At 40.5% G+C, this 288,358-nt stretch overlaps 6 protein-coding genes across 15 annotated transcripts; all 6 read left to right on the forward strand.

The window, feature by feature from the left end:
- The first annotated feature begins 48,051 nt into the window (after positions 1–48,051).
- On the forward strand, positions 48,052–63,769 carry lrrn1 (leucine rich repeat neuronal 1). Its single transcript, XM_074650748.1, has 2 exons — positions 48,052–48,372; positions 60,602–63,769. The coding sequence occupies exon 2, from the start codon at positions 60,763–60,765 to the stop codon at positions 62,914–62,916; it is 2,154 nt and encodes a 717-aa protein (XP_074506849.1). The 5' UTR covers positions 48,052–48,372; positions 60,602–60,762; the 3' UTR covers positions 62,917–63,769.
- Positions 63,770–70,109: 6,340 nt separating this feature from the next.
- On the forward strand, positions 70,110–86,308 carry setmar (SET domain and mariner transposase fusion gene). 3 transcript variants are annotated; one of them, XM_074651031.1, is made up of 3 exons: positions 70,110–70,268; positions 82,344–83,479; positions 85,950–86,308. In XM_074651031.1, exons 1-2 carry the CDS (start codon positions 70,206–70,208, stop codon positions 83,148–83,150), a joined length of 870 nt encoding a protein of 289 aa, XP_074507132.1. In that variant the 5' UTR covers positions 70,110–70,205; the 3' UTR covers positions 83,151–83,479; positions 85,950–86,308. The 3 variants fall into 3 exon arrangements, with proteins under 3 accessions (XP_074507132.1, XP_074506975.1, XP_074507052.1); XM_074650874.1 differs by lacking the exon at positions 70,110–70,268 and adding an exon at positions 78,462–78,677; XM_074650951.1 differs by lacking the exon at positions 70,110–70,268 and adding an exon at positions 78,462–78,677 and having other exon boundaries at positions 82,344–83,453.
- Positions 86,309–96,361: 10,053 nt separating this feature from the next.
- itpr1b (inositol 1,4,5-trisphosphate receptor, type 1b) lies at positions 96,362–219,845 on the forward strand. Of its 8 annotated transcripts, XM_074651148.1 has the most exons (64): positions 96,362–96,585; positions 99,506–99,619; positions 103,328–103,398; positions 115,655–115,770; positions 115,966–116,052; positions 117,754–117,912; positions 120,032–120,130; positions 120,273–120,356; positions 121,003–121,149; positions 121,935–122,039; positions 122,896–122,940; positions 123,053–123,082; positions 123,594–123,748; positions 128,530–128,629; positions 128,721–128,881; positions 129,260–129,401; positions 129,492–129,650; positions 129,740–129,912; positions 130,307–130,426; positions 130,513–130,704; positions 131,798–132,049; positions 132,145–132,286; positions 132,379–132,532; positions 133,883–134,076; positions 134,164–134,302; positions 135,779–135,833; positions 135,928–136,093; positions 136,191–136,358; positions 136,494–136,565; positions 136,657–136,794; positions 138,077–138,202; positions 138,356–138,556; positions 138,778–139,029; positions 140,637–140,762; positions 142,515–142,643; positions 142,841–142,858; positions 143,368–143,394; positions 143,755–143,875; positions 143,988–144,172; positions 146,681–146,829; positions 148,015–148,126; positions 150,780–150,815; positions 158,647–158,682; positions 160,147–160,194; positions 161,426–161,555; positions 165,155–165,339; positions 177,031–177,214; positions 178,534–178,796; positions 180,891–181,091; positions 182,984–183,094; positions 185,413–185,508; positions 185,580–185,714; positions 186,178–186,285; positions 187,928–188,159; positions 191,948–192,070; positions 200,690–200,865; positions 201,391–201,555; positions 203,224–203,413; positions 203,645–203,737; positions 205,879–206,027; positions 208,287–208,452; positions 209,461–209,621; positions 217,078–217,239; positions 218,583–219,845. In XM_074651148.1, exons 2-64 carry the CDS (start codon positions 99,528–99,530, stop codon positions 218,667–218,669), a joined length of 8,400 nt encoding a protein of 2,799 aa, XP_074507249.1. In that variant the 5' UTR covers positions 96,362–96,585; positions 99,506–99,527; the 3' UTR covers positions 218,670–219,845. The 8 variants fall into 8 exon arrangements, with proteins under 8 accessions (XP_074507249.1, XP_074507332.1, XP_074507407.1 ...); XM_074651231.1 differs by lacking the exon at positions 158,647–158,682; XM_074651306.1 differs by lacking the exons at positions 142,841–142,858; positions 143,368–143,394.
- Positions 219,846–223,207: 3,362 nt separating this feature from the next.
- bhlhe40 (basic helix-loop-helix family, member e40) lies at positions 223,208–226,986 on the forward strand. The gene is made up of 5 exons (XM_074651844.1): positions 223,208–223,662; positions 223,943–224,009; positions 224,157–224,264; positions 224,636–224,759; positions 224,898–226,986. The coding sequence occupies exons 1-5, from the start codon at positions 223,586–223,588 to the stop codon at positions 225,743–225,745; spliced, it is 1,224 nt and encodes a 407-aa protein (XP_074507945.1). The 5' UTR covers positions 223,208–223,585; the 3' UTR covers positions 225,746–226,986.
- A 10,002-nt stretch (positions 226,987–236,988) lies between these two features.
- On the forward strand, positions 236,989–244,213 carry LOC141777562 (N-acylethanolamine-hydrolyzing acid amidase-like). The gene is made up of 11 exons (XM_074651975.1): positions 236,989–237,201; positions 238,964–239,128; positions 240,432–240,555; positions 240,663–240,753; positions 240,858–240,943; positions 241,035–241,207; positions 241,301–241,363; positions 241,447–241,513; positions 242,773–242,801; positions 243,795–243,864; positions 243,956–244,213. The coding sequence occupies exons 1-11, from the start codon at positions 237,029–237,031 to the stop codon at positions 243,968–243,970; spliced, it is 1,056 nt and encodes a 351-aa protein (XP_074508076.1). The 5' UTR covers positions 236,989–237,028; the 3' UTR covers positions 243,971–244,213.
- A 5,288-nt stretch (positions 244,214–249,501) lies between these two features.
- On the forward strand, positions 249,502–258,362 carry LOC141777626 (ADP-ribosylation factor-like protein 8B). The gene is made up of 7 exons (XM_074652104.1): positions 249,502–249,752; positions 252,349–252,429; positions 252,641–252,714; positions 253,939–254,032; positions 254,447–254,514; positions 255,554–255,624; positions 255,705–258,362. The coding sequence occupies exons 1-7, from the start codon at positions 249,630–249,632 to the stop codon at positions 255,752–255,754; spliced, it is 561 nt and encodes a 186-aa protein (XP_074508205.1). The 5' UTR covers positions 249,502–249,629; the 3' UTR covers positions 255,755–258,362.
- Positions 258,363–288,358: the final 29,996 nt, after the last annotated feature.

Below are 288,358 nucleotides of genomic sequence, written 5' to 3' on the forward strand. Positions count from 1 at the left end.
GATGGAGCACAACATGTTGTGTTTGTCTTCTCAAGACCACAGCTAATCCGATTACCGTCGCCGTGCACCGTGGGATGTCATTTGGGCTGGGTGCAATAACAGAGCCCCAGAAGTACGTGACTCAGGCTTAAGGCTCTGTTTTGATGTGATTTGCCTGGAGGTGGGGGGAGGGGTTGGCGAACAATTTGTTTTGCTGCAAGGTATGAGAGAAACCCACAGCGTTATTTCATTTTTGAAGGAAAATTGTCAAAATGGATGCTAACAGATTAACAGGCCGTAAACAAGGCAGATTAGATGACGTTTTCATTACACAGAGAATAGAAAATACACTTTATTGAGCTTGTAAAATTGAGTCCAACATGATTGTAATTCTTTGGATACTGGGCTGACCTATGACATATAAGCACTTTAACCAATGACAGATTTCCTCTTTTCGGATTGTTTCATTTGAATAGATAGTTGAGGCCTGACCCTCACAAAAAAGAAGTTTATTCAACTATGGTATTAGTATACGTCTTTTAAAAGTTAAAATGAGAGAGTAGGCTTTAAGATTACTTTTTATGTACTTATCAGAAATGAACTTAACAAAATTCTAAATAATAATAAGATTGCATTTCGTGACTATTTCACAAACTGCTGTGAGACTGTTGGTAAATAAGCAACTGTTTGCAAACATGTTCACCATATAAACTTTATAGTGATAAGGTGATAATAATGCAGGTGCTTAGTAGCACATACCTGCACTTAAAGATGAAAAAAAATACTGCATATTTGTTCAATTAATCCTTTCAGTGTAGACGTGACGTGATGTTTCGATAACACATGAGATAAAGGTGAGAGTGTGAACACACCACTAACTGTCTATATAAAGGTGTGCTCACACTCTCACCTTTACGTGAGGAAGACCATCTGTGGTTGAAACTTTGGCACCGAGAAAAACAAGTTAGTTTCAGGTGCTGTCCAAGTATAGTGTGTGTAGTACAACCACATGGCTTGCTTTGTATCTTCACAGCTTATTATCCAGTTTATTGTTCAGCTCATTTGTTGAGATGTCAGATTCACAACAGAAAAGAAAGCTATAGACAATGATTTCCCTGCATCTGCACAAACAGCAAAGCTTGAGAAAAGTGGCAAAACAGACAAACTAAAACAACGCTATGTTGGATTCATTTTTGGGCCGCTGACGTTTTTATTTGTGTGCTCCACTTTCTTTGACTGGCTGTCGGGAAATCGTACCTTTATTTGGCAACAACTAACATTGTGTTGAAAGTAAAATGTTTCTTTTTGATCACTGAGTTGTGCAGAGATGTATCAGACGTCCTGGCGCGGTTAATCAAACATTTCTGACAACAATCGGAAGAAATATGAAAAGCCTTCGTGGATTGATCGGGATTGATGTTAAAGAGCTTTTAATGGTTTCTTATGTTTGCAGTTTAACTGCATGAGTCACAGAAGGTAAGAACAGAGTATAACACCACGTATATATCACTTCTAATTATAGAAAGGTTGGTGATTCATTCTCACACTTGTTTCACATCATTGAGGAGAAAAACGCAGGTCTCAAAGACTTTATATGTCAAAGATCTGTTCCATCTGACTACAGAGTGTTTGTTGCTCCATGTCAAATCCACATGACTAAAGATTAGGTTTTAAAACTACACAGTCGAATCTCATTACATTTTCTCACACTTTTAACGGCTCAGCACCCCGCGAAGATGAAAATTTCCAACATGGATCACATCTGCTGAATTTATAAATCATTTTCATCTGGTTATTAATGTTCCCACTATCCGTCCACTGAGATGAATATGATTAAGGAAATCAGACACGGAACATTAACCGTCTTGGTGAAGAACATCTGCTCGAAACCTCATAATAAAACCTCACATTCAAAATGTAGCCTACATCCTTCAAGTTTTCCATTAGGTCTTCATTACCTCAGTGGACACAGAAACATGCAAAGGTGGAGGTCAGAGAGTGTTTTTCTGTCTTGGAGAAGTGTTTTCTAATCTGACACCACTAAAGGTTTGGTTTAGGTAAAGAACAATTTGTTTAGGTTTTGGGAAAGATCGTGGTCACGGCTAAGAGACCCAACATTGACTGTGTTTCCATTCAGTTGTCAATTCAATTTAAAGCGAAATTTTGTAATATCGCAAAAAAAGAAATGCAAATTAGGTGCATTTCCATCAACTGGTTTGGAGCGAATAAACTCGCTACAGCGTAGTTTGGTCAGAAGTTGGCGCTACAGGCTACACATGGCTGTAATCTGCCAGTAAACGGAGTAGAAGAAGAAGTAGAGGAACAAAACAAAATAAGTCAGCTAGTATTAGCCATCGTCTGGAGACAAAGACAAGCATTCACATGTTATGGGAATATCAGAGAAGACATAAACAGCATAAACAGCCGATCAGTCATGTGAGTTAAATGTTCGCTACGTCATTATTTATTCCGCAAAAGCATTTCCATAACACATTTAGTGCATCACCTCTTTTTCGACAAAAGCAAAAACCAACTCAAGCGAGTGAAAAAACAAAAACAAACACCGGACTTTTACCCAGGAGACTGCTATTCGTGTCCCGTGTTACTTAAAAGTCAATGTTTTTTTTTACTAAACCTAATCAAGTAGTTTGTTGCATTTGGTTTTGTTTAAATTTCGTAGTCATTTTAAGCCAAACCATGATGTTTTTTTTACTAAATCTAACCCAGTAGTTGTGTTGCCTAAATCTAATTAAGTAGTTTTGTTTTTTGTTTTGTTTTGTTTCAATCTACAACGTTAATCACGTGTTTAAAACTGTTTAAAAGTGCGACCGTAATCCGTGAGAAAATACATATCCCTCAAAATGTAATTGAGAACGTAATTTTGTAGGAGAGAGGGGGTTATATCGTAGCCTTGATCCGTATAAAAAACAAAGTTTCACAACAAAAAATACAGACAAGTGTATCTTTTGGTCATTCGATTATTCCTTTCACAAAAGGATATTAAAATACAAAAAATGTGTGGTTATTTGATTTTCATTTTAAAATACAAAAATTAAAATTGAAATACAAGGCGTTTTTCTTTATCGGGGTCAAAAAGGATGAACTAAACTTAAAGAACAGGTTGATTTTCATTGTGAAAGGAAAACCAAATGACCAAAAGATACACTGACCTCTTTTACACCATTTTTTAAAAATGAAGATTTGGATGCGTTGCGTTTGTAACAAATAATATGGCCCACCTCTGCCACTTTACAAAAAAGTTGACAAACAAAATGCATGGAGCAGCACTGCAAATAACGATCAACAAAAATTCTGTAATGCTTGTGCACAAAACGGAAAAACAATGACTTATAACAGCAGAGTGATGAGTGGTTGACAATGTGTAGGCCACTAACTATATAACTCTGCTCAAATGCACATACAGTACAGTACACACACAAAAGCAGCTCTCATACACACATGAAACACACACACACCCACACACACACACACACACACACACACACACACACACACACACACCAACAGGTAGAGTAAGAGCCAGCTCTTTTCGTGGAGCCCCAGCTGACAGCTTATCCAATTACTGCTGCAGAAACACTGGTTTCAAGGGAGTCAACTCTGAAATTGCCTGGTGTGATTCAATGTGGCCCATGCGACATGTGTAAAATTGACAGTGTGATTTCTGACTAGGCTCCCAGCAGAGATTACCTCCCACAGGACGCCGCTGTCTCAGAGCGCCGGGCTGTGTGCCAGACGAGCACGGTGGATGTTGTTCAGTGTTGTTGGCTGTTGAAATCTCCAGTGAAAGCCTCTTCAAAGCAGAGTGAGTGATAGTATACTACATAATGGATGTGATAGTGAGTTTTTTGTAACCTGTGACTCCACAAATGAATGTAGTTAGTTAATGATATAGTCCTCATGGTCTTGGAAGTAATGCTCGGTTGCTACTGTGGGTTGCAGGACATGTTAATGATTGCAGCTTACACTACAGCAGATAAACACTCAACATTTTTACACTCTGTTTTTAGTTTTGGAAAGGCTAACAAAGACAAAACCCTCAACAAAGCGTTTGTATACCAACTATTACTCTTACCACAGATGCATGTGCACTGTTTCCGTGTGGAGAAATCCAAAGCTTGATAAACTCGTTCATCGTTACGGTTGCTAAACTATGATTGGAGGAGGGGTTTAGCAGACTCCTCTCCTCATCTAACTAATGCCGGGTTCAGACTACATGCTATTTGTGTCTGTTACGATGGTCACTGCGTCAGATTAGGCGATTATAGAGTCATTAAATCTTGCCATGACTTGGCCGAGAGCAACCAAGTCGCACTAAATGCAAATCATTTTGCATGCAATAAGAACACCGTTCTTGCTTTTGGCGAGTCATTTGTACACCATGTAGTCTGTATTGATTGGAAAAATGCATTTGCGTAAATATGCTACGCTCAGAACTAGTGACCTAGCATTAAAAGTGAGAAAGTTGGTTTATGGTGGGTGGGAGGGGAGGTGGATGGGTCCAATAAACACACTTTCATCTCAGAGACTGGTATTTGAGACCAGTGTTCGTTTAGTTATTTTGAAGTTCCGTTAGTGATGATTGTGACGTGTTTTTTTTAGTGACGTTTGTGATGTGTATTCAGTACTTCTGTTACATTGTTTCCATAAATATTTTACTTTTATTGTGTACTTATTTCAAACCCAACCATGACTTTTTTTATCTAAACCTAACTAGGTGGTTTTGTTGCTGCGACTGTTACCCTAGTCTTGTCGCCTGGCGAAAGAATGACACGCAAAAAGGCTTAAATGCGTTCTCATGACACGCGGAATGTCCTTGTATTCTTGTGCTATTTTTCACTTTCTGTAAATGGGACCATAATTTACTAAATGAACATCATGCTGAATTGAAAAAGACTTGAAACTAACTTTCTCCTAGTTAGGCATATCAGACGTACGGGCTCGGAGAAAAACGCTGCGTTACTTTCGTCCCACGTTACTTTCGTATTATTTACACACTTACACGGGGTAAAGCGATCGATTTAGCTGTCACCTATTGACGTTCCTGAGCCGAGCGAACATCCTACGACAGTCGGGCTATAATCAGTCTGATATCATGTTGTCAGGCATTATACAAACATTGTAAGTGTTTCTTTTTTTTATCTTTGTCTTTGATGCACTAAGCTGCTCTAACAGTATATATGTATTTTTTATTTATTTATCTAGTCTGTATCTATTGCAATTATAATGAAGGTGGGAGAAAGTTAAAAGAACAGCCGGTTATGAAATGACATGATTAAACATATAATAACTCAGCAGCATGACTTCCGCAAGCTTCTCTAAAATGTATGAGTTGCCGTTCCAGCGGGCCTAAACTCACGTCTTCTTTGGTAATAAATAGAGAATGTGCTTTGCTGTGAAGTTGACGTGCAGCGGGCGCAACTTACTTGAAAAGGCACTTTTTTTTTTTGCCTTTGTCAAAGTCGCAGTTGCCGTGCAGAATATTCATCAGTTTGCCTCAAATCTGACGCCCCTTTTGATGTGCCTGAAGCTTACACTGATTTGCTGTGAAGACGCTGCTCTCATTAGAAATTCCTTAAACTCACAGCCTCAAATCGCATTAGCCGAGCATGGCAGGATCCCTGGTGATGCAACCCCACACAGTTACTGTATGAGTTCACCTACTGCGCGCAAGGGAAGAGCTATTTATCACCGCACACCCTTAGGAAACAAAGGAGGAAGTGCTGCTCAGGAAGTTTGTTTTCCTCTCGTCTCGTCTGTTTACCCTCTCAAGGTCAGGAGTGTCAGACATGCATATTGATGATGGAGATGATAGGCCGTCCCGTACGCTGGATCTGCCCCAGAGCAAGTGGTAATCAATGCGGGGAGGAAAACAAATTAGCTTGACAAAATGTTTGCAATTGAAGGCGATCAAAGCTGGAACACTCATTCACACACAAACACTCCATCAAACACCTGAGCCGACGTGAGGGTCAGTCAAAGAAATACAAGCTCAAGAGCTGCAGGTTTTTTTTTGTTTTCGTCGGACAGACACAGAAAACAAAGTCCCAATAAATGTTCCAGCTTGCACAAGTCAATAATGCATGAGCTGGGTTAATAATTGATCACATGCTTCATATACTTTCAGTTCTTTCTCTGTGTTGAATAATTAAGGGGGGAGAATTGTTATCTTCTGGGGAACCTCAGGGTTCCTGCTTCCCTGCAGCAGCTGGAGGTGTTTTACATTTCCTAGTACCAAAAACAAGGAGGCAAGTGTTTGAGATTACAGGCCACCTACCAGCCGGGTGGAGTTACATCACTGCTGCAGCCACAACAGACATGATCGATGAATGAGAGCGGGTCAAATAAGGTAACGTGACATGGGATGTTGAAATCATATGGGACATCATTTACCAACCATCTCCTAAAAAAATTACGTTTCCATACAACTAAAATGCATTCTCAATTACTTTTTCAGGGAAACATATTTTCTCCCGGATTACGTGGTTAATGTGCAAATTGAAATAAAGCAACAAAAAAAAAAAAATGCCACAAAACTATTTGGTTAGGTTTACAAAACAAAAAAGTATTTGTGATACCTCAAAGACAAATGTAATTCAAGACAATTTCCCTCAAAACGTAATTGAGAATGCCGTTTAGTTGTATGGGAACTGAAATTACCCACTGATAATAGTATTTATAACACCATAAATATATATTTTTTATCAATATATGCTTCACATATTGACGGTATTGTTCCATTGCTCAATTGTATAGTTATATTGTGACATGGTGTTACAACCCGGAGTGGGGTAGGGGTAAAGGAAGTAACATTTGAGCCGATGTTATCAGGCAATCACTTGTTTATTAATTAGTGATTGAAATTAAAGCAATAGAACACATACAATGGATGGAATTAGTACAACTGAAAACGAGGGTTTAGGGGTGGCCGAAACGGAGGAAACAAAAAGGCACACACCCTAGCCCTGAACGAGCCTAACCAGCAGACAACTCAAACAACTGTTCTACTCACAGCAAAATATACTAAACACGAGTACCTCAAACTAGTTAACAGCTAATATTACAATCTAAAGTCCACTGACTCCAGTGGACTTATACACAGGTTCTAGTTAACAGTTTCCACACACACACAGTCGAGAGGCACGGGGAACAGATCAAATGAAATCACTGCCCGCCTTGGTCTGGTCACAGCTGGCCTTTAATTATTTCCCCCTCGGCCCAGCCGGCTGGTGATTGGCTAATCACGTGTGTCGTGGCAGAGGCAGGACCACAAACGGCGGGAAACAAAGGGCATCCCCCTGAGAGCGTTCCGGAGGCGTGGCCCCGAAGGGAATCTCCAAGACGTGACGTCGTCTTGGAGCGACGGGACAGCTGGACGCACCAAGAGAAAAAGAACACAGGGAACAGCGCCGCACAGCAACATACCACAATACAATACTAACAATACCGAACGGTCACCTCGGCGACCGTAACACCCCCCCACATAAATACAAACCCACCGGAGTTGTCACAACCTCACATCCAACCAATACTCCTTACCCTCTGGACAAGGCGTCGGCCACAATATTTTCTGAACCCTTTTTATGTTTAATCACAAGGTTGCGTTCCTGTACCAGCAGGGCCCAGCGCATGAGCCGCTGGTTGTGGTTATACATCCGCGACAACGGATATGAGTCGGGTACGGTGACGGCGTTTACTTTACGAAAATCAGTAATGAACCTGGGTGAACCATCTGATTTAGCCTCCAGCAAACAGGGGGAGCTCCACGAACTAGTGCTGGGCTTGGCCAGGCCATTTTCCAACAGATATCTTACCTCTTTTTTCATCAGCTCTCTTTTAATCTGGTTAACACGATAAGAGTGCTGCTTAATTGATCGGGCATCTTTTACATCTATGTCATGTTCTAGTACCGTGGTACGAGTGGGAACATCACCAAAAAGACACGGATACTCAGCTACTAAGTTAACAATGTCCTGCTGCTGTTCTGCGTTCAGATGATTAAGCAGATGTGGTAACTCTTTCAGCATCTCTGAATTTGGTAACCGCGCACTGTGCTGTGAGGAGGGGCGTACAGCCAAGCCATCCTCGTCACCAGGACTTTTTTTGGCTACAATGAGCGCGGAGCAACCACTTACCGGAGAGGGGTCCTGTCTTGGGGAGCGAGTTTTCACGTCACGAGAGTGATACATTTTTAACATGTTCACATGGCAAACACGAGTTTTGCGCTTTCGGTCAGGAGTATTTATCACGTAGTCTGTCTCACCAAGTTGCTTTTGGATACTATACGGTCCGGAAAAACGCGCAGAGAGGGAAGAGCCCGGAATGGGTAACAGAGCCAACACTTGGTCACCCACTTCAAAGTGTCTGGCAACAGCGGATCGGTCGAACTGTTTTTTCATCTCCACCTGGGAGCTGGCGAGTGCGTCTCTCGCCAAACTACGAGCGTGATGCAAACGGTCACGGAATCTACTTACGTAGTCAAGCACATTACTCTCCTCGGACAACTCAGCCACGAGGAATCTATCTTTCAGCACCTTTAAAGGGCCGCGAACGGCGTGCCCAAAAACAAGCTCCCCTGGGCTGAATCCTAGAGATTCCTGTACGGATTCACGGGCGGCAAACAACGCAAACGGAATACCCTCATCCCAGCTTTTGTCTGACTCCAGACAGTATTTACGCAGCATGGATTTCAAGGTCTGATGCCAACGCTCCAGCGCGCCCTGTGACTCTGGGTGGTAGGCACTGGAGATCACATGTTTTACCCCTAAGGACTGAAGAATCTGTCCGAAGAGCTTGGATTTAAAATTGGTGCCTTGATCAGTCTGTACTACTTTTGGTAGACCAAAGGTAGTGAAAAACTTGGTCAGCGCTTTAACTATGGAACTGGATGTTATTTGGCGCAGCGGCACTGCTTCAGGGAACCGAGTGGAGGCGCACATAATGGTAAGTAGATACTGATTACCTGACTTCGACTTCGGTAGTGGCCCAACACAGTCTACTATGACTCTCTCAAATGGTTCACCGATAGCAGGTATCGGGCGCAGCGGTGCCGGCGGGATGGTCTGGTTTGGCTTACCTGCTAATTGACTAACATGACAAGTGCGACAATGGTTAACGACCTCAGATTTTAACCCTGGCCAGAAGAAGTGTTTCAGAATGAGGTTGTACGTCTTGTTAACTCCCAAATGCCCAGCCCACGGGCTTTCGTGTGCTAGAGTTAAAACATGCCCACGATAACTAACAGGAACAACAATTTGGTGGATGACATTCCACCCCACTCCAGCAGTTATCGTGGGAGACCATTTACGCATGAGAATGTCATCTTCCACATAATACTGGGCATCAGGGTTACTGGATGCATTACTTACCGTGGCAGACAAACATTTCCTCAGGCTTTTGTCTGCCCTTTGAGCAGCGATGAGCCGCTCCCGAGTTACAGGCAGCCGGAGCTCAGGAGATGCGGTGCTAATATTTACCTGTTCTTTTACCTCCTTAGGAGGAGAATGGGACGTCACAATGGCGTCTAGTTCGGTCTCACCTGCAAGGACTTTCAACAGCACACTGTCGGTTAGATCAACATCATTACTTCTGTCACTCTCTGCAGCACGCTTCTGTTTTTGAGCGCGCGTAATTACGCACGACGGGAACAAAGCCAGCAGCTCCGACTCATCACTGTTAGCGGCGAGTCTTGGGCTGACAGAGAGTATCGGTGCCCTGTCTAACACCTCAAGCGTAGGCGTCACCTTACCCCCGGCAATGTCATTCCCCATTAACATTACGATGCCACGGATTGGCAACGCCGGGCAGACCGCTACCGGGAAGAAACCGCTTATTAATTTGGACTGCACATGCACCCGGTGCACTGGCCGCGGAACACAACCCATTTCGATTCCACTGAGCATCGTACTGTAGCCACACGCCGATTGCTCTGAAAATGGTAACGATTTTGCAATTATAACAGACTGGGAACCCCCGGTGTCGCGCAAAATCTGTATGGGACGCTGATCACCTGGCGCGCCGGTTAGCGACACTAAGCCCTCCATAATAAACGGCCTGAAGCAGGGATCAGGACTATCATCACACGGGTCTGTGGGATTTCCAATACGCCCTGATTTAATTAAGCCGATGCCTTTAGGCTGGCGCACAGCCGGAGACGGCTGCTGCTCCTCCTTACGTTTCAATAACAAACAATTTGCAATGACGTGTCCGGCCTTGTGGCAGTAGTAACACTCCCTCTCCTCTCTGCGCACGAGAGGAGCTCTGCTAGGACCTCTATCAACAGAGGCAGCGGGAACGAAACGAGGCCTGTCAGAAAAAGAGGACGAAGTGAACGTAACCTTGTGTGTAAGCATATACTCATCCGCCATAACAGCTGCAGCAGACAGAGTGTTTACTTTCTGCTCATTCAAGTGCACAACCATGCGCTCAGGCAAACAATTTTTAAACTCTTCCAACAACATTAACTCACGAAGGGCAGAAAAATCATTACATTCCTTAGCGGAACACCATTTGTCAAAGAGACTTCCCTTATCCCTCGCAAACTCCACATAAGTTTGGGTGGCGGACTTTTTCTGGGCTCTAAATTTTTGCCTATAAGCCTCTGGCACCAATTCATAGGCGCGCAGAATGGCGGCTTTCACAGTGTCATAATCTTTACTAGCCTCAAGAGGGAGCGCTGCTACTACCTCTTGGGCTTTACCAGATAACCTACATTGTAGTAGTAGGGACCACATCTCAACAGGCCATTTAAGAGCCAGCGCAATGCGCTCAAAGGCGCTAAAGTAACAGTCCACTTCGGTTTCTCGGAACTGTGGGACTAAAGCGATGTTTTTACTAATGTCAAAAGCTCTTGGTGAATAACTAGCGAGCATTGAGGGTGAGCCAGCTGACGCAGAAGCTGCCTCTGCCGTAAGAGTTTCCCTCCGTAAATCAATCTCCATCTGACGTAACCTTACGTCTTTATCTGCCTCTATCTCCAGTTTTTTAACTTGCAGGCGGAAGTCAAGCTCTGCCTGACGTTCCTGCGCATGAGTCTGAGCCTCGAGGTGGAGACGAGCAAGGCGTACTTTTAAACGTGCCTCGTCTCGAGATCCTGCAGAACCAGGCGATAGGGGATCGTATCGAGGGAGAGTAACCGGCGTCTTAACCCGGCCCTCCGCCTCGAAGGCAATACCCGGGGCTGGTTTCGGCTCTCGCTCAGCCACAGTACTGGGAGTTCCACCCTCAGCCAGAGCGACTTCCTCCTGCATACTGGACTCTGCAGGCGCCAACATCTCAATCACCCTCAGCTCAACAAGTTTATTCACCACTAACTGCTTTAGCTCTTTCTTAATTAGCTGCCTCGATGCCGAGAAACTGAAGTGGCTGGCAATTTCTAACAGGTCGTCCTTTCTACACAGCGCAAGTTGATCACGGGTGGGGGTTTGAAGAAAACGCTCTAAATTGAACGCCATAGCACCCCCGGTGCAAACAATCAATCAATTAATTTAAACAAGTAATTCTCGGGAATAATTAATATCCCGGGACGAGCCCCCATTTATGTTACAACCCGGAGTGGGGTAGGGGTAAAGGAAGTAACATTTGAGCCGATGTTATCAGGCAATCACTTGTTTATTAATTAGTGATTGAAATTAAAGCAATAGAACACATACAATGGATGGAATTAGTACAACTGAAAACGAGGGTTTAGGGGTGGCCGAAACGGAGGAAACAAAAAGGCACACACCCTAGCCCTGAACGAGCCTAACCAGCAGACAACTCAAACAACTGTTCTACTCACAGCAAAATATACTAAACACGAGTACCTCAAACTAGTTAACAGCTAATATTACAATCTAAAGTCCACTGACTCCAGTGGACTTATACACAGGTTCTAGTTAACAGTTTCCACACACACACAGTCGAGAGGCACGGGGAACAGATCAAATGAAATCACTGCCCGCCTTGGTCTGGTCACAGCTGGCCTTTAATTATTTCCCCCTCGGCCCAGCCGGCTGGTGATTGGCTAATCACGTGTGTCGTGGCAGAGGCAGGACCACAAACGGCGGGAAACAAAGGGCATCCCCCTGAGAGCGTTCCGGAGGCGTGGCCCCGAAGGGAATCTCCAAGACGTGACGTCGTCTTGGAGCGACGGGACAGCTGGACGCACCAAGAGAAAAAGAACACAGGGAACAGCGCCGCACAGCAACATACAACCATACAATACTAACAATACCGAACGGTCACCTCGGCGACCGTAACACATGGGATGCAATGTAAATGTACCCATTAAATCACATTAAATCTTTGAATAAAAGAGGATCATTCACAAAAGACTAAAAAGCACAAAAATAAAAGTCCTCGAAAAACCGACAGATTATTAATCTCAGTACAAACCCCGGCTACGACGTGTTTATCAGACATTTCTCTTCACAACAACATTTCTGTTGTGTATTTCGCTCAGATTTACATGAGACTGGAAAGGTGCATCTTCTTCATGTAGCTCCCAGCTGTGAGGTACGTAATTATACAGATATCATGGTGATACCTGTCCGTCCTCCTTCCCTTTGGTTTTTGCATTTCACGGAAATTTCCGGGCCTTGCCTTTCGCCACCTGTCACCCACATTTTCTTAACGAGTTTCCCCACTCCTCCTCCTCTTCCTCCTCCTCCTCCTCCTCCTTTAGGAAACTGGGTAGTGACTTCAGTCTTTTTCAATTCCTTTCATATGCACCTACTGAATTGCAGACAGTTTTGGAGGAATATGTTGTTCTTTAGTGTGAGAGAGAATTTCCATATTGTAAAATGCTGTGTGTGTTGAATCCACTGATCAAAAAGCACTTCATCAGTTGTTGATTTGTCGACCAAATTCCAAATCAGCAGACCTGCAATGCTGCCCTGTTTTCTGTGTGTGTGCTGAATACAGATGATGTGTGTCTTTGTAAGGCCCTCTGTGTTGATAGACAGCAGCATGGACCGGACACGACAAATCAGTGCAGAAGAGTGGCCACGGGGTTAAAGTTGAGGAGGCTTTACGGTGCGCCGGCACAGCTGCTTGTCACAGTTGGTTGTTTGTTTTTGTGCAAGTGCTGTACGAGCATTCCTGAATGAATGAATAAAGTATCACCTGTGTCTACTGAGTGTGTGTCACTGTGTCAGTGGGAGGGTTTCCCAGTGGGAAGGTGTCAGTCAGTGCAGCCTGGTCTCCTAAAAAATTACGTTCCCAGACAACAAAACTGCATTGTCAATTCAAGGGAAACGTATTTTCTCCCAGATTACGTTTGTTTTTGACGTATCACAAATTTGATTTTAATCATAGTCCGTGTAGGAAGGAGGTGGATGGATGTGTCAAACAAACACAAGACTTTCACCCATAAGACCTGTGGTTTATGTGTTTATTGTTGCTGTTTATGTGCCGTATGAAACCAAAAGTCAACGTTGGCTTATTAGTAGGCTTGTTGCCTAAATATAATATAAGTAATTTTGTTGCTTTTTTGTTTTGTTTCAATTAACAACGTTAACCACATGTTTAAAACCGGGATAAAATCCCTCCAAACATAATTGAGAATGCAGTTTAGTTGTAATGTCATTTTGTAGGAGACGGGGCTGTACGAGTGAGGGCTGGTCACATACACAGTTCGTAGCTATACCTATGAAAATGAATGCACTGTAATTCATATATATATTCCACAAAATAAACATAATCGTGAACCAGGAAGTTTAAAACGTGATAAACACCATGTAGGGAGGAGGTCGGGCGGATGGGTGGGTCAAAATATACCGGACTTTCTCCCGGGAGACTGGTGTTCGTGACCCGTGTGAAAGCTGAAGTCAGCATTGATTATTTGTCACGTAACTTATGTACTTAAATAACACCGCTTCTGGAGTTATTTTAAGCCAAACCACGACCTTTTCCTAAACCTATGTGGGGTTTTTTCGCCTAAACTTAACTAAGTAGTTTTGTTGCCTAATCCTAACCAAGTTGATCTTTTTGTAAACCTAAGACGGTTTATTATTATTTGACTTTGAAAAGACTGTATGCATGTAACGAGCGGAAATTGACACGCGTTGCTGGACATTCGTAGGAAAACGAACGAAAAAGGAGGAATACGTTTGTTGTAAAATATCATTCTAACCGTTGTCTGAGAATAGGTTGGCAGTGTGTTGCAGCGTTGCATTTGTAGATTACAAAGGAACTTGAGTGGAAAACTCAAGGTTCAAGGTGAGGACAGTTTCTCACATGTTCACAATCCGTCCCTACACTTTCTGAAGTCTTAATTAAATGATGCTTCCCGTGAAGTGTACAGAGGTGTTATAACTGCAGTGCCATCAGCCTTTACAAGTCTGCCTGTTTTCTCTATCAGTCACTAAAACAGCTGTGGCACTGCAGTAAAGTGCTTTATAGAGCCATATTTGTCTATTAAGTGATGCATTTAAATCTGCCTGGCTCTAATCCAAATGTGTGACACTAGGAGCTCTTTATTCTGAGTCACATTCCCATTTAAAGAGACTGTGTGTGTGTGCGTGTGCGTGTGCGTGTGCGTGTGCATGTGTGTGTGTGTGTGTGTGTGTGTGTGTGCGTGTGCATGTGTGTGCGTGTGCGTGTGCGTGTGTGTCTGTGTGTGTGTGTGTGTGTGTCTTTGATGAAATATCATCCTGATGATTCAGCAAGTGACACTGTATGTATAATTTGTTGGCTCACCAATCACATAGTAACACCTTAAGATTCTCAAATGCAACCTCTATTTAATGACACTGGATGTTTGCCAAACATGGAGAGTAATTTGACCTGTTGTTCGATGGTTTATGATAACAATAAAGTACTTCTAAAGGGGTGGAATCTATTTTCATGGCTGCCCTTATCAGATGGTTTATGATCACCTGCTGCAGGCCAGTCAGTCCGTGGAGTAGATACAGTACAGCTGAATGCATTTTTCACAAACAAAAACATGTGGGTTTCTAAAGAATATTGTTGATTGAATGGGCGTTATCAGCCTCATATATATATATAGTTAGAAGGAGCCTGCTACACCTACTAGTCGGCTCAGAAGGCCATTATCTTCTATTCAGATGGTTGATCGACGATACGAATAACAAGAAGACGACTCTGACACTCTGATAGTGGCTAGCTAGTAATTATGTCTTGAGCAACAGCCCTGTCTCCTAAAAATGACTTTCCCATACAACGAAACTGCACTGTCAATTACGTTTCGAGGGAAGCGGATTTTGTCGCGGATAACTTTTGTTTATGACTCATCACAAATACTTTTGTAATGATAGTCCGGGTATCCGTGTAGGGAGGAGGTCGGAGTGGTGGTGTATGGGTTTAACAAACACAGACTTTCACCCAGCAGATTGCAGTTTGTGTTCCATGTGAAACTAAAAGTCAACGTTCACTTACCAGTATTTTAATTTACATCCAGAACTTAATAACGTAGCAAACATATTCATTTTTAATCGAATCATGACATTTTTTTTACTAAACCTAACAAAATGGTGTTGTTGCGTTTTTGTTTTGTTTCAATTTCATAGTCATATTAAGCCATAAACCTATCCAAGCAGTTTTGTTGCCTAAACCTAACAGAGAGGATTGTTTTGCATTTTTTTGTTTTGTTTCACTTTACAACATAAACTACAGGGTTCGGAGTAAAGGAGGAGGTCAGGTGATGTAGCATGAAGAGTGATAAAGTCTGCATAGGGTCGTGGTCGGGGGCAATGGATGGGTCAAACAAACACAGGACTTTCACCCGAGAGGCTCTGTTCGTGTCCCGTGTGAAACCCAACAGTCAACACTGGGTCATTTTACCATACTTTTGTTATGTAACGTACGTACTTCACTAACACCAAGTTACAAAGGTTACGTAACAATCGCACTTATTTGAACCCAAACCACCATCTTTTCCTAAACCTAATCAAGTACAGTTTTGTTGCCTAAAGCTGAAGTTGTTTATGTCAATTCACACCGTTAAGTTTCACTTTCACAATGTGGTAGGTGCAGTTTGGCCCATTTGAAGCAATCAACTGGAAGTCATAACAACTGATAACGGCCATTCAATCGGCTGATAACATTCGAAATGGGTGCTGTCTTTAGCTTGTAAGTTACAGTTCCCAGCGCAAATCTGTTTACTATGTCTTTATGTTGTTGTGATGTTGTGTTGTGTCCTGCCCACTGGCTGTGGATGCCAAAGTACTCGCTAACACCACCAGTGAACCTGCTGGAAACACACTGATGTTTTGTTGTTTTATGAGACCCATCTCCCATTTCTCTCAGTGCTGTTGCTGTTCTGTGGTCAGCAGTGACAGAGAGTAAACTGGACAGTTGCCAGCTGTAATTGTGTGTATAAATATCCTCCTAATCCGGTCGCATCTGTGTTTTTCTTAGATTCCAGGAAAAAAATGGCTTTCGTTTGTCTTTGTCAGATTTCATTTGTTTCTGTTGTAAGTTGATTATTTATTAAAATGACTATGCAGCAGAGTGGTAGACTTGAAAAGGACATAAATTCAACTTTATATTAGAACACGCATGTTAATACATCATATCTTTACAGAATGTCACGCTTTTCTTTTTAAATTGTGCTAAGATGTGAAACACCCGTCTTTTACTGCATCACGGCTGTTTGTGCTTGTGAAACTGCAAATGCGATCCCTGTTTCAGCTGTGTTCTTCTCTACAATGAAACCCGCTGGAGGAGCAGATTATCGTATAAACTGTATCAATGAGCGAGTATCCGTGCAGAGCTGAAATCAAACACGCCAAACAAATGGCAATCTTTGTGTACTGTGAGATGTGTGTGGAGGAGGCTGTCAATAATTACCCGTGGCTCTTGAAAAGCGCATATGGATTGCGGAGTGTTTAAAGCCACTGGATTGTTTGGTGGAATCTGTTAGCGCCGAGGATATCATTCAGTTCCCTTTTTCACAGATCGGAGGCTTTATCCTCGCTTTCTCTCGCAGCTCGACTGCTATGAAAAAGGCCTCTTCGGTGTGTGTTGATTGCTCAGTGGGGCTGTATTCTGCAGGAGTCATATGAATAGTGCTTGGTCTAATTGTTAGTCATTTAGGATCCATAAAGCCACAGAGCTTTCTTTCTTTTTGATGTTAATGGCTTCTAAAATTGCCCGAGTGTATTCTAAAAGGGATATTTAAGCTTTTCCAGGAATACGGCGGCGTGGTCCGCTTGACAAACTATGCGCTATTACCTGCCACCACGAGGGAGCTTTTAAGACACATGCTGCCTCCGTCCCTCCGCGCTCATCAACATCTTCCACTTACAGCAACGAGCCGCCGTCATCCCGCTGCAGAGCTGAGGCAAAAAACTAAGAGACGGAATCTTTCTTCATTTGCGAATGAAAGTCAAAGCAAAGAGCAGAAGACAGAGTGCACGTGACAGTGACAGTGACCGTGTCTGTCTGTTATCCATTTACAGTAGATGTCTCCATGTGCAGATGATCGTCTGGATGGTACATTGGTAGCAGAAGAAGTCCCGTTACATGTTACAGCTCTGCTCACTCCTGATGATGAAGTGACACCATTAGCAGTTCACTGACTCCACTTGTTTTGCATAATATCTTTATGTTCAAGCTCACTGACTGCGTTTTATTGCCTCTGCTAAATACCACAACAACACGGACATGCCATGTGTCATGAGTACGCATTTTAGCCTTTTCGTGTGTCATTTGTTCACCACGCAAACGTCTGCAGTTAGGTTTAGGCAAGAAAACGTCATGGTTGGGCTTAAAATAAGTAAGTAAAACACGTACGGAAACAACGTAACACAACTACAGAAAACACGTCACAAACGTCAATAAAAAACATGTGACAAATAAATGTAACTTACAAAACAAAACACTGTTCAACAATAGTTTCTAACACGGGTCTCCTGAAGGCTGTACTACGAAGCAGGATTTGCGGTTAGTGAGGTAACTTCAGGGTTTTCCGGCCTACGAAGGTGGTTCACTTCTTACTGGGGTAGATCGCCATGGTAACTTATGATGAACAGCTAACCTGCTCCGGAGCAGGTTATGTTCCCGATAGGAGATCAACTCGTATAAAAGCACCGCCTACTGACCAATCACAGCTCGGTGCTTGGACTGTATGGTAATATTACACAAATACAAAGAAGTTTAAGTCATAATCCAGGTTAAAAACAACACAGTTTAAACTGACAAATGCAAGAAGGACAGCTGGCTTTGTGCTGTGGGTGCTTACCGCTTTGAAATATGTTTTTATATATTTATTTTTTTCTTGCTCTCAAGTCCGTTTCACACCGCCGGAGACGGGGACGCAGCTGAAAGAAGGTTGAAATAGTCATACACGCCACAAACTTTTCAAAAGGCTCAAAACACTGTGGTCTATTCATCCACTAGTCTTTTGAAAAGCTATGCATGTATTAGCAGCTGTCTACAAAGACTTTATGATATTGAACAACTTTATCAGGACTTAATGAAAGACAACCAGTTTTTAACCAAACTAAAAATAAATTCTTTATTTACACTTCTGTGAACTAATCAATCAAACTATATACAGTAATTACTGCTGGGCAGTTCCACTGGTGGACAGGAATAGCAACGAAGCTGCATGTTTTGGTTTGGAAAGCATTCTGTATCGTACATCATGTGTCTCACTTTAAAATGAAATCAAATCCATTAGGACTTTATGATGTCAGAGGAGGGTGTTCAGCTTTGCAGTTTCATTTTCAAAATCTATCGGAGCAGCTTTCAAAATTTTGAGGAAAAAACTGTAATGTGAATAGAAACCATTTAAGAGACCCTCGAGTCACATTTAATATGAATTATCCAGCGCACACTAAAGCACATAAAGCTTCATTAAATGTGAAGCCACGATGTCATTTGAGCACGGAAGTAAATTTTTGACCTTTTCATAGACACCTGTGTTCGTGTGAAGACTGATGGGAGAATAAAGACCACAGTGTGCAGAAAACCTGCGACACAGGCCGATATCTCAACAGCCAACGCTTACGACACATAAAACATCAGCGGTGAGGAGCCTCCTACACAGAGCTGGACATCTTGTTAATGAGGAGGAGGAGGAGGATAGGGAGAGGGAGGTGAAGCATGTCCGATGGATGATGAGAATCGTACTCCAACTTAAGACCAGGACTGACACTACTGGCTCAACAGGGACCACCAGACTCATCACAGTGAGACAAAATCAAAGTCACTGACCGAGAGACAGTGGACGGCCTGTCAAATCTGATGACAAGGACCATCTTGAACAGAGGCAGGGGTTATACTGGCATTTGTCTTGTAGAAAGATTTTGTTACTTCCACCAACGCCCACTCAGTGAACCGCACTCTCTTATTTGTGCAGACATTTGCCTGGTCTGTAGTAAGTGGCCGTTGTTTTTGATTGACATTTTGGGCGGAAGTAACAACAATTGTGTGCTGTAAACGATAAATGGCAATTTAGTGTCGTGATTGATGAATGTAAGACGGTGAAAATGATGAAACATGTCTCTGTTTTCATCATATCACGACTGTTTTACTCAAATCGGCTTTAAATTAATCAAATCACTTTAATAATTTATCACTCCATTTTTCATTTCGCAGCGATTTTTACATCTCCAATTTTCAAGTCACATGCATTTCATCACCTCCATTTTTATCAATTAGTTTTTGTTAATTTCCACAACTCATAAAAGACTAAAAAAAAAAAAAAAAATTGTGTAACTCTGGAAGTACCGTGACTTAAACACGCATGTGACATGACAAATAAATCAACACAGACACCGGTCTTCTGGGTGAAAGTCTGATGTCTTTTGACCCACCGACCCTCCCCGTCCTCCTCCATATAGGCGGTGTTTTGTCGCTCTTTATACTTCCTTGTTCACGATTACGTGGATTACACATTAATTGATTTTGTGGGATACGTATGAATCACATTGCATTACTTTTTGTAGGTTTAGCTAGGAATGGTGTACGAGAACAGCCTGGTTAGCATGCTGACATTAACGTCGTTCAGCTCATAGTAAAGCCTCACGGAGCCGCTAGCATGGCTGAGGACTCTTCTGGTGCACAAGTAGTTCAATGAGGTCACAATTACATATACAGTGTTTCCAGCCAGTATGTGTCAAGGACATTGTCTAAATAAAATACAAAAGAAAACTTATATTTGTATTATTTAAGGGGCCTTATGGAATGATATGGAAAAAGCTACGGGGTGAAATATTCATTTTTCAGCCATTATTGTTAACAAATGTGAAATAGGCAGGTGGCGGTACAAAAATAGCCATGTTCCTATACATTTCAAAACCGCAGACACGCTTTAGTCAAGTAGCTTTTTGATTATCTATTTGCGTCTTTTGGGTTTGGCGCTGTCATCTATTTTTGGGACGGAGTTGATTTTGCCTCTCTGTTCTCCTTCAGCTCGTGTCGGTCCCATCTCTGTTGCTCTCCTTTCATGAGAACTTTCAAAGCCGTCAGTGGGACACAAAGTGGAAGACATCATTTGAATTTCAAAGGGGCTGACAGAACACATCGCCTCTATCAGCCCAGTAAAGGTCCTCTTGACAAGAAAGTGCCTTCAGAATTAATCATCCACGCTGAGAGTCCTCCTGGATGCCGCTTCTTCCTCTGCTGGCGAGGCGAACAGCCGAGGAGGAGGTGGTTTGAGGGAGCAGGAAGCCGTAGCCAGACTTGATAAAAGAGCTGAAACCATCACCACCCTGCTCGCTGCCTTTACGACGACTACCAAACATGTGTTTTTATGGGACAAACAGCATGAGGTCATCTTGTTCTCATTTGTGCTCTTCACTCACATCAGTGTATTTCTTAAACTGTCATTTTCAGTGCACCCCGGGGAAATGTAAAATGACCCATGAAAACACAAAGCTGGAGCTTCTCCGGAGCCTCCCGAGGACCCGTTCGGGAGACATACGGCCCCAGAAAGCAGCAGACAGCTTCCAGCCGTCATTGCTATGAGCTAATTAGCCATCACTAATGTGAATCAGCTTCCATTTTTACCCACTTTGATTTACAGGCTGCCGTCCCCATTACATCTCCATGGAGACAATGCGGTCTTTACGGACTGGGCTCCGGCGCACCAAATGATCCCATAAAATAGCGTTTATGGCTGCTAAGTATCACCAGTGGAGGAGAGTCCTGTGTGTGGACTGTTAGGATCAGATGTCCTCATCACCCGCCAGAACGTCATCTGCGAGTTCGGGCTTTGGTCCAGATGATGAGCTCATGGGTAAACGTTTTGTTTCGCAGCCACAAACTTTCTGATCATGCCACTAAGCTCTTTCTAGAAGTGTGTTTTCTTTCCAGTGTGTTGTCCTATAGTCGCCTCTCTGTTTCCCTTTACCCTGTATGTGTTGAATTAAATATGATATTGGATAGTGCAACGTATCCTCATGCAACGGTTCGTATATCTTACGAAAAATGATTCCTAATTTTTCATGCATTTTCCTACAAATTTCCAGCAACACGTGTCGCTATTCCACCCGTTAAATGCATACAGTCTTGTCAAAATAAACTTCCGTCTTCACAGGAAACAACTTAGTTAGGTTTAGGACAAGATCGTAGTTGGGTTAAAATAACTATGGAAGTGGTGTAACTTAAGTACGGAAGTTACGTGACAAATAAATTGGTTGTGTTCTGGTTTCACACGGGGTACAAACAGCAATCTCCTGGGCAAAAGTCTGCTATTTTTTGACCCACCCATCCACCCCGACCTCCTTGTTACACCTCGTTTGTCACTCTTTATACTTCCTGGTTCACGTTTATGTGGATTACATAGTAACTGATTTTGTGGGATATATATAAATTACAGTGCATTACTTTTCAAAGGTATAGCTACGAACGGTGTATGAGAACAGCTTAGTTAGTGAAGCAAAAAAAAGACAAATCCAAGGTAATGTGAAGGTAAATAAATACTTGTGGCAATTGGAAATACTTCTGACTGCAATAAAGGCTTTTACATTTGACGTGTCATCTGACCATGTCTAAAGGCAAATGTGTTTATACCCTTTTTGAAAGTCCACAGGACGAATAGCCTACCTAACACGTTCTCATCCCAACTCGTCACATACTGACGCTTTGTCAGAGCCCTCGGCGTCACTTTTCGCTCGTAGTAAACACGTGCTTAATGTTGTGAAATAAACAAAAGCACCTGCTCAGGTTTAGACAACAAAACCACTTAGTTAGGTTTAGGAAAAAACAACATGGTTTGTACAGTGAAAATATGACTTGACGTTGTGAACACGGGACACAAACGAACAGCTGATTGTAACTTGGAAGTGAAACGTAACGCAGGGGACACAAACAGCGGTCTCCTGGACGAAAGCCCTGCGTTTGTTGGACCCATCCGCCTCCCCTCCAGCTCGCCCTGTGTATCTCTTTCGCTCTCCAAACTATGTCACCACACTCTTGGCACACTGGTTTTGCTGTTGTCGAGGATGCGTTGACATTGTTAATGGAAAGACCGGTGCGTCGCATACCTGCGCTAAAGGTTGCCTTGTGTGCCTGTATCGAACGCGTCGGTATTTGACGCCCTGGGAATGAGAAGGGGCTGGCCTGACGTCCTAGCCTCCTCCTGCCTGTATCTCATTGCCTACCTGATCTCTCTCTTTTGTGTGTCGTAGTCATCTCTACACAATGAATCATACAAATGCGGATAAGGGTGCACACTTTCAGAATTCAGTCTTTTGAAAGCCTTCATGGTGTTGCAGTTAATTGATGGAATTAGTTGTGTGAAGAATAAGTGCTGTCACATGTCCAATAATGATCTTATTTGTAAAATGTACATCAATTTCGACTTATTCATAATATGTTAATGTATTACAGCAAACTGAACCTGTATCTGCCATAAATGATCCAATCACGTGTCTCCTATGATCTCGAGTGAGAGCCAACCTCGTATAAACTCTTTGTTACTGTGTTACACAGCTATCATTTGGTTGAAGTATCAAACGATACAAAGATGCTGTAGCTTTGACGTGTTTACTTACACGCTAGGATGAACAGTGTGTCCCATAGCCTGCAGTACAAGAGTAGTCCGCTGATTTAGCTCTGCACAACTGTGACAGTCAGATTCAGCATGGACAGTTTTGGTAAAAACAAGGATACAAATCGATGCAACAGAACCAGAAATTGTCTTTTTTGTTCCACATATTCCTCTTCGTTTCAGTTACAAAAACTGTCTGAGAAAACCCAGCTACACTTTCTACACATTATTCCCTTGTATAATTATCCACTCCTTTATAATTAGCTGTTTCTCAGAGTTTAGTTTTGGTGAAATTGTGAATTTGTGACTGCACTTCCATTGCTGCTGTGATGTTCATCACGTTTTAATAACAAGAACATCCAGTGGAACTAAAAGAAGAGCCTAATGAGCAGCACACAGACGGAGCTATTTAGAGTTCAGTTCTCTGCTGCGTACTCTTATAATCAGTGTGTGTGTGTAACAGCCTCAAAATTAATTTACAACACTGTGTCGTGAAGCACGCTCACTCCAACCCTCAACCATCATTACCTTTCAAGTATGTTGCACAGAATTTGGCCCTGCGTGCGTCGGCGTTTTTCTAAATATCAAATGTAGAGCTTCAGAGACTCTTTAGGTACTCACAGCAACAAGTAGAAACCATGCAGCGGTCTGTTAATATTTCATATTCTGACTATTAGTCGGTTCACCTTGTGGACGCCTCTCCAGATTTTAAAGTCTGAACTGACTTTTGTTCTGTCAGTTGAAACCAAAGTTGCTTGAGACACTTACTCTGCATCCCTCTCATCATTCTGTCTTTCTACGTCGGGGGGGGGCTCCTGTCCTGTCGGGGGAATCAATCTGCAGGACCAGAGGAGGGGAGGAATGACACAGCAGCCATCGCTCACCCACACTCGGCTCCTGACGGTAAGCCATGCGATGATGAGAGGAGCGCGTGACAAGACGGCGAAGAGGAGTGATGGGGTCTCTCCATCACAGCCAAGGCCCTGTCAGTATGTCTCCAACACTTGTTTTTTTTCTTCCAACTCCAACTTTGTAACTCCCCCCCCCCCTTCTTTCTCTCTTTCCCCACCTGCAGACGTCTATGCCTCGATGTTAATGAGGAAACAGTTATTGGGGTGATCAGTCAGCACTGATAAAACCAGACTGCCTGCTGGGATCTCTTGGTGGGGGGGGTGAGGGAGGAACGAACAGATGCTGATAATTCAGACAACCTGGTATTAAATAGTGCAGGCTGTTCTCATACACCGTTCGTAACTATACCTACGACAAAGTAATGCACTGTAATTCGTATATATCCGATAAATTCAATTAGTATGTAATCCACATAATCGTGAACCAGGAAACATAAAGAGCGACAAACGCCACAGAGAGGAGATCAAAAAACAGCAGGAGACCGGTGTTTGTATCCCGTGTGAAACCAGATGTCAACGTTGATATATTTGTCACGAAACTTTCTTCCTTAAGTAACGCTACATCCAGGGAATGAAATTAGCACCTGCCACCTGCCAAATAACAGGGTAAATGTTGGCTGAGGCAGGTAAACATTTCAGGTCACCTGCCACCATGGCAGATGGTGAGAGAAAAATATTATTTTTAAGAAGCAATTCCTGAATCAAATGTAGTCATGGATTAAGGTTACATCATATATTCCATAAATCTAAGGTCTGGCACCACTGACTCAGTGTTTACTATTCTAAAGCGTTCTACCTAGATTTCAGAAGTGGCAGACAAAAAAATTGAAAAGCCGGTAGAAATGTTCAGTGACCTGCCACAGTGGCAGGTGAGGAAAAAGCTGAATTTCAGACCCTGGCTACATCCGCAGTTATTTTAACCTAAACAACCATCTTTCACTAAACCTAACTTAGTTTTTGTCATATAACTTACGCACTTGTGTGTTTTAAAAGGTGCTATTGATAACATTAGAACATTACAACAAATTCGATGGATTAGATAACAAACTAACAAACAAAAAAACATCTTCATGGTAAATTGCAGAATTAAAATAACAAATAATAAAAGTAACCAGCGTCCAGCTTCACTGAGGTACGACCCGCCAACATTTTTAAAATGATTAATTCACAATCGGAATACTTTTTTTGAGGAAAAGCCATACTTTTATTCGACAACTGTGGGTGTATTTGTCTACATTAAAATGTTATCAATAAGACCTTTAACCCAAACAGCGATCTTTTCCTAAACCTAAGTAGTTTTATTTTGAAAAGATTGGAGCAGAAATTGACACATGCGTCACGTTGCTGGACATTTGTAGGAAAACGCACGAAAAATGAAGAATAACTTTGTATAAGAAATCCTACGAACTGTTGTATGAGGATACGCTGAGCAGTGAGTTCCTCCTCACTGCAGCTGCTCATCCTAAATCTAATTTACTATTTCGTGCCAATGAACTTTTCATTTTCTCAAAGCTGTAACTCACCTAACTCTCCTGCACACACCTGGGGGAGAGCAGATAATCATTTTAGAAGCGCCACCATTTCATCTCTTAACATCTCCACCCTGGGACGTGAGGGGACTCCCCATCTCACACATAAACCTTGATGTTGGCTGTTAAGACACTCCCCACCTGTCAGTACGGGAAGGGACCTTCAACAGTTTCATAATTGTGGATTTAAAAAAATATGATGAATCTTCTATTTAATGTGAAACAACCTGCTGTTGGTTGGTGTGCTGCGAGTAATCAGACAGCAGTCTTTGCTTCAGAGTGCTTCTCTGTTTATGGGCAGCGGTCCACGAGCCCCAGCTGAATACTAAACGCTAATCAGAGACGGTGGCAGGCTAGAGGCCAGAAAGCAGCACAAGTAGCAGCTGTGTTGTGCTCTAACAGGCCACAAAGATCCACAGAGACGCTAACTTCGATCCTAAATCCAGCTCTATCAGTATAGAGTGTCGCTGTGTGTCTCCTTGTACCGCCATTTCTCTTCGTTATATCCGCCTGCAGACAGCAGGGAGTGGAACCAGCGGCCAAGTACAGTCCGCTGCTGATTGGCCACCATCATTTATTGGCCCGGACAAAGAGGCACCTCTACAGGAATCACCGGAGCCAACCGAAGCATGCCAAACCTAAAAATAGAGTTGACACACTAATTAAACAGAACTGAGTATGGATACCCAAACTCACATAAAATATCCAGATGACAAACTATGCTGGAAAATATTTTTATATATTCAACATTTTGATGATACGACAAAAAACTTAATGAAAAACATTTGAAAACAAAATTTAAATTATAACGAAATGTAACAATTCTCATCAAAGAATAAAAACGACCTGCATATATCTGAATCACCGGTGGTGGAATAACTACTCAGATCTTTTACTTTAGTAAAAGTAAAACTACAACAGAGTGACAATACGCTGTTACACGTAAAAGGAGCATGGAGTAGCCAATGAATTGACTGTACAACAAAATTAAATGAAAAGCTTAAATGATATAGTAATGATTGCAAATATCCTCATTTTTAAACTCTCATAAATTTAATAAATAAATGTTTTCCGTAAAATGTTTGCTGAATTCTTCAATGTAATGTTGTTCAGGATGACCCTGACTGTAATCATGTAAAATCTGTTTTTTATTAACTGTACAGTTTTGGAGAAAATTAAAGGGAAAGTTAGCTCAATTTAACACATTGACAGTTTCCTCATGTTTGAACTAGTTATATTTTATTTTCCCCCAGAGGTTTGCTGAAAGGCCCTGACCATGACCCTGACCATGTAAAAATCTGAAGCCATTTTACGATCCAAACTAAATTGAAAGGTCATGTCAGTTTGCAGCCATGCAACCCAGTATCACGCCAAAGCGGGTAGTAGAAGGTGCAGTACCAGCAGGGGGCAACAAAACCACTCACTTATGTTTAGGCAACAAACACATCATGGTTGGCCTTAAAATAAGTACGTAAACTAAGTAAAATACGTACAGAAACAAAGTAATATCAGTACGGAAAACACGTGACAAACGTCACTAACTTACAAAACAAAACACTGGTCTCAAACACCTTCCTCCTGGTTCAAAGTTCTGTGTTTATTGGACCCATCCACCTCCCGACAAATGACACGCCTAAAGTAAGGACGCCGTTCTTATTACACGCCTTGCACATTATCGTGTCATTCACATTCCTTTTGAATGAGACCAAAATTTCACTGACAAAATATCTGTAGTTTAATCTTTCATAACCATAATCAAAACTAAAATGTGACAAAAACAAATAGATTTTAGTTAAAAGACTCAAATAAATTAAAAGTAGTGTCTAAATGAATTTAATCTATTTGTGTCTTCATGCTGTAAATACAGTCACAATGCAGGATGTGGTTAATATGGAGGGAGGAGGGCTTCATTCTTCTTTGATTTCCTATCAGTAGTAGAAACACCATCACTTCATATGCAAATGAGCATCTCTTTGATATTAGTAGTCTTACATGTTGTATGCAGATTTATTAATTTATGCTATTTGGGTTGTGAATAGATAAATAGCGGCGTCCTTTTTAAAGCAGATAACGTAACATCAGCATTTCATTAGTTGCTAGGAGGAAAGAAGCAAATCTCTGGTAGTGAGGTGGATTTAGGTCTCCTGGGAAATATAAGGCCTCAGGTCACAGGCTGATGAAACGAGGCTTTAACAGTGATAGTGTGCCGGTACAGTATGTGTTCGCTATTTCAGGACCAATAAAAGGGGATGTTAGAGCCATCACTGACTTTATTTTCTTTCTAAAAAAAGCTAAATAGTAGAATATGATGTCCTAAATTGAGTCAGATGCAGCTTATATGCTGTCTTCAGCAGAATAAAGACAGACCCGTATGTTCAGCTCTCACTGTTCGTGGTGTATTTTCCATCCAAATAGAGTCATACTAAAGAAAGTATGGCAGGTGAAGGGCGCCAAGTTGTATCGGTAGTCAGTATTCATTTGGATCGTTCGTTCGTTTATGTGTGGGTCTGGTGGGTGGTTTCACTCGTTCGACTTCCTTGAAAGAGAAACTCTGAAGGACATCACGCTCACGCCTGCACCGGGCTAATTAGAGGGTATTTTCGCTCTCATCATTTGTTTCCTTTGGACACGCTGTATCTCTCCGAGGCCACCTGTACTGATGGATGCCATTTGCATTTCTTACGCCCATTATTTGTGCGATTGTGGCAGCATGTGAGCTGGAGACATTTAACACCTGTGACTGCTCAAACAGTGTGCAGGAAAAGGGAAGGGGGAGAACTGTTTGTCAGTCAGTAGCCTGCTCCTCGCTGAGCATGAAAAATGAAGTGAATTAATAAATAACCTGAAGGAGGAAGGGAGTTAGTACCGTTGTCACAAAACCACGTTAATAATCAACTGTTCTAAATCACACTTCAGTTCAGTTTGCTCATCCAGCCTTTACAACAACAACAGTTCCTCCTCCTCCTCTGACTGAGGGAATTATAAGTGACTTTGGATGTGGAAAGTAGGACAGTCAACAGATGAGCTGCAGTTACAGTACGTCCTTCCCTCAGGTGAGGAGGAGCTGACAGTGATAGTATTGATTATCATTCAGCTTCTCTCTGTGATGGAGTGATTGCTATCCTTGGTGCTTAAGCAACTCTCCAGTCTGTACGGTGTCCTTGGACACGGCTACTCTTTATATACTATATATATATAATATATACACTATATGATGTGTGTGTGCAATCATGACCCAGATAACATTAAAGCAAACAATTACTGCTCATATAACTGAATGTAAAACAGGGGGCCGTCTTTATGAACTGTAAGTCCACAGCATAGACTTTATGGTCCATGTCTATTGGAATTTAAAGGGTCATTCCCACAAATCTTTTAAAAACCAACAACATAAAAACAAAAATATTTTCTTGCTTAACAATACTGGTGCCTAACCATGCACATAGTTTTAGTTTTGAGAAACCTCCACCACAATACATTGGAGTTGAATGATTTGTGGTGCTCGTGACATTTAAACATTACTTAAAAGCAAAACGTTCTATCACAGTGTAAAAGTGAATAAAATGTTATGTTTTGAACACAAATAAAAACAGCTTCTTTAGATTTAGGCAACCAAAACACTTGGTTAATGAAAGTGTGTTGTGTTTTGGCTTAAAATAAATACATTTAAAAAGTGAAACTAAAGGTTGTGAACACAAAGAAAACTACATGTTTGTTTCACACGGGATGCGAAACCCAGACTGACCCACATCTATGCGGCTTAAAACCACTGATAACATGTATTTAATAACCTGATAACAGTCTAACCGGCTGGGATAACCCACAGACCTCAATGTTTGCAAAAAAAAATCGAATTTGCTAATTTTCTTATTTCTCTTTGCATTGCTGAAGGGGATACATATTTTAAAAGATGTTTTTTTGAATCTGGAATTCATTATTTTGGTTTACCATCATGGACAGAATCTCCCTTTATTCAGCTAATTTCCTGCCAAATCTACCATTTATATTTACTTGACTATGATACAAAATGTAAATGTACTGCAGAGTGCAGACACACTAGTAGAAACTGACATTTCCTAGGCTTTAGTCGTGTTATCTTAATACTTAATGTTAGCAGCCGTGTTCTCAAGATTACTGTCATGATTGTTTAATTTGATTAGTCTTTCAATTAAATTTTTGACAAGCAGCACCTCTAAATGATTCAAATGAAAAATATCAATACGCCCCTTTTGATTTTCTTATTTACACTATAATATTTCCATGATGGAGAGTCACCTGAGACAGCGCTGAGAGATGAGCTACACAAGCCAGACTACTGAGGGGGTGTGGTGACGACAGGAGCATGACGAGACTGAGGCGCCCCCGACTGAGCTGAGGGAGTCGAACACACACTCACCGATATCCAGACCTCCCGCTGCACACAGACATTGAAAATCCTATTTGTCACAGAATTGTGTGGGGGCTTTAATTAATAAGGCTTGTGCTGGTAGGAAATTGAATTAGATGATTACAGTAAACAATGTGGTGGTAATTCCTGAAATGAAATGCTATTTGAGATCCCAGTACACATTAATGGCCTGTCGCCTATCGTTAGGATATTCGACAAGACAACCTGTCCAGACTCCATATTGTGAGTTGAGTGAGCTAATATAGAAGAAGCACTCTACAAGACTGATCCTATCGGGTGTTTAAATGACAGTATAGCTCCTATCCTTTCTTTGCTCTCATGCTCAGTGTCATCTCCCAGCTTGTGCTCGCTACCTCTTTGTTCTGCTTGCCTCAGCAGCGTGAGTTTTCAAGGAGACACGCTCCAGCTCTCTCTCCACAGAGAACTTCTCCCCCCACTCTGGCTGTGAGGCAAACTTCTTGTTTTTTTTGCAGCGCATCACAATGGCACCGTGCCCTCGTTTCTACAGCCAGCTCTTCCTACGCCGAAGGATGCACGTACGCCCACGGTCTGAGCAGAAATACTCCCCTCCGTCCACATGGGAATCCCTTCCGGTGACTAATGTGCTGTTTGGTGTCTGCGCTGGGAATAGTGACAAATATAGTGCAGTCAAAAAAGTGATATACTGCAGCAGTTAAATAAAGTTAACTGTAGGAATCAGAAGGGGAGCTTATATCCCATATGATCCTCTCTGAGGTAAGCTATAGGTCTTCATTAATCACGACACGTCTCTGGAGGTGCTATGTAAAGAATATGTACTATAATGCTCTTGGACGTGAGTCTTATGTGTGTTTATCTCACTTTAGCCTAAAGCTGCAGCTCTGGATAGGTCTGAGCTACTTAGAGATTTCACCGGCTCTTCTTAAATTAAAGCTTTACTTACTCCATACATAGGCCCACATAAGTAGAGATTTACCCATCACAAAATTAAAATGGGTTGCACCACTCAAGCTATAGTTCTTACATAGAGATTAGCAGCCTGTTCTCATTTCCAGGGTGTCAAATACCGACGCTTTGAGGCCCTCGGTGTCTGATACCGACGCACAAGGCACCCTTTAGCGTCTGTATGAGACGCACCATGCTTTCAAGTAACTACAATGTAAACTCATCAATATTAAACGCTTAGAGAAAGTGGTCGGGGTGGTGACGTAGTTTAAAGAGAAAAAAACACACAAAGGGCAGGTGGGAGTTGTGGTGGATGGGTCAACAAACATAGGGCTTTCATCCAGGAAACCGCTGTTCACGTGTGAAACCAACAACGTGTTGTTTGTCTTTGTGTTCACAACGTTAAGTAAAACTTTCAGGTTACAAACGTAGTAGTTTTAACCCAAACCGCAGTCTTTTTTCCTTTTGTTGCCTAAACCTAAGCAAGTTTTTGTGTTTGAATTCACAGCGTTTTCCACGTGTTTGCTGCGACTGTATAGAGGAGCGTCATAGTTTGACTGGGCTACCCAGTGCATTAGAAAGCGTCAGTATGTGACGAGTTAGGAGGAGAGCGTGTTGAGATTGGACGCTACTAAATATTTACACCCAGTAAGTGCCAGGTGTAAATTCTGTAGCAAACTATGCTACAGCATTTGTGTAACTTATGTGACCCATTTAGAGTGAATGTTAAAAGAGATAATAAGAAATATGGTTGATGGGCAACATTATATCTGACTCGACACTTGATAAAATACTGTTTAATAATGTAAACTGGGAAGATTTTGAATTCACATAAATAACAAAATATACCTCAAATTACAAAAATGTTCTCCATATATGCATAAAAATAAAACAAAGTAATGTCTACATTTACAAAGGTTTGGCAGTTAACTTTTTTTATATAATTTTCCCTCGTGAAATTGTCAAATTTGGAAGGTTTTCTACAGCTTGTGATGCTATAGTGACTTCCTTTTTGGTTGATTGCGCCTCAGATGTTTCCTAGAAACAACCTAGCTAAGATATCCCTTAGTTGTTAGAGAGCTAAGAGAACTAAGTTTTTAATGGTGCAGGCTGATTTAGTAAATCACAAGTTCTATTTCATCCTTACTGACCGCCAGAGGCAGCGCCTCAACACTGAATATCTTATAGCTCAAGCTAATTTAGTGAATCACAAGTTTGAAACCAACTTATAAGAACTTTGGAAGGACTCTATAAACACAAACATAATAATGGACTGATGAATAGCTGGTGAAACCCATTCCTGCACAGGAAGCTGTAGCATTTAGTGTTAATTTTGATTTAGTTTGAGTCTTTTAAAGAAATAGTTTTAGTAAATAATCGTTTTTTGTTTGTTTTCAGTCAACAAATACTATAGACATTTAGTCTAGTCTTCCTCATGAAAAAAAGGTTACACTGGTTTCTTTGGATGAAAGTTGTCAACATCTATCGTCTGTTTTGATATCATTCATTCCCCCGTCGTGTCGTTACAAAATGGCCTGTCACCGCCCCTCCATCTTTTTTTATGCAAAGGTCACCTCCATTGGCATTCAGAGGCAGGAGGGCCTTTGAAGAGTGCAAATTAAATTCAAATCACTGCGAGAGAGAAATCTGTTTTCCACTGAAGGGACCAAACAAGGCCGAGACAGCCCCGTGAAAAGTTCATTTAAATTATGGATTGCAGTCATTTCTGTTGCATTTTTCACCCTGATTGTTTTCAGTTTCCCTGGAACAGTGTAAAGGTTAATTGAGTAATTAAGTGGCCGTTACTGCCTTTGCTTTTGTCGGTATGTCCGAAGGGAACCTAAATTATGTGAAAGTATTGCACCGATATTTCATTTCAGATGACGTAGAAAAATACTAACACATTTTGTAAATAGTTTCTGTTGTTACTCTACGGATGAACTTATGTTTATCAATTATTATTTCTTCTCAACACATCTTTTTTGAGAACAGATCATTCTAGTTATTTCTTCCCTCCCTGGAAGCTTCCCGAGGCATCTGCCTCAGATACAGAAGTGTCTTTGTGACATTTTTCTCACGACTCCTCCCCTCCATCCATCATTTACTAACATGAATTGCATGTGACCAGGCAGGTGTTGGAGAGCAGAGCGGCATTCCTCCACAGTCTCAATCACAGCCCCGAATACTGGAGTCACGAGGCTCGGCCACTTTTCCCAGCCGCGGGATAAAGCCTTAACAGCACAGCTCAGACTGGTTCCTTTCTCCTCCATTGAGCCCAAGGTCACAGTCCCATAGCAAGGGGTCAAGGTGATAGGCTGGCAGCCGCCTGCCTCATGCATATGGATGACAGACGCTCCATCTGTTCTGCTGCAGAATGCAAATACACAAGCCCTCTTTCTCTGCTCTCTCTTTTTCTCTGCCTCAAAGGGCAACCCTGCCAGACCTTACATGGCATCAGTTCCACTTGTTGGTCGCAGAGTGGCGATTTATGCAAAACCAGTATAGAAATGCAAGTCATTGCTGCACAAAATCCCCAACCCAACCCCCAACACCCAGCTCCTCCACAGCTGACTCTCCTTCTTCCCTGAAAGCAACGCTACTTCATTGGTATGCTGTTGTATGTTATTACTGCATTTCTTCTGGATAAAGACTACAGTTTAGTAATGGATTGTTTTCTCATATTGGTGTGCAGTCAAAGTATGACTCAGTTATGGCAGAAAAACTTGTGTTTTTCTATACCTTGACATATTTTATAGTCGAGTAACTTTTAGTAAAGTGCTTGACCTTTATCGTGCCAGACTTGTTTTATTATTTAAAGTCTCGATTAAATAAAAAATGCCTTTTTAACCCTTTTAGATCACATCCCAGTCATATTGTGCACCTATTTAACAATATATGCATTCATTGTTTTACAAAAAAAAACGATTTCTTCGTATTTTTATGTCAAAATCCAATTATCTTCTCTTCCTGTGAAACAAAATATGACACATGCTTACATAAGCTAGTACCATCAATTTCAATAATATCATGACATCCATCCATCCCCCCTTTTTAGCGGTCCAATCAAATGCGAAGGACTTGATTTAAATACCTCCTGTAGCTGTACGCCGTTAAGATATTCAGTTTCACTGGGGAATACGTCACAATACAGAAGCTAAAGACACTCTAACTTACATTTCACTGGGACATTATGTAGGCTAGAGTCAAATGCTACAAATGCTCTTTTCTAGGAACACACTGCTCCACACATTCACTCTTGGCAGCTGCCCAGTACAACCTCTAACTTATATGTTTGCCTCTGAGCAGCTACACTGCAGTAGTTGGACGTGAAGTGCCTTGCTCGATGGGACCACTCTGTATGTAGCGGGTGAAAACGATCTCCGCTCTAAAGCACCATCAAGGCAGTTCTTGCTAAAGAAGAGAACATTCCCAGGAGAAATAAATGCAGCCCTTCTGTTCTAATTCGGTGTAAAACATTGTGATCTAATGAGGTGAACCAGTAACAGCATCATGTTTGATGAAACAATTCCATAACTGTACTTATGAGCTCTGCAGACATTTCTTTGTGTGTATAATGTTTTTTTTACCTATACGGTAATCTGTCAGTCAGCCGGGCAGTCTGTTCCTGACGGAAATATCTCAACAACTATTGGATGGATCGCCATGAAATGTCATGTTAATGCCCCCCGGAGGATGAATCCAAAGTACATTGGTGATCCACTGACTTGTTCTCTATAGCGCCACCAGCAGGTTGACTGGTTTTGAGTGAGATGTGTCAACTATTGGATGGATTACCAATTACATTTTGGTACAAACATTCATGTCCCCCTTAGGATGAATTGTAGTAACTATGGTGATCATCTGACTCTGCAGCATGCTAACACACTTAACTAAGATGCTGAACATGGCAAACGTATCTGTCAAATATCAGCATGTTAGCATTTTCACTGTGAGAATGCTGACTGTCTTTGGGTCTGAGAAGTGAAGCTAATGCTGAAGTGCCTTAAACCTGCATTCTTTCTAACAGCCAGCAGGGGGCGACTCCTCTGGTTGCAAAAAGAAGTCTGATAGTATAGAAGTCTATGAGAAAATGAGCCTACTTCTCACTTGATTTATTACCTCAGTAAACATTGTAAACATGAGTTTATGGTCTCAATCGCTAGTTTCAAGAGGACTTTAACTCTTTCACAGTGTGTTTTCAGTTCATGTAAGTTAATTATAACTTTTTGGTTGCCTGTAAACGTCTTATTCCGCATTTGGTTGTACTTAGCTCCACCCTCTCGTGTCACTTCTGGTTGTTAAAAAAACAAGATGGTGACGGCCAAAATGCCGAACTCGAGGCTTCAAAACGGCAGTCCAAGAACCAATGAGTGACGTCACGGTGACTACGTCCACTTCTTATACACAGTCTATGATACAGCCTCACAGAGCATGGCTTTTGACAACTACAAGTTCAGTGAAACATTTATAGTGTTTTCTTTGTTTGTTTCTTTTTTAAATCGATTGTTTGACACATTATAAAGAGCCGAGACTCAACATCAAGAGGAGCCATTATAGATTAGGAGAAATAGGGAAAACATGGACAAATTAAGTACAGTTGTATTTTACCTTTTAGCTCTACCATGGAAGTCATTACTAATTTCCCAATTGTTAATTGATGGTTCCTTGGTTATCCAATTACAGAGTTAGAGTGTTAAGATGCCCCTTTAAGGATTTAATTACATCCCATCAACTCTGAGTTTATCATTTAAGCTATATTCTGTGTTATGCACGTGTACCAAAAATACCGATGTTAGCAGATCAACATTAATAAGCTGTACAATAAACATATGGGCAACATGCATAGACAAAAAAAAAAGAGCAGGCAAGAGAGCTGGTGTCATTTTGAGAGCAGTGTGACTTTATTGTTAATGAAGAGCAGTTTAATGGCCTGTTGGGTGCAGGGAGCCAATCTCCGCACCCATGGTGAGATCTCCTGCTGTTAGCCAGGCTGCTACTGGGTCCGTTGACTCTATGTTTGATCCCCATGAGGTCGGCCCTTTAAGCTCCTTCTGTCTGTGCCAGTCATGGGAGGGGGCTGAACATATAAACACAATCCTCTTTTGCAAATGTGTTTAAAAGAGCTGCATTGTGCCCGGCCCACCGAGGACCAGCAGGTGTAATCACCACTTTAGTGTGGCCTTTACAGGCTGCTTAATGGCAGCAGGTCTGCTCTTTATCGAATACAATACGCAACCTTAGACGTCTTTGAACAGCTCCCCCGGTACCACCGAGCATGCTTACGTGTTTTCATACTAGATCCGATGGATAGATGACATTTGTTTTTTTCTTTGTTTTGGTAGGTTGTGGCAGGGAGGAGTAAAGACACTCAGTCATAAGGTATGGATTCTGTGGTGGTATTTCAGCCTCAACGATTCTGTCTCGACTTTACCAGAAAACTTTTCATCAGAGCAGCGATTCTGTCTAAATACTAAATGTTCAGCGGCGGAGAAAACGACGATAGAGACGACGTGTTGACTCTCCAGCAGTCGTCTGCAGTCAGGTGATGATAGTAGGCTCAGGACAGTGAGATCAAGGCCCAGAGAAGGACAAAAAAACAAAACCCCCGGAGTGACTGCATAACTTGTACAGACTCACTGAAAGTGCAACTCTGCGTGGCTTTGAGAAAATCTGAATGTCACTTTGACTCTTTGACCTGCTGAGTCAGAGTTGGAGAGTTATTGCATCATATGCAGAGTGTAACACTTTATCTTAGCTACTTCTATTTAGCATTTTTCAACTGTGTATAAATGCTTATAGTAATAAATTATTGATTATAGCGGCTTTAATGACTTTCAAATAACTCCCTACCGGAGCAGCTGATATAATGCTGATATGAGAAATTAAGAGGTCTATTAATGGCATAAAGTCCACAATATGAAACATTAAAATCTGATTTTTACAGTATGTAATTTTATTGACTTGAGTAGATTCTGTATGACCACCCGGTCGCATGAAAAGGCGTTTGAATAATTCGCAAGGCATTCAGCGTGCAATAAGAATGCCGTTCTTGTGTTTGCCGTTTCATTTGTGCGCCATGTAGTCTGTACTGACTGTAATTATGCTACGCTCAAAGCTAGTGGCAGACGGGAGGGAAGGTGGATGGTTCCAACAAAGACTTTCAACCAGGAGACCGGTGTTTGAGACCGGTAATTTGTTTTGTAAATTACATTTGTGATGTGTTTTATGTGACGATGTTTCCGTACGTATTTTGTTTACACACTTATTTTAAGCCCAACCGTTTTTCCTAGTCCTAATTTAGTACTAACTGCAGACGTTACCATAGTTTTGTTGCCTGGCATACAGATGACACGAGAAAAGGCTAAAATCCGTCTTCATGACACAAACAGAATGTCCATGTCGTGCTATTTCTACGCCTTCTGACAAGATCGGGTTGCGATTGCAAATTCTGTCGCTGCAGATCATTGAGTGTTAATTGAAGTAGATCTGGCTTGAAATCAGCATCCAAAATAGATTTTTCTTTCCTTTGTTGAATCCTGTTTTCAGGTTCAACAACAAAGAGACAATAATGTCAAACAAAGCGATGTTTACAGCTGGACTCTGAGCAGACATCACAGGATCAGATTATTTGGATTAAGCACATACTGTATTTACACGGCATTTGGCTGCCAAAGAGGATTTCTACTTAAATACCCATAACTGCATTTCTTTTTTCTTTTTTTTTTTTACAAACACATTAATATTAACACACATAAACATACAAGTACAGCTGTGGCTTTGCTTTCTGCAGAAAAAAGTTTTGGTGGAGTAGCTCCAGAATGTGCTAGTGAAAAAAATTCAACAAGAAGTTTGCGATTCAAAGAAAGATCCATGTTATATCTAGCAGAAAGTATACATAAGAATAATAAAAAGATATTTTGAGTGGGAACACTTGCTGGGAAGAGTTCCTTGTGGGAAATTCCCATCTTTTTAAAGCAGCAGCTCTGGCCGACGTGCTGAAATCACCTCCCTGCTCTCGGGCTCCTGGAACGTGATCATGAATGTTTGAAGTGTTTCCCAGGATATGCATCATCCATTCACACATCGGCTTCACTCCCAACTTCACCCTGCAGGTCCTCAGTGATCACTGGAGGATATCCAACACTACGATTATAGTATCAGTTAGATCTTGATCTGTCTTTGGGTCTTTATGTGGGAATACATGAATTTCATTGGCGGTGGTTTTCCTACATTCTCCACCTCTTGATTCCTCCTCCATAAAGCCATCCATCTGAGTGAACAGCTGACCTCTCTCTCGTGTCTTTCGCCGCTCTGTGGGAAAGCGTCCCACGGAGAGCTCCTGTTTGGTTACTAGGCAGATGTTATTAATATTTAAAGACGGTGTCCTTGTGCATGTTGTGGCGTAAATTCACTCCTTCAGTGGTGCAAAGGCTGTGCGCTCTCTTGGGATGAGGATGGGAGACTCCGGATTCAGGATTTGTTCCTCTGCCGTCGTCACACACAGTTGACAGAGTACAGAGAAACCCTCTTACTGTGTGTTTGCTTATTCATATTCCAAAGCAGATACAGTAAGATGCTCAGCTTTTGGGGGCATGTTAGGCAGTGTTTTTCTTTTACCGTATGCTATTTAGAGGTCTGAATTAGTATTTCCAGGTAGGTTTGGATGGGTGCATATGCATGCCTTATTGCTGGGATGTGTGACTGAAGCCAATGAGGGAAGTGACAGAGTAATGAAACACCTCTCAAATCTGTTACACGGAGAGAGAGAGAGAGAGAGAGAGAGAGAGAGAGAGAGCTGCTACACGGGAGGGGGGAAAAAACAGGATATAAAAAGAACAAGTGAGAAAGTGATCAGGCTGTCGAACCAACGTGAAGCTGCCAAATCTGCCCGGCAACCGCAGTTAGTTTAGCAACCATCAGCTGACTAACTGTGAGCTTATACTGTAGTTCCTCCCTTTGACCTTCTCACCCTTAACCTGTAATGCCACCGTCAGTGTCGCTGCTAAAAGTGGAGTTGATGTATTCGCTCCGGGAGCTAAGAGACTGTACAGACTGTACGGAGTGTATTACTTGTGTATATTATACAAGGGGGGAGGAAGAGGAGGATAGGGAGGCTGCTCATTTGCAGAACATGCTCATGCCTGCACATCCTGAGTGTTGATTATTGACTGCAACATAAGCAAATAAATAGAGCACTAAATGACCTCCAGTATGTCAGGGAGCCGTCACACACACACGCATACACACGCACACACACACGCACACCTGATTTAACAGGCTTTTATTAAGAAAAGGATGGATGTGGATTGTTGGCGTCATAGTAACGGGATATTCAAAATCGTACTACTTCTAATTCTTCTGCTACTATATCTGAAGGTCATTTCAACTATTTAGTAGAGCACATTTTAAGGTGCGATATCTGGGCCCAAAATAATTCCCAGAATGCACTGCAGTTGTCAGAACCAGGGCTGCGTCCGAAATCGCATAATATGCACTACACACTCAATATGTGTACTATCGTTCAACATACTTTTGTGTGAATTTGTGTAGCATGTATCTTTTGTCCTCATGTGACCATCCGATGATTTGCGAGCTGAATTTAAAAAAAGATATTGCGTTTAGTAAAGTGACATCTTATACTTAAACTGAAGCGTTATCGACGTTACAGAGCCGTCCGTAAACATCTGTTACAAACTTTGTCGTCACTACTTCATACTAAGGTTTCGGACATACTTAAAAATCTCACATACTGTTTTAGCGTACTAGATAGCATGTTAGTGTGGAATTTCGGACGTAACCTGTTGTTGTTCAGGTGGCTTCCTCACAGGAAGTTAGAGCTCTCTGCATGACATGGACTGCCTATGGTTGAATTTTAAAAAAAATATTTCTATTTAGGGGAGTTTCGTAGGATTTATACAGCATGATTATGTAAATGAAACCTTGTAAAAAAATAATAATAATAATTTAAAAGCCGAGGACTTTCTAAATATATTTTTTTGTATTCAACCAATTGGCTTAGTCCATTAATGGTAAATTTATTGCTAATTTTTTTTCTCTTTTTTTTTTTTTTTCAACTAAAACTGGATATTGCCACAGGCTACTAATTATAAACTGGTGTCAGTATGATAAATCTAATGTTATTCCATTGTATATGTGCTGGGATTATTATATCAACATGAATTGTTAATTTTTTTTAAATTATTATTTAGGCTCATCCAGGTTGATACGGCTAATACACGTAATAATGAGTCTCCAAAGGCGGATTTAAGTGCAGTAAGAGTTGTGGAGTTGTGGACCACTTCATTGTGGTCACTGAACATTGTTCATTCATCATTCATTTTTAATTCATAACTTTTCAGGTTACATGCAATTGTTTTATTTTTCTTGATTTTTATGCGTAGCTCTTGCCCATAAAAAGAGACGTGTGATTAAAAATGTGTTTTATTTCACTTTTTCACGTCCATAGTCCGCCCACACGGGTGTTTTCACTTATAGTTAAACCTCTTATCAAGACTGTATGAATGTGTACCAACTTCACTTGATTGACATCTTGTCTGTTGTTAATTCCCATCATGGCTCCACCCAGTTTACACCTGATAGAGGCCTTAATCAGACAGAGTGATTGAAAACACATGTGTGGATGTGCAGAGCCTTTCATGGAGAAACATATATACAGTTTGTGTACTTTTACTTTAAATGGAGGCTCACAAATAAGAAAAATAAAAAACTGAGGTCAGTTGAAAATGTAATACTTGTTTGTTGCTGTTTGTGCTCAAAGGAGCTAATAAACCAAAATAGTTTCCTTTCCTTTTTAATGGATGGGACCATTGAATTGTTCTTCCACCTCTATTACAGCTCGTGACGGATTATTAACAGGAGATGAAAGTAAAACCTGACACTAGCCTGTCTGTGGTTTGTACCATCGCAGCCTCAGGTAACAGACAAAGGACAAATTGGTCCTTTAGCGGCTCTGCGTCTGTCTCACTCCCTCGTCTGTCCTCTGGAAATCAAATCAGAAAAAAAACAAAGCTTCAGCAGTCAGTGAGGTGCATTTTAACCTCTGCGTTGGTGCATTATGAAGGAGAAATCCATGCTAAGCAGAAAAGCAGACACTTGGATAAGCCCTGGGAGGATCGCTCGGCTTGCCGGAGGAAACAGCAACGTGAGCTCTGAGACTAACTGGAGATAAACAGAACAGAGAGTGGGAGAGAGGGGAGGAGAGGGATGGGCAGCAGATGAACACATCATCATCTTGAGGTAAATGTTTTATAAAAGAATTCAGCCTCAGGAACGAAAAGGTTTGGTTCTCCCATACAGAGCAAAATGCAAGCACTGAACTCTGGGTTAAAAAATAAATAAATATAAAAGCTATTTCACACCATTTTCACTTTCTCAACTGGGTGCAAATTTGGCCGGCGTGTGCCTTTTCTTCCTCCAGTCCTGTCCCACAATGAGTCACACTAAATGAGAGTTGGGAGGGTGCTTCACCGAGGTTCCGGCCAGCCGACCAGCCGGCGAGCATCTCCATCTGCTGCTGCTGCTGCCTCCTCCCAGCAGCATCACCTGGCTCCTGCTCAGCTGACTGTCAGCTCCTCTGACAGCCTGACCTCCCGGAGGCTCGCCAGCCAAATGCCACATTGGTTTCGCCCGGGTCTGGCTCTCAATCATTTTCACACCCACATCTAACACCACCCACACCCTTTTACACTACCTGAAAAAGAGAACCATTTGTTTGTTTCTCTCTATCTATAGCCCTCTCTGCTTCTGCTTGGTGCTGTAGTGTTGGACAAAATGCTAATATTAAACAATAACATACTGCCATTATTTTTACACACCGCCTCCGCTGGGAGATTATCCATATTTGTTATCTGCCTTGAAACAAGAACTTGCACAGCGTGGATAAGCATTCCTATCACGCCGAGCTAATTTCATTGATGTTCCTCCTCACTAAGTTGCCATAAAACAAAGCTATCACTTGATTGCACCTGGCAGTCATGAGAGCAAAAACTTTTTGTTCAATCCGGCTCCTGAGAGATTAAAGTTTGCTGGAAACCGAGACACAAACACAAGAGAGCACAAAATGTGTCTGTTGCCGGCACTCCGAGGCTCTTTTGAAGCTGGTTATGTTATCTAAAGCTTAGCATGCACAGTGTCTCATCTTTGTGAGGAGATGACAAGACATGATGAACCTCAGTGTTTACTGCACAAGTTAACAGAGGCAATCAATGGCAGCACTCAATACTCTGAATACAGAAGAGAATAACACCTCCTGGGGGTGATGGGGAGAAGGAGACGTCATAATGTGTCATAATAAACTAACAAGAAAAACAAACAAAGGCTTTTCAAACTAAAAATTAATTTAATCATATCCTATAATCCTGTCTGGCTCGAGATCAGACCACCTGAACATGATGGATGGGTGAGGACACAGACATTGTTAGTCCACACATGCCCCCCTCACACCTGCAGGCCTGATGATGACCAGTGATAGATGATGAGAGATAGTGGGGTGATATACTGTTAACCAACAAACCACACCAGTTACACTCTTTTAACAAATCCAGCCCTAAATGGTCCAAACACAACATATAGTTGTAGGATATTCATGCACAGCTGAATCAAAGTTGTTGATTTACTCTCCCAAAAAATATTTTCTTTTCATTGTTGTTGTCGTCTGACTTCAAAAAGGGACTGAGAAGATGTTACATAAAAAAGAGACACAGCAAACTGCCAGGCTGAGAAGACTAATGGAGAGATTTTACATCATGAATAAATCCAGAGAACGATTGAGCAAATACAAAGCATGAGTTACAACGTTTATGAGCGATTGAAAGAAGCCTAATGTTACATTAACTGTCTGACAGAATGCTGTTTTTAGCTATACATTTGGAGCCCGTAGTAAATTCACTATTTGTAGCTCAATGTGGGCGAACACGTGGTGATGCCAGCACGGCGTCTGACCGTGTGTCAGGGCCTTGTAGAAAGTCCCTCCTGCTCAGAGACTAATGCAAAAGTATTCTCTGGCCCTCTTGAGATGTTATGCAGGCTCTTTCCCGGGCATACAACTCTCAAGAGTAGAAGATCAAACAACTGGAAGAGTCCTGAGCGAGAAGAGAAGAGTAGTACTAGTTAGATCTCCAGTATGCAGGTTATGGAGGCTTTGTTCTATATTCTGTCTGTCGTTGAGCTATCGGCCAAATTCAATTCAATTCAAGGATGTGGTGGAGGAATTTCCGAAGCATTTCCAAATGTAAACATTGTGTTCTACGTATACAAAACAAGAGACATTGTCTTAACAGATTTGCAATGAGGAAACAGGAGAAGGAAACTATGATGCATTTGCAGTGAGTTCAGTTTTCCCTCTCGTTCTCTGCAGCACTACAACAGGTGAGCTGCTGTCCATGGTGCTGAACTAGCTGCTGAAATGGTCTGAGACAAACACTTTACTCAAACGCAAACATGAGGAGGTCCAGAAATCACAAAACCTAGAGCCGGATCTGTCACTAAAACTAAAGATGATGCTTGAAACGTTCCCTATTTACCAATATGTCACTCTTAAAGGTGCAGTGTGCAGGATTTGGCAACATCTGAGGTTGCCGATTGCCGCCAACTGAAACTTCTCCCGTGTGTCAAGCGTGTAGGAGATGCAAATGGCCCTCTCTAGAGCCAGTGTTTGGTTTGTCTGTTCTGGGCTACAGTAGAAACATGTTGGCCGGCTCAGTGATTGGTTGTGTCTAGAAGTTAACCCATAAATTCAATTCAGCATGTTTCCTTAATCTCTGATGACATATCATGGTCATTTTATGATTTATTACAGTCAATATATTACATATTGGTCCTTTAAGATGAGGATAGGTCATCAGGCAGCAAATCTCATGAGATCTAGACACAACCCCGTGAAGGGAACCCGCTCCATATGTAGAAATAAACGTATCATTCTAAGGTAACGAAAACACAACGATTCTTATTTTCAGGTGATTATACACTAAAGAAAACATACTAATTAATATTATATTCCATTTCTGCTAATAGATCCCCCTAAATGCTACACACTGTTCCTTCAATTATTGGGTTTTCGAGCTTGCTGTAAAAGCACTAGTGGTGATTGGGAGCTGCATCACTTCCTCAATATGCTCGAGGCTCTGCGTCTGTCGGGTCTGAGGTTTCTGTATCCACAGCTTCGTGGCTCTGACGGGACCAGAGCGAGCCATCTGTCTTCATCTCTCTGAACCAGAGATGAGGTTTAGCTACAGATAAGAGTTTTACTCCCCACCTGCCTCGCACACCTTCCTCCTCACCTCACCAAGGGTGGCTTTGAAGCCTGCAGTATACACGTCCTGGTAGACAGCTCTGACTGGGTGGAAATCAACCCAACAAAGTACTCCCTACGCTACACTGTTAGAGGTTTTCTATACCTGCATGGCATGGCAATAAGCATTTGGCTAATGTGTCATATAAGTTAATAAGAGTGACAGACGCCATGAGCATATAGGGTCATAAATAGAAAAAATGTTTCTCTAATGTCTCAAATCTACAATATGTGTGAAATTAGTGGCTGAAATAAGTGTTTGCAGTTGAGTTTACCTCGCGTCCTGTTCTCAAGATTTCAGTGAAGGGAGGCATTAAGACGGTGGTGCTTCAAAGTGAAGGACACTCATGAAACAAATTGATTCTAGAGGACAGTGCATGCAGCTTTCCAAAGGGGCTGCACCAAGAAAAAGCAGGCGTTCACTATAAAAAAAAAAAGAGAAATGTTTAAAAGAAATTTCACCACTTCTGTTCAGGCTACATGCTTTCTTTAAATGGGGTTCAATGGGAGGTGGATTTGAAGTGAGGATTAGCTTTGGATGCTGTGGACTGAGGCGCAATTATTCATTCAGGGCCTCTACTTCAACCCCTTCACATCTCATTTCTGCTTTGCTGCAGTTGCCATGCACTTTGGGACGTGGCAACAGGAGCAGCACATTCAGCTGCTGCACGACGTTCACTGTACGGCAACACCGGGTTCATAATCTCCTTGTCTCGCCGCAGCCGTGAGCAAATGGATTCTTCAAATCGCAGCTAATGCTCTACAGATGTCATCATACATGGTCGCACAAACGCTAATGGAGCCAGGATGCTTTTCAGCCTGAGCTCCAGTTTAATGTGATCCTGATATTCAGCTGAATTCATGTTTAAAGGTCACTGCATGATATTACTTACTCTAATGGCCTGTGCATAATCTTTCATGCGTGTGATTATGCTGTCGTGTCATTATTTCAAGTGTAAAAATGAATGCCTGGTTTGAATATGGCTTTAGTTACCTGTAGCTTTTAACAAGGACATGATATCTGCTGATATTTTCCCATTGATTTTGAACACCAACTGGAAAAAGACAATGGTGCATTAACTAATACAATACCGAATTATTGATGAGCAATTACTCTTTGATATGCATGACTTCATTCCATCAAATGGAAATATTCCATCATTTTATACTCATTTCCCTGTCATTCAGACCGACATGTTTATAACCTTTGGGATTTTCACTAGAATGTATTCATTATCACTGTATTATCCTGAAAAAAATATAATTTCCTCAATTTTGAGAACGTCTTATTTTACTCGGATGGATTAGCCCGGTCGTATGAAAAAGCGTATGAATGACACGTAATTCACAAGGCATTTAGCGTGCAATAAGAACGCCGTTCTTGGTTTTGGTGTGTCATTTGTACGCCACGTAGTCTGTACTAACGGCAATGTAAACGCATCCATGTAAATATGCTACGCTCAGAGCTTGTAGAACGTAGAAGAAAAAGTGAAAAAGTGATATTAGTGACGTGTTTTCTCTACTTATGTTACGTTGTTTCCGTCCGTATTTTACTCAGTTTGCATACTTATTTTAAGCACAATTATGATGTTTTTCCTAAACCTTACTAAGTGGTTTTGTTGACTAAACCTAACTGCGGACATTACTGTAGTTTTGTTGCGTGGCGTACAAATGACACACGTGAAAAGCCTAAAAGGCATCATCATGACATGCGGAATGTCCTTGTAATGTCATGTCATTCATAAGCCTTCCCATGAGATGTATGACTGATGTTTAAAATAATTCATAATCTCGCACCCTCTCCTCTTATAGGATGCCTGGCTTATCCTGGTAGTGGCAGTGCCAGTAGCACTAGAGTGTCTACTAGGGGTCTACTGGGTACCATAGTTCAGAAAAAGACGGCCGTTGGTCAATCTGCTTTCTCGGTAGCTTAAAGTGGAATTCCACACCCACAAACATCAGAGACTCAGGAAGCTTCGCAGTGTTTTAAACCAGCCTCAGGCTTTGGCTAAAGTCAGCACAGAAGTGTCACCACCAATGATTGTCTTGTATTTATTGTACTGATTCTATTTATTATCTCACAATGATGGACTTTTATGTATTGTGCAGTTTTATATTTATTGTCATGTGTTTTTTTTGTCTACCTGCCCAGGGACAACACATGCAAATTAGCTTCTCGCAAACTCTGATGCAATTCGTTTTAATTGTGTGCAGTCCCTGAAAAATTATCATCAAACCCTGTAGCAGGACAGAGTGAAGATATTGTTATAATATGAAACTAGAAAACCTAAGGAATCTATTGGTATCAACCATGTCATGTTAGCTTGTCGGGAAGGAGGCTAAATAATGCTCAAAGTTAGGCAACATTTTGATAACGAAAAACTGGCATGGTAATTTTCAAAGGGGTCCCTTGACCTCTGACCTCAAGACAAAAAGACATTTCTACCATAAATTAATGCAGAAAAAGGCAGAAATTGGTGCACAAAATTGCAGGAAATTAAGGGTTTGATGCTCAACATTTCCTGGGGGGACAATCCCCAGACTCCTCGATTAATATGTGTCCTCCCCGATGTTGAAAGGAAACCTTCGCCCTTGACTGTACACATCACATTCTCATTAGGGAGCTGAGCCCCCCTAAAGGTTTAGATCCTAGAATCGCTCCTGAATGTTGGGGTTTTGGGCACACATGTATTACGTCTCAAATGAGAAAAAAATGACAGTTTGGAAACTGTGAGGCAGAGTTTTCTAAAACTATGTTTGAAAGGACTGTTTGTAACTTTTTACACGTATAAATCTACCGGGTCGGTTTCCCATGCATGCTCGCGTGTGACTACGCTGTTCAGACCGCTCCTCTGCTCCGCTGCCTGCCTGCCTACACTCACACAACGCGCGCATTCTCGCTTCACCTCACGTGCATGCGCGCACACTACACACTGCAGAGGACTTCCTAGCTCTGAGAATATCTAGTGAATGTACAGTGGACGTTTGTGCAGAAATAAATGCTGCAGCTCCTCCAGACCAGCAGAGGTTTTCCGTGTCTTGTGAAGTGACGGGGCTCCACAGCGAGAAAAGTTATTGTCTCCGACCGGGTGCCGGTGTCTCCCTGTTCACTCCGGCTGCGGTCGGGAGATGATATCGTTACTCGCTGCTTCAGTCCCGCTGCTTCAGCCCCGGAGGCTGAGGCAGCGTGGCTGAAGCAGGAAAAGCCAACACTAGGATCAGCATTGATTCATGGAGAGGCCTTCGTCTTGTCAGCTAACATTACTGCCAAGCAGGTGAAATATAGAGTGATATTGTGGTTTTAGCTGACGTGTGTCGCCTCACTGTTTTGAGCGATGCTTGTTCATGTCTATTTAGAGCGAGTAAGCGCTTGCCCAAAGGTGACTTTCGTTGATTTAACGGCCACAGGTGTCGCTGTTAACAAGCATTTCTGAAAGTTACAAATAGTGATCCTAGATCCTAGAATCACCCCTGAATGTTGGGGTTTTGAGCAAGCATGTATTAAGCCTCAAATGAGAGAAAACGTAAGTCTGAAAACTGTGAGGCAGAGTTTACTAAAACTATGTTTAAAGATGAACAGCAAAAGTGAACTCTATAGATTGTGAGCTCAATTTTACCACCAAAATTAAAGAGAAAAATAATGGAAGTGGAGATCCCAGAGGTCTTTGTTTGTGATCTTTTAGTGACACAAAGTATATGATCCTCAAGGTTTCTGGAGCTTATAGAGGAGGAGGCTTTTTTTCAGCAGTAATGCCATGTACCCCCCCCCCCCCCCTCCATCTCCCCATCTCCCCTCCTCCCACCCACACATCCCCCCCTTCCCTTCGCCCCATACCCCTGTCCTGCCTTTGTTCTCATCACAACAAGCCTGGAGCAGATGGTGCTCTGCTTTGCTTGGCCGACAGTGACAGACAGGCGCTCTCAGCCAATCGCCTGCTGGGGAATCAGCTGACTGGTCTGGACAGAGCCAGGTGTTTTTCATCATTTCCCCTTCTCCATCCGTAGGAGGAGCAGGCAGGAGCAGTCAGCGGAGGACTATCATCTACCGGGGCGACAGACAGACAGACCTGCTCGGTGCTGGTGGTGGTTTGCTTGCAGCAGGTTGTGGAGACTTCACCATGCATCTCTCAGAGGCGCCTTGTGACTGATCGGATACACGAGCGACCCAAAATCTGCTGTAAACAACAACAAGCATCCTCTAGGATACAGGAATATGTGTTCTTATACGCTGTTTGGTAACACCGTTGCACTTGGCACAATAACATTGATCTAATTGTTGTGAATCACCGCGTTTATCTGGATAAAGGAACCTGCATGCGCGCACAGGAACACCAGACTGGAATGCCAACAAGGTGAGAGCTCCTTTAGGAAACCAAAAGCAGGATTTCCACTGCTGTTTCTTTATAAGATGCATTGTTTTGCATGGAAAAAAATATGTGTTTAGTGATGTGGTTTGCAGCCACATCATGCAATGAATCAATTGATAGTAGATTATTGTTGTTTTCATGCGTAAAACAAGAGGGAATGTCTTCACTGCAAGGACGATGAGTTTTGGATATATTTAGGATGCAGACACACTCAAGGGCATGATCAGTTTTTTTTAAATAAATGCAGTCTGGTTTGAGCCTATCACTTCAGGCTTGAAATCTGTTTTGAATCCACATTCAACCGTATACAGCATTTTTGATGAAATGTACCAAACCCTGTTACAATGCGTCAAATGCGTCTAACACAGAAAACAAACTTTGATCTCGTTGCGGTTCTTTGCAGCGCCAGCATGAGGAGAAGCGTGCAGCAGTAAATGTGATTTGCATATTAATGTCAAAGTATGTCGGCAGATGTCTCGATTCCTCCAAAAAAAAAAAAGTCTTGAGACAGACAAGGCCCTCTGTAAAAGATGCTGTGGTGAGAATGGGGTTGCATTGGCAGGGGGTCCATTGTGGTCCACCAACGCTGCAGCTGTTGCGCTTTTGTGATGGAGACTGCTGACTTGCATCACTCAACTTTAGGCAGAAGGGACATATATATACTGTAGAAAGGTTATAGGGTGATGATAAAGGGATTTCTTTGTTTTTAATGTGCTTGTCCTGCTCAGTTTCAGCCCTCAGGACTTTCTATTTATGACCTCTTTTAAACAACAAAGTGCTGAGAGTCCTCTTTTCTCTGTGGGCCTCTCATGGGTCAAATAAAAGACTTTACAGTAATAAACAGGGCAGGAAAACAACACAGTCCCTTTGTGTGCAGCTGCTCCGTATACATGTGTGTATATAAAGGCTTTCTTGTGGACATGTCACATTGGAACAAAAGCTGTTTAATTCTTGCAGACTTTGTCCTGGTTGGTGCTGCACTGCTGTTGTCTCACAGAGCTTATTTCTAAGCGAGCAGAAGACTAAGTCATTCTTTAAAACTGGAGAGGGCTGTCCTCGACGAAAGACATTCTTAGTCGACTAACACTCATACGATTTGATCGACTAATCGACAGATCTGAAAAGCTGAGTTTCTCCACAAAGAATCACACTAATGCACCACTTTAAATCTTGTGTTTACCAGAGATGTTTCTGAGAAATATGTCATTCAGCATGAAAAAAAAGCATTATAAAGGGCTAATGGACTAAAGAAATCTTAGCCGACAAAGACTAAAAGGACGGATTAGTCAACTATTCGACTAAGAGTGGGCAGCCTGACCTGATTGACTTCTTTTTCTCTTCCCACATGGTCAAAATTCGGGCTGTGTATTGGCAAGAATCTGGTGATACGATACGTATCATGATACAGGGGTTATGATTCAATTTATTGCGATATATTGTGTTTTTTAGTAGTTTTAGTAAAACTGTTATAGTATATAAATAACACACCACCATTTGCATAAAATCAGAGTTAAAAAAAGTTTACTTTCTTGTGCAATCAGAACAGAGGGATCTGCATTTGCATTTATCACAGTACCATCCAACATCATAGAACTACTAGAGGGCACAAACACTGAGATGGCTCATGTCTTTGCAAATGAAATAAAGTATTAACTGAGTTAATCTTTGCATGTAAACTATTAATTAAAAATCGATACATAGTTTTTGAGAATCGATACAGTATCGTAAAATATAATATTGCGATATTCTCGATATTTTCATACACCCCCTAGACAAAATAGGCCTCCACACACACACACACACACACACACACACACTCAAGATGTCTATTTTCTTTCTAACTTGATCGTGGTGTGACAATAGGGCGTGTGTGTTGCCGGCAGGTGTCTTTGTCGGGGTTGTTCTAGGAGACAGCAGGGCTCATGAGAGGGAGGGGGTTAAGGGCTTCACCCCCCACCACCACCAACACCAACATTAAGGTCCCGAGGGTATAAGGCAGGGTGGGGGGCTGGGTTATTGAGCTCCACCATTATTCCTATAAGAAGGGCTGAGGCATTAACCCTTTGTGCTCCATGGACTAACAGGTCTCACAGACAGAGATGCGGTTCAGCTCTCTGTGATCTCCTGAGACAATCAATGTGTGTTCTGCAGCCAGTGCAGCAGTTATGACATTTGTCATCAGACATACACACTGTGCTGCTGCCTGGCTCTGGGGAACAGGGGAGCGTGTGGTTGGATAACAGGAACCCCTCGTAGTCCTTTACATTCAGTCGGGTGCCGGGCAAGAAAGAGTGGATCAGGCACCAGCTGCGTTCATTATTACAACCCTGAAGGACATTCGCCTCACATACACAACATTAATATGCAATATAAACATTCATGACCGTCACATTTATGATACCGGAAGAGCAGCGGGTGAGTTTACGAGCTGATGCTACAGGTATATGGCTAGTTTGAACCTGAAAGGCTAACAAGGCAAACCTAGTGAAAACATCGATACACATCATCGTATTTACGATATACCTTTTTTTAATTCCCATGGTACGTCTGTGTCACCATTTCTATCCAAGCGCAACCCCTTCCTACAGAGCCTGGTGATAAAATTGTCAAATCATGTTTTAGTTGGTCTTTATGAGTTGATATAAGTGTAACTGATTGTGTTAAATGGATATATGATATCGTCTCATATTGATCACATCACAGGCCCCTGAATTTAATTGATTCTAAATCGTATCATGACAGACTTGTGATTTACATCCTTAGCTGGTTGTAGATAGTTGTTAGTGGTTCAATCCCCAACTCCTCCTGCCCACAAGTTGAAATGTCCTTGAGCAAGACACTGAACCCCAAAGTGCTCCCCAAATGCATATTGTTTTAATGTAAATGCACAAAGCTTTATTTATGAATAGCTCACCTACCCTTTTCCTTTTAACCTGGTTCAGTTCAACCTTTTTATGGCTCTCTCCATTCAAACTTCATGGCCTAATCATGAACGTTATGATGAAGAACTTAAATTTTGTTGTTGTGTTATTTGGCGCTTTAAAAGACCTCTGTCTTTTAAGATCTTTTTGGAGTGATAGCTGGTTCCTCTCCTGTGGTTCAAATACATTTATGCTGCAGTTTGTTCCTTCTTACCATAATACCTTACTAGTAGTTGTTCCACCAAGAGGTTGTTTTATATAATTCAGACCTTCAAATCAGTCAGCTTGTAGAGAGGCTGAGTGTTTCCACACAAGTGACACTTGCGCTTCCTGGTTGAAGGTGAACTAGTTTGAGAGGAGCAGCAATCAAGCAGCTGTAAAATCAATACGTACTACAAGTGTTCGCTGATGGCGAAGTGGCCCGGTTGTCTCCAACCAGGGGAGACCTAACATGAATCACCTAATGCGAAACCAGCCAGCATATACATTGTCACGCTCACACTAAAGCCCCTTTCCCAATGGACAAAAAAAACACTAACATCTGGCTTTTGTCTGGTGAGAATGGTTACAATCAGCGATCATTCCCGGGACAAACGACTCTGCAGTAGTTACGGGTATTTATCAGGTGGCAAATGTGGACTCGCTAATTTATATAATATATATAATATATAAACAATCAACAGGGATTTGGACAATTATTATAATTTATTAATGTGCAAAACAAACAATTAATCTGCTCTCCTCAAAGCCACCAGACTCCATCAGAAAACAGTGATTTTACCTCGCTGGTCATCGTAAAACCTACTTCATTCAAACTCGACAGAAACAAAATAAAACTCGTTAAAACCGTCTTTGTTAGTCTTTCCACTGCTCCAACAACCACCAATCGTGGTTTGAGCGTTTGAAAGAGAGACTGAATACGTAAAGAGCCTTTCACGCAGAACGCGGTTTGAGCTGTGCTCGCCATAGGTATCAGCACACATCTCATTGCGCTTGAACTTTGGGCACAGCGTTTTGCTCGGCGCAGCGAAAATCCGTTGTTGCGGTCTGAGTGAAAGGCCCATAACAAAAAAGAAGTAACCACGGTGACATTTTCACTGTTTACCAACCTTGCTTCCGGTGCCGGCCGGCGCGTCCGTGACATCAAACGTGACACACCAGAAAAAAAAAAAAATAGAACGACATACTCGTCTTCTGACAATGGGAAAGGAGTCTATATCGCCTATTTAGCGGGTTTTCCCGTGTTTAAAAAAACCTGTATATACACACTAATTTTGGTGGAAAAAAGGATATTACTCACATTTACACAAGAAATACAACAGCACAACTCTCTTCAAATCTATTTGTCATAATGTGAGTTACTTAACATATCTGTGTTGTGTATGTCAGGGGAAGCTATCCATACAGTCATACTGTACACACAACTGTGGCATTGTTTCCTCTCTGCTGTGCTCTGGATGGGTGAACACAGCTCTACAAGTATTGTTTAGAAAATATTGGCTCATATTTCAACTTCTGCTTATTTGAGCGTCCTGCGAGGAGGCGGAGTGCGTTATATTAAACCCTGAGAGGGAGGTGATGGAGAGAGCACTAGAGGCGGGTGTGAGCACGAGCGAGAGGATCACGACAACCCGGTCCGGATTCCCTCACCATCCTAGGAAAATGATATAATGCTTTACATGACTGTAGTCTCTGAGGGAGGTGTAGCTGTTTATGTATCTGCTTCTATACATGTTTCCCAAGAGGCTGTAAGATGGGTTTTCTCTATTAATTATGTTGTTAAGATGAAGACGGATAAGGAAAGAGAGACAGTTGAGTGCTCACTTCATATATTAGATGTGTTTTCTCTTCATTTAGCCGTCTTGTCATATTACCCCTTGTTGAGTCTCCTTGTCACTCAGGTTCTGTCATCTAATTCAGGAGTGTTTTTATCACCTCTATTTTGTTCACTTTGTGACGAGGTGTGTTTATAGGCTCCCTGGGGTTGTTTATCTCACTTGCTCCACCTGTAATTTATTTCCCCTCGTTTCTGTTTTTTTTTTTTAATGTGAGTGCAGATGAGTAAACTAAAGCTTGAAGGCTTATATGGGGGGGTTATATGTGAATCTCCCAAGAGATTCCTAATGCAAGACTCTTGTTATCATGTTGAAATCACATTTTCATTTTCTCATGTCACTCTCAATTCTTATCGCATTGAAGGATAGATTTCCTCGGCGATGAGCCTGAGTGTCCTCAGACTGACTCGGACTGGAATGTGAAAACTGAGCCTTGGACTCAGTCAGTCAGAGGGAGACTTTATCTAGTAAAAGGCTTTCACATCTTCCGTCACTCACATATTTAAACCTTGATACAAGAAAAATGATTACTTTCCTCTCATTACAGACATGTTTTGTGCAGTTCAGAGGAAAACTGTATATTCAAACCCTCTCTTTCTGGTAAAAATTCATGTTAACTAAGTAAAATATGTACAGAAACAATTTAACATAACTACGGAAAACACGTCACAAACATAACTAATGTAACTTACAAAACAAAACATCGGTCTCCTGGTTGAAAGTCACGTGTTTGTTGGACACCTCCACCTCCGGTCCCGCCCACTGTAAGCAGTCTTTCTCACTTTGTCTTCTACGTCACTGGCTCTGAGTTTGGCATATTGATATTGATATTGATATTCATTGCAACTTTATAGGTAAAATGGGACAGGTAGTGCTGGCAAGTAATGAGAAAAGATGAAGAAGAGAAGGCCTAAAACAATGCTGTTTCTGTTACTTGTTACTGGAAAAAAAGCTACTATCTCAAATCCAAATTTCTGCAGTATAATCAACTTTAATTCAGGGAAAGCCTGGTCTCCTGACAGCATTGTGTATGTAGTACCTGCAGCCATTATACACTCTGTTTTCTACAGAAGCACCTACTGTCCATACTGTAGCTATTGTATAAAGGCAGTCTTGATGTCTGAAGATTATCTAGAGTGATCAAATGTAATTATTGGATACTTTGGGCTTGTGTGAGAATAGTATCCATCAACAGCACACTCAGAAACCGTCCGTATTTAGCTCACATGCTGTTTGTTTTTTGAGTATAGGCTACTTCAGTTTTTCACTTTTCCAGTGTGAGCATATTATACACTAAATCCTGCTTTGAATTAGTATGTATTTGGGACATAATGATGTTGTGAAAGTTGTTTTATATTTCACAAACTGTGGTATAGAGTCATGTTCAGTATACGTGCCCTGTAGTTGGTTGTCACTGTGACAGCTAGACTGGGTTTGACTTTTGTATATTTGTGTCACCAGCGACATCATCCAGTGTGATGCTGGTAAACTGACCTGAAGATCATATTAGCAACCGGTTTTAGTATAAATATGGACGTTATGGACAACACTGTGGTTGGCATTGTATAAAGACCGAGATGCAGCAGGTGCAGGAGCACCGTACAAAAGATAAATCAATGAATGCCTAAATTTAAACTTAACAATATAAAATAATAGTGGAAGTACAATGGAAATCACAGCATTGCATACAGTAAATAAATAGTGTAAATAGCTTTCGGTTCGTAGGTTTTCATGACATGCAGCTGGTCTGTTACAACCTTGAAAAGTAAAATGCTCATTCACTTATTGTAATTTCCTTTGACAACATGTACTACTTTGAGATGAACTTAATGCATTTCATCCAACCACAGGCCAACCAAATCGAACATTAATGGGTTACTGCCAAGATCAGACCAGAAGCAGTAATAAATTAATCTCTCATTTCAACACATTCTCATCCCGACTCGTCACATACCGACACCTCGTCAGGACCCCTTGTTGTCATTTTCTAATGCACTGGGTAGCCCAGCGTGTCAAACTATGACGCTCCACTACGGTCGCAGTAAATACATGGTTATCAATTCAACCAAAAACACTTCCTTAGGTTTAGGAAGCAAAAGAACTTGGAAAAAACATGGTTTTAAATTACTACGTTTGTAAAGTAAAAGTGAAACACGTTGTTTTCACATGGGACACGAACAGCGGCCTCCCGGATGACAACCTTGTGTTTGTCTGCAATCACCATCAGAACCCAGCATGGAAAATAATGCATTTGAATGATTTGAAACGTTTAAAAGTATACGTGTATGAATATATTAAGTTATGGGTAGATAGAGGATGTAGGTAGGTTTGATGATACATTTACATATTCAGATTACGGATCCATTTCTGTGGGTTTAGTGTTAAAACACCTGTCCCACTTGTCTTTGATTAATAAAAGCTGCAATACATTAATATCCACGTAACAAAGCAATACGAAGCGATCTTTCATCCTGCAGCGGGTTGTTGAATGGCGCTTTAGACGACAGAGTTTATGTCTGAAGCTGTTGCCGTTTGTTTCAAGTATCCTATTCACAGGTTCAAAGGTGGCCGTTGTTACAACCTCTGGGTTTTTTCCGTTTCCTGCCTTCCTGCCTTTGGTGTCGTGTTGAGTGTTCTTCCACCTGCTGTGTGTTTTGAGCTTTCCTGTGGCTCTGGGACTCTGATCACAATGGACCTGTGAAGCCTGTGTCAGGATGTCCCAGACAGCGTTTAGTCAAGTGTCAACAGGATATTTTCCAGTCTTTTAAGTGCTCATAGTTGCATCAGAACAACATTTTATTGTTTTCAGCTAACCTACTTTTCACTTCGACAAATGTGTCATATTTTTTGTGTGTTCAGTATTAAATGGGATCAGAACCTTCTTAATCTTACATTGCATAAAGGAGAGCACAGACAAAGCTTTTAGCACTTACCGAATTGAGAGAATCTAAGATTAACCTCATTTGTGGTAAATAGATGAGAATTATGTATTTATATATCTGGCTTACAATCTTGACGCATTTTATATTTTTAAAGCCATTTTGTGACAATATGTAGGATAGGTATAGGCTATTGTAAAAAAAAAAAAAAAAAAGCCATATAAAGACCATCCGGAGTCCAGTTTTTGATATTTTTCTTTTTGCCCCCCCAAAACTAATATTACGTTAAAGAGATGCAAGATAGTGAACAACGTAAAGATAAGTCAAAGGTGCAAAATTGTATTTATTCGCAGTATATTGATTAAATTGTCAATCTTTAGTCAGCTTAAAAAAAGGACATTTTAAATTAAATAAATGCACAATTGCATTTATTCACAGTTTTAATCCTTTCAATTAAAACAATCTATCTGTCATTTTATAATGATTAAATTCTTTCAATTATTTACTTACTGAATCTGCGTTTTTGTTTTAATTTAATCAGCTAAAAAACAGTAAATTGTCATCATTGAAAATGCAGCAACTTTTTCAGTCCAACCCAAGAAAAGACAACAGAAACAGCGTTCTTTTAAATATAAATTATGCATGGTGTTTTCATATTTGTTCTATTTTTTGTTCTGTTTATTTTTTATTTTATTTTTGAGAGTAAAATGCCAGTATGAGGGTTATTTTAATGAAATGACAATTATGGTGCATGGACAGAAAAAGCTACAAAAATGTTGAAATATATCAGCTTCTGTACTGCACACAACATTTTTGCCAATACTGTAACAAAGTTTATCATTTTATATGATATTATATTGTAATGGGACAGAATATTTAGTCATTGACACAATTACAAACAAGCACTTAGTTAGTAACTAACACTTAGTACGGAATTATTTTCATAAAGAGATTACCAATGAATTAACGCTCCTTCTCTTTGCTGTATGTGGCTCAGATTGCACTGATATGTTGCTTTTAATTAAAGTGCTAAGTGACCTGTTTGTCTCCTCTGGGTTTGAATCCAGTACACTGCCTCAAACTAATCTCCACTTCAGTATCTCCATCCACTAATCCTGACTGGCGCAGCAATCGCCACAATATACAGTGCTTTAGCTTAAAGACAAGATACTGTACTATCCCTGTTTCACCCACGCTCCGCCCCGTCCCATCGGGACTCCCCCGGCATAGGAGGAGCGCAGACGTGTTCCTGTCTCCCTGGTGCTGTTGCCAGGCAGTTTGCATCCAGATGAATTAGTCAGCTCTCTTGTTTGAAAGCCTCTTAAGTGCTAGCTCCTTAAACTGGTGGTGTTGACCATAAAGCTGCGTGGTGGAGAGGGCTGTGGTACTTGTGGTGCTGCCGTATGGCTCTGCACTGGGCGGGGTGACTCCTTCAGTAAACAGACCTAATTGAGTATTATGATCTCTGTTGCTGTAGGATGCCGCAAGTCAACAGGCTTGTTAAAGACGTGCTGGAAACCTAATCCTGTTAATAAACCATGGCATGGCGAGGGATAAAACTGTTACTGTATGTCTACAGTATGAACTGTATTTGTATGTGACCAGAATTATTAAGTGAATGAGACGCATATCTCATGAGATAAAAGAAATATGAAAGCCCTGGTTTACTCCAAATCATCACTAACAAGAGTTTGGGCACAAATTCAGTGGCAATAATCCATCAAGTGGTTGTTGAGACATTTCACTCAAAACCACAAATGTAGCGCTAGTGGAAAAGTCAGGAGGCTTCATCGTATGGGGACCATGAATGTCTGTGAAATATCGATGTAAATAGTAAAAGTTGAAACCACAAATGTATTTAAATGTTTCAATCCCAGTCAGCTCTTCATCGAATCCTAATTTTTAAAAATGGTCACCACATGCACTATGATGGCAGCAGGTGGCAACCTCTGGGTCTGAAAAGTGAAGCCAATGCGGAAGTTTCTTAAACTTGCATTCTTTGTAACAGCCAGCAGGGGGCGACTCCTCTGGTTGCAAAAAGAAGTCTGATTGTATAGAAGTCTATGATTAAATGAGCCTACTTCTCACTTGAGTTATTACCTCAGTAAACATTGTAAACATGAGTTTATGGTCTCAATCGTTAGTTTCAAGTCTTCTTCAATACAGCATGATGTTCATTTATAAATGATGGTCCCATTTAGAGTCAAATAGACCATCAAGCAGGGGATGCTTTAGGGCGTGGCTACCTTGTGAATGACGGGTCGCTACCACGCCGTTGTCCGGTCTGGGAGTTGTCTGTGTTTTTCGTCTTACAACTTTAACCCTTTCACAGTTTGTTTTCAGTTCATGAAAGTTAATTATAACCTTTTTGGTTGCCTAAAAATTTCTTATTCAGTGTTTGGTGGTACTTAGCTCCACTCTGTCGTGTCCATTCTGGTTGCAAAATAACAAGATGGCGACAGCCAAAAACGCAGAACTCGAGGCTTCAAAACCATAGTCCACAAACCAATGGGTGTCGTCACGGTGACTACGTCCATTTCTTATGTACAGCCTGTGGATGGCAGGTGTGGTTAACTATCTAACCCACCCAATTAACAATTCAATTACTCAATAAAAACCTTCCCAAAACATATCTTGAATATATCAAAGAAATATCATGGCAATCCATCCAATAGTTCAGATATTTCAGTCTGGACCAAAGTGGTGGACTGACAGACCTACGTTGCCATAGATAGATAAAAAAAATGATATGAACATAATGCCCATGTATCCATGGACAGTGAGAGGTTTAAAATGTAGCACTGGTATTGAGTACAAGCTGTCTATTGTTTGCCAGGATGAATGCTTTATCTTCCCAGTAACTGGAGTAAGTGTTACTGCCATATGGGCAAACAGATGCCCATTGCACCTCTCAGGAGCTTGCATTTGCTGAACCAAGCGACTGAGCTAGATCACAGTCTCTAGTCCTCTCACAGCCCTCTCCTGAAATCCCTTTTTGTGAGCATTAGAGTTAAAGAATGCTCCCCAAAGTTCTGACAATTTTCCGTCTGTACCCAATCATCCCAGAAAAAAATCCTAGGCCTGCTGAAAACTTTATTTTTTCATGTTTGCCCTAAATTCAGAATGCTGAAGACGTTGCATTAAAAATGAAGACGTGCATCTTTTTTTTTGCTTTCTTTGAGGCATGGCACATACAAATATCTCATAGTGTTTAATGATGTTCGGAGAAGCTAATGATCGAGTCCTCGTGGGCCTGTTGGAGAGATAAAAGCCCTCCATGGAATTTGATCCATGTCCAAGTAGTTCAGAGCAGTGTTTTGTGCAGGCATTGTAATGAGCTGAACTTGCATTTTCCCAAAACTGTTGATGATGCACATAACTCACAGTCTCTAAGGGATAGTGGAGAAGAAATTGTTGTTCTTAGTCAGTCTGTTGTCTTAAGTAATTGCTTCATTTAAAATAAACATGAAAGATTATGTGATAATCCAGTAATTGTTGCATTCAAAAAGACTAAGAGTCTACAGTCATGCTAGCTGCTTTATTAGGCTGTACTTAGACACAGTAGTGCTTTGAGCTAAATTCTAATATAAACATGCGAACATGCTCACAATGACTATGTTTACATACACAAAATATTCTGTTTTTTTGCCCTTACTCCAAAAAAGACAATATTCCTACTAAGCTGTTTACATGGGTGATCAAAATTAATATTCCACTAATATTCCCCTTTACATGCAGCCATTAATACTCCAATTAAAGTAACCGGAGGTGGACTTGTTCAATTGTGTGAACACAGCCTCCCTCCTTCATTCCTTCAACCACCTTCTTGAAAAGGTCGGTGTTGCGATATTTGTGAATATCCAAAAAAACTATTGAAAATGTAGTGTTTAAAAGAAGGTGTTTCTCCTTCGGACCAGAAATGTGGGCTTTTCTTTTGGGCATGCATCTCTACAAACTGTCGGCTAGTTGGTTTGTGTACAACACACAGAGCTGGCCATAAACAGGCAAGAGGCCTTGTGTCGCAAACTGCCGTAAAAACCCCAATTGAGACAAATATTCCGAATGCACTGTATATATGTCCACAAGTAGCTAGTGTACAAGAATGCTCTAAAACCCAAATAATATTGGCATGTCCCAGGTCTATCCCACGTCTTTATCGGAAAAAATGCTTTTTTTATTTGTTCATAAACCAAAGTATTAGACAAATTAACATTTTGACATGATGGTGGGGCCTAATTTCATGGCAATACATTCAATGGTTGCTGAGATATCTCACTCAAAACCACAAAATGTCAACCTCAAGCTGACAAAAGAGAGTAGTGTACGGGGATCACCAAAGTCTGAGTATTTATTCTCTCAGAATCACAAATGTCTGCACAGAATTTCATGCTAATATAACCAATAGTTGTTTAGATATTTCAGTCTGGACCAAAGTGGTGGACCAACCGACCGACATTGCCCTTGAGCCATGCTGCCAGCATAAAAAAATAATTATGCATTATATACCCTCTTCATTATAAACATGGGATAGACACTATTTTCTGTATAATGACATATATGTTTTGTCTTTCTTTTCCAGATCACTCTGGGGCTCCAAGATCTTGATGTAAAATTCTACCTTCTGGCTCAACTCGTTACCATTTCACTGGACTGAAAGACCTAATCAGCACAAAGTCTGGTTGATGACTGTAAAGCACTCTCTCCTAAAATCATCTGCCCCTCCTCCTGTCCTACCCCAGCATGGCTAGACGGAGGTTAGACTGCTTACTTCTAGGCCAGGCGTTTGCTGGCCTGATTGTGGTATCCATAGGACTATCCTTCGTCCAGAGCAATGAGTGCCCCCAGCTGTGTGTATGCGAGATCCGGCCCTGGTTTACCCCCCAGTCCACCTACAGAGAAGCCATCACTGTGGACTGCAATGACCTTCGCTTAACACGCATCCCTGGAAACCTCTCCAGTGACTGTCAGGTTCTCCTCCTACAGAGCAACTACATTGCCAGGACCAATGATGAGCTGGAGCAGCTCTTCAACTTGACTGAGCTGGACTTGTCCCAGAACAACTTCAGTAGCATTCGAGATGTTGGTCTTAACAATATGTCCATGCTCACCACGCTTCATCTGGAGGAGAACCAGGTCACGGAAATGCCAGATTACTGTCTGCAGGACCTCAGCAACCTGCAGGAGCTCTACATCAACCACAATCAGATCAACACCATCTCTGCCAATGCCTTCTCTGGGCTCCACAACCTGCTCAGGCTTCACCTCAACTCCAATAAGCTCAAGACCATCAACAGCCAGTGGTTTGAATCTACGCCCAACCTAGAGATCCTCATGATTGGGGAGAACCCTGTTGCTGGAATAATAGACTTTAATTTCAAGCCACTGGGCAACCTGAGAAGCCTGGTTTTGGCTGGGATGGATTTGACAGACGTCCCTGGAAATGCCTTTGTGGGACTTGACAATCTTGAGAGCCTCTCTTTCTATGACAATAAGCTGGTCCGAGTTCCTCAGAGAGCCCTTCAGAAACTACCAAACCTCAAATTCTTGGATTTGAACAAAAACCCAGTGCACAAGATTCAGGAAGGAGATTTCAAGAACATGCTGAAACTGAAGGAGCTGGGTATAAACAACATGGGAGAGCTGGTTTCTATCGACCGGTACGCTCTGGACAATCTTCCTGAGCTCACAAAGCTGGAGGCTACAAACAACCCCAAGTTCTCCTACATCAACCGTCAGACCTTTCGCGATGTCCCGGCCTTGGAGAGTCTAATGCTAAACAACAATGCCCTAAATGCCCTCTATCAGTCCACGGTGGACTCTCTCCCCAATTTGCGTGAGATCAGCATCCACAGCAATCCTCTGCGCTGTGACTGCGTCATACAGTGGATGAGCTCCAACAAAACTACCGTCCGTTTCATGGAACCAGTGGCCATGTTTTGTGCCATGCCAACAGAAGTGAGGGGTATGCATGTGCGGGAGGTGCTTCAGAATACTTTAGCAAACCAGTGCCTGCCCCTGATTTCCCATGATACTTTCCCAAGCCACCTCAACCTTGACATTGGCATGACCTTGGATTTGGACTGCAGAGCCATGTCCCAGCCTGAGCCTGAGATCTACTGGGTGACACCAATGGGGAACAAAGTAATGAAGGACACCCTCTCTGACAAGTACAGCCTCAACAGTGAAGGGACATTGAGAATTTCTCATATCCAAGTAGAAGACTCTGGCAGATACACCTGTGTGGCTCAAAATTCAGAGGGCGCTGACACAAGAGTGACAGCTATTCGGGTGAACGGCACTCTGTTAGACAGCACTCAGCTTATGAAGATCTACATCAAACAAACAGAATCTCACTCTATCCTGGTCTCCTGGAAAGTAAACTCCAACGTAATGACCTCTAACCTCAAATGGTCATCTGCCACCATGAAAATAGACAACCCGCACATTACTTACACTGCCAGGGTACCCGTTGATGTCCACGAGTACAATCTTACGCATTTGCAACCAGCAACTGAGTACGAGGTGTGCCTCAGCGTCTCCAACATCCACCAGCAGTCACAGAAGTCGTGCGTAAATGTGACGACGAAGCCAGCGGCCTTCGCTGTGGAAATATCCGACCAAGGGACCAACACCGCTCTTGCGGCAGTCATGGGAACGATGTTTGCGATCATCAGCCTGGCCACACTGGGAGTGTACATTGCCAAGAGGTGGAAGAGGAAAAACTATCACCACTCTCTGAAAAAGTACATGCAGAAAACCTCGTCAATACCGCTCAACGAGTTGTACCCTCCTCTTATCAACTTGTGGGAGGCAGACAGTGAGAAGGAGAAAGAGGGCTCGTCCGAGACCAAATCCAGTCAGGTGGACACCACACGCAGCTATTACATGTGGTGAGAGCGACTATCCAGTGGGAGATATAGAGACATGTTTCTTTCAGGAGCACAAATATACATACTTGCTTCTTTGTGTAATTGAACTCAAGTCATTTTTTTCTCTCATGTTTCCTATTTCGTTTTCTTCGGTTCTCTCAGACTTGCTCTTTAAAGCGAATGACGAACCGAGTTTTTGAAATCTTTAGTTTAGCATATTGCCTTTTTACCTCTCGCCCATTTTGACTCACAATATGGCAGCTTTGTTTAGCTTCCTGGACTTAGTAGTCACTGTGCTTTATTATTAGTTCTTGTTTTAATGAACACAGCATGAGCATTGTCACGGATTTAGTAAGCAAAGGAGAGGCTGAAATCCAACCTTGTTTTTGACATGTTTCTATGGCAGAACTGTTAGAGACTGCCACCTTTCTTTCTCTTGTAAAACAGTTTCACTGTTGACTGTTGTGCACTGAAATATATATATACTAATTTGTCTATCAACTCAAATATAAGCTGACAAAGTATGTTTAGACTTGATATACTGTCTATTGAATAATGTTAGCAATTCCACTGTAATGTTGTATCAGCTATGACTTGATTTACTTTTTGTACATTAAATCATTATAATAACATAATAAGTATGTTTGATTTAGACTTTAAGTTTGCAGAGCAGCTACTGTAAACCAGCAATAGAAATATGAATGTTATGAACTAGGTCAATAGATGTAAGGCTTTCTAAATTTCTTAAATATTTCTTTTCTTATTTTGCTAGAATAATGTCTACAATCACTGGTTTTGTTGTGGTTTACACACACAAACATGTTGTTTATTGAGGAGCAAATTAAATAAAATCTTTCCTCATATTTTTTAAACCATGATTTCAACACCAAGTGTCATTTTTATAAAAATGTGTACTATATATTTAATAAATGTGCTTTGGAGAACATTTAGAGGTTGAAAGTAAAGGTTTAAAAGCTTAACATGTTGTTCCAGGGGGAAAAAATCACCATCTCATATTAATGTGTTACAATAGGATTTTATTAATTTCAGTGTGATGAGCATAGCTGTAGGTGTTTGGTTACAACCTCAGTGTTGATAGAGAGAGAATGGGAGATGCAGACTGCAGTGTGTTTGCCTCTCTGCAAAAGCAATTATCAGAGAATAATTTAAATTCTAGTCCCGGTACAATATGATTACTGCACAAAAATGCCTCGGAGTACATACAGTAACTTCAAAAACAAAGAAATTTGTCACTCAAAACCAACACAGTGGATTTGGTGCCTGCATGTTTTGTTCATTGTCTGTTTTATTCTACCAGACATACCTCTGTAGCTGCAAAGCTTTAGAGAGGAAGCAACAACATAGGGAGTATAATTCAGCTGAGACCAGATTGAAGGAGATGGTGATTATGGATAATGGACAGTTACAGCAAGTACACACTGCAGTGTTATTTTGCACCATGCAACCACGGTACAATCAGCCACATGTTTCATCATTTTGTATTGTTTGTGGAATTTAATTTACAGGTCTCAGACTTCAAATTATTCATCATTGTGTCATGTTGGATTTTTTATTTGATACAACATTATAGTTAGCTTTTCTTTCAGTAAAATGATATGAAACAACCATCTGCTTTCTCTGCAAAAATCTAGTGAGACAGTAATATGTCGAGTCCACCGCAATGCAAATCCCAAACTGAGTGGCTCGCTGTCTAGAAAAGTGGATCTCTAGTGATGTTGACTGACAGGTCTGGGCTTTGTGGTGCAATCAAACGATCTCCGGTTAGTCTCGCCTGACAACATGCTCGTACTCGTGCACGCTCTCTCCTGTGAAGTATCCATAACCAACACTTTCTCATCCCAACTTGTCACATACTGGCGCTTTTGTCAGACCCCTCAACGTCACTTTTTGTTCACAGTAAAGACGTGCTTAATATTGTGAATTAAACAAAAACACTTGCTTAAGTTCATGCAACAAAACCACTTAGTTAGGTTTAGGAAATTACTAATTAATTAGAATTACTACGTTTGTATGGTGAAAATGAGACTTGACGTTGTGAACACGGGACACGAACAAACAGCTGATTGTAACGTGAAAGTAAAACGTAACACCTGGGGCACAAACAGCGGTCTCCTGGATGAAAGCCTTGTGTTTGTTGAACCCTTCCACCTCCCGCTCGCACTGAGTGTCTCTTGTTCTTTAAACTACGTCACCACAGCACTTTCTCTGAGCTGTTACTGTTGCTGCGAATGGGTTTAAATTATAGTTAATGGAAACCCTGGTGCATCATACCAACGCAAAAAGGTGCCTTGGGTGGTGGTATCGAACGCCAACGGCCGTGACAAAGCATCGGTGACGCCCTGGGAATGAGAATGGGTATAAATAGTTAATGAATCATTAGCAATATAATATCACAAATATGACACACTTGTAATAACATCTTTATTTTTGTATTTATTCAATTAAATACTTCTTTACTCATGATAACTGAACAAACTCCAACTGCTGATGAAGGCCATGAGATGCAGCTGATAGCTCCAGAAGAAATGTTTTGTCACATTTACAAACAACTTTAAATCCAAATTTATAATTTGTTGACAAATTATAAACATTTTGTCTTAATATCTACTTAAAGCTACATGATAGTGTGTTTTAAACAATGTATTAATTGTTCTTATAAATTACTTATAAATGCTAATTAGGCAGATAAAATAAAGTATTACTACACTTTATTTATCCCAGATAAAGTCCCTTGACTCTGAATGTCACACTGTTGTCAGTTACTGATTTGGCTTTGTGTGCATCAAGAAATGCTGCTGATGAAATGGGTTAAACACTGTCTGCTGCTTTTTCTCCGAGTATAGAGATGTCAGTAGATGCTGCAAGAATAATGTCAGTGAATGTCATGGGCCCTTTAGGGAGAACTGTGTCCTGCTCTGAGAATGATGGACAGAGGAGGGCGAAGCCGCAGTAGTCTGGCATTTGTTAAACCTGCGCATTGAATCTGCTACTTTGAAAAATGCGCTGCTGTCCTTTTATCTGCACAGAGCGGACGAGCCTTTATAAGGTCTCAGTGGGTAGCCTAGTAACAGACCGGAAATCAGCTCATTGGGACGGCTATCAATGAAAGCTTTTCAAAGCGTGTGCTGGAGCCTGCACCGTGTCCCATCCCAGTGGCCTGTTTCCATGACAACCCCTTGCTCCATCCACCTGCGGGTGCTGGCAGCCAAGTCAGAGAAGTCCCCAGAGCCTGAAATACCACTGACAAGGTCAACACCCCGCAGGTGGGAAACCACTAAAACATCATGTACGCTTTCAAAGGTGTGGAGCGAGAAAAAGCTGCATCTTTGCACTGAAGGTGAAGTAGAAGCGCTCCTCAGCTGGGCTTCATGCCTCTTTTTCTCCCGTCATGCTTGAAGTGAACTGTGTGAAACTGCAGCTGAAGACATAGGATGAATACTGTGTGAGAAACTAAATGTCATTGTGCAAATATTTGCACAGTTGTCGCAGCCTACTGAGGGACCTTTTCTCTCAATTTTCAGCTGATTCCCAACAGCAGTCGCTGAGAGAAATCAATCAAAATGTAATCTCTGTCCAGTGGGAAGGTAGGAGGCAAGTGTGAGCCAGAACCTGAAGCTCTCCGTCCACTTAAAGCCTAGAGGATTGAGCGCCTGCTTTAAGAGCAGAGGATAAACCAAAGAGAGGGGGAAGGAGGAGTTCAACTTTGAGCACAGGAGAATGGATTCAAATAAAATCCATCACAGTTAACCTGCATACACTTCACTTCTTCAGCTCCTGATGTTGTTGCAGTGGGAAGTTTCTAATCTGCTTCACATGGTGCCTTCAAATGAAACTCGTGAGCTTGTGTTTACAACATGGGAAGTCGTGTACAGGATATGCTTGGCGTTCAAATGGTCAAGTCGTGAGAACACCGCTGCTAAGCAACGCCAATATTCATGGTGCCTTCAAATGGGGTCGTGTTTACCATGTTTACGAGAAGAGTCCATATGTTAATTTTTTGGTGAATAATAAGTGAATATATTGTAATTTTAGTGGTATACTGTTTTTCTTTGTAATTTTATAATACGTCTGAGGAAAATGTTGATATTCCCAACGGCCTAATCTTTTTCCACTGTCATTACGCCTTTGCATTTTCTGCATTATGTTACCCACTTGCTAGCTTGCTAAATCGTTAGCCTCTGTGGCTTTTAGACGCCGACAGTGACATTCATATTGCCGTTGCTTAGCAGCAGTGTTCTCACGACTTGAATGCACCTGAACGCCAAGCATATCATGTACACGACTTCCCATGTTGTAAACACGAGCTCACGAGTTTCATTTGAAGGTGCCAAAACGTTACTGCAGCACTTATGCACTTTACAATGATAATTGGGGCAGATTTACCACTCTTTGTTATTTTTAAGGTAGATAAAAGCAGTTTCTTATTTCTAGCTCGTTGATTTTGTTGGCTTAAATGACAACTGTTTCACCAATCCTTATATTTTTACTTAAAATAAAGCTTGACAGGCCCTCTGTGCCTGGTTACGGTCAGTTAGAAAGTCAACAGCCTGCTAAAGAGAATGTTGACCGTCAATGAAATACAACATAATGACATGTTAAATACTGTTGTTTATGACCAATTAGTGTGTTTCTTGAGCGAGCGTTTACCAGACAGCAGCCAATCCATAAACAAGACAGACTCTTGTCCGATAGCAGTTTTACCGTTCTAGCCAGCAGATAAACCATGTGGTAACTGCTGCCTGATGGGACTTCAAATTGTCTGGCAGGCAAGAAAAAAACCTATACGGTACTAATTCCAAAATATGTGATCAATGAATATTATTAGATTCCCATTTACTTTATTTATTTATATATTTTATACATTCTTTCTTTGCTGTACATTTAAGTCTCATGCTTTGCTTGAAACTGTGCTTTCAGCATTTATCCTCAATCACATGACAAAAGACAAAAAGAGCACACAGTATTCAGGATCAGTGCTGCATCCATTTCTCTTGGATGCAAGAATGCTTCACTTATTGGTGACTTATGGAAGATACTGTACTGTACGTAGTTCATATCACCACATACATGTCCTTAAAAGCAGTGGGAGTAAACCATTGGAGAAATGTATTACAGGTTACAGGAGATATGAACAACTGTGATCTATAAAAAGCTGCATGTGTTTGACCGTTGACGACAGTTTCAGCACAAATCGTGCAAACTAAATCCTGACATTTTCCAACAAAACAAATTGAAGCAATACCAGTTTCACCCACACAAGGTCACTTTTGACAGCAAAGCTGGTGACATGTTCCTCTTCCTAATTGACAGGTGCTTTTTTTCTCTCAGGTGAGGTTACCCTCTGGTGGGGGCGTGGATGTTGGAGGATGAAGTGATGAAGTGACACCACTCTTTCTTTTCTTGGCTTTGGGGAGATTTCAAGGCGTTATGAAATTTAAAGGGGACCTATTGTGCTCATTTTCAGGTGCATACTTCTATTTTGTGTTTTCTACTAGAACATGTTTACATGCTTTAATGTTCAAAAGACACTTTATTTTTCTCATACCGGCTGTGCTGCAGCACCTATTTTCACCCTCTGTCTGAAACGCTCTGTTTGACCTCCTTCCCCGACCTCTCGAAAAGCCCAGGCTGCTCTGATTGGTCAGCTGGTCCACTGTTGTGATTGATCAACCGAACCAAACTCTTCGGACTCCGCTCCAGCTCCGCTCCAACTAGTTTTGTTTGAGGGCGAGCCAAACTAGCCGTTGTGCAATTGTGTTACTTGGTGACATCACCAAGTTACAGAAGAAAAGGCAGGCAGTTTCTGTGGGGGAGAGTAACTCCCTTTGGTGTGTACTTTGGGCTTTGGGACTTTGACCTTTTACATGCACAAAACGACTACATAACACTCTAAAGGAAAGGGGGAAAAAAACAAAAGCACATAGGTCCCCTTTAACCAATTCTTCCTGCTGAGGTTCACAGTTACAAGGAATTTCACAGAGCAGAAATCATTGTTGTATATGTATTTCTTCAGCACAGTGCACCCTTGCATGAATAGTTCCACTGTAACATTTGAAATTGTAATCTTATAGAAAAAAGAAATACGAGAGCCTCCTCCAAAAGCTGAGTGCAGTCACAGGCAGCTAAGTACATGAAGCTGAAGTGAGAAAAGCAGAGAGCATTTCACTGCCTTTGGTAATCCACACAGCACTCAGCTGTTGATGGCTCAGAGTGCCGCGGCACCTCGCTACCTGTACTTAGACAGTGTGATGAGCTCACATACTGTAGATTGTCAATCCAAGACAATGAGGAAGAATGCATAACCAAGGTTATCGCGGCTCCTGGTTGGGTGCAGCCATCCCGCTGGCTCTGCCTCGGTTATTTTCATTGTTGTGGGGGAGAGTGTGGGTGTGACTTCACACCTCCTCCTGAGAACAACCGGCTGCCCTGCAGAGACGGCACCTGTGAGCCTGTTCTCTTATTATTCCCAAACTGTCACATGTACAAAGATAAATTTAACCACTCGCCAAGTGCTTGTTACCCAGCAAGCATCTGATGGTTGACGCTGCAGAGGGTGGTGAAGTCGAAGCTCTTCTTAGCAACTTTTTATGGTAAAAAAAAAAAAGATAGTTTTATGGGGAATTTTTTTGTTTGTTATTTATCAAACTGAGCATTTTTTCTGACTTTGCTGCTTTCAATTTTAGCCGCATTAAGGGTGGCCCTAAAGGGACGGCAATGACGGTCTGTTTGTCACTTTGGTCCAGACAGAAATATCTCAACAGCTACTGGATGTATTATCATGAAATTATATCAGACATTCACTGAGTCCCCAGATGATGTATCCTGAAGATATGGGGATTCCCTGACTTTTTGTTTGGAGTCCACCAGCAGGTCAAAGTTTTCATATATCCAGTAAAATATCTCAAGATAGGATGACACAAAATGATGTCCAGATATTCACAGTCCCCAGAAGATATACCTTAAAGACTTTTGTGATCCCTATGAAGATCTTCTTGTCATAATATGCCCTGTCCTTAGATTATGTTTTGTTGTGTCATATCTCTCATTTATGTTTAGTGTTTCCTGTTTTACTTTGTTACTCACCTCTCCTCTCATTTCAGATCTCTTCACTTCCTGCCTTGTGTTTTCCTGCCAGTTCTGAATTGTCTGCCCCGCCCTGATTAGTTTCACCTGCCCCTAGTCAGCCCTGCAGTCACCTGACCTCCTGCTCACCTGTTCCCACTTACCCCATCAGTCTCACTGTTTATTCTAGACCAGTTCCTTTGTTCTTTGTTGGTTTGTCTTTGGTTATATATGGAGTTTTGTTTGCCCATTATCTGTGAGCTGTTACCTGCATGCATTTTGGACTCTCAGTTTGTAAGTCTTTTGTTTATTATATAATTTTACAGTCTGTTTTTTATCTGCGTTTGGGTCCTCCCTGCCTGTTTGGCTCTCTAAACCGTGACACCTGTAGTGCCATCATGAAGTTGTCATTTGTGATTTTGAGTGATATGTCTCTCTAAATTATTAGCTGGATTGCCAAGAAATGTTGTTAAATTATGTTAATTAGTTATTAATAAATTATGTTTACATGGTTTTTCAGCATTGGTGCAGACCATTGTGTCAACACCTGCTGGACATATCTGGGAGGTGTACCTTCCTGGCACAGTCTTGGCTAGGTAAACACCAATCTATAGAAAGATATGTGCAGAGTGTGCCTCCGTCATCTTATATTAGCTTTTCTATCAGAATGCAAATGGCCTATTCCAGGAATGGCCACTGAACAGTGGAAATGATTATGAAAATGGTGGTATAACAAATGCAGTCGCTGCAGTGTAGGGGCAATGAGGCAATGAGTTCCATCAGTGTAAACAAAACATGAACATGAACGTTCATTGTTGTACATCTCTTCACAGCCTGGAGAATCTGATCCAGAGTCAGAACTGTTAGGACATGTATTATGATTGTTTATTTTAGCCTTTACTTACAATAAAAAAATCAGTTTGGGTGGAATAAAATAGATCTAGAGGTTAGTTTCACTTGTTGTTATATGTCTCTTTTACTTTACATTGTGATAAGGTTATTGCTTCTATACTATGTGAATAATGGAGGCGTACTGTGGGAAAAATCGCAACACAAGTGCGGAAACATAATGTATTTCGGTAAAGTTAATCATCTGTTAAATGCATAATGAATTGTCGGACGGATTGTTCTGGTGTATTCTCCCAGGGCCCAATTAAACAGCCTCGCTTTCCGCTTGCAGCGTACTGTACAGTATGTGTGAATGTGTGTTTAGTCTCACTGCTGACACGGAGGCTTGACGCTCATTTCCATCTTCTGAGACGAAGCTCTATACTGTCACGGTTGTGTCTTTATTCAAACAGGCATCCAGTATGCAGTGCTCTGGAGTAATGAAAGTCACAATCCATGAGAAAAATAGTCTGAATGCAGAAACAGAATACACAAGTGTACAGATTAAACAGAAGAGCACACACATTCTTGTTTCAATGAGGAAACAATTTTACAGACAACGCTCCATTTTGACTGTCATGAAGGTGAAACAATTGTGGGACAATACAATCAGAGGTGGCCGCACTCCATTACTCTATTGATTGCCTGGTCATCAAAACAGTACAAAATGTTCTGCTCGTGTGTGTGTGTGTGTGTGTGTGCAAACAGGAAGTGGCCACACACATTGCATTTGTGTATTAGTGTTATTATAACGAATGAAAGCCAGCAGATTTGAGCCTTGCATAGCAATATTTTCAACATCTTTTGGCCTGACCTTATGCTGCTTCTGACTTTTCCTCCGGCACAATGGTGACATTAGAAAGGAGGTTAGAAAAGGTCAACCATCTGTTGACTTGCAAAGTCCAAAGTCCCTTATTTACATTAGAACATGAGAGACAGCGAGTGACTGCTTTATTTTATTAGGAAGAGAGTGTGCAATGTTTATGATATGACAAAGTATCTCTGAAGTGTAAAAGTTCTGAGACAAAAGGCCTTGATTTTACTCATCAGGCATTTCTGAGATTAGAGTTATGAATGGATTGGACATTTTTATTAGCCATTGTAGCGGCTAGGCCCTATGGCAATGTCGATCTGTCATTTGGTCGGTCCATCACTTTGGTCTGAACTGTATCTCAACAACTATGGGATGGATTGAACTTACTTTTGGTACAGCCATTCGTGGTGCCCAGGTGATGAATCCTCATGACTTCGGTGGCCACCAGCTGGTCAAAGTCTTCACTTGCCTGGTAACACGTTTTCATTCCACCCCGTCACATATCGCTGCTTTGTCACGCCCCTTGGCATCACTTTATTTTCGGCAACAAAACCACTATAAGTACCCGTGGTCTCACTTTAGGATTAGGCAACAAAACCATTATTATAAGGTTTTGGAAAATAAATACATGGTTGGGCTTAAAACTACTATGTTTGTACAGTGAAAATGGCACTGGACGTTGTGAACATGGGACACAAATGATTGTAATGTGAAAGTTAAACTTAAAGCACAAACACAATGAAAGCCTTTGTTGGACCCATCCACCTCCCTTTCCACCCTGTGTGTCTTTTCACACTTTATACTACGTCACCACACTCCCAACACTCTTTCGCAGAGCGTTTACTGTTGCCGCAGATGTCAAGGAGCTCCAAATTCGATGTACAATAGACCACAGATCATGGATGTATGCGAGGGACAAAAACAAGTTGCCTTCCATTTCATAATAAAAAACATTGTTTTCCATTTTCCATGATGATGACACATCATTAAAAGGCGCTGATCGCTTTGTGTTGTAATCATTCTCCACGGTGATTGGCGCATATTGACTTCTTAGAGACAGCCCATTTCGTGCCCGTGTGCGTGCTGAAGGTCGTGACAGCTCGGAGAAATATGGAGCCAGTTTATTTGTATGATGAAGTGCTGAAAATGAGCAGTGAACAGCGAGTACACACACCGTTTCCTGTTACCACCGCTGACAGTTACAGATGATGTGAAACCTGTGCCGTACCTCAGTGATCCAGCTGTATCTTGTGCTGTTCATTACCCGTGACTGACCGGTTGTCCTTCTGCAACACTGGACCTGAACTGACCAGCAAGGTTTTAAATAAAAACACTGATTTAATGTAGGTTCCAGCTGAGTTTGACAAGACACAGTGAACATGTCTATGTGTGCAAACAGATTGTCTGAGGTGAGAGAGTCTTTTGTTTCTCCGCAGCACAACGGGGTCCTGCTGAGAACGTGTGATTATTACACCTCATTTCAAACACAGACACTGACCCATAGCCGGCTAAGTGGAAACAGACAAAGGGTATTGATTGGATTGGAAGAACAGAACCTCTTGAGAGATTCAACATCTTTACAGGGAACACGCCTGGCTGACTTAATTTGTGAAAGCTGGGCATTGATTGCTGGAGATTATGCACCGCTGTTATTCCCTTTTACCCTGTAACATTGTAAGACTGCTGTTTCTGTGTGTTATACTGGCGAGAGCAGAAGGAAATTGAATCATGAAATGTGGATGTAACACATGTAAACTGGACCTGAACATTTATAATCTTGTAGGATTCACTTGATTTGATCATGCAGTATATTCTAAATCTTAGCGGTTTCAAAGTTAACGCGCAAATTTGTTTTAACACCACTCATTTCTTTAATGTATTGTGGGCAAATATGCTTTCTTTATGCTATATATATATATATATATATATATATATATATTATTATTGGAAATCAATTAACAACACAAAACAATGACAAATATTGTCCAGAAACCCTCACAGGTACTGCATTTAGCATAAAGAATATGCTCAAATCATAACATGGCAAACTGCAGCCCAACAGGCAACAACAGCTGTCAGTCTGTCAGTGTGCTGACTTGACTATGACTTGCCCCAAACTGCATGTGATTATCATAAAGTGGGCATGTCTGTAAAGGGGAGACTCATGGGTACCCATAGAACCCATTTTCATTCACATATCTGGAGGTCAGAGGTCAAGGGACCCCTTTGAAAATGGCCATGCCAGTTTTTCTTCACCAAACTTTAGTGTAAGTTTGGAACACTATGTTACCTCCTTCACAACAAGCTAGTATGACATGGTTGGTACCAATGGATTGTTTTCCTAGCTTCATGTGATACCAGTATCTTCACCCTAACTTTAAAACTGATCCCGCTACAACCTCCAAAATATTGATTGCGTTTATGCGTTAAAGAAATAAGTGGCGTTAAAACTAATTTGTGTTAACGCATCATTATCACGTTAACTTCGACAGCCATAGTTTTCATGATGCATTGAATGAAATGTGTTGAATCAAGTGAGGTTTGATTAAGTTAAAACTATTGATGATTTTATGGAGGAGTTTATTGTTAATGATTTTATATAGAGAAGTAAAAGAATAAATTATTATAATGTTGACTAAGAACATCTAATAAACAACATCTAATCATTCTGTGACCTGATGAAAAGTGTGTGTGTGTGATGTTTGAATAGAGAAGTGAGAGGACTGGTGGAAAGTATCGAGACTGCTGAGCAGACACAAATCTGCAAAGTATCAGCAAAACATCGGTTCATGACCGAGGTTGGCCTGGGGACATGACCTGAAGCATTTGAACCAAAGAGCGTATATTGTGAAAGTAAATATGTCGTTCCATTGCAACATCATCACATCCCCTTCCACTGTTGTTACTACCTGTTTTATATCTATGGTTAGCACATTCAAATAGTTACTATTCATTTTAAAGAGGAACTACACGCAAATTAAAATCTTTCCACGGTACACATAATCACATTCTTGTTAATACAGGTTTGCCACTACAGAGGAAATGATAGAAGCTCATTTTGAGGACAAAAAGATAAACACACAATGTGTTTTGTTGGAAATAGCACCAGTAAATCATATGCCAACAAGAATCCATGTGATTATAACTGCCCTGTTGTTGGTGTTGAAGCTACAGTTTTTTACGGGTATGTTTTGTCACCTAGGACAGTTTTGGTAGAAAAGCAAAAAGTTTTAATAAAGGAGAAACACCGATCTTGTTTATCCGTGTACAGTCTTGACTAACTTGTCTCTTTGTAAATTTCCATCAAACTTCATTCGTTCTTCAAGCTCGAAGAGAGGAGCTATATATGTTGCTCGCCTCGGGAGGCTTGAGTCCTCGCTTAATTGCTTTGCAAAACCTTGTCATGTGAGTGAATCACACTGTCACTGCAGTTGCCTGGCAGCAGAGGAAGGCACCCAGGAGTCTCATGGGAGGACGGCTGCATGGGGTGCGAATGCGGGCTGAAGTCATCTCCCTGTGAATCGTGTTTTCACTCAAAAGTTTGAATTTGTTTGTTAGAGCGCTTGAATCTTTCTTGCGTTTTTCACCTTGATTTTTAAAATGCAATCTCTGAGTTTTCCTCTCTGCGACTAATATCTGCATGTCTGCCTCCCCTGTTTGTTTCGCTGCCTTTGATGAACTCGGTGGAGTAGTCGGGGGAAAAAAAGCCCCTTTGAAACCTCCGGGGTCATCTCATTATAATCATGCCTACTCAAGCTGACAAAGGCAGATGAGGGAAACCTTTTGAAATTCCCTTTGTTCTCCACTGTCAGACCAGACAAGAGTGCATCCACCAGGCCGCGGCGCAGCTCTCCTCACAAGCTGGGAGAAGCATCGCAGCCAATTTGAGGCCAAGTCAATCAGCACAGTAGCAGAGGGAGCGCTGGACTGTTGTTGATAATCTCCCCAGAGAACGCGCTCTATCATGCCTTTGGTTCATTAACTCCCCAACCAATTGTAGTCCAGCCTCAAAGTTGAGCTCTTTGTGTGTGTGTTGGTGTGTGTGTTCTCATTAAAGCCAAAGGATCCTTGACAACGGGGCCCATTAAAGACCCCCAACAACCTGCCTCGTCTGGAGCGAGGGAAGCTGTTTCACCCCATTGTCAGACGACACAATGCGAACCACGATGTCAAGTCATATTATGGCCCTTTTAAAGACCACAAGAAAAGAAGTGAACATATGTTAAATTATTCAATTAAGGGACACACCCAAAATGAACCTGACATCTTCAAAATGTCTTAAAACTCATAAATGTTTAGATTGAGCAATGGAAAATACGGTATATTACTGCTTTAAGATATGCTGCAGGTGAGGCAGATTATGCAACTCTTTCACCAAATCCTATAAAATGCAGTCATTCAGTATTAATATTCAGGCCTTAATTAAGGCCCGAATAAATTAATGAACTCAAAAATATGCAGGAGGAATGGTTTCATGCCCCAAGCCTAATGTCAAATAAGTTGTTTTTATATTAAAGGAACAGTGTGTATCATTTTGGGGGGGGGATCTGTTAGCAGAAATGGGATATAATATTCATAACTATGTTTTCATTAGTGTATAATCTGAAATCTTACTAACTTAACGTTTTCGTTAGCTTATAATGAGCCCTTCATATCTACATAGGGAGCAGACAAAGAATACAGAAGCAGAGTTGCTGCTAAACTAAACCAAGGTGGTACAAATGTCTGTCAAGTATTATAAAAGCTATTTCATATTGGAAAATCTGATTGTCAGTTGAGTCATGAAGCCCACATTCTCTTCAGCACCAACCTCTGTTGTTGTCAAATCAAACTGTCAATTAGTCTATTGTCAAATATACTTCTAACATTTCAGCTTGTGATTGAGTATGCAATCTGAGAAACAAACAACTGACAGCACTAATTTGGCTCAAGGACAAAGATGAAGGCTGATCCTCAAAGGAAAGTCCTTGGTCACTTGTGTGCAGTGTGGAAATGCCAGCTGACAGTGTGACCTCCCCCCCCCATCTGCCTCAGATAGCCACCAGAGAATAAACCCCTGCATCTGAATTACATATACATGGTAACACTGTAACACCATAGAAAGGTTAGGCACGGACGGAAAGAAACTCTATAACCTCCATTGTCTACTGAAATAAAGTGACATTCAAACAAAATGACTATTCATCCTTCACTCTGGAAACCATTCAGTCATGGAGACAAAAATAATTGTACACCAGTGTGGAATCATCCGACAGAAGACACCAGAGTTCAACCAACACAGCCGGATTGTGTAACTGAACTTCAGCGAGAAAAAAGGCCTTGAATCATGACTCTTCTTCTCTCAGGCCTTAAACACCACTGTAGTCTGTTTGTCTGGGCTGCAATGAACCCATCGGCTTACTCACATGGCCATGTTCTCAATTTAGTTTGCTCATATGGGCAGTCAGAATATGTTCTTTGGCATTTAATGTGCTTTCTCTTGAGAAAGAGAGTGAAATCTGTAGAGTGTAAATCATTAAAGAAGAATTAGGTATAGCCTTTTAGGAGAATAACATATTTTAACCACTTTAAATGCAATTTAATTTGTTTGGCATTAATTGATTCCATCTATTATTCAATCATCTTCATTTCACATGCTCACTGCAGAAGTTCAGTTGTGGATTCACAAGAGGAATACCAACACTTATTGCCTAGCTAATCCTGCCATCTGCAGGCCATATCATGTTACTGCAGAGCATTTGTCTGAATATACTGGATATTATAAAACTTCTTGTGCCTATAAATAAAACAGAATTAATAGGTGTGACACTGTGAGACCACTTTTATCGTTCGTATTGCTCACAATTTTCAAATACCAAGTTTCTTTATTCGTCATGTGCAAAACAATTACAGCAAGCAGTCGTTGGCAATGAAAATATTGGGTCTGAGATTGATGGATAGATAGATAGATAGATAGATAGATAGATAGATAGATAGATATATAGATAGATAGATGTACTCTATTGATCCCAAATTGGGAAATTATTGTGTTACAGCAGCAGGTAATGCACAGGAACAGTAAATAGAGTAAATATACATATCAACACGAGATAATATCTATAGTATACACAATATAAAGAGTATATTAGAATACACTATACACTTTTTTCTATTAACTTATTTGTTTATTTAATTTATTATTATTATTATTACTTTCTTTTCTTTGTATTAATATAATTAATCTTTTTTTACATTTTTTCATTATTATTTTATTTATTATTTTATTTCTTCCTTTTTATTTTTAATATTATTATTATTTTATTTTTTTTATTTTATTAATTTTATTTCAATTTTGAATGCTGAAGTTGTTTTCTCTAGTGTACTTATTGTGTTCGTCTCTAAGTTCAACTACTAAAAAAATGGTTTATAAATTATTGTAATTACGAACTGTAAATTGAATGTATGAAAACAACCTCAAAAAAAGGGGGGAAATAAAGCATGAAAAAAAAAGAAAAAAATAGTGCAAGTTAAAATATAGGGCTTAAATATTAACATCCATAATTATAAAATTAGTAATGTAAGTATATTTTTTTGTGGATGAGCTGAATGTAAACAGGATGTAGTATGTATATGCATGATGAGTCTCCAGTTCCATCCTCACAGTAGTTTAGACGAAACAATTATGTCACACTGAGCTGTATTTGTCCTTAATGAGCTGCTTTGTCCTCAGAGACCAGATGGTCAAAACACACAGTTTATAACTACACTGATGTAATAATACAGATGAGCCACTAGAGAGAGCTAGTCTGTAATTACACCACCGGAAGTTACAGCCTCTAGTTTCAGTTTCTGCTGCACATCCAGCTGATCTGATCTGATCTGATCTGATCTGATGCTGTTTCACTGAATAACTTCAGATTATGAGTTCTAACAGACCTGATGTGGATTTGAGCAACAGCCTCGAGAATGTTCCTGTTTTAATTGAGAGGAGTTCAGCTGTTATGACGTTTCCTGAGTTTCAGGTAAAGTTACTCATCATCTCTCTCTGTAGGTAAACAGGTAAACAGTTAAACAGGTACACAGTTAAACACAACACATGGATGAGTGGAACAAACCATATGTTAGTAGCTTTTCTGTTATTGTGCTAGAGGAGTATTGTAAGAGCAGCTTAGTGACGTTGTCTAAATACAATGTAATGTTATTTAGCTATAGAGACCTTTACAAACTTGACAACCTCTTTCTAAATGAGCCCCTTTGTATTTCCGGTGTTAGGGTTTATCAGGCGACCCTGTTAACTGGCGACTTTCAGCCGAATGAGTCTGTGGTTGTCGTAGTTACTGCAGCTGTTGAAAGCAGGAAGAGAATACGTAGCTGTCCTCGTGAATGCCTCTTTGTTTAGTATTTCATTACAATGTTTAAACATACCGGATTGGTCTTTGGAGCTTTGGAGTCTTGTTTGTGGAAACGTGTCCGCTATATTCTGCTCGCGTTTGAAACGTTGCTTGTTATGATGATTATGTTGAAATCAGTAAGAGCAGCGTCGCTCTTCCTGTGAGCTAATACAAGTTTCTAAATACACATATTCGTCTTTGGAGCTTGTTGTAGTAAACATGTGTCACGTAGAAGAACTCTTCATCCCTTTAAGAAAAGAAAAAAATTAATAAAAATGTCAGGTTTCACGGGATTTGAACTCATACCAAAATCACAGCTTGTGAGACAGACGGAGGTTTCCTCCAATGCGCCACCAGCACTGAGGTGCTCACAGGTGAATGTCATATTCATCTCAAATATCATCCGCTAAGTAGTCACTCTGAGACGCAGAAGGCAGCCAGATTAACTTGTGACCACACTGTCCGTGTACTTCACACCATCTGATTTACAACACAAATAAGTGTCTGTTGTTGTTGTTGTTGTTGTTGTTGTATTCACGTGGAAATATTGAAGTTAGAAAATCTCGCATCAGCTGCACCATAAAGAAAATGTTTTCAAACCAAAAAGGCACTGGATTGAGAATTGACCCAGACAACAACACAGAAGTCAAACACTCAAGTTATTTTTATTTAGGAGAGGCCAACAAATTTCACTTGTAGCCAATCAATCTGCACAACATATGACCCTCTCAAGGGGAAAACATACTATTTATACAAAGGGAGAAGAGGCAGAGAATATTGCAGGGAGTACATGATGTTATGTTCACAATATATGCATCCATTTTTGACATATGGATTGTCCATGTTATATTTTCATTATATTGTTACTCTGTACACACGGACAGTGTGGTCACAAGTTAATCTGGCTGCCTTCTGCGTCTCAGAGTGACTACTTAGCGGATGATATTTGAGATGAATATGACATTCACCTGTGAGCACCTCAGTGCTGGTGGCGCATTGGAGGAAACCTCCGTCTGTCACACAAGCTGTGATTTTGGTATGAGTTCAAATCCCGTAAAACCTGACATTTTTATTAATTTTTTTCTTTTCTTAAAGGGATGAAGAGTTCTTCTACGTGACACATGTTTACTACATCAAGCTCCAAAGACGAATATGTGTATTTAGAAACTTGTATTAGCTCACAGGAAGAGCGACGCTGCTCTTACTGATTTCAACATATTCATCATAACAAGCAACGTTTCAAACGCGAGCAGAATATAGCGGACACGTTTCCACAAACAAGACTCCAAAGCTCCAAAGACCAATCCGGTATGTTTAAACATTGTAATGAAATACTAAACAAAGAGGCATTCACGAGGACAGCTACGTATTCTCTTCCTGCTTTCAACAGCTGCAGTAACTACGACAACCACAGACTCATTCGGCTGAAAGTCGCCAGTTAACAGGGTCGCCTGATAAACCCTAACACCGGTTGCAATGTTTGTTAAAGGTCCCATATCATGCTCATTTTCAGGTTCATATTTTTTTTGTGTTTCTACTTGAACATGTTTACATACTTAAATGTTAAAAAAAAAAACTTTATTTTCCTCATACTGTCTGCCTGAATATACCTGTATTTACCATCTGTTCGAAACGCTCCGTTTTAGTGCATTTCAACGGAATTGCAACAGAATTGCGTTGCTAGGCAACCGTTTGGGTTCACATTTACCTCCTGTCAGCTGATATAATTTACATACACTGCACCCGGAAATAAACTGGGACACATTTAGAATATTTATGTTTAAAACTGAGTAATGGTCTAAACACTGTAGATTTGTGACATCACAAATGGACAGCTTGTTTCAAAGGCAGCGTTTCTGAATATGGGCTGTGGGTATTTCTTCATGGATTGAGCCTTTTGATACTTTAACAGAATTTATATAGCATTTAAACTTGCTTTATAATATAAAAGACATGAAAATCTCACTTCTTACAATATGGGACCTTTAATACAGTATCTGACAGGAAGTAGCCTAAAAAGCTGTTGCCGTAGCAACAAAATGGCAATTTAAAGGTCTATAGTGGAACCAATACCTCGATTAAATACATAAGAAACTGTGTTTATGTGTTGGAAGTTTCAAATTACAATTACAATTCAATAGCTTTAGGGATGCCAGAAATACAATGAAATAAAAGACTCAGAAAACATGAGATAATAGAAATAAACACCATCATAATTTGAATGCATTTGACTTATGGTGCCTATGTTGACAGAATGATCTAAAAGTCCTACTGAAGCTTTGTCCAGAAAACATCTGGCTGTGGCAAAAACTAATCAAAACCTGGCAATATTATGCAGGAACATGCTACTACTGAAACCTGGAGGTGATTAACTCTATCAAATGAAGTATATTGTTTCACCAGCAGATGGCAGCAAATCTCTACAGGTTACAGACATAAACATCCTCTGACTACAATACAGGGAAACAAAAAAAACTGCCTCTATAGAACCAAATGAGTTGTCCCATTTAACACTCCTCGCTCACGATGCTCTAGATCTAGTAGACCGTTCTGAATGATTATAATGTTACTAGTTTTTAAAAAACGACATGTAAGTCATCATTGCTGAATGTTGTGAAACAATTCATTGCAAAACATTCAGACCTGTGCTCTAAAACAAACAACTATTATTTTTATTAATGATTTCTGCAGAATATTTTCTTGACTAATCTTTCAGTCTATAAAATTTCCATAAAGCTCAAGTAGGTGTCTTCAAATGTCTTGTCCAAACAACAGTCCAAAACCCAAATTCTATTCAGTTTTCTATCACATAAGACAAAGACAAACCGCAAAACTGAAATGATTCATCAATTATCAAAATAGTTGGCGACTAATTTTCTGCCGATCGACAGAAAATCTTTGAATTGTTTCAGCTGTAAATTGTTTTGTGTTTTTGTTATTTACAGTAGAGCTGCAACGATTAATCGATTAATTGTCAACTATTCAATTTATCGCCAACTATTTTGATAATTGATTAATCGCTTTGAGTAATTTTTTAAGAAAAAAACAGTAAAATTTCTCTGATTTCAGCTTCTTAAATGTGAATATCTTCTGGTTTCTTTACTCCTCTATGACAGTAAACTGAATATCTTTGAGTTGTTGACAAAACAAGACAACATTTTTCACCATTTTTTGACATTTTATAGACGAAACGACTAATCGATTAATCGAAAAAATAATCGACAATGAAAATATTCATTATTTGTAGCTCTAATTTACAGTTTTAAACTTTAACTGCTCTTTTTTGTCATTTCTCAGTATTCCCCAGATAATATTCAAGGACCAGGATGCTCTGTTGACCCCAGTGAAGTCACCCTTCCTGGATGCTCCTGCCGTTCCCACTCCTGCTTCCCTGAGAACTGCTCCTGCCTGCAGACACACGGCCAGGCGTACGACAGCACCGGCACACTGCTCACCCTCAGCAGAACAGACTCTGGGTACTGCTCGCCTGTGTTCGAGTGTAATGCCCTTTGCACCTGCAGCGACGCCTGCTCTAACCGGGTGGTGCAGAGAGGGTTGAGACTCAGGTTGGTGGTTTACGGCACAGAGAACAGGGGCTGGGGAGTACGGACACTAGAGGCAATCCCCTGTGGGACGTTCGTGTGCGAGTATGCAGGAGAGGTGATCAGTTTTGAGGAGGCCAGACGCAGACAGCTCGCCCAAAGATCCGAAGAAAATAACTACATCATTGCAGTAAGGGAGCATGCAGGCACGGGCTCCATCACTGAGACGTTTGTGGACCCCGCCGCGGTGGGAAACGTAGGCCGCTTCCTCAACCACTCCTGCCAGCCCAACCTGTTCATGCAGCCGGTCCGTGTGCACTCTGTGGTTCCCAGGCTGGCGCTGTTTGCCGGACGGGACATTGATGCTCAAGAGGAGCTGACGTTTGACTACTCAGGAGGATACAGTAACCAGCCTCCTGTAGAGCTGCTGTCCACACAGAGTGACGCTGCCATAGAGGCCAGTAGGACACATGGACTCCAGAGGAAAGAGTGCCACTGTGGTGCCAACAACTGTGTCCAGTTCCTTCCACTGGATTTATCTATTATTAACGGAAATGATTGACATTAAATTTCATATCACGTTTGTTTTTATCTGAATGTCAAGTTGTTTTTCTGAATGATGGAGAAAAGATTTTCGCCCTTTCTCACAATTTCCTGTTAAAAAATTATCTATTTAGTGACGTCTTGGTCTGTTTTCAGTTTCCCTAACATCTCGGCTAATTCAACCGCTCATTAGAACGAGACAATGCAACTCGTTGATGGCTCTGCAAACACAATCAGCTGGATGAGTCGCGTCTGAGCCCGTCATTGTTTCCTGTTTGGTCCCCGGCGGTGTCTCCTGATCTGCCACCGTCTCCCACTCAATGTAAGACGATGCAATGAAAACTAAAAGCAAGAAAAACGAGCTTTATTTTTCTGAGAAAGTAAACTTGTTTGCATTCCTTTCACTTGTTTCATTTCATCTATCAGGGGAGGTTTGTTCTGGATAGGACATTTCCCAATAGATTTACAGACTTGCAGCTGTCATGTTGTCCTGGCACACTTAGGTCCCATTTCTCACACGACGCATGAATCTGGAAGGAACAGAAGCATCATTTGCACTGACAGAGATGGGAGGCATGATGTTTAATAAGTTTCTTTTAATAGCCACACAGGCTGCAAAATTGAGTTGTTTTGCAATAAGAAGATCGTCAAAAACAAAACACCAAAACACCAGTTAAAGTAATAGCTGTCATACGCTCCCATCAACTTGACATTTCTTTTCTGTCTTCATGCAATGCAGCGTCCCCTTGTAGATATTCTCAGCTTCTCATTGCACTCAAGCCTCAGGAGAGTTGGGACCAATTAAAAAGGGCCGGGGGGTATTTTTAATATAGAAACCGACTTTATTCCCCTGTCAAAGGAGGGGCGAAGGTGTCCCACTTCGGTGTGACCATTCTGAAATCAGGACCTTCTCCTGCTCCATCTGCCCCGGTTCTAGTCTAGACCTGCTTTCATCTTATTAATATCCACATCTGGGTTAATTAGGATGGAGACCGTGTTTCATCCAGAAATGGGACCAGTGCTGGAGCCACGCTGGGCCTGAGAGAGACTAAACGGTGGGGGGGGGGGGGAGATGGGAGCCCTCTGCTGATCGGAGACCTCTGTCAAGCTGATTGGTTTTTGTGTCACCCAGTAGGGAGGGGAATGGCGCAGGATGATGTTGTTTTGACCTATATTTTCTCCTCTGTAAGGGTTACCTGAGATTTTTTTTTTCCAAAATGGGCTGTTCTTTGCATTGTACCTGATCGGATCTACACTCAGGAGTTAAAAACTCAGCTTAAAGGAATAGTTGGACAATGTGGGAAATACGTTTATTCACTGTCTTACCAAGAGTTAGATGAGAAGACTGATGCCACTCTCGTGTTTGTACAATTTCAGGGGATCTATTAGCAGAAATGGAATATAATATTTTCATTAGTGTATAATCACCTGAAACTAAGAATAATTGTGTTTTCATTAGCTTAAAATGAGCCCTTCATATCTACATAGGGAGCGGATCCTCTTCACGGAGTCAGCCATGTTGCTCCCCCATGTTTCTACAGTAGCTCAGAACCAAACTCCAGACGTCAGACATCCGCGTTTTTACGTTATCTGAAGGCCACCGTAGTTCCTTCGACTTGTTAAACCATGGTACCGCCAGCCGCCATCTGACTTCCGTTGCTCCTAGAGTAGTGTTATTATGGGAAGGATGGACTCTGAGGCGAACGGCGTTACCACGATTTTGCACTCGGTGGCTCACGTTACCGCAGTCTTAGAAAGGGAGAAATGAGCGGAGGGGTATTCAGTTGGCTGCAATCTGCAACCACACCGCTAGATGCCACCAAATCCTACACACTGTACCTTTAAGCTACAACCAGCTGCAGGTTAGCTTAGCTTAGCGCTGTAAACAAGCAAACGGCTGGCCTAGCTCTATCCTAAAAAAAACAAATCCACCTACCAGCACCTACTAAAGCTCACGAATTAACACGTTATATATTGTTTGTGTAATCCGTATAAAACCGAAGTGAAAAAACGAGGCACTACGACTTCTTAGAGTCTCGTCGTCACTGTGACATTGACAAATATTTCGGCATATAAACCCTCATAAAACCACAACGTTGTTTTACACCCAGGTTTTGTATGTGTTAAACAAACAAGACCCAACATCAGTGAGCTTTAGAGGTGCTGGTATGGATGTTGTTACCGGTAGACAGGCTACATGTTTCCCCCCATTTCCAGTCTTTATGCTAAGCTAACGAGCTGCTATCTGTAGCTTCATACTGAACATACAGACATCGAAGTGGTATCGACCTTCTCATCTAACTCTGGGAAATACAGCAGTTAAGCATATTTGCCAAAATGTTGAACTACCCCTTTAAACTCATCAAATTGCTGTGGAGTGTGATCAGATACATACAGTAATATAATACAACAAAAAATAATAGATTTGAATAGATTATATTATAAGAAATACTGTACTGCCATGTGGAGGAACGTGGCTGGATGCAGACTGTGTCTTTGGCCTTGGAGAAAACTGGGACAGAGATTATGCATAGAAAAAAAGACCCAGGCATTTCTCAAACCAAGGTATAGAAAGTTCTAGGTCAGGGTTTCTCTCTCCATCATCAGCTAAATCATGTGTGCAGTGGTTTGGTATTTAATCTCTGCTACCAATAGATTCAGCATTACATTTGAAAACAAGAAGCAGCCATTAATCCTTTCAATGTATGGCCCTATTTGTTGTGCCTTTGTCATAAATCAGATTCCACTGTCCTTTTCAACAAATCACAATCACAAACAATCTCTTCAGATGCATGACTCATGTCTTTCTTTTTTTTAGTCAGATGTCCCTGGAATCCCCATGGCAACCAGCGATGTGTACAGGAGGTGATTTGGACAGCAGCGGTTGGTTCGGAGGTTCACGGCGAAGGCTGCTCTCAAATCCTGACTGTTGAAGAGCTGCAGTGTAAAATGAATGGCTCCTTTCCAGGACGGTCACCTAGCAACCAACAGTTAATCACATGAGGTGAACTTCCCCACCGAACCCGCTCCACTCCCCCTCCATACAAACACAAACATGTCAAGGACGCCTTACAATGCGGGAGCACTGTATTTTGAGAGTGACAATAGACTGTTAGTGTGTCTTGCATCTCAGAAAATAATACATGTTTTTAGAAGACTACAGTCTGAATGGTACTGGAGGTATAATTGGTGGCTGTGCTTTGTGGTGGCTTCAACTTGAACACTCAATATTGCATCATGATGTTTCATACCAAAGTGACCAGAGAGGCATAAGAACAAATGTTATGATTCTGTCCTTAAAATGGAGCTTGTTGAGTTTTGGTCATTTCAAAGAGATCTATGACCTAAATATGTATTTCACTTTTAAATTAAAAAAATAAAAAATCACTTGAAGTGAGACTGTAACTTCATGAACAACCTGGTCTCACAGGAAGGCGCATAAATAGCACGACATTACACAGAGTGCGTGTCATGAGGACGCTTTGTAGCCTTTGACGCGTCATTTGTAAGCTGCTTTTTGCGTGTTATTTGTACGCCACACAACCAAACTCTGGTTACGTCCTCAGGTTAGGTTGAAGCTACAGAACCACTTAGTTATGTTTAGGAAAAAACGTCATGGTTGGGCTTAAAGTAAGTACGTAATACATACAGAAAACACATTACAAACATCACTAAAAAACATGACAAAACCATAAGCGGTCTTTCTCGCTTTAAATCTACGTCCCTACCTCTGAGCGTGGCCTATTTATGCGGATGCGTTTAAATTGGACTCAGTACAGATTACATGGCGTACAAATGCCACACCAAAAACAAGAAAGGTGTTTGTATTTGTATGCACAATATCGTGGCATTCATACACATGGCTGTCTTGAAAGACAAAATATTCCAATCTTCCTCTAAAATAGTTGAACAAGCTAGCTAATTGAAGCAGGCTAGCTTATGGTGGCTAACCTTAGCTAATGTTAGCAAACTTTGGATAGAGTTATTGCTATGTCACTCAAATTCAATTCTGAGACTTTATGACGGTTCTCTCATGTTATACTGTCACTACAAGTCACAGTTAAAAAATGCATTGGTTTTATTGCAAAAGCAAAACAAGAAGTGAACCCAGCAGCTCGCTAGGAGTCACGTTTGTAGTTTACTGCTTGTGGTCTCACTCCACTTGCTCTCAGTTAGGTTACCTAATGATGATGTGTTTAACGCAATAGTTATTGACATTTTGAGAAGTATGCACATTCTTGTGGAGAGTCAGATGAGAAGATTGATACCACTCTTGTCCGTCAAATTTAAGGCTACAGCCGTCATTTGTTTAGCTTATCTTAACCTATTAAAGACAGGAAACAGCTAGCCAGACTCTGTCCAAAGGTGACAAAATATGCATATCAGCACCTTTAAAGCTCACACAAATTGACTCCTTATATATTGTTTGTTTAATCCTTACAAAAAAACACTTTGCAGCCCCACTTTGATTTAGACTTCTACCTAAATGTCTAGCCAAGATACACCTTAGGCCTGCTTATGAGAGCAATGCATCACATCGATAAAGGAGCGAGACGCTATTTCAGGATGAGTGACCAGTGGAGAAATTACAACTGGCAGTCCATTTGTTCAAAAATAGAGCACCTCTCTGATGAGGCAGATGTCCTTGCCTTGAATCCTGCAGCCAAGTCAAGAAAAAAACGGAATTAAAAAACAGGCAGCTGGCAAAGGCATTTCAAAGTCCAAGTTGAAATGTTTCTTTCGACTCTTGACTTTGTCGCTTGAATGTTAGAAATCAGGTGGTTCTTTGAACCACATGGTGCTGCACATTTTCAATTATCTGATCCTGTTGCTGTTGTAGTCGCTAGATATTAACAGATTAAAGGAAAGAGTGTGTAACATTTCAGGGGATGTTTCTGCAGAAATGGAATATAATATTCATAACTATGTTTTCTTTAGTGTATAATCACTTGAATCTAGCTTAGAGCCCTTAATATCTACATAGGGAGTGGGTCGTCTTCACAGAGTCAGCCATGTTGCTCCGACATGTTTCCACAGTAGACCAGATCGGACAAACCAAACACTGGCTCTAGAGAGAGCCTTTCAAGTTTTTACGTTACCTGAAGGCCACCGTAGTTCTCCAACACGCTTGTGAAACTGCGGTAACGTGAGCCATAGAGTGCAAAACCATGGTACTGCCAGCCGCCATCTGACTTCTGTTGCTCCTAAAGTAGTGTTATTATGGTAAGGATGGCCTCTGAGCGAGGCGAACGCCTTTACCAGGGTTTTACACTCTGTGGCTCAGGCTACCGCAGTCTTGGAAAAGGAGGAGTGAGCGGAGGGGTACTCAGTTGGTTGCAATCTGCAACCACACCACTAAATGTCACCAAATCCTACACACTGTACCTTTAAACGGTGTGTATTGAATTAGTCTTTAAACCTATAGGTCATTAAGTTGCTGTGTAGCCAGAAAATATTAAAACTGCTTCACCATCAATAAACAAAACAAGTGCTCAATATAGCCTTTTTGAAATGTGTGTGACGCTTCACTCCTAACTCACTAATGGTTGTAATTTGCAGCTGCACTTCAGGGTTAGAGGAAGGGGATGTCAATGGGGGTTTTTCAAACTGGTCCCTCCCATCACAGATGTTTAGTTATATTTGGCTCAGGACACCTGCAGCAGGCTCAGCAGGAAGTTCTAGAGGAGCACCCGCCTCCACAGCTGCTCTCACCGCTGATCAGACCTACACATTCTGTACATGCATTTAACTACACCTACACTATGTTTACGGCACACTAAGCAGTTTGGGAGTGCACATCTGCAGTCTTCAGTATGCTTGACGGTGGCTGAGTGGAAGTTAGATCATGTAAATAAAAGGGAAACACAGGAAAGAATGAATATAAGGTATTCTTTTCTTAAGAACCTGGTAATGATGGGTTCCATCATAACATAACCTATCTGTCATTATAGCCCCACTGAAGTCACAATCTCACCTCAGACGATCCCTCTGAGTCTACATGCTTGGTGGAGCATGTTAATGTGCTTGACAATGGTGTTGCAGTTGTGGAAGACACTTACTGTGCGTGTCAGGCCGAGACTAATCATGTGGCTCACACTTCATTTTTAAACCTTGTGCAAGAGCTCGCTGACAAATAGTCCATCACGGAGTGTTTCTGTGCAAACTAAGCTGTGACAATCCCATTACCAGTCCTGTCTCACCTTAGCACAGACTTTGTGTCCATTCTGGAAATATGCGCATATGCATGTTATTGTTTAATTGTATCATTTACCGATTAAGTTAGTGTTATGTGTTTGTTTTTGTTTTTTATTTATTTTTATTATTTTTTTGTATGATTATTATTAATATATATATATATATATATATATATATATATATATATATATATATTATTTTATTTTATTTTATTAAATTTCTTATGCTGATGTTTTCTCTTGTGTACTTATTTTGTTTGTTTCTAAGCTCATTACTTAAAAATTGGTTTATAAACTTTTGTAATTATGAACTGTAATTTGCATATATGAAAACAACCTCGAAAAAATAAAGTATTAAAAAAAAAAGTTAATATGTGAAGCAGCGACATTTCATTATATTTGATTTAATTATTAAAGGTGCAAAAAAAAATCAAGGAAGAACAATTATTGTGCATTTATGGATTTTTTTTCCATATATTCCATGAACAATTAAATATATATCTTTTTTAGATTTATTTAGATGACCAGTGAAGTATAGTGAAGTGTAGTGAAAGTGAGGCCAGGAGTCCTCCAACCCTACTGACCCTACTGGATTACCTGCAGTCAAAGCAGCTTACACAACATGTTCTGCAGGTTAAATAGGTGACTTCAGACCACCGCCTGCTTGGATATTGCTCTCCTTCGGCGGGATTAGCTCAAACAGGAGAGTGTTTGAGTAAAAACTCGACTTGTATCCCTCTCCACAAATCAAACATCTGGCAGATAATTTCCCCAGCCATTTGTGTATGGTCTGGCATATTGATTATTCCGTAACCAAGGGGATGTGGTGAAGTGATCCTGCTCTCTGTGCACAGTGTTCATGAAGAGGGAGCTAGCTGAATGTATTTGATCAGTACAGCTGTTGTAAGAGCCTGACAGAAAATTAATATCTGAAAACATGCAGACAAAATGTTATTAACACTATCATCACCAATACACTTCTTCATGCAGATTGGCATACAATGTCCAACTGAATCCTAGATAAATGTGAAACTTATTTTTCCTAAATTGGTAACAAGTTATACCACAAAATCACAAGGCCTACTTAGAATATCTCTGCAGCTGGTCTAATCAGACTATTTCCACTGGGAATATGCAGGCCATTACACCAGCATAATTGTCTTTTATTTTTAGTGAGGTAGATCTCTACCTTATACTAGGGTGCCGTACCAATACCTGTTGTCTTGCAGGGAAGTCAGGAGATGGGACTTCTCTTTCATGAGTGAAAATCAGAACGAATATCAACTCAAAGGCTGCAAGTTTACAAAAGAAATGGTTGCCTGTGGTCTGCAAAAGAAGTGCAAAAGGTTTCACACAGGGTTTCTTAAGTAAACTGAGGTACGGTAAACCTTTGTGAACTTACTCGTCTCTCCAGGGACGTATTGTCATTAACAGTCTATATACGTCACATGAAGGCTCAAAAAGGCTGGCAGACAGACAGAGAGCAAGAGGATAATAGACTGTTGCTTGTAAGCCTTGACTCATTGATCCAGTTGTCAGAGCTCCTATAAAAAAGTTTAAATTGTCAAATGGAACAACCTGTACAGAATGATACAACTGTGGATGTCAGACAGCTGAAGTTGAAAGAAGTTCTATCAGTATTCTACATTTAGCTTGAAATCACTAATAAGCCATTATCTATGGTTCTCGCCCCCAGCGGCATCGTGTCTTCAGTGGTTCACTGTCCCAGATCCAGAACAGCAGTTAGAGGCCGCCATATTGTTTATAGAGTTAAAGATCCCTCTTTCTCTCCTTGGAGTTGATATAGGGATAGTTTGGGTGTTTTGAAGTGAGGTTTTATGAGGTACTTATCCATTACCTACAGTAGATGACGGTCAGCACGCCCCCAGTTTGGAGAAACAGACAGGAGTTACCGCACGGAAGCAAAGCAATGTACTGCTGTGGACGGAGTCGGCAGCAAAATGTATTTTACTCAACTACATGAAAGGCCCACCTAAAAAATGAATATCAGTTTAGGTGTACGCTATATTTAGAATATTTTCACCACTTTATCTTGCAGCCCTGCCCGACGGGGAACTGAAGCCGTTGTATCCATTTTTGCTCTCGCCACCAGACTCCAATGAAAAATCTTGTAATTTTACCTCGCAGAACACGGGGGTTGCTGATCTACCGCTGCCTCGATCGGTTAGTTTGTTTGTTATTGTGTGATTTTGGTGAATACAAACTAACCAAACTCACACAATAACAAACAAACAAACTAACCGATCAAGGCAGCGGTAGACCAGCAACCCCCGTGTTCTACGAGGTAAAATTACTGTTTTTTTCAATGGAGTCTGGTTGCTTTGGCGAGAGCATAGAAACGGCTTCAGTTCCCCGTTGGAAACATAGACTGTATAACTGTTCACGGTGAAAATATTCTAAATATAGCGTACACTTAAACTGATATAGATTTTTTAGTAAGCCTTTCTTTTAGGTGGCTAAAATAGGTTTTGCTGCTGACCTCATCCAAAGCAGTACATTACTTTGCTCCTGTGCAGTAACTCCTGTCTGCTTCTCCAAACTGGGGGCGTGCCGATCGCCTTCTACTGTAGGTAATACACTGATTATGTGTAAGTACCTCATACAATCCCACATCAAAAATACCCGAACTATCCCTTTAATCTCTGATATGAAATCAAGATTGAATATTCCTTCCAAGAGGAATAAAGAAAACACAAGAGACTCTTTGTTCCTAATATATTTAGCTCCACTCTGACATTTCTGATGAATGCCAGGATTAGATGGCCCACACAGAGGACTATCGGAGCCTCAGACTAGAAAACTACCAACCATTGTGTGCCCACACATTGCTGCTTAGGGAAGGCCTGAATCTGCACACGAGTATACTCAGTCTAACACATGCACGACGATGAATCTCACAATCTGTGCACCCACACAAATGGTCGCTGCATTTGTCTTCCCTCTGCCTCTGGTGCATTCCAAGCATGCAGATGCTTTATTCATTAATTTGTTAGTCATGCGTTAATTCTGTCAGAAAGGCCAGCCTGTCTCTAAAAATTCAGCTTCCAGTCTGACCATCAATCAGGATGAATCACTGCTCCCTCCCACCAAACATGTGCTCTTTTTCATGACCCTCACAGTATTTTTAAAAACAATCTGTTGCAGTCATGCATTGTGTGGGGAAGCCTTCTGGCAGCAGACGAGCTCTTCAGGTTCACTAAAGGGTATAATAATGACCAAAATACTCAGAGAATAACGAAAGCACTGTGTTTATCAAGCTACAAATCCAACCAACAGAAGTGCTGCAATTCACAAACACAGCAGCAGTTGTGTCCAGTTTTATATATAAATATATATATACATATACAAACCATTTTTTTGCTCTGTGGTAGAATGGTAGCCAGTCGTCTGTACACTGTATCCATGACAACTGAGTATGCAGTGATCTGTATTCAACTTCACTTAATGTCAAATTTAACCAAAGCCTAGAAATACTTTCAGCGGAATAAATGTTAATCTCTTGGATGCAGTTCAATTTATTTTTATATATAGCGTCAAATCATAACAGAAGTTATCTGAGACGCTTTTCATATAGAGCAGGACTAGACTGTACTATATAATTTAGAGACCCAAGAGATCCCCCCATGAGAATGCATTCTTATGCGACAGTGGCAAGAAAAAAAACTCCCCTTTAACGGGTAGAAACCAGAAACCTTGGGCAGAACCAGGTTATGGGGGGACGGCCATCTGCCTCGACCTGTTGATATTGTTCTTTGCTTCCTTTTACACTGATTATGATTCAACCAAGATAACGAGTAATAACACTTCGGTTTTGAGAGTATCTGTACTTTACTTGAGTTTTTATGCTTCTGTCAACTTTTCACTCAACTACATTTTCTAAATAAAATGTATACTTCTACTCAGATACATTTCCTCAGATCATTTTCCTTACTCGTTACTATTGCAAGCAAGCAGGTTTGGCGAATCAGTGGTCCTAACTTGCAAGCTGCATCATTCACGTGATGGGCAAGTGCAAATAAAGTGCTCTCAAAACCGTAGTTAAGTTTGGATTTCCACTCAAGTCCAGGCAGGCGACATGTCAGATCATGCTACTTGTAACTACGAGGGAAGGAAAACTGCATTTTCCTCTTTAAATCCTTCAAGTTGTGGAGACCTAATTTTTCTTCAAGTGTAGTGTAGCCTCCATTTTTAAGGTGGTGTACATGTTAAGAAGAATAAACTTCATAAATCTCAAGCTTGCTTTTTTATTAAAAGCATTTACTTGTACTTTTATTTTCAGTACTTATGTACATTTAATATCAGAAAATAACTTTTGAAACTTAAGTACAGTAAATACCAGACACTTTATGACTTTTACTCAAGTAATATTCTAATAGGTGGCTTTAACTTCTAGTAAGTAAGTCCTTTTCTAGTTAGATATCTGTACTTTTACCCAAGGGTGGCTTTCAGGTACTTCATCCACTGCTGGATTCAACAAAGAGAGTAGCATAGTCTGTTTTTACATAAGTGGTTTTGAATGTACTTTTGATAGAATTTGGGATATAATTTGCTAAAGATGACTGATTGCATAACCAGTAAGAGTTAAGAGTGTCTGGCAGTACAGAAAGTGGAGGAGTCACATGCATAATAAGTGTTTTTTTCCCCCCCTACTGCATCATATCGGAGCTGGGTTTTATGTCAACGCCAGGAATGCAGCACATTAAAACATAAATCACAGTGTAGAAGAATATTTTTTTTTCGGCCTCGGAGCACAAAATAGCAATCTATATGCATTAACATCTCAAAGACCTCACTGAACCCGGTGAAAAACAGATGTGGAATGTAGAAAAGGAAGAGACGCACTTTTATGGTAATGGTCACTTGTGTAAGCCCACTTACTCCACTCTTATCGTCCTTCTACATTCTGTAGCTACCAAATTAACAGCTCATCAGTGGGTTTGGTTAATGCCACTGAGCCCATTTTAGGGATGAAAGTGCTCCTTTCATCCCTAAAAAAGTGCTCTTCCTGTGCCTCTCTTTCTTTCATTCATGATGCAATTAGGAATAATTAGGAATAATCAAGCTTTTACCATCTACTTCACGCAGGCTTTCATGGAGAAATTGGAGGTGAGCTTCTTCACTATTTTGGAACTAGGTACACCGTGAGGACGGTCCGCCTACTCTTAATTCATATGGCAAGTTATTTGTGAGTTCAGTGTCGTCAATGCTTCAAAATATTTCAGTACAAGAGTCTGTTCCAGTTCCAGTTGCTGAAAATGTCACAGTGAGATTTTAATGGGTCAACTGCAAATAAACCAGATCACTCAAAGTTGTCAGACTGAGGTTTCCAAAGCTTACATTACAAACTTGGAAACCGGGTGGTCCATTAACAGAACCACATTTCTGTACGAGTATGTTGCATAGACTCTGCAATATTCAACAATATTTGTAAAAGAAAAGACACAAACAACATGGACTCAACTAAAGAGACAGACGTGTCCACATGATGACAAACCTGGAAATCTTTCTGCCGGTGGTCGAATCAGTGTTTCTGACAGGAGACTGCACACACAACTGATGTCTTTATCTCACGTCCTTTCACACTTCAACACGCACAGCGTGAGCTCCTCTTTGTGAGGCCGTATGTGTGCTTCTGGTTTTGACATTATATACATGAAATAATGTAGACATTGACAAAAAAAACTCCAGTCACGTGTATGTGATCATTCAGAGACATTTTCACTACAGTCCACAACTTGTGCACACCTGAAGGAGTCAGTAGTAGACATGATGCTCATGCTCTTTCTTCTATTGCAATAATTTGATCACATCAGCTACTGATTCAAACAAGACCAAGTTCACAAGTGTGGGGAGAACTACGGTGGCCTTCAGGTAACGTAAAAGCGCGAAAGGCTCTCTCTAGAGACAGTGTTTGGTTTGTCTGTTGGCAGTGCAAGATGGTGAACGATTCTTAGTTTCAGGGGATTTTAATGAAAACATAGTTATGAATATTATATTCCATTTCTGCTATAGATCCCCTGAAATGTTACACACTGTATCTTTAATAATTTTATTTCTTTTTACTATTTATGATTATACTAGTTAGCAACTTGCAAAAAAAACAACAAACAAACAAACATAATTTATATTGTATAATTTTGTCCTATGTGTTTCATTGAGATGTGTGCTCTGCTGGAGGTGAATAAAGTAATTTAATTAAACTGAATAAGGCCACCACTTCCCCATCCTCCAAGATAAAAACCTTATATCTAAAAAAAAAAAAATCCAAATAATAAAAAATAAAATAAAATAAAATAAAATAAAATAAAATAAAATAAAATAAAATAAAATAAAATAAAATAAAATAAAATAAAATAAAACGCACATACACATCGCTTCCCACTCCCACACAGAGACAGGTCCTGACTTCTTCACACCCCTAGAGGTAAAGTTACAGAAAAAAAATAACATAAAAATATTTTTTTAAATAATTTAATTAGTTAATTAGAATTAAAAGTAATAAGTACTACAGTAATATAATTCATGGTAGTAAGAAAAAAACTCAAATAAATAAATAAATAAAATAAATGTAGAGAAAAAAAGAGAAAAAAAGATAAATTAATATTTAATAATTAAATTAAATATATCTAAAAATGTTTTCTAAATAATAACTAAAATAAAATAAAACAAAATAAAACAAAATAAAATAAAATAAAATAAAATAAAATAAAATAAAATAAAATAAAATAAAATAAAATAAAAAAGATATCATAAGATAAATTGAATAAAATAAAATAAAATAAAATAAAATAAAATAAAATAAAATAAAATAAAATAAAATAAAATAAAATAAAATAAAATAAAATTAAATCTAATTAAATTAAATAACACGCTTGTTTCTATCAATTCAACAATACCTTTTTAAAAATTGGAGTATCAGATACTTTCTACGAGCACAAACCCCTAAAGAACCACATTACCCAGAAAGCTGTAGCTGCAGTATAAATAGTACCGAAAGGGGCGTTTCCTCGGTGACATGTGGAGGAGGTAAGAAGCGGATTGTTGCCGAGGACACATTCAGCTGTCAGAGATAACGCAGCTCAGCTCAGCCTGCTGCTCTTACCTGGAGGAGTTTCACTACCATGGACTTAACCGAGGACAGATCTGTGGAAATTATCCTGTGCTGACCCACTTCTTCTTCTTCTTCTCACGGTTCTCCCCATCCTCTCTATCTCTGACTTGTCCTCCCGTTCCTACCAGGTAAAGTATCTCATCTAACTGTAGTTTTATTGTTCATTCTGTCTCATTGAGCTGAAAGCAGCAGCATCCCTCTCTGTAGAGGAAGTAACGATGAGCCCACGCGTTCATGTTCATGTGTTGCTGTTCTGCTGCAGCTCACAGATGAGAGATGAGGCTTTGTTTGTTCAGCTAGCAGAGAAATGTTTAATATCCCGTTTTATTATCTAACAAAACAGTTTAAAACGACCACAAGACGCTCACATATCGAGGCAGTGAGCTCTACTGAGAGAAAATAGTAACTTTGTGTCGCAGTTAAGGAGTAAATATGTGACCTTCAACTTCACACCGACCTAATAGAAATAGAAATAAACGTGTATTTAATGAGAAATGTCATAGTTTGTGCTTTTCCTCCCTTTAAAACAGTTATGGTTTGTTTGTTACAGTGTTGCAAACTGTGAGTTTATGCCACATTTCAAGCTAAAATGATGCTAAAATTGAGTGTTTATCGAGAACAACATCCTTGTCAACAGATAAATAATAGATCATGTTGATCACTTAATGGTGTTGGGTGAAGAGTCAGTTTAAATATGTAGACTACTTACACAGAAATAGAAATAACAGCAGGGACAAGGACAAATAAAAGTACATTTAAAAAAAAAAAAAAATATTCTAAAAACTTTTTACTGTTTTAACTTTTTTGGGATTATGAAAAACAAAAAACATAATTTATATTGTATAATTTTGTCCTGTGTGTTTCATTGAGATGTGTGCTCTGCTGGGGAATGACTAAAGTAATTGAATTATACTGAATTAAAAAATAAGGCCACCACATTCTCCTCCTCCAAGATTAAAACCTTATATGTAAAAAATATATATTTTCTGAATTATAAAAACAGAATAAGATAAAATGACATAACAGTTATAATGACTGTTATGTACCCAAGTTGTGAAAAAGTGTATGCATAAATGTTATATAAATAGCCTATATATAAAAAGCACCAATGACCAACAGTAAAATAAGAAATAGGTTAAAATAAAAAAAATACAAGTCAAGTTTTCTGGAAGTTGTAAACAATACAAATAGAGCAAATAAATAAACACCGAATGGATATACATGGACTGGTATGTACAGCAGGGGTTCTCAAACATTTTGGAGCCAGGGACACCCTAATAATCGTAACACTGATTAATCATCTTGCTTACTACCATTTGCACTCTTAGTTGCTATTGGAACTATTTGTATTCTACAACTTTTCAACCTAAATACTTCAGACCTGTTTCATAGTGATAAACAGCACCACATTTCGATTTGAATCATGTTAATACCACTTACATACCTTTTAAACAGAGGGTGATTTTATTCAAATTGCATTTGACAGCATTTATAGGCTACATTTCAAGTAATTAATCTTAAAGATTTCAGAAAATGAACAGCAGCAAGACTGACATAGTCCCTAATAAATCCAGATATTTAAATTTACCTGGTTAAAGCTGACGTTCAGTGAGTGCTTCAACTTCAAAATAATGAACTTATTGCTGTGTGTCACAATCACATCAGAGTTTCTATTGGCCTAAAGCTAACGTGGGTGTAATGGACACAATATGCTTGTTTTATTTGTGCAAACGGTCCCCATCTGTAGATATACACTTTTTAATAATGCAGCATAGTTTTATTATTTATAGGAAATTATTTCGCGCCACGAATCATCGATGTACAGTATGTACCTGTATACATGTCTATATACTGTATGCACAGTGAGTAGGATTTATATTGACAGTGACAGATGATATGTACATATTTAATAATGTTTGTGCATTAAAGACTGTAAGAATTTTGATCTATAACGGCAGTGACAGTGTATTGAGTGTATGACTTCTTTCACACAGGTTTATATTCTCTCAACCTGGACACAGGCTAAAGAATGGTGACCTACATTTAAGATGTACATGTAGGTTATTGGTTTCACACAGCTAACAATAGCACAGTGCACAGAGAGAGTTTTTTTCTTGGCAGGTATTTTTCATTGTTTCATTTCTAATAATTCTTTGCACAAATGTGTCCAACTTGAATAAGCTGTGAACTCTTTCATGATATTTGTCTATTTGTAAATGTATGCTTTAAATTGAAAAGGACAGAACCCATTACAGCTGCAACGATTAATCGATTAGTTGCAAACTCACCAGCTATTTTGATAATCGATTAATCGAATTGAGTAATTATTTTAAGAAAAAAAGGTCATAATTCTCTGATTCCAGCTTCTTAAATGTGAATATTTTCTGGTTTCTTTACTCCGCTATGACAGTAAACTGAATATCTTTGCATTGTGGACAAAAGGACAGACATTTGAGGACGTCATCTTGGGATTTTGGAAACACTGATCAACCTTTTTCACAATTTCCTGACATTTTATAGACCAAACAACTAATCGATTAATCGAGAAAATAATCAGCCGATTAATCGACAGTGAAAATAATCGTTAGTTGCAGCCCTCCAAGATACACAGGTCAAAATTCATAGAAGGGCAAAGATTAACTTAACGAGTCTAATTTTGTAATTATATGATTTTAGGTTATTGTCACTCATGATCTTACAGTAGGTGGTGCTCTGAGGATAGGCTAACACCTTTAGATGGTCTAGACCCAAACAACCACAAACTACAGAAGAAGTCAATGTCATAAAAGTAATGTTTATGATCATCATAACCATTGCTGTTTACAAATTCTTTTCAACTTAATCAGCTGTTGTTAACCTACAGTATGTGTGCAGGAACATGGAGCTGCAACATAACGTGCAAATGTTTAGTATTTTTGGAATAATGGAATATTAAAATTGTCGTTTATTTTCTGTTGATCACATTGACTAGCTGAGTGAAATAGTTCAAAGCGTGTGATTTGATGTAGTGACTGCTCTCTAAAGACCTTTGGTGTCAATCTTTTGCAGGTGTAGACAACGCTGAGGAACCATGTCGGACAAGATGTCCAGTTTCCTCCATATAGGGGACGTTTGTTCCCTGTATGCAGAGGGCTCCACCAGTGGATTTATCAGCACTTTAGGGTAAGTGTTCTTGTTGTTTTAGACAATATTGTCCCGCTGTGCAGAATACACAACTATAAAACAGTACAGGCTACAGAATAAACACAGTAACTCATGTGAGGATCTACATGGTTGCTGTTTTTTAGTTGACAGGGAGTATAATGGATGATTGATGTAATTGATGGATTTAATGCCCCTGTTTGGTTGGAGGCAGTTACTGTCAACATAAGTATTTGTTCCTCCACATTTTATGGTGAATAACAAGTGATCTGATTTCAGTGAAAGAAATCAGTTGTGAGAATTTAGTGAAGTTATGCAAAGACGGATATGGACTTGAATTAATAGTTAAACTAGAGAATGAGGACTGCAGAATGCCTTTCTATCTTTAAACACACTCGAGCTCAAGTATTTATTTTGTCCACAGTAATAAGCCGAGCCCATTTGCTCTGCTGTAATTTTATTTGCATAAATTTAACCACAACGTTCTTAGCCCTATGTTGTGTATTTTATAAGAAAGAAACTCATATTTAACACAGTTGGTAGTTCCATATACTGTACATATGTTTTGTAAAATAGGGGTGTCTTGTAATCCCATGTGGGATGGAACTAGGGCTGGGCAATATGACGATATATATCGTGAAATGGATATAAAAATGTTGATCTTGATTTTTTGCAACCAGAAGTGACACGAGAGGGTGGAGCTAAACACAACCGAACGTTCAATAAGACCTTTTTAGGTGACCAAAAAGGTTACAATTAACTGTCATGAACTGAAAACACTGTGAAAGGGTTAAAGTTGTAAGACGAAAACGATATTAATCGAAAACGACCATAATTTACTAAATGAACATCATGCTGTATTGAAGAAGACTTGAAACTAGCAATTGAGACCATAAACTCATGTTTACAATGTTTACTGAGGTAATAAATCAAGTGAGAAGTCGGCTCATTTTCTCATAGACTTCTATACAATCAGACTTCTCTTTGCAACCAGAGGAGTCGCCCCCTGCTGGCTGTTAGAGAGAATGCAAGTTTAAGTTGTTTCTGCATTGGCTTCACTTTTCAGACCTGGATGTTTCCCACTGGATGGGCCAGATGTTTAACACAGAAATAGACAATAAACTAACTAAACTGCTAGAAGAAGAAACTGAATCTTTTACAGCAGAACCAAATGAATCTTGTTTATTCAACTTTAAAGTTAACGACTCCCACATGTACTGTATCTTGCAGTTGTGGTCTGCTACTCAATGGAAAAATTGACTGTAGTCAATTATCTGTTTTCCCTTAATCTGATGGTTTTTGTCTTATCTGTGAACACAGAGCAGAATACTCAGCCGCTAACGATAACATCGTCTGGCAAATGTAATCGTGTTAAGATGTCATTTGAGAGGTGGTTGATCCCCACTATAGTCATTGCTCTCCTGTTCTTTTCATTGATATTCTCTGCTTAGTTGGTACTCTCGCCTCAAATTACCCCGTCTCTTCCTGCTACATGCTGAGCACCGTTTATTTAAGGACTTGACGTCTTTCCTCCTCCCTAATTGCAGGCAACGAGTTAAACATCTCATTACGGTCAAATTGAGCAAATCTTGACGTGCAATTGACAGTCACCGAATTAGCAGAAGGCTAAAAGAAGAAGATTGAAGATGGAGAGAGAGCTTGATCATTGATGTGAATGTCCCTGTCCAGCATATCTGACATGTCAGGCTCTATTTTCCAGACTTCATTTTCTTGCATCAAGACCGTCTCTTTCCTCTTTTTCCTTACTATTTCCTGCTCCAGGGTGTTTTTCTTCTCACAGTGTGAAAATGAGAACAGTATTTGTGTTGTCCTCTTCTTTTTAAGTGTTACAATCATCCTCCTCTTGCCATGTCACTATTCGCCACTCACCACAGGCCGCGTAGAGCTCTCCTCCTCGCCAGCTCTCACAGACCATGCTCTTTCACAGTTTAGTGTTGTGCGTCACCCACCATGGCAACAAATGTGCGCACAGCTTTGAAGACGGCCACCGTGACAGAGCTCGTTTGTCAAATTTCCCGTCTTAGCGGTGATATGCCTAGTAATCATTTTCCCTCCACCGCTGCTGTGAGCTCTCGCTGTTAAAGAGAAGAGCTTAGAGGGCGCATCTATAAATAGCATCGATGTATTAGGTGTTTCTTTTGCTGTCAGCATACTGAATGTGACCCCTGAGAGACGGCCGCGGCCACCTGGAGCACAGCTGGCTCAGAGAGGATGGATGAGGAAGATGAGATACGGCCACATGATGCTGTATCCCAGAATGCAAGAGGAGGTTTCTTCTTCACCTTGAATATAGATGACCATTAAATCTCCTGTTCCTTTTGGACCTTGGCCCATCAGTGTGATCAAGGCGATGGCTCCTCGTTTCCTCAGAGGAGACTCTCGCACCATGTGCTTTCTTCCTTCATCATCACAGTGCTCCTGCAGTGCAGAGTAGCCTCTACCGCATGAGCTATAAAAAGATGTAACTGACTGGTCCGACTAGAGCATCCTACTGAATTGTATTATTTATGCTGCTCTACTATCTGATAGTATACCCAGGGGGTTCCCCTATAATTCCTGGGTATAATGAAGCTATTAAAGCTGGGGTTGGTAGTGCTGTTCAAATACGTTTTTTGTTATATTAATTAATTCTCATTACATCCCGACAGCAATCAATAAATCAAATGCTCTGACAAATAAAATAAAAAGTCTGGTATATGTGACTGTCACAGGACTGTAATTATCCCGTTTGGTTGGATAATTTTTAAAATCTAATGTACTCCTGCTAGTTTCTCAAGATTGCGGACTCTGCCTTTTAATTGGAAAGACGAGGTGGAATTATGGTGCTAAAGTGGATTATGATGAGGTAGCGCTGTTGTTGCATTCTTTAAGAAAGAAGCCCTGGTTCCTCTCTTGGGTACAGGAGGTACAATAAAAATATGTTAAATATAAATAAATGAAAATATAAAATAAATAAAAAAATATATATAAAGACTTTACAGTTCATAAATCTTTATCTTCATCCTCCCAATCCTTGGTTGACCGCTTCTCCCATTATGCATATTTCCTTTCATAATGCTCAATACATTAATTCCTGGGCAGAAATGCAGAGGAAACCTGTTGCTCCGTTTCCTTTGAAGCTTCAGAAAGCCTTTTTTTTTTTACTTGTGGCGGCTTGCACTCTTTCAGTGGGTTGCAGAGATTTAGACAGTATAGTTTAACAATTTGAACTCTCAACCTCTTAAATATTGAACATGAAAGCTTCCCCGAGTCTCCAACCTGATGTTTATTGTCGAAGCAATGAATTATGTCTTAATCCTGCTATTCGTGTGTTATGAACGAGCTGACATTCGTTATTAAAATCAAGCAGTTTCTATGTCCAGTTGGACTTTTTCCACAGCGGACATTCTTACTTAACCTGACAGGAAAAGCATATGTGTTAATAGTACTGTAATACTGACCCTGGAACTGACCCATTTAAATGAAATGCAGCCATTAATGTTATTAAATACACATGTCAAAATGCTGTGAAAAACGCTCAGCAACCACGGTGTATTTAATTTATCTGTAATCTGATATGTTGTTGTGAACAAATTACTTGAGAAAAACGTGATAGAAACTTGATACCTTAACGAGAATTTCTTACTTAAAAAAAGTATATGATGTTGAAGTCTAAGTTGCATGTGTCTTTGAGTGATTGACTCATCATAATGATGACTGTGTCCCCAGGCTTGTGGATGACCGCTGTGTGGTTCAACCAGACACAGGCGACCTCAACAACCCACCCAAGAAATTCAGAGGTAAGGCCTCAAAATCTTGCTTCTTACTTAATGATATCTTGATGTCTACGGTATAAGTCCAGTTTTTCAGCAATTTGAGTGTATAAACATCATTTTCCTATTGTTGCTGTAATTTTATTTTTCATCAGTTTTGGTAAAAGCTATTGTTTTGTTGTCTTTATCTCATTATATATTTTCCGACGTGGTCTTTGGTGTTCTCTCAGACAGGTCAGCTGTAGTTTACACATTAGAGAAGCAGGTCTGGAGCATTTGATCCCCTAAAATGAAAGGGAAAATCGAGTGAGGAGAGTAAATCAAGTGTAAAAGTGATGCCAAGAAAAATGCTTCACATTAATAATTCTTCTACAAACGTATCCAACGGTTTCATGGTTCTTTTTGGAAGAGGTCTTCATCAAGTGTCAGCTCTAGGAATTCCCATTAGTTGTGGCCATTGCTGCGTACTGCAACAAAAGACGCTTTTTAAAAACATATTTTTAATCTCATTGATGTTCTTCTTGTTAGATAAAGATAAGACAGATATAGTCAAGTGAATGTTAATGTATAGAAAGGATAGGATAGGCACTGGCTTGTGTCTGTCTTTTCAGTATGCAGTTTTATGTCTTGTGCTTTGTTTTGTTTACTTTTTAATTTGGCTGCACATGTTGCAGATGATTGCATTAGTTAGGGGTTGTTTTAGATGATTCTCTGTGAAGGCGTTTGGGCATTTTCTATGTTGCAGGAGTAGGCCTATATAATATGTAAATTAATTCATAATTCTCTCCTAATACCGGTGTTTCTCATGCTGTTAGATCTTTACTAAAGAGTAATAGTAGAATAAGCTGAGTCTAAGATCCCTTTTTCCTTCACAACTGCTCAAATTCTTGGAGGCATTTTTTGTTCACAGGGTGTTTTTAAAATTCTCTGTAGTGTGCCGTGACCCTCCCCTTCCAGCAAACGCTGCTTCACTGCATTAGGAAGTAAAGCATGTTGAGATGATAATGGTTATATTTGCATATTATCTGTATGTATTTGAAAAAGGGGGGTTGACGGTAGCCATCATTTACTTGGTTAGCAACAATGCCAATGAGCGCTGTTGCTTTCAGATATGCTCACTTGGAAAGAAAGGACCTAAGAAAAACATTTGGTACACATAAGGCAGGATAGATACGTGTGACTTGTCATCATTCACTGCAGAAATGGATGATCATCTGACCAGGTGACGACAGGTGTAGCTATTGCAGTAGCCGCTAAGTGTATCAAATTGGCTGCCACTTCCTAGCAAATACATTTCTAGTTTTGGCAGGTTTCCGCAGGAGGTCTTTAGTAAATTAAGAGTGAAATGACACAACTGTCAGTGCCAGTGCCCTTTCCAAATTAATTCAGTTGATTTATTTTTATACATAGGAAGCTTTGCAGGACCTTATTTAAAATGTAACTGTCATTGTCATGATAGGTGCTTTTTTGTGAGTGTCTCTTGAGATCCTTTTACCACAACATAGATCCATAGATAAATGGGAACATAGTTTGATATCATGTAACTTTTCTTTACAGGTTATTTGGGCCTGTATAGCTGTTTTTTTAAACACGAGTGGACACGAGTCAGTGGTGTCATTTTGGTCACAACCTGAAGTAAATCTCTGAATCAGAATTCAATTGTATGAAGCCATTCATGACTGAAAATGCAGATAATTAAGTTTGACCTTCTTTAATCCGTCATTTTGGTCTCGGTCGACTAAGATTTCTCAGTCAATTAGTCGTTTTTTTATGCTTTTTTCATGCTGAATGACTTATTTCTAAGACACTTATGAGCACATCTCTGGTAAACACAAGATTTAAAGTGGTGCTTTTGTGTTATCCTTTATGGAGAAACTCAGTTTCACAGATCTGTCGATTAAATCAACTAATCAATTAGTCTAGACACTAATGAGTGTTAGTCGACTAAGGATTTCTTTGGTTGAGGACGGCCCGACACATAATACTAAAAGCTAGTGGCTATTTGGCTTAAGAAGGACAAAAATGAGAATGATTTAGAAGAAGTCCTCTTTGACAGCATGCTCTCTAACATAGTTGATTTATATCAGTGGGATGTATTTCAGAGCTCCACTCAGACCCCCCTTGAGAAATAGCTGTAACATTTGCATGTATAAATTAAATATAAAATGGGTCCGTCAGAATAAGTCTGCAATAACAAATGAACAGAATTAAATATTATCATTACTACGCTGTTATGCAATGCAATTGTTAAACATTGCCTATAAATGTACTGTGTTGTTTTAGCTGCTTTCGATAAAGATGGACATTTATTATATGCCCTATGGTGAACAGTTTCCAGACCAAAGGGCAGACGTTTTTAGATTGAATTTGTCTCGTCTAGCAAGACTCCAGTCCAGGCGTAGGTAATAGCCCTGTAGCCACACGTAGTGTTTTTGTTTGTAGTTTCAGGCAGAATGCAGAGTTAAGTATGGGGCCCATGACAGCAACCTGCCATTACATCTTAACATCTTATCGCAGGCTCTAACCTGACAGCGTGAACATTTGCACAGATTAGCAAGCAGCTATGTGGCTAAAAATACATCTTTTTTTTTTTTTTGTGTGAAGACCAGGGTCAGTTTTATTGTTGATTTGTTTCAGCTCCCCTTACCCTTTTGAGCGTGTACTCCATGATATGCGTTTATTGCATTTCAATGACTTCTTGGTCTATTTGACTGTAAATGGGACCATAATTAACGAAATGAACATCATGCTGTATTGAAGAAGACTTGAAACTAGCGATTGAGACCATAAACTCATGTTTACAATGTTTACTGAGGTAATAAATCAAGTGAGAAGTAGGCTCATTTTCTCATAGACATCTATAGAATTGGACCTCATTTTGCAACCAGAGGAGTCGCCCCCTAGTGGCTATTAGAAATAATGCAAGTTTAAGGCACTTCCGCATTGGCTTCACTTTTCAGACCCGGTGGCCTCTTCTTTTATACAATCTATGGATGTCAGCAGCTTTATTTTTCCCCCTAAGGCACTGGTTCTAGACACGACCCACTCACGACTAGGGCTGTCCTCGACCAAAGAAATTCTTAGTCGACTAACACTTCGGTTGACTAATCCATTAGTTGATTTTATCGACAGATCTGCAAAACTGCTTTTCTCCAGAAAGAAGCACCACTTTAAATCTTGTGTTTACCAGAGATGTGCTTATAAGTTTCTTAGAAATAAGTTATTCAGCATGAAAAAAGCATAAAAAACAACTCATCGACTAAAGAAATCTTAGTCCACTAAGACCAAAACGACCGATGAGTCGACTAAAAGAGCTAAGAGGAGGCAGCCCCGCGCACGACTCCTTGTTACAAGTTGCATATGTCTTTGAGCTGGGGCCAGTTATCCAAAGAGTTTCAGAGTCCCAAAGAGGTAAAACTCTTGTATATCTCAAGAAAGAAAAAAAAGATTTGAGAAAAAATAAACCATTTCTTCAGTGGAAATGTTTTATCTTGTTCTGTCCCATGTTGCGACACCTTGGGGCGTCCTGCCCCCCAGGTTGGGAACTACTGCCTTCAGTATAGAGTAATATACAACCTTTGTGATAACTGTTGTTGAGACTGGAATGATGTTTGACAGTGTGGTCTAGTTCTGCCTTTTAGGGGAAGTCCAGGGTGCCCAACATTTTTGATAATAACAAGCTAGATTGTGCTCAATAGACTAATGCCATTAGTTCCAAAAGGGCAAAACCGTTGGCCCTACTTTAGTAGGGGTCAAGCAGTGAGCAGGGGTATGTGAGCCATGCTCACTTTTGTCTTGTTGTTGAGGCCGTACTTTGCATTTTGTTATGTATTATGTATGTATTATTATGTAGTGTTTTATTGGATAGCAGGCAACACATTTTAAGGTGTTTATATAAAACACTTTTCAATATTTTGTGGTCCAGTCCAGCACCACCTCAACACATAACCACAGAACTGACTGTACGGCATCACATTACACCTCACAGCTGTTTCTGTCTTTCTACTTAATGTTAATCTGGAATTGTTGATTTTGTCTGAGGCAGCTGTTGTGTTGATTGGTCTGTTGTGACAGTATGTCAGTGTTCATATGATTCCGTGGTTCCAGTGAGTACGAACTGCTCGGCGGTTCGCAGCAGGTGCAGAGTATGGCTGTTTATCGGAAGTGGGATTATTACACATGGATTTTTCCTAGAACTGAGACAACACTAACATGGCTGTCAGACCAAAAGACAACCTTTGGTGTTTGATCAGCAGTGTGCCGCTGCTGGAGCCTGATCAATGCATGACCAGTAGAGGTGTAAACAACATTATTTTCAACAACCTCAGAGTGACTCCAGTTCTGTGAAGTGAGGAGCATTTCTTTGTTCAAATTGATGATCTACCTCACAGAAGTGGATTTCTGTATAACACGTTCATCATAAAGTAGCCTTTTTTATTTTTACTCCGTCAACAAATTAAATCAAGAGCAAAATGAAGTGCGGGGTAGATGAAATGAACAAAAACAAAATCTCTCTGTAGCTTTTTGAAGTAACTGAGCCACCGCTGCACACTCGACTGCAAAGACGGGTCATATAAGGTTTCATTCAAGAGTGTCATTTTCATATCCACTCAGTGGAAGATATCCACTTGGAGCTGATCTAGTCTCGACGAGTGGATTGTCCTTAATGGGGTACTTTTTGTGTGTTTAATATAAACACACAATAAACATGACAGCCTGGTCTGAACCTTTGAGAAAGACACATGTCAGCTGTAATTCAAATCATTCTTTTTCTCTCTGATTGATTTAAGTGATGGAGATGAACAAGTGTGCAGATTTGATTTTCTCAGATAAATATTTATTTATGCTGAAATTGAGATGTGGATTCAATACTACGACAAATGAATGACTTAAAGGCAGAGTTGGTGAAGATTTTAGAAACGTTTTTTTGTTATATTAGCTGAAATTGTCATTACATCCCGACAGCTACCTGTCTGTCTGCGTGCACTCTGACCGTGCACTCATTGCGCATCACCGGAGTCTTCCACAAGCTGCTAGCTTGACTTGTTTACGTTAATTATGATATATTAATGTTCATAATGATAATTGTGATGGAGTGTTTTTGGAGGGAGGCCTGAAGCGACCGACTGTCGATGACTTTCTCTCTAGATTAAGGGACTTTTGGAGCTAGTCAACAGCTAATGCTGCTGGCTATTTTGATTGGGAACGAGTTGACAACACTGGGCTTGTCTAATAATTGAGAAAAGTTCATTTAATATATTTTCAGACTTTGACTTTGGTAGTTCACACCTGCCACTGTTCTTTGTTGATGTAATTTGAGTGTCTTTGCACTCGTTGTCATGATTTTCAAGACTACTTCCCTATAGACATTTAAGATAATTCAGTATTGACCGATGCACCTGTGTGCCAGTTTTCAAGCACAGATGATTTGACGTCATGAACCTCCGGTAGTTTCCTCATAATGCTTTGAAAACAGCTGACTGACCTTTACCAGTTCATTGTAGGAACACACAGAATAGCACGGATCAGCAAGATAAGGTACCCAACAATAAAATCCCCCTTTCTGTTAATGACATTTTTCACATCTGAGTTCCAGATGTGTTGTTAATAAATGTCCAGGATGTCCATATCATGCATTCTCTACCACAATTGATGCACTACAGGTACAAATGCAAGCTATTGCTCTCTGTTATCTGCTGCTAGCTGTACTGGCTATACAGTACATGTGCATTCAGAAGCCTAGTTACTGTATGGGCCCGTTTTCTGTACCAGGAGGAGCTCTATAGATTGGATGAAGAGCTGATAGGTAATACTGTTGTATGGATTTAAACAAGACACTGCCTTTCCGTTTGGGAATACAAAGAAACAACTTCACTTGTCTGTTTCTAACTGAGCTATATTCAAATCATATTCAAAGCTGTGGTTTCACACCATAAAACAGCAGTAACAGCAGACTAACCCAAATAACAGCATGTGCTATTGGCACCTTTAAGTCAACCCATGACCGTGCAAAAGCAAAAGCAAAAGTAGAACTTGTCAGATATGCATCACCAAATATATATATTTATATATATATATATATATATATATATATATATAAAAAATGCATGGTGCCATATGTTGCACTGTTTCTATAATTATTGTTTGATTATTATTATTATTGAAAAACTATTTCATTGAAGACCACAGTTTCCACATTACATATTATGGCTCATTTAGAAATATGCACTTAAATTACAGATCATTTGAGTATTCATATAGGTGATGTGAGGACATGTCTAACCCCACAACAGGTTGCAGTCTTACCTCTCTTATTAAGGCCGGTGTTAAACAGAAGCAAAGTGTACCAGGACTAAATCCTAACATCCTTGTTGACTATTAATAGCACACTAGAAAGTCTGTTTCGCTGGGAGCTGTAGCACAGCAGATTACACCTAACTTCTTTCTCTCTGATCTGAGTGGTTGATACATGGACTGAAGAGTGTGTGTGTGTGTGTGTGTGTACTCAAATATGTAGAAGTTGATTACATGCTGATTGCTTTTGTTTCCCTTTTTTTTGTCTGTACACAAAGCTTTGAGAGATCAAGTGAGACAAGCAGGAGACCTTTGCACATCTCCGTGTGCTCAAAAGCATCACATTGTGTGCAGTAAAATAACTTTGGCTTTATGTTGTCCCGAATGTTCCATTCGTACAGAAATTGCTAAATATTATCGAGGTATCATGTTAGCTTGGGATATACATTTTCAGTTGTAATGTGTGATGCATCTTGTCTGTGTTTCAGACTGTGTATTTTGGGACTTTTGCAGGAGTGTAGTCTCCGAGTGTGATGCCAGATTTGTGCGTTAAGACAATTACAATTACCTACCTCTAGTATGCAGGAGACATAGAGGTGACATCATTAAAAGCTTGTTCACAGAATATATGACATCACAGCCGAGCCACCTGTCATCCACTTTTGTACTAATAGGTATGATTTAAGATTGAACTCCTTCAAATTAATCCCACTGAAGTGTTTCTTTGAAAATAGAGATGTCCCACTTTGTGCTGTAAAAGCATGGAACGAGCTTCCAGAGGATGTAGTTCAGGCACCTGCAGTTAACTCTTTTAAAGATGCTGATCAACAGAGGATATTTTGTATAATCATAAAGCTTATTTATGAAATTATTATTTAGTATATTGTGGTATTATTTTTGATGTATGTGTGTTTGTTGTAGTTTGAGAGTCTGGTGTGGAGGATTCATATCCTGCACCAGAAAAACATTCAATACATTTCAATAAAAATACTCATTAAAAGCTCATAAAATATAAAATAGGGACTATTTCTTTTGGTAAAAGTAGTTCCAATGAAAACAGCTGAGGCATGTTTTGCAGACTTTCCAGAGTAACCATATTGTAAAACACATTGTTGGCAAGTTTTTCAATGCTGTATGTTGTACTGGGATGGCAGCAGAAATCTCACAGACAGACATCTCAAAACCTGGACATATAAAACCAAAACCATGGTCATGGTCATTTTGTGTGACATAAATCACTTAATATGCAGGGTTCCTAAACAAAGCGCATCTCATTCTTATATGAACAGAAAGGGATGTGTACCTATCAAGTAGCAAACCAAGATGAGCTGCCCTGTTGTCCAGACAACAGACTAAATATTTTGTTTCTGAAGAGGAGTCATTTATGAGTTTGTTCTCAGTATGTTCTGGTTGATAACATTTTGGCAGATCAGTTTTGCTAGAGATAACATTCCATGCAAGGAATGCTTAAATTAGCCAACAAGGGTAGATCTATTGTTACATCGGTATGTGAAGAATGAAATTATTGGATGATTCCAGCTTTCTTTAGCTCTATTTACAGGGACAGTTCATCCACACTACAAAAACACACACAAGAAAAATTCTCATTTACCCAAAGTGGTATCTAGTCATAGGAGATAAACGAAACCCAGACAGACCAATGAATCTGTTTTGTACACATCGCTGCTAATAAAAGGCTGCAGTCATTCGCTTCACATAAACAAAACAGATCAGGGCTGATTAGAAGTTTACCGTTGCAGATATAAGGAAGATAAAGTAGATCACGTGGGAAAAACTAGCTACCACGAGGTTAGTGTTTTGTTTTATTAGAGGAAGTGAGATGAATAGTCATTAAACTACAACAGTCAAACACTAGACTGAGACAGGATAGAGTGGTTGTGATCTGTGGTAGAGCAGGAGGTTGGTGGTCGTACATGTGACTTCTCGCAATCTTGAAAGGGTCATGCATGAGGATTAACATGGAAGCAGTGTATTTGGTCATATTGTTTTTGAACATGTGAATGTTTTGGAATCTACAGAGCAGATAGTTATACAGTGGGGAAAATGGATTATGGAGCAGGAATGTTTTGAGAAATATCTAAGGATGTGAAAGCTCTTTTGAAATCCTTTGTAACTGCTGTGAATCTGAGACGACCGCTGTCTCCGTTCACTGTGAAGGAGCAAACTACAAACTGTCTTTCAGCTGTCAGTAGTCACTGTCAAACCTTAAAGTTCACACTCTACAATCAAGTTTCTCTGAGATGGAGGGAATGTTTGTTATTTGTGTGACATGTACCGCTGTTCTGAATGAATATCATATAATAATTGCGGATAATTAGACTTGTCAAACACTGGTATAATTAATACCATTAATGATGACTGCCAGCCCTGACATTGTGGGTGTGACGTTGGAATGGGGCCATCATTAATGTTATCAGATCCACCTGTGCTTTTCCTGTTATGACATAAGTCATAATGACACTGGATACAGTTCAGGTGTCTTCAAAAGTGTTAGATTTGAGCGTTAGATTTAGAAACTGGGTCAGAAATCACTCCTTTGTGTTCACTCATTCACTATTCCTGATATAATAAATCATCACTGACAGGTGTAGAGTCACATAACTGTCATTTTCGCTTCCATAGAATGTATATTGTGGGTCACATGAGACACTTAAAGCTGCAGTGGGTAGAAATCATGGATTTATTATCCCGTTCATTCCTATGAAAATTGCTCAGTGGCGCATGAAGCCTAAATGGTTCGACTTCCCTCTGGAAAAGTACCCGGCTCTCCCGGCGATCCTCCGCATCCATTGGGCCCATCGGACATGCGCAGCAGCGTCTGCTCGGTCACATGATTCCCAGCATCACGCCGTCCTCACGGCTTGCGCTGTCGTCACAGTCTGGGTCTCATTCACATGAACGGAGGAAGGGAAATAACTCTGGATTTGGCTATTAGTGCGTTTTACTTTTAGGACCTAATTAGGGATGTCCATAATTAACCGTTTAACCGTTAACCGACATTAAGCATTTTAACCGATTAACGCTATCGGTTAAAACGGTGAAAAGAATTGTTAATGATGAATTGAAAAGCTGAGCAGCCCAGAGGAGCGGCTCGTCTCTTTAAGGAGAAAAGCTGGTCCACCTTAACAGCTCACCTTAAGAGGCGGAGCCGGAGTTGCAGGATACAGGAAGCTGACTCCGGTCTCTCCATGGATGTATTAAAAGAACAGCTCCAGCTCGCTGTAGCGGAGCGGAGGAGTTGTAGTTTCGTAGCATTTATTCACCATCAAATAAACTGTACATACAATGCTACACCAACGTCCACATCTATGACGCCACCAACAACCTCACACTCAGCGCCAACACACACACACACACACACACACACACACACACACACACGGTCTGTTGGAAACTCTCTAAAGTTAACCAGACTAGGTGTGTGGCGGCGATCACGAAGCCTCCAGCAATGCTAGAGCTGCTAACGTAGTACAAATACACACACTGTTTGTTGGACACTCGCTAAAGTAATGCCGGGCAGACAAAGCATCGTTATGCCGGGCAGACAAAGCATCGTTATGCCGGGCAGACACACAGCTGACAACCTGCTAAACTAAACTAAATGTAATGTGGAGACTTTTACTGGGAAAGTGGCTGCATGTCCGTGACTTTACACGCAGCTCCGTGGCTGCTAAGTTAACGCTCCTGGACGGTGAACTGGGGACTCTCGTCAACCAATATCTGTTGTGCTCCTGCAGCTGGTACACCGCTGCATGTGAGGCACAAATCTTGTCAGTTAACGATTAAGAACATTTTTCAAAATGAGCATCCCTAGACCTAATGATTTAAATAAGGGCTATTAGAGAGTTTGTTCATTATTCTCTTATCATCTTTGTGCTGTAAACGTACCCTAGGCTAAATACCTCCCCGCCCATGAAATTCACATACGTCCCAGTTTCTTTTCTTTTTTTTTCACCATAACCCCAATTGCTCATTCCCGTCAGACAGATGTTCTCCCAGTGCCCCATTTTCTCCGTTGGTCCTTGGCCTCCTTTCTGCCTGTCCTCCACCCCATGGCCCAGGATGGCTAACCCCAGGAGACTCCTTTGTTGGCTGCATTTCAGATGGAGGCAGCCAGGGTGGCTATTTTTACCTCCGGTTATAGATCATCAGGTCCCCTGTACAAAATGATGAACCATTTTGACATATTTATATCCTGTGTAGTGATTTCTAGTCGCTACTGATCCCTACAAGGTTTCCTTTCAGTTTAAAGAGAGGATGCAGAGCTACACCACAAGGACAAATTAGCATATTTAAATACGGCAGATGCTGTTTGTTTAAAACAGTATATTATTGCTGGGAAGCTGAGCAGGTAAACCAGGAAGACTAAATGTCCTGACTGTGTCTCCATTGTTAAAATGTGCATGTGTGAGATGAGGTGTGGCGTTTTGGCACCGACTACTGTGGTCGGGTGTACTGTGGGTACAGCAGTGCAAATTAGGTGACCCAGTAGCTGTCCCTCTTGAAGTTTTAGTTGGTGTTGTTGAGATGTCGAACTCCATCAAAGATGTTGACATCTTTAATATTCTATTATCTCTTTGGCCTCGTAGCCAGAAGCTGCTAGGTGGTCCAAATATTTGCCCTTGGGCAATCCAGCTCTTTGGCCCCCCCAAAGAGCAGACGCCTGCTCTGCCTGTCTCTCTATCCTTGATGCCCTTTGATGGCAACACCACCAGATTGGCACCATTTCATGGCCTATTTCACATCATAGGGATGATGAGTAGAATGATGCTGTTTTGGCCAGAAGGAAGCACAAGAGGAGAGATCATAGAAGGTTTAAAATGAGTAGGGTTTATCCTGTGAGGAGCATGAATGTACTCTTTGGGTATTTCTCGTGTACAAGTGGACATTTTTACCCAGTAGTGAACCGAAAAGAAAATATGGAAACATGGATTTACTCTTTGCATATCCACAGCAAATGTCATGGCAACGTGGCCGGTAGTTGTCAAGACTGGCTCAGTCTAAAGGGACACAATTGTTATAATACCTACCTCTAATATTGATATGGTATTGTAAAGAATAAAACCAATCTTGTAGAACCTCAGGAGAATATGGCCTAGTACCATTTGTGCAGAGTCAAGCGTCAAATATATTTACTATTCTAAAGCAAATCCAGGAGTACATGTGTTGGGACTGATTAAGACGTATCTAGTCTTGTTGTTTTCAGAATTTGTGAAGGATTTACTGCTTTCTACTAGGGATGGGACGATATAGGTTTTTATTGCGGATCACGATAAAAAAAAAACACTGACAATAAGTTGATCGTAGTGAATTTCCATTATCGGGATAATCGTGACTATCCTCACAAGTGACTTGAAAAAGCTGTCTGGCTTGCTATCATGGTAGAGAAGCGAAAAATAGAGCCTGATTTGAAAAGTACAGGAATGATCATGTAAGAAAAAACAGGCTCACACAATGTTCCTTTTATTTATTTATTTATTTATTTATTTATTTATGCATGGGGGGACCTTATGAATCATGTTTACCTTATTTAAGATTGTTTGTTTTTCACAAAAAAAAGATCTGTCCTATCTGTGATGCAATAAAAAAAATGTTTCCTTAACAAAATGTGAGGTAAAGTGATTCCAGTATGAAAACTGAATCACATAAACTATAAATGTACTCTCAATTTAGCCATGTTGTCACACAAGTTCTCACTTTGTTACAGTGGCCTGCTATTACAGATAAAATAGTGAATGCCAGAGTGTTAATGTGGAGTGCTAAAGTACGGTAAAGATACATTTGATGATTTTGATGTCTATTTTCCCATTACTAATATTACTAGCGGACCAATTTTCCAAAATGTTGCTGTTGTCTTTTGAGTTGCATCTCTTTAAGATGAAGTCAGTTAGTCTGGTATTTGTAGAGGAAAAACTAACACGACGTGATGATGACTCTTTACCTTTCTCTTCTTGTCTTCTTTCCCCAGACTGCCTTTTCAAACTGTGTCCTATGAACAGATACTCAGCACAGAAACAGTTCTGGAAAGCGGCAAAACCCGGAGGCAACAGCACCACTGACACAGTCCTCCTCACCAAACTCCATGTGAGTTTCCTCTTCACCTTAGTTTGTCTGCTCTTTGACTTTTGTCATAGTGAAAATAATGGATTGGTGTGTTAATGACACAAAGCTACAGCCTTGCATTTATCTGAAATGTGTATGTAGCATCGTTCTTTCCAGAAATAGTATTGGATGCCCTCTGTTTCCTTGAGCATCTGTGTTCCCTGCTCTGTGTTTTAGCATGCTGCCGACCTGGAGAAGAAGCAGAATGAGTCTGAAAACCGCAAGCTGCTGGGATCAGTCATCCAGTATGGAAATGTCATTCAGGTGTGTTCAGGAACCTCCGAGATAAGGCGCTTTGGTTAATAGTTCTGCAGCAACATTTAGCACCATATATGACACTGTGTCCTTGACGATATTGACTATAATTCAGTTTTAATCAGAGAGAAGAGTTTTAAATAACTGCTACAGCACAAAGACGTGCTGTAAAGCTGTCGGTTGCAATGTCTTATCTTGCTTTGCTCGTTGCCCAGGAATGGTTTGCACACAGGTATGAGATCACCTGAAACCAAGAATGGTCATGCATTCCTGCTCGGTGGCATACTCGAGGGAGACCGTACATATTGTACAGTGTAGGATGCCCTAGTTGCAATGAATGAACTTTCATTCTAGCAATAGTGACCACCAATTGGTTCCTGGTTTGCCGCAGGAAATTATTAACTGTCTAACACAGAGAGGAAAGGCTGCACAATTAATGTTCATCGCGATCACGATTTAGTCTTCCCACAATTAAATGAACATAATCGACTATGATAATTATGTTTAAAATGCATGCTCCGCTTAGCAAAAACTACGCTGCATATCAAATGAAGTGCTTCCTAAACTAACAGCCAGCCACCAGGGGGCGATCGACATGTTTTGGGGAGCTGTCATGCCGCTGCGCGTGCACCCTGCAGCAGCAGCCTGTAGAAAACGTTCCCGAATGTTGCGTCTGCAGTCCAGAGTAGAAGAGTAATATACTGTATTACTCGTTTTAAAGGGACTATTTGTAACTTTCAGAAATGCTTGTTAACAGCGAAACCTGTGGCCGTGAAATCAACGAAAGTCAGCCTCGGGCTCGTGCTTGCTCGCTCTAAATATACCTGAACGAGCATCGGTCAGTAACAAGACGATAAAGTAACTCTCTGCAGAGCCCCGTCACTTCACAAGACACGGGAAACCTCTGTTGGTCTGGAGGAGCTGCAGCATTTATTTCTGCACCAACGTCCCCTGTACATTCACTAGATATTCTCAGAGCTAAACTAACTCTTCTGCAGTGTGGAGTGAGCGCGCGTTCACGACTAGAGGTGGAGCGAGTACGCAAGAACGGGCGCGCTGTCTGAGTGAAGGGGAAAGCAGGCAGAGGAGGAGAGTACAGCGGCCACACGCGAGCGCGCATACGCGAGCGTGCATATGCGAGCGCGCATGTGTCCCGACCCGGTACATTTATACGCTTACAAAGTTACAAACAGTCCCTTTAACAGAGAGCAGACGTGCAAAACAAAAACTCAGATCTCAATATTGATATATCATCATTTTGGCCATAATCGTGCAGCGCTACAGAGAGGTGAACTTGGCATTTTGCATCAAAGCCTCATCGGTTCTACTCCGCTGGTTCTAACCCCATAAATCACGTTGTAGGATTAAGTTGGGCATTCAGTTAAGTCGTCTGTGGGCCCCAAAAATATGCGGAGCTTATATGATTCCAGTCTAGCTGGCAATAGATTATTTTTGACAGGGTGGGAACTGTTTAAATGGGTGAACCAACAGAGGTCATGAGAAATATTTAAGGATAAGAGATTTCAAGAACTATACCGCACCATTCTGGAGATGCATATTTTCCGTGAAGTGTTCCCTTGGCTCCAGTTATATCAGATTGACATATTTCCATCTCTGCTCCAACTTCTAATTGTTTCCACCGTCTGCATAATGTCATTGATGGTTATGTGTCTTGTAACCATGTAACACTGTTTCTTGTTTTGCCAACAGTTGCTGCACTTGAAAAGCAATAAATACCTGACGGTGAACAAGCGCCTACCTGCACTGTTGGAGAAGAACGCCATGAGAGTGACTCTGGACTCGGCGGGAAACGAGGGATCCTGGTTCTACATCCAGCCCTTCTACAAGCTGCGATCCCTGGGAGACAGTGTGGGTAGAGCGGGGTGTGGGTGGGATGCAAGTTAATTATGATCAGTGGGAGAAATTAAGGATGTATTTTTAGACTTTTCACAGGGTGTTCTGAAAACAGAAGTCACATGAGCTCACATGTAGCTAGAAGATGGAATACAGTTAGCCTAATCTATCTGAGCACCAGGTCAGGCTGCAATGTCCTTTTGTTTACGTGGAATAAATAGAAGATTTGAAATTTAAAGAAACAATAATAGGGCTGTCAATCGATTAAAATATTTAATCGCAATTAATCGCATGATTGTCCATAGTTAATTACGATTAATCGGAAATTAATCATTAATCACATTTGTATATGTCCAAAATGTACCTTAAAGGGAGATTTGTCAAGTATTTAATACTCGTATCAACATGGGAATGCACAAATCTGCTTGCTTTATGTAAATGTATGTATATATTTATTACAGGAAATCAATTAACAACACACAACAATGACAAATATTGTCCATAAACCCTCACAGGTACTGCATTTAGCATAAAAAATATGATCAAATCATAACATGGCAAACTGCAGCCCAACAGGCAACAACAGCTGTCAGTGTGTCAGTGTGCTGACTTGACTATGACTTGCCCCAAACTGCATGTGATTATCATAAAGTGGGCATGTCTGTGAAAGGGAGACTCGTGGGTACCCATAGAACCCATTTACATTCACATATCTGGAGGTCAGAGGTCAAGGGACCGCTTTGAAGATGGCCATGCCAGTTTTTCTTCGCCAAAATGTAGCGTAGGTTTGGAGCGTTATGTAGCCTCCTTTGCGACAAGCTAGTATGACATGGTTGATACCAATGGATTTCTTAGGTTTTTCTAGTTTCATATGATAGCAGTATCTTCACTCTAGCTTAAAAACTGAGCCCGCTACAACCTCTGAAAGATTGAATAGCGGCCAGGCCCGACGACGACCTGTCGGATTTTTAAAAGGTTAATTAAAAATTGCAAGTGGCGTTAAAACGAGTTTGTGTATTACCGAGTTAACTTTGACAGCCCTTAAAATAATATACGAGCCTGACAATGCTATAAAAGTGTGATGCTGAATTGGTGGAGTAGTCTTTTAAAGATATAAGATGTGGAACTATAGACATAGCACACACCATTAACATTACCATTTGCTGATAATGCTTTAGTTTCTGCTCGTGGCTGATGGAAGTTGATGGAGTTACGATGGCTAATTTGCTAATTAATCACACTTTATTAATCCAATTGGGGAAATGCGTCATCTGCATTTCACACATCCAGCTTGATCAACTCCAGTTTTGACACAAGTGTCTTGTTCAAGGTCAATGGAGAGAGAGGCTACGTGATACAGTATGTAATGGTTTTGTGGAAACTTAAAAGTTTACACTTGAGGACTGAATGTGCAGTTTTTCCTTGGATAGAATAATTGCGTAGAATAGCCATTACTTATAACTGATCAGTTCACTGGACTGAAACTAGTGTTTAGTTTAAAACCCTTTCTCACATAGTAGTCATATTGTTTTTTCAGTTGTTTGCCAGCCAACAGTGGAGCTGTTTATAGAGTTTAACGTGTGTGCACTCAGTAGTGTGAGCAAACACAAATAAGTTACTGATGATTACATTCAGAACAAAACTTTTTTCTTCTTTTTTTGTGTTGATGCTTGCTGCTGACATTCCTTTGTGGTTATTGAGTGATGCTCCATCTCAAGGCTACACCTTAATGATTATCTGTCTGATCCTGTCCTTTCACACACACAGCATGGTGCAGGACTCCCCCTAGTGCTTAGAACCAGTGTAACCAGGTCTCCCATAGCTGCACGTTATGTTCACCTTGTGAGGAAAGGCAGTGGAAGAATGATGGCTAGTATCTTGGGATGTGACATACTTTTGGTTTGGGATTTAAATGGAGTGCTCAATCCCACACAGAGCAGCAGTATTTCATCTTGTTTCAAGATTTTCTATTGCTTCCATTCACTTCCATTCTAGTCCATATTGCACTATAGTATCATGTCTTGTTTCTGAGTTACAGTAACATATTCCGTTTTGATTTTATTGAATGCATCTAAAACTAAAAACTCCTTTGAATTCAGTGTGTTCTGTGTTTTTATTTATTTTGCCCCTGCAGGTGGTGATTGGAGATAAAGTGGTCCTTAATCCTGTGAACGCTGGTCAGCCTCTACATGCCAGCAGCCACCAGCTAGTTGACAACCCAGGATGCAATGAGGTAAATAAGACCCAAGATATATTCCACATTTGCTTTATTAAAGTGGAATATTAAAATTAGGTTTAAAAGCCTTTATTTTATGTATAATAAGACATCCATTTCTCTAGTTTGTTCACACACTCCTCTCTCTTCTGCCTCTCAGGTTAATTCTGTAAATTGCAACACGAGTTGGAAAGTTACTCTGTTCATGAAATGGAGTGACAACAAGGAAACGATACTCAAAGGGGTAAGTACTCTCACGTTTTTGTATGACATCAACTTCAGAGCAGATGTATTAGGTCACATTTAACACAGTAAAAAACAAAAATATTTAATCCAAATTCTGTTTACAACAGCGGTGAAATGTATTACACTCAATTGGTTAAAGTCCACGACACCCCACCTATAAATTATGGATACAAAAACTATGGGACATATACTGTATGAAATGGAACAAATAACTCACTGAGGCTTCAAAGACCCAAATTCATTAGGAGATGGAGTCCAGCCATGACATTACGAACACAGTGAAATGAGGTTTTCTCTTTATAACTCCACCTAGAGCAGGGTCTTATCTTGTTTTGTTTTTTTCTCTCAATGTTTTATAATTATTATTATCCCCCCCTTTTTCATTTTCTTGTCATCTCTTGTATTATATTGTATTGCATGTACTGTACCAAAAATTTAAATAAAAAAAAGTGAAAAAACATGGTAAAAAAACTAAAACATGGAAATTCAGTATTTGTGATTCATTTAAAAAAACAATCACCAGCAAAATAAAAAAAAAAAAAATACAATAAAATATTGACATACATGTAAAAAATGTTACTTGTTAATCCGTTACACGCTGTGCATGTATGTGTTTGTGTCTTTTTGTGTGTATGTAATTGCAGGGTGACGTAGTCCGGTTGTTCCATGCAGAGCAGGAGAAGTTCCTCACTTGTGACGACCACAGGAAGAAACAGTATGTTTTCCTTCGAACAACCGGCCGGCAGTCTGCCACGTCTGCCACCAGCAGCAAAGCACTGTGGGAAGTAGAGGTCAGCACAACATGTTCTCTATTTTATTTGTCATTCATTTCTTTGTGACATTCAGGATATTAGGAGCAAAAATGTTTCTCATGTAGAAAGAAAAAATGGTCTTTTTGTCTCATGAAGAAAAACTACGGTGTAGAATTTTATGATAAGTATATTTTGGACAAAAGACAAAGATCCCTATGTGCACAGTTACGCTCAGGAACATTACCATTAACCCAAGAGACCGGCAGGTTTAATGCCAATCGTGTGAGCTCGGTGAGAATGAGGTTTTATTTTTTGTTTGACAGTCCTGTCTATAGGACATACTGTAAGGGATGTACTTTTCAGTAAAATGACCTCCATTTATGTTGATTTCTTTTGGCTGGATGACAATGAAAAACTGCGTCAGGAAGGGAACCTTTTTTGTAGTGGATTTTATTTGCCAAGCTTGGTAGGGAGGGCAGAATATTTTGAGACTGAGCTGTAAAATAACTTGTAATTTTGTAATTGTATGAAATGTTATTAAATGTTTGACCACTGCAACTGTCTCATAAACCCATGAGTGTTGGGCACTTTACATGCATGACACGAAAAGAAAGAATCAATCACCAGCATGTACTCCTGATAAAAAGCTAATTCACTCGTTGGTGTTTGACTGTAATTGTCCTTTTATTAACTAGATAACAGTTTATATTTCTTCAGTGCAAACATAAGAAAACAGAAAATATCACACAAATAATGCAGCCTTGCAGCATTTTGACATTAGGCTTATTTACACCTTGTTTTCCTTTTCTTTTTGCCGTCGCCAGGTGGTCCACCATGACCCATGTAGGGGAGGCGCTGGCTACTGGAACAGCCTGTTCAGGTTCAAACACTTGGCCACAGGCTGTTATTTGGCTGCTGAGATGGGTGAGGTGTGTGTCAACTTCTTTATCATTTTATCTCTGTACCCATGCATACTGTTAATTGCCTTTCATACAGTGTGTATCTGACATAGTAGCATAAAGTCCAGTTTTAATCTGCAAAGTACTCTGACATGGTTGGTCTTGACTCTAGACCAGTTTATCTCTGGGCTTCAAAACGCCATCTGGTGGGCCGCAGAGGTACTGCCAGATTGTAAGATTTTAGTAATATAAAAAGCTAGTTATTTTGTTTATCTAAATGTGCTCAAGAATTCACATTAATAAAAAACGTCAAATTAAAATACATAATTTCAATGACCAGTTACATTTGAATATCACCACGCCAATCACGACACATCATGTGATGTGATGTCCATATAGACATTTTTTTTTGGCAGAGAGAGCGTATGTGACTGCGAGCAGCAGCCTAGAGAAAAAGCGCTGCACCCAAAGTCTTCGACTTTCTTCGCTGGCCGCTCCGAGCGCTTCTAGTTGAGAATCTCTGAACTTTTTAGAAAGGAGCTGGTGTCGTCACTGTGGATGAAGAGCTCCCAGGCGTCCTGCTAGCGCTTTTCTGCCAGAAAAAAACACTCAGCCTTATTTTGGTCATTACAGCTGACAGCTGCATAACATATATTTAAAGCACAGTTTATTTTTTCTCCTTTGTTGTCATGTTATGTTTTTTTTTTCAAATTTATTTTGGAAGATTGTCCTTGGAAATTTCAGACGTTGGCCTTTAAATTACAAAAGGCTGAGAACGCCTGGCCTAGACTAGAGCCATGTGGTAAATCGGATGGCCAGGTGCAGTGACCACGCTTTAAAATGACTTATGCTGAGGAGGATATTTGACATGTGAGTGTGTTTCCAGGTCAATCCAGACTTTGAGGAGGAGAGTGCTGAGCAGCGGTCCTCGGTAAGACTTGATCTCTTCTCCTCTTGAGTGCTTAGCAACGTCACGCTGGTTGCCCCACTTCTATTGATCTAATCCGTTCAATTCTCTGCTGGATCTTTGCTCTCTGCTCTAGGTGGTGGACTTTACACCCTTTAATTTCCAGGTACTGTCACATCATCTTTTTTTCTTGGCTGCAGCAATCTAGCACAAAAATCATTGTCTTGTCTGCAAATGCATATCTCTGTCTCTCTGTCTTTGCTGCTTTGCTGTCAAATTGCTCTTTTCATCTAGGTTGTTTGTGCCTTAGTTTTAGTAGCAGTAGCTCACCACAGGGTGTCACCGTGGCAACATCTCAGCTAATGTATGTTTCACTGAAAATCACCTCTGGGTGGCAGTGTTGCACCAAGCACACTGACCCTAAGAGGGATGTTGTGTGTACCTGTAGTTCTCAATTACGTACCAACAAGGCCCAACAGTCTGTAGTAATGACTGAAGAATATCTCACTGGTTTGCACGACTTCAGCCAAGAGTGAGAGCTAATGTGTTTAAATCAGCTTCAGTGGTGACTAGTAGGTTAAAGTGAAAACATGCATAGTCTGCCTCATCGTTATTGAGGGTTGACAGTGTGGCTGCAGTTTGCTCTCTCTTTCTCACTGCATGTTGTTTCGCTGTAGCTGGATGCAGATAATGAAGCTTTACGAGGTCGTCTGCGAGCTCCGCAGGAGAAGATCATGTACACTTTGGTGCCGGTTCCCGACGGCATGGACATCTCCTCCATCTTTGAGCTGGACCCAACCACCCTGAGAGGCGGGGACTCCATGGTTCCCAGGTATAATATACAGTATATACCTTCTTCTGGGGGGGCATAGATTCATTTAAAATGTACATAACATTCAGATATCACAGAGGCTGCTCAGGGGTTGTCAAAATTATACTGCTACTGCAGGTTTAATTGGATTTTGTTTTTGTTTTTCTCGATAAGCCTTTCTTTTAGGTGACTAAAATATGTTTTGCTGCTGCCGTCCACAGCACTGTATTGTTTTGATCCCATACCGATAACTCCTGTCTGTTTCTCCAAACTGGGGTGTCCACTGTCATCCACTGTACATAAAACACAGACTATAAATAAGTACCTCATACAACTTCACTTCAGATCACCTGAACTAACCTTTTAAGGGCATCTAAGGATACAAACATGATAATCATTCACTCCTCTGCCTACATCTACAGAATGTAAAATTGCTCAAGGCGGTTAAATATAGACACCGGTGTACAAACATGCCCGAGACTATGAAGTGATACTAATTATCAGAGATGGTGTCAGAGAACCTTTTAAGGCGAACCATGTTTTTGCCCTTTTTTAGTGGAAAAAATAACATCAGCGATGTTGGAAAATATGGGGGGGAATGACAAATATCTCAACACCACGAGACCACAGTGATGTCAAGACTACACCCAATCAAAGTGTCAGTAGTAGAGACTTGACTCATGTGTAGAGTTGAAGGGGAATTTGGAACATTACTTGGAAAGGCAGTTTCTGAGGTGATGAGAGTTTGTTTGGTTTTGCAACTACGGACAAGGACACTTTTTGTTATGTACAGTACGGTCTGTTATGTCTGGCTTACCGCCAGCTGTTTGTTCTGGTCACTTATTGACTTGACATTCAAATAAGAGATTGTTGCTCAGTCTCTTCTTTGTTTTTGTTGAATCATAGTTAAAGGGAGAAGACACTGTTAGGCCGTGTGTGGTCATACAGTATATCAGGCTGGTCTCATACACCGCTTGTAGCTATACCTACGAAAAGTAATGCATTGTAATTCGTATATATATATCCCACAAAATCAATATGTATGTAATCGACTTAATCATGAACCGGGAAGTATAAAGAGCGACAAACGCCGTGTAGGGAAGAGGTCGAGGTGGGTCAAAACACACCGGACTTGTGTGAAACCAGAAGCCAACCTTGATTTATTTGTCACATAACTTCCGTACTTAAGTAACGCCACTTCTGTAGTTATTCTAACCCAAACCACGATCATTTCCCTAAACTTAACCAAGTAGTTTTGTTGCCTAAACCTAACCAAGTTGTTTCCTTTGAAGACAGGAGTTTATTTTGAAAAGACTGAATGCATGTTGCAAGCGGAAATTGACGTGTTGCTGGATATTCGTAGGAAAATGCAGGTATACCTTTTCGTAAAATAAGACGAACTTGAGTTGTGTGAGGATACGTTGCATCTATGGGATATTTTATTTATGATTTATTTTAATTTTTTATGTTTTCATTGGGTAGATTTGTGGCTTCTATGCAGACTCTGTGCAGTGTATGGTCCATTCAGTATTGTTTGCATGCCACCAAAGTGGAAAGTCTATATTGTCTTATCACTCACTTATTCATAAAATGCGTGTGTGTGTGTATGTGTCCGTGGGTGTGTGAATGTCAATGTACTGGTCACCTTTGGATGGTATGATAGTCGCCAGTGAGGGCAAGGAAAGTCCCCAGCATGTCATGAAACAGGAAACCAGTGTAATCAGACTGAGAGTAGGCACCGCTTAGTGGGCACAAGAGGAAAAAAAACGAAATTTCAAAATACCATGTAAGAATATTACTACGTGTCTGAGCTAAAAAAAACAACCCACAAAACCACACGTGGTGCAAACATTGCGTATGTCACACATAAACACATCATCTGGTAGATACATGTTTAGTCAGAAATCTGCTCTTTACTCCCATGTTAGTTTAAAATGAGTCATACTGAATTAGATATATATATTTGATGTAGTAATATTAATAAAACTCAGTTTTAGTATGAAAATGATGTGATATTTCACATCCTTGTGGATACAAGCAGGTTCTTTGTCCTGATGTGTTGACTGACCTGTGTACCTACATATTTAGGGCGACTGTACATTTTAATGAGCCTCTGTTTTGCTCCTTTATTCTTGTTGACAGTTTGACAATGGTATATTTGTCACCTCACTTGAGATAAAAGCAGAGGCTCTCCCCCCTCGTGTCAAAGCCTCCATTGTGTCGCATAGTCAGGTGCGTGCCAGCATGCTGCAGGCTACTACTGCTTGCTCCACCCATCCCTACCTGAAATAACCCTGTCCATCAAACTTTAGCCAGGGGACTAATTAATTCCTCCGGGAGCCGTCACACAAAGGTAAGCCTGTTAGCTCCAGTAGGCGTTAACGTAATGCTTGCCAAGAATATGGCTACCGTCTGTCCTGAAGGCCTGTCAGGCTACACACACACAGACACACACACACACACACACACACAGACACACACACACCTACTCCTACCCACGTGCAGCGGGTATGAAAGATGCAGTTGGCTCAGACTTTACTATGTGTAAAGGTTTAGTGCATAATGGAGGAGAGCTGACACTGTACAGGTCACTTCAGGCTAATCTGTAAAGCCACATACTTGTCTGAGGAAGCCATTGTAAGCAGTCTCTTCCCAACAATGGTAATCTGTTTACATCCGGGCTGTCAGTCGATTACAATAGTTGATATGCGACCGGTTTCCTTATGTAAGAGTGCATCTTTAAATCCTCTTACATTCGGCACGTATACTAAACTTTTTTCAGTACCTTACTTTGAGAAATGAAAACATGGTTTTCTATAAAAACTAGGGCTAATATTTAATCGCGATTAATCGCATGATTGTCCATAGTTAATCGCAAATTAATCGCGCATTTTTGATATGTTCAAATTGTACCGTAAAGGGAGATTTGTCAGGTATTTAATACTGTTATCAACATAGGAGTGTACAAATATGCTTGCTTTATACAAATGTATGTATTATATTAATTATTGGAAATCAATTAGCAACACAAGACAATGACAAATATTGTCCATAAACCCTCACAGGTGCTGCATTTAACATAAAAGAATATGCTCAAATCATAACATGGCAAACTGCAGTCCAACAAGCAACAACAGCTGTCAGTGTGCTGACTTGACTATGACTTGCCCCAAACTGCATGTGATTATCATAAAGTGGGCATGTCTGTAAAGGGGAGACTTGTGGGTACCCATAGAACCCATTTTCATTCACATATCTTGAGGTCAGAGGTCAAGGGACCCCTTTTGAAAATGGCCATGCCAGTTTTTCCTCGCCAAAATGTAACGTAAATTTAGAGTGTTAATTAGCCTCCTTTGCGACAATCAAGTATGACATGGTTGGTACCAATGGATTCATTAGGTTTTCTAGTTTTCTAGCCTATATCTAGTTTTAACACTGAGCCCGCTACAACCTAAAAATCGCAGGTTGTGTTAACTTTCACAGCCCTAGTTTACATATATTGCTCCTGTGTTACTTCTGAGTAGCAAGAATAGAAACTGATATAACACAAACACTGTATCACCTTACCACTTTATTATGTGCACCTATCTTAAGCAATGTCTAATAAATCCTGTCTTAGTGATCATAATCTCCTGTTTTTATTGGCACCGTTTTCAGACACCGTTTCAGAGAGGTGTTGGATTTACGATCATACTGTCCTCATTTATGATGAGACCTTAGGAAATAGTGGTGGAGTGTTGTACTAAAATATTCTGTCTCCGTGGTGATTGTAAATGAGATATCCATCATGTTCTAGTTACTGTACTTGGATAGAAAATACAGTACAGAAAATCAAGTCCGTTACTAGCAACTCTGTGTAAACCACTAGGTGGAGACAAATAAGCATCGTCAACCACCAACAGCTGGTTTAATCGACCGGCTCTCTAAACAATACTATCGTCTCAATGGAGATTTTAACAAAGCAGCACTGTTGACGTGTTGATTTGAGGAGGTTTTTTTGTTGTTGTTTTGGCTTTATTATGCAGATCACAGTAGACATACGGACACAAAATGGTGAGGGAGAGAAAGAGGGGTTTCAGTCCTCATCAGTCTCATCAAAACACATACTACAATACTACTATCATCTACTACTACTACTATTGATTCTAGTAGAAGTTGTCTTCCTCTCTTACGTCTAGTTCAAGTTTATGCATGTTAATTTATTCGGGGTATGGTGCAAGAGCAAAGCCCATTGAATCAAAACAAAAATCAAAAGGTTTCATTCCCTTGAGAACATGAATGGGCTAATCACATTTCTTGGTGTTCATTTCTTGGCAACTGGCCTGTTAGCTTGTCAGATATCTTGTGGGCTCGGTTTATGTTTTGGCATGAGGGCGGCTCTACAGGAAAGCTCACGTGTGTGAGCTAAAATGAAAAGGGTTCATCTGGAACATGAATGTGCTCTGTACAGTAAATGTATCTTGTGCTCTGTACAGTAAATGTATCTTGTGCTCTGTACAGTAAATGTATCTTATGCACAGTGCCATCAAGAAAATCCAGTATCGACCCCACAATGGAGGTAGTACCCTTCTTAATGAGCCTGTCTGCGCACAAACACCGGTGCAAATGGTGCTAAAACAATGCTCTGAGAAGAGATTCTTGGCCATCCTGGTCAAGGCGTGTCTCGTAGTCAAAAGTTGAAACAAGGGATCAAACTTGTAACTTCTGGTCAGATATTAGAAGCACTATGACACCTTGTCCTGTGCCCTGCAGCTTCACTCATTCTTTTTAACATCTCAAACAATATCTTCTGTCACTTTTAGGAGCTCCTATGTGAGGCTAAGACACTTGTGCACCAACACGTGGGTTCACAGCACCAACAACCCCATCGACAAAGAGGAGGAGAAGCCTGTTATGTTACGGGTGAGTAGCTGATGCCTGGGTCATGATGTACAAGATGCACGGCTGAGGTTTCCTGAACAGATATTTACTAAAAACAATTGATTTTTTCCAGATTGGAACATCGGGAGTAAAAGAGGACAAGGAAGCTTTTGCCATTGTACCGGTGCCACCAGCAGAAGTGCGTGATTTAGACTTTGCCAACGATGCGAGTAAAGTGTTGGCGTCCATCGCTGGCAAGCTTGAAAAGGGCACTATTACACAAAATGAAAGAAGGTCAGTGGTACATTCTAGACACGACACCTTTTGGTGACGCATGAGCTCAGAAGTTTTCAGAATTGTGTGCATAGTTTCATTTTTGCAGACACCCACTTCAGAATACTGCAAATATCTAAATATTGCAATACTTTCATCTGTGGTTCATAGGTTCAATCGCCATTGTGTCACCTCATTCGGCAATAGATAGTGACTTAACAGAACAGAAAATCTTCAAGATTGCCATTTGAATTACTACAATATGATGTGTTACGTATACATATACATATATACATACAGTATATGTAGATATCAAATGGAAGGACACAGATATCACTGAAGTAGCTGCAGAATCTCTCAAAGAAATAACGTTTTAAAGTGGTTTGTAATGTTTTACAGGTTTGTGACCAAGCTCCTGGAGGACCTAGTTTTCTTTGTGGTGGACATCCCCAACAGTGGGCAGGATGTTCTGGAGATCATGGTTAACAAACCCAACAGAGAGAGACAGAAACTGATGAGAGAGCAGAATATCCTGAAGCAGGTTGGTCGTAAACCTCTTAAACTGCACTGATTTTAAAGTTTATGATTAGCTAAATTTTTGGTTATTAAAATCATCCATTTCCAATTTCAGATTTTCAAACTTCTCCAAGCCCCTTTCACAGACAGCGGCGATGGTCCCATGCTGCGACTGGAGGAGCTCGGAGACCAGCGCCACGCTCCGTTTAGACACATTTGCAGGCTTTGCTACCGAGTGTTGCGCCATTCCCAGCAGGATTACAGGAAGAACCAGGTAGCTGGATACAACAACTCCACTCTGACGCCTCATGCTTTGGCCTTTTCTTTGCAGTAATCATCCCCTCTCTCCCCTCGTCTTTACAGGAATACATAGCCAAACAATTCCGCTTCATGCAGAAGCAGATAGGATATGACGTTCTGGCGGAAGACACAATAACAGCTCTGCTCCACAACAACCGCAAGCTGCTGGAGAAACACATCACTGCTGCTGAGATAGACACATTTGTGACTCTAGTGAGGAAGAACCGGGAGCCGAGGTGAGGCTCACAGGAAAGGACGGGCCCTGGCTGCTATCACAAACTGGCATAGAAGAAGTGGCCGAGGCCAGTTTGGGTCAGATTTGTTTGTATAACAGCTCCTGAGGAATGTAAATCTATGTAAATGTGTGCAGGGGAGCATGAGTGGAACTGCTTGTGCATGACCTCGGCACTGCAAGTAATTTGCTGACAGTTAGTGTGTGCTTGTGTTGTGTTAAAGTCCTGTCAAGTGCTGTTAATGAGATGGGAATCAGGCTGATCCAGACAGTTTGGACAAAGGACTGCCTACCAGTTTGAACTGTTATAGTACTGAAATAGTATTATTATTTCCCGTACTTCCTGACATACGCCTATAATATGAAAAATGTCATTCATCGTATTTATCTGTTCCCAGGTTCCTGGACTACCTCTCAGATCTCTGCGTGTCCATGCAGAAGTCCATCCCTGTGACACAGGAGCTCATCTGCAACGCCGTACTGGACCCTTCCAACGCTGACATCCTCATCGAAACAAAGTTAGATTCTCATTTTTCTTCATCGTTAGAATTTTTTGCGAAACTGAAATGAGCATTTAGAAATAACCTTTTGTGCCGTTCACCAGATTGGTCCTGTCGAGGTTTGAGATTGAGACAACGACAAATGGAGAGAGTCCGTTGGAGCCGGAGGATGAAGAAGAGGTCTGGCTGTTCTGGAAAGACAATGCTAAGGAGGTCCGGAGTAAGAGTGTCCGAGAGTTGGCTCAGGATGCAAAGGAGGGCCAGAAGGAGGATCACGAGGTGGTCAGCTACTACAGGTGAGTTTCATTGATTATACACATAATAATAATAAAAAGCAACACAAATTATATATGAAAGCATGCACACTGACAATGTTTACATGCACAAAATATTCTGGCTTTTGCTCTTTTTCCCAAAAAAGACAATATTCCTACTAAGCTGTTTATGTGGCTAATGAAAGTGTATATTCAACTGATATCATCATAACCTTTATTTAACTAGGAGGTCACATAGAGATTAAAATCTCTTTTACAAGTGAGGCCTAGCCAAGACAAGGCAAGGGTCAAATAGCAACATCAACACATAACAAAACAACAACATTGAATCACGGCAACAACAATAGGTACGACAAAATACATTACATCATACAGTGCATAAACAAAGGGAGAGCATGTTGGTCATGTGTTTGTTAGTTAATTGAAGCAACAGCAGCTTGCAGTGACCGCTGGCAGCTTCTGTACTGATTAAACTGAAGCCATTTTTGTGACCTAAGATTATAACAGTTGTGCAGGAATACAAACTTCCGGTTTAAGTAAGTAGGAAATTTGCCAGAGATGATCTTATAGACTACAATGTACCACTGTTGTAACCTACGTAAAGTGAGGGACGACCATCCTACCATGCTGTATAAGATACAATGATGGGTCCTGAAGCCAGAATTGGTGATATACCTCAGGGCTGAGTGATACAGGAGGTCAAGCTTGGACAAGGTGGACAGTGAGGCAAACCTGTAAATAGTAGCACCAAAAATCAATAAGTCAGAAAAAGGCCAGCAACTAAGTGTTTTCTTGATGCCATGGAAAAACACCTAGTGTGAATTTCTTTTCAAGATGGTCGATATGCTGTTTACAATTTTGACCTTTGTCCATCATAATTCCCAAGTATATGTAATGGTCAACGGACTGAATAGAGACACCATCAAGAGTATTAATAGAAAGGCTCAAATAGGCAGCCATTAACCTGGAATTTCAAGTGTAATATTTAGATATTGTTCATGAAACATTTGACAACAACACCACCACAAAGGCACAAAGTCATATTCAAGGACATTGAATATGCCAAAACGACACAACGTTAATAATCCCAAACTCTCATAACATTTCCTCACAGGTGCCAGCTGAACCTCTTTGCCCGGATGTGTCTGGACCGCCAGTACCTGGCCATCAACAAGATCTCCGGTCAGCTGGATGTGGATCTGATCCTGCGCTGTATGTCCGATGAGGACCTGCCTTTTGACTTACGGGCGTCTTTCTGCCGCCTGATGCTGCACATGCACGTGGACCGTGACCCCCAGGAGCAGGTCACACCCGTCAAATATGCCCGCCTCTGGTCTGAGATTCCCTCTAAGATTGCTATTGATGAGTGAGTTCATCTCATGAATACTTTTAATTGACTCGTGCTACCGTTCCAAAGACGTCCCAGCATCTCTCAGGTGTGTTTCTGCTCTAATTATCCAGCTATGACAACGATGGAACCACCAGAGACGAGATCAAAGAGCGCTTCTGCCTCACGATGGATTTTGTGGAGAACTACCTGAGAGAGGTGGTGTCGCAGAACATTCCCTTCACTGACAGGGAGAAAAACAAGCTTACCTTTGAGGTACTGCCTCTTCGTGGCTGGTGTGAGCCGATTAGAAGTCACGTTGGTTTCATGAAATTATAAATCACGCTTCTGAATTTTCTTGTCCGTAGGTAGTGAACCTGGCGAGGAACCTCATCTACTTTGGTTTCTACAACTTTAGCGACCTCCTTCGTCTGACGAAGATCTTACTGAACATTTTAGACTGCGTCCATGTCAGCACCATTTACCCCATCAACAAGATGGAGAAGGAAGAGGAAAACAAAGGTAAACATCCAGCTCCTTTAGGCTTAACTCGCTGTACTGAACATCAATGTTTCATGTTGTAGTAGTCATTTTAGCCGTCAGTTTCTTTCCCTTAAGCCGAGTTTCCACCAAGAATTTCCTGGTAATTTGAGTCCTGGGACCTACTTTTCAAGGAACTAAAAGGTTCCTTCAGCCCACTGTTTTCTGCGTTTCCACCGTGGTCTAAAGACCTGTGAAGATTAGGCAAATTAGTCCGCTGACGTATGAAAAATTAACACGACAAGGGACGGGGGCTGCTGGTGGTCACAGGTGTAAACACACTCTGCAGTCTGCAGTTCAGTGTGGCTGTCTGTTTCATCTGAAAAACCACATTGAAAAAACATTTTTTTTTTATTTTGTCTCACTGTAACGACATTTACTGCTGCATATATTTACCTAAGCACATTGGATGTAATGAATGAAATGCAGCGTAGGTAAATGAATCTGAGTGTTTCGAGGTTATTCATTTGTGATTCATAACGTAACCGCCGTGAAACAATCAAAGAATAACTTTTTTTCTCTTATTCACAACACCGCCTCGCTGTCTGTCTCTTCTACCGCTCGCCCTCTCAGTTCGTTTGTGTGATCTCTCTCTCTGTCTGTTTTTCAAAATAAGTTGGGAAGCTGATAGAAAAGCTTAACTTTACTTTTTTTAAATGTAATGTCTTGTATAAAATGTTTTTACTTTTAATGTTAATCAAACAAAAATAAATGCTCTCCCCTCGTCTTCGAATGGTCCTAAATCCAAACTAGAGTACTTCCTTGTTTTATGAATGAAGCGGTAGAGTTGAAGCAGCGGCGCTGTGTGCGTTTCAGTGACAGTCATCCCTGCACCCCTTCCCGAATGTTCCTGAACTTTCAGAAAGTACTACACCCCGATCAGGGCCTTTTTGGCCTTAATTTCAACCCTGGCCCGGCTGTTGAATGTCGCAATGAGTTCCTCAAAAGGTTCATTGTTCCGGGGGAAAGTTCCTGCAGTCAAAAAGATGCTTTAGTCTCAAACATTTCCAAGGACCAATTTATTCAATTAGATACTGGTCAACGTCTCATTTGTACAGATACAGTACCTGCAAGTAATTTAAAGATAAGTCATAAGTGTTAACTACAGGTTAAAGTAAAGTTTTGTAAGTCAGTAATATGTTTTTTTAATACATTTTAAAAGTGACTTTTTAACCATCCTGCAAAGTATTAATCTGTTCAAAAACATTTTCATTTTTTGTTGTTAATTCACAGTGTGTCTCATATCCAAACTAAAAACAAGTAAGATCGATCCATACTAATGTCTGTGGATTTGAATGTTATTATCGCTCTCTGTTTCTGCACGTGCTGTAGCTGGCAGTAATGTGATGAAGTCCATCCATGGAGTCGGGGAGTTGATGACCCAGGTAGTGCTGCGAGGAGGCGGCTTGCTGCCCACCACACCAACTCATCAGCCAGAGGGAGACGTGGTAAAAACACAGATCGAACCAGAGAGAGAAGACATCATGGTCATGGACACGAAGCTCAAGGTCATTGAGATTCTACAGGTGAGACATCAGGAACACTGGTTCTTCCTTGACGGCAAAACGCTTTGTTTTTTATTTGTATTGTAACTTTATTATCTTTTCCTTCAGTTCATTTTGAATGTACGGCTAGACTACAGGATCTCCTGCCTGCTTTGTATTTTCAAACGTGAGTTTGATGAGAACAACGCGCAAGCAGACAACATTGCCAGTCAGAACGGAACCAATAATGTCACAGGTCAGATGCCAGGTGAGATGCCATTTGATTTAGTAGACCTTTTTTTTTACAGCATTACAGCAGACATTGTGGTTTGTTATAGCGGGAACAGCACAGGTGTCTCACTCCCGGCTCCTTCACCGTCAAGATGTCGGCAAAGATAACAAAGACGGATATTTATTCATTTTGTATCGTGCCTAACTTTAGTGGATCATAACATATCGGGTATGAAATTAATCTGCAGATCCTGCGGTTCAAAATGAGACCAAACTTTTCTATGGATGTCAGTTTTTGAGCCACGACAAAGGCTACAAATGTGGCCTGCAACGGACTAAATAAGGCTTGTTTTTAGCCTAGCCGATTGACGGAAATGTCTTTTGCTACTGAAGCAGCTATTGATCATCACTTGTGGTCCGCACCGGACGGTTAAGAGGAATGAGGAGTCAGCTGTCAATGACGGTATATGAAACGGTCAATAAAATAGTTTTTTCAAAAACTGTGAATCACCGCAACCACGAGATGTCCTCGAGCATACAGTCTTAAATGAGCACGAAAATATCAGGCTGATGGGTCCAGTAGTATGCGAGATTAGCCGTGTGGACAGACAGATGCACGCACACGACCGAACGCATGATCTCCCCACAGGCTTAAGATAAATTAAGATATTCCTTTATTAGTCCCACAGTGGGGACATTTGCAGTGTACAAAGGGGATAGTGCAAAAAACAAGATGCATCAGCTAACACAGTAAAAAAAAAAAAAAATTATGAACAATTTAAATAGAAGGAAATATAAAAACTGGAGCAGTATATACAGTATTGACAATAAATAGACTATTAACAAAATTGCACAAGTGGAAAAATGATATTGCACAGTGATTGGAATGAAATTCCACCTGAAAATATTGCACAGTATGAATTACACCTGAGTAGTATTGATATTGCACAGTCGGTGTACAGTATAGTGCAGTTATTGTCAGTTTTGGGTGTGTAAGTGGTCTACTGGGAGCAGTGCTGGTTTGTGGAGTCTGACAGCTGCAGGAAGGAAGGACCTGCGATAGCGCTCCTTCACACACTTTGGGTGGAGCAGCCTGTCGTTGAAGGACCAACCACAAGCTGCCCACACATGATCAACGGTAAAATCCCTCTGCGGTAGTTGTACCATTGTTTTCCTAAAGTGAGAGCAGTGCCGCCCGACTAGGCGGAAGCGCTACCCTTGGCGCAGCACACATTCTCCAAATTGCTGCCCTCAAAGTTAAAATGATTTCAACTTTGACCTTGGTTGCCGCTGATCTTTCAAAGCCTAGAAACAGTGAATTCCTTGTGCACTTTTCGATGACATGACATTGTGGCCTTACTGGGAAGCTTAATGGCACAGAGCCATCGTTAATGAAATTTGTTTCACCTTTGCTTTTCCAGCTGTGATAAATCAATTTTACCGTTATTTAACATTTTCTCTCATATAAATGTTATAATGGATCTCTTTGATTGTTTTATTTTAATAACTCCAGGAAATCTTGACTTTGAGAACATTGAAGAACAGGCAGAGGGGATTTTTGGAGGAAGGTAATCCACAGCTTACTCATCTTTCCTGAGCTATTTTTGAGATAAGATAAAACATGATGAAGTTAATGTAATTTCTGTTCTTACAACTTTTTAGTGAGGAGAACACTCCACTAGACCTGGATGACCACGGTGGTCGTACGTTCCTGAGGGTCCTGCTGCACCTCACCATGCATGATTATCCTCCTCTGGTGTCTGGAGCGCTTCACCTGCTCTTCAGACACTTCAGCCAGAGACAGGAAGTCCTCATGGCCTTTAAACAAGTAGGCCTTACCACTCTTTTAATACTTTATTTTAATATCTCTATACTCGTGAGTTCACAACTACAAAACTGGATTTGCACTTTTCACCTGGATTTAGGTCCAGCTGCTGGTGACCAGTCAGGATGTGGATAACTACAAGCAGATCAAGTCCGATCTGGACCAGCTGCGCTCTATTGTAGAGAAGTCTGAGCTGTGGGTTTATAAGAGGCAAGGAGAAGATGGGGGGGATGGAGAAGGACCTTCAGAGTCTGAGAGCAAAAGCAAGGTACGGTGTAGGAGAACATGAAAATATAAAACATTTGTGGAAGGAGAGTTCATTAAAGGACTAATATGCCTCAATGTAGTTTATATTATGCTATAAAACGTAATGGACTTCTTCTCCTTACTGCTTGTTTAACAGGGAGACTCGCCTGGTTCAGACAAGAAGAAGTCAGAAAGCACCAGCAGTTACAACTACAGGGTCGTAAAAGAGGTATACTCATTAGTGTATTTATCTTGTCTTTTCATGTTTGTGATTTGTTGCCTGTAATTAACGTCCTCCCGCTGTTTGTGTGTGTGTTCAGGTCCTGCTGCGTCTCAGTCGGCTGTGTGTCCAAGAGGGGAGCTCGGGGAAGAAGAGTAGGAAACAGCAGCAGAGGCTGCTGAGGAACATGGGAGCTCACAGCGTGGTGCTGGAGCTCCTACAGATCCCCTATGAGAAGGTGCAACCCTGCAGCTGAATATTGAAATCACATGCAGAATAATTAAAGCTCTTTATAGCTTTTACACATTGCACTGCAGTTCCCCATTAAAGGGATGGTTTGGATTATTTTAAGTGGGGTTGTATGAGGTACTTATCCATAGTCAGTGTATCACCTACAGTAGATGGCGTTTAGCACGGCCCCAGTTTGGAGAAACGGACAGGAGTACCAGCACGAAAGCAAAGCCATGTACTGCTGTGGATGGGGCCGGCAGCAACACATATTTTAGCCACTTCAAAAAAATCAATAACACTTTAAGTTTACGCTATATTTAGAAAATCTTCCCCGCTTTACCTCGCCGTCAGACAGCCCTTTCTGACGGGGAACTGAAGCCATTATATCCATCTATGCTCTCTTCAAAGCCACCACACACTCTATTGACAAAAACAATAATTTCATTATCATTTAGTTGTGTTATTGTGTGACTTTGGAGAATCCAAACTAACCCTTTTAGGGCGCTTTCACAAGCCAAGTTGAACGCAGTATTCGTACTCTGGTGTGGATCAAAACAACCTGTCTGAGACCGCCTGTGTGAGGTGGTCTTGGACCGTTTCCAAACAAACCAAAACACAGGCTGCCTGTGTGGGCATTTGTTGAGATGGACACAGGTAAACAACAGATTCACATGAGTGGGAGACGATTGACTTGGACTTCTGCAGAAGTTTGTCGTTTGCTTGACATCTGTGCCGAAGAGAGCATAGAGAATATAATAAATAAAGCCCACAAAAATAGCGACATTTATAAAGTCATTCCAGATATACTGGAGGAGAAGGGATTTGTGTGCACAGTAGATCAGTGCTGAGTCAAATCTAAAAAACTCCAGAACCAGTAACTCACTGTGTTCTGTGAGGTAAAATTACTGTTTTTGTCAATGGAGTCTGGTGGCTTTAAAGAGAGCATAGATAACAGCTTCATTGCCCCGTCATTAAGGGCTGTCTGACGGCGAGGTAAGGCGATGAAAATATTCTAAATATAGCGTACACTTTTTATAAGTGAGACATTTTTTAAGGTGACTAAAAAAAGGTTTTGCTGCTGCCCTGTCCACAGCAGTACATTGCTTTGCCCCGTGCCCATTCTCCTGTCAGCTTCTCCAAACAAGGGGTGTGCTGACTGTCATCTACTTCAGGTAATACACTGACTATGGATAAGTACATACAACCCCACTTCAAAAAACCCGAACTATCCCTTTAATTTAATGTAATGAGAATAATAAAGAAGTCTTACTGTATGTTCTCTGCATTAGGGTGAGGATGTCCGAATGCAGGAGATCATGAAACTGGCTCACGAGTTCCTGCAGAATTTCTGTGCAGGGAATCAGCAGAATCAGGTTCTTCTCCACAAGCACATCAACTTGTTTCTCAACCCAGGGGTGAGTAGTGCAGGCATCTCAGATTTACTCACAGGGAGTGATTTCTACAGTTGATGCAGTTCAGTTTCCAAAATATTATCTTTTGGAAATGTCACATTACTAATTTTCACAGACTGTCCTCTTTGTCCCCTCTTTTTTTCCCAACTCTCTCAGATTCTAGAGGCTGTCACCATGCAGCACATCTTCATGAATAACTTCCAGCTGTGCAGTGAGATCAACGAACGGGTGGTTCAGCACTTTGTCCACTGTACCGAGAGTCACGGTCGACATGTCCAATATCTCAAGTTCCTGCAGACCATCGTGAAGGCCGAGAACAAGTTCATCAAGAAGTGTCAGGACATCGTCATGGCCGAGGTCGGTTCTACGATCTTTATACCAGACAAAAGAAAATTTGTAACGCCAGTAATACTACAGAGGAGATAGTGATTCAACATATAGCAGAAAGACAGGGGTGTTGGTAATATCAATGAAAGGAGTGGTGGTATTAATAGTAATATGAGGTTGGTAACTGGTAACTGACAGATGTAGTATAATCTTTTTGTTATACTCTGTACTGTGACTCACCCCACACTCAGCTGGTGAACTCGGGCGAGGATGTCCTGGTCTTCTACAACGACCGCGCCTCCTTCCAGACCCTAGTCCAGATGATGCGTTCAGAGCGGGACCGCATGGATGAAAACAGCCCTCTGATGTACCACATCCACCTGGTAGAGCTGCTGGCTGTCTGCACTGAGGGCAAAAACGTCTACACTGAGATCAAGTGCAACTCCCTGCTTCCCCTGGATGACATCGTACGGGTCGTCACCCATGAAGACTGTATCCCCGAGGTATGGATTATGAGTTTTTACTAGCTGCGACAGCGTTTGGCTGGTGTTGTTTTCACCTTGTGAGTCTGTGTGTGTGTGTGTGTGTCATCATGGCAAATGTCTGTCTGTGGACAGATTTTGTCAACGTGATAGCGTCACAACCATGGAAGATGCGGTCACGAAACGTTATAGGTTAGGTAGTTAAGATCAAAATGAAGGATGAGTCTGAAGATGGGTGTGGTCTGAGCAAGGGCGCCGGAAGAAGGGGGATAGGAAGTGGGGATGGCTTCTATGGGGACTAACATCATTACACATGAATACAGTTGGACTCATTGGATCCACAAAAGTCTCATCTTTACAGTCATGCCCAATTTATGTAATTCTAAGACTGTTTAGGGACCCCAGTATGCAGAAATATGAAAATACACCATTTCAGAATGGGCTGAAAACAACACATTTATACTGCATTAAAAAAAACTGCATGGTTTTTGCCCCCAAACTGCATGTGATTATCATATATATCATTTATTATTATTATAAGTGGGCATGTCTGTAAAGGGGCGACTCGTGGGTACCCATTGAACTCATTTTCAGTCACATATCTTGAGGTCAGAGGTCAAGGGTTCCTTTTGAAAATAGCCATGCTAGTTTTCCCTCGCCAATATTTTGTGTAATTTTAAAGCGTTATTTAGCCTCCTTCGTGATATTCAAGTATGACAAGGTTGGTACCAATGGATTCTTTAGGTTTTCTTGTTTCAGGTCAGTACGTTCACTCTGGCTTTACAACTGAACCCAGAGATCATTTCAAATGAAGTGACCCCGTGAGCCACGTGTTTAAGAAGTAGAAAACTAAAAACACAATACATAGTGAAAGAAAACACAATAAATACATAAAATGCAAGCCAGGAGCATACAGGTTACCGAAACTAAAAATCCAAACCGCTGACTTTTAAAAGAATCCAAAGAGTCAGCGGGCCGTAAGGGTGTGTGTAGAGCATTCCACAATGTAGGTGCTACGGCCTCGAAAGCTCGATCACCGCAGGTCTTAAGGCGAGTGCGTGGGACAGACCCAAAGAGCGAGCTGATGAGTAAGGGCGAAGTAGTTCAGCCAAATACTGTATGTAGGAGTCTGACCTTGCAATGCTCTGTAAGCAAGAGTGAGAATTTTAATGTGGCTCCTAATACGCTACAGGCAGCCAGCGAAAAGAGCTCTGTGTACGGGGTTAATGCGAGGCCGTTTATTTTACCTAGTGAGTAGTCGAGCTGTTCTGGATCGCCTGCAGACGATCAAAAGCAGACATACTGAGTGGAGAAAATCGCTTGTCTTCTGGACCACATTTTGCCATGATGACTCACAAGGTGAAAACAATACCAGACACCTGCTGTTGCAGCTGTTCGGTGTTCCACATAGCAATAAATGAAGATATAAATTCTATATACGATGACACGGCATGTGTATTCTTGCAGTTTTGTAGGTCCTGACCCTATTATTAAATTTCTTTCACACATGCTGTATGCCAGACATGCATGCTTACAGGAGGTGTTCGAGGGCTAGTTGCAGTCCATGCATCACCGGTCCATCCATCATAAATGGGTTTTATTCAGTTTGTTTGTTTGGATCCCAATAGGTGAAGATTGCCTACATCAACTTCCTGAACCACTGCTACGTCGACACAGAGGTGGAGATGAAGGAGATTTATACCTCCAACCACATGTGGAAGCTGTTTGAGAACTTCCTGGTGGACATCTGTAGGGTAAGCCACAATGTATTTGACAACTCAAAGTGAGACCGACTGTTATCAAAGAACGTTTATTGATAAGAAGTGAAAGTCAATTGTTCGTTCCATTGCAACGTCATCGCCCAGCAGCAGAGCTACGCGTCCGCCATTTTGGACTGAAAGCGACTACCGGACGCCAGTAAAACGTCCGCCTATAAAGTGCCGTACAAAAGTAAAACATAATTATTTCTATTCTGTTGTCATGTATTTAATTTCTTTATCAAAACGGCCTGTGTTGAACAATAAACATATTATAAATATGCATACTATTATAACTATTTACTATTTATTAAACTTTGCCCGGCCGCTTCCCAGAGGAGCATAAAGTGAGCAATGGACGTACCTACAACTCCATTAAATTCTGTTGATGTCACGCTACTAGCACTACTAGCTACTGGGCGATAGCCGGTTGTTTGGGAACAGAGACGTCAATACATCCACCACTGTACAGGCTTACAGCATACAGCCCATGGGTGTATTATAAGATAATAAAATTGATGCATTACAGCCAATATATCCATTATTACAGCTGCATACAGCTAGCAGGAAGTTTGCAGAACCGGATGTGTCATATGAGTGTGCAGGGCGGTGCAGTCCCGTGGGTCTGATGCACTTTCATTGTGCAGAGGAAAATAGCTCTGGATTTGGCTATTAGTGAATTTTAAGACTTTTAAAGGGACTGTTTGTAAGAATAAAAAATTGCTTGTTAACAGCGACACCTGTGGCCGTTAAGTCAACGAAAGTCAGCATCCTGTTGCTCGCGCTCGTGCTTGTGCTCGCTCTATGTAGACATGAACGAGCATCGCTCAAAACAGTGAGGCGACACACCATCAGCTAAAACCACAATATCACTCTATATTTCAGCTGCTTGGCAGTAATGTTAGCTGACCAGACGAAGGTCTCTCCATGAATCAATGCTGATCCTAGTGTTGGCTTTTCCTGTCTCAGCCTCCCGACCGCGGCTGGAGCGAACATGGGAGACACAGGATTTTTGGTCGTAGACGATAACGTTTCTCTCTGCGGAGCCCCGTCACTTCACAGGACACGGGAAACCTCTGTTAGTCTGGAGGAGCTGCAGCATTTATTTCTGCACAAACGTCCACTGTGCATTCACTAGATATTCTCAGAGCTAAACTAACTCTTCTGCAGTGTGGAGTGAGCGTGCATGCACGTGAGAGTGGAGCAAAAGAGCGAGAACGAGCGCGGTCAACACTGTTTTGCAAGACTGACTTCACTAGATATAACGTTGCGGTTTTGGTGCTTCCGTGTAGTTTGTGTTGGAGTCTGAACAGCGTAGCCACACGCGAGCGCGCGCGGGACACCGACCCGCAATGATTTATACGTGTAAGAAGTTACAAACAGTCCCTTTAAGACATAAATATTTAAATGAGGGCTATCTAAGTGTTCATACTGGGAAGTTGATTTACTTAAAAAATGTAGCCTCTGATTTACAGACGTCTCATTATACATCTCATTGGCATTTTCAGTCCAAAATGGCGGCAGGGCTATTGTCCAAAAAGCATCGGAGTTTCACCTCTTTGCTCCTAAACTCTTTGCTGTTATCACACAATGTGATCAATTGAGGGAGAGCGCTGCACTGCTTTACATTATGTCATGGGTTTGGGTGATTGTGTCAACACAGCATGCAGTGAACATATGTCGCCCACATGCAGGACGTGTGTTCCAATGGCTGTGCGTCATGCTAATATCTTCTCTGTCCTTGTCTAGGTGTGCAACAACACCAGTGACAGGAAGCATGCGGACACCATGCTGGAGCGTTATGTAACCGAGACAGTCATGAGCATTGTCACATGTTTCTTTAGCTCTCCCTTCTCCGACCAGAGCACGAGCCTGCAGGTAATCTGGATTGTGGACTACAGCATTTGTGATACATATTACAAGTTGTCTTGCGATTGCAATTTAAAGTCTATAAATCACGTGTATGCTTGAGTTTAGTAGTTTGACAGAGAGAAACCCTGCTCACATACCTCCTATATATATATATAAATATATATATATATATACTATAAAATATGATTCTTCCCTCTGCATAGATGGCTCGCCGTATATATGTAAGTAATGGTAGCTCTCCCCCACATCTTGTCTCCCAACCCTTGGGTGTTTATCATTGATTTTAAGAAGAATCTTCACTGTGTGGGTTTTCACGTTCTCATAGCTTAGTCAGCAGCACACAGACTTCGTTGTTCCCAGATCTGTGGGTGTGTTGCACAACATTTTTGCCGGGACATGGTGCTGATGATGCACTCACACAACAACGTGGTCACTCCGTTTCTTAGACCTTGATGTTTTGGTGTCCCGTCACCCACATCTTTCCCAGTAAACCATGACCCGTTATACTCCATAGGTTGCCAAATCCCTCGTACGTTAACGTTGTGGTGTAGTATTACGTGCAGTTTGCCAACTTGACACCCTGTTTTCTTATTATGTGGAATTGTTTTGTTCCAACTTGGCCCCCGTTGGAAATGGATGATTTACTTTTATGTAACACATTCTGAGAATTCTGCTTGCTGAGGTTTTACCAATTCATGATAACGTCACAACCCTCTTTTTCTCGCAACAGGACGTCATTCTTGGAAAAATAAATGAGGTATTTATTGTACTCTAGGGCTGTGGCCAGCTGATAGATTACACTCTTTCATTATGGTGGTAGAAATCAGTTCTGCTAAACACTGGTCTGGTGTGTTGGGAGTGCAAATGATCATAATCAGCTGGCCAACTGGACCCTAAGCTGTAGACCCTCCCACCATAGGTGCTATAGTATCCTCACAGTAACTAGCTCAAACTGGGTTATGAGTTCAACCTAGTCAGGGGACACAATAGTCACTTTGTTGGTTGTTAAATTCACAGTCGTTCTCCTCCTTATATCCCATGCAGTACGTGCTTTGCTTTTATTCTTTACTCTCTCATTGTGTTTTTTCTTTTAATTTGCTCTCTTGTTGTCTTACAGACTCGTCAGCCGGTATTTGTGCAACTTCTCCAGGGAGTGTTCAGGGTGTACCACTGTAACTGGCTTAACCCAGTTCAGAAGGCCTCAGTGGAGGCTTGCATTAAAGTACTCTCAGACGTGGGTAAGATACTGAGCTAACACCAATCACCAATCTTTTATTATTCCCGAAATGGGCATTTTGACACATGATAAATGCAATAAATATAAATATCTACATTCTTACCTCTACCCAGCTAAAAGCAGAGCCATAGCCATCCCGGTGGACTTGGACAGTCAGGTGAACAACTTGTTTGTCAAGTCCAATAATGTCGTGCAGAAGAGCATCCTCAGCTGGAGGCTATCTGCGAAGAACACTTCCAGACGAGACTCCGGCCTGACTTCCTCCAAGGACTACAGAAACATCATTGAGAGGCTACAGGTCGGTAGCATAACACACTGTATTGTTTTCTTACAATTTCAGTATATTTATTTAATAACTTTTTTTTCCCCATTCATTTTAATGTATTTAATATTTTACCCAGGCGGCAACCTCCCGTTCTGAGAAGTGAATCCAAAGCAGAAGTGCCTTAAACCTGCATTCTTTCTAACAGCCAGCAGGGGGCGACTCCTCTGGTTGCTAAAAGAAGTCTGATTGTATAGAAGTCTATGAGAAAATGAGCCTACTTCTCACTTGATTTATTACCTCAGTAAACATTGTAAACATGAGTTTACTCAATCGCTAGTTTCAAGTCTTCTTCAATACAGCATGATGTTCATAAATATAAAATAGATGATAAAGCAGGGGATGCTTTAGGGCGTGGCTACCTTGTGATTGACAGGTCGCTACCACGGCGTTGTCCGGTCTGGGAGGTGTCAGCGTTTTCGTCTTACAACTTTAACCCTTTCACAGTGTGTTTTCAGTTCATGAAAGTTAATATTAACATTTTGGTCACCTAAAAATGTCTTATTCAGCATTCAGTTGTGCTTAGCTCCAACATCTGGTGTCACTTCTGGTTGCAATAAAAGATGGCAACAGTCAAAACCCAAGATGGCGACGGCGAAAATGCCAAGCTCAAGGCTTCAAAACCATAGTCACAGTGACTACGTCCACTTCTTTTTGACAGTGTATGAATTTAATGCAAAATGAAACAAAAATAATAGAGTAACGGAAACAAGTAAAAACTCTGGTTAAATAAAACACTGGTAAAATAATATAACTGGTTGATAAGCAACTGATTTCTGGATGTTCTTTGATACCTCCCTGTCAGCTCAGCTGTGTGTATAAAGCAGGCCAGTTTATGGAGGAGAACAGGAAGCAGTAATGGCTTTCATGAAGTGCATTAGCAACACATCTGATGGCAGAGTGGTACGGGACATCATGTTCTCTCAGTCGTGGCAAGATGGTCATTTGTGCCTCAGTCAGTCTGGCAGAGAGGTGCTTGAATTGGAATAAAGAAGGTGCAAGTACTTTAAACCGCCAGCTGCACAGCATGCACATGCAGCTTTTGTTGGTTTTGATTAGATAAATGACATGAAAATATAATTATAATATAGCACACTGTATATAGACATGTGTACATGCATATACTGTACATTTCATATTTATTCCAGCCCTATTTGCACTGTTGCATTCTTGTTTGCAATTTACAGAAACACATTGACTTGTGCTGTTTATAGACATTGTATTTTTGTTGTTGTTCATTCTTGCTTTTTATATATAATTATATACTTTTCCTTCACTGACTTGTACACACATGATAGTTAAAGTCTGATTCTGTCAGCAAGGATTAGAGTAAGCTCAGGCTTCCGCTACATCTTGACTGTAATTTGTATAGGGATCAAACAGCGGTGTGCGTACGTGTGGCATGTGATGTGTTGGTAATATGCCAAGAGTGCAAACAAAATACTGTAGAAGTGATTCTTAATTGCGTCCTGTTTTTAGTCATAAGACGCGCTGTTACACCCTATTTTCTTGTAATGCATGCATGACTCAGTATTCACTGGAAGTCTCTGACCTGTCTGGTTGAGTTCAGCTGCTATCTCTACTAACACAGGATGTGTCGTAAGGGTGCGGCTGAATCGTTAGAAAACATTATTTTCTATTAAATAAACAATTCCAATAGTGAGACCAACCCAGGCATAATGTTGTCACAGAGTTTACCAAGTAGTTTGGGGTTTTTTACTAACCCATTCCCAGGCAGACAGTAATGTAGTTCCCCAAAATAGTTTCCTTCCCATTTCTTTCTTGTTTTTATTTAGGGAACAGCATTTCTTAGAAAGTATCCTTAAACATTGTTCAATGTCTGTTATGTCTGTTCTTTCACCTCCTAATATCCCTTTTTTTTATGTCCCTCACTAGACAGCCCACACAGTACTATTAATAATCACCACCAGACCAGCCGTCTTCACGATGCACCTTCACTTATTTGCATATTTTCACACTAATTATCAGCAGATGTGACAGGATGTGCATAGAGAAGTGGGACTTTGGTGGTTAGCTTTGTTTAAGTACAGTATGAAGTGTACTGGATGTGTCATCCTCTTTCTCACAGTTAATTTGAGGTTCGTGGCAGCTGGATTTCTTGGATGAAATATCTGATGTGGATCCACGTATAGAAGATGTTGAGAGATATGAGTCAGAGGCTGAAATGTTGTAATCTTTTGACTGCACAACAGACTACTTAATCTGAATCTCTTAATGATTTATTACACTTTAATATATGTGATAGCATATGTCCTATACTTTACATAAGAAAAATGGGCTTTTGATTTTCTTCATCACTTCCCTTGGATTCAGTCATGACTCCCCTTGTTATACATACTGTAGATATTATGTCATAAAAGTTGCATTATTAAGGCTGTTATGTCAACAGTAAGTGAGGATCATGTGTGGTGGTAAAACTGCAGTTTCTGGTCATGTCTGAGCTCTGTTTCTTTGTCTCTGTAGGACATAGTGTCAGCGCTAGAGGACCGACTGAGGCCGCTGGTCCAAGCTGAGCTCTCCGTGCTGGTGGATGTGCTGCATCGTCCAGAGCTGCTTTTCCCCGAGAACACAGAGGCTCGCAAGAAATGTGAAAGTGGAGGATTCATATCAAAGTAAGTCTAAAGGTTAAATGGTCAATGGACCTGCACTTTTCTAGTATTCCGACCACTCAAAGCGCTTTACAATACATGTCAGAATTCACCCATTCACACACACATTCATACACTGATGGCAGAGGCTGCCAAGGTGCCAATTTGCCTATCAGGATGTAATCTAAATACTCATTCACACACTGATGGCTAAGCCTTTGGGAGCAATTTTGGGTTAAGTGTCTTGCTCAAGGACACATCGACATGTGACCGGAGCAGCCGGGTATCGAATCACCGACCTTCTGATTGGTGGACGACCCGCTCTACCCTCGGTTAGGATTTGGCCCGCTGGTGGAGTTTCTCCGCCATGAGTGCACCAGAAAGCCTGCTGACTTTTCAAACCAATAGTAAAGTCATTTTGATTGAAAATTCAAGCAACATATTCACTCTAATGGAAACATTAGATTTCCCATCAACCATAAATTTGTTTTTTGTACAAAATTAAAGGAACAGTGTGTAGCATTTAGGTTGATCTATTTGCAGAAACTGAATACAATATTAATAAGTGTGTTTTCATTAGTGTATAATCACCTGAAACTAAGAATCATTGTGTTTTCGTGACCTTAGAATGAGTCGTTTATATCTACATACGGAGCGGGTCTTTATTCACGGAGCCCGCTGCCATGTTGTTTCTACAGTAGCCCAGTATGGACAAACCAAACACTGGCTCAAAGATATTCAGTTTACTGTCATAGAGGATTAAAGAAACCAGAGACAATCCACTTTTCAGAAGAAGTTTTTTTTCTTAAAAAATGACTCGAACCAATTAATCGATTATCAAAATAGCTGGCGATTAATTTAATAGTTAACAACTAATCAATGAATTATTGTAGCTCTAACCATCACTAGCTATAGGTCTCTGAGAGCTCAAGAACATCTGGCCGGGTGTTGAAAAGTTTTCTAAATGCCCTCTGAATGACCCATTAGTGGTGGTTTTCTTTCTTTCATTTTCACTCCTTTAAGTGTGCTAGCAGGCCCTTATCCTCCACATCTGTTGTTCTGGGTTAAAAAAAGATCACTGTACGATGGGAATCAGCCAAAATAATTGGTGTTGAGGTGTTTTCAGTGGTGGAGTTAGGTGGTTGGAGATCTGCTGCTTTCATCGATCCATTTTTTTGTACTCACTTTTCCTTATCTTTTCCTGACCAGACTGATCAAACACACCAAGCAGTTGCTGGAGGAGAACGAGGAGCGTCTGTGCATCAAAGTACTGCAGACTCTGAGGGAAATGATGACTAAAGACCGGGGCTACGGGGAGAAGGTAGGACAATACCCTCTGTGTTCCTGTTTTTTATCATCTGCTTGTAGTCATGAACCAAGATCCACCCACACATGAGATAAAACACTTTACTGACATCTCAGGATACAGTGTCCCTACGTCCCACTGCACCAAACGCACTGGAAAACATAAGATCAAAAAAACGGTGAAATAAAAGAAGAGGCTGAGCTCTCCTTGGTTGCTTCTGGAGCCTTTTATAGCACGCTGAGCAGAAAAGATCCATACCTAATGTCATTAAGTCACTGCAACCCAGGCAGTTTATGAATACTGGTACATATTTAGTAAAACATAGATTCCCTCATGCTTTCTTCTCAAAGTACCTTATCAAACAATAAGTCCAAATGATTTAAGTAACGAATATCAACATTATTAACACTATTAACATCACACATGCTTCAACTCTCCCACCTTTTACACAACATTTCTCGGTTACTAATGACCTCATTGGCTACTAATAATGAAACTCATCTTTAGTGGATTGCTGCAACTCTGTTAGATTACTTCAACAACAGTAGCAGTATGTTCTGGTTCGCTGGTTGAAACTCAGTCAACCACAGTCACAGTTAACCCCAACTAGAATTTAGACTTTGATCCATTTAAATTGAAGACATTTCTTTCATATTTTGATGCAATAGCTGGACAGCAGTGTGTTTTAAAGGTACTCTGGAGTTTCTCACCACTAGTAGCACTACGGAGGAGGTTTTTATGAGCCCCTATAAGTCCCTGTTCTGTTTGTATGTCATGCGTGTGCAATAGGTTGCACATGTAAGAGGATGCGGGCACTGCAAATAGTTGGTGATGGTGAAAGATAAGAGAGAGGAAAGAAGAAGACCGCTATAGTAAACATGGATGTTATTAGTCATATGATTTAAAAAAAAACGTTCGCACCTTTTGCTTTGCAAATTTTAATGAGGAGGGAAATACATTCAAACGTTTGTTAAGGCTTAAAATACACACAATGTGTTTCAGTGAGAAACGCAGAAGGAAATATATTTCACCCTATTTTCCCATGTGTTTGTGTCTAACTGACTAATGGGGACAACAGTTTTTGAAATTGGTCCAGTATTGAGGGGTAAACGCTGTAACCGGCAGCCGTGAAACGACCTGCGAGGCCAGCGTCAGTGTATCGTTACGTCCACTAAAAGTGCTTGTTTTTGCCGTTGACAGGCTCAGATTGTGATTTTAAGTGTCTGACAACATTATGGAAACGACCCTACAGAGAAATGAAAAGTTGTTCTTACCTTTTGTTTGATCCGGTCTGTTTCTTATTGTCCAAGTGCCATCGGGCAGCAACAGGTCCCACTGCAGCTGGTTCACCATCCTCTTCCTGTTGCCCCTCTCTTTCTCTCTCCTCGTCCGTTCTTCAATTTCTAGGAGATCTCCATCCGTGTACTCCGGCTCAGATAAATCAAAATATATCGCCATCGAATTCAAAGACCTCATCCACATTGTCAAAATCATCTAAATATTCAGCCGTGGCAAATATTTTAGACACTGAGCTACTAGCTGTACTCCAAAACAACAAACTCTGCCCAGCTGGCACTCCCGGCAACACGTCACCATGCAAGATTTCAGAACGAGACTTCTCCTTCAGCGAGACTCTTTCCATAATGTCAGACACTTATAATAACAATCAGAGCCTGTCGTGGCAAAAACAAACACTTTTAGTGGACGCTAATGACGGTGCCAGCTTGCCCCGATATGATTACATGGCAGCCCATCGGGTAGCTGCTGTCTACAGCGCTCTCTCAATACTGGACCAATTTCAGAAAATTGTTGTCCCTGCTAGTCACAAAAACTTGGGAAAATAGGGCCCTGGTTGAAAGATACCAACATTTCCCTTTAAACCATTAAGTCAAATTTAGTCCAAAAAAAGGTTTGCTGTGGGGTTATTGAGGTTGGAAACAGTTTTGCATTTTCAACTTTATGTAAAGTGCCTATAAAAAGTATTCCCCCCATGAATTAATTCATGTTTTGTTCAACAACATTGAACCACAATGGACGCATTTACGATTAGGATTGTTGGAAAATTACTCTCATTTGTCAAAGTGAATAAAGATCTGTACAGATCGTGCAGCCAGTTGATCTTAGAAGTCAAATAACATGTAGATCATCTACGGAACTTCCAAATACAGATGTGTCTAACCTCAATGAGTTGGCACATCCTGATTGCATCAGAGAGAGGCACAAGAAAAAGGCCACAAAGAAAGGATTTACAGGGCTCATCGCTGAGAAATGGAAATGGAGAAAGACACAGATGATCTCGGCTATTGTTGAAGGAATATGTGCTTAGTTTTAACAGACATACCGCCTTATATGCCTCTACTTAATATCGACTTAAAGGTGGTAAATACTTGCCACTATTTCAACATTTAAGTCTTTTTTGTTTCTCTGTAAAATGTCAAACAGGCTCAATATCATCTGTGAATTCAATATTTAAAACTATAAAACATGAATATAGGAGATTTTTAAATTATTAACATGCTATCCTTTCATTGATTTCACTAACTGGACATGCTGCGTGTGTGCACGTGTTTGTGACGAGCTTCACATTTTGCACACTTGTGACGGAGCTATAACTCACTAATCGAGCTCTACTAACTCTCTGCCCCCTATACTTTTTTTTCTCTTGCAGCTGATTGCCTTTGATGATGAAATGGATGTGGCTGAGGTTGATCATTTTACTTACTATTGTGTTGTTTCATTTGATTTGTCTCCCACTAACACCGTAGACGTGCTTGTGCTGCAAGTAGACGTCCAAGTAGCATCACGTCCTCATCTGTGTGACGCCTGTCGGTAGCTCAGTCCATCCCTCTTCCCTGTTTTGTGCCTGTAAGAGTTGCTCCTGATCTCCATGTTAACATGAAGCATACTGCTGGCATGTGTAGCTCACATTATACATGTGTTTGTCTGTTGTGCTTGTATATGGTTGTATACTAACTGACTGTATTGGAGTGCACTCTAGAAGGAAAAAGTTAGTTTTTAGAAGAATACTATTTTACTGAATGCATTCTGGAGAATGCAGCATTACTGCCTTTTTGCCAACCAATTGTACTACTTTTATTGATCCATTTCTCAGCTTTATGAAGTCTGTTTATAACAGAACAGTTCTACATCTTGCCTATTACAGCACCTATATGCAGCTAAGATTGCTCATCACAAATTGTGTGGGACTTTTGGGCACAGGAATTTCCGTGTAAAGACAGAGGGTGATTTTTTTTTAAACTTTTTTTTTCATCAAAACATTGTCACATACTCACACTGCAACAACCAGTTGGAATTTTTTTTCTCTTCATACTCGTGTCCCATTAAGGAGATGTGTACCTTCTCAGTCACACCATCTAATTTGTCATAATTGACTTGCTCTTAAAGGGACAGTTCACCCCAAAAATCTAAATCTTATGCTGCGTTCACATGGAATCAGGCAGACGGTAAACGGCAAACCAGATATCATGTTAGTGAACGAGGGCAGGACGGTAACGTTTCTCGTCCTTTACAACCGGATGTTACATAGCTCCCTCACACTGGAGAAAGTTGTTTATGTTTGCAATAGAATATTAAGAGAAAGTTGCATTTAATAGCTACATGCATTACTAGAATAATTACATACAATAGTAGACACAAAATAATTTTATTTAATATATTTTATTCCATCACAATAGCAACATATCGCCATGCATGTTTTGTTTTGCTGTGCTGCCATTCCGACGGGCTGTTTGTTTGTTTTTCCTGTTCTGTCCAGAAGGGGTTGTCCGTCTGCTGTCTACCGTTTGCCCGATTCCATGTGAATGCAGCATTACTTGTAGTGCTGTTTATCAATCTAGATTGTTTTGCTGTGTGTTGCAGAGTGTTGGAGACATCGGCCGTAGAGATGTTTGCCTTCTCTCCAATATAATGAAACTAGATGGTAAATACTATTTGAACTACATGCTCAACAGCAATGTCTCTTTTCAGAAATCATGACCCGGTTACTCCAGATAATCCACAGATCTTTCGTTTTCATGTAGGAACTATTTTCTTTCAACCAATCTACGTAGTAGGCCCCTACTCACCAACATCTATGCTGCTTATAGCGACCGATAACGCCTATTTAATGGCCTGATAACAGTTGAATCAGGTGGCTAGCAGTATCGAGTACAGATGCACGCTTCCTTCTGCGCGGTGATACGGTTGGCGGCGGTAGTTTGGTAGAAAGAAATTAGTTCCTACTGTACATGAAACTGCACACAACAAGGTCTGTGGATTATCTTGAGTAACCGGGTTATGATTTCTGGAAAGAGCCATTGCTGTTGAATTTTGGCGCTTTGAGCACCACAAGCTGAGCGCCATCTAGTTCCATTATATTAGAGAGAAGGCAGACATATCTGTGGCCGATATCTCCAACAGTCGGCAACTCACATTAAAGCAATCTAGATCGATAGGTAGCACAACAAGTAAGAGGAAAAATGTGTATTTCTGATTACGGGGTGAACTGTCTCTTTAATCTTGAGTTGATAATCTTCATTATTGTTGTTTTTATTATTATTAATCAACATCTATGAGATGTTTCTATTTTTCTGGTCACTCTATCTACATGCCTCTCACTTCACTTATGATGGATGGTGGTGTGAGAGCATATTCTAAGCCCTTTGCCACCATTACAAGAGCAGGTGTGAGTGTATATATAGCTGGGGATACTCCATCTACAGTAACCGTTCATAACACCCCCCGGTGTTGCTGGACTGCGAGCGGAGCGGTGTGCATGTCATGCCGTGTGCATTGCCAAAATATGTGTGTGGTCGTGACCTGTGGCCTTAAGGAAGTGGATGAAACAGGTTTCTCCTTTCTGTTTGTGATAGTGAGCAGATGTCACGGGGATTACGGGTGTGACTACTGAGGAACCGTAGCTCACATGTCACCGGTGACAAGCTATTAGTTTTGTTTTTAGTTTATTCTGTAGGAGTGATATGGGATATCAGGAAAAAAATATTCTCACAACTACCAGTAGATTTTGTATGAGTTTTAGGGAACTGTAATAACCAAAGGACCAAATTGTTTTTAACACCCACAGATCTTGAAAAAAGTGATCTATGCTTCAGTTTCCTCTCATCTGGACTGCTCCAGGTCTCTTTATTGACCAGAAGACAATCGCTTACTCAAGCCACTGATCTTTTTTGCATTTCTAGAACACAAGAGCACATGATCCCTCTCCTTGTCTCTCTTCACAGAGTCTTTTGGTTGTTTCAACTACTTGTTTGATTACCAGGAGTGGCCAAGCCTTTTTTTAGCCTGGGCCCGTCAGCTCTGCCTGAGCAACTCAGTTTTACCAAATCACTGTCCATTTTCACATTTACCTGGAGCCTTTTTCATAGTTTGATCAGGTCCTTTTGCCATTTTACTCTTTTTTTAAACTTTGCTTTTATTGCTTTTATGTTGTCATGATTTTCCTATTTTGAGTATTTTATTTTTATTTAATCTTTATTTAACCACAAAGTCCTTGAGATTAAAATCTCTTTTTCATGGGAGATCTGACCACGATAGCACACCATTAAAAGGTTACAAAAATGATAAAATAAAGAGCATAAAAATAGAGCATGTTACAAACATACAAGGAACAACTGATATATAACACAAAGTCCAGTTTAAGAATAGCAATCGCACTCTCCAGTTATGTTGAATTCACACCAGGCAGTGGCAAAGTGAGGCTTGCCGCAATAATGAAATGTTTCTGTGGGAGGCATGTTCATGTGTTTCAAATGTGAAGGGGGCGGCTGTAGCTCAGTGGGTGGAGTGGTCGTGGCCTTTAACTACAAGGTTGGTGGTTTGATCCCCGGTTCTTACGGTCTACATGTCAAAGTATCCTTGAGCGAGACACTGAACTGAAGTTGCTCCCCGGGCGCTTTACAGCAGCCCACTGCTCCTAAAATACTTAGGATGGATAGGATAAATGCAGAGGTCAAATTTCATGTATGTACCTGTATGTATCTTTTAAGAAACTCTTTGTAACGTAGGTCAACATGTCACAGGATTTGTTTACTCATTGTCTGTGGTTATTCTCTGGCCTCACTTCGCTGCTAAAAGTTAAACTTATCCCAACTTTTACTTTGCCGCTCTTCGCCACAGAATCAAACGGCCACGGCTCGCTGAGCTCTGGAGCGGCCGCCGCAGCTTTCCATAGACATTGCATGACAGCTCGCCGCAGGCCGCTGCTCTGGTTTGAATTTGGTGTTCCACATTTTTTTTTATCAGAGCTTTGAACTCTCCCAGAGAGACAAAATCATCAAGCTGTAGTGTTTTCTGAAAGATATAGTTTTATATTGGGTTTTCCATTGCTCTTTAAACGGTTGTTTTTATTGTAAAGCGCTTACTTAGTTACTTTATTTAGAAATTTGCTATAGAATTTGACGAAACAGGCCTATTTCGCTAATCTGTTGTTTGCTGGAGCTTTCAACCGTATTACAAGATCTTCATCAGCAGATGGAGCTTTTCAGATGAGAAGTCCCAAAGATGCTATTCGAGAGCTCGCATGTCAACAGATTAATCTCCATGATAACTTGGTAGAACTGATGATGATGATGACTGTGTAATGTGGTTGAAAGCTCCGGTGAAAAGCTACACTAGTAAGTGAACCTTGTTTTGGGTTTGTTTGGCACAACACATATTAAGTCACACATCCTTCTTCTCTCGAAATCAGTAAATTTATCAAAACTGAAAGCACACATTGTCATTGTGAGAATCTGTGCCAGCAGGAAAACAACACTGAATACAGTCGACCGGCCACTTAATCAAGAGTGCGGTGAGTGCAAGGGAAGTGAACATGTTAGCTGGGGAAATGGAGAAATTGTCGGAAAGGGTCTTTCCAGAGTTGCCAGGAAGCGATATGCTCTCAGTTTCTCTGTTATGTCTCATGTTCCCTCCTTCCCTCCCTCCTTGTACACGCTGCTTGCTGCTGCAGCAGCGATGGAAATCCCCGGCTTCCACAAAAACAGGGCTGTTCTCGCTGAGACCGGCGCTTTATCTCATCATCTCTTCCCATATGCATCTGAAGAATGTACACATACTCCCCCACCCACCCAGCACATGCTGTATGTCACTCATTCATGCACACACACACTTAAATTAACAGCAGCGTACAATGCCCCGACTGACGGCTGGCAGCATGTGTGTGGATATCATTCAGATGGAAGACAGGGAGGCCAAAACCTCAACTTCCTCCTAGCAGGAGAAAGATAAACTGCCGTGATAGCTGTTATGTAAACCCAGCGTTTAGCCTGCTGCTGATCTCTGACCTACCCAAACACACCCAACTCCCACCCAAAGGTCTTTAGGAATGAGCGCAGCTGTCAGTTTCACTACTGTTTGACAGACCCCGTCATATTTCTAGTTGTGGCATGGCTGGATTATGTATGTGTGTGCGTGTGTGCGTGTGTGCGTGTGTGCGTGTGTGCGTGTGTGTGTGTGTGTGTATGCAGGGGGAGTGATGATGGAGCCGGATAAAGCAGAGTGACGGTTCACCCATTAGCGGGAGGTTATCTCACTCTTCCAGAAATAGAAACGTGATAAAATGCGAGCCCGGGGAAAAAACAAGACATGACCGGCCTGCCACCCTCATTGTCGGGCCCGATCGTATCGTTCGCTGCATGTTTGTGTTTCCTTCATGTGCACGTGAGCTTCTTTTGTTTGTGAGATTGTGGGAGGTCGACGGGGTCAGACGAAGACGATGTCTTATTCTGGTGATGTAATACGGTTTGCTGAGGATGGTGCAGAGCACGTAACCCATATGTGTAGTTATATAAGGGCCTATTTCTATTCTTGTGTGGTGGTCTGTGTGAATCTCTCCATCTATCTGTGTTTGTATCCTCATTCTTGATCAATTCTTGTTTATCTCCAGAGATTTCTAGGTTATTGTTTCCTCTTATTACCTCATGCATTTTTTTTCTGACCACATCCCTGCCGCTCCTTTGACAAATATTATCCTTTTGTGCATTTCACTTTCACTTATTCAGCGGTGCTTTATTCCTTCTCTCCTGTCTGCCAGTGTTTGCAACCTCTCCAGCTGCCACTCCCATCAATAACTCTGCCAAACTGCCCTCAGATAGACTCCTGCTTTTCCTGGTTTGTCCTCGTGCCTGCTACTGTAGGTGAAGTCAGGAGACTGCGGGCTTGCTGTTTTTTAACTCGGTCAACAGGGGGAGCTGCAGACGTGCCTCAGCGGCACGCGGCTGCTGTCCCAGTTTCCTTAACTTAATGCTGCACGATTCCTGGGCTCCAGCCAGCTCTCAGGAAGCAGTTACATAAGAGCCAACAAATTTTCTTTCCCTCTTTTTTTTCTCCTCCGTTTTCCTGGAATTTTAAACTCTCCACTGATGTGTGACCTTCAGTGGTAATTGGCAATAAAAGTGCTGCAGAGATGTCTTTCAAGAGACAGTAGTGGTGCACCTCGACCTAGGCAGGGTAGGGGAGGGGGTGGCATGGGAAGGTTGGGGATTTTCTTTGGGTGGTGACGGTGCACTTCAGCCAACATCACACCTGTTAATTGTTTGAGGTCATACTGGCCTTTTCACTGGAGACGTGTTGTCTTTGATTATGAACATTTATGACTTCCCAGGTGAGGTGAGATGAGGTAAAGCATTAGTCACTGTTTTTATGATATGGCAAAGGCTCTCTGTTATGTTGTAAACAGAGGGATGGTGTCATTAGTGGCAGCCTCTCGAGGAAAGTGCAACATCCCCGGAGGAATGTACAGATTTTTCTGGCCAGCAACATCAAATGACTTGTAGCTGCCTAAGTTTTTTTTGCAAAATGCCCTGAATGTCATTGTGTTTATGTGTCTGTGGACGTTTTATCACACGTTGTGGGAAGCATAACAAGGGGAACTAACAATTACGGGGTCAAGCCGTCCAGCTGATGCATATTTTTATCCGCCATAAAAAAACAAACAGGCGAGCTGTTGACAGAATAGCAAAGGAGGTCAGATTACACATGTGGCGGTTCTCATGTTCCGCCGGCAGTTAAAAATTTCGAGCAGAATTAGAAGAAGTTAGCAATGGTGTCAAATATAGCTTCGGTTGCATGCGTGATGCATCACCATTTTTCTGTGGAAATCAATGTGTTGACGTAAATAGGGGGCTTGGTATAGGGAAATTCCTGTCCAGTTGCACAATGAATCAGCATAAAGCACATCATGCATGCCCATGTTAGGTTGCATGTTTGTTGTTTAGTTTGTTACATCCGCTGCAGTGAAAATGTGTGTATGTGTGTGTGTGTGTGTGTGTGTGTATTAAGTTATATAAACTTTGTCAGTTAAATAAGTCGTTAAGTTTCTTGAACAACTGGAATTTGAATGCCTTAAGGCTGTCATCAAATATGATTTATTCTTTTTTTATTTCATTTTAAATTACAGTGTATGAACTTGTGCCAAGTGACTGTTCAGTCCTTTTATTTATGATTCATTATTTTGTTGACAATTAGCATTTTATTAATATTATTTAATCATCCTAATTGTATTTTTCTCAGACTATATAGCTGACATCAGTGAACTGTCATTACTGTAGCTACGGCAACTCACAAATATTGAATGTCAATACTTTTACTACTGAATGGTTGAACCTGTTTTGTTGGTTCTGGTTTGGCAAATGCACTGGAAATTAATCGTTTTAATAACGCATATCCGTGAACATTTCCTGTGAAAGGATTAGTTGTACTTTTAGATTTTAGGGAAATGGGGACATTTGGTGATGACGTCATTTTATTTTTAATTTTTACCACTGTCGCATCGCTTTGTTTTTTGTTAAGACAATAAGTCATAGTCAAATATGTCAGTATTTAATCTGATCTGTATTCCATCAGGTCAAAATATCTGCTGGATCACAACTAATTCTTATGTGGCTTTTTATAGCAACCACGATGCATGCTAGGGTTTGAATCTACATAATAGCAAACTGATGAGTGTGCATATTCTTTTGCTTCTATCAGCCCCTACCTTTCCTGTCATGTAGATAGACAGACGGTATCATTCTGCAACAGGAGGTTAACAGTGAACCACAGAATACTAAACACACCACAGTGCAGCGTTGTAAAGGTCTACTGTGGTGAAGGTCACAACACAGTTTCTGCTTTCTTGCTGCAGTAAGGTTCACGCTGCTTATCATCCACGCCGTCCCATTACACCAGCTCCATGACAAAAACACATAACACGAGACACGCTGAAATCAAATAATTTCCTACATTACTGTAAGCAATCCATTATCACCAAGGTCTCAGAGAGCAACATGTTTTTGTCCCTTTCTTTTTTTCTCTCTGCCCCTGGCTCTCTAAGTCACGCACATTTATGATGTGTGGTTGTGCATGTGACTGGCAATCTTAGTGAGCAGTGGAAGGCCAGATTCAGATAAATACATGAATATATATATATAGCAGCATTTAGGGAGTTTTTTAAGGGAGGGTGCTACTCCTTGGAGGCAGAAGCAACTAATTCAACATCTTCAAACTCTGACTAACATCATCCTTTTATTTCCAATCAGCTGGCACCTCCGCCCGAGCCGGAAGTCCCTGCCGAGGTGTGTTTAAGACCCATATTGGTCCACTGCCTGCTAATATGGGTCCCTGCTGATCAAATATCTGTCATATTGATATTCTAACTTCATCCCATTACAGTTGTGTAGTGAAGTCTTAAACATCTATTTGTCTAAATAGATAAGAGTCACATCCCATCCTTATGTTTTATCGCCCCCTTGGTGCATATCGCTCCCTCTGTGTAACTTCAATTATGCTACATTTTATATCAGCCATTTGTATGTATGTACCGCCTCCCACTTGTCCATCCATCCATCCATCCTTCCCTCTGTCCCTCCTGCATTTTCGTTCCATCTTTCCTTCCACCTCTTGGTTTTTGAGCAAAGTCCAGTTTCCTGATCTCCTCTCCTCTCCGTGGGGTGGGTTGGGTTTAAAGTCATGGGTGAGGTGTTTTTCCATGGCAGATTGGTGCTTACAGTGTGTGTCAGTAGCTCACGGCTCCATTATGTAACCTGGACAGAGCTTCTTTTTTTTTGTTTTTTTTCTCCCTTCATTTTCATGGCTTGTGTTTCTCCCCCTCCGGCAGCTTGTCATTCTCTTATGTAAATCATTTTTGCCTCGGTGGCTGTTAAGTAATGAGGGAGGCACTGCAGGCCGACCAAAGACTACCATGTTTGAAATTTCCCACACTGGACCGTCAAGAGTGCAGTGGTGGAAAGTAACTAAGTACATTTACTCAAGTATGGTATTTAAGTACAATTTTGTGGTACTTTACTGGAGTATTTCCATTTTCTGCTACGTTCTACATTTCGGAGGGAACTATTGCACATTTTACTTAAGTTACTAGTTAGTTTTCAGAATAATAGTTGAAATAAAACACATACGATAAGCTTAAAAAATATGTCATTTGGTTTAATAATAAACCAGTGTAAATAAAATAGTTGTTTAAGTTAAATGCTGCTTACACATTAATGAATCAGTATTAACAATCTATATTGTATAATAATATGCCAGTAAATGCCCTTTTTTCTGCAGAACGAGAACTTTTACTTTTGATACTTTAAGTACAATTCACTATTGATACTTAGATATAGAATAGAGTATTTACAATTACATTGTTGTTTTGGTACTTTTACTTAAGTGCAGGATCTCAATACTTCCTCCGCCACTGCAAGAGCTAGCAAAAATAAGCTATGAAATTCACTTTTTTTTCTGAATAATGAACTCTATTTATCCGATGTTTTAGAATGAGTATCCGTCCTCGCTTGCACGAAGCCTTGCATGACTTTGACTCAACCTCACGTCTTCCCTGACACAACCACTTCCCTCTTAACTGCATGATCTAATTTGCACACAATTTCCTGCATGCTAGTAAAGTAACTAATGTGCACTGTATTAACACCCTATTTTGTTTTCTAATTTCTTTCCCAAATTTCCTTTTCAACCCTTTTTCTTTATTTTTTATTCTTATTTGATTGCTTTCTGCTAACTCACCTCACCTTTTTAAGGAGCTTGATCCCAACCAGCCACAGAAGCAACTGGAGGATCAGAGGAGGGTAGGTACTGAGTTTGGTTTGGTCCAAGCCTCCATCTTATTGATGGTTGACAACCCACTGGCCGTTGTGATGCCCTCCCAGTCCCACAGCTTCCACAGCATGGCACTCCCTCACTCCCCTGTCAGTTGTACGATATGTAACACGTGTGGCACATCAACGGATGGATTTTACTTTGGGTGTTCATCTCTTCTTTGACGGCGTGTGACATGTTTGGCCCGGAGGGGCCGTGTAGGTGACGCTGCACTGATTTACAGTACATCAAACTAATATGGGGAAACACTGAATGTCGGCATATGGTGAAATGGGAGAGGGCACGGTGTCGCCTTTGAACATCACTAAGGGTCAGAGGGCAAAGGTCATATATGAAGATGCTGTGTCTTGACTTCTTCCAAGGGGGATGTCTTATTTGAATTAGCCTTCAATGCTCTGGCACTGTTACGCCTCGTTTCCACATAGCTCTGTGAAAGTATGCAAATTACCCAGAAGTTCATTCATTCCTATGGGAACCTCCAGGATCTCCGATGTGTTTGTGAAACTCCTCCTACCGTTTTTTTCGGTCCGTAATGTGCATCGACAGATTACGGCAGATTACGGACAGAGTGTATGCACAGTGTGCCTATGGAATTAGAGAGTTAATAAACTGATTTTATGAATGTAATACAGCTCTACTTATATATTTTTTTTTTCTTAATGAAAAGTTTGAAGGCATATTTAGCAGTTTTGTGAACTATTTTGTTAAAAGACATATGAACCACTATGCATGCACTCTGTTACACAGCTAGCATGCCGTAAAGAGATGCATTTCCTCGCGTTGAACACTAGGGGCGCAATCCGTATACTATACGGATTTACAGACACTAAACAACCCTGTGGAAACGAGGCGTTACTCTTACTTTTTGTGTATTTTTTTTTTACTTGTTTTAATTTATTTCTATTTATACAAGTTTTCTTATTTAATTGCGTTGAGTATCTCTAAAAGGAATTCAAAAATCCTTTTTATAACAGGTTCTTCCAAAGACGTGTCCTTGTAACTTTTCACAGCCTTATAATGCAGGCTTTTTCATGTGGGACTTCAAAATATTAGTGCGATTAATTGTATTCTTGCGTTAAAATGCTCTGGTGTTGGGTTGCTACAGTAGCACAGTAACACTGACTCTGGCTTCCAGCTCCATTTCTGTGACGTGGTCACTTTAATTGGGCTTCACCTCCTAACATCCATTCTCACTGACAGGGCGAAGCTCTGCGGCAGATCTTGGTCAATCGATACTACGGGAACGCCAAACCTGGCCAGAGGAGAGAGAGCCTCACGACCTTCAGCAGCGGTCCACTCTCTGCTGGAGCGCCGGGGAAATCACCTACAGGTGTGTATAACAGTCCAGTATCTGTCGGTCTGTATGGTTACGCTCATAAAGATAAGAGGAGATGATTCACTTTGGGGTAACCCGGTCAGTGCTGCAACAAGCTCAACACACAGCACAAACAAATCGAATAAAACAATTTAAATAGTTTAGTTTATAGCTACCAGCTGCAATATGTCAGGAACAGATTAGTTTAGTTATAAATAAAGAAAAAAAACATGAGACCTTTCAGCTTTAGGCACATCATTCAAACTCTAACTAAACTAAAAGAGAACAGCCAGACTAAATTGGAAACAATCTTCCCCTCAGTAGGTGTTTTATATGAAGCTTTCTTATCTTTCAGTCACTTAATGTCAGAGATGGAATCTGTTCAAAGAAAGAAGGCATCAGAACATTAGATATAAGGAATGATGATGATCTTCATGATCATCTAGTCAAATTGAAGATTTTACCCATCAGCATAGATGTGGAGTTTTAAAGGTGCTAAATTCGAAATTCAGAGCACATCTATGATTGAGGGATTGCCTCTACAAGGCTCTCAACATGGCGACGGCTGAGCAGCTAATGGTGCTAACAGCACGAACAGTGTTAACCTGGGGGGAACCGGAGGGTGGGCGCTACGCTTCCGCAACAACGCCGTGGGTCAGAACCAGTGGGCTACCTCCAGTTCTGAAACGTGAAGCCAATGCTGAAGTGCCTTAAACTTGCATTCTTTCTAACAGCCAGCAGGGGGCGACTCCTCTGGTTGCAAAAAGAAGTCTGATTGTCTAGAAGTCTATGAGAAAATTACCCTACCTCTCACTTGATTTATTACCTCATGTACAATACTTGTAAACATGAGTTTATAGTCTCAATCGCTAGTTTTTCTTCAATACAGCATGATGTTCATTTAGTAAATTATGGTTCCATTTAGAGTCAAATAGACCATAAAGCAGGGGATGCTTTAGGGCGTGGCTACCTTGTGATTGACAGGTCGCTACCATGGCGTTATCCGGTCTTGGTGTTGTCCGTGTATTCGTCTTATAAATTTTACCCTTTTTAGAGTGCGTTTTCAATTCTTGAAAGTTAATTCACTTTGTATATACAGAGGGAGAGTGACTTCATTCTCTGCTCAGGTAGACATCACTCCTCTATATCTTTACATACCAAATAGTTGTTTGCTGTTATATTAATGCTCTGAATTTCTAATTTAGCACCTTTAACACTACAATACACCGTGCACACATTCTTACCCATATAAGGCATTCTCTGCTTTTTTACTTTTTGTTACTTATTATTTAGTTTTTATGAAATATAAACTATTTTACAATCAGATGATTACACACACAAGTACAATCTCTGTAATCCAAAATATATATGTATTTCTAGGTGAAAAGGAAAGAAACCTATTTAAAATGGCACTGAGTAATCATTCGGTCAAAAGTTAAACTTTCAGAATCACTTCATATCATTGTATGACTTTCACAGGAAAGTGTTTTCAGGTTATGTGGGAGTTCGGAAATGTTTGTCTGTTAGTTACACAGATTACAAAGAATAGTCCTAGTGACGGGCATCAATTTCCGTTGGGTAAACACAAGATAGCTTTCACGTGGGCGCCCACCTGACCACACCATGTTGATCTACAGCAGTATACATTTTGGGCATATGTGCATTGTGTTCACAACAAGTTTACAGAAGGCTATATATATTCACAGAAGACAGCGGTGTCTCCATCCATACGTCTCTCAATCTTTGCTCAATCAAGACTGACATTCACAAATGTAATAGATTGTTCGTAACTGACATTTATTCATTATGGCGCTTGGCGTCTCTCATCACAGCTATGACTCATCGTTCATCTCTAATGCTTTAGAGCGGAGAGAGAAAAAAAAAAGAAAGCGATCTTATTCACAGCCATGGCCTTGTACTCCTTTAAGCCCTTGGACCTCGGCTCTGCTACCGAGCATACTGGCTCTCTCCTCGGCATAACGTGGGCCGTGTTGTTGCCAGGCAACCAGAGAGCCAAGCTCCGTCTAGAATGGGATGTGTTGTTGATTCAGTGGCTCGCCCAGCCAGAGATGGCTCTGATGGGTGCTGTTATCTCACCACTGCTTCCCCTGGCTGGCTGTGGTAGCCAGCAGCAGCAGCAGTAGGAGTTAAAGGGACTCCGTGAAGAACACACACATCTGATGTTATTTGTTCGCTTTGGCTGAACGGATCAGAAAGACACCTGTGGTTTGTTCCATGCAGCAAAACCTTTTTTGTATTAAATAGCATCCTATATAAACCTGATTCACACATCCAGTTACATCAGATAGTGTCCGTGGAGTCTGTTGAGACTGTCCACTACAGTTGTTTGTGTTTTTGTGACTTTAACCTTTTCACTTGAAAATACTTGATACCTTCCCCCAAACCCAAAAGTATGTTATTTAAAAAGTGTTTCTCAAATCAATTAATTTCCCTTCATTTCCTGAATCAACTTACATTAACGCTATTCATTCCCAGCTAGTCAACACTAAATTCCCCAGGTCCACTTTGTTTGAACCAATCCGACAGCATCCAATCAAGCTGCAGGAGAGAACCATGAGGAACGAATGTTACGTTACTGAGAGGCAGTTGGAAAAATAGATTGCATTAAAAAAAATGCAGTGGTCAACAAAAAATGAATGGCAGTACGCAAAACGTGTGTCAGAAATTACAGAGACGCAAATGGCATTACATTATGGGCAGAGCGCATTATGACTTTTTTAGGACTCTAAACTGAAAGTTTAGGACTTTGGACTTGTCAGTCTTGACCTGACTAGACTTCTGCACCTCCTCATGGCTCTGTTTTCAGGCTTTAGAAAATCTAGCCTGTGACGGGAGACTTTGACCAATCACAGGTCATTTCATTGAGAGAGCGTTCCTATTGGTTGTGCTCCGGTCATGTGACCAGAACTTGGCGTTCCTTCGCCAGATTGGCGGCGGCGTCACAAACTTTCTCTTTTTACAGCTAAACCGTGCACTACAAGATTATTCTGAAAACATTTGAGGCGAGAAATAGGCATTAACGTAACATTTAACGTTTCATATTTGATCTGCACGGCCTAGTTTGATCGCTTGGTCGGAGTTCGCGAGTGATTGACAGCCGGCTTTCATAGACATCAGCTGGACATCAGACCTCAGATCAGCTCTTACTGCTTGTTTTCCTCCGGTATGTGAAATCTTGCAGATGCCGTTAGGAGCACCGGAGGACACAGAGGCACATGATTTTTTTCAGGTTACCTGTTTCATGTGCTACTGTCACGATAAAGCGACCATATTTGCTCCAATCTCGCCTACTTCAGCTTTAATTGTGACTTGTAAAACAAGGACTTGGTCCCACCTCTGGCTATAACTAACAATAACACAGCCTTTATTGTTCATATTTTGGCAACACAAGTTAAATATGAATGCAGTGACTGAGTCTGCATAAAGCCTGCAGTATGATGGAAACGGTCAAACTCTTACATCGCAATCAGCAGCATTCAGTACTCAAATATGATAATAGAGTGCGACCCATGTTCTATTATGTAACCTGTCTGAAAACCTGAATAGATCAGCATTAATGTAGATGATAATCATTTTCACTTCTGTGCCCATAGTTGTCAGCTCCGGGGTCGGAGGTCGAGGGGACCTGAGTTTGGCGGAGGTCCAGTGCCACCTGGACAAAGAAGGGGCGTCTGATCTGGTCATCGATCTCATAATGAACGCTACCAGCGATCGGATCTTCCAGGAGAGCATACTGCTGGCCATCGCTCTGCTGGAGGGGGGAAACACGGTCATCCAGGTGAGTCCGGGTTACTGGGTTCAAGAGTACAAAGCACAGACGGGGCAGAGGAGGATGGAAGTGAAGTGTTAATGAGGTCCAACACTCACACGTGTGGCCTGCAATTAAATGGGACTACTAAAAGCATTCTCTCCAGAGAGGCATGAGCAGAATCTCAACGAGGAGATGCTATGTCGAGGGGTTCAAAACCTATGGTGTGAAGAATTTAAGTTATTAGCCCAGAGGTCCATTGCTGTCAATAGAAAACAAACAAGAAAAGAGAAAAGGAAAGACCCCCCGTTGTCAGTGTACACATTCCTGGACACATTTTAAAAAGCTAGACTTCACAGTCGTGTGCAGAAAGCATCCAAACATGTTTGAACTTATTGACATTTTGAAAAAGAAAAAAAAAAGGGAAAGTGAGTTTGAGCCATGTAGAGGAGAAAGGGAAGTCAGAGAGGAAGAGGAACAGTAGTCTGCTGCGAGAGGTCAAAGCTGTGCAGCCAAACACGTCATCAGCCTCCCCACAGCGAGCCTGGGGTTGCTAAGGCAACGCTAACTCTTTGCGAGCAGGTTGAGAGGGGAGAGAGAGCTGCTGTGTTTGCAACTGCATTATTTCAGCTTGTATGCTGTGCATGATGTGTGTGTGCGTGCGTGTGCATACGTGACGTAGAATACGTGTATGTTTGTATTTGTGGCCAAGTGTGTGAGTGCTTGTCAGCCGTCTATCAGTGTATTCTGGTTTTGTGGTTGGTGTATGTGTGCTCCTTTGTGTCCTCTTGCATAAACAGGCCTGTTGCATAATAGGCTACTGTTTGCGTTGTGCTGTCACAGGAGGTGGGAGTCTTTGGGAATCCTATACGATCGATTCTAGGGCTGCAACTAACGATTATTTTCATTGTCGATTAATCTGTCGATTATTTTCTGGATTAATCGATTAGTTGTTTGGTTTATAAAATGTCAGAAAAATGTCTATCAGTCTTTCTCAAAGCCCAAGATGACGTTCTCAAATGTCTTATTTTGTCCACAACTCAAAGATATTCAGTTTACCTTCACAGAGGAGTACAGAAACCAGAAAATAATCACATTTAAGAAGCTGGAATCAGAGAATTATTACCTTTTTTGATTATCAAAATAGTTGCCGATTAATTTAATAGTTGACAATTAATCGATTAATCGTTTCACCATTGTCACAATTGAATAAATAGAAAGGGCAGCACTATTTTCAGGCTCTTACTCCACTGAAATGTAATATGAAACATAACTGGCAGTTTAGCTTTATGGTCATGATGAAGGTCCCTTTGTGATTGAACAGGAAAATGTAAACGTGTGCAGCTTTTACCTGCACACGTGAACCGCTTTAATTTGGAAGGAGGTTACAGTCTGTTCTGTTTGTACTGTATGGGAATAATAAAGTGAAAGTGTAACTTACAGAACAACGTCACTGTTTAAATACACACAATGTAAACAAAGGCGCTCGCATGACTCCTGTTACATAAGCTGCTTCCTGCCTCTGCCTGGGTGAATGACGGCCAGAACCCGGGGCCTCCTAACATTCCTACCGGACCCTTAACTGGGTCATGCTTTGCTGGTGGAAAGATGGCAATAAAAGGCATAAACCCTCAGAGGCCTCCTGAGAGATCCAATAGATTTCACTAACTCTCTGGTCAAGTCGAGTCAAACTTTATTTGTACAGCACATTTAAAAACATCGCAGTTGTCCAAAGTGCTGAACAGTAGGGGTGGAGGGAAAAATCAATACAGCATAGTATCGCAATATTTTGCATGGTAATATTGTATCAATACACAGACCTCAAGTATCGATCTTTTATTATATAAACTATTAACCTCTTTACAATCCGACGGCTCGCCGGCGGGCCCAGCCGCTCGTCTGTATTTCATAGGAGTCAGTCTTATAGCTAAAGCTAAAGGTACTTGTATCCTATGAACCTAGAAAAAACCTAAGGAATTCATTGATACCATCCATGTCATGTTAGCTTGTTGAGAAGAACACTAAGTAATGCTCCAAAGTTATGCAAAATGTAGGTGAGGAAAAACTGGCATGGCCTTTTTCAAAGGGAACTCTTGACCTCTGACCTCAAGATATGTGGATGAAAACTGAGATGAACAGAGTGAAAACTGCATCTTATTAGATAAAACGGACAAACTGCATAATTTGCAGTTGAAAAAAAAGGTAATAAATCGCAACATATCACAATATATCTTATAGCAATACTCAGCATATCGCAAAATGTTTATCGTAGGGCCTCTGGTGATTCCCTCCCCTACTGAACAGCCACAAAATACAAATGAATACAAAGCAAACAACAATAAGAACAAAGGAAAACAATAAACATGATGTGCAAAATAACTGTGGTAAAAGAAATGCAGCACAAAAGAAGATAAAGTCAAGATGTCAAGCTCAACTGCTGCAACTTAAATGTTTCTGTAGTCTGAGCAGTTTTAATATGAATCGGTAAGCTGTTCAAGAGATTAAAGGCGGGAAGTGTCCCTCAGCATTGGATATCGCCGCATTGAGGTACCTTTTAGCAACTGTATGCAACGCAGCAGGCTTTCAACTAACTCCAATGTAAACCCACCCACGGTGTTATTCGGCGGTCGAAGCAAGTGATGTAGTATTCAGAGCGTGAGAGTCTGCTGAGGGGCGTTGGGAGGCGTGGTGGATGGGTCAAACAAACACAAGACTTTCAACCAGGAGACCGCTGTTCGTGGCCCGTGTGAAACTAAAACTAACGTTGACTTATTTTGTCGCGGTAGTCACAGTATCGTCAGTCCCGTGGGGCACGTGAGCCGCTAGTCATGTGAAGTTAACGTCAAACACGACCGTTTCCTAAACCAAACTAAGTGGATGTGTTGCCTAAACCTAACATCCTGTGAAAACGGAGTTTATTTTGAAAGGACACTATGCATGTTACAAGCGTATATTGACACGCCGTCCCTGACACGTCAAAAAGTAACGTAAGAGGGGTAACCCGTGCGTTGGTCTCTGATGCTGAGGGGCACTGACCAAGCGGCGGTATTTGACGAGTGTTTTGTGTCTAGTTCTGTGGACATCCAGGAGCATCTGATTGGTCGACCTCAGTGCTCTAACTGCAGTATGAAGATGCAATAGTTCCTCCAGATAAGGCGGCGCCAGCCCTTTTACCTGAGCCACTCCCTACAGCCTCCCTTAGGGCAGATCAACTCAACTGACTTATCGACTTGGCCGCAAAGCTCAGTGTCCACTGCTGAAAGTAGCCTGTAGCATGCATTCTGAGCTGGGCGTGTAACCTTTCTGTTTGTTTTGTGCACCCCAGGCCATTGCAAATGTTTGCACACTTCTTTGTCTCGTTTTAGTGAATGTGTTGCACAGTTATTGCACTATCTAGGGGAAATGGCACCAAGTTATTTGCATAAATTAAAGAGAATCAACAGTGAATGCTTTAATGCTGGTAGATTATAACCTGAAAGTGAACCTGATAAGCGGAGCAGTTTATTGCCTTAAACAAGGAGGAGACGCAATTATAAAGAAGCTTCTTGTTTTCAGATTTTAAGTTAGGCGTCAGGACAAGAGAGCTTTGTTGAAAAATCATGTATGGTCCAGAGTGGATTTACAACATATCAGCAGATGCACCACATTTCCCTGTGTTACATAACGACGGGTTGCCTGCCCCCTTTTTTTTAGGACAGAAGGGTTCTTGTTGTCTAAATGAAAAGCAGGACAAAAACATGCCCACAGATTTCTCCAAGAAGTCTGTTTGTTTGTTTTTCGAGGTAACCCAGGGACGTAGCCTAGCCAACAAAATTACTGGGAAAAAAGCGAGCATAAGAGAGAAAGATGGAGGGCTGTTGGTGAGCTTGAGAATGAATTCATCCAGGGCCCCCAGAGCTCCTGCGATAGCTGCTGGACTTGATATGGCAGCCTCGAGGGGACAGGGTAAGTGTGTTAGTGACTACAAGGAGAAATGGGTCAGGACAGGACACTGAGTTTGTCCTATCAGTCCTTCTCCTGGCTTTCCCCCCCTGCATGATGTGTAAGAGTAACACACTGAACAGGCCACCGCTGCTTCCTTCCCCAGAGATGTTTATCTGCTGGCCAAAATAATTAGACGGAGGAACATCGGGAGGAGAATATTAAAGGCTCACAAACTGGGCTGCAGGATTCAGCCCGTTCTTGTTTATCCTTATCCATTAAATCCTGGTAATTGAATTCGTTGGGGTGTCTGGTGACATCCTTTACAGACACAAACATGTTGCTCAAAGACTTTCATCGGGCTGTGATAGCAGCTTAGGTTTCGCTCACACATTTACTTGTTGTGCTAAAACTACCACAAATTGCACAAGTTTGTCCATTTACATGTAAAAGGCCCTTCACTAAGTATTTAAAACAGTTACATCAGCTGTATTCAGCCCAGGTATTACTGTGACTGTGAGTACAAGCTAAACTTTCAACCAGCATGCTGATTATTGAGTCATGAGAGCCTGTGTAGCGCTGCAGGTATATAACTTTCTACAATAAAATTCTGACTCACTGATGCACCACATCAATACACACTGACTCGTGGTTGAACAAGACACGATTTTGATGCAGTCTCTATACTTGCTTTAAACTTTTTTGTAACTCCTTATCTTAGCATCTGCCCATAGGCTGAAAACAATTATTTTTTTGTTATTTGCTTAACATGTCATAACTCAAATGCAGGCCAGTTTGAAAGGGTACAGCTATCATTCATGAAAACCAACCACTCATACACGCGATTTGCTCATTACTTATATTCAGCAGTCACCCTGTAGTAGAGATGAAAAAATGTTATATCACGATTTATAGTGACCAAAATGATCATGGTATTATAAGTATTAAGTTTTGTATTGAAAACAACAAATACATTTAGCAGCACTATGCTCTATAGCCAATACCTTATGCAAACATATGAATAAGACCACACTTCAGACACTAATACTATGATCTCTGTACACACAGGCGTTTTTAGCACGTTTTAGAAATAATCTCCGTCAATACTAACACACCTGAAAACTCATGTCACATGACCTTTCTTGTACACTGGGCATGCATTGTCGGCTGCGGTTGGTTGCTTAGTTACAGAAAACACAATTGAGTATTATTGTACTTCCTATAATAAAAGGTTTTGTTTGATATTTCACATCTTCCTCTAACTTTCCCACACACGCACTCAAACAGAGACAGATTTAGAGGGGGGGAAAAAACAAGTTTTATTATTCAAACGCAGTTACAAGGCTGCTACTAGGTTAGCCCATGTGGGTTAGCCTACCTCAGGTCTTGCTCGTCAACACATGTTTCACTCGTCTCCCCTCGGTTTCGTTGTTGTCTGTTCTCACACTCGTAGATCTGCCGATGGCTGGAAGTCCCTGTTGCATTTATGCTTTGTTTGTTTACAGTTTCTTTGTGAACTTCACAATAGTTGTGCAGAACACAAGGAAAGTAGTAGATAATGGTCCCTATTAGAGACAAATAGAGATGCTTTAGGGGATGCTTTAGGGCGTGGCTACCTTGTGATTGACCGGTCGCTACCGCGGCGTTGTCCGGTCTGGGAGTTGTCCGATGGAGTTGTCGTCTTACGACTTTAACCCTTTCACAGTGTGTTTTAAGTTCATGAAAGTTAATTGTAACATTTTGGTCGCCTAAAAATGTCTTATTCAGCGTTCGGTTGCTCCACCCGCTCATGTCACTTCTGGTTGCAAAAAAACAAGATGGCGACAGCGACAATGCCGACCTCGAGGCTTCAAAGCCATAGCCCACAAACCAATGGGTGACATCAGGGTGACTACATCCACTTCTTATATACTTAAAATACATAAAGTAACAACAAAAACGTAACTGGTGACAGTGTTTTAATGGACGATAATGTAGGCCTACTGACTTATTGGCACATTTTGTCTTTAAAGACATCTTGCAGTACATGAATTATTGAACTACATAACTTTCCATACATATCCTAAGCCTGAATAGATAATTATGGACACGATAACATATCGTGTGACACGTATGCACACGCCCTCCAGGTAGCTGTTCAGTTATAGACAGCAAATACTGCGACACTAATAGTGAAACTCAAGCAGACATGAAGCACTCAGACTGTATCTTAGCTTAAACTACACTCTTGCATACTCATCTGTGCACCCCATTAGCACATGCACACACATACACGCACTGCTGGATATACTTAGAGGCTACAAAAGCTTATTCCAAAAACAGCCCTCAGAGAAAGTGTGTGTGTTTGTGTGTGTTATGTAAGACAAGCAGCGCTGCTCCTCCCAGCCCTCCATCCATCTACTCAACACTGTCTTCGTGACCTCAGATCCTTAACTGTCACAGGACCAAACAGGTGCCACCGCATCGCTCTTACTCAATAGGCTTGTTGTGGCACGCCGATACCCTCAGCCCCTTCCAAGCGTGATTTACTTCCCCCCCCCCACCCCCGCCACACACACCCCACCTCCGCACGGTTCATGTTCACTTTACAGCTACCTCTTGGAAAGCTTTAAAAAGCTTCTGCAAAGTGAGTTTCCAGGCATCAGAGTCATCAACATACCAGCTCTCTTCTGGGCAGGGGATTCTCCTCTTAAAACTCAGTTTATAGTTTATAGCAGTTTAATTATTTCAACCCTGCTCGGTGCAGCTTTTCAGTCAGATCAGATGCTTTTACATTTTTGTTGTTGTTGGATGCATTTTCTACTTTGCTTGGCTTGTTGCCTGCACAGAGAACACGCACCCGTGCATGCATCTCACTTTCATTTCAACCTCCTGTCTGGCGCTCTCGTCGTATAGCTTCAAAGAGCAGATCTCCGTGGTTACCATCTGGGCGGTGGCACAGTATACGCCACCGGAGCCCCTCCAATGAGCACAGAGATGGCTTTGTCACTCACCAAGGTGTCAGGCTGGAAAGGCGGGAGACGGATAAAAAGAAAGAGAGAGCTGGTGGTATAAACAGACCTTACATAACCGGCCCGTGTTGATGCCAGGAGCCGGGGTGGCAGCTGACGGGGAAAAGGAGAGAGAAAAGCAGGAGCGCAGAATAATCAGAAAGGGAGGCCCCGCTGTGCCACCATGTTGAATCTGGAGAGTGAATTTATGAGTCGACCTGAACCTGCTGAGCTGAACATGACTGACAGCCGCAGGATCAGCAGAGCTCCCAGGAAGCTGAATGGCTCTGTAGTGGGACACGTAGAGGGCTAAGCCGCCTCAGGGGGAAAAGCTGAGGCTGATTGGCTGACTCATTTTCTTTTAAGAATGACTCAGCAGTCAACGAGGGAAGTGGGGGCTAAATTTGGCAGAGATTGTTTAAAATGATCAAAGTTGTTCTCTGAATCAGTTTCCTTATGAAAGAGTTCATCTTTAAATCCTGTCATATTCTATATATACTAAACTTTTTTCAGTACCTTACTTTGAGAAATTAAAACATGTTTTTTCTATAAAAACTATCAATCAATTAAAATATTTAATCATGATTAATCACTTGATTGTCCATAGTTAATCATGATTAATCGCATGATTGTCCATAGTTAATCCCCAATGAATCACACATTTTATTATCTGTTCAAAATGTAACTTAAAGGGAGATTTGTCAAGTATTTAATACTCTTATCAACATGGGAGTGTGCAAATATGCTTACTTTATGCAAATATATGTTTTATTATAAATCAATTAACAACACAAAACAATAACAAATATGGTCCAGAAACCCTCACAGGTACTGCATTTAGTATAAAAAAATATGCTCAAATCATAACTGCAGCCCAACAGGCAACAACAGCAGTCAGTGTGTCAGTGTGCTGACTTGACTATGACTTGCTCCAAACTGCATGTGATTATCATAAAGTGGGCATGTCTGTAAAGGGGAGACTCGTGGGTACCCATAGAACCCATTTTCATTCACATATCTTGAGGTTAGAGGTCAATGGACCCCTTTGAAAATGACTGCCAGTTTTTCCTCGCCAAAATTAGCGCAAGTTTGGAGTGTTATTCAGCCTCTTTCACGATAAGCTAGTATGACATGGTTGGTACCAATGGATTCTTCCCTCTGACTTTAAAACGGTGCCCTCTACGACCTAAAAGTCGTAAGTTGCATTAATGCGTTAAACAAATGAATGGCGTTAAAATAAATTTGCGTTAACTTTGACAGCCTTAATAAAGAAACTTTTTTAACTTAAAGGTCCCATATCAGCTCATCTTCAGGTTTATACTTGTATGTTGGCTTTCTACTAGAACATGTTTACATGCTTTAATGTTCAAACAACACATTATTTTCCTCATACTGTCTGCCTGAATATACCTGTATTCACCCTCTATCAGAAACGCTCCGTTTTAGTGCATTTCAATGGAATTGCGTTGCTAGGAAACAGCTTGGGTCCATGTTTACTTCCTGTCAGCTGATGTTATTTACATACACTGCAACAGGAAATAAACTGGGGACACATTTAGTTTGTTTACGTTTAAAACCGTGTAATGGTCTAAATATTGTAGATTTGTGACATCACAAATGGACAGAAATCCTGACGGCTTGTTTCAGACGCACAATATCTAAATACAGGCTGTGTGTATTTATCTGTGGATTGAGCGTTTTGATACTTTCACAGTATTTATAAAGCACTTTAACTTGCTTTATAATATAAAAGTCATGAAACTCTCACTTTTTACAATATGGGACCTTTAAACAAAAGTAGTCAAACTTCTAAAATGTTGCATGTTTTCTCACCTCAAGCAGCCTTGCAATAACTCTGAATGAAATACAGTCTGTTTGACTGTGATTTAAACCTGAAACTATGTACGAGGAACACCGAACTGAGCAAGAATTTGATGCCTTTGAACTTTTAGTATTCAACAGTGTTTGTTACCAAAAAGTTTGATACCCAGCCCTAGTTCATCTGACTCTGCTGGCAGAGCACGGGGCAACAGTTGCCGCATGCTGCTGCTGCTTTTGCCAACAGCATTTATGTCAGACGAGTGTCGACAAAAAATTACTGCCTTCACATCGGGGGAGAAAATGAGTTTTCACGGCCACAGTCATGAGTTCTATTTAATACGGTAATCTTGTAAAGCTGCTATCCCGGAGCTGTTGCCTCTGTCTGGAGGAGTGGACCTGCTTGCGTAAGTCTTCTGCTGACTCTTAATCAGATCACTATCAACGAATGACCCTATGTTGTCAACAACACGATGTGAAAAACAAGCAAGAATAAACTGTTGCATAAAAGAGTAAACGAAAACAGCTCTGGTTTGCTTAATGCGTTAAGTGTTCTGTCTCCCGTAGGACTCGGGTCAGGTGATTCTGCAGAGATTTGCACTAAATAGGTTTCTATGCAGGTAAAGTCACTTGTATGTGGTTTCACCAGATGTCTTTCTCCTCTTTCAGAAATCTGAGTTGAGCTAAACCTGGAAACACTCTTATGTAACATGCTTTCAAAACTGCCCCAGAGTCTATGTATGTGATAACTCCTGCTTGCATCAACCCCCCCCACCCCACCCACCACTACCTCTCCTCCCATTTTCTGACTCTCCCTCCTCGCTTTCACACCGCACGCTCACTTCGTGCCGTTCTGGCACTGAAAATAGGGTAGGGTTTTCCTCTCTCCTTTCCCCTCTCTCCCCGTCTCTCCGCTGCTCACCCTCTGTGGGCTGATGTAACAGCGTTAGAGCTGAGGCGCTGTGTGCCCTCACTGTAACCACTCAGCTGATTACAGGTCTTATGTAAGGAGGGATTGTGGGGAGGAAAATGGGACAGAACATATGAGCCTGTTGCAGAAAAACAATAGCTACATGCATACGAGGCTTTCAGACATGATTGCCCTTTGGGTGGTTCAGCCGAACCTCACCTTGACTTCACAAACCTCTTACTCACGCTGAATCAAACGTTTTACTGGTTCCTGCATAGTTGAAAAGCTCATAAAATCTGACATTTGTGGTTTTGTGCAATCACATAAATGTAGTTTTTATTGATACACTAGTGAGCCAAATTCTATAAACATGTTTCTACAGAGTGTGTGTTTTACCTGCATGTGTTGCGCTGGCACGCCTTTGTTTGTGTGTTTGCACGTGCACACTGTACAGTAGTGTGTCTTTGTGTGTGCATTGAGTTTGGCTGCATGTAAATATCCCCAAAAAATCGTGTCTTTTATTTTTGCTGTTGCTCGCCTGTTTTGTAAGCGTTACCTCCCAGCGTATAGTCCTCAGGGTGCCAGACCCGTGTTATGCATCCGGGGGCAGAGAGCAGATGGCGTGAAATCAGGTGAGCACAGAGAGGCCTTGCAGCATGTCTTGCAGTGTGAGAGGAGGCTTATGTAACGGCTTCTAACAGAACCTCTGGCTGTCAGCACTGCATAGAAAGTGTAAGAGAGACAACGATAAGAAGTGGCGGTTACTAAATAAAAAATGTCCTCAGACCTTGACGACCTTGTTCTCCGATCAAAGGAGGATTTTTTTAAAAGAAACATTACATGTTGGTGTTGAAAGTCAACCACCTTGAACGAGCATTTTGGCACAACATTAGGTAAAAAGTGGTGTGTAAACTCCTCCATCTGGAGCAGCCGACCAGTAAACATTTTTTTTAAAACAGTGGTTCCCAACCTGGGGTCCCACTTAGGGGGGCACCAAAAGATCACAGTGGGTGCATCAGGATTTGTCTGCCCTGAGGTTGTCAAAATTAGCCTGTTGGGCTTGAGTTATGATTTAAGCATATTTTTAATGATAAATGCAGTACCTGTGAGGGTTTTTGGACAATATTTGTCATTGCTTTGTGTTGTTAATTGATTTCCAATAATAAATATATACATACATTTGCATAAAGCAGCATATTTGCCCACTCCTATGTTGATAAGATTGTTAAATACTTTAATTTGCGACTGTTCATAGTTAATCGAGATTAATCATGCAAATCGTGATTAAATATTTTAATCAATTAACAGCCCTAATTTTATTTCTACTTAGTAGTAGAAATATTCTGCTTCAATTCATATTTGTTGACGTTTAGCCTTTCAATAACAATATTTTCCCTGCGGTCAAAAACCTATTTGCTCTCCCGCTTGACGCACACAAAGAGAGGCTCGCACCTGTATTAACGGGGCGGTCTAGCAGCAATCTGACACCATAAATTACATTCATTTAACTACAATAACAAAAATGCTCCAACGCTAAATAAATTAAGATCATATTACGTATCTGCATTTGCTTGGCGATCACTTTGTTTACTGTATTTTGACGAAACTGATGAGTTCTGTTCATTAAAGAAAAGTTGATTTTAAAACTAAATAACTCATTTAGTACACTGAATCACTTTATTCAAATTGAGGATTTTGCTCGAGGATTTGCAATTTTTTTCGCGTGGGCTCAGCTTTTTTAGATACAAGTAGGCGGGGCTTTTCCAGGGAACTAAAAGTTTCCTTCAGCCCATTGTTGTCTGTGTTTCCATAGCGATCTAAAGGCAAATAAGTAAAGGCAAATTAGTCCGCTGACCTATGAAAAAGCAACGTGACATGGGACGAGGGCTGCTGGTGGTCAAAGCTGTAAACACACTCTGAATTTTTAGGGGGGCTCAGTTTTTCTTAGATACAAGTAGGGTGAGGGGGGGCTTCAAGGAAAATGGGTTGGGAACCACTGCTTTAAACCACAGAAGTGTAAGACAGAAAAAGTGGAGAACAAATAACATGCATTGCCCTCTTCTTTCTTTTTTTTCCCTCCAGCGGTCGTTCTACTGTCGTTTAACGGGGGACAACAAGTCCGAAAAATTCTTCAAGGTGTTTTATGAGCGCATGAAGCTGGCCCAGCAGGAGATCAAAGCCACTGTGACGGTGAATACCAGCGATCTGGGCAGCAAGAAGAAGGACGAGGAGCCACCGGATAAAGACACGCCAGCACGCAAGAAAGGTGAAGTTTAGGTCACCAACTGGAAATGTTAGATCATATTCTTAAGGGTCACATGAGATCTTCAAACTGGCAAAATAAACCTCTGTCGTCTTCCGTGTACATGACATTTAGTCGGTTTGAATACCCAGTCTCTAAAGGTCATATGTACTAAAACAGAAACTGCCACATCATTTATTTAGTTTATATATTCTACTATTCATTCTTCTTTTTATTCTCCTACATTGTCTGTAAGCATTTATTTTAGGAATTTCATACAGTATCAAGGGGACCTATTATGATTTTTTCTCTTTCCTTTAGTGTGTTAAGCTTTGTTTATACTCACGCGAGACACTGTGGCGCGGACCTCCGTAGATGGCACGCGCACTACCAAGATGTACAGATACGTTTATGCTGAGCGCGTTTTTCGTTGCAATATGCTTCGAAACGCCAGGGGGAGTACAAACAAAGTGTTCTGTAGATAAGCATGAAGTCAACAAGTGGTACCGGAAATGAAAGTAGGCCCCCTGGCAACACTAAACTCCGACGTATGTACCGCCAAACATTGCATGTGTGTCTGTAATTATTAGTTATTTACCTCCAAGTCTAAATGACTTTCTGTCTCTCGGTGCTTCCCCTCGGGTCGCCACTCTTTCCATGAGACCTTTTTTTTAGCTTTTACAAAAAACAATCTTTCATATTCTTTCACAGCTTGCGGCAAAAAGCTTCTTCTTTTTCCAGCGTGTTGCCTATTCCTTTCCAAGAGTTTAATGACATGTGACTGTCCTTGTGGTCTCTCTATGAACAGTTTCAGAGATGTCTGCCAGTCTTCCCTCGAAGGCATCCATGTTGAAATGGAAGGTGGTTACAAAAATTCTGAGTTGCACAACAGAGCACCACGCGAAAGCCGTGATGGCTTAATTTTGTGGCACGCGCACCTCGCACCGGCTTGACTGAAAGGCCTTGTTCGAAGTTCTGCCTTTTCTTCTGTAACGTGGTGATGTCACCAAGTAACACATTTGCATGATAGCCGCCCAGTAGAGCAGGCTGGGCTGTTTGGGAGGGCGGGGCAGGAGCTCAAACAGAGCAGAGGGTGAAAAGAGGTGCTGCAGCACAGCCGGTATGAGAAGAATAAAGTGTTTATTGAACATTAAAGCATGTAAACATGTTCTAGTAGAAACCAAAATAAAAGTATCTACCTAAAAATAAGCAAAATAGGTCTTCTTTAAATTAAGACATGATAATAAAACATGATATTTCGCTGAAAAAAGTGTCCGTGTATTTAAATGGTTATACAAACCAGTGCATGAATATGTGTTTTACTCTCCTGTTCATGTGATTAGTCAAAGACGTGCCGGTGGTGGCGGTGGTGACCGAGGAGGTGAAGGAGCAGCTAGTGGAGGCCTCCGTCGTCACCAAGAAGGCCTTCACCACCTACCGCCGCGAGGCCGAAGCCGAAGAGCACCAAGCGGCCGCCGACGGCGCCCCCGTCCCGACCGCCGATAAGAGCCAGGAGGAAGGCGAGATGAGCGTCATCATCACCATCATGCAGCCCATCTTGCGCCTCATGCAGCTGCTCTGTGAGAACCACAACAGAGATCTGCAGGTCAGCCTTTACACCAGTTTGTTGTTTGTTTTGCCTAAACTCACCCCCCCACCTGCCGCCCCCATCCCTTGACTTGCTAACATTTCCTGACCTGTGTTCTGAACTTTCTACCACCACACTCGATTATACAGAAATGAAACCGTGTAAAAAATAGGCACCATTTGCAGAACTTCCTGATGCAGCTGTTTCCGTATCTGGTGTGTCTTTGGTCTGGTTTCACTATGAGGAGTGTGTTGGTGTTTAGTAATGGCTAGCTCCAGCAGCCCAGACAGTAGACTTCCTTCTTGCACTGATTCCGTTTTGCACACCAAACCGGGGGCAGGCCTTCATTAAAAGATACGTAGCTGTCTGAGTGCTGAATCGCTCTGTCTCGTCCATCCTGACGCAGCGTGGGTGCAAGATATCGATTTACTGCTAGCCGTGCAGCACAGATGATCGATTCATTGACAAGACATGTCTGGCTGCTGCAGTGGTGGAAAGTAACATACACTAAATTTACAAATACATTTACTAAATTTTGAGGTACTTCACATGAGTATTTCCATTTTCTGCTACTTTATACTTTTACTCCACTACATCTCAGAGGGAAATATTCTACTTTTTACTCCCCTATATTTATTTTAAAGCTTTAGCTACTTTGGAAATTTACATCATTGATACAAAATATAATTAAACTGATCATTATAATATATTACTGTAGATTAAACTACCCAGCGGCAGTATATAAAGGCATTTAAATGAGCTCCCCCTTTACCATCATTAAAGTGATGTACACATTAATGCATCAGTAATCATAATACAATAATATAATATGTATTATTTTGCATAATGCATAATAACTTTTAGTACTTTAAGTATATTTTGATGATAATACTTTTGTACTTTTCTACTTAAATAAGGTTTTAAATGCAGGACTTGAAACAGAGTATTTCTCAACTGTGGTATTAGTACTTTTACTCAAGTAAAAGAACTGAGTACTTCTTCCACCACTGGGCTGCTGAATAGGCTTACATGCTTAAAAAGAAGACAACGATAGAATGAGCCTCATGACTCTTAAATTCATGTATTTATTTCTCACTTAGGAGAAAGACAGAAAATGTTGGAGAAAACATGTTTTAGATTCCCTGAGTAAAAGTTTAAAGGAGTGTTCTTAGTACCACCTGTCTCTTCAGACCATAGCCGGGTTTCCACCCAGAAGTTCCTGGTAATTGTAGTCCTGGAAAGTCTGAAGTCTGGAACTACTCCTCAGGGAACTAAAAGGTTCCTTCAAGGTCACTGTGACCTCACGCTCATCCCATTCTCGTGATATCTCAGAAACGCCTGGAAGGAGTTTCTTTGAATATGGCACAAACATCCACTTGGAATCAAGGATGAACTGATTACATTTTGGTGGTCAAAGGTCAAAGTTTAAGGTCACTGTGACCTTACGTTCGTCCCATTCTCATGGTCGTCAAAATCGAGGTTACTGGGACCTCACAAAACATGTTTTTGGTCATAACTCAAGACTTTCATATGCTCGTTATGACAATTTCACACCAATGTCTAACGGGATAAAATGATGAAGTGATGACATTTTGGACAGACGTGGATGTAAGCTGCAACTTGACTGGTTGGCGGAGGCAAACAACTTCGAGGCGGTAATTCTAGTTTAAAATGAGTCGGGAAGCCGACAGCTAAGCCTAACTTTATTTTTAATGCAATCAAGCAAAGATAAATGTTCTCTCTCTCTCCTGAAATGATCCTAAATCGATACTAGAGTACTTCCTTGTTTTATGAATGATGTGTGTGTGTTTCACCAATCAGCTACGGTCATCCATGCAAACCACTCCCCAAAAGTTCCTGTACTTTTTGGGGGGTAAAATGTCCCGGAAAATGTCCCTGGAACTTAATTTAGACCCTGGTACCTGCGTCGAAACGGGGGCTCATGATGTTCAACATCAAGTCCACAGTTTTGTCTTTCTTATTTGTAGTTTAAAGTGTGACATTGTCTTGATGACAAAGATGCTGTATATCACAAATCAATGGTGATAACATGGGTCCTGAGAGAGAAGGATGTGCCTAGTTAGTGTATTCTTTGTCTCCTTCCATCTCCAGAACTTTCTGCGCAATCAGCATAACAAGAACAACTATAATCTGGTGTGTGAGACTCTTCAGTTCCTGGACTGTATCTGTGGCAGCACCACGGGCGGACTGGGGCTGCTGGGACTCTACATCAACGAGAAGAACGTAGGGCTCATCAACCAGACTGTGGAGAGCCTGACTGAGTACTGCCAAGGTCCCTGTCATGAGAACCAGGTGAAACATGTACACACAGAACATGGGTAGCATGAAAACGCACACTTAAGATGTACTTTTAACTATTTTTAGTCTGCAGTTTGTAACTATCAGAGCCTTTTTTTCATTTAGATGTTCAAATTGTGACCTTTTTGTTTTAGTAATCATACTGGTGGTTTTGTTTGCGTAGGACTGTTATTAGTCTTCAGCGTTTCTCTTTTTATGCCCAGCACTAAGCTGCCACACTAAAGTCACTCGTCTTTCTTCAGCAGTGTAACAGCAGCCGACTCTGGGCAGCGTGCCCGTGTTTGTTCTTTGGTATGGATTAGCATTGCTTGGTCTCTCCTCACATGATGGTGGCATCCTCAGTTCAAGCCGCCGTGGGGTCATTTTATGGCAAGTGTGAAACTGGCATGACTAAACAAGCAACTGGCCAAATGCAGTCGCCCCTTGAACTGATTTCAGTTCCCTCTAACAGTGCTAGAAGGGACGTCTGCCAGACTAAACAAAGCTCTTTGTTCACATCTACTGAGAGAGAAAAGAGAGAGAGACAAGTGCTGGAACTATTTTTGTTTTGTGTGTTGTTTGCGTGGGATTAAAGGGATAGTTCAGATGTTTTGAAGTGGGGTTGTATGAGGTTCTTGGTTGTCAGCACGCCCCCCGGTTTGGAGAAACAGACATGAGTACAGATACGGGAGCAAAGCAATGTACTGCTTTGGACGGGGGCAAAAAGTATTTTAGCCACCTAAAAGACAGGCCCACATAAAAAAATATATCAGTTAAGTGTACGCTATATTTAGAATATTTTAACCACCTTACCTTACCGTCAGACAGCCTTTACTGACGGGGAACTGAAGCTTTCGTATCCATCTATGCTCTCTTCAAAGCCGCCAAACTCCATTGACAAGGTGTTGCTGGTCTACCGCTGCCTCGATTTAATCTAACCCTTTAAAACACTAAAGTCACACAATAACACAAACAAACTCACCGATCGAGGCAGCGGTAGACCAGCACCTCCTGTGATCTGTGAGGTTAAATTACTGTTGTTGTCAAAGTAATCTAGTGGCTTTGAAGAGAGCATAGATAACACTGAGAACGGCTTCAGTTAACCGTTGGAAAGGGCTGTCTGTCTGCAAGGTAAAGCAGTGAAAATGTTCTTAATATAGCATACACTTAAACTGATATTGTTTTTTTTAGGTGAGCCTTTCTTTTAGGTGGTTAAAATACATTTTGCCGCCGTCCACAGCGTTACATTGCTTTGCTTCCATGTCGGTACTCTTGTCTCTTGTCATCTACTGTAGGTAATACACTGACTATAGATGAAGTACCTCATACAACCCCACTTCACCTGGAACTGTCCCTGTAAGTTTCTTTCTTAGATGGCATCAACATATTTTGCTCCAAACCATTTGGCTTCCACAAACCATTGTTTAGTTTCCGGGTGTGGCACATGTTTGGCAAAATGAACTGCAGGTTTTGAGCACAAAGCAAATACTGATGAAATGTGCCCCACAGTAATGACATGTGACCCATCTCATCAGCACATGACTGTGCCAGGAAAGCTTGAGGGAATAGAAGGGAAAGAAAGGCTGTTTATTAAATATTTAATTGTAATTAAAATCTGGAATGCTGTAAAATTGAAGATCTCTTGATTAATAGATTACAGATACTGTTTGTTATCTGATCAAAATACTCGTCTGCTGTACTGCTGTGTTTACCGAGGATGTCAACAAAACTCCAGCAGCATCAGAAAACATTAATGTTATATTTAATTGTTGTTGAGTGGCTGTTTGCATAAAAGTCCTGTCAGTCAGAATCTAACTTTTTGATAATAATGTTGCTACTGCTTGAAACCGGTAGCTCTCCTATTCCGGTATACACATTCATCTATGTCCGTGTCATTTGTTCCTCAGAACTGCATTGCCACTCATGAATGCAACGGCATCGACATCATCATCGCTCTCATCCTCAATGACATCAACCCACTCGGCAAGAAGAGGATGGATCTGGTGCTGGAACTCAAAGTGAGTGATTATTGATAAAAGGAAGTGTAAAATAAACACTTCAAAACACCATTAGTGTTACATATACAGGCATGCTAGTCTTTGGTTTGCTGCTTGATGGTATAGCTTTCTTATTTTCGGGACATGTGTGTCAATGTGTCTGTGTCTGCGGGACACAGACACATTGAGATGTTTTTCTGTGAAAAAAAAGATTGCTTAAAATGAGTGAAAGTTGCAAAACATAAACGTCAGACGTGACATTCAAAGGAAGAGATGAATCATTTAATTGCAGAGAAGCAGTTACATCACTGACAGAGAAATTATAATGCAATGCAGCCACAAGTGTAATGATTGTGATCACAGTTACAGTCCGGTGTTATGAACTTGTTACTCAGCTAGAAAAAGTTAAGACGTATCATTCTCTAGAGCTTATCAAGTCATTACAGGAAATCACTGACTGAAGAACGGTGTTGACTTAAATAAGGTATGCCAAAATATGGAATCAACCCATCATAATAAAGTACTTCATCATGCATTACATTAAAAGGACACATGTCAAAGCACGTTTGTCCATATAGTGTTTTTTTTCTGTCAGATAAGCGCTGGTAGGGAGATGGGGAGCACGTCATCAAAAGAGTGCTCCCAGTGTTTTTATGCCTCCGTGCCGGTGACAACCGTGGTTGGAGGCAGTATGTTTTCGGGTTTTCCGTCTGTTCGTCCGGTCCATTCTTGTGAGCGCGATATCTCAGGAACACCTGGAGGGAATTTCTTCAAATCTGACTCAAATGTCCACTTGGACTCAAGGATGAACTGATTTTGGAACGGATTTTGGTGCTCAAAGGTCAAGGTCACTATGACCTTACATCCGTCCCATTCTCGTGATGTCTCGGGAACGCCTTGAGCAAATTTCTTTGCACAAACATCCACTTGGACTCTAGGATAAAAAATATGTTGACAACATATCCCCACTATAACTGCTGTTGTGTGGTAGACTAGCATCGCCCCCTTTGCTTTGTATTTATCTATTTGGGCTACTATCTATGTGTTTGACATTGTTTTTTGCATCATGAGCACCAACCGGAGGATGCGTGCCCTTGCTTGCTTGTCACCGCTCAATCTGACAGCCGTAGAGCAAGGAGAGCGATCCGTCAGAGACTACACATATAAAAGCACTCATATATAAACACTCACCAGCAACAATAGGTGTCCGCCCGGCCGATCTGCTCCCACAAATTGGCTTTTTGGTCTTTTGTTATGATAGTGTCCGTCTGAAATTGCATACTTTACACGACAAACCCAATATGTTTACTATCGTTCAACATAGTTTTGTGTGAATAAACGGTAGTATGTATCTTTGAAGAGAGGAGGTTAAGGAAGGAACAGGAAGGCCCGTCCAGCGGCAATCTTGTAACAGGAGAGACTTCACAGAGCAGGTCCTAAACACACTGGAGCACACGGATTTAAGGCAGTAAACTTTATTTAAAGACTAACCTTTCGACGCCAACATCATCAGAGTAAAAAACACGCAGTTGGCATATCTGTTATGTATGTACTGTATCTGTTTGGATGCACTCAGCAGTAATTTACGTCGTCACTTCCTGAGAGCTTCCTTGCTGGTTGGAGACGTGTAACCATGGTAACCCGCGCCAACCTCATGTGATGAAAACGACAGTTTGTGAGAATTAAAAATCTGAATCAATTAAACTATGTATTACGCCTAGCTAAGTGAAATCTTATCCTTACAGTTAAATGGAGGCGTTAGTGACGTTACAGAGCTGTCCGTCAACGTGTGTTATGAACGTTGTCGTCAGTACCGCATTGTATTGTGGGATATTTATGCCGCCGTAGTATCCAGCGTTGCATACTGTAATATTTCACCGGAAATAGTATGCAATTTGCGTGGTTTCATACTAAGGTTTCGGACATACTAAATAATCTCACATACTGTTTTAGCGTACTAAATAGCATGTTAGTACGGAATTTCAGATGCAACCACGGCCAAAACACGCTTCTCCATTTCCTACAGTAACGTCACCAGCGCTTTTCTGAAAAGTTCAGAGATTTTCAACTAGAAGCACTCGAAACGGCCGCACAAAAGTGGCTGAGCACTCAGGAAAAAGACTGAAGGCCGCGTGTGGCCGCTAACGCTCTCTACTCATCGGGAACAATTGAAAAAAGACGCTGAATGGACACTGAGTATTTACTGTTGGTTTCCCTCTTTAATGGTGGGCTTGATTTACTCCCTGTGTGAAGTTTGAAATGCTGAACATAAGTGACTGTTTTCACACAACCTGAGTTGATTCTGTGCTGTAATCTGTACTCTTTCCATCTTTCCGTAGAATAATGCCTCCAAGCTTCTTCTTGCAATTATGGAGAGTCGCCATGACAGCGAGAACGCTGAGAGGATACTATACAACATGAGGCCTAAAGAGCTGGTGCGTGCGACATCATGCAAATCATCTGACAGTATTAAAGGGATGTTATGTGACAGTGTGTATTCTCGCAGGTGGAAGTGATCAAAAAGGCCTACATGCAGGGCGAGATAGAGGTGGAGGAGCCGCAGGAGGGTGAAGACGAAGAGGAGGAGCACTCCGCGTCTCCACGCAACGTCGGCCACAACATCTACATATTGGCTCATCAAGTAAGCCACCGACTGTCCGTAAAATCAGCTGTGCAGGCAGACACACCCATGAGCACGTGCACGGCCGCATGACGTAGCCAGTAGATTCTCAGCGGCCTCACTGTTACTGTACGCCTCTGTCATCGCCTGCGGCCGCTAAAGACATGTGATACCTGCCGTCCTTCACACATGTCCTCTTTTTCAGCCCTCAGGCTCCGCGCCGCTCAATAGCAGAGTGTTCAAAACATGATTTTGTAACGACTACAATTATGGTTGTGCAACACCCACTGTTCAATCCACACCCTGCAGCCTTGTGGTTGAATGGACGGAACATTGTGCATTCAAGAAGAATAAATAGCATGTACTGTACCCAGCTGTTAAGTACCAGCAATGTGAAGCACGTGTACACATCAGAGCCGAATGTTTCTTTGTGTCTTTGTCCTGAGTCACTAATCTGTTTGTCACTGTTTGATTGTCATTGCAGTTAGCCCGTCACAACAAGGAACTGCAGGCTATGTTGAAGCCAGGGGGGACGTATGGAGAGGGCGATGAGGCCCTGGAGTTCTACGCCAAACACACAGCTCAGATTGAGGTCAGTGGTTAGGCCCGTGTCCGAGCTAAACCGTGCCATTTTGGATCTACCGTCACTGTTGTCTGCCCACTATCTCACATCTATTACAGTGGTTCTCAACCTTTTAGAGTCTCGACCCCCAGAATAATCCCTCTTTACCCTCTTTATTTCCTTTTCTTTTTTTTTAAGCCCCATTTATATATTATTTTTAGCCACAGTTATTTTTTTCATATTTTTTTTTATTTAATTTAATTTTCTATTTATTTACTTTTTTTAAATTATTTAATTTTATTAGTATTATTTAATTTTTATTTTTTTTAAGAACAACATGGGGTGGGGGGAAAGGATGTCACGGACACCTTTGCCTTGTCTGCAAAAAAACAATAAAAAGATTTGGAAGAGAATAATCAGGTTAGTTTTCACGACCTTCCCCAGTTTTGTTTAGTTTGAAGAGCCCTTAGGCGTTGTCCAATGTGCTCCAGACACTGTGGATTTTTGGGGATTTTTCGTGACTTTTCCTCTCCCTCTGACCCGCCAGAAATCCCCCGTCAGAAACTCATCTGTAGGAACACTTAAAAGATTATTTTTTGGGCTTTTCAATACCTTTATTGATAGATAGAGAGAGAGAGATAGTAATGAAAGGGGGAGAGAGAGAGAGGTTGACATGCAGCAAAGGGCCACAGGTCAGATTCAAACCCTCTCACAAAACATTCTCCATTCGAAAACATGTTATATTATTTTTTATTTTTTAATATCTTCTTTTATTGTGACCCCCCCCCCCCTCCCTCCCGCCACCCCCTCCTGAAATCATCTCGTGACCTCCCAGGTTGAGAACCACTGATCTATAATAAGACGTCCGTGTTAGCTGCAGAGAATTGCGACACATCTTGGCATCTCAATTGACTCGAGGCATGTGACTGTTTTCTTGGCCGGCCCTTGAGTTACACTGTGTACCTTGACAAGGTGGCTGAACACCTGTGGCATGTTTACACATTATCCTCGTGAAGAAGGAATGCTGATTGTTGACAGTGTCCTGAGCTCACCTTGTTTGTTCAGTTTATCAGACACGTTCTAAAGGAAGCAAGTTTGTCTTGCAAAGTACAGGTTGTGACAATAACCAGTCAGATGATTTGAATGAATGAATGAATGTTCTATAAACACCTGGATTTAAAGAGGACAGGGTCAAGACTAGGGCTGACCAAAATGCTTAAAAGCTTTGACCGTTGCCATGGTAATCAACCTCCAAATCAGTATTTAAATGCTTCATTATTGTTTTTTTTAAATATATAACTATGTAATAATAATGCATAAATCCCCAAATAGACCATGAAATAAGGAATAATCCAACAACATTATTCATATTCAACACTAATTATTAGTTATTCTCAGACGGACATTGCTGTTTGTTGTGTGTAGAGGTGCGTATGTGTCTAGTAGTGCAGCAGCAGCACTGAAATAGGGGAGATGGAGACAGAAGAACATGTCAGCCTGCTGAGCTGTGCCACAAAGCTTCAAATACCTTTTATTATTTCTCACCAAAGCCTCGAATCCACAAAAATGTTATAAGGGACAGCCCTGGTCAAGACATATTTTTCCGCCACAGTTACAATCAGAGAGTGTGAGTATGTGATCGGTGAATGCTTCTGTGGTTGTGTGTGTCCAGATCGTGCGGCTGGATCGCACCATGGAGCAGATAGTCTTCCCCGTGCCCAACATCTGCGAGTTCCTCACCAAAGAGTCCAAGCTGCGTGTCTACTACACCACGGAGCGGGACGAGCAGGGCAGTAAGATCAATGACTTCTTCCTGCACTCTGAGGACCTCTTCAATGAGATGAATTGGCAGAAGAAGCTGCGAGGTACTCAAGAGGCCACTGGTGACGCAAACACGGTTCCCTGTACGTCCTTTTTTTCCTCAACTCTTTATCTCCTACTGTAGTTTACATGCTGTCCTTTTGCATCCCTCCAGGTCCCTTAAGCCCCCCCTCCCATCCCGAATGAGACGCAGATATTAAAGCCTCTTTCCACTCCGTAAATGTTATTCGACATGTTGGCATCATGTGTGAGCAGGAACTGGAGACAAGTAATTAGCAAGTAACCTATTAGCTTTTTGTTTTCCACTTCCAATGAAGGGCAGCGCACAGCCGCTCCTCGAGCCTAAGGGCCCTATTTTAACCATTATATGCTATTTTAGCTTTTAATTATTAAATAATGTTGGGGTAATTCCAAAGAAATTTCAAAAAGGTAACTTGCTAATTATCACTTAATTACCATGGAATTTTCAGACCTGTATAAGGAAGTGCAACCCAACTTTCCGCTGTACGTCAACTTCTTTGGCAATTTGTCAGCTGACGATACAGTGAAGACTTCCTGATCTCTTCCTCCACACCTCTCGTTTGATCGAAAGCCAAAAAGGCATCAGCCACAGTTGTGTAACAGAAAATGTTCCCATATACTCAGAACATTCCTCTGGGTGCGCTCAGTGTTATCTAGAACATCTTTCCTGATTCATTGTCTATGGAGCAGCTCCACACTTTATACTTGATGACAACACTTACTTCTCTGGTTTCTAGGCGGCACACAATTCCAACGCCGCCTTTTACGAGAAAGCGAACGTAGTCTGAGGAAGCCCTGGTTTACAGAGCCGGCTGATAATTACCCTCGCGGTACCTGTTATCTCTGACTCAGACTTTAGGTTATGTCGATCCAGCTACGGCAAAGAATTCCTGGCTTTGTCGAACTTATTTTGTGGTACACCCCTGTGGTACTCCAAGTATGACAATAAAACTAAATCATACACGCTTGTTAGATAACGCAGGTCTAACCTGTAATTTTAAGTTTCAGTTGTACCAACCACAAAACTCAGCCTCAGGGTTTAGCTGCAAAATCAACAGCAGGTGAGCAGAACATCATTTATAGAGTCCAGTCTAGACCTGCTCTATATGAAATGCATCTCGAGATAACTTCTGTTATGATTTTACACAATATAAAAAATAAATTGAATTGAATTGAAAGAGCCAAAACATGACTTTGTTGTCGTAAATTCTATGAAACCATTAACTGTTTGGACATCACCGAATAAAACAGGCTTAAAATCACTTTTGAAATCCATCATTCAGCCCAGCTTTGTCTTCTTATTTCCCAAATAGCTACCGTTCACGGCATTGCTGCCATCCTTGGCAAGTTTAGATGTTTAATACCTAACACCTAATCTATCTTTTATGGTCATGCATATCTGCAAACAGACTCAACATATATTCTTTTTCTAGACAACTAACTCACTCTGATAATTGAACCCAGCAATGTTGCAGGTTCCGTGAGTGAAAGGGGCGTTAACTCTGAAACCTGGAGGAATGGAAGTGGAGAGAGCATGTAAACCTTATTTAAAGCTTATTTAAAGTGCAATAGAGTAACAATATCAGTCTAAGATGTGATAACAAAATATGTAAATCTGTAAGTTGATGTTTTCCAGCCAGGAGAGAGTGATGTAATGGATGATATACATGATAGTTGTGGTCTGTACGCATGTCCTTTCACAAAAATGTCTTAACTTTGGAAGTTGCACATAATTCCTGTATTCTGTTACAGGGAGATTAGTGTCAGGTTTTTGTCTTCCTGGAAACAAAGAGGCAAAAGAACAAATGTTCTGGCAGGATTTAGTAGTATTAACTTTTACACCATCCCTCCTTGATAGTCTCGTGCCACTGCGGATAGGGAATTTAGAGCTGAAACTGTGAATGATGGATCAACTGGTGTTTAAGGGTGCTTTCTCAAACCATAGTCCGTTTGGCTCGTCCGAATCACAGTGAAATTGATACTTTTGGTTCGTTTTCTATTTAGTCTGGTTTGGTTTCACAGTGCACAAATTAAAGCAGACCAGATAAAAAAAAATGAAGTTGCTGAGGGGCGTTTACGAAGGAGCAAATGTATCTTCTTCGTTTGGAGAGCTGCCACTTCCATGCAGGGAATCTGAAATATTGTGGTCAAAGTTTTTTCACTTTGACTCGGCACTGATTTACTGTGTGCATGAATCCCTTCTCCTCCAGTTTATAAACGTCACTATTTTTGTGGACTTTATTTAGCATCTTCTGTACGATTACTGCGTTCACAACAAACGAACCGCAACCAGAGTTTGATTAAAACGGACTAAATGCTGGCTTGTGAAAGCACCCTAAGTGGTCACACGAGTGTAGAATGTTTTGTTTTGGTAAAAGCTTTGGATGGAGGGTGAAGCCTGTCTCCACTCTTTGATTTGATCAGTAATATTTTGGTTTTCCTGCATTATTTTAAGCAAAATCAGGAAAGTAAACAGGGACAGGAAAGATGGCGGTGAAATAGATACGACGTGATAAAGACCCCTGACTAGATTCACACTCAGTTGTCTAAAAAAGCTAAATGTAAGCAGGATGCTCCACGCCTGTTGACCTGTTTCATCCAGCTGCCAGTGTGAGGTCATGCTCAGTCACATTCTTTACTTCTGACATGGCACAACCTTACTGAGAAAAAGCTCAAGGCAGGGTAGAGGACACCGGATAGCTCCCGGAACAGCAACCCGAGACGGGATGAGCTGTTCCCAGATGATCCAGGAAAAAAAACATTTAAGTCTTCCTCATTTTAAACTAAACATTTGTTTTTCCACAAACCTTAAATACCCGTAGTCACACAGGCCTGAACGCTATGTTGAGTTTCCCTGGGCAGGTCCCTGTTGACCCCCGAGGTGATGTTGTGGCCTGTCTCATGGTCAGGCCTGACGGAGGATGGTTTGTCTATAACGTGATAAAACATGACAACCACCACCTCTCCCCTATCTGAATGAATCATCAGCATGGCTGGAGACCACATTGTTCCGCTGGTGCTGTTGACCACTTGTCGTGAATAGAATTACTTCTGTTGCTAAAAAGTCCCCACCCGCAGTTCTTCTTTTCTGATAAACAGTCGCGCTCAAAATAGCTTTGGCACGATACTGATCTCCTGACCGAGGTCCGAGTAGGCTGAGCGTGTGTGTGTGTGTGTGGGGGGGGGGTATGTGTGTGTCTGTGTGTGTGAAGGGAAAAGTTCATGTGAAAACTGTAGTGTATATGAACATGATATTTGGCTCTGTGTACTTAAATAGATTTTAGGTTTTGCCTGATTTTACCCTTCAAAGTGAATCTTTTGTTTACAGTTTTGGTGCTAATGATGGCCACACACAGTCTCCTTTTGATTCTGTTTGATTGACGTGTTTCACCCCAAATGTATTACATTTCTCAAATCACTGAAATGACTCCAAGCTCAACTTTGGAGTGATTCAAAATCAAGTCTATTTGATAAAAAAAAAAAAAAAAAAAAATGGCAAAAATATTGTGTTTCTGTGGCGAAACATGACAGATTTCACGCCAAGCATGAAAGAAAATTCATCAGCAGGTAATACCTACTGTACATAACATAGGAAATCATCCCCATCTTTCTCTTAGCTTTGACTAGAATTAATTGGAAATCAACTGATAGCACAAATTCTATGTGTTGTGCTCCTCCTTGGTGTGAAACACTGATCAGCCATCATGTGTTTTACTTTTACTGTAAACTAAAGTGTTCTGTGAGATTCTTAGCTATATTGTGCTTGGTGATTTAATATGGAGATGTCTGCACTGTGTGATGTCGCTGCAGCACAGTGACCTGTGTGATTTTCACTACCGTGTCCTTCCAGCTCAGCCCATCCTGTACTGGTGCTCCAGGAACATGTCGTTCTGGAGCAGCATCTCCTTCAACCTGGCTGTGCTCATGAACCTGCTGGTGGCCTTCTTCTACCCTCTGGAGGGAGCAGGTGGAGGTAAGTCTGCTCAAGTCTTCACCTTTTGAAACGTTCTCTTTCCTTTTAGCCCTTTAAAGGGTAACTTCTGTACTTTTCTACTGACTAATAGGGACAACGATATCTGAAACTGGTCCAGTATTGAGGGAAAGCTCTGTAGACAGCTATTTGGGCAAGCTGTCACCATCATTTTCGTCCACTAAAAGTGCTTGTTTTTGCCATGACAGGCTCTGATTGTTATTATAAGTTTCTGACATCATGGAAAGAGTCTCGCTCAAGGGGAGATCTTGTTCTGGTGACGTGTTGCCTAAAGACAACGGTGGAATAGTGGAGTACATTCATGGTGGAATCGTGAGTGCCAGCCAGGCAGTTTGTTGTGTTGGAGTACAGAAAGTGTAGCTTGAAAAAGATTTCCAATGTCATGGCTGAATATTTAGATGAGGTCTTTGAATTCGGATATTCAGATTTCACAACGAGACTTCTCCTTGAGCGAGACTTGGTCACAATAACAAACAGACCGGATCAAGCGAAAGGTAAAAGAAATGTTTTATATCCCTGTAAGGTTCTTTCCATAATGTTGTCAGACACTTATAATAACAATTTGAGCCTGTCTGAGGCATAAACAAACATTTTTAGTGGACATTACGTTACATTGACGCTGCTCACTTGCCCTCGCAGCTCGTTTCGCGGCTGCCTGTTACACATTCTCCCTCAATACTGGACCAATTACAAAAATAGTTGTCCCCATTAATCACTTAACATGGGAAATAGGTTGAAAAATACCAAAGTTACAGACTGGATCAAGTGAAAGCTAAAGAAAAATGTTTGATTTCCCTTCTATAATGTTATCAGACACTTATAATAACAACCTGAGCCTGTCAGTGGCAAAAACAACTTTTAGTGTTCATACATTGACAATGAGGAGCTGCCCGATAGGATTATATTACAGCCCGTCTCACTCAATACTGGACCAGTTTAAAAAATCGTTGTTCCCATTAGTCCTTTAGACTTAAAAACATGGGAGTGTAGGGTTCAAAAGGTTGTAAAATACCGAAATTACCCTTTAACAGTTGGAGAACAACCGGTTGTTGTGATCTTGTGTGTGCGTGTGCGTGTGTGTGAGAGCTGCAGTTGGCACAATGACTGTGTTTATTACAACTCCAGATATGGGAGTGAGTGGCACAAGGCAAGGCCGGGGTGTGGCGGGAGGCATATAGTACATATCGTGCTTTAACAGAAACCTGTACAACAAAGATATAACAAGAACAACATTTGGGTCATGGCTGTCAAGTGTTCTATTTCAGGGGCCGGAGAGATACATTGTGTTACACCCTGTTGCACGTTTACGCCCTTCAGGTGCATCTCTCTGCTGCCAGGTAACAAATTACTGGTTCAGTGTGCATAAGAAGAGGATGTCCTCTACTACCCCAACAGTGACATTAACCCCAATATGAACTCTCAGAGGCTCTGTTCGGATTAGTCTGAAAGCGGAGGAAGGGTTTTGTGTTAGACAACTTTTATAAGTTTCCAAAACCAAATAATTCGCCAGCCACTTTCCACAATAATTACCAGGTATGAAAATGGGCAGAGGGTTGCCACAGTCACTTTTTCCTCTGTCTGGAAACGACACAATGAACTTAAAAAGGTCTTGCACTTTTTTCAGATTTGATCTTAAAGGGGAACTCCACTTATGTTACAAATCAAAGTCTGTTTACAGGTGTTGGGGAGTACTACTGCATACGTGGGGGGGGGGGGGGGTGAAGTTGTATAAAGTGTTTTGGGGCTCCAGAGGGAGCTGCGTGAAACGTGATAAATGTCCTCAAGTGAAGCGTCAGATTACAAGTTTCAAACGAAACAAATGTGGGGGTGTAGAGTTAGAAAGCTGTGAGGTTTACCAGACCTCTGTAGCCGGCTCCTCATCTCTGTGTGAGGCTAGTGGCTAACAACATTAGCTACTACTAGCATATAACACCTGAATCTCTGACCGAACTGTGGCTGAGTTGCATTTTGGGTAATGTAGGTGCCAGGTTTTGACAAGGAAAAAAAATTATACCGCTGCTTCTGCTGCACGGATTTTTATCTTTTTTGTGGGGCTATCAATCCATTAAAATATTTATTCATGATTATTTGCATGATAATCGCAAATTAATCGCACATTTTTTATCTGTTAAATACTTGACAAATCTCCCTTTAAGGTACATTTTGAACACTCTTATCAACATGGGAGTGCGCAAATATGCTGCTTTATGCAAATGTATGTATATATTTATTATTATAAATCAATTAACAACACAAAACAATGACAGATATTATCAAGAAACCCTCACAGGTACTGCATTTAACATAACAAAACAGCTGTCAGTGTGTCAGTGTGCTGACTTGACTATGACTTGCCCCAAACTGCATGTGATTATCATAAAGTGGACATGTCTGTAAAGGGGAGACTCGTGGGTACCCATAGAACCCATTTACATTCACATATCTTGAGGTCAGAGGTCAAGGGACCCCTTTGAAAATGGCCATGCCAGTTTTTCCTCGCCAAACTTTTGCGACAAGCTAGTATGACATGGATGGTATCAATACATTCCTTAGGTTTTGTAGTTTCATATGATGCCAGACGCAAGTTGTTAATGCGTTAAAAACATTTTGTGGCGTTAAAACAAAGTTGCGTTAATGTGTTATTATCACGTTAACAGCCCTAGTTTTTTGTTTACTGTCCATCTTGAGTCAAAGGATGTTACAGGCATGCAATGCTACATCTGTGGAGCACTCATTTCAGGACTCTTTGTTCTGAAAACAACTTCAGATCTGCTTTAAGCCAGCTGCAAAGAACTGAAAATCCCAAATAATCCCAATAAACATTTGCTTTTTTTTTTTGCTAGCCACATGGATCCTTGAATACCTCCCGATGTGTCATTTGCAATCGTGCAGTACATGTATTTATAGCAGCTGTTATGTGATTAGATCACATACGTAAGATGCATTATTAGTGTTCGGTATGCACAGGACTTTACAGAACACTCTGTGCTCTCGTGCCTGTGGTTTGGGTGTAGCCTCACACCTCCCAAAGTGAGTATCACCACAAGTGGAGGTGCGATGAGAATGTAATCCTAGCAGAAGGTTTGGATCTTGAACCGGGGCGCCGTCACAAAACACCCAGATGGATTTGTTCTTAGTTAGGCCCTGACCTGTTTATTGACACTGTATCTTCTTTTCTGAGCTTGACACTTGACTTACCATGTTATCAGATTTCTAGTCTCATTCTCACGCTGGTCTCGGTTTGAGTGGTCTGTTTCTCCATATGTGTCACTTCTGGTAATTAAGTGTGTCTGTGTGTGTTGGTGTGTACAGACTTACGTAAATGCTGTGGTCTCCCAATAAGGCCAGAAAGACTCGCAGGAAGCATGATACCATGCTACTGACTGTGGAATATACCACTGAAAGTGACACCTACCTGATAGTGAGTTAGATACGCACACAGCTTCAGGTGTCAATTGATCTGATAATCTGTGTCAAAGCTGCTGTAGATCATGTCACAGATTCAAACTTCATTTTTCTTCATGGATCCAAGTGTTTTATCTGTTGAATTGGTGCAGGAGAAGGGTTGGTCAGTGTCATGATGCAAGCATTTAAAAGTGGCCACCTCTGGCAGACAGCGCCAGACTTCTAATAGACACACAGTCTTATATCCTCAAAGTTTGACACGTCTCTGAGAAAAAAATAGAGAACCAAAACCACACAACAAACATTTATAAAGCCTTTTGTAATAACATTGCAAAACATTACATCACATGTATTTAAACTAGGGCGGTCAATCGATGAAAATGTTTAACTGCAGTTAATCGCATGATTGTCCATGATTAATCGTGATTAATTGCAAAGTAATCACACATTTTTTTATCTGTTCAAAATGTACCTTAAAGGGAGATTTGTCAAGTATTTAATACTCTTATTAACATGGGAGTGGGCAAATATGCTTGCTTAACGCAAATGTATGTATATATGTGTTACTGGAAATCAATTAACAACACAAAACAATGACAAATATTGTCCAGAAACCCTCACAGGTACTGCATTTGGCATAAAAAATATGCTCAAATCATAACATGGCAAACTGCAGCCCAACAGGCAACAACAGCTGTCAGTGTGTCAGTGTGCTGACTTGACTATGACTTGCCCCAAACTGCATGTGATTCTCATAAAGTGGGCATGTCTGTAAAGGGGAGACTCGTGGGTACCCATAGAACCCATTTACATTCACATATCTTGAGGTCAGAGGTCAAGGGACCCCTTTGAAAATGGACATGCCAGTTTTTCCTCGCCAACATTTTGCGTAAGTTTGGAGCGTTATTTAACCTCCTTCAAGATAAGCTAGTATGACATGGTTGGTACCAATTGATTCCTTAGGTTTTCTAGTTTAATATGATGCCAGTATATTCTCTCTAGCTTTAACTGAGCTCGCTACATCCTTAAAAATTGTGTTAATGTGGCTTTAAAACAAATTTGCATCCCAAACAAACAATCGAATCAGCGGTAGACCAGCAGCTTCGATGTTCTGCGAGGTCAAATTGCTGTTTTTGTCAAAGGAGTCTGGTGGCTTCGAAGAGATCATAGATAACATCTTCAGTTTTCATCAGAATATTACATTTGGATTTCATCACACATTTTCAAACAAAAAACACCTTGAAGCATATTAGATGTCATAGTAATCAACTCTCCAACTGAGCTACCCCTAGGCTATAAGAGATGCAAACTCTGTGAACATTTTCTTTAAACGACAATTGAAATGTTATTTACTCAGCATTGCCTTTAACTAGCTGTTGCTCTTCCTTTGTTTTAGACTTATCTTTTACGTTTTATTGTTCTTATGCCATCCTTTGTTTTTTTTTGCTGTGTTTTATCGTGTAGCATTTGCACGTTTTAATGTATCTCTTTTTATTTATTCTCTTTTTTCTTCACTTTGTTGCAAAGCACTTTGAACTCCTGTATGAAAGGTGCTATGTAAATAAAGTTGAGTATAGTATTAATAGAAAAAAAACTTAATTCTTTGTTTAAAATAAGCTATTTTACAAGGAATCACAAAAAAACAAAAAAAAACAGAGGTTATTCAGTTCCTTTGTGGATCTACATATCTGACCTCGACCTTGTTGCCCACACCATAATAACCCCTGATCAGTCAGGCTCTGTCATGTGGCCTAAATGTCCAGATTTAGGTTGGGAAAGTCTGGTCTGGTGTTGGGTCACGAGGTGCGACTGATTTACTTTGGAGATAAAATATTCATGCAAAAGGATATTTACCAATTCCTGCAGGACAGGAAGTTATTCACAAACCAAAGGAATGAGTGACAGACCGGAGCGTGTTTTACGTGCAGTTTCAGTTTACTGTTTGTTTTGCTGCCTGTTCTTACTTTCCTCTTTTATTCTCAGTTCTCCTTGAGGCCAGTATTTGTGGGGATGTTAAAAGCCGCAGCTATTAAGGCCGCTATTGTTCCAGTGTTGAGTAGCAGAGAGAAGACGCACATTGTGACTCGCATAAACTTTCAATTGTTCTGTCTGGGGTCAAACGGCGAGATCCCTTTTGTTTGAACTTCCTCACAGCGGTATAGAAGAGACAAAAAAAGAGGTTGTTAGCGTAGCTCTAGAAACTCCACGGGGTTTTCAGTGTCAAAGGTCTTCTGGGAGCTTAAAAGGGTTCATACCAGGACACGCCAATGTTGGCTACAAACTGAAGCCGGTTATCAAGTGAACAGAAAAAAATCTCAGCCACTTGCTCATGGACACACACACACACACACACACACACACACACACACACACACACACACACACACACACTGTGTCCTGGATTTAATATGACCCCAGACAGTCTCCTGTTAATATTCAAACCAACTGCTTGTAAACCTTGAATAAACCAAACTACTCCAGTGAACTTCATTTGGGGACACATTTTTATAACTTTACAGTTATGCTTAATTTGTTGATTGTATAGAGAATTTAAACACCATCAAACATTATTGTATCAGCTGCACACCTCACTCACATGTCTGTCAGCGGATGTTTCCTAGGGGTGGTTTGTTTGAAGAAAAACTGTGGTTGGGACTTTTTCCCAGTAGTGGCCAGATGTGCTGAATTTCCTAGAAAAAAAGCACCTTGAATAACTCCAGACTGGACATCTTCTCTGGGTTAATGCTGCTGGCAGGAATGCCCCTTCAGTTTGGCCTTCTGCCCCTCAAAAAAATGATACGCCCTGCGGCCACAGTGGTCTTCATGCCCCGCCCACACTGCCCCTCTTGCTTCTTTCCTGTCAATATGTTTTTCAGACAGTGTCTTTTGTTGTCATTATGAATTTGGGCAACATCAAGTAAAACGCTGCACACATAACCAGGGTTTGATTTTAAGTCTGGTATGAATCGCTGGAAAACTGTGCTATTTATCATGATAGTCTGGTACGAATGTTACCCTGGATTCCACCAAGTGCAGCTGCGCCACGGCCGCCGGAGCTGATCACAGCCACTCCAGACAATACTTATTTCCAAAAAAAATATGCACCTAGTCTATGTTTGATGGAGCGGCGGCGGTAACGGCAGTGTTTCCTTAGCTGGCTGAGGGGAAGCACCCATCCATCCATCAATTCATTATCTGTAACTGCTTATCCCAAGCAGGGTCGCGGGGGGAGCCGATCCTAGCTGACATTGGGTGAAGGCGGGGTGCACCCTGGACAGGTCGCCAGACTATCACAGGGCTGACACATAGAGACAGACAAACATTCACACTCACATTCACACCTACGAGCAATTTAGAGTCAACAATTAACCTGCATGTCTTTGGACTGTGGGAGGAAACCGGAGAACCTGGAGAAAACCCGCGGTAACACGGGGAGAACATGCAAACGCCGCACAAAAGGGCCCCAAGCAGGGTTTGAACCTGCGACTCTCTTGCTGTGAGGCGACAGTGCTAATCACGGCTAATTCTCTTTCTATCCCCCCCCGACCCCTGTAGTCTTTCAATTAGGAGAAGAAAAGTGAATGTTCTCCTCCTGCTACAGTAACAGGCACTGTATGTGAATATAGATACAAAATAATTATGAGGATGAATGTATTTAAAAAAAAGTCTTGTACTTTTAACGGTATTAACTTTGTCTGTAGGCTGCAGCGCAATTAAGCAGGAAATAAGAACAATAAACACAATAAAATAGACAAAAAAGAAACCATTTAACTACTACTAAGTAACGTAGTCTACTTAGGCTGTGGTAGAAGCACAAATATCAAGGAATAATGACCAAATCAACAATTATTTCACCGATGTATTAAAAATAAAATCATCCGTAACCCTCAAGTTAAATTAATTATTTCCGTGGACTTTAAACCATTGTTTTATTTGATGGCCTTGCTGCCCTGGCATTCGGCCTTTGTGCTCTCAGAAAACTGACAACACCTATGGCCAAGTGGCCTTTAAAATTATGAATTTCCAGGTCTGGAGTAACCCTTGACCAAAAGTAGAGCTAGAGCCTCCGCCCTATCACAGGCGCTGCTCCAATGTGACCTTGCAAGTAGACACCGGAGCTTTAGCGCAGACACTTGCCAACAATAAGAGACATATAAAAATCTATTTTTTTCATGTGGCAAACATCAGGCTGTGTGTGTCGAATCGACTTTGATGAAGTGTGAGTGGTTTAGTGTAAAGGTCAGTCTCCCTATCTTCTTATACCTGCAGAGTAAGCAAGTCCGAGAGATGAATAGACTGTACTGTAGGTGTGTGACGTCCGAGCTGCTGTGTCTGGGTCGGCTGCCAAGTCCAAGAGCCCGGGCAGCATGTTACGATGCAGTGCCCAGGACCATCCCGATGAATTTAGCTGGAGCCAAGTGTATTTTTAGCCAAACCGGGGGGGGTTATGTAACAAGTACCTGTCATGTGATCTGTACACAGAGCAGCGTGAAGAAGGAGGCCTCAGCGGGGAGGGGATGGAGGGAGACGATCAGAGTGGCGTTCTTGGTGCTTCAGTATAAAGAAAACCTGTCTGACCTTTTCAACCTGATAATGATAATTTATCTGTTAACACAGAGGTGGTAGATTCACTTTGACCCCCTTTACACCTGACATTCAAATGTCTAAAACTAAATATGATTTAAAGGTTCTCTATATGATATCCAGACCATTAATATAGCAGTAAACAACTATTTGCTATGCAAAGATGTCGAGGAGTAATGTCTACCTGAGCAGAGAATGAAGTCACTTGCTTTGTTAGTCACTTTTAGTGCACGTTCGTGCAAGAGGTAGAGTGAAGCACGAGAACTAAAAATAAAGATCTTGTCCCGTCTCTAAAAAAACATTCTTGTCATGGAAAGAAAATATGTAAAGTAAATATGAAAGAAAAGAGCATGCATGCTCAGCATACTTTAACTGCATTCATGTCTGTGTCAAAATTCTTTCTAAATATGCAGAGAAGATTTCAGATTAAAAGCACTTTTTTATGAGTTTTATGTAGGATTTTTTTTATCTCAAATTCTTTTGCAGAGAAATTAAATGTCTGAATAAGCCTCCTGTTGACATGGTAAAAAGCGAACAATGCACTCAAAATAGTTAATGATTGAATGGAAACGGTCACACCTCTCTCCCTGATGTGACCTCCTCCGTCCTCAGGTACTCTGGAGCCCCACCTGTCTGCCCTGCTGTGGATGGCCATGCTGGTTTCTCTGGCTATCGTCATCGTCTTGCCTCAGCCTCACGGTATCCGGGCGCTCATTGCTTCCACCATCCTGCGCCTGATCTTCTCCGTGGGCCTGGAGCCCACGTTGCTCCTGCTGGGGGGGTTCAATGTAAGTGTGTGTGTGTTTGTGTTCAGAAAGCGACGAAAGAACTCATGTGTATCACATTTGGATATGCTTTATTGCCCAGTAGATGGTTGACTGGAATTGCCCTTGGCAAACGGCGTGGTCACATGCCACACATTAAACATTAAACATTAAACCTATTGATACGGTGCGCACGGTGCAGGAACACGGCGACTCCAAAGTAGTGTAGCACAACATCGGGCATTCAGCCAGATTTCACGTTCAAGTGGACATGTAGACACACTGGTTTAACAGTTGAGGAAGCCTTACAGCTGCTAATAGAAATGTCACTCATAGCTGTTAGGCGTTGAAGCATGAGCCCGGAGGTTCCACACCACTCTGACGGTTGACCACATCCACTTTATTTTTAGTGCTCTGACAAATAAGCATCAGAAAATCTTACTCAAAGCTACTAATACTGATGAGTAAACCTTTCCTTCTCAGCCTGAACATAATGTGCACTATCATGGTGTCTACATGTCATCTCTGTGGTGTCTGTTTGCTCTCCAGTTAGGTAATAAGGTGATCTTCCTGACGAGCTTCGTTGGGAACCGTGGGACCTTCACACGTGGCTACATAGCCATGATCATGGATGTGGAGTTCCTGTACCACTTGCTCTACCTGATTATCTGCAGCCTGGGGGTCTTCGTTCATGTCTTCTTCTACAGCCTGCTTGTACGTGAGCACACACAAACAACATATCTTAACCATTTATACACATGGACACCCTAGGTAGTGGTATACTGACAACAATGTCCAATAGAGTGATGCAGGAACGAGTCCTAAAACACGGAAATGAGTTCGCATTTTAGCGCTTCCTGTTCCTTTGTATGGAAGTCAATGTTTTTTTTTTGTTAGATGCCTGAAATAAGGTCTGTGGTTATTACAAGCTGTAGAGATTTTAACATTTTGTTCTAAGATATAATGTCAAAACGTCATCACGCCGACTCGTCCACCTTTTAGCTTAGTGGTGGTGAATTCATGCAACCGTGGTGTAGTTTGTTTATAGCCTAACGTTAGCTTTTTACTTCTGGCGATGGCATTCACGCTTCAAAAGTCATAAAAGCGGTGTTCAATTGAGGAGATTATCTTGCTGAACAAAACGTGTAAGTATCATAAACGTTTGTTTGACAGAGTTTATTTTCTGCAGTAATCCAAAAGCCAATCAAAAAATCCCTTTTTGTCGAGGGAACCCATTTGATTTTAACTTCCTGGTTGGCCAACACAAATACGTCATCCCTGCATCACTTTGTCATGCATCATTTGTCCTGAATAGAAATGAAGACAACATAGTGTACATATTTTCATTATTAATTGACACTGTAACAGATAGAATCATGAGATAAAAATGTGATTTAGATGCCATTTGATTGGTCTTAATGATGAGATGTTGGCAAGGAGATTTTAATAAAGGCATTGGGCCTCATGCAAGAAGCACTCGTACTAACAGATTCGTTCTTAAGTAGCTCGATTTGGGAGAACCTGTGACTTTAATTTGGTACTTAGAATTTTTTTTAAGAGTCATGTGCAATTAGTCTACATCTACATACCATTAGTCACTAATGGATTGTATATTTCATTACTTTGAAGCAATTTTGAGTTAGAAAATATAAATTGCACTCCATAATTATGTTGACATTATCCTGTTTGACTCAGCAATTCAAATTATAATTTAATTCTGAATGTGTTCATATAGCCTAACGATGTCATAATTACTTTAAACTTGCCATTGATGCTATAGTATAACACTACAATATCAATATGAACATTTCAAACTGCAAAACGACCTAAATGACATTCTAATTGAAGGTTAATTTGTCTTTGCATGGACATTAATAAGGTCAACAGGAAGTGTAACCAGGCGCGTCACGGCTAACTTGCTTCTTTTGGATGCGCGTCAGGCTCTTATAAGAGAGCGTGTCTTTAGACAGCGTGCTGATATATTGGCAGAGACAGATGAATGAGGCAGGACACGTAGTCCTATATGTTATCATTGGGGCTTTAATTATACCAATTCTCATGAACGTGCGCTCATTTACGCATGGGCGGCATTCATCATGTGCTTAAACTTAAAAAGTGCTATATAAATGAAATTATATGTGCTACTTAAATAAAATTATTATTACTTTTATTATTATTATCATGTTAACGTTGGTCATTTAGACAGTTATCTGAAGTTAGGAGCATTTGCTGAATCTGACGTGGCACACGAGAAGGTTAAGTCAAGAAGACGAAAATGTTCTTGCAGGAGGCCCAATGATCCAAACAAATAATGTGTCCTTTGTCCACATTTTCCACACACATACTGCACGCACACATCTCATGAATCCTTCCTCTCTCCAGCTCTTTGATCTGGTTTACCGAGAAGAGACCCTCCTGAACGTAATTAAGAGTGTGACCCGCAATGGCCGCTCCATTGTTCTGACAGCCGTGCTGGCTCTTATCCTCGTCTACCTCTTCTCCATTGTGGGCTACATCTTCTTCAAAGACGACTTCATCTTGGCTGTCGACAGGATACCCAACAAAACACTAGGTACGTTGAAATACAGATTTCTTCTGACTCTCCTACCGGGACAAACATAAATAACTTGTCCTCCCTGACGCAGTCAAGAGACTGAAACATGAAATGTTTTTCTGCAGCACAAAGTGAAGCTCAGGAATACAAAAAGTGGTTGTCCAGTTGTCCAACAATCTGTGCATATGAAGGATGTCACCATTAATATGCTTGGTGAAACAACATTGTCTTGTTTCCCCTATTGAATAGAGCATGGAGCCAGTATGGTGGGAGAGTTCTTCTCTGGTGGAGTGTGTCAGAAAGAAAATGGGGAAAACTGTTCGTCAGAGGCCGTGATGGATGGTAGGTTGACAAAAGTGAAAGGAAACTGTGTGTATGTCTATATATATATATATATATATATATATATATATATATATATATATATATATATATATATGTGTGTGTGTGCATGTATGTGTGTGACTGGATGTCAAGGTCGCAGGGTTCTTTTAAGTGTGAATCCACGTGTTTGTGGACGCATGTCTCTCAAGAGATTCCCAAGTGTGTGACCGTGTGCTGATGTCTGTCTGTCTGTATGTGTGAGTGTGTGAAGGTCTTAATGTCCTTGCAGACGACTGACTCGTCCCACTGAGCTGTAAGTCTGGGCAGCCGGGTGGTCATGGGATTAAACCTGGTCGGGCCAACTGGGGGCTTTTAGGGAGCCGGGTGAAACACCAAGGGTTTAGACTGGCCTAAGACCTGATGTTAGGGGCCCGGGTTGAAAGGTTAGGGATTAATTACCATCAGGTAGAAGCAGGTCGATGGGTGCACTCAGTGACGGCGCAGAGAGCTTCTCACAGCAAACAACGAGTTCTTGCAAACCTACTGACCTCGATTGGGAAAAGCTTCCAATCAAACATGAACCACCTTAAAATCGATCAGCCAACCATGTCGAATCCTCACACTGGCAGGACTTTGTCTTGGCTTCCCCAGCCATCACCACCAGGCTGTCTAATTACGACAGTCTGGTGACTTGTTTTTGTGTGGATAGTTGAGAAAATTCCCTTGTTAGGCCTTCAGAACCCATCAGCTATTGGTCAGACGATGGGTAAACCTCTGGGGGGACATGGGGCTATATTTCTTGGGTTCCGGTGTAGCTAGCGCAACTGGAGTTGGAGTTGAGAAAAGACGCGTATACGACTGGATTGTTTCCTCCCAAGTAGCCAGTTTACAAGCTAATTTTAAACCAATAAAAAGCTAAATCATCGTGAGACGATAGCCGGTGGGCTCTGAGATGGCATTTCGGCCAATGCATTCTGCCTCTTTTGCTCTCCACACGGCCTGTAGACCTGCATTCAACCAAATCCTGCTCAAATGTGATTGGTCAATACTACTTGTCTACAGATTCATGCATATGAATGCAGAATCTGTTTATAGAGATTAAAATGTCCTACAGACCCCCTTGATGGGGCTGATAATAGACTATGAAATGAGGGTTTCTTGGTCCACTAACACGTTTTTGTCAACTGATCGATTAGTTAAAGAGGTAGTAGGCAGTATATTTTTGGCATGATTGGGAGAAAATCCCATAATAATCTTTCAGCATATTGTAAATCAAAGTGTTCTGAGAGAAAACTAGACTTCTGCACCTCCTCATGGCTCTGTTTTCAGGCTTTAAAAAATCTAGCCCGTGATGGGAGACTTTGACCAATCACAGGTCATTTCAGAGAGAGAGAGCGTTCCTATTGGCCGTGCTCCGGCTGGTGGGTGGTGCTTGGTATTTCCTCAACTGATCTCAACATGGCTGCTGGGTCCCAAACTTTCTCATGTTACAGCTAAACAGTACAATACCAGATGTTTCTGAACACATCTGAGGAGAGAAATAGGCATTACAGTAACAGAATATTGATTCGTATTTGATCAGCGCTGTCTAGTTTGACCGTTTGGTCGGAGTTCGCGAGTGATTGACAGCTGCTCAGAGACGGCAAGGCTCCAGCTCGGTTGTTTTCCTCCAGTGTGTGAAATCTTGCAGATGCCATTAGGAGCACCGGACGACACAGAGGCACATGATTTTTTCAGATTACCTTTTATGAAAATAACTTTTTTTAATCATATTTGCTCCAATTCTACCAACTGCTGCTTTAATTTAACCGACAGATCTGTAAAACTGAGTTTCTCCACTAAAGAATCACACAAAAGCACCACTTTAAATCTTGTGTTTACCAGAGATCAGAGCTCATAAGTTTCTTAGAAATAAGGCATTCACAGCATGAAAAAAAAAAGCCTAAAAACGACTAATCGACTAAAGAAATCTTAGTTGATTTAGACCAAAGCGACCGACTAAGAGGGGTCAGCCCCAGTTGGTTGTGTATTGGAACTAAAGTCTTCTATTTTTTAGTGTAGTTGTTATCTTAGAGGCCTCTCCTCTTTATGGAGTTAGGTTTCAAGTTGACTGGTAATAGACAGGATGACTGTCTGACAGTGTCGGTGTGTCTCCATAGCTTCCGTCGCCGTGCAGCCGTCAGCGGTGGTCATCGAGGACAAGGAGCGGTCGTGTGACTCGCTGCTCATGTGCATTGTCACAGTACTGAGTCACGGCCTCAGGAGTGGAGGAGGTGTTGGGGACGTCTTGCGGAAGCCATCCAAAGAGGTACAAAGCACAGGAACACAACAAACAACAAGGAAGAAATCACACCCAAATCACAATCACCCACCCGATGAGTTTAGATTACAAGTTTTAAAAATCATTCATTTTCCAAAATGATTCCACATCCAAAGGATGAGGTGGTTTGTAGGAAGTGCAGCGAAGCCTACAGTATGTCTCTCTGTGAGAGAAACACTTGCTCTGTTGGTAGGTCAAAGAGGTTGCGTAGAGGATTTTCATAACTTAACCAGAGTTGACCAGAAAAAAAGCATTAATGGTACTTATCCAGGATGAAGACAAGCTCGTCCACAACATGTGTTAGATCTGCAGTTGACCCCCAGAATGAGGGCTTGACTCATACATACTTATATAAATCTCAGTTAGCTTAACATTCATGTGAATTCTCTGTACTGTTTTCAGTTGTGTCCGGTTGTGTTTGACACACAAGGGATGGCTCATATACGTAGTAGCCTGTATATGCAAAGAGGGCACGATGAGTCACTCCAATCTGTCATCCCAGTGACAGCAGCAACATTTGATCTAAACGGTCTCCATATTTCAACTCAACTTTATTTATTTATTTCATACAAACATACAGAAAAAAACAATAAACTAAATTTTGCAAGACTAAAACTTGCAATAATGATAATAATAATAATAATAATAATAAATAAATAACAGTCAGTAGAATAAAATAACGATTAATTCCAGGGATAAAAATAATGTGTAAAAAAAACAATGATTTAATCTTAAAAACTAAGGTTATAAAATTACTTCACATTAAAAGCAAGATTAACAAAATAGGTCTTTAATTTCCTTTTAAAAATACTGAGAGAGCTTGAGGCAGCGAGTTCCACAGTTTAGGGGCATAAAAACAGAAGACACTCTCATCACCGGTACTTTTACGGGACACATAAGGAAAAAAGAAAAGTGGTGGAGGATCTTATTGATCTGGCTGGAACGTAAAATTAAAGAAAAATGTAAGGAGGAGAATAAAACTTGACATCTGATATATTTTAACTCAAAATCTCACAGCTCAAATGTTAGATTTAGAGCAGTTCCTAAGATTCTGTTCTCAGTTTTCAAAATTACTCAACATATCAGTGTCCATGTACATGAATGACTTGACTTTTTTCATTTTATATATTTGGTCAACATGCAGCCTTGTTGTCATATCTATAAATGAGTTAAATCCGAGACCGTTCAGAAAGGAGACGGTGCACTGAGAGTCAGTTTCCTGTATCTGTGTCATGTGGGTTTCATCACTGCCCCGTCCCTTTAAGGGCCCAGACATACTAACCCGACATCAGAGAACTAGCGACGATGAAGGCCACCGGTTGTGTCGCCACGCGTCGCCTTTGTTTTGGCCGACAAGTTGCACTCGAACACACCGCAAAGACTACAGCCGACGGCAAACTACCACGTGCGTTCTGCGCTTGCGTGAGATGTAATAACTCTCCACACCTATGGGTGGCAGTAGTCTGTAATATGCGTCATTAAAAAAAGGGAAACTGGAAGACCGAGGACTGTGGATGTACAAACCATTGTTATAATACATACATTAAACATAGCGGCGTTTGCCGACCATTTTCACACCATTCTAATATCTGTGTATTGGAATGATCAGATGAGATGAAGATGAAAAATGAGAAGAGCCTTCTGTGTTTTTCCTCTTGACTATACCCGTTGGCTTGCTTTCCTCACCTCCGTTTCTCTTCTCGTGCACTAATTTGTTTAAGCTGAACAGCTAATCAGAGTGATTTCTATCACCGACGAGCTCCGCCACCGATTCACATGCTGAATTGGCCAAAAAAAAACACGAATAGACCAAAGCCGACGGCCCCAAACTGTCCGACCACCGACCGTCGTCTTGGTGTGTCAGGGCCTTAAGAGACTAGCGGTATGTCCTGAGTCTATTAACTTCTAATGGGAGAAGTGAACGTGAACACAGAGGATGACTGATTATTGAGACCTTTCTCCGACTCAACAACACACTCTCTTGAGATCTTGCAACTAACTTTCTAACTAGATAACTAATTTCCGTAATGGTAAATATGACTGTTATCTGTGTAAATATCTAGCAACTTGTCAACCTACATTTGTAAATATTTGAGTCATAGTTAAATAAGGTGGAGATTCTGGCTCTCTGTGAACTACTGTACACATCATTTCTAAACATATTCCCACGGTGATAATGATATTCTCAGTGTGACACCAGCTGATGTTTCTTGTTCTCACAAGTTTTCCCCTGTTTGGCTTCAACAGGAGCCCCTGTTCGCAGCCAGGGTAATCTACGACCTGCTCTTCTTCTTCATGGTCATCATCATTGTCCTCAACCTCATCTTTGGTGTCATCATCGACACGTTTGCTGACCTGAGGAGTGAGAAGCAGAAAAAGGAGGAAATCCTGAAGACAACATGTTTTATTTGCGGTGAGGAAATAAATGAAGATAATCATTTTTAAAATAGTTCTGAATGGTGATGCAAATCCAATTACTGTAAGACCGGTTAATGCTGTCTTAGTATTTTGTTTTTACCATTAAAGACATTCTGCTTCGTCAGCACTATGGTTCGTCAACATCAGGAGAATGTGACTCATGACCTTTGACACATATTTTTCCCATCATCACTGTATAGTAGTTGCACTGTCTACTAAGAATACGATAAGGCGGAAACACCTCGCCGTTCCACTCGAGTCGAAGCGATACTGCTGTGTAGCGTTAGTCGCACCGTACAATCAGCAGGTGTGAATGCCGAGGTTTGCGGATGATGATGAAATCGAGACGAATCAGACGAGTGGTCTGCTCTGATCCTGCTTTCGTATGAGTGTGTGACTGCAGCTCTGCATCAGGCCTCTGTGCAAAATGGGGGCTGTTTTTCTGGGTAGAACAGTATAAACAACCAAACGCCTCCTCTTCCCAGAATGAACGGTTAGTCATGGCAGGTGCTGCTGTGGAGGAGGAGTGTTTCTTCCTGTTGCCGTGTGGGTCTTGACCATGTCAGACTGTACACTCACTCAGACTCTGGCCTCATCCGTCTCTAAACAGTCACACATCTAATCAATCATTGGTCAGCGCTGGTCAGTCTTGCTGCCCTGTGTTGGGCAATACTATTAAAGGCTATTCCTCTTTTGCAAATGCAATGCAAGAATGTAAATAGATTGTAGGGATTTGGTGTGACAAACAACAACATTTTTAGCAGATCTCACCTGACCTGTTTTGTCTGCCCATTCCCTTGTGACCCTGTTTCCTCTTCTTTCTTCTTTTTTTCTTGTTTTAAGTCATCCTCATTGAGGTCACAAGGATGATGATGTCATGTTGCCACACAGCGTGTATTTCTTCACTCTTCCAAAGAAATGAGAGCATCGTGTTTATTTGACGTGTGTGTGGTTGTCTGCATGTGTGTGCGTGCGTTTGGGGTCGTATCCTTTCATTTTGTAGGTTTGGAGAGAGACAAGTTTGACAATAAGACGGTGACTTTCGAAGAACACATCAAAGTGGAGCACAACATGTGGCACTACTTGTTCTTCATCGTCCTGGTGAAGGTCAAGGACTCCACAGAGTACACCGGCCCGGAGAGCTATGTGGCGGAAATGATCCGGGTAAGGATGTACACGTGCATTTAGCTTTTTAACTGTTTAAGAGTCTTACAAACAATCACAACCTTCAAATCTACACTGCAGGGTCTATTATTATTATTATTATTATTATTATAGGGTCATGTTGGGAATAAATCAAATATACTTGTAGTGATCAAATCCTCAATTCTTCAAGCTCCTCTCCCTTTAAAATAAAGCTCTGTCCCACCTAGTTTGCTACTGCAGGAACAGTACACGCGCTACAGAGACGACACATTCAGAAGTACCGTGCAACGCTGTAACAGCTGCCGCTGTGGTCTTTACTGAGGTTAACCTTCACTCCTAAACAACACAGAAGGCGCCGTGACACCAGCGATCCGAGTTATATGGGTTTGGACAGAGTTCGTTACCGCAGCCTTTTCTGTTTCTCTGCGCCAGCGATGGGCAGTGTATGTTCTGTTGTTTTTTTTTTACCTCATCTGTCCCAGAGTCCCAGGACTGCACTATGTAATCCCTGCCTCCGTGACCTTGAATCCCTCCAAAGTATTATCACATCAGTCAGCTTTGTGAATGGAGAATTAGCATTCAGACAGAGTCCGCCATCGGCATAAAATGTGTTAATCCCCCGAAGCAGCCATGCCATGCTTTAATCATTAAACGGGTCTCAACAGACACAGGTCTCACCCTGCATATAACCTCATGATCAGACCTCATGGTTTATGTTAAACAGCAGCGTGAGGATATCTCTCTTTTTAAATTAACATTTAAAAATATATATAGTTATTGAACTATCAAAAAAACATTTAGAACTTTTTATTGCCTTATATTTCATATTTTTTTATATTATATTATTTATATCTATATATTATGATATGTGTATTCTACTCAGAAAGGGTTTATTTGTAGGTAAATTTTTTTCCATGTTGATTTCAAAAACAGAACGTCCAACATTGCAATTTAAACTGATATAAAAAAATTTAAATCATAAACTGGTGCGAGCTTTAGCAGAGGTTATATTACCATAAAAATATTGAAGTTTTTGTGTTTGACGTTACAAGAACGAAACAAGAGCAACGGATACACGCGCGCGCCCAATTTGACGAACTCTGTGGAAAACTTTTGAAAAATAAAAACCAAGAAAGACAATGGATTCTTCGATTGTTGCAGCATAGTCATAGCCTAAGAGCAATTAGAAAGCGTTTTTAACTGCCAAAGGAAAGCCCCTTCTTCCCCCTTCTTTTGAAGTGGTTGCTTCCTTGACGCACTTGTGCTGCTGTTGGTTTCTGACACAGTTTCTCATTAGATACCATTCAGCACACTTGGGTGCCTTCATGCCCTGATCTGCTGCGCTCAGTCTTGTGAGGAACCACCTGATTTTGGGATTAACCCCCATCCTCTCTCCAGTTAACCTTACACCCCACTGAGCCTAAATGAGTTTGTTAAGGTTAGCGTTCTGACCAGCAGGTTTAAGAGGGCAAGCTGGGCGGAGAAAGACCCCGATGACCCGTCAGCTGACCCAGTCATCCTTCACATTAACTCTCAGCTTCACAAGCAAGTGTTTGATGCCTCCAGGGTCTTGTTGCCTGAGAAGTCTACAATGTCTGTTTGTTTCTAAGATTATTCTTTTTTGGTTTTATTTGATAGTGATAGCAGAGATACAGACAGGACATGTATCGAAAGAGAGAGGGATGACATGCGACAGTTATTTATTTAATTTTGTAAATATTGAAAAACACAAAATGCATGCAAAAATACAACATACAATGTCTAAATAATTTAATTTAAAATTCATTAGGTGAGCAGACTTAGCAAAAATGTTCCCACTTTTCTTTGTACCATGGAGTAGTAGTAGTAGTAGTAGTAGTAGTAGTATTAGTAGTATTGGAATAGGCAAAAAAAACATCACAATCATATATTGTGTCTTTATGTATTTTGCCCTTCTTAATGAAAACGCTATCATGCTTTCTATCAAGACACATTTTTCTAATCTAATTAAGCAGTAACATTTGTGACTAACTTAATCCAGAGTTTGTGTTAGTAGGTCATACACTTTCTCTATTATTTCTCACATTTAAAGTTTACATACTGTGTTAAATTCTGTGGTTATATAGGTTGTATAGTTTTTGTTGTATTATACTTATTGAACTTGTATATATTTACACGCCATTTGTCCCACTCTATTTGTAGCATGGCGTTGAGTAATGATTATAAAACCACGCAAAGGTTCACACAGCATAATAAATGTAGAAATCAAACCAACTGCAAAACACTATAAAAATAATTTTGGGAGAATGATTTAAAGGAAGGGTTGGTAATGTTGCTCAAATAAATTTTTTGACAAGTTAGTCTGACATAGTACCAATGGATTCTTTAGGTTTTCTAGTTTCATATGATACCAGTATCGTCTCTTTAGCTTTAAAACTGAGCCCGCTACAACCTAAAAATCGCAACTTGTGCATTAATGCATTAAAGAAATGAATGCCGTTAAAATGAATTGGCTTTAACGCGTTATTATCACGTTAACTTTGACAGCCCTAATTTTTTGTTATATCATTATCTTCCACAAGCCTCTACAAAAGCCATGTTCGTTGTTAACATTCATAAATGTTAATTTTGGGGGGTGGCTTTGGAGGGAAGCCTAAAGGGACGGCTGTCAGTTTTGCCAACTTTCTCACTAGATTTAAGGACTTTAGCAGCTCGTGCTGTTAGATACTTTCATCGGAAAAGAGTTGGCAACAGTGGAATGGGTTCATCGGTTTCCTAATTTTTAAAATCTCGTGTACTCTTGCTAGTTTCTCAAGATTACCAACCCTACCTTTAATATTTGTATTGTGTCCAACTGAATTATCGGTTATATGCCCCTATCATTGTTAGATCTTTATGCAGTCTGCTACAGATTTTTCCCACACTATTTATAGAACATGATTTGTATAGGCCCGATTCCTTCGATCTGAACTGCGTCTTGCGTGTTTCGATTCATTTGATGCTGCAGTAATGTGGAAGAAGCGACAGGACAGAAGGGGGTGTATAGAAGCCAGATCACTCTGACAATGACTGGGACTGACGTCAATGGTGGAGGGCTCTGAGAGAAGTGTCACATCTAAGGTGTAAAAAAGATGATGCTTGGCTCACACTCGTTGCCCTCATTCTTAATGCGTTCAACACTGCAGGATGCCCCGGCTCCGCGAGCTGATTTGAAACATCCGCAGCCACAAACATTCAAAACAGCAAAATATGCTGAAACCATATCTGTCTGTGTCTGTTTGGATCGGATGTGCGATATTTTTTCTGGCATTTATTTGCATATTTGTTGACTGAGTGGGCTGTCAGCTCGTCAGGTGGCTTGTGGCATGACTGTGACGTTTTCTGTTGCTGTTTTAACCACACAGCATCCTGTTTCTCTCTCTCATGGCCGTGCGGTTTTAATAATGAAAAATGTACTTCCGTCATTTCCATTGAACCAGCGTGATGTCGAGTTTTAAGTCGTGGCTACGCTTCTCGGTTTACTGGAAGTGCTTTCATTTGTAAACACTGGGGATGGAAAGAGGGGCCGGGCTGCTGGAGGCGATGTCGTCAAACAAACACACGTGTGCCTTTTGGCCGGCAGGCAGGATCCAAAATGGGGAAATTACCACTGTCATGAGTTCGTACTTTTTTTTTTAGCATCATATGAGCAGAACTGAGTGTGGGAAAAAAATGCATGAGATCTGTAATTATTTATTCTCAAACAGACGGACTTGTTAGATGAATTAAAGCGCTGTAATGATAGAACACTACATCTTCTTACTTCATTTCAGATATAATACATATTGCAAGGAATATAAATATGCATTTATTAGAGTAAGTAAGTTTATTGAGAAAAGCCAGAGCTGTGTGCAGATATAAGAAGTGTACGTGTGTTGGGGGGAGGGGAAGGCGGGGGGGCAGGTGAACTAGGTAAACACTGTCGCGTTCAGGAAGTGGAACTTGCTCACAGCAGTCCTTTCCTCCTCTCAGAATGACTGTGTGCTGCTCATTATCTTACTGTTGTGTGATTCCCCTCCTGCTGCTGTCTGACCCAGGACTGGTTTGTGGTTCTGTCGGCCACCTCACTCGCCCCCCTACGCCTCCAAATCAACCAGTGAAACCTACGGGACTTTTTCCAAACCAGTTCTTCTGCACCGCTCTGTTTCTAGACGGTGACCTCAGCGGCTACGCAGCATCCTTTGCCGTTTTCATTCATGCTGCATTAGGACTAATGGTTGTGCTGATTTAAGGGACACACAATAGCGACGTGGCATGGGAACATGAAACATAAATTCATGCGTTCCCATGACCGTGGCTTATTGGGGAAGCAGGTTCAGACAGCACACAATAACGTTGGCATGTGGTGGTCGAGTGCCGGAGGAGAGGGAAGCGTGAAAGAATGCAGCCGAGTGGCCCTCAGTTTGAACTCAGCAACCCCTGAGGAGGTAGCTGCTGGGTTGCCTCTGTCAGTTTTGCATGCTCTCATACGGCGGTTACAGCTGATAACGCCGTCATGACCAGCGGTGCCGTTGCGGAAGCGTAGCGCCCACACTCCCGTTTTCCCCCCAGGTTAACACTCTTACCTCTGTGGGTTTGCAGCGTTAGCTGCAAGCCACCCGCTCAGTCGTCGCCATGTTAAGAGCCTTGCAAAGGCAATAGAAATGCTCCCAACCTCGCATTTAGCATCTTTAAAAAAAAAAATAAACATTTTAATCCTTAAGATTTCAGTCCTGGTTGATTTGGAGACACCCGTGATTACAGCAAGTGCGGGTAACACTACAGTTCCCAGAATTCTGGGGGCAGTAAACAGTCGTTGAGACGCTTTTTTGATAAACGACAACACCAACCTTCTGTGACAAATCCGTTGTGTTTCCTGTGACTGAGTCACAATAAAATCCACCCTTAGTTTCATCCATTGAATGCAGTGAGAAATGTTGGGTTTGCATTAGCAGTGACTTCATACAGCTCTGATACAGCAGTTAACAGTGAGGCAGATATCAATGATTACATGTAAACATCGCTTCTTTTGAATCCCTCGTACATGTGAAGGAAATTTGAACCCAGTGCAGGAATGTCGGACTATACTATATAGACTATAAAGAGACACAATTACTGAATGTAAATACATTAAATGGCTATTGCTGAAAAAAATTTCAACCATATACAGTCAAAGTTAAAGTGTTTATTGTCATGTTCACAGTTAAAAACAAGTTTCCCCGTACAATGAAATTTGTATGTATAAGAAATAAATACAAGAAAATACACAAAGAAAGAAAGAACAATATGCAATAAAATAGATAGAGAAGAAAGCTATATTTACAATGTACAATAGAAAAATAGAGCAGTATCTGTGCTAAATGTGCATATACAGTCTCAAAAACAGGCTATGATTTTATGGAAATCTTAAGGATTATAACTTTAACAGACTTTTTTCGTTGTTTTTGTATAAAACACATTAAAATTCCAACCAGTAATGAAATCTTTTTAAATAATCCCACACCTCTGACTATGTAAAATTGCCTTTTTGTTCTCAAAACAAACCATCAGGCCATATTGAAATGATTTGTGCTCATAGTATGCCAAACTTCAACACCTTCAGTCAGGATTCGCTGGCAGTTAATCGCTCCTTCAGTTCTGACTTTGCAACAGTTACTTCAGAGTTCTGAAAGAACTGATAAAATCTACGTATTTAACCTGGATACTTCTCGGTTGCTGCTGACACCAGTGTGCCGGTAGTACTTATCAGAGGTGTCAGTCATGCCAGGAGATATTGTACAGTAACAACTTTATTACAGTTCTCGTCTGTGGCTCTCAGGAGCATTCAGGAGCCGCGCGTTTATTTCAGCGCTGCATGTGAGGCGATGCGTGTATTATAAAATGAGGAAGTTTCTTTCTCCATCTTAGTTTACAGCTTTTTGTAAGTTTTGTTGTGTGTATGGCAAGACTGGTGACGGAAACATCTCACCGATAAGTGAACTGCCTGTTCCGAGTAGTTTCAAGAATGCCCTCATATCCCATGTGATTGTAATATGGAAAGTCCCTCAAGATTAGTTTGAGTCCGCTTTTAGAGCAGGCTTCAAATCACTGCACGCAGCCAAAGAGACAAAGCAGAGGGCCTACAGTGAAAAACATTAATCAAATAAGGCTTGACATTTGTTCACACTTTTTTCCCATTTATGTTGTAATGTGTGAGGCATATACTGAAAGATAAAAATTACATCAAGATAAGATAAGATAAGATAAGATAAACCTTTATTAATCCCCGGAGGGAAATTCGGGTGTCAAAGCAGCAACATCAGCAAACAGAGTGAAACACAGGAGAGGTTCAGGTATATACAAAAATAATAAAAACAATAAATAGAGATAAAAGATACAGAGTGAATGGGTTAACATAGTGTGTACAGTCCGTCATTAAATAAATGTAGTATGTACAATAAACACATATAATATTTACAGATGTAATGTCTATAAAGTGGTATATAGGATGTAAAGTGTAAGTATATAGTAAAGTAAGTGTAAAAGTAAAGTGAAGATAGTGCATGTTTAAAGTTCTTAAAGTTCTCATATCGGTTTATTTGCAAAATTAAAATTACATGAACTAAATTTCTAAATTAAATTTAGAAAGAACAATAATCACTTCTTAGAAAATTGCAAAACGTACAGCAAATTTAAGAAAGTATCATAAAGACTGCGATTCGGGCTGTTCAAAGTTAACAGGATAACAACGCGTTAACGCAAATTCTTTTTAACGCCACTAATTTCTTTAACGCAATTTGCAAAAAAAATTAGGTTGTAGCGGGCTCAGTTTTAATAGAGTAAAGATACTGGCGTCATATAAAACTAGGAAAAACCTAAGGAATCCATTGGTATCAAACATGTCATACTAGCTTGTCGCGAAGGAGATTAATTAACGCTCCAAATATGTGCTAAATTTTGGCAAAGAAAAACTGGCTTGGCCATTTTCAAAGGGGTCCTTTGACCTCTGACCTCAAGATATGTGAATGAAAATGGGTTCTATGGGTACCCACGAGTCTCCCCTTTACAGACATGCCCACTTTATGATAATCACATGCAGTTTGGGTCAAGTCATAGTCAAGCCAGCACACTGACACACTGACAGCTGTTGTTGCCTGTTGGGCTGCAGTTTGCCATGTTATGATTTGAGCATGTTTTTTATATTAAATGCAGTACCTGTGAGGGTTCCTGGACAATATTTGTCATTGTTTTGTGTTGTTAATTGATTTCCAATAATAAATATATACATACATTTGCATAAGGCAGTATATTTCATCCACTCCCATGTTAATAAGAGTATTAAATACTTGACAAATCTCCCTTTAGGTACATTTTGAACAGATAAAAAATGTGTGATTAATTGTGATTAAATATTTAAATTGATTGACAGCCCTAATTGTGAAGTTCCATAGTGTTGCTGTACTGGCCATAACCATCTGTGACGATTTGTGTTTACCAGGACCACAACTTGGACTGGTTCCCCCGGATGCGGGCCATGTCGCTGGTCAGCAGCGATGCAGACGGGGAGCAGAACGAGATCAGAAGCCTGCAGGAGAAACTGGAGTCCACCATGAAACTGGTGTCCAACCTGTCGGGCCAGCTGACGGAGCTCAAAGAGCAGGTCGGTTAAACTAAAGTCACAAAGACTATGGTGTCTCTCGACTTCATCGTGGGGAAAAACATGATGAGTGAGTGACGAGCGACAGCAGACTGTTGCTCGAGGTTTGTTTGTTTGCCGCTCTTTGCCCTTTAGATGCAGAGCTTACTAAATGCAAAAGGTGGTGAGTCATAATTCACAGCACAGCTCGGGAGGCTCTCAACCTGATTTTATCTGATTCGTTTTTATTGGTTGTCTTTTTATCCATTGATTGATTAACTGGATAAAACCCTTTCTCAATGTTTAGAAGAGCACAGAATTAAGAGAGTGATTTCCTTAAAAAATAATTGCTTTTCATTAGACTGGTTAGAGAATATGGGAACAATTTTTTGCAATAAATAAACACTTAGAGACTCGAGTGCTTCCAGGTTTTAAATTGCACAATTGCTGCAATCCCCCGCTTCCGAGTAAACAGAATAGTAAAAATGTCTCTTACCCTTGAAATGAGAACTATCTGTGAGGAAGTGAATGTTACCGAGACATTTTGACCCAGACAGGGGGAAATGATTATTGTGTTGCTGCAAGCTGTGAAGGGCACAGCAGCATCGGTCACATTTCAGCCCAAGCTGAACATGTGTTAGGCCTGTTTTGACTTATTTTATTTACAAACAATTCAAACAGTATGATTGTGCAGATGTGTAAAAGGCTTTTTTTCATTCAGAGCGGAGCACAAACAGGAAAATAGTGCTGCAAGCGTTCTCAGTAAAATTGGCTTAATTAGAAAATGATAGTGTTAAAAAAAAAAAAAAAAAAAAAAGGCCAGCATTCTACTGCTAACTGAGTTTAGGCTGTCCAATTGATGTGTTTTAGTGATATTTTCCTCTCAACACAGCCTCCTCTACGCAGAATTATTTCTCTTGGAACACTCATTACAAGACCACTCTGTCTTCTCACTCTTAATATTGTTGCGTTTCAGTGTCGAGGTGCAAATCGCTCCCTTATGTTAAATAAAGTCAATTCTTAGCAGAAAGGCTGTTCTTGTTCCCCGCTGGTATAAAGGTTAGCACCTGTGTTATGACTCATGTGTTTTGCTTGATCTTTGAAATTTCTTTTGACTGGGTTTCAGTATTAGTTGTTTGTATTGTGCTGCTTTCGTCAGAGGACATGTGCATGACGAGGCCGGCAGGATTTCAAAAGAATCCGTTTCACATCAGCAGTGTGCAGAGTTTGTGCAGCATTCGTTAGTTTCTGTAAAGTGATCGATGAAGATGAAGGATGCCAGCGTATATTCCATAGACGAAGGAAGCGCGTGCCAACAAAAGGTACAGAATTATTTTTTTATTATCTGTCTTTTCTGTGCTCTTCAGATGACAGAACAGAGGAAGCAGAAGCAGCGGATCGGCCTGCTGGGACACCCTCAGCACATGAACGCCAACCCCCAGCAGCCTGCATAAGAAGGTCAAGTAACACGGCCCTGAGATTGCACATCATGTCTAACTGCACTGAGTGTAATTTATAACAGTAGGGAACCACTGTAACATAGGTAGTCATAAGGCGATGTGTAGCTCTACCCCCACGCATGTGTTGCTCCGGTAACACTCACCCGCCTCGCTCTGTTCAGTCCAGTTGGAATTGGTGCCAAATGTTTTCTATGTAGAAATAAATTGGATTTCTCAACACATGGCCTTTACTGGTTGAACTTGAAATATAGATGACTGGACAGGAGGAATTAGTCCCATTTGTTTTTTGTTTTTTGTTTTTTATTTTAATGTTTTCTATTTATATTTCTGGCATAACAAGCAGTATTAAATGTCTTATTTTTGTATGTCGTGCAATATATTAACTTAAATATGCAACCTCATTGGTGCGTGGATTTAAGTTCCATCAGTCATGTCTTATTTAATTTAAAAGCGTGGGCCAATTTTTTTTTTTTTGTACTTTTCTTGTCTCTGGATAAAATAGGGAGTAGTTGTCTTTACTTACGCAAATATAGAGATGATATTTAATAAGCTCCTCAATTATTTTTTCTTTTATTTCTTGAAAATGTGCGTACTTCTTGAGTGCCAACTGCGCTCAATAGAGATAGTATATTGTGTGAGAGCAATATATATATAGTTTTCTTTCACCTAAATGTCATATCTCACTGCTAACTTATTTTATGATAAATTTGCTTTCTTATTTAATTTGTTTCTAAAGGACATTTAGAAGGTTTGACTTGTCAGTCGGATATACTGTGTAATTTATTCGGTATCACTCATGCTATTACAATTTGCTCAGGAGTCTTTTACTGTAATTAACATCATTAGCGTAATTTCCTGTTTTTGCAGCAAACATGTTCCATTTGTGCCTGTTTTCGTCTTTGTTTTAAAGTCCGACACATGTTTGCTGCTCGTGCAGAGTCACTAACTTTTATGTTAATTTTCACTAAAAAATGTTCTAGTTGGTTTTCATGCTTTTAGGATGATCTCTTTTTTGGACTACTATGTGTACATAAAGTTTGTTGCTTTGCTTTTGTATAGAAAAATTGTAATTCATGAATGTTAGGATTAACTAAAAAATCTTAAGCACTGTCAATTTGTATATTAAAGTAGAATTATTTATTAAAATTGATGTAATTATCCTTTCCTTCATATTGCATTTGTTTATTGTTGAGGTGATTTTATAGTATTATTATTATTATAAATTATCCATATAAAGTAAAACATTTATTTTGTAATGTTCAACAATCTGGTTGCCTGGAAGTGTATTTATACACACTCATACATTATCACCCAAATCAAATTGAAGGATCCAATATGCACACTGTACTGTAAGTGACGTTTTTGTCATTATAAATGCCACCTATTGACAATATACAATACACGAGTCAAATACAGGAATTTCAGCCAGTGTTTTCCAGTTCAGAAATTAAACTAGACCACATCCTGAATTAATCTGTTTGCTTTCAGAGAAACTACACTCTGTCAGCTGGAAAACATGCGTCTCTGAAACCAGCAAGTGTCGGCAGTACGAGTGGAATGTGTGTAATCGGGTGGATTTAATATTGCTTATATCCTCATTAATCAGGGGCTTTCTTGAAAAGATTCTCTGCGTGCCAAGTATTTATCGAGCTCTACCAACAAGTCCAGATGAGCTTTCAATCTCATACCATGTGTCCAGCAAAACAAATGATGCCTTGTAAATGTCCTCATTTATCTTCATACTCAGAGTCAAGACACCGGTTTGTGTTGAGTCAAACTAAACTGAGGTAATAGTACACCTATGCTGCTAAGTGTGTCACCAAAGATCAGGGGCCAGTTGCATAACGAATAGAGCTAATTTACCTGTTGCATAAAGGTAAATTGTACCTTAATGTACAAAGGTAATGTAAGACTGACTTACATCATAGCCTGTCCCACAATACATGATGGGTGAAATAAGACACTTCATACCAAAATGGTGGATACAACAGCAGCAACAACACACCAGGTATTGTATGGGAGAAAATAGCAGAATAAAGGTCAGCAGCATAAATCCAACAGTTGTTAGAGCCGTTAAAGATGTTCAGAAACATTTCAAGAATACGATACACAAATTTGAATTTAAAGTTATTAAACGGTTGAAATAGTGAGCTAAAATGTAGCTGGCTGAAAGTAACATGTAAACAGTTGAAATATTTAGTTAAAGGCCTAAAGTTCAAGGTAACTCCAGGTAAATCAAGCTAACCCATACTTCTGGCTAACCTTTAAATAACTGATTCAACAGTTATTTATTACTTTTAGCTGTTTTTTTAGCTAAATATTTTGATTATTGATTACTTTTAATTAACCTTTAGCTAACTATTTTTACTATTTACTCATTACTTGTAGCTATTTTTTAGCTAACTGTTTAAACTGTTTATCAATTGCTTTTAATTAACCTTTAGCTAACTATTTTAACTGTTTATTGTTTATTTTTTAGCTAAACTGATTCAACAGTTTATCTATTTTATGATCTTTTTATCTATGTAGTGTCTTTGAGTTTTTAGAAAAGCGCTATATAAATAAAATGTATTATTATTATTACTTTTAGCTAACTGTTTCAACTGTTTACCCATTACATTTAGCTATTTTTAGCTAAATATTTTAAGTATTTATTGATTACGTTCTTACTTTTAGCAAACCTTTAGGTCACTATTTCAACTGTTTATCCATTAATTTTAGCTATATATATGTATATACATATGTATATATGTATATATATATATATATACATATATACATATATAAATAGACCTATGGGTAAAACCTATGGGTAAAATTACAAGTTTTTATACATATATTTATATAAATATATATTTGTTTATATATATATATAAATATATATTTATATTTATATATATATATAAATATATACTTATATTCATAAAGACATGGGAACAGCAATATACCCCTTATTGACATAATTGTGTTTTTTTTTCCACATAACAACAAAAGCAGAAAGATTTGTCACAGCTGTTTCATTTCCTTCAGGGTCTTATCAGGATTTAGAGTTAACAGAGGCCCCCCTGTATCTCTCCCTCGTTTCCGGACTAACTCGCTTTGTTTTGGCACGGTTTCTATCTCTATCTCTATTTCTGTCTCTGGCTGCTGGCTGCTTCCTTCGGGACGGTCGGCGGAAGGAGCCGAGCGACCACTCGGGCATTCTCGGGTACCTGACGTCACCGGGCAGGGATGTGCCGGCCATGAGGAGCTCAACGTGACAGCCGCGCTGGTGCGCACAGGCGGGTTTAATACTATCATTACCGCAGCCAGCCAGCCTGCCGGTCCCGAAAAAAAGAAAACAAACCAACGACAGTGTCATCATGCTGCAGGTGCACGTGCCACATAGCGAGCGGGTACAGTATGAAATTACAGGGCGTCAAGTCAGTACACATGACACATGACACATGCCAGGATACAAAATGTGCAAAACAGAAGTGATGGTTGGCCTCAATGAAACTCTGAAATGTATTCGAGGACACCATAAATATAGGCGGGCTTATTATTGTTTATATAAATAAATAAATAAAAACAATAATAAATAATATACAAACAATAATAATATTAATTAAAATATAATAATCATCTATATAATTTTAAAAAGTGTCAAAGCTATTTTAAGTCCTCAGTGTTTATAACATATTGGAAATATTCTAAGATTATTATTGTTATTATCGTATGGGATAGTTGTTCTGTATACTATCATAATAAAAACAACTTATATATTAGTCTACTATAGGAACAGTCTGTCACATAGGATTGACTTTATTGTGACCTTATCACACTTTTTCAAATATATATACATATACATTCAAATATACATGTGTGTATATATATATATAATTTATTTGTATTTTATTTATCTATTATTATTATTATTACTATTATTGTCTATATGTCACTCCAGAGACTACAGTGTTTTCAGTAATATATATATATATACTGTATATATACAACTTATATCGACTATATATAATATATATAAAAAAATATAAATTATTTTATTTTATTTATTTTTATTTTATTTATCTTTTATTATTATTATTATTACTATTATTGTCGTAGTCTCACGTCATTCCAGACACTACAATGTTTTCAGTAATTAGTGTTACTATATATATTTACATGTGTATATATACAACTTATTTCAACTATATATAATATATAAATATAAATTTATAAATAATTTTATTTATTTGTATTTTTATTTTATTCAGTAATTATTGTTACAAGATAATATAATAAAGGCTTCCATATTTTCAGTTTAAGAACTAATATTTCTCAACAGTCGTCGAGGGAACTGTTGCTCTACTTTGTGTCTTTGTAAACACGCTCAGCCCTCTGAACACGGTTTACCCGAACAGCAGGAGCATGGTGGTACACGAGACCGAGCCCAGTGGAGGAGTACTACAGAAGAGGGTTGTACTCCAGCAGCAGCAGCCAGCAGCAGCAGCAGGAGGAGGAGGAGGAGGAGGAGGAGGAGGTGCGTGTGGTGGAGTTGAAAGCACCGTCCAACACGTGAGGCTCATGTGACGGTGTCGAGTCTGTGTCTCCAGCCGAGAGAGAGACGTGCCTGCAGTCACAGGGTTTATTTAACACGTAGTCAAAACCCACCCAGCTCTCTCACACATCGAGCCAGGCGTGGAAACCTCCTCAGACAGACATACTACCGAGTCCGGACCTCAGGGTGACAACACAACACAGAGCAGCGCACCACAACTGCAGCTCTCACACACTGGAGAACAGGACATATACTTTTTTTCTTCCTTTATTTCTCATAGGATTTATTTTTTCTCATTTTTCAAAGTGCGACTTTTGGAGAGATTTGGATCGATTTGAAGGCTTTTTTTAAAAGTAATTTCTCAAGCAATATGGAGAGGATTACCAGCGCGCAACCACCTCCCTGTGTGCCAAAACACCCATCACTGGATATAGCTGACATGCAAGGGTAAGAGGAACATTTTATATTTTATTTTATTGTATTCTGTTCTATCCTGTTATATGAAAACACTTATTACTTACCAAACTAAACTAATTTGCAAGGGTATAAGGAACATTTTATATTTTATTTTATTGTATTCTGTTCTATCCTGTTATGTGAAACACTTAAGTTTGTTACTTACCAAACTAAACTGATTTTATTTTATTTTATTCTGTTCTATCCTGTTATGTGAAACACTTAAGTTTGTTACTTACCAAACTAAACAAATTTTCTTTTGTCTCCATAGAATGGATTTTGTACCCATGTATGTGTACAAACCCAGAAGAGGCATGAAGCGTGGAGATGAGAGCAAGGTAAATATAAGTTTAGAAATGCATAATATTCCTGCCTTTTATTCAATTCAATTCAATTCAATTCAATTTATTTTTATATAGCGTCAAATCATAACTGAAGTTTTAAAGTGAATTGCCTGGATTTAACTCATTTCAACCCCTCTCCAGGAGACATACAAGTTGCCCCACCGACTGATCGAGAAGAAAAGACGCGACAGAATCAACGAATGCATTGCCCAGCTGAAGGATTTGTTGCCAGAACATCTTAAGCTGACAGTGAGTGTTATCTTCTACATATGGCATGTCTGCTAACAGCCAGGGAATCTGACACGCCACATGCTTCTGCTGAGCGGCTTGTTTGCTCCAGCCTTTTGGATTCAGTTTTTTGGAGTCTAAAAAAACACAAATCAAAGTTTTGCATTTTTTTAAGAGAAGAGTAGAGATGATCAAACATTATTTTTTTTTCTTTACAATTTTGTAATTTTTTAGATTTTATTGTCTAAATTCTAACAATATTTTAATTTGTTGTTGATAATTTTTGTGTGTGTGGATTTGCATGACTTCCCGCGTGTTTGATGCTTGTCCTCTGTTCGGCTGCTGTTACATAAGAAAGATCAACATGCTTATCGAAGGTCTTCCTGTTTTAGACGCTGGGTCACTTGGAGAAAGCCGTGGTGCTGGAACTCACTCTCAAGCATGTGAAAGCCCTGAGCGGCATCCTTGAGCAGCAACAGCAGAAAATTATCGCGCTCCAGAACAACCTGCAAATCGGTGAGTTTGATGCCCTGAGTTTGTTGTTGTGTACGTAGAACACAACAGATGTTATTCAGCAACAGTGTGTTGCATCTATCAGAACTACTTCAGGGAAAAAAAGGATTATTTTTAACCTTGCGGTTTCTAATCAACCAGGTGATCATGGAGGCGACAGTGCAGAGAGCAGTGAGGAGATGTTCCGCTCCGGCTTCCACTTGTGTGCAAAAGAGGTCCTCCACTATCTGGCCAGCCAAGAAAGCAGCAGGGACTTGACTCCTTCACACGTCATCAGCCACATCCAAAAGGTAGCAGCTGAAGTCCTGCATCACGAGAGCAGCCTGCACCCAGACGAGTCCGTCCCCAGAGCTTCAGAGAAACAGAAGAAACCCGCCGGAGAGCCCCAGAGGGCGTCCGAGGGCTCTGCCAAGAACTGCGTCCCCGTCATTCAAAGGACTTACCCCCATGTGACAGGGGAGCAGAGCGGCAGCGACACAGACACTGACAGCGGATACGGGGGAGAGCATGAAAAGCGTGACCCCAAAGCCCAGTGGTCAGAGAGCTATGCAAAGGAGGAGGAGCGCAGGCAAGCCGCGTCCGAGACGGCGGTCGGTGCCATCAAGCAGGAGGGCGACGAGCCTCGGGCCAAGAAGGCGAGGTCCGAGTCCCCAGAGGACGAGATGATGTCCGGTCACCCGGCAGGAGGCCCCGGCGGCTACATGGGCTTCTCCCCAAACCAGCCGTTCTGTCTCCCCTTCTACCTCGTCCCGCCTGCAGCAGTGGCAGCAGCAGCCTATCTGCCCATGCTGGAGAAATGCTGGTACCCCGGGGGCATGCCGGTCATGTACCCGGGCATGAGCGGCTCTGCCCCAGCCACGCCTCCCACGTCTCTGGTGATGTCCCCAAGGGCAGGGTCTCCAGCATCCTACCAGAACCACATGGACTCCTCCGTTCTCCACAAAGCTTTAAAGCAGGTCTCCCCGTTGAACTTGGAAACCAAAGACTGAACTCAACGTGTTTCTGTTGGAATCTCGCCCTCTGAATGTTGACGGGGTTGAAAAGAGGGTAAACACAAACGCACTGGTATCCCTTCAAAGCGCAGCCGTTGTTTGGCCCATTTGACCCCCAGCAAAGACCCCAAAAGGTCACCGTCGTCCATCGCCAGCTCCTCACACACTGAAACAGGACTTTTAGGGGCAACCTGGAGCGCCCACGTGAAGGCTCATAGATCACCTGTTGCATGGAAACACTGTGAAGATGATAAAGACAATGCAAGAGATTGCAAGTTTTCTTTTCTAGTTTGTCTTCTCTGCACTCAGTGTTGAATGTCAGAGGTTAACACAGAATGTAAGGCCCCCTGAAAAAAACCTATTTGGACCTACTTTTTGCACAAAACACCACTCTTTAATGAATGTAAAGTTTGAACAAAAGCCCCTTGTAGATGCTGCTTGAACTACCTGCTGTAGATCTGTGAATGGAAGATCTACCTACAGTGTTTGTCGCTCCTGTAACTGCAACAAACCACTGTTTAGACTAGTTACCAAAAAAACAAATTGTGACGAGAGGCGTCACAAAAGACATTTTGCTCCTTTGATCCTTCAATTACCTTGCAGCTAAATGAACAGTGTTCACGGCGTTCAAAGAATTCAGGGTGTTGTCATTGTACAAGGTGTGTCACTCACACATGTCTGTTTGAAAATGGTCATACGCGCTTTTACGTTTTTTTGATTTGTGACTCATGACTATTTGTGCATCTAGATGGAGTCCCTGTGAAGTGATGTCTCGTAATTCATTTTGTTTATACTACTCGTACATCTCTATTTTTGATACGTGACCCGCTGAGTGTATTCGCATCGCTACCGGAAGACGGATGAGGTAGTCATTCGCTGTACGCCAAGAGGACGTGTACAGTATATAGCATTGTGCTCAACCAGATTTGCATCTTGCCCACAAATTCCCAGTCAAGTTAAGGCCTGATCTTAGCTCATGCTGTTGCCTTTTTACTCGTGTAACGCAGACACAACGACGGCAGGTGTTTCAATGTATTTCGCTTTAAATGTTGTGTCTGTGGCAAAGAGAGTGAATGTAAAGTTCAAGACAAAAATAATAGTTTTGTATAGAAAGAGGTACTTGGGATTTTTATTTTGAAATGTAACAAAAAGGTTGTTTGTTGTACATATTTTGTATATAAAGTATTATTGATATATATTAAAATATTAATAAAAGCTTTTTTTTCCCTCCCGTGGAATTTTGTGTTTCACTGCCTGACGGCTTAAACGTGTTGCAGCCAGACAAGCCGACAGCTCCTCATAACAACACATACTTACATAACACTTACATAACCCATAACGCAGCACAGCCTCTGTAAATCAATAGCATGTCTTAGATTACAGGCTGTAAACATTTCAAAGCATTTCCCAGAAGTTATCTGAAGGCTGTTGATTTTATTTTACATATAAATCTATTTTGCACTTTAACAGTGCAACTTTTAGCTCATCACAATTTGGATGCTCATGGACAAGATTTTGCTTATTATATACTGTCATGAATATTATACACTAATACAAACTTATAATGCAATCTCAAACATTAGTTTTGAAACTAGAGATAACTTTTTGGTTTTCTGTAAAAATGTAGACATAAACTACAAATTCACTGAATTATCTGAGTATTACTTTTGTGTAGTATTTTCTCTCCCATACTGTTCATATAGACTACCGTATGGCACCGTAACAATACTGAAAGTGTGCTGAGTAGGAGCAGAAAATGCATCTGGCAAATTGACACCCCTGTGGATGGAAACAGTTCTTGAGGTCGTGGGAGAAAAGACTTTATGTTTTTTTAATTTACTTTCATATTTAATAATATGGAATAGCAGTCTCCAGCAGCCGTGTTTGGGTGCTGTTTCCTGGGTGGTAACTCTGCTGTAGTTGTTGTAGTAATAGTGAAAATGAAAAATGCTCACCACCCACCATGCCTCCCTGAGAAATGTGGAAATGCCTGTTTTCCTTTCTCTTGTAATCAAAACAATATTTTGTAATTTGGCAGATCAGTGAAATAATTTCAACTAAGTATTTTGAGATCCAAAAATGCAGTACTGGCGCCACCTTGTGGAATTAGTGCTCCATACTGCACCAGCTGCCATTTTCACAACCAAGGTATTAATCTTTGTTAGACCCCCAAACTGATATGATGCTGCCTTTAGGAACCCAACTGAGAGTATGTCAATAACAGTTAGTAGAAGTATACAGTTTAACTGTGAAATCCCTCATTCAAATAACATGCTCGTCATTTTGTCCTGTGTTTTAGAAACTGTAGAGTTTGGGGAGCGTGCAGACTCCAGAGTCTAACAATTCCAATAAGGTCGTGGTACACCTCGTAATGCAACCCCTGGAAAACAGATAACGAACTCGCTGACAGGCTGCTATTAAAATGCTCCTTTAGTTCAGTGTCTTTGGTGTTTGGTGAGCTCAGTGACGACACCATACCTAAGTACACTCAGTGTCTCTGTAATCACATGCAGTGACAACCAAAGTCTCGTAGGACTAAACTGTATGTAGAATGTACATAATGCTCCATTAAACTAATCAAGAGGTAAGATAACTGATGAAACTGACCCAGATGTTGCACCGTTTCTCAAACTTTAATTAAAATGAAGAGAACTCCAGTAACATTTAGAGTTAAACCAGCTGTCTACATATTAATTTTTTTCAACACATCATGTGATTATATTTACAACAAATTCCATAATGTATTATTATTGTATACGTGGCAATAAAGGTTATGATATACAGTATTTGGGGGGTGATTTCATCCCCTCAGCTGGGATATGATCAACAAACCCTGACCAAATGATATGCATCAATCTTTAAAGTTGTTTTGTGCACTGAGCCGACATTCATGGCTGTAAATGACGTGTCTACTAGTTTCAAATACCAGCGTTAAGAATGAGGAGAAGAAATGAAACCTGGCCGACCCTCAATACAAACCTAAATTTTCATTTTTCACGCTTGGATGGCGAGCATTTCTGTCGTGTAAACTGCTCAGAAACCCCCTTATTGTCGATCTACCTAAGACAGCCATCCATCCTCTGAATGCTCTAGGTCTGTAGTTTGTGGCTGTAAAGTTTCATGAGGCTGTGATTATCCTAGAGGTCACCACAGGTCATTTTATACACTAAGGTCAAATATCAAAAAAGTGGTCTCACTACATTGAAATGTCTCCTATGGGGACTAACATCATCACACATGAATACAGCTGAGCTCATTGGATCCACAAGAGTCTCAGCTTTACAGTGATACACAATTATATAATAAATTATAATATGTAATTCCAAGACTGTTTAGGGACCCCAGTATGCAGAAATATTCAAATACATAATTTTTAGAATAGGCGAAAATAACACTTTTATACTGCATGAAGAAACCTGTATGTGATTATCATAAAGTGGGCATGTCTGTAAAGGGGAGACTCGTGGGTACCCATACAACCCATTTTCATTCACATATCTTGAGGTCAGAGGTCAAGGGATGACCATGCCAGTTTTTCCTCCCTAAAATTTAGCCCAACTTTGGAGTTTTTCTAGTTTCACATGATATCTATGGGGTGGCTGTGGCTCAGAGGGAAGAGCAGGTTGTCCACCAATCGGAAGGTCGGTGGTTCGATTCCCAGCTCACATCCGGGTCACATGTCAATGTGTCCTTGAGCAAGGAGCAAGACACTTGATCCCAAATTGCTCCCGAAGGCAAAGCCATCAGTGTGTGAATGAGTATTTAGATTAGATCCTGATGGAAAAATGTGGCACCTTAGCATGGCAGCCGCTGTCATCAGTGTATGAATGTGTGTATGAAAGGGTGAATGCTGACATGTAGTGTAAAGCGCTTTGAGTCTAGAAGTCTAGAAAAGCGCTATATAAATGCAGGTCCATTTACCACCTAAAACTGAACCTGCTAGAGCCTCTGAAAGACAGTAAAGTCAGTTGGGATCGCCCAAGGGTTTCTTAGGGTTAAATCACGCTTTTGTACAGTTATAGTTATAGACTTTCTCTCCACCGCCACACTTGTATTTTGATTAATTAATTCGCCATAAACAAAGTTAAAGATGAATTTGACTAATAGCAATATTTTTCGTTATTTTTTTCAAATTTTTCTATTGCTAGACATCATGACAATATCCTTATAGGGAATTCTTTTGGCCACGATAATCATGTGGTGAAAATGTGATAGCGTGACAGCCATACTATCAACTTTACAGTGCAGGCTATATGGTAAAATCATGACAAACTGTGCGTTCCAATACCCATAGTATGAAAGAAAAAGATTTAGCATGTCCCAATACATAGTATGTCAATAAAGTATGCCAAAAATACCATGTTGTCCTACTACATGTGGGCGTATTTCCTGACCCACAATCCTTTGCGCAGAAGATAGATGAGCAAGAGGGTCAAAGTTTAAGGTGCAATGTTATGACAAAGTAGTATGTCCCAATTATGTAATAGCATGTTTTAGATTACAGGCTGTAAATATTTCAAAGCATTTCTAGAAAAAAAATAATCTGTAGGATGTTAATTTTATTTTACATTTATAAATCTATTTTACTGTCTTTAACAGTGCAACTTTGCTTTAATACTTTAATACTGCATGCAACAGTAAGCACTTTGTAAGGGCAGCTGCAGTATGCAGTAAAAGTTAAAAGAAAAAGTATGTAATTTGGACCGTAGCCAATATTAACTTTACAGCTTGTCTCTGCTGCCTCCAAGTGGCCAAAGAAATTGGTTAATGTGGGTTTAGACCAGGGGTCAGCAACCTGCAGCTCCGGAGCCACATGTGGCTCTTTAGCTCCTCTCCAGTGGCTCCCTGTGGATTTATAAAAAAAATTCGTGGAAATTAATAACTGTTTTTTGTTTACATTTTCATTTTGTATTTATAATTAATGTAGGTCTATGGTACGACGGTACGACGGAGTATTAGGGCCACATTGAGGAAAAAAAAAAAATCTGAGATTTCGAAAATAAAGTCATAATATTACGAGAATAAAGTCATCGGTTTAAGAGAAAAAAAGTCGTAGTATTATGAGAATAAAGTCTTAATATATATATATATATATATATAGTAATTTTAAATCTTATTTAATGTTTTTCTCATAATGTTATGACTTTATTCTCGTAATATTATGACTTTATTCTGGAAATCTCCGATTTTTCCCCCCCCTCAATCTGACCCTAATAATCTGGCCCTCACTGTATTAGAATTATATACTATATATTTAAACTATAGGCTGTGTTACCTTCATCACAATGCTCAAATGTTTTGCGGTTCCAGACAGATTCTTTTTTTGCCTAAAATGTCTCTTTTGATAGTTAAAGTTGCTGACCCTGGTTTAGACCTACTGAACTGTAATTGATTGCATATCATTGAACTCAGAGTTCTCTATTGTCTTATTTGTAATTCATGTTGATTTTGGTGAAGCCAAAGACAATGACATGAAACCAGTCGAGGCCACTGTGGTAACTCTCATTTGACTGTGCAGTTCTCACCATGGCGGTGCACTGATGCACCTTATGTTTGAATGAATCTCCTTTATTCATATTGTTTGTTTTCTGTCATCCTCAGTTAGTTCCCATCTGAATGCAGCCTGCCTGTCTTCTACTGACTGGAAGGGAGCCGAGGCAGAATAAGGCCTCTCTGGAGCCTCTCTGAGGGCTGCTGCAGAAAACAACCGACACCAGTGTAAAAAAAAAAAAAAGAGGACGCGAAAAACATCATCATGAGATAAAAAATTGGCTTCCAAGAACCACAGAAATGAATGACCTTGTTATTGAGATGCTGGCTGATAAATGTCTAACTTTGAATCTTGGTGTCACAAAGGACATAATGGCTGGGATGAGTGTGGAGCTGAAGTGCGAGGATATGGCCTCCATGGTTATTGATGCTGAGAACAGAGTGAGCACTGTGAATGAGGCGGCGCGGAGAATTGGCATGACTGAGAGGCTCGTTTCTCATCAGGCTCAAAAACACTTAGTGAGCGCTCATCAAAGAACAGGATGACCTTAGAGAGGAAGTGGAAAAGCCTCCATTCATCCAGCTGCATGGAGGACTGGCTGAGGTCAAGGAGCTTTCAGGAGAACCTGATGGAGAAGCTCCACAACTACATCTAATCATACAGTACAGAGACAATATGTTAACGCCACTGGTGTCAGATAACTTAAATTAAAAACCTCTTCACATAGTGCTGTTTTCCCTCGGGGGTCTGAGCCCTTTTTTTCCTATTACTGAGCCCTTGACTCTCTTAATATAATAACGTGTTTAAATTCAGTACTAAAAGGCACAAGCAAGTAATTTTCTTTCAGCACAACATGGACTATTTGAATATGCATCCTGCAGTGATATCACATTATATCATAAAAAGTTATAAGAAGTCAAAAGAAAAAGTAAAATTTTAATGTTTCAACAATTCATAAATTTTCTAAAACAAACAATTATGTGCAAAAGTTGAATATTTTCACATTTGTAGCCCAGGGTCTCAGGTGAAAAAAAAAATCCCAAAAATAAAGATTACACAGACAAACAGTACTATTTATATTTTTATCCCCAAAGAACCAACATTATTTCGCGTTCTCCGCCTTTTTGCTGACTTCCGCCAATGTCATTTTTTCCCTTTTTATAAACTTTATTAATATGTTCAATACAGTTGTAACACAGAGTATACATGTTCCATTTTTTTTCATTATAAAAATTGTAGTAAATATATTTCACAGTATAAAAAGATAAAAAATTAAATAAATTAATAACAAATAATAAAACATAGGGAAAGGAAAATAATAATAATAATAATAATAATAATAAAAAACAAAAATAAAAAACAACTAAAACAATGTCAATGTCTTTACATACATCAATATACTTCAGATAATTACCTTGATATATCTTGATATATCTATCATTATAAAAATTGTAGTAAATATATTTCACAGTATGAAAATAAATATCAAAATAAAATACATTTTACAACAAATACCAAAATGTAGGGAAAGGAAAATAATAATAAAAATAATAATAATAATAATAATAATCACAATCATAATAATAATAATAATAATAAATACATAAATAAATTAATAAATTAAACAGCGTCAGCGTCAATGTCTTTATGTAGCTCAATATACTTCCGATAATTACCTTTATATATCTATCTACTCATTGAAGGTTGTAAATCTGAGATGCAGCATTTTGCAGCATTCATTGTGCTTTATGTTTCACTACCTAATCACAGGAATCACACACAGCTGGTGATGATTGGAGAGGAGAGAGTCAACATGTCTGTCAGAAATCTCATTCACCAAAACAGTAACTTTAAAGAGTTGTTTTTATCGTCAGCATTAGATAAATAAGTACATAAAACATAGAAGTATAGCTTTTTTTATGTTCCAAAAGTGTCCAGAAATAAAAGTGTTTCTTGATGGATTACCAACCAAACCTCTGGATGGATTACAAGAACAAGTGACAGCATGTTGTGAACTGTGGCTGCAGGACAGTTTATAAAGTAAGTCACTACATACATCCTTTGCAGAGATATTATTAATTAAAAGTATGAAGTGAGTGCTTGAGGGTTTTAAGCATATGACTGATCAACTGCTTCTTAAAAATAATCAATTTGCACTTCACTCAATTGCAGATTTAGTTTTACTGAATACTTTTTAATGTTATCCAAAGACATGACACCAGAAGGCCGCATGCTTGTCAGGTCTAGTTAATGAATTATACGGCACAGTGCCTTGAAGGCATTTCTGTTAAAGGTTTACAGGTTGTGTCACAAGTTCATTTATCGAGTAAAACAGCAGCTTGTTCTACCAACAGCTTTTTCTTCCTTAATTTATTCATTTGAAAAAGAGAGAAATGGTTGTTTACAGTATTAAATTAATAATCTGAAATAGCCGCAAATAGTTAATTACAACAACAAATACATTTGAATGTTGTATTGCACGTGCAAAATTAGTTTTTCAAGTTCATGCATTACAGTACATATGCATGTGTTTGTGTTATCTAAGCTTATGGAAAACTATATTATTAAAGGTGCAGTATGTAGGATTTGGTGGCATCTAGTGGTGTGGTTGCAGATTGCAACCAACTGAGTACCCCTCCGATCAATCCTCCCTTTCCAAGACTGCAGTAACGTGAGCCACTGAGTGCAAAAAATGTGGTAACGCTGTGCACCTCACTCAGAGGCCATCCTCACCATAATAACACTACTTTAGGAGCAGCAGAGGTCAGACAGCGGCCAGCGGAGTTTCCCAAGCGTGTCGGGGAACTACGGCCTAAATGTTACACACTGTTCCTTTAAATACTGTACATGTTGTTTCCATTTTGGTATTCAAACCAGCTCTCAACAGCCTGTGGAACTTTTACAGAAATAAATGTCTATATAACAGGCTCAACTGCATTTTATTCAAGTTGCTGGTGGTTTCCACAGTTCCTCAGTGGGTGGGGTGGGGCAGGTTTTACTGTAGGCAATATCTACCAAGAAGGGAACGATGGTCACATGTCCATGTTTATACCAGCCGCATGTTGTCATAATGTAAAATGTTTCCCTTTCTTACCTACGTTATATCTTTGTGTGCTATTGCTACTAGAAGCTGAAAACATACCGTACTGTATACACTCACCATTACAGGGGGCATAGACCTGAGCATACGTAATTCATCTATACCCTCCGCACACCAATCATAAAGAAAGATTTACTAACAAAAAGCTTAGACCATGTATGTATTTCTGGGTTGCATTGAAATAAGAATAAATAGGAATATTTATAGCAAAATGTTTATATTTTTTAAAGTGTAAAATATCACTGTTTTGAATCTTGACTGAGTGAGCATTTAAGACCCCTTTCAAACTTTAGCCTATATCGTTTCACACAGGAGCAATGAAGGTTAATTGGGTTTAAAACTAAGTGGTTATAAAGCCAAATATAAAGCCTATAGAGAATCAGGTTGTAAAGCAACAATTAGATTGCAGCCCTAAACGACACGGCAAAATGCCCTTACCAAAAATATTTTTTTTCAAGTGTGCTATTAGTATACTTCTTTTAAACTTAAAATAAGACAGTATACTTCCAGTTTATGTACTTATCAGTGATATACTTAACAAAAGTATACATAAGTAAACTTGGCTCATACTGACAAGCATACAGAAAAGTCTAAGTATACTCGGCTTATCGGCCTACTTGTACTTAATCTTTTGATCAAGATATACTTAAGAAAAGTAAAGTTAATTGTTCTTGCCTTATAAGCCTACAGAAAAGAATACTTGGCTTGTAGTTGTGCTTACTTTATGATAGAGTAGCCTATTAAAGTGTAATAGTCTGTAATGTTATTCATCAAACTATATAGGCCTATAGGCTATTGATAGTGAAGTGCCATAACATTAAAAATATATATTTAAATTAACTAATTTTATCTTTTAATTAGCTGAAATTGTGAGGAATAGTTTGTTCAAAGGTTTACAGAGCTCACTCAGCAGAGACAACATTTCTGTTTGGCAGGATTATTGTTGAGCAGCATTACCACATACCTCTAACAGGAACAATGACACATCCGGTCTGAAAGTCTTCAAAATAAAAGTGCACTTTAGCCAAATTACAGGTCCCAATCATCTGTAATTACTATAAAGTGCACAATGTATTGTTCCTCTGTCCTGCTTCCATAATTCAATCTATTAAATTGCATGCCCTCAATTACACAGTTGTGACTGTGGTATATTTTCAGGTCTGATGCCGGACTGAGAGGCCCCTAATTGTAAACATATGTGAAAGAAGTAGGGCAAAGGCCAGGGGCTGAAAGATAACATGTAGGGAATACCTAAGGCATGAGTTCATATCTTAGCTCAGGGATTGGACGATCTGAACCCAATATATGGGGGTGCGAGGGACCCGAAGTGCAGGACTTTCATATTCGACTGGAGGCCTCCGGACTGCTCGAGACGTCCGTATGACATGTGTGACTTGTTTGTAATAAACTCTATTTACCAGCAAGAACAGTGTCCTCGGAGCTTCCTTCATCATCACTTCAACAGCACGGTCGCAGAAAAGATACGACATGACACTTTAAGAAACAAGTGCTCAATATTTGCCTTTTAATTGCTGCTTCATAAATTAGGCCATGTTTAAAAATAGTGCCTACTAATAACGATCTTTGCAGGAACATCATGGCCGGGTCTCAACTACTGTGACATGCAGAATATCAGTAAGTGATTCCTTTAATTGATCTCCTCTCTCATTTCCTGTATGAAATTACTAATTAAGTTCCACAAGTGAAGCAAGAAAGTACAAACTTGATAATATTGTAATTATTATAGTATTAGCCTAGTTGTTATTTAGTGGTGGGAAATGATTAAGTACATTTACTCAATGTTAAGTAGCCTACAGCTTTAAGGTACTTGTACTTGAGTCTTTCCGTCTTATTCTACTTCTACTCCAATACATTTTAGAGTGAAATATTGTACTTATGCTGCCATATTCTGCATAATGAGTAGGCCTTACCTGGGTAGAAGAAGTACACAGATATATTACTTAAGTAAACATAGTAGCACCACAGTGTAAACATACTGTTACAAGTAAAAGTCCTAAAGTAAAAGTACAAAAGTATTAGCATTGAAATATACTTGAAGTACCAAAAGTAAAAGTATTAATTATTCAGAATGACCCATTTCAGAATAATAAATATCATATTTCCAGATTATAATTACTGATGCATTAATGTATTCATTACTTTAATGTTGCAGCTGGTAAAGGAGGAGCTAATCTGAATTGCTTTGTATACTGCTGGGTTGCTTAACCTTTAATTAAAATGTGTATTAATAATCTAAATCTGCAAAGTAACTAAAGGTGTGGAGTAAAAAGTACACTATTCACCTCTGAGATGTAAAGGAGTAGAAGTATAAAGTAGCATAAAATGGAAACACAAGTACTGCAAAATTGTACTTAAGTACAGTACTTCAGTAAATGTATTGAGTTACATTCCACCACTGCCTTCTTATGATACTTTGGGTACAATGTGTTGCTTTTTTGCTGTTTTCCATAAGTAATTATTTAGTGTTTATTATCATCATTATTATCATTATAAAGTCAAAAGCCACTGATTTGCGGAAGCTACATATTTGTGTTGTATGCAGCTTTTATTCTGAAAACCTCGGATGGGAAGTTTCATTCTCTCTCTCAGGCTCGGGCATGTCTCCGGTGTTCTCCGCTGTCACAGCAGCAGTCAGCTGTCTGTCTGTCTCTCTCTCTCTGGACCGGTCATGATGATGGTTCTGCTGCTGCTGCTCGGTGGTCTGGTGGTCTGTAGCCGGTCTGAGGTCGCTCCTCCGACCGTCAACATCAGTCTGGATGAGCACCCTGAGGTGCGCTGGGCTCCTCTCACCAAAGTCTTTGACGTGGACTACCTGCAGAAAGCTGCAGCAGAGGTCATTGAGTAAGTTTCACACTGACTACTGTACACATAACATGTTGTTAAATATGACCAATACTACAGTGGAAGTAGTCTTTTAGAGTTTTTAAGTACTCATTGTGATATAACTCTACTTTTATCTGGTGTTGCAGAAGTTATTTATGAGTAGTGCAAAGCTGTTTTAATAAGAGTGATTCGTAAATAGACTATAATAGAAAACCATTGTTAGGTAACTAACAGTCCACAGATTGCCTAGTTTCACTTTCCATTACATTATCAGTGGTGGTTAAACAGACTGTAGAGGAGAAGGAACTGTAATCATCAGGGGACAAAACCACAAATAGATAAACAAATAACTGTTAGCTAACATTAGGATTAGGGCTGTCGATCAAATATTTAATCATGATTAATCTCATGATTGTCCGTATAAATATCTGTTCAAAATGTACCTTAAAGGGAGATTTGTCACGCATTTAACACTCTAAACAACATAAAAGTGGGCAAATCTGCTGCTTTATGCAAATGTATGTATATATTTATTATTGGAAATCAATTAACAACACAAAACAATGACAAATATTGTCCAGAAACCCTCACAGGTACTGCATTTAGCATAAAAATATGCTCAAATCATAACATGGCAAACTGCAGCCCAACAGGCAACAACAGCTGTCAGTGTGTCAGTGTGCTGACTTGACTATGACTTGCCCCAAACTGCATGTGATTATCATAAAGTGGGCATGTCTGTAAAGGGGAGACTCGTGGGTACCCATAGAACCCATTTACATTCACATATCTTGAGGTCAGAGGTCAAGGGACCCCTTTGAAAATGGACATGACGGTTTTTCCTCGCCAACAATTTAGTAAAATTTGGAGCATTATTTAACCTTCTTTGCAACAAGCTAGTATGACATGGTTGGTATCAAAGGATTCTTTAGGTTTTCTAGTTTCATATGATGCCATCTTCACTCTAGCTTTAAAACTGAGCCACAAAAAAAGTTAATGCCTTAACTTTGACAGCCTCTATACTGAAATATATTAACTTAATATTAACACATTATGTCAGCAGTGGTGGAATGTAACATTTACTCAAGTTTTGTACTTACGTACAAATTCATGGTACCTGTACTTTACTTGAGTATTTACATTTTCTGTTACTGTATACTTCTACTACTTCTAGGTAGATATTGCACTTTTTATTCCACTATTTTCAGATTAGTTTTCCTGTCCAGTGAAAACCACGTATCTCCAGATGTGCTGATGTTGAATGTTTGTGATAAACTGAAGGATGAAGTGTTCAGTTATGTGTTTGTGTGTATGTGTTTTTCTAACACCATGAAAAGTTGACTTTTTAGAAATACGTGGTTCTCACTGGACAGCAACGCTACAAACATATGATGATCTTATAGAATATGATGCATTGCTGTAGATTAAACTAGTAGTAACATAGTATATAACAGAATTAAACGTCAGATATAGTAAAACACTGACAGGGAACATTTTACTGCTCAATCAATACTTCTACTTTACTTTAACTACATTTTGCTGATAATACTTCCATACTTTTACTTAAGTAAGGTTTTGAATGCAGGACTTTTACTTGTAACAGAGTATTTTCACAGTGTGGTATTAGTATTTTTACTGCAGTAAAGTAAAGTGTCAGCCTTGAATCAGCAGGTTAACTTCTGGATTAATCAGCAGTTGTGTTATTGTGTGTATCTTCCAGTAGTAGTAACGCTGACACAGACATGTTTTTCTTCTTCTTTTTTTTTGCTGTTGTTTGCAGCACTACAGTTCCAAAATGGGTTCATCATGCCATTAAACCTATTGTGATGTCCTTGGAAAAGTACCTTCCTCAGCCGTACGCCGGGGAGATCCGTGGCCTGGCCTCGTACTTGGGAGGAAACATTTCAGACGTCATCATTCTCAACTTTGCCTATGAAATATCTGCGTATGTATGATTTTAAATCACAGTTATAACAGGAACTTGTGCACAAAGCAGAACGAGACACACAATGTCTAACAAGTATGCAGGATTAAAGGTCCTGACACAGCAAGCCGACCGTCGGCCTTTGGACAGTTTGGGATCGTCGGTTAGCCACTGTCAGCCTAGTTTTTGCGGTGTGTCCCGCACCGTCTGCTCTAGTCTGCCCGTGTCAGAGGCTGATTCAGCATGTTGAATCTGCGGTGGAGCTCACTGGTGAAAGATATCACTCCGATTGGCTGTTCAGCGTAAGCGAATCACACGGAAGTGAGGAAAGCAAGCCAACGAGTAAAGTCAATAGGGCACACACAGAAGGCTCTTCTCAGTTTTCATCTTCATCTCATCTGATCATTCCAACACACCGATATTTTCGCAATAACAAACGCGGCTTTGTTTCATGTACGTATCATAACGGCTTGTATAGAGTGCTCCAGGGATGACATATCTTTGTAGCCATCAACCTGGTTCCCTCGACAAAAAGCAAATGAGATTTTTCTAATAAACTCTGTGGCAAACAAACGTTTATGATATTTACAAGTTTTGTTCAGCAAGATAATCTCCACAAATTAAACACCACTTTAGGATTTTTGAAGTGTAAACGCAATCGCCAGAAGTAAAAAGCTAACGTTAGGCTATAAACAAACTACACCGCGGTCGCATGAACCTAAGGATACACAACGAGGCTGTAAAGGCGGAAGAGTCGGCGTGATGACGTTTAGTAGTCTCATTTAGCCACTTGTTAGCAACCACATTTTTTAAAGACACATAAAGGCTTCAAAATTCACGAGTGGGATATTTATTGATGTATTTTATATTGTAGAACAAACTGTTAAAATCTCTTCAGCTTGTGTTAACCACAGACCTTATTTCAGGCGTCTAACTAAAAACCCATTGACATCTAGACGAGAGAACCAGAAGTGCTAAAATGCTAACTCATTTCTGGGTTTTAGGACTCATTCCTGTAGCACACTATATTCGCAATCCTCTGTCTTCCGGTTTCCCTTTCTGAATGACGAATACAGACTATTGCTACCTGCTGATGTGGAGATTTATTTCATCTCACGGAGGTGCAGAACATACATGCTAACTGACCGTCGGCTGTAGTCTTTGCAGTGTGTTCGAGTGCAACTTGTCGGCCAAGACAGAGACGACATGAGGCGACGCAACAGTCGGCCTTCATCGCCGCTAGTTCTTTGATGTCCGTTTGGTGTGTCTGGGCCTTAAAGTGAACGGCCTCTCATGCATGCAAACAAACTTTATGCTTTCTTAGATTCTGCACCAGCATCGTAGCTCAGGACAAAAATGGGAACGTGTTCCACGGCAGGAACCTTGATTATCCACATCCTATTCTGAGGAATATGACTATGAATGTAATTTTCCACAAGAACGGAAAGGTACAGTATGTATTCATATCATTTAAAAACTAAACAACTGTCCTTGCATAACGATGAGGTGGCAAAGGATACAATTCTGTCGCTGTCTATTTGATGCACGCATTCAGGAGGCATACCGTGGAACTTCATTTGCTGGCTACGTTGGCCTGTGGACGGGACAGAGTCCCAACAAGTTTACCGTGTCTGGCGACCAGCGAGGTAACATCACACTTCTACTCAGCTGTCACGTTTGTCAACAAATGTTGCAATATTCAGATTCCATTGTTCCTTTTTGTTTTCATTCCTGTGTGTGTGATCATCAGGAAGTGAACACTGGTACAACTGGTGGAAGAATGTGGTGTCTGCTGTCATCTTTCGCAGATCCCCAGTCAGCTGGCTGGTGAGGGAGGTGAGTGAATAAGTTACATAAGTTTAGAATGAGGAAGTTTACCGTATGAGGAAGTGAAATTTAGACTTTAAATGGTGTGTAACCCACACAGACTCTGGAGGAAGCAGAGAACTTTCAGGATGCAGTAATGCGTCTCGCCAAGATCCCCATCATCACTGGGGTGTATTACATCGCGGGCGGGGTGCGAGCAGGGGAGGGCGCCGTCATCACCAGAGACCGAACGGGCCCCGCTGATATCTGGCCCCTGGAACCCGTGAATGCAGGGTAGGCGAAATAAACGATCTGAGGAGAATCTGGTACGGTGTGTGTTGAGTGTGACTGCAAATAACAACATAACATTGTGAGTTCCTGTTTTAGCTGGTTCAGAGTGGAGACGAACTTTGACCACTGGCTTCCGCCTCCAGCTCACGACCATCGAAGGTGAGTCATCTCAGGCGATGAATACTTCCACAATATCGTTGCTGTTCCTGTTATTATGCTGTTGTTATGTGTTCATTTTGTAGAGACGCAGCCAACAAAGCACTAAATGCTACCGGCCAAGATAACATCAACATGGAAACACTTTATCAGGCAAGTCTGGACCAAAACATCAATATTTCAGGGGGACCAAAGTAAACGTGATACTGAGGAGATTGTATACTGGAATAAGATAAGATATTTCTTTATTAGTCCCACAGTGGGGAAATTTGCAATAAACAAACAAATAGCTTGCGCACTAATTTATCGCACAGTTACGTTACAAGCAGAACTGCTCTTCATCCAACTCAAGTTGCAACGTTTTGTTGTAACTGTGCAATAAATTACTTGTTAATGTAAACATGTTCTAGTAGAAACATAAAAACAAGTATATATCTGAAAATGAGTACGATATGGGACCTTTTAAGATATGAAAAATATTGAATCATGTTACTATTCTCACTCATTTTAGCCCGAAATAGCTTACAAAAAGGCCCCCGAAGCACTTAAAAATATGAAACTCAACTGTATAGGCCCACTATTTACTGTAGTTCTACTTCAGAGGAAAACATTGTAGTTATGGACTGTTTTCCTGCAGTGTGTTTTACTCCCACCCGCACCCGCAAACATTCTGTAAATAAATCTGGCAATAACAAGTATGTCAGTATCACATAGTGATATTTGTGTTTTGGTAAAATAGCGCCGCCCCGCCGGTGTATTAGTATCAGTTCAGGTGGAAAGTGGTACTGCAGCACGGGATACAGCGAGAGCCTTCTAAAACAAAAACCCACATGATGATAATAAATTCAGATTCTGTGAGAAGATGACGAGGGGGAAGGGCAGCTAAATCAGGAAGACACCACAGTTACTGTAGAAAGCCCAAACACATTAACAATACTTAAACACATGCTCTTTGCTGGATTATGTTCTTTGCCAAATTACAGACAGATTCTGCAAAGATGGTGAATCTAATTGTATCGGTACATTTGGTCGGTAATTAGAGCCGCGTTGTCATTTCTTTGAACGCTCTGCTGATACAGACAGTTTAAACTTTATTAATATTGAATGTGTCGCATGTCCAAATTGCACCAAATTTAGACAAAGCACTCCATGGGGTGCCCAGAAATACACCTGCCAAGTGTGAAGTCGATCGGATGAATGGTTCTTGAGAGATGCAGAGAACATACAAAAAGACAGAAGGACAGACGGACAGAGATTCCTTGCAGTTTGCAAGCTATTTATTTGTTTATTCTATGATATGCTAACTTTAAACTCATCACGTGCCCTTTTTTTTGGACATGTGCCTCTCTGAGAGATTGTGTACTGAAAGTCAGCGATGACGTATGGATTTCTAATCTAGTCTCGCCCTACAGGTCCTGTCGCTGTTTCCAGTGTGTAACGGGTAAGGAGAACGCTGTCTGTTCATTGTGCTCTCTTTTTTTGTTTCAAGGAATCACATGACTGTTCATGTTGCTGAGATGGAGCAGCCGTGTTCATACCACTTACTATCTGTTCCCTTTGCCCCACTTCTGCAATAACGTCAGTAGGCTTTTGTTTGACCCCATCAGCCTTCAGCACATAGCAAGGACCATATAGAACAGCTATAGCTGAGCTCAGTGAAAACACTGAAGGGTTAACACACAGAAATAGAATATAGGAGTAGAACAGATATTCCCATTCAAATCAACGTAGCAGGATGGTCAGAGCGGCGGACATTATTATGTGTACCGTTGCCGTAACGACCTTTGTAGCGAGCTGACTTCCGTATTGCACCAAATGACTTTTCAAGTGATTTCATTGTCGCAGATAATATTTCCAATTTTGGAATAAAATCACAATCGTTTAGCTAGAGTTTAATAAGTTTAATATTATCGTAAGTTCAATGACGCGAAAATTGTCAACAACCAATCGGTGCGCTCTCTCTAGCATCAAACAGGAAGCAGCAAATGGGGTAGAAAGTAAACATGTAGAAACTGGTGGAGTTGTGGAATGAAGAGTGCCTCTTTGACATGTCCTCCCATTTGTACCACAAAAGAAAGTGGACAGAAATTGCTGCAGCTCTCGAAATTCCCAGTGAGTGTGCTATATGCTACAGCTGTCCATTTCTTTCTAAGCATCTGCTCTCTTCCCGGCGAACTACGACAACATTTTACGGCCCCACTGACGCGTGTTCTGTTGTCACCATAACAACTAACAGCCGCTATTTTCTTTTTCCCTCGGCAAACAGTTCAATGACCCTTCTACTCCTATTCTATTTCTATGGTTTAACATTTTGGGTGCACAAATTATTATTGATATGCTTATTAATTATATTTGTAAGGAAGCTTTACGTGATTTAATAGTTTATGCATTGCATGGCGTTTGATCTATCGTCTACTGTGTTGATGATCCACAGAGGTACTGTTTACACAACAGTAATGAGTGCAGCAACCCCTGAGAAGTACAATTCACTCGTCAGGCCGCAGGTAATTACATCTTTCACAACTACATCTTAAATGCATGTCACTGAAAATGAGACTCTCTCACACTCATCTCTCTCTCTCGATCTCTTTCCAGGGCTGCCTACCGTGACGGGCCGTGAGCCGTCAACAACGCACTGATTTCTTTGCTTGAGTGTCTGAACTACATAACGTGGCTTCATGCAGATTCATGATCATGTGGAGATTAATATAATCAACGACGTTAGAAGGGAATTGGACTGAAGCATTATTAGGGTGCTTTTCTGCCTCTAATAAAAATGTTATGATCAGTTTTGTCACCTTATGTGCCTGTAATTTATATGTCGAGCTTAATAAAATTTTGCTTTTACTTTAATGATTGCGATCATCTGGAGTCATCTGAAGAAGGGTTGATTGGTTGATTGGTTTTGGAAGTCAGCATAGTAGTCTCACAGACAGGCTGGTTCATTCTGACATTGTCTCCTGGCCGTTTAATCAATCTACAGGCTGTGGCCACTCTGCACAATGTTCTAACTCGTCAGACACCAAGTATTTTACACATCCACATACTGGTGAAAAATACACCATAAAATCCTTCATAAACTGCAGCAGCACATGTGTTGTCTACATGCTGAAATGTCCATGTAGTCTGGTTTGTGTTGGACGGCACTGCAATCTGACACTGCAATCTGTTAACAAACACGGATATTGCTCGTCTCTATGTTAAAATGCTAAATATGGCTCTGCAGCGTCATTAAAGTTCTGGGGAATAGAAACAATGTCGCCCTCTCCTGGAGGTGGTGATATTATCAACTCACTGCTCTGCAGAGAAACATATTGGATTCGTACTCTAACACAGTTGAGCAGGGGTGGGAGGAAAATTCAATACAGCACAGTATTGCGATATTTTGCGTGGCAATATTGTATCGATACACAGATGTCAAATATACATCTTTCATTATATAAACTATTAACCTCTTAACAATGAAACGGACACTATTCTGTCTAAAGGTAAGGAATCGATTTGTACCAACCATGTCATGTTAGCTTGTCGGGTAGAATGCTAAATAACCCTCCAAACTTGCGCTAAATCTTTGTGAGGAAAAACTGGCATGACCATTTTCAAAGGGGTCCCTTGACCTCTGACCTCAAGATATGTGAATGAAAACTCTAAGATGAACAGAGATAAAACAGATGTAGATAAACTGCATAATTTGCAGTTTGAAAAAGGTAATAAATCACAATATATCTTATTGCAATACTCAACATATCGCAAAATCTTAAAATTGCAATAAGATCGTATGGTGACTTAAGTATCGTGATAATATCGACCCGTTGGGCCACTGGTGATTCCCACCCCCACAGTTCAGCCCTTTGCCCTAAATGAAGAACTGGATTTTTCATGGTTTAATTTATATACACCTGATGGATGTAATACTTGTACTTTTTGTACTTCTATCTTAAGAGATATCCGTGTTCTTTTGAGTCTGATGATTATTTTCGAGTCAGTGATTATAGTGCATGGGATGCATTGGTGGAATAACTAAAAGTCAAAATTTTAGGTACTTGTACTTTACTTGAATTACTTACTTTTTTAATAATTTTGTACTTTTGTTTGGACAAAACAAGCATTGTAATAATGTCACCTTGTGCTGTGAGAACTTGTGATGGCCTTTCTCACTATTTTCCGATTTTTTTGCAAACCGAACAATTAAACACACACATTTAAAAATAAATATAAAATAAATAAAAAAGAATGCAAAAATCAATGCAAATATAAATAAATGCAAAAATAATTAAATAATTTTTAAAAAGAAAAAAAATACATACATAAATAAATAAAAGGTAAAATTAAACACGAGTAAATACATAATGGAATTAATACAAAGATAAATAAAGAAGCAAATTAAAACAGAAACATCAATTTGGGTCACATTTTATCAATTAATTAATGGCTACATTTATTTTTTATATTATTTTTGCTATATTTAATGACATATTTATTTATCGAGTCATTCATTTATTTATTCATTTATTTTTTATTTTGGCAACTTCCATCCTCCATAATAGTAGGCCGACTTCCTCCACCACCGATGGGGTGTGGCACTATGGCTACTCCCACCTTGGGAGCCATTATCCAATAGATCTGCAATCCAGTTCAACCAATTATCCAATAGGGTAAGAAATGCACACCTGGTGGGTCGATTATTTATGTGTTTGTTTTTGACCACTTTTGACTCTAATGAAGACACTAATCTTGAAACGTTAGTGTTTTTCCACATTTAAAGGCTGCAAAGTCCCTTTTTACTCTGGGAAGTTTGCTGTCCAGACACTTGATTCAGCTTCATGCTGCTGGAAGATGCGAGGAGAAGCCTGCAGGTTAGTAACCATCTAAAAACACTAACTTGTCCTCACAAAAGTTGAATGTCAGTTAATAAGATAAGATAAGATGAACCTTTATTAATCCCCGGAGGGAAATTCAGGTGTCAAAGCAGCAACATCAGCAAACAGAGTGAAACACAGGAGAGGTAAAGGTATACAAAAATTATAAAAACAATAATAGATATATAAAAGATACAGAGTGAATGGGTGGACATAGTGTGTACAGTCCGTCAATAAATAAATGTAGTATGTGCAATAAATAAATGGAATATGTACATATGTGCAGTCTATAAAGTGGTATATAGGATGTATAGTGTAAAGTAAGTGGTATAGTGTAAAGTAAGTGGTATATAGGATGTATAGTGTAAAGTCAGTGGTATATAGGATGTATAGTGTAAAGTAAGTGGTATAGTGTAAAGTAAGTGGTATATAGGATGTATAGTGTAAAGTCAGTGGTATATAGGATGTATAGTGTAAAGTAAGTGCTATAGTGTAAAATAAGTGGTATATAGGGTGTAAAGTAAGTATATATAGGATGTATAGTGTAAAGTCAGTGGTATGTATATTGTAAAGTAAGTGTATATAGGATGTGTAGTGTAAAGTAAGTGGTATATAGGATATATAGTGTAAAGTAAGTGTATATAGGATATATAGTGTAAAGTAAGTGGTATATAGGATGTATAGTGTAAAGTAAGTGTATATAGGATGTGTAGTGTAATGTAAGTGTATATAGGATATATAGTGTAAAGTAAGTGTACTGTATATAGGATGTATAGTGTAAAGTAAGTGTATATAGGATGTATAGTGTAAAGTAAGTATATAGGATGTGTAGTGTAAAGTCAGTGGTATATAGGATGTATAGTGTAAAGTAAGTGTATATAGGATGTATAGTGTAAAGTAAGTGTATATAGGATGTATAGTGTAAAGTAAGTGTATATAGGATGTATAGTGTAAAGTAAGTGTATATAGGATGTATAGTGTAAAGTAAGTATATAGGATGTGTAGTGTAAAGTCAGTGGTATATAGGATGTATAGTGTAAAGTAAGTGTATATAGGATGTATAGTGTAAAGTAAGTGTATATAGGATGTATAGTGTAAAGTAAGTGTATATAGGATGTATAGTGTAAAGTAAGTATATAGGATGTATAGTGTAAAGTAAGTGTATATAGGATGTATAGTGTAAAGTAAGTGGTATATAGGATGTATATTGTAAAGTAAGTGTATATAGGATGTATAGTGTAAAGTAAGTGTATATAGGATGTATAGTGTAAAGTAAGTGTATATAGGATGTATAGTGTAAAGTAAGTGTATATAGGATGTATAGTGTAAAGTAAGTGTATATAGGATGTATAGTGTAAAGTAAGTGGTATATAGGATGTATAGTGTAAAGTAAGTGGTATATAGGAGGTATAGTGTAAAGTAAGTGTATATAGGATGTATAGTGTAAAGTAAGTGTATATAGGATGTATAGTGTAAAGTAAGTGTATATAGGATGTATAGTGTAAAGTAAGTGTATATAGGATGTATAGTGTAAAGTAAGTGGTATATAGGAGGTATAGTGTAAAGTAAGTGTATATAGGATGTATAGTGTAAAGTCAGTGGTATATAGGATGTATAGTGTAAAGTAAGTGTATATAGGATGTATAGTGTAAAGTAAGTGTATATAGGATGTATAGTGTAAAGTAAGTGTATATAGGATGTGTAGTGTAAAGTAAGTGTATATAGGATGTGTAGTGTAAAGTAAGTGGTATATAGGATGTATATTGTAAAGTAAGTGGTATATAGGATGTGTATTGTAAAGTAAGTGGTATATAGGATGTGTAGTGTAAAGTAAGTGTACTGTATATAGGATGTATAGTGTAGAGTAAGTGTATATAGGATGTATAGTGTAAAGTAAGTGTATATAGGATGTATAGTGTAAAGTAAGTGTATATAGGATGTATAGTGTAAAGTAAGTGGTATATAGGATGTATAGTGTAAAGTAAGTGGTATATAGGAGGTATAGTGTAAAGTAAGTGTATATAGGATGTATAGTGTAAAGTAAGTGTATATAGGATGTATAGTGTAAAGTAAGTGTATATAGGATGTATATTGTAAAGTAAGTGGTATATAGGATGTATATTGTAAAGTAAGTGGTATATAGGATGTGTAGTGTAAAGTAAGTGCACTGTATATAGGATGTATAGTGTAAAGTAAGTGTACTGTATATAGGATGTATAGTGTAAAGTAAGTGTATATAGGATGTGTAGTGTAAAGTAAGTGTATATAGGATGTATAGTGTAAAGTAAGTGTATATAGGATGTGTAGTGTAAAGTAAGTGGTATATAGGATGTATAGTGTAAAGTAAGTGTATATAGGATGTGTAGTGTAAAGTAAGTGGTATATAGGATGTATAGTGTAAAGTAAGTGTATATAGGATGTGTAGTGTAAAGTAAGTGGTATATAGGATGTATAGTGTAAAGTAAGTGTATATAGGATGTGTAGTGTAAAGTAAGTGGTATATAGGATGTATAGTGTAAAGTAAGTGTATATAGGATGTGTAGTGTAAAGTAAGTGGTATATAGGATGTATAGTGTAAAGTAAGTGGTATATAGGATGTATAGTGTAAAGTAAGTGTATATAGGATGTGTAGTGTAAAGTAAGTGGTATATAGGATGTATAGTGTAAAGTAAGTGTATATAGGATGTATAGTGTAAAGTAAGTGTATATAGGATGTATAGTGTAAAGTAAGTGGTATATAGGATGTATAGTGTAAAGTAAGTGGTATATAGGATGTGTAGTGTAAAGTAAGTGGTATATAGGATGTATAGTGTAAAGTAAGTGTATATAGGATGTATAGTGTAAAGTAAGTGTACTGTATATAGGATGTATAGTGTAAAGTAAGTGTATATAGGATGTATAGTGTAAAGTAAGTGTACTGTATATAGGATGTATAGTGTAAAGTAAGTGTATATAGGATGTATAGTGTAAAGTAAGTGTATATAGGATGTATAGTGTAAAGTAAGTGTATATAGGATGTGTAGTGTAAAGTAAGTGTATATAGGATGTATAGTGTAAAGTAAGTGTACTGTATATAGGATGTATAGTGTAAAGTAAGTGTATATAGGATGTATAGTGTAAAGTAAGTGTAAAGTGCGCCAGTGGTTACAGCCCAAGATGGTTGCAGATAGTGCATGTTTAAAGTTGAATATCAGCTACTCATGTTCCGCGTTCACTGCGTGCGCGCTCCCGACGTGACGTTCATGCACTTCTCAGCCAGCGGGCACGCGCTCCCAGCAGCAACAGTCCTGATCAGCCGGATGATCACATGATGATATGACGCAGCAGAGCAGCAGTTAGCCTCTTCCTGCTGTAGCAGACTCTCACATCCAGACAGACAGACTACAGAGACTAACCGCCGAGTCATCAACATGCTGGCCCTCATCAACAGACTGCTGGACTGGTTCAGGACTCTCTTCTGGAAGGAGGAGATGGAGCTGACTCTGGTGGGACTCCAGTACTCCGGAAAGACAACCTTCGTTAACGTGATAGCAGTAAGTGAGCTAAGCTAAGCTAACTGTTAGCACTGTCAGTTTGGGCCCAGGCTACTACCTGGAGAGAAAGGAAGGTTTCTTTGAATATTTAATTAAATTTATGTATGTAACATTTATGTTATTGTTCTAAATATGCATGGGTATGTCTGGATAGTGTTGGTGCTTTAAAAATATCACATATTAGTGTTTAATAACAACACTAGTAATGATGTGACTCAGTTGTTGTTTTGCTAGCTGGGTAGTCTGACTGTACTCACTGTCATGTGATCAGCTGCTGGTGTGGCAACATCACTGATATGAGGACATCAAGCTCACTTTGTAAACAGTCTGTCATCTAGCTCTGGTACACTGAGGCTGACGAGGCCTGGAGCCTTAATAACCACAACCTACCAGCTATCTATATTATTATTATAGATTATATATGTAACTTAAGATATATGTATTAATATATATATATATATATATATATACATAGCTAGATTTGCTTGGAATCAGAATCGTGTTTATTGCCAGGTGTAAGAGGTATACACTAGGAATTTGCTCTGGTTTTGTTGGTGCAAATAAGCAGTATAATAACAAAAGAATAGATAAAAACGTTAGAATAAAATAAGAATAAAAAAAAAAGCAAAAATGTTTTAATTCAACCAATGTACAATACAAGCTATAAACAATACAAGCTATAAACATGATATAACAGATATACTGTTGCATGCCAAGCCTACATAACTGAATTTATTACTGTCATCGGCTCCTGTTTCGACTTCCTCCCTTGTCAGGTCTAGATTTTATGATTATTTCTAGGGCTGGGCAATATATCTATTATATTAATAGATATGAGACTACATATTGTCTTAGATTTTGGATATCCTAATATGGCATAAGTGTAGTCCTAAATTGACTTAATTTGATGTTTTAGATGTTTTATTATTTGCCTTTACCCACTTAGTCATTTTATCCATATTACTGATGATTAAAAATCTCATTTTGTAAATATTCTGTAAAAGCACCAATAGTCAACTCTACAATATCGTTGCAAATTACCGATATTGTTGTATTTGGTCAAAAATATTGTGATATTTGATTTTTTTTTCTCCATATCGCCCAGCCCTAATAATTTTCCTCTTTGTTTGACCAGTTTGTTTTTATTTCTAGCTTGTCTGGTAACCTTGGGTGGGTGACAAACACAGACATAAACAACAGTATGTACTACAGAATATAACCCTTCAGATATAAACAACAGTATGTACTACAGAATATAACCCTTCAGATATAAACAACAGTATATACTACAGAACATAACCCTTCAGATATAAACAACGGTATGTACTACAGAATATAACCCTTCAGATATAAACAACAGTATGTACTACAGAATATAACCCTTCAGATATAAACAACAGTATGTACTACAGAATATAACCCCTAGTACCGTACTAAGGGTTATATTCTGTAGTCCATACTGTTGTTTATGTCTGTGTTTCTAGGTGATAAACCACACACACTCTAGTTTTAAGAAGTCTACTTGTAGGCCACAGTACTGTCGGCTCCTCCTTTCCTGGCTTCATCTCAAGAAGACACATTTTTTTCTGAGTCTGTTGTGGTCATGTCAGGTGATCTGTGATTAGGTTTGAACAAAGCTGCCTTCTCCTTCACTTTGACTGTTGGACTTGGCCCGGGCTGTATATATGAGCCACTCAACCAAGGCTATTATCTAGCATATTTTAAGATCTTTCAGATATGTCCTATCTAAGCAGGTTATGTCGGCTTAAGAGTTGGGTGTTGGGCTGCACAATTAATTGCATTATGGCTTTCTGCAATTTTCAAATTGCAGGATTAGGAGGCAATCTGTATATTGGTTAAAGGTAAAAATGTGTGTCAAAATACCATTTTAAATTAAATATTGTGGTGCTGCAGAGATGTCCTGGCTTACACATCATATTCTACAGACTTAAGGAAACATCTGTTTGGTACACATCCCCACAAAAATCACACCAGAATCATTTAAATATACTTTTCAATGAAAATGAGAATAATGATCATACCTTCTAATATCGTATCGCAATTGCAGTATCAGCCAAAATAATTGCAGTTAGATATTTTTTTTAAATCGTGCAGGCCTAGTTCAGTGAGCCCACTTTTAGGATAAAAGGCACATTAAGCTTATTTAGTTATAAAGCTCTGGTTGGTTGCAGAAAGCTTGATTGGAAGCTAATGTATGATGATGCATAGATGCCGTCATCTCTTAGTATGATTCATGGAGTAAAAGGGCAAGTGCTCAAATTGAGCTAGAGGTTTCAAGCAGCTAAAAATGACCCTGATCAGATAACTTCTTGTGAAATGATTCATATCTGCTCGGCTTTTCCTGTGCCTTCTGATTAAGATGAAACCATACTGAATTAATTACATGTTGACAAGTTTTAATGCCGATGCAGAGACACAGGCGTTGTACAGAATGTTATTACAGAAATGTTAGAAATGAGCTAACACCAAATGGAAAAAAATACTAATTAGGTGCATGTGGATGTTTGTAGTACCATTTCAACACTTAGTATTTCAGTTGCTAGCTCACTAACCACTTCCCTCTTGTCTTGTGCAGTCGGGCCAGTTCAGTGAAGACATGATTCCCACAGTCGGTTTCAACATGCGGAAGGTCACTAAAGGCAACGTGACAATAAAGGTAGGATAACGAGCAAAAATATGTCCAGCTGGATGCTTTCACTGTTGAACTGAATTGTATTTTTACCTGGACTGGTGCCAGCGTAGAGCTGTGTAGTTTGCACCCTAGGGCACTAATGGTGCAATGATTGGTTTATAAAGGGAACAAAATGGAGCAAAGGCTTTTGTGCTGTTTATGACTGTATTTTTGATTCTGTGCTTTCTCACTTCAGATTTGGGACATAGGAGGACAGCCTCGCTTCAGAAGCATGTGGGAGCGCTACTGTAGAGGAGTCAATGCTATTGTGTAAGTTTGTGGACACGTCAAAGTACAGCAGGTGGCCTTTGTGACCATACATTTAATATTTGGCTTCCTAAGGTCGCTGGAATCCTAGTAAACTGAACGGAAATTACACATACGTACTAATGCAATACAATGCTTATTCAATATGTTTACTAGGGGTGAGCTATCTTCTCAGATTCTGAATCGATTCACAACTTCCAAAAATTGATTTTTAACTACTTTTTTTTTTTACTACCGCAGCTGTCTGCCTCAAGTGCACTGAATGCATCACGATCATTCATTAACTGAAAATGAAATGTAACGTTAGGTCAAGCTGAACGGGTAATAATTCAACAACAATCGTAAGGAGGGCAGAGAATTCGGCCGCAAAGAGAGAGATACCGTGTCCTAACAGAAAGCATTACGTTACGTCATGTAAACAAACCACCCACCTTTCAGCTGTGCGCTCCAGATCAGACTGGAGACGTAACCACTTTAAAGACGGGTGAGTCGTAGCTACTTGCCATCTTCCGACATTCGTACACAGAAAACACGTTTAATATTGGGATAGGCGTATTTACTGGAAATTATTTACAATATAGCCAACAGGAAATAGGAAACTTTCAGGCGATCTCCCTCCAGTCAGCTGTCACCCTATTTAGGAGGTTGAGGTATTGTACAGATAACTCATTTCAACTTCATGAATCAGCTGTTGAACCTCATCCGTTGCGGCTCTTTCAAAGTGAGCGACAGGAATAAATAGAAACAGGGTGTCCGTCAAAAGTTCAGCTCAGCGTGCTGCGCAGTGCTGCTCTGCTCGCAGCCAGTTAGGACACGGTGTCATGGACATAGTGCGTGTGATAAAAATCACACAAAATGCCAGTTTTACAGTGTTATTTTGTCTACAATTTATGTTTTTTAAATTGGCAAGTTTCTCAGAAATAAAAAGGCAGCAACCAATTTTGTTTATGAAACAAGCAGCCTTTTTTATATTTTGAATAACTTTTTTTTCTTTAATCGAGAATCGATTTTGAATCGAATCGTGACCCCCAAGAATCAAAATCGACTCGTAAGATACTGAAAGATTCACACCCCTAATGTTCACATGGCTTGGTATCTCTCCCTATAATTGTGTCATTACAAAATTCACGTCATAATAAGAGTTCAAATATTTGTTTTTTGATTTAATGAAATGGTTATTTTAATGTTTCCAAACTCAAAGTACTTTTTTTTTTCTCCCCCTTGCAGTTACATGGTGGATGCAGCAGACCAAGAGAAGATAGAAGCTTCCAGAAATGAACTGCACAACCTTTTAGAGAAACCACAGCTACAAGGAATTCCCGTAAGAGAACACTCCTCTTGTGTTTTTGTTGGCCCAAAAAGCTCATGATGTTACAGCCTCACCTTAGTTCATCACATTGATTCCTGACCCTGATCACAAACACGGATTAAACTCATAATTAGTACTGTAAACCTCAGGCTTGATGAAACACTAAGTGGTCATTTGAGCCCAGGCCAGGATTTCTTAATGAGTTTTCAATATCTAAGCTGACGTGCTAAAGCTGCGTGTTTCCGGCTGCTGTGACTTGACACCACAGTCAGTCTTAGTTTTTTCCCAGCAGTAAGGATTCTCTGATGGATAAAGCACATGGTTGAGAGAAATCCTTTAAGTTGTCTGATCACACTGTGAGATAATGCTGATACATCGCTGTGCTGGATATTGATCAGCCCTTTCTCTTTATTCCTCACGTTTCAGATTCTAGTACTGGGCAACAAACGGGACCTGCTCAACGCACTCGATGAGAAGCAACTCATTGAAAAAATGTGAGTACATTATCTTTGTTGATAATCCTGCTCAAACGTCAGGACTTCCTTCAGATGTAAAGTATCCAACAGTCATAACTAGTGCATGGTGAATCAGTGTCGGGAGTATTATGTGAGTCTTTCCCAGCGTTTAGACTCACATTAAATGATAACCAGTTAATATTTAAGAAAAGAATAAACACAAAATGACGCGAAATGCAGGAGACGCTTTCCTTTTACTCCGGCGCTGTATTGAGCGAGTCGTTCCATTGAATGAGTTTTGGCGCCGCATTTCGAAGCGCTTTAAACATCCAATATTAATGTTTTGTGTTGTAAATATCTTTTATTTTATTTTATTTTATATTTTATATTTTATATTTTATATTTTATATTTTATATTTTATATTTTATTTTATATTTTATTTTATTTTATTTTATTTTGGCTCTGCAGAAGTTCATTGTGTTATTTTGAACAGGTCACGGGTTACGCATCTCTTTACGAATGTATAGAAACACCACTGCAGATAGGGGGAGGGGAGAAGTTACTACATGGATTTAAAACATTGTTTCTATATCTGAGTTACTGTCTCTTTTTCGCCGTCCAGTCTAGACGAGTCACATTTCTAAGTGAAAAGTTCGACGGCATATTTAGCTAACATTGACAGCAGGCTAGCTGTGTAACATGGAGAGTGTATTCATAGTGGTTCATATGTCTTTTCACAAAATGGTTTTCATATGCCGTCAGACTTTTTACTTAGAATAAAACATATAGATAAAACTGTATTACATTCATAAATCCGTTTAATTCTCTAATTCCAGTATGTTAACTTCCTTTGAAGGATGCTAGCATGCTAACTTCCTATGGCACACAATACTCAAAGCAAATTACGGACTGAAAAAAGCGGAAGGAGTTTTGCAAACGTATCAGAGATCAGAGAGGTTCCCATAGGAATGAATGAACATCCAGTTGACTTGCATACACACACAGCGCTATGTGGAAATGAGGCATAAGACTAATTTCCCCCTTGAAGGTTTCACATTTCCTACTTTCCTTTTTCAGGAATCTATCTGCCATTCAGGACCGAGAGATCTGCTGCTACTCTGTCTCCTGCAAAGAGAAAGACAATATAGGTAAAGAGCGGATCAGTTTAAATACTTCTACATCTGTGGTCACGGAAATGTCTTAATATCCCTCATCCCTCTTCTTGCAGATATCACGCTGCAGTGGCTCATTCAGCATTCAAAGTCACGGAGAAGCTGAAACTGAAGCCCCCCCGTCCTTCTCCCCGAGTCGCAGCTCTGGCCTCAGCCCCCTAATGGTCACGGGACCTCGACAGCCATCCTTTTCCACTGCCTCTGTGAAGTAATCCAGCTATCTGCTCACTACCGTCGCCACCTGCACCACCCAGTACACTACCATAGCCGTGTAGCCCCCTGTACAGCACTACCGCTACCCCGACTGTCTGGAGTCTTGAGAAGTTGTTTCAGTAGAGGGTGGATTGTCCGTACCCATCATGCCTTATCGCCGGTCATTACGGCCACGCTTTGTGTCTCCGTTTTCTTTTAAGCTTCTGTTCCCTTTCGACACGAGAATCTAATGACGTTAACGGTGTGCTGTTCCTCCAGCTACACTACGATGGACCTCCTCTAATCCCACATTTAAACTTCCGTTCTGTTGCTCGTCAACATTTTGGTGTTTACGTGACAAAGTTGTGATTGTAGTTTTTAACAGTTATTTGCCAAATGACGATGGTAGCTTGTGCTAATACCTTCAATTCATGATAAAAAATCTTGGCAATGTAGCCTGCATTTTATTTGCTGGCGTATAAGTATCTATTTTATGAAGTGACTTAAGTCAAAGTTTACACGTAAAGATGAGTAGAAGGTGAGACTGTGAGTGGTTGTTGTGTCTGAGGCGAAATCCTAAAATAGGTCAGCGGAGTTTTTAAGTGCCTTCGGCTCCAATCAGACAGTTAATTGCCCAACGCAGCTCCCAACCCGCTATTATAAATAAACACTTGGTACAGACGCAGCAGAAATCCCTTGATTACACTTAACGCCACCCCTCGACAATCTCATTTTATGTTCTGTAATCTCATAAATTATGATGTCTGGGAGAAGACAGTACTGTACTAGCAATGAAAAACGAGGAATGAAGTAATGATGAAGCGAGGTAAAATGAAAAAATGTTACATGTAGTTTGGTTGGTGGGTAATTTTTGAATGCTGTTTCACCTTGTAGCCTGTGACACTTTGATGTAGCTTGAAATGTGGGCTTTTTTTCTTGCAGTTCTCAGGTTGTTAAAGGATATTTAAAAAACAAAAAAAATGTCTGAACACAGTTTGGGTGTGCCCGAGTATCTGTTTCATAATCCCTATTTTGTTCGGGTTGGATAACAGAAAGCCAGTATTAGTCATGATGACGGAGAACAGTTCATTAATTCAAAGCGTTGGATGCTTGATGTCATCCATGCCTTGCCACACCCGGGTCTGAATCCCATAGGGATGCACCGATCCGACTGTTTCAGTCTCGATACCGATAGCGATACCTGGGCTTTGGGTATCGGCCGATACCGAGTACCGATCAAATACCAGTGTTTATTACACGGTGTTGTTGAATACTCAATTCTGATTGGTCAATCAGGGCGTTCTGAGGTCTGTTATTTCTTTATAGCAGACCGTTGCTATGTATAACAGACTGTTGCTATGTATAACAGACCGTTGCTATGGGCGCAGATCTGATGTAGGACTCTGGCGGACCGTTTTTTGTGTCAAATTATTGATTTATTAAGTAAGAAGCCGTGTAATAAGAGGGATAATGTAAAGCTAGCTCACTGTACATTATTACTTATTAAATAAGCTGTATGCCTCACTGTGTGGAAGAGACTGGAATCATTCTTTTATGTGTAAGGCAACAACAGGCTTGACTTAAACATCGCTTTCCTAGCTTTGTAAAAACCAAATGTAACAAATGAACACATAGATAACATATCTAGTGAATTGTTATTTATTATTTAAATAATGAATCCTACACCAACAACTTGGCAGAAAAAACTTTTAAATAAACAATTACAATTCAGGTATGAACTGTTTTAATGCAGCAACAAATTGGTTAAAACCTAAACAGGAATCAAAATTACATTATTGATATAATGTTTATAGTATATAAACATAAAATTGAATTTGATAGATCGTCCCCATTGTCACCGATACCCGATCCAGCTATTTGAGTCAGTATCGTGCCGATATCCAATCCGTTATCGGTGCATCCCTAGATTCCTTTTTGTAAAAGCCTTAGCAGCCCGAGGACGACACTGTCTCCTCTAACAGCGACGTATTGATTGACATGTTTCCTTTCAGCGACAAGACAATGATTTCTCGCAGGTTTGATCACTGTATATTAATCTGTCCTTTGCTTGGCCAGTGCATCTTGATTAATTAAGTTTTTTTCTCTGTGTGTTGCCGGATCGGGATGAGTTATCCCCTTCTGCTTCAATGCCGTATGTAAGCCCACATGGCTTGTAATGTTTTCTACAGATCCATCACATACTCTGTTGTCTCCCACGTTGTTCTGAGTCTGTGGGTGATCGTCGTAAATCCTAAATGTCGATTGTTGGGACCACAGCAGCAGTGAGGGGCTGTAACATTTGGGTGACTGTGTGGGTAATTTGGGGAAAAGCTTTGTTACCTGTGTAAGAATAATAATAATATAGCCTATTTGCAATTTGTATGTGCATGTGCTGAATTTATTCACATCCAATTGCAGACTTTGTAAATAAGATTTAGCATTTTTATTCCAACAAATGCTCCTGTAGATGTCATGCATTCTTTCCCTGTGATTGCCTATAAATCTGTTTTTATTTTTAAGGATTTCAGGTGTGGTTTGCAAATTCTTTGGAGAGTGGTCAGTTTAGTTTGCCACCACTAGGTGGGAGCAGAGGACTGTGGGAGGATGATAGTAAAAGATGGGTGCTTTAAAGTCTCTGGAGTGTAAAAAGTTCTCTTTTGGTGTTCATAAACCTGCTTTCCTTTTTTTTAAACTGATTTTATTTGGTGTCATACAAATAAATTGATCAATTTCAAACATGCTTGACAACAAACTCATCAAACATTTTCAATTCAGTTCTTACGAAGGAAAAAACAGGAAAATAGTACAAGCAAGAATATACTGAAGATACTGGATTACAGGTGTTTATTTCTGTATTTCATTTGTAGTTGTGCAGTCACGTCTTCCATTATGTTCACCTGTCTCAATCTACTTTTCTCCTTTATTATACAGTGATTATTATATGGCAGTGTTTCGGTGCAGGCCTGGCCGATGTCAATCTTAAAGAGTTAGAAGTGTATATGAGTGGTGTGACTGATTCCAGCTCAGTTTTCAGCTTTTGTTACACTAATTCTTACTTGAAACTTCACAGCACCTTCATCCACAAAACATTTCTTAAAGAGGTGCTCATCAGGCAGCGTAAATGCACCCACAATTCCCTTGATAATTTCCATATGCAGGCTTAAAGTATTGATTATTATTATAGGTATTATATTATAGATCCCAAGTTTATGTTTGGTTTATTTCTGTGGAATATGTCTGACGTTTGGTTCCCACTTATAACAAGGCATGTGCAAACTTGCTGACCCTCACGATTTTCCGGTTTTTCATTGCCCTCTCCCGGTTTCCTCCCGGTGTCACAATTCTCCCGTATTTCTCCCGATTAATGACAAATTTTGACACTTTTTTTTCCTTTTTCGTTATCTCAGCCTGTTTCTGGCACTGTGCAGCATGTGTACTTTACTTTACTTTGACTTTATTATCCACCTTAGTGGAAATTATAGCCCTACTGTTTCCTCCCAGACAACAATACAGCTATACCTAATGTTTACTGGCAGAAGAGAGCTGCTTGCGAGTCGTGACACAACTCGGTTTGAGCTGCGCTTGTCGCACATCACAACGCGCAGCGCCAGAAGTCAGGCTTTGCTTGACGCAGCGAAAAACTGGCGTTCTTAAGAAGAAGAAGAAGAAGAAATAATAATAATGCACTGTATTGTGAGTGAAGGCAGGCAGGCAGAGTACAGCGTCGACTCCGGTCCTGGATACCAAAGCTACGGTCTCCCCGGTGTCTTCTGACCACGGTCGGGGGGCTGGAGCAGGAAGGGTTGACACTGTTTTGCTAGACGGGCTTTGCTAGATATAACTTTGCGGTTTTGGTGCTTCCGTGTAGTTTGTGTTGGAATAGCGTAGCCACGCGCGAGCGCGCATAGGAAACACCGACACGATTTATACGTGTAAGAAGTTACAAACAGTACCTTAAGATTAAAAAGGCGGTTGCAGTTTACGTATTATTTTGTTATTTTTATTCTTTAAAAGTCACCAGAATACAGGAAACAAAGTCTCTTATACTAAAATGTTTCTGGCGTAGGACCCGCAGCACAGACCCCCTGGTTTAATTTTGAAATCCTCCCTATTTTTTAGGTCTCAAAGTTGTCAAGTATGGGCTTGTGGACCAATAGGGTCTCTGGGTTGTCAGTTAGTTTGGAAAAAATGGATAAATGGCTGAGATTGGCGGTCAGTGCCTGGCAACGACTTGTTGTGAAGTGAATGCAATGGAACGGTGGAGGGAGAATGTGACATCTAGTGGCTGAATGTTATCAATAGCATCTTTAAAGATTTAGAATTGCACTGCATGTAAATGAGTGGGATGACTGATTCCAGCTCAGTTTTTAGCTTTTATCACTAATTCTTACTTGCAACTTCATTCACAAAACATTTCATATGGAGGTGCTCATCAGGCAGCATAAATGCACCCACAATTCCCTTTAATTTCCACATGCAGGCTTAACTTTGCGCTCCCTTTTGTGGACAGATATCTGTATTTCCCATTAAGCAGCTATTGTTACTTACAGATCCCACAATGGATGATTAACACCTCCTTCAGTGTTTCTTGGCAGAGAAATTACTATTATGCATAGAAATGTAACACTGTGCTGTGCAGAATGTTAAGACAAGCGCAGGGAGTGTGTCACAAACCAGGGGGCAATAAAGCCAGCCGTGTTCTCGCAGCTGGAGCCGTCGGAGAGAGAGAGAGGAGGCCTGCATGCGCTGTGAAAGCAAGAACACCTTAATTAATCTCATTTCTTAAACGCAGCTTTTAATGAACAGCTGCTGCCATTTATTGTATACCAGGGCAGTAGTTGGAACGTGTGGACAGATCTAGGTGTTATCCGATGAATGCCATGGGTCAGCGTAGACTGTGGTGTGTGTGTGTGTGTGCGTCCGCATGGGAACTTCTTATTTGCATGTGTGTGGTTTACATTTGCAGCGACCGCCAGGGATTAAGAGGTGGTTACAAACCCACCGCAGGGATTTATGTGAGGAGGTCACGGAGAAGACCCAAAGGCGTGACACACTATTAATGTAGTTACACTCCATCACCAACGAGCTCATTAGGTAATACAACATGTTCTGCACCTACCACCTGTCACAACTGTGCTATTTGCATTTCTTAAATGTGTTGGTCAGTCAGTCAGACCAGTGAATGAGCATTCATCACCAAAAAATTACAAGGGCTGCTATAAATTGAATTATGGAATATTCCTCCAGACATGATTCACTCCCTCGTAGCTTTCACTCCGCTTAATTGCTACAACCCTCCGTTTAATAAATCCTCTCTAAAACCTTGATGGATGTTGTAGATTATGAGAATGTAACTCAACTTCCGACAGGGCTGCTCATAATGATTATAATCAGGAACACATCTACAGAGCACTATGGGGAGTCCGCTGTATTACATAATCCATTGTGGTCCAAATAATGTCCAAGTTTGAGCTTATTCTGAATTAAAGGGGACATAGTATGCTTATTTTCAGGTGCATACTTGTATTTTGGGTTTCTACTGGGGCTGCCAATTTATTAAAATATTTAATCACGATTAATCGCACATTTTTTATCTGTTCAAAATGTACCTTTAAAGGGAGATTTGTCAAGTATTTAATACTCTTATCAACATGGGAGTGGACAAATATGCTTGGTTTTATGCAAATGTATGTTTATATTTATTATTGGAAATCAATTAACAACACAAACCGATGACAAATATTGTCCAGAAACCCTCACAGGTACTGCATTTAGCATAAAACAATATGCTCAAATCATAACATGGCAAACTGCAGCCCAACAGGCAACAACAGCTGTCAGTCTGTCAGTGTGCTGACTTCACTATGACTTGCCCCAAACTGCATGTGATTATCATAAAGTGGGCATGTCTGTAAAGGGGAGACCCGTGGGTACCCATATAACCCATTTACATTCACATATCTTGAGGTCAGAGATCAAAGGACCCCTTTGAAAATGGCCATGCCAGTTTTTCCTCGCCAAAATTTAGCGCAAGTTTGGAGCGTTATTTAATCTCCTTTGCAATATGATACCAGTATCTTCACTGAAAAAAAAAAAGTGAGCCCACTACAACCTAAAAACAGAAGTTTGCGTTACTGTGTTAAAGACATTAGGGGCGTTAAAACGAATTTTCGTTAACACCTTATCGGATGAACTTTGACGGCCCTAGTTTCTACTAGAACATGGTTAAATGATTTAATGTTCAAATAAACGCTGTTGTGATTGGTCAACCGAACCAGACTCTTTGATCTGCTCCAGCTCTGCTCTAACTAGCTTTGTTTGCAGGTGTGCCAAACTTGCTGTTATGCAAATTGTGTTACTTGGTGACATCACCACGTTACAGAAGAAAAAGCAGGACTTCAAGCGAGGCATTACAGGCAGTTTGCGTTTCTGTGGGAGAGATAACTCCCTTTGGCCTGGACTTTGTAACTTTGCTGACCTTTTACGTGCACAAAAAAACTATATAACACACTAAAGGAAAGGGAAAAAGCACGATAGGTCCTCTTTAATATTTAACCTTTGCAACATGAAACAACTGTTTGACATCGCAGGCAACCTATTCAGCCTCCTGTCTATAGAACGCCTGCCTGTCTAATGCTCCTAAACGGTTCATGATTAAAGCTGCTGTCTCTTTTACATAAACGGGTTCACTCCTGTCTTTTCCAGCAAACAGCCCTGGACAGTCTCACTCAGTCAGTGTAGGAAGCCTGCGCTTTACTATTGCTCAATCGTCTTGACAGCGCTCTGCGAACACTTTACACCTAGTTTATGTTGCCTCATAATCAGAGAGGTCACATTGTAATCTGTGTAAGTCACCAGGACATTTTTTACAGTGAGAAAATGTTTATTGTCGTTCCAATCAAAGATTCTTGGATGGCGTATGGTTATATGTTGCATGCTTGTGTGTGCATTTGGGTTTATTTAGCATGCATTAGTAGCTACTGTACTATCTCTGTCAAGGCTGAAGCATCCCCATTTCCTTCCTCCTCTCTCTAGTTCCCTCTGTTATTATAAACCGTTTTTATATCTTCCAGACAGGCCTGCAATAGCATTTAGTCCAATCCAGCATTTAGACTTTTAAGATCATAATGTTTATGATATACAGCATTTACAGGGCACCCACAGAGCATCTCACTAAATCCCCCAAGCTGCGAACATGTGCTTCTCAAGGTGAAGGTTGTTTCATGTCTGATTTACTGCACCAGTATCAGCACGAGTTTTAAACGGCAAGATATTAAATCTAAAAATCAGCAGAGAATTACAAAGCGGATGCAGCCTGACTTGTTGTAATCTGAAATGAAGCCTGGGTGGTGGAGGTCTACAGTGTGATTTGCTCAGTGTTTCAGCACATTACGTGCAGCCTGAAACCAGTCATGATTTCACATTGGCCAAGGCAATCAGTTGTTTATTTATTGTTTGCCAGTAAGTCCTCTTTGTTCGTGTGACAGCAATGACATCAGAGATAACTGTGGGGTAATTTGTCCCGGGATCTTAAAGCCTCTGTTTTATGAGACGTAAATAAGCTGTTCCAGAGTTGTTAAACTATAGTTTGGGGATTAGAGGGTTGAAGCCCCGGCATCGACAGGCATCGGCAAACACTTCATTCAGGTCCTCGTGTGGACCGTAATTTGGCACTAATCACTATGTGTGGAATGTCACATGATTCATATACAGAGCTGCATGGCTCACATCAGCATCCCTCACTGCTCTACACCCTGTAAAAGACAGATGGTGACATGAACACACACCCCGTAACAACCCAGCTTAATAAGACTCCATACACAACATACATTCTTTAACTTAGCTGGTTAACCCCGGACATCTAGTGTGTTTGTTTGACCCCATGTGATTATCAATTCAGCTGTTTTTAAACAATCTAATTTGATTGTGTTTTTTTTCCATTACATTTTGATGTTTTTTTTCCTACGTCCACTAAATATACCTGTTAGCATTGTCATGGTGAGGATATTAGCTTTGTAGGCTACAGCTCGCATGGTTGAACTTTTGTTAGATGATATAAACGATGATCATATGTTTAGCTATACAGTATGTGTTTTTGATCAATCAAGTAAATATCCTAAAATGGTTGAAAAGCACTCAAATGTTGATGTTTTATACTTGTAGCACTGAGGTTTTCAGTTGCTTTAGTTTGAGTGGCTGTGAGCTTTAACAGAAAATCACTGTTTGAGTGTCAAACTAGAAAGTTATTTTTTATTTGACGTAAACCATGACTTTCTCTTCTTTTTTTGCGATTGTGGGAGTGCAGAAAAGCTGCTGAGACCTCCAAATGCAATAAATCCATTTCCACTCAGTGCGAGTAATCTTTCAGGTCCATTCTGTTATCCGGCGTCCTCTCAGATAGCCAGCTCTCCTGTGAACGCTTTCACACTCTCACCTCCCTGCCTCGCCGCTGACACTCTCCCCTCCTCAGATTCCATTAAAAATCCTAACTTCAGCTCCTGGGGCTCTGATCAAATAGGGCGGCTAATGCATTTTTCCTGCGTTTTGATTTTTTTTTTTTTCCTATGTACCTCATATTTACATATAGATTGAGTATTTATCATTCTGCATTTTTAAGGCAGATTCACTGTAGTCCACTTTATTAAACCATGTTGGATTTATGTATATTTAATGAAAAGTTGATGTAGGAAGTGTAATTCTTTGAACAAGGGAGTATACTTGGTATGTGGGGTGAATAGTAATGCGGGGGCGGTGAACAACTGAACTTGTAAGTCTTCAGATGTTGGCGTGGTTTGGTCAGTTTTTTTATGGTATAGTGTCGTTTCCACCTCCGCTTCAGTAGCTGCATTGTTCAAGTAACATTATGTGATTAAGCATTTAAATATCAATCCTCAGTTTCTTTATCCTGCTGTAAAAGCAGACGGAGGTGACATAGGTCATTAGACACAACACACAAGTCATAAAAGCTGGAGCAGGTTTAATATGATCCATATTCCCTGAGGACATATTCTTCCACTGGGATGCCAACCACGTAGACGTACTTGTAAACCTTGAGACCTCAAAAATAAGGAGGATTTCAAAATTAAAGCAGGGGTCTTCCTCCAGAAATATTTGAGTTTCAGAGACTTTGTTTCCTGCTTTCTGGTGACTTTTAAAGAATGAACACAATAATAAGTACACTGCAACAGCATTTTTTGTTAAATAGGCCTACTTTTAATTTTACTTTTAAAGAAAACTGAATAATTCGTCCCTCTGGCGTAACGTGAATCTCTGGTATTAACTAATATTCATCAGTTTTTATTCATTCATTCATGTTTTGCCCCTGCTTGAGTATTTCTTTCTCTTAGTCCTCTTCATTTCTCTCTCCGTCTTTCACTCACTGAAGGCCCTTTCAGACACAAACCCAAACTCATTATATCCAATAGCTTACGTCGTGCCATGACGGCTTTTCGCTGCGTTGAGAAAAGCCTTTACTTTGGGCGCTGCCCGCTGTGATGTGCGGTGAGCGCAGCTCAAACCGTGTTGTTTGACGAGCATCTCTTCCACTGGGAAACAACATTTGGTGTAGCTCTATTGGTGGAAACAGTAAGGCTTATACTTCAGTACCAGAAACAGGTTGAGATAAAGAAAAGGAGAAAAAAGCTGTGAAGATTTGCCATAAATCGGGAGAAATACGGGATAGTTGTGACCCCGGGAGGAAACGGGAAGAGGGCAGAGAAAAATGGGAGTCTCACGCGGAAATTGTGAGGGTTGGCAAGTATATGCATAGAGTCCAGAGAAATAGTTATAGCACAGTTGAAGGAAGAGTTTGATATTTAGGGAAATACGCTTATTTCCTTTCTAGATGAGAACATCAATACCACTCTAGCATCTGTCTGCTAGTTATGAAACTACACACAGGAGATGGTTAGCTTAGCTTAGCATAAAGACTGGGGATATGTTGAAACAACTATTCTGGAACACGACAGTATTGTTCATAAAGGACAATTCTTTCACACTGATCTGATTGTGTATTCATTCCTTCACTTTTTGTCTCCTTATTTTGCATAAAGTGACTTCATTTTGTGGCTCTATCACCGTTCTATAAAACTGAGCCTCAATGTAATTAGACTGGATTATTCATTAACATACTGGACCATGGGAGGTCTTTAAACTACACAAGACAATTGTAAAACGAGGGGCAAAAAAACAACATGTCACTAAAATGTGTCTTTTCTGATAAATGTTGTCCAAATCCTCACAAAGGATGTCCTCGCGGTGCGCTCGCAGCCCTCCTGGCTGGAGGCCGGAGGAGTCTGCGGCTCTTTGTTTGCATGCAGCATCAGGTATGAGTGTGTTAAGAGGACTTTACGGGGGTCTTTATCCTTCAGTCACTGTGGCTTCAGGTTGACAATGGCTGAAAACCCTGTAGATTGTGAATAGAGAGGCTGCCGGGACAAACGGTGCACCGCAGGCAGGAATGTTGGAAAAAAATGATAAACAATAGGAGTGAAATAATGTAGCGCAAACAGTGTGGCAACCTAAAGACTCAATTTTGGATGCTATTTTCAGTGTGTGAGGTTTTTGTATTTTCATACCCAAATCCATAGGTGTAGGTTTCGTTTTGCACAGAGAATATTTTACTTCCATGAGCCTGACTTATTTAAACCCAAACCGTGATCTTTTCCTAAACCTAACTAAGTAGTTTTAGTTTGAAAAGACTGGAGCGGATATTGACACGAGCATCACGTGTTGCTGGACATTCGTAGGAAAATACACAAAAAATAAGTTGTTGAAAGTCGTGCTGAGCGTGACTATTTCACAAACTGCCGTGAGACTGTGTTACTTCAGAACACCTGAACTATCCCTTTAAGCACCACCCCTACTCCTCTCAATAAGGCCTTAATGAGACTTTGGATTCAGTTCAATGAGAGGGACAGATGTTCCCTCGGGCCAGATGAACTCAAAACTCGGTGACAGCTGGATTCAGACCAGCTTCACCTGCCTTTGATATCAGCAGAACTTCCCTCTGCAGGTAGCTGGCCTTGGCAGACAACGAGAAGCCAATCAGATGGAAGAACAGCCTTTACCTTTTGTCTGATCCCCTGCCAGGACACCTTTCTGCATCTTTCCCAGGGTCAGAGCAGACGCAGGATGATCATACATCCATCCTCGAGGAGTTAGCATAGCTCCAGATGAAAAGTGATATGTGAGGAGGCCTCCAGTATGTGATGTCATTTCGTGAGACATGCCGTGATCTGCTGCTCATCTTCTGGCTCCCCTTGACTACATTTGTCTGAATTTTTTTCCCATTCATTTTTTTATTACATGAGGGAAATATCCGAAATATCCCTTGAGCTACATGATTTACTCTTGCTCATACAGTAGAAGCAACAGTCTTCCCTGTGGGGTTGCGCTCCGTTATAAACCGAGAAGTTCTGCTGATGAGAAACAGCTGTTGCTTAAGCTAACTCAGTCACAGGAATAGGAAAAATATCACTTTGGCATCTTCCAACCACCTGCCTGAACATACGCTCTTTCAGCTACAAGAAGCCTGCAGAGAGAAACACAGAAAAGAGCGTAAAGTCTTACTAATACATGCTAGAGTCCACTATGACGTCCTTTTTCCTTAAAACACGTTCATGTTTTCCACACGGTACTCCGCGTGTGTGAGTTTAATGGACTGTCCATTTTCATTTCACTGACTTGCCTGCGATGGTTTCCAAGTGGCAGTTTTGCTTTAGCATGTTGTCGTTGAGACGCTTCCAAAGCAAACTTTCCAGTCATTAATTCCACTGCCATGTTTTGTGTGAGGGATTGCCAGTCCAACCACCTCTATGTGTTATGTCGTAATTAAAGAAGTGTTTGAACACGATCTGATGAAGAAAAGTGTTTGGGTACACACAGGGAAGAAGACGAGGCATGGCAGCCGAAGAAAGAATTGCATTCTTTGACGTAGCGTGTCCTTCACACTTCGCTCTGCTGCCAAGTTGAAAGCATTTCTGAGAGCGTGATTAAAGGGTGCTTATAGAACAACATTGGCTCTCAGCATATGCACGTCTTTGAGCGGAGAGTCCTGATGATGATGAAGCAACACTGGAATGCTATTGTTTTAGAGGAGAGCTGTTTCCTTGCTGTTGGCATCTGACTCTGAAATGGGGACAAATTGCTATTTCTGGTTGAGTGTGACTTGTGTGGTTCATTGCGCCAGGCTGCAATGAGCACAATCCTCTCTGAAGGTGACACGTCATAGAGGTTGGTGGTAAACTATAACCTGGTGTCCCCGGGGATATTGGTCAGTCGAAATACGCTACCCCTCAAATCTCAAATAAAGATATTATAATAACGTTTCAAAATATGCTCCCCATATTCTTACAGTACACTCACCCCCGTTTGCAAACATACTCTGTTATTGATTTGCGCTACGGTAGCAAGGCAGCATGAATCGTCAAAACACGGTGGCGTTGCCCAGCCTGGTTGGACTTAATGGATTGGATGGTAAATGGACTTCCATTTATATTTCGCTTTTCTAGTCTTCTTCCGGTTGAACGAAAAGTTGTATGAATGACACGATAATGCACAAGACAAAAGCGTGCAATAGGAACACTGTTCTTGCTTTTGGCGTGTCATTTGTACGCCATGTAGTCCGTACTGACTGCAATGTGAACACATCCGCGTAAATATGTTACGCTCAGAGGTAGCGACGTAGAATAAAACGTGAGAGAGCCCACTTATGGCAGCCAGGTGGGGAGATGGATGTGTCCAACAAACCAACAGGTTCTCATTCGAACTCGTCACATACCGCCGCTTTGTCACGTCCCTTGGCGTCACGTCCCTTGGCGTCACTTTATTTTCTGTATCAAAAACACTATAGTTAGGTTTGGGTTTAAAACTATCATGTTTGTACAGTGAAAATGACACTGAACTTTGTGAACACGGGACAGGAACGAACAGCTGATCGTAACGTGATGCACGGGACATGAACGACGATCTCTTGGATGAAAGCCTTGTGTTTGTTGTTGCTCAGCGTAAGCTCCGGGTGCCGTCATCTCCATGTACTGCCCACACTGCAGTGACACAGAGCCGGTTGAAAATCTGCAAAGTTTCCCTTCAAACACTTATTCAATATAATTTCTAAGGTAGCAGGCAGACGACTTTATGGCTTTATGATAGCAGCTACAAGGACAAAAGATTAAAAAAAACAAAAAACATGTTGGTTTAAAATAAAGATGGCGACGCATTTTCAGGGAAAATGAACATTCCCTAAACATTTTCCAACAATTTTCACCAATAGGTTAATGGTTAAATTTCTCTCTCACATCAGAGCAAAATGACAAAATAAGTGGGGGGGGGGGGGTGCACTAGTAGTAGGGCTGCCACTAACGACTAATTTTCTATTGATTAATCTATCGACTATTTTCCTCCAATAAATGCAATTGACAATTTGATTTAGATCCAGCCATATCCTTAGATTACGTCACATGAATCTTGAACACCACCGCACAAAGTAACCTAAATCTATAGCTAATGTATAGCTGCATGTTGTAGTTATGACTTCATCACTATGCCAGGAAATATTCATCACTTGACATGACTGTCTGTCTCCACTCGACCATAAAATATGCAGGTTGTGCAACAAACTGGCAACCCATTGTTGTGAAGTGAATGCATTGGAACGGAGGAGGGAGAGTGCGACATCTGAATAATGCTGAATATTAGCAATGTTATCAATAGCACATACGTTAAACATATTCCCAATGTCAAACTATTCCCTTAACATGTTCAAAATGATACAGAGAAAGTGTAATATCATTTTTCAATAACAGTCCCAGTGACATACACCAGATACCAGTGACGGGCCATTTAAACAGCCACACACTTCCACTTTCATAAGTTATTAGAAACATTAACCAGCCACTTTAAACACTGAGGCGAAACAATGAGCTCATTTATTGGAGGGGTTCAAAAAACACACATAATTGATTTCTTATGCATGCAAATTGATTTAAGAATCAAACCATATTTAGCTCGGTCCTGAACCAACGCAGACCCCCTTCGCTCCACTCCTGTTAACTCCGAGAGGCTAATTCTGAGTAAACAGGGGAGGGAAATTATTGTTTGTTCCCGTGAAATTGGTTATATTTTCTTTGGAGCGACACACAGACAAGTTCCTGGCTTGAGACCACGATACAAAGCTGCGTGAGTGTAGACAGAGCAGACAGCAAGAGAGGTTGTCCATACAGAGGAGGCAGTGAAGAGGCTTTTCCAGGTGAAGATGTTTGCACTGAATAATTAAATTTACAGTACTGTGTATTCACAAGATTCTTGGCAATTTTAAATTGTTTTTTTTTATGCATCTGATCCTGTGGCTTTTATCTGAAATCTCTGTAACATGTTGTATCCACACATCCTTTTTAGGAAGGACTTGGAGATGGTATTTTCTTTCATTTCCTCGTGCTTTGTCTGCCTCTGCGCAGGCTTGACGAGTGGAATGTATTGTGTGACATTTGCAGTTTTCCATGGCTTATTGCTTTCTCATTACGGTATGAAGCTGTTGGTCTGCAGCCGCTGGTCTGCAGCCGCGGTGGTCCTCTTAGCTGGAGACGCGCCGTGTCCTCGCCATTGTCAAAAACCATCTCCACCCTTTTGACCCAGATACGTGGCACCTCCACCACTTAACAGGCTACGCGTCACACACTCGCTCTAATCTCTATGCATGATTCCTCCGGAGAGGGTTCACAGCCATCTTTGTTCCTCCCTCTCGAGAGCAAGAGGCTCCGCGCATTCCAGCGGCGGCTGGTCATTGAGTCGTTTCCATTGAGCTCGGGAGAGCATGGGTCCAGCTCTGTGTCTCCGGACTGATGGATGGCCTGTCTGACTTTATCTGAGCAGGACGGACGCTGCGTTGGCTGGGGCCCAGAGATTGTCACTCCTGACTGCTTTATCAGGGCCTGACTTATAGAGCTGTCATCCTCTTAGAGCGAGGTTCCCAGGCACCTCGTCCAGCCTTTCACCCCCCCTCTTGTCTGTCATGCTGCCATCCAGGGACCTTGGCCTGCCTGCTTGACTGGCCAGACGCCGGCCTCCCACCCACCCAGGGACAGATTAATTAACAAACTAGTCTTGATTCATCTGCTCCACCTTTGGGTGTTTAGGTCTCTGTGTTGAGCCTTTCTTTTGCCAACTGGTATTAGCTCCAGATGAGGCGTGGATGTTCTTATTTTAGATATAAATAGGCCTTGAGTGTGAATAAACAGCCGATTAGACTGTTGTCATGATATTAAATAGGCGTTATCAGTCGCTATAAACCCCATAGATGTGGGTCAATAGGGGCCTACTACGCCCACTAGTAGGTTTTATTATCTATTGACATGGTAGATCACCGAAAGAAGGTATAAAAGAAGACGACAGCGACCTCTAGTGACCGCAGTAATTATGACAGGAGCAGAAGCGGAAGTCAGGCGCTGTAGTACAGACAGCATGAAACTCCATAAAGGGTGGAGGTCGGGGACAATGGATGGGACACAAAACACAGGAGACCGGAGTTTGCATCCCGTGTGAAACCAGCAATGTGTAGTTATCTTTGTGTTTTTCCCTAAACTTGACTGTTTTTGTTGCCTAAACCTAAAGACGTTGTAGTTTTATTGCCTAAACCTAACTGGTTTTTTTCGTCTAAACCTAAAGACGTAGTTTTATTGCCTAAACCTAACTGTTTTTTATCGTCTAAACCTAAAGAAGTTGTAGTTTTGTTGCCTAAACCTAACTGGGTTTTTTCGTCTAAACCTAAAGACGTAGTTTTATTGCCTAAACCTAACTGTTTTTTATCGTCTAAACCTAAAGAAGTTGTAGTTTTGTTGCCTAAACCTACTGTTTTTTTTTTGCCTAAACCTAAAGTAGTTGTATCTTTGTTGCCTACACATAAATATGTTGTAGTTTTGCTGCCTAAACCTAAAGAAGTTGTAGTTTTATTGCCTAAATCTAAATAAGTTGTATTTTTATTGCCTAAACCTAAAGAAATTGTAGTTGTATTGCCTAAACCTAAAAAAAGTGTAGTTTTTGCTGCCTAAACCTAAAGAAGTTTTAGTTTTATTGCCTAAACCTAACTGTTTTTTTGCATAAACCTAAAGATGTTGTAGTTTTTCTGTCTAAACCTAAAGAAGTTGTAGTTTTTTTGCCTAAACCTAAAGAAGTTTTAGTTTTATTGCCTAAACATAATGAAGTTGTAGTTTTTTGCCTATACTTAAAGAAGTTGTAGTTGTATTCTTTAAACCTAAAGAAGTTGTAGTTTTGCTGCCTAAACCTAAGGAAGTTGTAGTTTTGTTGCCTTAACCTAAAGAAGCCTTTTTGTTCATGTTCAAAACGTGACATGTCATTCGGTTTCACGTGTTAGAACGTGTTACTTTTAAGTTTCACTTTCACTTTTAGACAGTTTTTTCACAGTAGGCCCCTAATGACCAACATGTATGGTGCTTATAGCGACTGATAACGGCTATTTAATGGTCTGATAACAGTCGAATCGGGTGCGATAAATGACGCTTCTTATGCAAGACATGTGTCGTGTCGTATCTTCCTCGTCTTGCACATACTCAAAAGACAAGATTTTCAAACACGTTTAGATAACACTGCTGATATGTTTCTTTATCTGGTGTTCACACTACAAACCCTGGATGAAAAAAAAGAAAAAGACAATTTTTCAAACATGGTCTCAAAGGCTGAGCCCATGTTTGAGCTTGCCATGAAACCACGGCGGAGTTCCTTCCTTATTCTCACTTTGATGAGCCATTGGAGAGCTTTGGGGGGAAGCCAAGTGAAGTCTGGGGCCTCTCGCACATTCTGATGTTTTGTTTCAAACAGAGCAGCTTTTGTTCAGCTGTCAGAAAAGGAGCGCTTCTCAGTGTGTCTGAGTGTGTTTAGTAACCACAAACACACGGCGTGTGTTCATTTATTTAATCTAAGTTTTATAGAGGTTATATAGACACAGTTAGACGTTTGTTTCATACTGTTGCCATGGGTACCATCAATCAAGAAATTATAGGATTTTGAGTGTCTGTCTGTATCTAATAAGTATCATTAAGTTGAAAGGGTTAACCTCGGGATGGCTTTTAGGACGTGCCAGAGGTTGAAAGATCATATAGAGATTATCATCTCCAGATCTCACCTCTGACTCCTCTCTCAGACAATAAAAACACCCCGGGGGGGTCACACTTTAAAGATGGATCCATGAATATCTATTAAATAAATCAGTATTGTTTGTCTCTTAGAGCTAGACCAGGCGGTTAAATGTAGCTAAACTGCATGCTTTTGATCATGTTAGCAGAATAGTCCAATACTTTGGTTTATGACCACAAACCTGCAAAACTAAGGAAGGGAAATATCTCTGGATTCAGCTCTTAGTGCTTTTTACAACTTTTAGGACCTAATGATTTAAATAAGAGCTATTAGAGTGTTCATACTGGGAAGTTGGTTTACCTCGAAAAAAGTATCCGCCAATTTACAGATGTCTCTTTTCCAATGGCAATGGAGTTGTAATTACACGGTTTGGCCACTACGTAAAATTTGCTTCAAAGCCTGGCGATGCTTCACTCATCAGCAATGGCGCATAAATGATGATGAGTGTTTAAAGTGGTCAGACTTTTCAGCGATTTTAGATCACATTCTGGTCATATCGTTTACCTATTTAACAATATATATATTTTTAAATTACAAAAAGTTTTTATATCAAAATCCAATAATCTTTTCTTACTGTAAAACCAAATATGAAGTGTGCTTAAGTAACCTATTTCAACCAATAATATCATGACATCCATCCATCGATCAAGAGCAACAGCACAGTCCTCTGTAGATCTGTATCGCACTCACGCTACATTCTAAGCCCACCCATCTTTTGGCATTCCAATCAAATGTGAATGATTTGAATCCCTCTTGTAACTGTTCACTGCTCAAATATTCCATTTCACTATGGAATATGTAACAGTACAGACGTTAAAAAGGCTCTCAATTCCATTTCACTGGGACTTTAAGTGTCCGAAATTTCAATTTATTTAATTTATTATATATTTACTGATGAGGGTCTAGCCTACTATATAAGGAGTTGTGAATGAGTGAACGTAAACAAACAGCTGTGTCTTTAGTGTTGTCCTGGGGGACAGCAGCTGAGCGATCATCGGTACTTTGCATTAATGCTGATTGTGATCATCAAAACTGAGACAACAGGGACTCGTTAAGACCTCTCAGCATTTTTCATCCAGATATCAGCTCATAAGAGAGCATTCACAATCATTTCCCCAAGAGGCGTCCATGTTGAGAGTGCAAATGACTGCAGGTTGTACGAGAGTGGTTGAGCTTGGGGAAGTTTAGAGAAAGAATAGAGAAATTTTTCAAATATTTTTCTGCTATAGATTGTGGCGAGCGCGTCCCCCTCCAGTATATGAAAAAACAAAATTTGTCCCCCCCAATATTTGTAATGAATGCCTCCAAAAGCTAATTTTCTCCCCTCAGTATTCTGTGTTAAACTGACTCCAAAACGCACTGAACTTGTCCTGCTTCATGTTGGTTTACATGTCAATTAGCAACAGTGAACACAACAGCTGTGCGGCGCAGCTTGTGAACGCGTGCCAAAGTTTTTGATCGTTCTGTATCCTCCGCACTACGAGCACAGTTGATCTTTTTTTTTCCCCTTGGGGGGTGGGGGTTCCACAAAATCCCCCAACCCGGCTGGTCACTCCCAATATTCATTCAACTTTTAACTCGAGAAATCATTGAGGGGCAACCCTCATTTATGATGACATCGAGTCAATCACAAAACAAAGAAAAGGAAAAGAAAGGTTTTGATAAGGAAAAATTATTTGGGATTTTTAAGATGTAAAATAAATTACAGTTTATAAAAAAAGCCTTAGAATATTGTAATTACGATAGATTATTTGACTGATTAACATGCAAAATAAACCACATGTTAAACAAGTAGAAGTTGGGAGATTTAAGATCAAATTGCTAAAACGTCCAAAAGATGTAAGTGAATTGATTTTAATGAGTTGATTCTTTTAGTTGCTGTATTTTGCATATCTTGCAAAAGATATCTATATTTTGCAATATCTAGCATTGTGTTTATTCCAGCTATCTGTCCATCCATCCTTTCCCTGTTTTAATCTGACAATGTGTTGCAGCTTTGCAGCTTTATCAACTGGCACAATGACGCATCATATATCTAACTTGATGTGTGGATATGTGAGAGCACAAATATAAAAAAAAAAGTTCCTTATGTCTACGTGACTGTGTGGGTAGATACACCGTGACCCGTCCCTTAAATTTGATCTACAACACTAGATTGGATTTTGACCATCAGAAATCAAATATACCGGCAGGACTCCGGTAATAAACGGAGAATGGGGCCAGTGTGTCAGCCAGAGTCATTCCAGGCGAGCTGGAGTCTTTCCTGTAGCCCCCCCTCCGCAGCTCTGCTTTCCATCCGACCTGGATCATGTGCCTTTAATAGTGTGTAATCTCTTAAAGGGTGAGATTTATGTCCTCCCCCTGTAGAGTTGGGGCCAGGGATATTTAGGAAGAGTGAGCAAAGGCTCCCGCGGGAAGAAATGATCAACCTTCTGTGTGAGAAACGCTCCAAACAAGGCTCTCCTGCATGACCTCTATACCAAATATTTAGGAAAGGTTCTAAAGTGAACCAATTTTCCATCGTTTCCTTTTCTATTTTTTGTTCTGCCCAACCTTCAGATTATAAATATCACTGTGCAGGTAAAAAAAACAACAAGGTAACAGATGTGGACAGCTTGGCTGTGAGCCTGCAGCTTATATAACCAGTCTCAATAGCTGTATTGTACCAGTTTGTTCCCTGTAATTGTTGCCGTGAAGGTCCTGTGAAACTTGGTATCGTGTTAGATGATGGAATTTATTTGGAGACAATACACATTTGTTGAACTTATGAAAGAGAAATACACCCGGTTGATGTATGATATCTCGTCTCGGCGGGTCGATATTGCTCATAATTTTGACGGACTGGCTAGTTTCTCAATAAGCTGCTGTGTCACTGCCGCCCCGGGGCGCACAGCACATATTAGCTCTGGGAAATCAAGACCAAATGTGAGCCACGTGAAGAGTAAAAAAAAATCCTTTAATATCGTATTTATTGATATGAGACATGTGGAATTAATTTACCTTCAAAAAACTGCACTTAAAGGGGAACACCAAATTAAGAATTCAATATGTTTTCTCCACGGCCTAGTAAAGTTCAGTCAATATGTGTGAACATGAGCTCCTCTCTCTCAAAGCCAGAAACAAGAGAAAAAAGTCTCAAACATGTGATGTCATAGGGTATAAACTCTGGAGCTGCTCCATAGACAATGAATGGGAGACTGATTTTGTGGACCCACCAGCTCGCACTGATACACCGATGCTTTGTCACGGCTGTCGGCGTTGGATACGGACGCACCAGGCTTTCCATTAACTACGATGTAAACCGTATAAAAATATTAAATGCTCAGGGAAAGTGCGCTCGGAGTTTGGTGACGTTGCTTTGAAGGCCCTGACACATCAAGCCGACAGTTGGCCATCAGACTGGTTTTGGGCCGTCTGTGAGCGTCAGGCAGTCTAGTTTTTGCGGTGTGTCCCGCACCGTCAGCTCTCGTCAGCCCATGTTGGAGGTTTTTGGCCGATTCAGCATGTTGAACCAGCGACAGGGCTCATCGGTGAGATAAATCACTCTGATTTGCTCTTCAGCTTAAACGAATCAGTGCACGAGAAGAGAAACAGAAGTGAGGAAAGCAAGCCAACGTGTAAAGTCAAGAGGAAAAACACAGAAGGCTCTTCTCAATTTTTCATCTTCATCTCATCTGATCATTCCAATACACGGATATTTTCACAACGACGTGTCCATCTGGAATGAAGCCAAGCAGTGAGTGAGAGTGGTGTGAAAATGGTCGGCAAACGGCGCTTTGTTTCATGAACGTATCATAACAGCGGCTTGTATATCCACAGTCCTTGGTCTTCCGGTTTCCCTTTTTGAATGATGAATACAGACTACCGCCACCTGCTGTTAGGGAGAGTTATTTCATCTCAGACAGGTGCCGAGCGTACGTGTTAACTGTCCGCAACTTGTCAGCCAAGACAAAGACAACGTGAGGCAATGCAACTGGTGGCCTTCGTCGCCGCTAGTTCTTTGCTGTTGTGTTGGTGTGTCTGGACCTTAAGAGCTAAAAGAGAGTTGGGAGGGAGAAGAGGTGGATGGGTCCAACAAACACATGGCTTTCCTCCAGGAGACCGCTGTTCGTGTCCCATGCATTAAGTTTCACTTTGACGTTACGATCAGATGTTTGTTCATATCCCATGTTCACAATGTTCAGTGTCATTTTCACTATACAAACGTAATAGTTTTAAGCCCAACCATGATGTTTTTTCCTAAACCTAACTATAGTGGTTTTGTTGCCTAATCCTAAGCAAGTGTTTTAGTGTACTTCACAACATTAATCACGTGTTTAATGCGACCGAAAAGAGTGACGCCAAGGGGTCTGACAAAGCGTCAGTATGACGAGTTAGAATGAGAACATGTTGGACCCATTGAATTTTCTTTTCTTTTTTTATACCCAAAAGAGCTTTATTCTATTGTAGTGTTGTCAGTTGTGAAACAGAAAATGCTCCCATATACTCACAACATTCCCCTGTCGGTGTCATCTATAACATTTTTCCCCATTCATTGTCTATGGAGCAGTTCCACACTTTATACCCTGTGACATCACAAATCTGAGTTTTAGTTTTTGGATTTTGGAGAGAATTTTTCATGTTTACTAATATTTTTTTGGGCTGTCTTAGACCATAGGAACATAGAAATAATATGTATGAATTTTGAAAATGGGTGTAGTTCCCCTTTTATATTTCAGCTATAGTCAAACAAATTTTTCTAAGATTTAACTCACATTAGAAGAAGACTAAAAGTCAACAGCCTTGCTTGCGGTTCTGTGAGTATCTCTGCAGTATCTTTCTTTGATCAAGCTATCGGCTCAGCTTTCTCGGTAGAACAAATGAAGCACTTCACGTACTAATCCAAGCCATGCAGCCTGTTGAGCCAGGACAATGTTCCATGTAATGTCAGCCGGCAGCCCACATACATCACTGCAGGAACATTTCTGGAACCTGCAACATTAACTGATGCTCTAAGCATCAACTTGTCCTGTGAAACCCGAGCCTCTCTTTATTACAGCTGATTCATAAATCAAAGATTGCAGTATCTTGAGAAAGTCCTGATGAGCTAAAAGGTTATTGGATTAATGGTATAGACAACAGTATTCATAAGGCTGAGATGCCTTTGATGTCTCACCTAATGCAAGCCTCGTGATGAGGGACAAACATCTATCACCTTGAGGTGATGAGTTTATTTGGCTGAAATATTGGAGCCACACGATAAAGGTAGTTTTAAGTTGCTGCAGGTGTTGTAAGATAAAAGGAAGAAGCTATGTGAGCATTTTTCACACTGGAGGAAATCACTGTGCTAGTATGGTGCTGTCACTGGTACTTGATAGAACAATTACTTACAGAATTTATTCACTTTTACCACCGACAATCTTAAAACAGAACCAAATTCAACTGAGTTTAATTACTGGTGAGTGTCTGCGCCCCAGATAAAGTACACAGTAATATGTCTTTCAGTGTATTCCTCAGTAATACTCTTTTGTATTTAAGTTATTGTATTTATATCACACGGCTTTCCTCTGGACAGTTGTTGTAATGTTTATATTCAACGTAGAATAAAAATTGAGAAAGACTGCTTATGGCGGGCGGGAGGGGAGGTGGATGGGTCCAACAAACACAGGACTTTTAACCAGGAAACCTTTTTTGTTTGTTTTGTAAGCTACAAATGTTACGTTAGTGATTAGTTTTCTGTACTTATGTTACGTTGTTTCCGTCCGTATTGTACTTAGTTTTATGTATTTATTTTAAGCCAAACCATGACGTCTTTCCGAAACCTAAGTGAGTGGTTTTGTTGCCCCCTGCTGGCAGCCTGCTGCACCTTCATACACAACTGTAGTATTCACACCTTGGTGAGGCAAAACGTGACACTGACAGGCTATCCTCTGGTGGACAGACGGGTCTATTACATGCTTCGGCGTGGTACCGGTTTGCAAGATCATGTATAATCAAACATTTAAATAAGGTTTGACTTGAGATGTTGTGTCGTAGTTCCTTTTAAGGGGAATGTTTGACTCTCAATAGTGACTTAAAAATTAAGATTTTTTTACTTAAATGGTGGAATATTTGTGTTTTTTGATTCAACCCATTTCATTCAGCTGCAGTAGTTGTTAAAAACTCATCTCACCTCAGCTGCAGCCACGTTCTACCCTGTGGGTAGAATTTCAGAGGTTAATTTCAGAGATACTATGTCAGATTTTCTATTTATTTATTTTATTTTGGGGCTTTTTGTAAACTGAACAAGGAACCAACCTCCCAACATTTTTATTCAAAATTAATAATATCTAAGGAAGTCTGTATAATGATAATACAGTCCTTAGCGTAAAGCGTAACTAGACACACGGCACCTGTTTGTGTGCAGCATCTTGATGCTGAGGCTGCGTGTCTGTCCTCAGATCTGACCCGTGTGACCTGGCGGAGCGCCCAGGCAGACAGTGCCACCTTCTGCCAAGGTGACCTGTCACCACAGGCTTTTACGCGGTCCTGCCACGGAGCTTACGTTGCCCAGGGGAGCTGTAAAAGTGTTAACACCATGCTCACCCTGCGCTCTGGTATTAGGGAAAGGCCTGGTTACAGGAATAGCCACCTGTTCCCTTCTGGTCTGGGAAGACTGCCCCGACTGTCCCCAAGGACCCCCAATCCTTCCACAACCACCCAGTTACACACTGGGAGGAATGGCAAAGCACAACAAACACACCGCCGTGGTCAACACTACACCTCAATTTGTAGACTGTCACTCTAAATAAGTATTTCAGTGCAGTCAGTCAGTCAGGATTCCAACAGAAAACCATTTGCATAATGTACACAAAAGAGACCTATTCTCTAAATCAATATTGATAAATCCTAATATTTAAATTATAACCTAAAGCATTTAAAGTTGACTTAACCATTTAATGTCCTCACTAAGAAAAAAAGCAATGGAAAATGTTTCTCTTTATATTTTTTATGTCCTTGGGCAAAAATAAAGTTTTTTTTTTTTTTAAACAGACCCCACAGTTTTTTTCTACAAAACGTAAAATACCAACCAGTACTACTATTATTTCATTGTATTTATTCTAGATATTTACCATATTTCCAGTAGGCTACTTTGAAATTTTCTCAGAAATTATGAAAAATCATACTGATATATATTTTTTCATCAAATATATAATGGAATAATATTAAATATATATTACCAACAGTGAATGTTCATAATTATTTTTGTTTCATAGAAATGGTAAAATTATTATCTTAGCATTTCTACTTTTACCACTAAATGACAATTCAACCGAAGAAACAGAACACCAGTATCAAAATGTAAACAAAACGAGACTTAAAAATATATAATAATATAATAAATATAAAATATATTTAAAAATTAAACAAGCAAATCAAAAATAATTCGTCACCTCTGAGAACTAAGAAATTATGTACATGGCAGCTGTAATATCCCATCATATTATCAGCATATATCTATATATATGTTAACAACAATGAATGATCTGATTTTTTTTGTTTTGTAGCAAATAGTACATTTTAATTACATTATTAGCTTTAGTACTTTTATTATAAAAGGACAATTGTTCAGTTTGGTAGAGCTTATTAGACTACATAATTCTGTTCAGTAAGGCCTCAAAAAATTATGATATGTTGAAAACATATGCCCACTTTTGAAAATTAGACCAAACAAAGGTTGCGTCTGAAATTCCATACTAATATGCAAATTAGTATGCTAAAACAGTATGTGAGATATTGGCATAAATATCCCACAATGCAATGTGGTAATGACGACAACATTTACAACAGACGTTAATAACGCTTCAATTCAACTGTAAGTATAAGATTTCGCTTTGCTAGGCCGAATATATATTCTAAATTAATTCAGACTTTGATTCTCACAAACCATCGTTTTGGTCACATGAGGTTGGCATGGGTTACCATGGTTACGTGTCTCCAACTAGCAAGGAGGCTCTCAGGAAGTGACGACGGAAATTACTGGTCAATGCATCCGAACAGCTGTTTATTCACACAACAGTATGTTGAACGATAGTACACATATTGATTATGTGGTGCGTAGTATGCATATGAGTCCTCATATCTGAGGGGACTTTTTTGTTGCTAACTTCCTGTAAGGAGGCGGACTGAAAAGGCATGCTGTTTAAAGACACAGCGACATCTACTGTTTTTTTTAGCATAACATACCTAAACCGAAAGGTAAAGATGTTCACACAGGTTGAGTTGAGTTCAACACATTTTTCAATAAGATAAAATGACTCAAAATGTGAAATGTGCTCTACCAAACAGTTGAGCAGAACATTAAAGTTAAATTTAGTTGCCACAATTTACCTTTAACTAAACCCATCCCTGAAGCAGATAACGATTTAGCCTTATACGCATTAAGAGAAATCGTCTGTTGTGTTATCTGTGGCTGTAAAATACCTGAATGGCCTTTGTCACCACCCTCCTCTTCCTCCTCCTCCTCCTCTTCCTCCTCCACACTCACATAAACACACACTCATCATGTTTCATGCGGACAGCTGCGACAACACACAGATGTTGGCTGAACCTCTGGCCAATCGAAGCTCCGAGTTAATTGTTTCCATTTACTTTTTCAAAATAAAGATGTTGAACTGTGTTTATTTTATGCATGGTGGCTGATTATAGTGAGTAATGTATATTTAGATGACTGACTGGAGACTAAAGCAGGATTTCCTGAGCGCTCTGGTTATTTATTATCCCAGTCTCTTAAGTGTGTCATTACGCCGTTTGTCTAATTCGATTATGGGAATATTATTACTGGCTAATTGTTCCAGCAGTTCAAAGGCATTTTGCAAGACTAATAAATAATGAATCTGTATTTTCATTTTTATGTCATCGCTGCTGTTTTCTACGGGTCTTTCTGGAAAGTATTATTAAGGAGGAAATGAAAACAAATGATCCGAAACCACCACACCTTTCCTTCTTTTTAGGTTGTCAGCTTTTAACATTGCACCTTAAGGTACTACGCCCACTAGGCTAGATCTAAACTACACCTAAAAGACTGATGACAACTGAGATATATATATATATATATATATATATATATATATATATATTAAAATCCTTCAAAGACAATCCAACCTTTTTAAACACTGACAGGCTGCCGGCTTCAGAGTGGCGCCTTTTCATTCTGTTCCTGTTTCTGTGTAAATAAAATGGATTTCAGGGCGTGAGGGGAAAGGGTGCAGTTCATTTTAGATCCCAGGGTCCGGGGCCAATGTCATCCTCACTGCAGCTGTTGGTGGAGGCCTTCCTTTATAGCCTATTACCTCACCATAACCGGGTTATGAAAATATCATCAGTCTTCGTGCATGTGCGTAAGGACAGAGGGTGGCGCTTGACTCGGTGCTAAAATAAGAGTAGTGATGGATCCTCGGCTCAATATGTCACTTCTCAGAGTTAGAAAGCTTACAGAGAAACAGTGATTATGTCTTTTGTGTATTTGAATTTGTTTTCCTTATTTCAGATTAACCCTCTGAGACCCACAATCGACCTGTTTTTGCCTTTTTTAGGGGGATACGGGGGGTCTTTAGGGGGAGATAGCAGGTCAACAGTAGATGTCACATAGAAGTGGTGTACATCATCTGAAAGCTGGGAACCTGAAGATTAATTTGAGATGCAGCTCAGCACTGTGTGTCAAGTAGTTAAAATCAATTTTGAAAGTATATAAGGGCTTAGAACATTGTGATAGAAGTATATGATGGTCATTCCCATGCTCTATTATGTCTCATAAGTTGTTGCAGTAATTTTGGGGTGATACCATTTGTTACACAGATTTGGTGCTAAATTTAATTCCAAAAATACCGCATTAAGACACTAAGACCTTGAGGAACACCATAGAAAAAGTCATGCTGTGATTTGTAATCAAAAACCTTTGGCATTTGGAGATTTCTGCATGAATTGCTGTTTTTGGGGGAATGGATGGCGAGCACTTCTGTTGTGTAAACTGCTCAGAAACCCCCTTATTGTCTGTCTAGCTAAGAAAGCCATCCATCCTCTGAATACCCTAGGTCTCTAGTTTGTGGCTGTAAAGTTTCATGAGGCTGTGATTATCCTAGAGGTCACGACAGGTCATTATATACAGTGAGGTCAAGTTTAAAAAAAATGATCTCACTACAATGAAATAGCTACTATGGGGTCTAACATCATCACACATGAATGCGGTTGAGCTCATTGGATCCACAAGAGTCTCAGCTTTACAGTGATATCCAATTCATGTAATTCCAAGACTGTTTAGGGACCCCAGTATGCAGAAATATTCAAACACATAATTTTAGAAAAGGCGAAAATAACAGATTTGTACTGCATGGCTTTTTCCCAAAAGTGCAGGCATGTCTGTTATGGGGAGACTCGTGGGTACACATAGAACCCATTTTCATTCAGATATCTTGAGGTCAGAGTCAGGGGACCCCTGTGAAAATGACCTTGCCAGATTTTCTTTGCCAAAACCTAGTGTAACTGAGCCAATGCATTCCTTAGGTTTTGTAGTTTTATATGATATCTGTACCTTCACTCTAGCCCTAAAACTGAACCTGCTACAGCCTTTGAAAGACAGTGAAGTCAGGTCTCAGTGGGTTTAAAAGTCAAAGTAAACAGTCCAAACATTGTGTTTATTTCTTATTAATTCTGCATTCCCATCATGCATGAAAAAAATCACAGGCTAATTTACATTTCACAGTTTCTCTCCTCCACTTTGACATCACTTGTTGAAAAGTTGATGTCACTTTCTTTTCACACTCTCATTTTCCTTCCTCATTGTTGCAACTCTGTGCCAAAATCCTCCCCACAGCACTTTGAGAAACAGCTTGTTTACTCGTGCAGAAAGTGTAGAAAGTGAGCCTCAAAGGGGGTCAGAGTTATTCTCTGTACAGAGGTAATTATGTCAAAACAGAGGATTTTTTTCCCCCCTAAAATTATCTTCCAAGTTTTCCAGCAGCTGTCGAGGGCAATTATGGCTCTTGAGAAGACAGAATGAGACAGAAAAGGAGAGAAAGCAAAGGGCCCAGGAGTTAGATTCAAAACAGAGACGTGTATGACAGTTATGATATGTGCCTCATGAAGAACTATCCATTACTTATAGTGCAGCGTGAGGGTGCCTCGCTGCTTTTCTCCAAACCTGTTCTCCCCACTTCTCCCTGGAACGAGCCTTAGAAATCTTTTAAAATGCTCCAGCTCCTCGCCTACCTTACTAATAAATGTCAGTAATGTCGCCTCACTTTGTCTCTCTGTGCGGCACACGACCGTCCTGAACCCCAAAATGATAGACTCAGCCTTCTCTTTCTGTCCTGGAAGACATTCAAAACATTTCTTAAAGAATTATTTGGTTTGCACCACGCAGGACCTCAGAGTTCAGTAAACCTAAGAGTTCAGTGTCAAACCTCTCATGCCCCGTCGGCAGCTTCCACATAAACAACACGAGCAGGCACGTGGCCTCGCAGCACAGTCGAGCATAAATTAGACAGAGGTTGTGATCTGGGGCCCTGACGCCTGTCAGTGGGAGTGAATGTGTGCTGGTGGAGAGGTGAGCAGTAGATTGTCCAGAGGTGGAGAGAGAGGGGGAGTAGATGTTGTGGCTGCATGAACTCAGGACTTATGTGAGTGTGTGTGTGAGTGTGTGTGTGTGTGAGTGTGTGGTTACCAATCAGTCAGCTGGGTCATGAAAGGTCAGTCATTTCTCATTTCAGGAGCACAGAGGTCTGTAACTCCAGTAGTCCCTGTTTATTATAATGTCTAACATACAGTTGATTGAAAAATTTCACATGATGGATATATCATAATCAGATTTTATTGGAAGAAAATATTAAAATATTGTTGCTTGGGATTTTTTTCCCCCGGGTATGTCGCCACAGACACCCAGTCCGTAATACTGCAAATGCAAGAGCTTTCTTCAGCGGGCCATAGGCTCAATCACCATTGTGTTACCTCATACAGTGATAAAAGTGACTTAACGGACATTTATTTAAATGAAAAAAATTCTAGATTATTACTTTAATGTGCGTTTCCATCGACTGGTGTTATGTTAATATTAGGAGATGGGCTCATAAGATAAACAGCTGGTGGTGCTGATTCTCCTGCAGGCGCAACGAGATGACGGAATTACGAGAGTGCCATTCAAACCTCAAACGAAACTAACATGGGTCGTGGCTAGAAGGTAACACACAATTATTAAACTCTTGCGGGATGGTTATGGTTAGGCATTGACCTTGAGGATAGGTCGTTGGGCAGCAAGTCTTCTCCATCTCTCCACACAGATCTCATGTTTTCATCTGCCACTATTTGTAGTCCCTTCAGTGGAAGTTTGAGTGACAAATAAGTCACCTTTCATGTACCTATGATCTATTCGCCTAATCTGTGTCCATTGCACTTTATCGCATTCTGTCTTTGTTAAATGCGTAACTTCAGCCAAGATATTCAAACTTTTTTTCAAAGTTCTGGTGTTTCCACATCGTTTTTTTATGTGCAAATTTAAAATGTGAATAAAAACAGGCGAAGGGAAATGAACTTATTGAAATCTTTTGAGACAAAATTGCAAACCTCATGTTATCTGGAGACTGTATATAGTTACTGTTGAAGTTTTATTGCAACTTCAGTGCTATTTTCATATTTCTATCAATTATAGTCACCAAGGAAAAGTATTTAAAGTACTGTATCTAAATCACTTTATTTGGAGGTAACATTAACACATGTCTTCATGGATCACCTGCATTTAACCAGACTGTAACCAAGCCTCATACCTTTGAACTGTACGATGCTAATATGAGTACATGTTATTGAGCTGATGAAATCTTTTGCTGCATATTTCTATGAAATATGAGCCGATAATTATAAGAGGTTCCAGCTATGTGAGCTGTGTATGTTGGTGGGTGATCTGACCCCGGGGCACTAATCCTCCCCTCTTACTGGCATGTGACTGCTTACTGTACATCCATCACCTGCCATGGGATCATTGTTATTACTCCAGAGTTGCATTACACGCTGGAGGTGCCTTGTTCTCTGTGACTGGCTTCATGTGGGGCCTTTTGTGCCACTGGGCCTTCTTAACTACCACATACAAGCAGTAACTGTAGCATTCCTGCTACCGTTGGCCTTAAGCAGACAAAAGGACACTGTTCAACATGGCATTAAGATGATCTGTTTCAAGACCACCCACTCAATAGACTCTATAAGAGGAGCGTTTGAACTATGAAGCAGTATGTCTGTGTCTCTGTAATCAGATTGTGGTTCTAGTTGATTTCTATGTCCCTCCATAATGTGACATAGTAGGTACATTATGTCACTGACCACATGGAAGCCAACCACGACAACGTAATGTCATCATGATGGCATCTTCTAACTGCATTATGTGAACACAAGAATGCTAACTACAAAGTATTTTTGACTTCATGCCTAAATTACCTCTGTATAGTGTAATATGTGATCTATCCCGGCCTCTTGTTGCCGTCGTCGTGCCATTGTGAGAAACAAACTTCAAGTAAATTGGATCCAGCGTCTCTCCCAGAGCCATCCATCCGATCTGTTTGTCCGACGCATTCACTCAAAATGTTTATTTTCATCACGATAAGACAAAACAAAAGATGTGTATCTCTTTCTCGTGATCTCATCACAGTCCAAACTGATTAACCCTCTCTGCTTTGTTCAATTTCTCCCCGGAGACAGAAAGGTTTCATATTTTAAAATCTGAGTGTGCATCTTGATTGCAAAGAGGGAGAATCCACTCTTTCATCTTTTTTTGAATGATATGAAGCAGACACTGATGTCTGTTCAATCAGCAGCGTCTCTGTCGTGGTATGATTGAGTGTGTTTGTGTTTGTCTGTTTATCTAAACCTTTATCTGTCTCTCTTCTGGTATCATTTCAGTTGAATGTGTTACATGACAACGTCTGGACCTCTGGATCAGAGACCCTCACAAACAGCTGAATGGATGTGTCACCACTTTAGAGTAGATGCAGATAAAAGTCACAACAGGTAAATAAAAAGGACTATGAAATGTGCAATGTCTGAATAGACGTACGTCGGCTACACACACAGAAGCTCATTTGAGAAGATTTCATCCAGGCGGCTGTAAGTTACTGTCCAAACACGGTTAAAAGTAGAGAGTGTAATAGCAATCTCAAGTTATAATTCTGGCAAATTAAGTAATAAAAATATTTTAAACCCAATAAAATATGAATTCAACAAATGAAAATGAACAAGATTGAACCATGCTAGCTGTTCTGTGAGTATTTAGGCACGGTGGTGAGCTAAATGCTGACAACAGCCTGCTAAGATGCTCACAATGACAATGCTAACTTGTTAAAGTTAAGCAGGTGTAAAGTTCGCCATGTTTACCCTCTTAGGGTGCGTTCACACCTGTAGTTTGGTTCATTTGGTGCAGACCAGGGGGACAAAAATGATGCATGGTTGAATTTTAGTTTTTGTCTGGTTCCTGTTCACGATGATGTTTTACAAGCGAACCAAAAAAAGGGAAAATACACACGCTGATGTGCATACATGTTAACACCTCTTCCTAACTGGACACAATGCGAACAAGCAGACATCAGATTGTTTCAGTTTTTCCAAATGAAGATGTCCTAAACTGCTCCATGCTTCAGCGAACAGGCTGAGCGACGTGTCGCTTGTTCGAAAAAAACGCTCGCCCATGCAATATTTATGAAAAGTTTCGCGCACCTGCTTCACCTCCAACCTATTTTGGTTGGTCAAAATCGACGCTGACAATAACTGAGTTAAATCAATATCACTGCATGCCATGTCATTAGCTTTACAGGAATTTGGTCATAAATCAAAGTAGGCCTCTTTTAGACAAATTGAAATTTTGACCTGAATGTGACACCTGAGTAAAAGTTAAGTGATAACCAAAGTTATTATTCATCCTGAGGGGAACAGCTCATGTCAAATCTCATGACAATCAATCCAATAGTTGATGAGATATTTCACTAAAAAACATAAATGTCAGCCCCCTGGTGGAGCTAGAGGAAAAGTCAGGAGATCATCAGAGTCATTATGATTCATTGACTGGGAAGCATGAATGCCATGGCAATCAATCTTATAGTTTTGACATATTTCAATCTGGACTTAAGTGGTGGACCGACCGACATAGGCTACCGACGTTGCCATCCATAAAGCTCTGCCACTATTAAGACTTAATAAATAATAATCTCTCTCTCAATTTCCTCCATTTGTCTCATTTTGAGAGTCGAGTAGATTACATCAACATCTCTAACATTTACTGTAGTTTACAGACTTGTTGTGTAATGAGAGTTATAAACTTGTGTCTAAAGAAAACATATTTCAGTGCACACACCATGAAGTGAGTCTGAGTGAGAAGTGC

Source organism: Sebastes fasciatus, chromosome 1, assembly GCF_043250625.1.
Source record: "Sebastes fasciatus isolate fSebFas1 chromosome 1, fSebFas1.pri, whole genome shotgun sequence".
NCBI classification, from domain to species: Eukaryota; Metazoa; Chordata; class Actinopteri; order Perciformes; family Sebastidae; genus Sebastes; species Sebastes fasciatus.

Excerpts from the sequence above, each read along its gene's own strand:
- setmar (XM_074650874.1), top strand. The coding sequence starts at position 78,576 with ATGAGTTCTAACAGACCTGATGTGGATTTGAGCAACAGCCTCGAGAAT. Across the intron at positions 78,678-82,343 it reads TGACGTTTCCTGAGTTTCAG|TATTCCCCAGATAATATTCA; the intron begins GTAAAGTTACTC and ends GTCATTTCTCAG.
- lrrn1 (XM_074650748.1), top strand. The coding sequence starts at position 60,763 with ATGGCTAGACGGAGGTTAGACTGCTTACTTCTAGGCCAGGCGTTTGCT.
- LOC141777562 (XM_074651975.1), top strand. The coding sequence starts at position 237,029 with ATGATGATGGTTCTGCTGCTGCTGCTCGGTGGTCTGGTGGTCTGTAGC. Across the intron at positions 240,754-240,857 it reads CGTGTCTGGCGACCAGCGAG|GAAGTGAACACTGGTACAAC; the intron begins GTAACATCACAC and ends TGTGATCATCAG. Across the intron at positions 240,944-241,034 it reads TCAGCTGGCTGGTGAGGGAG|ACTCTGGAGGAAGCAGAGAA; the intron begins GTGAGTGAATAA and ends TAACCCACACAG.
- itpr1b (XM_074651148.1), top strand. The coding sequence starts at position 99,528 with ATGTCGGACAAGATGTCCAGTTTCCTCCATATAGGGGACGTTTGTTCC. Across the intron at positions 130,705-131,797 it reads GAGGTGGTCAGCTACTACAG|GTGCCAGCTGAACCTCTTTG; the intron begins GTGAGTTTCATT and ends ATTTCCTCACAG. Across the intron at positions 143,876-143,987 it reads TAAAGTACTCTCAGACGTGG|CTAAAAGCAGAGCCATAGCC; the intron begins GTAAGATACTGA and ends ACCTCTACCCAG.
- LOC141777626 (XM_074652104.1), top strand. The coding sequence starts at position 249,630 with ATGCTGGCCCTCATCAACAGACTGCTGGACTGGTTCAGGACTCTCTTC. Across the intron at positions 252,430-252,640 it reads AAGGCAACGTGACAATAAAG|ATTTGGGACATAGGAGGACA; the intron begins GTAGGATAACGA and ends TTCTCACTTCAG. Across the intron at positions 255,625-255,704 it reads CAAAGAGAAAGACAATATAG|ATATCACGCTGCAGTGGCTC; the intron begins GTAAAGAGCGGA and ends CTCTTCTTGCAG.
- bhlhe40 (XM_074651844.1), top strand. The coding sequence starts at position 223,586 with ATGGAGAGGATTACCAGCGCGCAACCACCTCCCTGTGTGCCAAAACAC. Across the intron at positions 224,265-224,635 it reads CAGAACATCTTAAGCTGACA|ACGCTGGGTCACTTGGAGAA; the intron begins GTGAGTGTTATC and ends TTCCTGTTTTAG. Across the intron at positions 224,760-224,897 it reads CCAGAACAACCTGCAAATCG|GTGATCATGGAGGCGACAGT; the intron begins GTGAGTTTGATG and ends CTAATCAACCAG.